At 52.3% G+C, this 228,261-nt stretch overlaps 3 protein-coding genes, 1 non-coding gene and 1 pseudogene across 5 annotated transcripts; 2 read left to right on the top strand and 3 right to left on the bottom strand.

Moving 5' to 3' along the window:
* The first annotated feature begins 13,012 nt into the window (after positions 1-13,012).
* Positions 13,013-85,547, top strand: ADCY5 (adenylate cyclase 5). Its single transcript, XM_038751371.1, has 22 exons — positions 13,013-13,761; positions 13,810-14,360; positions 46,284-46,433; positions 52,329-52,450; positions 55,517-55,628; positions 57,071-57,198; positions 59,656-59,814; positions 60,630-60,771; positions 62,867-63,013; positions 63,755-63,777; positions 65,108-65,252; positions 65,518-65,615; positions 66,249-66,336; positions 68,809-68,925; positions 69,429-69,593; positions 70,783-70,961; positions 71,725-71,751; positions 73,154-73,286; positions 74,974-75,237; positions 82,603-82,807; positions 83,167-83,291; positions 85,125-85,547. The coding sequence occupies exons 1-22, from the start codon at positions 13,188-13,190 to the stop codon at positions 85,251-85,253; spliced, it is 3,783 nt and encodes a 1,260-aa protein (XP_038607299.1). The 5' UTR covers positions 13,013-13,187; the 3' UTR covers positions 85,254-85,547.
* A 17,935-nt stretch (positions 85,548-103,482) lies between these two features.
* On the bottom strand, positions 103,483-123,489 carry SEC22A (SEC22 homolog A, vesicle trafficking protein). 2 transcript variants are annotated; one of them, XM_038744487.1, is made up of 7 exons: positions 123,449-123,489; positions 110,603-110,927; positions 110,186-110,349; positions 108,527-108,718; positions 107,683-107,801; positions 104,800-104,865; positions 103,483-103,772 (listed from the first exon to the last, which is right to left on the bottom strand). In XM_038744487.1, exons 2-7 carry the CDS (start codon positions 110,782-110,784, stop codon positions 103,572-103,574), a joined length of 924 nt encoding a protein of 307 aa, XP_038600415.1. In that variant the 5' UTR covers positions 110,785-110,927; positions 123,449-123,489; the 3' UTR covers positions 103,483-103,571. The 2 variants fall into 2 exon arrangements, with proteins under 2 accessions (XP_038600415.1, XP_038600414.1); XM_038744486.1 differs by having other exon boundaries at positions 110,603-110,794; positions 123,449-123,481.
* A 9,140-nt stretch (positions 123,490-132,629) lies between these two features.
* PDIA5 (protein disulfide isomerase family A member 5) lies at positions 132,630-166,256 on the bottom strand. Its single transcript, XM_038750641.1, has 17 exons — positions 166,201-166,256; positions 163,440-163,566; positions 159,195-159,282; positions 157,889-157,963; positions 157,171-157,216; positions 155,172-155,264; positions 151,690-151,750; positions 149,934-150,001; positions 149,627-149,718; positions 146,687-146,758; positions 146,122-146,258; positions 137,240-137,310; positions 136,229-136,392; positions 135,046-135,176; positions 133,841-133,911; positions 133,361-133,495; positions 132,630-132,866 (listed from the first exon to the last, which is right to left on the bottom strand). Exons 1-17 carry the CDS (start codon positions 166,246-166,248, stop codon positions 132,786-132,788), a joined length of 1,560 nt encoding a protein of 519 aa, XP_038606569.1. The 5' UTR covers positions 166,249-166,256; the 3' UTR covers positions 132,630-132,785.
* Positions 166,257-203,931: 37,675 nt separating this feature from the next.
* LOC119936833 lies at positions 203,932-204,069 on the top strand. The gene has a single exon (XR_005453858.1). It is a non-coding gene; the product is annotated as a small nucleolar RNA SNORA7 (small nucleolar RNA).
* A 5,585-nt stretch (positions 204,070-209,654) lies between these two features.
* On the bottom strand, positions 209,655-209,772 carry LOC119933442 (annotated as a pseudogene).
* Positions 209,773-228,261: the final 18,489 nt, after the last annotated feature.

Below are 228,261 nucleotides of genomic sequence, written 5' to 3'. Positions count from 1 at the left end.
GAGAGACACGAGGATGGGAGATCAGAGAGAAGGCTAGTGCAGTAGTCCAGATGGGATAGGATGAGAGCTTGAATGAGCAGGGTAGCGGTTTGGATGGAGAGGAAAGGGCGGATCTTGGCAATGTTGCGGAGCTGAGACCGGCAGGTTTTGGTGACGGCTTGGATGTGAGGGGTGAATGAGAGAGCGGAGTCGAGGATGACACCAAGGTTGCGGGCTTGTGAGACGGGAAGGATGGTAGTGCCGTCAACAGAGATGGGAAAGTCAGGGAGAGGACAAGGTTTGGGAGGGAAGACAAGGAGCTCAGTCTTCGACATGTTGAGCTTTAGGTGGCGGGCGGACATCCAGATGGAGATGTCCTGAAGGCAGGAGGAGATGCGAGCCTGGAGGGAGGGGGAGAGAGCAGGGGCAGAGATGTAGATCTGGGTGTCATCAGCGTAGAGGTGATAGTTGAAGCCGTGGGAGCGAATGAGGTCACCAAGGGAGTGAGTGTAGATTGAGAACAGAAGGGGACCAAGCACTGAACCTTGGGGAACCCCCACAGTAAGAGGATGGGAGGGGGAGGAGGAGCCTGCAAAAGAGACTGAGAAAGAACGACCGGAGAGATAAGAGGAGAACCAGGAGAGGACGGAGTCTGTGAAGCCAAGGTCAGATAACGTGTTGAGGAGAAGGGGGTGGTCCACAGTGTCAAAGGCAGCTGAGAGGTCGAGGAGGATTAGGACAGAGTATGAGACGTTGGATTTGGCAAGCAGGAGGTCATTGGTGACCTTTGAGAGCGCAGTTTCCGTGGAATGAAGGGGACGGAAGCCAGACTGGAGGGGGTCGAGGAGAGAGTTGTTGTTGAGGAATTCTAGGCAGCGCGTGTAGACAACTCGTTCAAGGAGTTTGGAAAGGAATGGTAGGAGGGATATGGGACGATAACTAGAAGGTGAGGTGGGGTCAAGAGAGGGTTTTTTTAGGATGGGAGAGACATGGGCATGTTTGAAGGCAGAGGGGAAGGAACCAGTGGAGAGTGAGCGGTTGAAGATGGAAGTTAAGGAGGGGAGAAGGGATGGAGCGAGAGATTTCATAAGATAATAATAATAATAATAACGATTATTATGGCATTTATTAAGCGTATATTATGTGCCTGCACTGTTCTAAGGTCTGGGGTAGATACAAGATAATCAAGTTGTCCCACGTGGGGCTCACAGTCTTTATCCCCATTTTCCAGATAAGGTAACTGAGGCCCAGAGAAGTGAAGTGACTTGCCCAAGGTCACCCAGCAGACAAGTGGCGGAGCCGGGGTTAGAACCCACATCCTCCGACTCCCAAGCCCGCGCCCTTGCCACTAGGCCACTCTGGCAGTTGCCGGGAGGGGGGCGTCGGATTGGTCTGGGGCTTTGCCAGAAGGGGCCGGGGGCTGCCGGGCCTCTTAGTGGGGAGGGGGAGGAGAAGGAGGCGGGACGGAGTCGCCGGGAGTGGCGGGGGGAGGGGGGTCCATTCCCCGACGCTGGGACACCCACTGACCAACCGGCCGGCCCCTTGGTCCCTCGCCCCCTTCGGCGGCTGGTTGCGGCGGCCCGAGCCGTCCACGGCCGCCTAATAATAATAATGGCATTTGTTAAGCGCTTACTATGTGCAAAGCACTATTCTAAGCACTGGGGAGGATACAGGGTGATCAGGTTGTCCCACAGGGGGTTCACAGTCTTAATCCCCATTTTACAGATGAGGTAACTGAGACACAGAGAAGTTAAGTCACTTGCCCAAAGTCACATAGCTGACAAGTGGCGGAGCCGGGGTTTGAACCCATGACCTCTGACTCACAAGCCCGTGCTCTTGCCACTGAGCCACGGGTAGGACTCACCAGCCGCAGCATCGACTGACCTCTCGGAGCCAGGGCACTGTACTGGCCGCCTACTGGGCGCAGGGCTTTCAGTACAGGGCGTCTCCGGCGAGCGGAGCGCTGTACTGGCCGCCTATCGTGTGCAGAGCGCTGTGCCGGGAACCTACTGTGTTCAGAGCGTTGTGCCAGGCGCCTACTGTGCGCAGAACGCTGGTCGGTCAGTGGAGTTCTTCCCTCAGAGCGGTGTGTGCCCGCAGCGGGTGCCCTGGGCTTCAAGGCTGTCCATCACCTCGCCCCCTCCTACCTCACCTCCCTTCTCTCCTTCTACAGCCCAGCCCGCACCCTCCGCTCCTCTGCTGCTAATCTCCTCACCGTACCTCGTTCTCGCCTGTCCCGCCATCGACCCCCGGCCCACGTCATCCCCCGGGCCTGGAATGCCCTTCCTCTGCCCATCCGCCAAGCTAGCTCTCTTCCTCCCCTCAAGGCCCTACTGAGAGCTCACCTCCTCCAGGAGGCCTTCCCAGACTGAGCCCCTTCCTTCCTCGTCCCCCTCTCCTTCCCCCTCATCTTACCTCCTTCCCTTCCCCACAGCACCTGTATATATGTATATATGCTTGTACATATTTGTTACTCCATTTATTTATTTATTTATTTTACTTGTACAGATCTATTCTATTTATTTTGTTGGTATGTTTGGTTTTGTTCTCTGTCTCCCCGTTTTAGACTGTGAGCCCACTGTTGGGTAGGGACTGTCGCTATATGTTGCCAACTTGTACTTCCCAAGCGCTTAGTACAGTGCTCTGCACACAGTAAGCGCTCAATAAATACGATTGATGAGACCCCCGCGTGGCGCGCCCGGGTGGCCCGCGGTGGGGCTGGCAGTCGATCCTGGGCTTTTGCGGGCTCCCATTTCTCCCGGAGGAACTGCGCGGCGAGCCGGGGGAGCGGCCCCGGGACTCGGCCCTGACCTCCCGCCGCCCCCCGCCACCCCCCGGGGTCAGCCGGCCAGCAGGCCCCGCACGGAGAGGGACAGCTCCACGGAGGCAGGAGAGCTGGGGGAGGCTCCGAAGCTTAGCTCTCCGAGTGGCAGATTAGGGAGTCCCGGAGCGCAATGGCAGGTCAGAGAGCGGCGCCGCTCTACCATTTGTGCAAACCATAGCGCCAGTTATTACTGGTCAACTTTACCGGAGCCCCAGCCCGAAGGCCGAGGCTGCGCGGGGCTCAGGAAGACGGGGAATTGACCTTTTCTGAAAGCCGATTCTGCTCCCCCCCCCCCCAATTACCCCCCCCCCCGACCCAGCGGCCCCACCCCTACTTTCACGAGAAGCAGTGTGGTACAGTGGAAGGAGCACGGGTTTGGGAGTCAGAGGTCATGGGTTCTAATCCCGGTTCCGCCACTTGTCAGCTGTGTGACTTTGGGCAAGTCACTTAGCTTCTCTGTGCCTCAGTTACCTCATCTGAAAAATGGGGATGAAGACTGTGAGTCCCACGTGGGACAGCCCAATCAACTTGTTTCCTTCCCAGTGCTTTGCACATAGTAAGCGCTTAACAAATGCTATCATTATTCTGTCTGTCTGCCTGTGGGTCAGCCCGACTGCCCACCTCTGCTTTCTGGTCCATCTTTCTGTGGATCAGTCTGATTCTCTGCCTCTGCTTTTCGGTCTATCTGTCTGCCTGCCTGTGGCTTGGTCTAATTGTCCTCTTCTGTTTTCCAGGCTGTCAGTCTGTCTGCCTATGGGTCAGTCTGACTGTCCACCCCTGCTTTCCAGTCTGTGTGTCTGTCTGAGGGTCAGTCTGATTGTCCAGCTCTACTTTCCAAACTAACTGACGCATGAGCGCTCAGGGTCACACAACCTGGGAGGTGGGTGGGATTGGTCAGGGAAGGCCTCCTGGTAGTAATAGAGTTTCAGGAGGCATTGAAGGCAAGGAGACTTGGGGTCTGGAAGGTTTGGTGGTGTTGGGGGTAATCAGGGAAGGCCTCCTGGAGGATTTGGGTTTCAGGGGGTGGCGAAGAAAAGGAGAGCTGTGGTCTGGAGGGTTTGAAGGTATTGGGATGAATATGCTTCTGACCCCATTCCCTCTCATCTCATTAAATCTCTTGCTCCATCCCTTCTCCCCTCCTTAACTTCCATCTTCAACCGCTCACTCTCCACTGGTTCCTTCCCCTCTGCCTTCAAACATGCCCATGTCTCTCCCATCCTAAAAAAACCCTCTCTTGACCCCACCTCACCTTCTAGTTATCGTCCCATATCCCTCCTACCATTCCTTTCCAAACTCCTTGAACGAGTTGTCTACACTCGCTGCCTAGAATTCCTCAATAACAACTCTCTCCTCGACCCCCTCCAGTCTGGCTTCCGTCCCCTACATTCCACGGAAACTGCCCTCTCAAAGGTCACCAATGACCTCCTGCTTGCCAAATCCAACGGCTCCTACTCTGTCCTAATCCTCCTCGACCTCTCAGCTGCCTTTGACACTGTGGACCACCCCCTTCTCCTCAACACGCTATCTGACCTTGGCTTCACAGACTCTGTCCTCTCCTGGTTCTCCTCTTACCTCTCCGGTCGTTCTTTCTCAGTCTCTTTTGCAGGCTCCCCCCCCCCCCCCCATTCTCTCACTGTGGGGGTTCCCCAAGGTTCAGTGCTTGGTCCCCTTCTGTTCTCGATCTACACGCACTCCCTTGGTGACCTCATTCGCTCCCACGGCTTCAACTATCATCTCTACTCTGATGACACCCAGATCTACATCTCTGCCCCTGCTCTCTCCCCCTCTCTCCAGGCTCGCATCTCCTCCTGCCTTCAGGACATCTCCATTTGGATGTCTGCCCGCCACCTAAAGCTCAACATGTCGAAGACTGAACTCCTTGTCTTCCCTCCCAAACCTTGCCCTCTCCCTGACTTTCCCATCTCTGTTGACGGCACTACCATCCTTCCCGTCTCACAAGCCCGCAACCTTGGTGTCATCCTCGACTCCGCTCTCTCATTCACCCCTCACATCCAAGCCGTGACCAAAACCTGCCGGTCTCAGCTCCACAACATTGCCAAGATCCGCCCTTTCCTCTCCATCCCAACTGCTTCCCTGCTCGTTCAAGCTCTCATCCTATCCTGTCTGTACTACTGCATCAGCCTTCTCTCTGATCTCCCATCCTCGTGTCTCTCTCCACTTCAATCCATACTTCATGCTGCTGCCTGGATTATCTTTGTCCAGAAACACTCTGGGCATGTCACTCCCCTCCTCAAAAATCTCCAGTGGCTACCAATCAATCTGCGCATCAGGCAGAAACTCCTCACCCTGGGCTTCAAGGCTCTCCATCACCTCGCCCCCTCCTACCTCACCTCCCTTCTCTCCTTCTACAGCCCAGTCCGCACCCTCCGCTCCTCCACCGCTGATCTCCTCACTGTACCTCTCTCTCGCCTGTCCCGCCATCGACCCCCGGCCCACGTCATCCCCCGGGCCTGGAATGCCCTCCCTCTGCCCATCCGCCAAGATAGCTCTCTTCCTCCCTTCAAGGCCCTACTGAGAGCTCACCTCCTCCAGGAGGCCTTCCCAGACTGAGCCCCTTCCTTCCTCTCCCCCTTGTCCCCCTCTCCATCCCCCCATCTTACCTCCCTCCCTTCCCCACAGCACCTGTATATATGTATTTATGTTTGTACATATTTTTTTACTCTATTTATTTATTTATTTAATTTATTTGTACATATCTATTCTATTTATTTTATTTTGTTAATATGTTTGGTTTTGTTCTCTGTCTCCCTCTTTTAGACTGTGAGCCCACTGTTGGGTAGGGACTGTCTCTATATGTTGCCAATTTGTACTTCCCAAGCGCTTAGTACAGTGCTCTGCACATAGTAAGCACTCAATAAATACGATTGATGATGATGATGATGATGAAGATCTCCTGGAAGAGGTGGTTTCAGGAGGTGGTGAAGGCACGGAGAGTTGGGGTCTGCTGGGTTTAGGGGTGTTGAGGGCAATCAGTCGTATTTACTGAGCGCTTACCTTGTGCAGAGAGTACAAGTACAATATAACAGAGTTGGTATTCATTAATTCAGTTAGTCGTATTCATTCATTCATTCAATAGTATTTATTGAGCACTTACTGTGTGCAGAGCACTGTACTAAGTGCTTGGGAAGTACAAGTTGGCAACATATAGAGATGGTCCCTACCCAACAGCGAGTTCACAGTCTAGAAGGGGGAGACAGACAACAAAACAAAACATATTAACAAAATAAAATAAATAGAATAAATATGTACAAGTAAAATAAATAAATAAATAGAGTAATAAATACGTACAAACATATATACATATATACAGGTGCTGTGGGAAGGGGAAGGAGGTAAGGTGGGGGGATGGGGAAAAGGGGGAGAGGAAGGAGGGGGCTCAGTCTGGGAAGGCCTCCTGGAGGAGGTGAGCTCTCAGCAGGGCTTTGAAGGGAGGAAGAGAGCTAGCTTGGCGGATGTGCAGAGAGAGGGCATTCCAGGCCAGGGGAAGGACGTGGGCTGGGGGTCGATGGCGGGACAGGTGAGAACGAGGCACAGTGAGGAGATTAGCGGCAGACGAGTGGAGGGTGCAGGCTGGGCTGTAGAAGGAGAGAAGGGAGGTGAAGTAGGAGGGGGCGAGGTGATGGAGAGCCTTGAAGCCGAGGGTGAGGAGTTTTTGCCTGATGCGTAGGTTGATTGGTAGCCACTGGAGATTTTTGAGGAGGGGAGTAACATGCCCAGAGTGTTCCTGCACAAAGACGATCTGGGCAGTGGCATGAAGTATGGATTGAAGTGGGGAGAGACAGGAGGATGGGAGATTGGAGAGGAGGCTGATGCAGTAATCCAGTCGGGATAGGATGAGAGATTGAACGAGCAGGGTAGTGGTTTGGATGGAGAGGAAAGGGCAGATCTTGGCAATGTTGCGGAGGTGAGACTGACAGGTTTTGGTTACGGATTGGATGTGAGGGGTGAACGAGAGCGGAGTCGAGGATGACACCAAGGTTGCGGGCTTGTGAGACGGAAAGTATGGTAGTGCCATCAACAGTGATGGGAAAGTCAGGGAGAGGGCAGGGTTTGGGAGGGAAGATAAGGAGTTACGTCTTGGATATGTTGAGTTTTAGATGGCGGGCAGACATCCAGATGGAGATGTCCTGAAGGCAGGAGGAGATACGAGCCTGGAGGGAGAGAGAGAGAGCAGGGGCAGAGATGGAGATTTGGGTGTCATCAGCGTAGAGATGATAGTTGAAGTCGAGGGAGTGAATGAGTTCACCGAGGGAGTGAGTAGATAGAGAACAGAAGGGGACCAAGAACTGACCCTTGAGGAACCCCCAAAAGAGACTGAGAATGAACGGCCGGAGAGATAAGAGGAGAACCAGGAGAGGACAGAGTCTGTGAAGCCAAGATTGGATAGCATGTTGAGGAGAACGGGGTGGTCCACAGTGTCAAAGGCAGCTGAGAGGTCGAGGAGGATTAGGATAGAGTAGGAGCCATTGGATTTGGCAAGCAGGAGGTCATTGGTGACCTTTGAGATGGCAGTTTCCATGGAATGTAGGGGACAGAAGCCAGATTGGAGGGGGTCGAGGAGAGAGTTGGCGTTGAGGAATTCGAGGCAGTGCGTGTAGACGACATTCAAGGAGTTTGGAAAGGAATGGTAGGAGGGAGATAGGGTGATAACTAGAAGGTAAGATGGGGTCAAGAGAGGGTTTTTTTAGGATTGGAGAGATGTAGGCATGTTTGAAGGCAGAGTGGCAGGAACCAGTGAAGAGTGAGTGGTTGAAGATGGAAATTAAGGAGGGGAGAAGAGACGGAGTGATAGATTTCATAAGATGAGAGGGAATGGGGTCAGAAGCACAGGTGGCCGGAGTAGCACTTGAAAGGACGGAGGAGATCACTTCTGAGGATACTGCTGGGAATGATGGGAGAGTAGTGGAGAGGGTTGAGAGCCGGGGGGGGGGGGGCGGGGTTGGAGAAGGTGGGGGGGAGTGACCTTGGGCAGCTCAGACCTGATGGATTTAATTTTATTAATGAAGTAGGAGGCCAGATCGTTGGGAGTGAGGGAAGAACGAGGAGGAGGAACAGGGGCCCTAAGGGAGTTAAATGTATGGAAGAGCTGACGGGGATAATGGGCATGGGTGTCAATAAGGGAGGAGAAATAGTTTAGCCTGGTTGAGTGCTTTGTTGAGTGCTTACTGTGTGCAGGGCACTGTACTAAGTGCTTGGAAAGTACAAATCTGCAATAATAAGAGACAATTCCTGTCCACAACAGGCTCACAGTCTGGGGGCAGGTGGGTTGGGGGGGGGGGTCGACAGACATCAATATAAATAAATAGAATTATAAATATATACATATATCCATAAATGTTGAGGGGGAAGAGCAAGAGTAGGAGTCAAGGTGACGTGGAAAGGAGTGGAAGCAGAGGAAAAGTGGGGCTTAGTTTGGGAAGGCCTCTTGGAGGAGGTGCGCCTTCAGTAGGGTTTTGAAGGCAGGGGAAGAGTGATTGTCTGGAGAATTAGAGGAGGGAAGGCATACCAACCCAGAGGTAGGATGTGGGCCACGGGTCAGTGGCAAGACAGGCGAGATGGAGGCACAGTGAGAAGGTTAGCACCAAGGGAGCAGAGTGTGCGGGCTGGGATATAGAAGGGGAGAAGGGAGGTGAGATAGGAGGTGGCAAGGTGTTGGAGAGCTTTAAAACCAATAGTGAGGAGTTTTTGTGTTTGATACACAGGTGGATAGGCAACCACTGGACATTTTTGAGGAGGGGAGTGACATGCCCAGAGCGTTTCTGTAGCAAGATAATCTGGTCAGCAGAGTGAAATATGGACTGAAGTGGGGAGAAGCAGGAAGTTGGGAGGTGAGAAAGGAGACTGATGCAGTAATCTAGGCAGGACAGGATGAGTGACTGTACTAACATGGTAGTGGTTTGGATGGAGCAGAAAGGGCGGATCTTGGTGATGTTGTGAAGTTAGAACCGACAGGATTTGGTGATGGATTGGATATGTGGGTTGAATAAGAGAGCAAAGTCAAGGATGATATCAAGGTTGCGGGATTGTGAGATGGGACGATGGTTGTGTCATCTATAGTGACGGGAAAGTTCAGGAGAGGACAGGGTTTGGGAGGAAAGATAAGGAGCTGTTTCGGACATGCCGAGTTTGAGGTGGCAGGAGGACATCCAAATAGAGATGTCCTGAAGGCAGGAGGAGATGCGAGCCTGGAGAGAGGGAAAGAGAACAGAGGAGGAGATGTAGATTTGGGTATCATCTGCATCAAGATGGTAGTTGAAGTCGTGGGAGCGAATGAGTTCTCCAAGGGAGTAAGATGGAGAATAGAAGGGGACCAAGAACTGAACCCAGATATGTTCTCTGCCCACAATGAGCTTATAGTCTAGAGGGGGAGACAGACATTAATATATGTAAATTTATATATTAATATCTGTCTCCCGCCTCTAGACTGTGTGCTCCACACAAAATAAGTATTCGATAAATGTGATTGGTTGATTGATAAATATATAAATTACGAATGTGTACCATAAGTGCTGTGGGACTGAGGAGGAGTTTAAAAAAAGGGTGCAAATCCAAGTGCTTGGGTGACACAGAAGAGAATGGGAGAAAAGGAAATGAGGGTTTAGTCAGGGAGGGCCTCTTAGAGGAGATGTGCTTTTAATAAGGTTTTGAAGGTGAGGAGAGTGAGCATCTGTCGGCTATGGCGGGGGCATGCCAGGTCAGAGGGAGGGAGTGGGTGAGAGGTTGGCAGTGAGATAGGTGAGATCAAGGTACAGTGAGTAGGTTGGCATCAGAGGAGTGAAGTGTGTGGGCTGGGTTGTAGTAGGAAAGCAGCGAGGTAAGGTAGGAGGGGACAAGGTGATTGGAGGCTTTAAAGTCAATTGTGAGGAGTCTCTGTTTGATGCAAAAGTGATCGGGCAACCGTTGGAACTGGGGAAACATGGACTGAACGTTTTCGTAGAAAAATGATCCGGGCAGCAGAGTGAAGTATGGCCTGGGGTGGAGAGAAACTGGAGGTTGTTGCAGTAATCCCGGCAGGGTAGGATAAATTGGTTGGATTAATGTGGTAGCAGTTTGGATGGAGAGGAAAGGGTGGATTTTTGCAATGTTGTGAAGGTGGAACCGACAGGGCTTGGTCATAGTCTGAATATGTGGATTGAGTGAGAGAAATTAATTGAGGACAATGCTAAGCTTGTGGTCTTGTAAGACAGGAAGGACAGTGGTGCTGTCTACAGTGATGGGAAAGTCAGGGGGAGGATAGGGTTTGGTTGGGAAGATGAAGAGTTCTGTTTTGGACCTTTTAAGTTTGAGGTGTCACTAAGACACCCAAGTAGAAGATGTCCTGAAGGCAGTAGGAAATGTGAGACCGCAGAGAAGGAGAGAGATCAGGGTTGGAGATGTAGATTTGGGAATCGTCCACATAGGGATGGGCGTTGAAGTCATGGGAACGAATGCATTCTCCAAGGAATGGGTGTAGATGGAGAATAGAAGGGAATCCCAAATTGAGATTTGAGGGACTTCCACAGTTAGGGGGTGGAAGGCAGAGGAGGAGCCCATGAAAAATAGTGAGAATGAGTGGACAGAGAGAAAGGAGAACCAGGAGAGGACAGTATCAATGAATCCAAGGTTGCATAACATTTCCAGAAGAAGGCAACTGTCGTCAGTGTTGAAGATATCTGAGAGGTCAAGGAGATTTAGGATGGAGTAGAGCCTGTTGGATTAGGCAAGAAGGAAATCGATCATTGGTGACATTTGAGAGATCAGTTTCCGTGGAGTAAAGGGAGCTGAAGCCAGATTGGAGGTGTTCAAGGACAGAATTGGAAGAGAGGCAGTAGAGGCAGTGGGTGTAGGCAATTCGCTCAAGGAGTTTGGAGAGGAAAGGTAGGAGGGAAATGGGTTAATAACTGGAGGGAGCCTTGGAGTCAGGAAAGGTTTTTGGTAGATTTTTTTTCTGGGTAAGGATGACATGAACATGTTTTAAAGTAGTGGGGAAGAAACCATTGGTGAGTGAGCAGTTGATGGCAATCAGGGTGGGAAGAAGGGGGGGCAAGCACTTTGATAAGGTGCAGAGGGATGGGGTCGAATGCACAGGTGGAAGGGGTGGATTTTGAGAGGAGGCAGGAGATCTCCTTTAGAGAGAGTGCTGGGAAAGATGGAAGAGTTCATTCATTCATTCATTCATTCACTCATTCATTCAATCATATTTACTGAGCGCTTACTGTGTGCAGAACACTGTACTAAGAGCTTGGGAAGTACAGGTCAGCAACATATAGAGACGGTCCCTACCCAACAACGGGCTCACAGTCTAGAAGGGTTGAAGTTGAAGAAGAGGCAGGTGAAGGGAGAAACTGAAGAGGACCAGAGATTTCAGGGAGATCACACATGATGGTTTCAAGCGCTTAGTGCAGTGCTCTGCACACAGTAAGCGCTTAATAAGTACGATCGAATGAATGAATGAATTTTTTCAACAAAGTAGATGGGACAGATCATTAGGGGCAAGAGATGTGGGACGTGGGGAGGACAGGGGAGTTGAGGAAGGAGTTCAACGTCTGGCGAGAGCAATGGACATGGGAGTCAATAAGGATGGAGAAATAATGTTGCGGGGCCGAGGAATCAGGGATGGCCTCCTGGAGGGGGTGAGTTTCGGGGGCGGGAAAAGTCTGGTGGGTTTGGGGGTGTCGGGGTGGGAAGCTGAGAGGTGCGGGAGAGTCCAGGCGAGGATGGTGAGGGTTTCTTGTCTCCCCCTCTCAATCTCGGTGGGTCGGTTCCTGCCAGGAATGTCCCCTCCTGGCTCCTTCCCGCTGCCGCAGCAGGCCCCCCGCCTCCCGGCCCCCGCCCCGCCCCTCGGCCGGCCTTCACCCAATCCGAGAGCCCCCAGAGCCCGCGAGGCAGCCAACCGGGCGGGGGGCCGGCGGGGGGCCGGTGGGGGGCGGGGGGCCGGCGGAGGGCGGGGCCCGAGGTTGGACCGAATACCGGGAGCGGGGGTGAGGAGGGGGCGTGCGGGGGCTGTCGGGGCCGCTGGGGAGGGGAGGGGAGGGACCGCGCTGCGGGGCCGGTGGGGACTCCTCGGAGGGGACCTGCGGGGGTCCTGGAGCGGGGAGGTGGCGGGCGGAGAGAGCCGCCGCGGGGGCGGGGGCGGGGGCGGGGGCGGCAGGGGAGGGGCGCGGGGGCGGGGATGCGGAGCGGCGGCGGCGGCGGCGGCGGCGGCCGGAGGGGCCCGGGAGACGGCGCGGGGGCCGCGGACCGGACCGGACCCCTCCCCGGGACCCAGCCACCGCATCGCGGCCGGTCTCCCCTGGAGCCGCCCCTTTTTGATCTCGGCTTTTTCCTGATCTCCTGATCTCGGATCCTCCGCCGTTCCCCTCGCCCCCCGCACCAGGGGCGGGGGGGCGGGGGGGGCGGGGGCCCATCGTCCTCCCGCCGCGTTTGGCGTCGCTTCGGCCTCGATCGCCTCCGGCCCCCTCCCCGGTGGGTCCGGTGGGCCCCGCGAGCCCGGGAGGCCCCGTGGGCCGGGGGCGCCGAGCGATGCAGGGCCCCGAGGCCGCCTGGATCGTCTTTCTCCTCCCCGGCCTCCCCCCGCTCCCCCTCCCGGGCCGCCCCCCGTTCCCCCTCCCCGTGGCCGCCCCCCCCGGGACCCCAGGGCTGAGGCTCCGCCCGCCGCCCCCTCCCCGCCCCCCCCGCCCCCTCCCCCCACCGAGTGGGTAAGACGAATCGCAGCGCGCGCGGCTCCCAGTCGCTCCCAGTCCGTCCGCTGGGAGAGGAAGGCGTCCGCGTCCGCCCCGCAGGACCGACTCCCGGAGCCCGGAGCCCCCGGGGCCCGGACCCCCCGCAGCCCGGACCCCCCTACCAAATCCCGCAGCCCGGATCCCGGCAACCCAAACCGCCCCCCTGCGCTCCCGTCCCGTACCCCGCAGTCCGACTTCAGGACCCCGCAGCGACGAGCCCGCAGCCGCACGCGTCCCGAGGCTTTCCCTCGAGGGCGGCCGACGGGAGCCGGGCGCCCCCCGCTCCTCCGGACCGAGGCCGGCCTGAGCCAGCCACCGAGGAGGCCGGCGGGAAGCGGGGCGGCGGCGGGGGACCCTGCCCGCCCCCGGGCCCGCGCCGACTCCAGCGTCCCGCCCGAGCGGCCCCCCCGCCCACCGGGACCCTGCCGGCGCCGCCCCCGGCGGCCGCCCCCCGGCTCAGGACGGGGGCCCCGAGGTGTCCCGCGGCGCCGGGCCCCGGCCCGCCCTCCACGGGCGACCCCAGCCTCGTCCCGCTGCTCGGCCCGCCGGGCCGCCGACCCCCGGCGCGACCCCCCGGGGGGGAAGGCGACGACGAGGACGAGGAAGAAGAGGAGGAGGAGGAGGAGGAGGAGGAGGCGGAAGACCGGGAGGTCGCGAGGGGCATGTCTCGGCCCAGCAGCGTGAGCACCCCCGGCCTCGGGGCCCCCCTCCGCGGGGGCGCGGAGCTCCGCTCGGCCTGGGCCGAGGCCGAGTCCCGAGCCAACGGGTTCCCCTGCCCTTCGGGACCGGGACCGAGGCCGGAACCGGGCCCGGGCCCGGGACCCCCGCCGCCGCCGCCGTCGGCCCCGCGCGGGCTCAGCGAGCCGGACCCCGCAGCCCCGAGAGCCGGAGGTGGGGGCGGCGGAGTGGGGGGCGGCATGGGGGGCGGCGGAGTGGGGGGCGGCGGGGGAGGCTTCCACTCCAAGCCGGCCTGGCAGGCGCACGGCGAGGACGGCGGCCGCGGGAGCCGCCGCAGCTACCGGCGGGGCCCGGCCGGGGGGTCGTCCGCGGGCTCGGGGCCCGGCGGCGAGGGCGGCCTGGGCCCGGGCGGCGAGGGGCGGCCGCGCTCCGCGGAGCCGGGGCCGGGAGACCGGCGGGGCCGGCGGCGGGCGGGAGCCGGGGGTCCCGGGGCCGAGCCCGGCGGCCCCGACGGGGCGGGGGGCGGCGAGGACGCGGACTCGCGCGGGAGCCCCGCGGGCCTGGGGGCGGCGGCGGGGGCGCCGCCGCCGCCGCCGCCGTCGTCGTCGTCGTCGTCGTCGTCGTCCCCCCACGCGCGCTGTTGCCGGGGCCTGGCGCGCATCTTCCGCTCCAAGAAGTTCCGCTCGGAGAAGCTGGAGCGGCTGTACCAGCGCTACTTCTTCCGACTGAACCAGAGCAGCTTGACCATGCTGGCCGGAGCCCTGGCCGTCGTGGGCCTCGTGCTGCTGGGCCTGCACGCCGCCCGCGGGCGCGACCACCTGCCCTTCGCCGCCGTCCTGGCCGGCGCCGTGGTCGCCGTGCTGGTCCTGGCCGCGCTGTGCAACCGGGCGGACTTCCACCAGGATCAGCTGGGCCTGGCCTGCTACGCGCTCATGGCCGTGCTGCTGGCCGTGCAGGCGGCCAGGGTCCTCCTGCCGCCGCCGCCGCCGCACAGCGCCTCGGACGGGCTCTGGTGGACCGTCTTCTGCGTCTACACCGTCTACACCCTCCTGCCCGTCCGCATGCGGGCCGCCGTGCTCAGCGGCCTCCTGCTATCCGCCATCCACCTGGGCCTCGCCCTACGCGCCCGTGCCCACGACCGGGCCCTGCTCCGCCAGGTAAGGCAGGGGCGCCGCGCCGGGGAGAGATGTTGGCGGGGCGACAGACGTCCTCCTGGCCGGGGTGGGGTCGGCGGGACAGATCCTCAGAAGGGGAGAGATTCTCAGCGTGAGAGATGCTCCAGGGGAAGGGCGCCCTTCTGGGGGAGGGAGAAGCTGGTGGGGGAGCGCCGCTGGGGGGGGTGGGGGGAGACGCTCGGGAGCTTGGCGGGAAGAGGGCCAGGACCGGGAACCCAAAGCGAGGCCCTCCATGCCCCACCTCCCTGGACACTTGAAAAGGCGGTCCAGACGCCCAGCCTGTCCAGCCCAGCCCTGGGTGTTGGGGCGGCTCCTGCCCGCTTCGCCCCGGGTTCGAGGGTTCGGTCCTTGCTGATTCTTTTCCGCCAGACCTGGGGTGGAGAGGGAGAGGGAGAAGATGGAGGTGGAGAGGGGGAGAAGATGGAGAGGAAGAAGGTGGGGAAGGGAGACAGCTTACCCCTCGCTTCCCCTTCCGTCCCCCATCGTTCTGGTCGGAGGGGGCGTTATGAGGACCGGGATGCGTCGGGGGTTAGGGCGGGAGGGTTCTCGTCCACCACTGTGCAGGGAGGAGGGGTCCTGGGGGGGTGGTCTTCCCGGGGTCGGGCCGGAGGGACCCCTCCCGAACAGTGAGAGGGTCTCGGATGACCGTTTCTAGGGCTAGGGAGAGGCTGGGGGTATCAAGCCATCGGGGCGGGGTCTCGGGCACAGCGATGTAGGAGGGGGCTTGACGGGGACACTCACGGCTAGGTCCAGAAGTTCTCTATCCCGAAGCATTTATAGACGCCTCCGCCCCAGCTCCGCCGCCCCCTGCCATGACACCCATCAGGCCTTCCCAGCCTGTCGCGTCCACCCCAGCCTTCTGGCGGAGACCCGAGAAGGGCAGTGGGGCTGGGAGCCAAGATCAGACGACCTGGAACAGAGCAGGGCACTGCCGAGTTTGGCGTCTTCACCCATTTCCAGCTCGGCCCCCTGAAACACGAGGGGGCCTCAATGGAGCTTAGAGAGAAATCTCAGGGCTCCCTTGCCCCATCTCCTACCTACCCACCCGCTCCACCCCCTGCGAGGCTGAGACAAGGGGACTAACACCCCATCCCCATGGAGAGAAGTCGAGTCAGCCCCGGGCCCCTCATCCCCAGGGACCTGGGCATGGTAGCCATGGTTCCACCATCGGGATTCCCCCCCCGCCCAACCCCACCCCCACCATAAATAGCCCTAGAGCATCTGCCGAGCACATTCCTGTCAAGTGTGGGTAGCCTGAAGATGCGGGAACAGGTTGCCTGGGCAACCTCATTTGACTGTATCCCTCGCTGCTGCTGCATTCAGACCCGAACGCGGAGAGCTATGTACACCCCCAGGCGGACGGGCGAGCGGGCCTGGGGTGGGCCATGTAGACGAACCCTGTGGGGTGGGGGCACCGGGCAGCCCGCACTCTCCAGCTCAAACCGCGGCGTGGACCTCCAGGCCCGGCCGCCCCCGACAACGTTAGGCCGGTTAGGGAGGGGTTCTCGGCCGCCCCACCTTTCTGCCTCCCCCGCGGACTGCACCCCTCCTGCCGGATCTCGGAGACCGGTGTCCTCCAGGGCCTGTGTAGGGCTCATCTCCGGAGGGAGCCAAAAGGAACGGGGTGCGATGGGGTGAGGGGGATGAGGGAGTGCGGGCGCGAGAGGTGCGGGGTGAGGGTCCAGGTGAAGGGGCCGGAAGGGAGTAATGGGATGGGAGAGCATGTGTGGGTGGGGGTGTGTGAAGGGGTGTAATGGGTGTGGGGTGTGTGAGAGTCGGGAGGGGAAAGGTGGGCGGAGCGGGGTGTTCGGAGGGGGCGCCTTGATGGGAGTAGGGGTGGAGGAGCCTGGGAGGCAATAGTGGGGAGCTGCACCCCTGGAACTCCAGGGGCTCGGGGGCCCCGTGCTGAGAGTCGTGGACCGGGGCCTCCGGACCAGGATCCTGGGAGCTCTTGGGAGCTGGATTGCCGGAGGCCAATGTCTGCTGTCTCTTTTCACCATCCCGGTCAGCCCCCTGCTCAGCCGATCACCTGCATGGTCAGTCCCCTGCACGGTTAACCCTCTGCCTGATATGCTGGGAAGAACCGTAAAATGGGTGCTTTCCTAGACACCCATTTTGTGGTTAGGGGTGAACCATCCCACACCACTGACTCTCCCCAGTGACCCAGCACGGATCATCCCACACCTCTTATCTCCCCCCCACCCCGCCTCCATCCGTGACTGTCTGCAGTGACCCAACACAGTTCATCCCACACCACTGACTCTCCTCTCTATCCCTGACTCTCTCCAGTGATCCAGCACGGATCACTCATTCAATCGTATGATTGAGTGCTTACTGTGTGCAGAGCACTGTACTAAGCGCTTGGGAAGTACAAGTCGGCAACATATAGAGACGGTCCCTACCCAACAACGGGCTCATAGTCTAGAAGACCATCCCCCTCTTATCCCCCTCCCCCACCAATCCCTTACTCTCCTCCAGTGACCCAGCACAGCTCCCAACCAATCTCAAGGAAGAAGTTGTAGGGGGGGGGGAGATGAGACGCTGACAGGAATCTCTCTTACTTGTATATTTCTATCCTACTTATTTTATTTTGTTGGTATGTTTGGTTCTGTTCTCTGTCTCCCCCTTTTAGACTGTGAGCCCACTGTTGGGTAGGGACTGTCTCTATGTGATGCCAATTTGTACTTCCCAAGCGCTTAGTACAGTGCTCTGCACATAGTAAGCGCTCAATAAATACGACTGATCGATCGATCGATCGACAGTTTTCCCAAAATCTCAGCAGCAAAAGTATGGTAGAAGGTCTGGCGGTGATGAGCAGGAGGAGGAGAAGGAGGAGACCTGAGTCGATTAGAAACCTCCCCTTGCCCTCCTCCGTCAGCCCCTGTCCCGTTCTGTGGGTATCCTGCCTATCCCAGCAGGGGGTGCCATCTCCCTGGAGGGTGTTTGGGGGGGGGGGGGGGAAGTCTCTGCTGTGTGACTGTGGGTCTGTGTATGAGTGGGTAGCGGGAGGCCGTGAAGGTATGTAAGGGTCGGGGGGCTGGTGACAGCTGTGCCCCCTCAGCCTTGCAGCCCATGCCCCCGAAGTGGCGTCCTGTCCTTGCCATCCGCTCGGTGCCCTGCCCATCATGCCACCTCCCCTCCGGACCGAGCAGGGCCCCAGCAGGCCCCGCCCCTCCCCTCCCCTCCATTCTGGGCTCCTGGGCCTCCCAGCCACCGGCGGGGAAGGGGGGCGGCGGCTCGTTCCAAAATCGGACCGGGAGACAGCGCCCGAGGCCGGCAGGACTGCCCCTTGCCCCCGCCCCGCCCTCCTCCCTCCCCCCTCGTGGGAACGGGCCGAATATTCGGCCGCTGGGGCTCTGAGGCCGCCGCCGCGGGTCCACCCGTCTGCCCGCTAGCCTGCCAGCCTCCAAACGGGCAGGGACTCTCACATGGCCAATTCCTTCCGCCGCCGTCACCGCCGCCGCCGCACCAGGCGCCCGGAGCCCCCAACCTGCTCCACCGGGCCCGGGTCCACCGGGCGGCCCGGCACGGCGAGGTTCGGGCCGGGGCCATCCTTGGCCTGGAGACCCGGTTCTGTGAGAAGCAGCGCAGGCTGGAGGTCAGAGCCCAGGCCTAAGATTCAAGAGAAACTGGGTTCTAATCCCAGTTCGATCACGTTATCTGCTGTGTGACCTTGAGCAAGTCACTTCACTTCTCTGGGCTTCAGTTACCTCATCTGTAAAATGGGGATTAAGAGTGTGAGCCCCATGTGGGACGGGGACTGTGTCCAACCTGATTTACTTAATAATAGTAACAATAATAATAATGGTATTTATTAATATGTAATATGTACCAAGCACCGTTCTAAGCACTGGAGTAGATACAAGGTAATCAGGTTGTCTCACTTGGGGCTCAAAATCTTACTCCCCGTTTTACAGATGAGGTAACTGAGGCTCAGATGATAAATTAAGTGGCGTGCCCAAGGTCACACAGCAGACAAGCGGCAGAGCTGGGGTTAGAACCCACGGCCTCTGACTCCCAAATCCGTGCTCTTTCCACTAAGCCACGCTACTTGTATCTACTCTAGCGTTTAGAACAGTGCTTGGCACATAGTAGGTGCTTAACAAGTACCATAAGTATTACTATTAGTATTTCTGGTTTTCCGGGAGAGTTGGGGGGGCAGGGGTGTCGGCCCAGCTCACTGGGGACAGCGTAATACGGTGGGTCGGAACCGCCTGGCTGAGAGTTGGGGTTCAGACCCTTCTCTCGGCCTCAGACCTGCGAAGCCTGGGGGTGCGGGCGGGACCACTGGGGCCAAAAAGTCAAGGGAAAGGATTGGGCCGGGTGAGGGGATGGGGGGGGCGGGGGGCGGGCAGCCTCTCCCTCGGCCGGCCGAGCCCCTGAGAACCGCCCGGTGGAAAGAGGGAGGGGGCGGAGGACAGCTCTGTCTGGGGACTCGGGAGAAGTTGGGGAAGGCCCAGGCCCGAGTCCACTTCAAGGCTGCTTTGCTTCCCCTCTTTCATCCCGGAGCCCCGAAGGGGAGGGCGATCCTCTCCCGGGGGAGTGGGGGGCTTGGGTCCACAAACTCGGAGCGGCCCAGCCGGCCTTTCCGGCGGCTATCAGTCAATCAATGGGATTGATGGAGCAGTTACTCTGTGCAGAGCACTGGACTAAGCATTTCTGTGTGACCATGGGCAAGCCATTTCTGTGCCTCAGTTACCTCATCTGTAAAATGGGAATTAAGACTGTGAACCCCACGAGGGACAACCTGATTACCTTGAATCTACTCCAGCGCTTAGAACAGTGCTTGGGCACATAGTATGCACTTAACCAATACCGTAATTATTATTATTATTTGGGAGAGAACAATGAGGTGCAGTTGGCAGACTCATTCCCTGCCTCCCAGCGGCTATCGGGGTCGCAACAGGGGCAGCCCCTAACCCCCCCACCGCGGGCCAGGCTGAGGTGAGAGAGGCAGAAGGGGAGTCGCGGCTGGACCACCCGGGACTCTGGCCGCTGCCAGATCCGGTCCGGTCCTAGCGGAAAGAGCGGCGCCCCCACTCCCACGCCCGGACAGTGCTGAAGGAAGGGGCGGCGGGCGGCAGGGAGAGGCCAGACCGGGGACCGGAGCCTGGAGTGGTCCCAGGGCTAGATAGACCCGCAGAGGCCGGGACCTCGCGGGGGACGGGGGGAGGGAAGAGGGGGAAGGGACGGGCAGGGCTCTGGAGGTCGTGAACCACCGCCGTTTGGGGTGGGGGAGGTGGGGGGCATCGGGCCGGACTCCTGTCCTGCGTCCGGAGCCCGCATAGGCCTTCTTCCTTCCCCCCCATCTCCGGGGTCCCCGGAGTCCTCTGGGTGGGCGGCGGGAAAAGCGCTGCTATTGGCTCCCGGCCGACCACCCACCCCCGCCTTCCCAAATAGAAGGGCGGGCGGGCGGGGGCGGGGGAGGGGGCCGGACCAGGGCGGGGACGCGGGCCCGAGGGGTCAAAGTTCGCCCTTTTCCTTCCCGCCACCCTGGAAGTCCTGCGACGCCTCCTCCCTCCGACCCCCTCCCAGCCCCGGTATCCGCCCCGGCAGAGCCCAGCCCGGACTAGGAGATCCCCCGGCGCGGGGGTCTTCGTTGTCCCCGATCGGGGGACCCAGGTGGGAGGCGGGAGGAACCCCCAGCTCAGCCGCGGCCCCTCCTCCAAGCCCCAATGACCCGTTCGTAGCGGGGCGGGGGCGCTCACCAGGCCGGTCCTGCCCCTTGCCGGTACTGGAGGAGAGGGGCTCTGCCCCGGGGAGGGGGCCGACCCTCGGACCGACCTCCCCCCCGCCCTCGCGGTTCTCCTTCTGTCTGTCGAAACCTCCTCGACCCGGGCTTGTGTCCCCGAGAATGAAGAGTCAGTGGTCACCCGATTGACAGGGTGGGGCAAATGCCCACAGCTTCCCCGTCCCCGTCTTCCCTCCTCCCCTTTTAATCATAAAAATTGCGGTATCAGTTAAGTACTTACTATGTGCCAAACACTATAGTGGATACCTGCTAAGCCATCTGGACACAGTCCCTGTCCCACACTGGGCTCCCAGTGTAAGTCAGAGGAATAGCACGAACTGAATCTCTATTTTATGGATGAGGAAACGGAGGTACAGAGACTATGTGAATTGCCCAAGGTCACACAGCGGGCGGGTGGTGAAGTAGGGATTAGAACCCAGGGCCTCCGGCTCCCAGAACTGCACTCTTATCTACTGGGCCATCCTGCTTCTACGTTCCCTCCTCCCATTTCCCTTTCCTTAGTTCCCCTTCTTTAGTACTAGTAGTAATAATCATTAATTATTATTTGGCATTATGGGGAATTTGTCAAGCACTGCACTAAGCAGTGGGGTAGAGACAAGGGGGTGCGGTTGGACACAGTCCCTGTCCCACCCAGGCTCGCTGTTCCTTTCCGCCTCCTTCCCCACCGCTCCCGCTCCCGCTCCCCCTCCGACTCCTCCCCCGCCCTTCGCAGAAGGTAATTACATTAATCAGGTCACCGGTGTGTGGGAACGATCCCCGGGCGGGCAGGCGGGTGGGGACGGCACCCCACGTGTGCTCTGCCGCCTAACGGCACGTGGGTGCGCAGGTGTCTGTGTGTGTGTCCGCGTGTGTGTGCAGACGTGTGTGCGCGCACGCACGTGTGTCTTTTCTGTCCTCCCTCGCCCCACACCAGAGTCCGTCGGTAAAGGGGTCTCGGCTGGTCTGGCCGTGTGGGCCGGACCTGTCTGTAATTGAGTGGGTGGGTGCTCCATCCACGTTAGCGCCAACCCGAGCTCATCCCTGAAAGGGGGCTCTGGTGGCCTGGGGGGAACACAGTAGGGGACTCTGGTGTTGGGGTGTGAGGGGGGAGTAATATAGTGGGGGGCTCTGGTGTCTGTGAGGACAGTGTGGAGGGCTCTGATGCCTGGGGGAACAGTGTGGATGAGGGCTCAGGTGTCCTGGAGGGCAGTGGGGGACATTTATGTCCCAGAGGGGCAATGGGTACTCTGGTGTCCTGGGGGTAGCAGTGGGCACCGATATATAGGGGTTCAGAGGACACTCTGATGTCCGGAAGGGTTGGAGTTCTGTTATGTAGGGATATTGGTAGGGCTTTGGTGCCCGTAGGGGTCAAAGAGGACTCTCCTATGTGTGTGTGTGTGGGGGGGGGGGGGGGTCAGGGGAGGCTCTGTTGTTGGAGCGTGTTGGGGGGCTCTGATGTCCAGGGTGACAAGGTTACTCTGATAAGGGGAATGTTGGGGGCTTCGATGCAGAGGTATCGGGGGGCTCTGATGTTGGGAGACTTGGGGAGGTCTGATGTGGAGGTTTGGCAGACTCTGATGTGGGGGGAGTCAGGGGGCTCTGATGTTGGGGATGTTAGGAGTCTCTGGTGTGTTGAGGGTTTTTCCTCTGTCCCAGGCCTCCCATGGGGGAGAGGTCAGTTAGTCAATCTATTGAGTGCTTATTGTATGCAGAGAACTTTACCAAGTGCTTGGGAGAGTACAGCATAACAATATAACAGACACATTCCCTGTCCTCAGTGATCTTATAGCCTAGAGGGGGAGACAGACATTCATATAAATAAATAAAATTACAGACATGTACATAAGTGCTGTAGAGCTGGAAGGGGGATGACTAAAGGGAGCAAGAGGGAGAAGAGGAAAGTAGGGCTTAGTAAGGGAAGACTTCTTGAAGGAGATGTACCTATGGTAAGGTTTTGAAGTGGGGAAGATTAATTGTCTGTTGGATAAGAAGGAGGGCACTCCAGGCCAGGGATGGGATGTGGGTGAGAACGATTGAATGAATGAATGAATGAATGAATGAAAATAGGTGAGGTCGAGGTACATTGAGAAGGTTGGCATTAGAGGAACCACATGTGCTGGCAGGGTTGTAGTAGGAGAGTAGTAAGGTGAGGTAGGAGGGGCCAAGGTGACTGATAGCTTTAAAGTTGATGGTAAGGAGTTTCTGTTTGATGCAGAGGTGGATGGGCAACCACTAGAGTTTCTTGAGAAGTGGAGAAACACGGCCTGATTGTCTTTGTAGAAAAATTCATTCATTCAGTCATTTACTGAGCACTTACTGTTTATAGAGCATTGTACTAAGCTCTTGGGAGAGTACAATATAACAGTAAACAAACATCTTCCCCACCCACAATGAGCTTACAGTCTAAAGGGGAAGACAGACATTAATATAAATAAACTACAGATATGTATATAAGTGCTGTGGGGCTGGGAGGGGGATGAATAAAGGGAGTGAGTCAGGGTGATGCAGAAGGGAGTGGGAGAAGCAGAAAGAGGAGTTTAGGGAAGGCCTCTTGGAGGAGATGAGTCTTCAATATGGCTTTGAAAGTGGGGAAAATAACCTGGGCAGCAGAGTGAAGTATGGACTGGAGTGGGGAGAGACAGGAGGCAGGGATGTCATGAGGAAGCTGATACAGTAATCCAGGTGGGATAGGATAAGTGCTTGGACCAGTGTGGTAGCAGTTTGGATGGAGAGGAAAGGGTGAATTTTAGCGATGTTGTGAAGGTCAAAATGACAGGATTTAGTGACAGATTGAATATGTGGGTTGAATGAGAGAGAGAAGTCAAGGATAACACCAAGATTATGGGCTAGTGAGACACGAAGGATAGTGGTACTGTCTACAGTGATGAGAAAGTCAGGGAAAGGCCAGGGCTTGGGTGGGAAGAAGGGGTGGGATCATCAACATCATCATCAATCGTATTTATTGAGCACTGTGTGCAGAGCACTGTACTAAGCGCTTGGGAAGTACAAGTTGGCAACAGGAGGCTCGCTACATGTTTTGTATTGTTGTCTGTTTCCCCCATCTAGACTGTGAGCCCATTGTTGGGTAGGGCCCGTCTCTATATGTTGCCGACTTGAACTTCCCAAGCACTTAGTACAGTGCTCTGCACACAGTAAGCGCTCAATAAATGATTGAATGAATGAATGAATGCTTTGGCTCCCTCTGTCCTTGGAGTGCCCGGCCGTTGACCCCTTTCCCGTGCCTCTCTGTCCGTGGGGCCCAGTGGGGTACCAGGTCCCACAGGCCGGGCAGCTGTGCCTACAGCTGCCAGCAGGGATGAGGTAGGATGGGACAACCATGACCCAATCCCAGCAGGACCGCTTGTCTCTCTCTCCCTCCAGTGGTGCATTGGGCGGGGGGGGGGGGGGGGGGGGAGAGAGAGAGAGAGAGAGAGAGAGAGAGAGAGAGAGAGAACGCTCGCAGGCAGGGGGAGGAGGAGGAGTGCACTTCTGGTTCACCATTTCCTCCGGAAGATGTAAAACCCCCTTCTCCTACTCCCCTCCTGGCCATTTCCAGGCCATGAGGCCTGAACTTGTTGAGGTGGTCACAGCACTGCCTCTCCACCAAGCCAGGCTCCCCGCAATAAGTGGCCTGGGCAGGGGGTGGGTGGGGAGGAGCCGGAGAAAGGGGCTATCAATCCATCAATCAATCATTGGTACCCACTCTGTGCTAGGCTCTTTACTATCAATCAACCCAAGATATTTATGGAGTGTTTACTGTGTGCAGGGCACTGTACTAAGTGCTTGGGAGAGTACGGTACAACAGAGTCCCCTGCCCACTATGAGTTTACTAAACATTCGGTTGAGTTTGAAAGATGTAAAAGTCCCATGCAATAGCATTTACTGTGTTTGCACTGGGCATTCTATTCTCTGCTAATGGCTAGCTACACCCTCCCAGCTCACAGGATGCTCACATTGTAGTGGGCAAGCAGGCCCACTCACATTTACACATAGAATACGCAGATCATGGAACCCTCCCTAGATTATAAACTCCTCCCAGGCAGGGGTCATGTCTACTAACTCTAGGATAATAACAATAATAATTATGGTATTTGTTAAGTGCTTACTATGTGCCAGGCACTGTACTAAGCGCTGTGGTGGGTACAAGCAAATTGGGTTGGACACAGTCCCTGTCCCACGTGGGGCTCAAAGTCTCAATCCCCATTTTACAGATGACTTAACTGAGGCACCGAGAAATTAAGTGGCTTGCCAAAGGTCACACAGCAGACAAGTGGCAGAGCTGAGATTAGAACCCATGACCTCTGATTCCCAGGCCCGTGCTCTATCCACTATGCATGCTGCCTCTGGCTTGGGTACTTTCCCAAGCTCTCAGTACAGTGGTCTGTGTACACTACTATCATAGTCTCTCAAGTGCTGAGAAGCAGCATGGCTTAGTGGAAAGAGCCCGGGCTTGGAAGTCAGAGGTCACGGGTTCTAATCCCGACTCTCCTTCTCTGCAGCCTCACATTTCCTCCTGTCTTCAGGACATCGCTACTTGGATGTCCCACTGACACCTCAAACTTGTCCAAAACAGAACTCCTTATTTTTACACCCAACTCCTGTCCTCTTGATTTTTCCTGTCACTGTAGACAGCACCACCATCCTTCCAGTCTCACAAGCCCGTAACATTGGTGTCTTGACTCATCTCTCTTTCAATCCACCTATTCAATGTCACTAAATCCTGTTGATTCAGCCTTTGCAACATCTTACAAATCTGCCTTTTCCTCTCCATCCAAACTGCCTCCACATTAATCCAAGAATTTATCCTATCCTGCCTTGATTACTGTATCAGCCTCCTTGATGACCTTCCTGCCTCCTGTCTTTCCACACTCCAGTCCATACTTCACTCTACTGCCTGGTTCATTTTTCTACAAAAAATGTTCAGTCCATGTTTCCCCACTCAAGAACCTCCAGGGGTTGCCCATATGCATCCACATCAAAGAGAAAGTCCTCACCATTGGCTTTAAAACCCTCAATCCCCTTGCCCCCTCCTACCTCCCCTCTCTGCTTTCCTACTACAACCCAGCCCTCACACTTCACTCCTCATTCATTCATTCAATCATATTTATTGAGGTTTTTTTTGTGTGCAGAGGAGTGGCATCACTCTTCTGATGCCAACCTACTCCACTGTAGCTTGATCTAGTCTATCTTGCTGATGCCTTCTTGCCCATGTCCTGCCTGTGGCCTGGAACACATTCCCTCTTCATAACTGAGAGGCAATTACTCTTCCCACCTTCAAAGCCTTATTGAAGGCACATCTCCTCCAAGAGGCCTTCCCTGACTAAGCCTTCATTTCCTCTTAATAATAATAATAATGATAGCATTTATTAAGCACTTACTGTGTGCAAAGCACTGTTCTAAGTGCTGGGGAGGTTACAAGGTAATCAGGTTGTCCCACGGGGGGCTCACAGTCTTCATCCCCATTTTACAGATGAGGTAACTGAGGCCCAGAGAAGTGAAGTGACTTGCCCAAAGTCACACAGCTGGCAATTGGCAGAGCTGGGATTTGAACCCATGACCTCTGACTCCAAAGCCCGTGCTCCTTCCACTGAGCCACGCTGCTGCTCTTCTCCCATTCCCTTCTGCATTGCCCTTGAACTTGGATTTGTTCCATTTATTCACCCCTCCCTCAGCCCCATGGAACATACGCACATATCCATAATTGATTAATATATATTAATGTCTGTCTCTCCCTCTAGACTGTAAGCTCACTGGGGTCAGGGAACATGTCAACCAAGTCTATTATATTGTACTCTTCTAGGGGGGTAAGCAGGTTTTCAAGGCTTGAGGTGATTGGGGAGAGAAGGTTTGGGTGCTGGAAATTAAGTAGGGAAGGCCTCCAGGAGGAGATGGGATTTTTAGGAGAGCTTTGACTGGTGAGAGCTGCCGTCTGGCAGATGTGGTGGTGGCCAGAGCTCCAGGTGGGAGGAAGAGCAGGAGAGTTGAGAGGAAGCGTTAATGAGGAGGCTGGCGGAGAAGAGTGAAGAGGGAAACTAAGGGAGGAGGACTTGGGCAGTTGGGAATGGCCAGGATGGAAGTCTTTTCTGATTCGTGTCGAAGTCGGCCCTGCCCTCTCCCACCGGGGTGTCCACAGCTGAAGCAGTCTGTGTTTCCGGGGTGTCCATGGCCGGGGACGTCAGTGTCCGGTGTGTCCCCGGCTGGGGGTGTCTGTGTCTCCATGGCGTCAGGTAAGTCCACGGCCAGAATTGTCTATCTCCAGGGTGTCTGGGGTGTCCACCGCCGGGGTTGTCTGTCTCTCTGGGGTGTCCAGTATGTCCATGGACGGGACCATCTGTGTCTCCGTGGAATCCACAGCCGTGGACGTCTGTGTCTCCGCGGTTTCTGGGGTGTCCACTGCCGGTGTTGTCTGTGTCTCTGGGGTGCCCATGGCTGGGAACGGCTGTGTCTCCGCAGTGTCCAGTGTGTCCAGGGCCACGGTCGGCTGTGTCTCCACAGTGTCCACGGCGGGGGACCTCTGTGCGTCTAGGGATTTCTGGGTCAGGATCAGAGTGGACGTGGACTGGGCGTTGGGTTGGAGATCTCGACTTGTGGACCAGACCGAACTGTTCCTGCCCTCAGCGGTGGGCGGGGTGGGGCGGCCCTCGTTCCAGGCCGGTTGAGGGTCGGGGGCAGAGGGGAGAAAAGTCAGAGATCCGGGGTCGGGGCTGTACAGATTTCATCCCCCGGGCCTGGAATGCCCTCCCTCTGCCCATCCGCCAAGCTAGCTCTCTTCCTCCCTTCAAGGCCCTGCTGAGAGCTCACCTCCTCCAGGAGGCCTTCCCAGACTGAGCCCCTTCCTTCCTCTCCCCCTCGTACTCCTCTCCATCCCCCCCATCTTACCTCCTTCCCTTCCCCACAGCACCTGTATATATGTATATATGGTTGTACATATTTATTACTCTATTTATTTATTTATTTTACTTGTACATATCTATCCTATTTATTTTATTTTGTTAGTATGTTTGGTTTTGTTCTCTGTCTCCCCCTTTTAGACTGTGAGCCCACTGTTGGGTAGGGACTGTCTCTATGTGTTGCCAATTTGTACTTCCCAAGCGCTTAGTACAGTGCTCTGCACATAGTAAGCGCTCAATAAATACGATTGATGATGATGATGATGATGCAAATCAAAGGGCGCTTCCGCCCGGGTTCCCCAGGGAGCCGGGCCCAGGCTGCGGAGGCCGATTTCGCCCCGTTCCCTCTCACGCTGTCTCGGGTGCAATAGCCGAGCGGTTTTGGTCTCGGATGGGGGGAAGGGGAGCCCCGGCCGCTCTGGGACCCCGGCCCCACCAGCGTGAGAAATCGTTAACCGAGTCCATCTGCCGCCCCCCGCCCCCATCCGGCCGAGCCGGCCCGTCCTGGGCTGGTGGCCGGGTGTTCCCTGGACAACTCAGGGGGGCGGAGAGCCTCGGGGGGCCGGGGAGGCCGGAGCTCGGAGCGGCCCAGCTGTGGATCATTAGTGACCGTGAAGGACGGAACTGGAGGGCAGAGGGAACGGGGGCCGGGGAAGGAGGGAAGAACTGGGGGGATGTTTAAGGTCAGTGAGGGGGCTGGACTGGGGAGGGGCTGGGTTGGGCTGGACTGTGTCTCCGTGCTGGACTAACCGTGCTGGGTTGGGCTGGACTAAGTGCTTAGTACAGTGCTGTGCACATAGTAAGGGCTCAATAAATACGATTGATGATGACTGGAACTGGGGCTGAGCTGGACTGGGGCTGAGTTAGACTGGAGCTGGGCTAGGCTGGGGTTGGGCCTGGGTTAGGCTGGGCCTGGGCTGGATTTGGTTAGGCTGGGCTGGGGCTGGGCTAGCCTGGGGTTGAGCTGGCCTGGACTAGACTGGACTGGGGCTGTGGTAGATTGGGGTTGGGCTGGACTGGTGCTGGGTAGGTTGGACTAGAGCTGGGTTAAGCTGGGGCTGGAATTGGGCTGGGACTGGACTAAGGTGGAGCTGGGCTAGACCAGGCTGGGGCTGGTTTGGGCTGGGGCTGGTTTGGGCTGGATAATAATAATAATAATAATAATAATAGTATTTGTTAAGCACTTACTATGTGCAAAGCACTGTTCTAAGCGCCGGGGGGAATACAGGGTGATCAGGTTGTCCTACCTGGGGCTTACAGTCTTCACCCCCATTTTACAGATGAGGGAACTGAGGCACAGAGAAGTTAAGTGATTTGCCCAAAGTCACACAGCTGACAATTGGCGGAGCCGGAATTTGAACCCACGACCCAGTCTGACTCCAAAGCCCGTGCTGTTTCCACTGAGCCATGCTGCTTCTCATTTGGCTGGGATTGGCAGGGGCTGGAGTAGGCTGGGGATGGGTTGGTCTGGGCTGGGGGTTGGGACAGGCTGGGCTGGGGCTGTTCTGGGGGCGTATTGACAGAAGAGAGCAGATGATCTCTAAAAACCTTCAGACCAGCAAACAGGAACCACGTGAGACCTGTGAGGTCAGTCAATCAATGAATCGATCATATTTATTGAGTGCTTACTGTGTTTAGAGTATTGTACCAAGCACTTGAGAGAATACAATATAATAGTGTTGGAAGACATGTTCCCTGCCCACAACGAGCTTACAGTGTAGACAGGGAGACAGACATTAATGTAGAAAAATAAATCATGGATATGGACATAAGTGCCGAGGGGCTGAGGGAGAAGTGAGCTAAGCGTGCAAATCCAAGTGCATAGGTGATGCAGAAGGGTGTGGGAGAACAGAAAATGAGTGTCACTGCCTGGGGCAGGGTGCTGGGAGCTTGGTAACAGGATTGCTGGGCAGGGGTTCGGGCATTCTGGGTTGAATACCATTTCTGCCAACCCCAGATCTGCTGTGTGACATTGGACCAGACACTGTCCCTCTGGGCCCTGGTATTTATCCATACATTGTGGAGTTTCCTCTCCACCCCTAGTCCTCCCTGGCCCCTGATGAGGGCCTGGGTGAAGGCCGGGGTGATGACCCAGAGGGAAATGGGCTGGGGGCTGCAGAGGCTAGGAGACCTCTGATCCCTGCACACCTCCCCGTGAGATCACTTCCAGGGCAGGGAGAGGAGGGGATCTGGGGCTCCCACACCAGAGTGTCCACACGGGAGAGGGATGAAAGTGTCAAGCTAACCTGCTCTGGCCTTGGGCAGGGCAAAGTCATGTATTCATTCATTCATTCATATTGAATCATATGGTGCTTGTATCCATCCCAATGCTTAGTACAGTGCCTGGCTCAGAGTACGTGCTTAACAAATACCATTATTATTATTATTAATATTATTTATTGAGTACTTACTGTGTTCAGAGTGCTTGGCAGAGTACAATTTAACAATAAACAGACACATTCCCTGCCCACAATGAACTTACAGTCTAGAGGAGAAGCTAATTAGAACAGAGCAGAAGGAAGAGGGTTTGGGCTGCAGCAGGAGGGGTGGAGAGGTAGAGAAGCAACATGGTCTAGTGGAAAGAGCCTGGGCCTGGAAGCCAGAGGACAATTTTTCATTTTATCTTATGGCATTTGTTAAGGGCTTACTTTGTGCCATGCACTGTATTAAGCACTGGGGTTGATACAAGTTAATTAAGTTGAACACAGTCCACATCCCATAGCGAACTGAGAGCTTTTATCTCCATTTTACAGATGAGATAACCAAGGCTCAGAAAAGTTGTAACTTGCCCAAGATCACAGAGAAAACATATGATGGAGCTGGGATTAAAAAAAAATCCAGGTCCTTCTGATTCCCATCCCCCTGCTCTCTCTACTATACCATGCTGCTTCTCACAGGACCTTTTCTCCCTCCTACTTAGACTGTGAGCCAGTCAGTCAGTAAATCATATTTATTAAGCACTTACTGTGTGCAGAGCTCTGTACTAAGCTCTTGGGAGAATACAATACTCCTCATCATCCCCCCTGCCTTACCTCCTTACCGCCTTCGCTCCTTCCCCTCCCTACAACACCTGTATATGTGTACATATGTTTGTACATATTTATTACTCTATTTATTTATTTTACTTGTACATATTTATTCTGTTAATTTTATTTTGTTAATATGTTTTGTTTTGTTGTCTGAACCCCCTTCTAGACTGTGAGTCCACTGTTGGGTAAGAACCGCCTCTATATGTTGCCAACTTGTACTTCCCAAGTGCTTAGTACAGTGCTCTGCACACAGTAAGTGCTCAATAAATACAATTGACTGAATGAATGAATGAACAAAAAGCAGACACATTTCATGCCCTGAACGAGCTTGAAGGCCAGAGGACAGGAACTGTGTCTGACCTAATAATAATGATAATAATAATAACTGTAGTATCTGTTAAGTGCTTACTATGTGCTAAGCACTGTCCTAAGCACTGGAGTAGATATAAGACAATCAAGTTGGACACAGACCCTGTCCCACATAGAGCTCACAGTCTTAATCTCCATTTTACAGGTGAGGTAACTGAGGCCCAGAGAAGTTAAGTGATTGCCCAAGGTTACACAGCAGACATGTGGCAGAGCCGGCATTAGAACCCACATCCTCTGGCTCCCAGGCCCCTGCTGTTTTCACTAGGACCTGATGTTCATGTACTTATCCTAATAATGATAATAATGGCATTTATTAAGCGCTTATTATGTGCAAAGCACTGTTCTAAGCGCTGGGGAGTTTACAGAGTGATCAGGTTGTCCCACGCGGGGCTCACAGTCTTAATCCCCATTTTACAGATGAGGGAACTGAGGCCCAGAGAAGTGAAGTGACATGCCCAAAGTCACACAGCTGACAAGTGGCGGAGCCGGGATTTGAACCGATGACCTCTGACTCCAAAGCCCGGGCTCTTTCCACTGAGCCATGCTGCTTCCCTGACTGCTTAGAACAGAGGTTGGCACATAGAAAATGCTTAACGAATGCCATATTATTAGTACTGACTGCAGGAGGGGGGTGGGAGGCACCAAGATAGTGAGAGAGGGTGCAAATTCCTTCTCTTTAGTCCTCTGACCTTCAAAGAGTCTCCTGTAATGGGGACAGACCTGTTTGGTTCTACTTGTGGTCCCTTTTGGAGACAGGGAGATGGACCGGATGACCTCTGATGGCTCCAGGACTCAGAGGGAAACAAACCATGCTAGTGGATAGAACAGAGGCCCGGGAGTTGGAAGGATCTGGGTTCTAATTCTGGCTCTGCTGCTTGTCTGCTGTGTGACCTTGGTCAAGTCACTTCACTTCTCTGTACCTCGGTTACAATCTGTAAAGCCCTTGTAAAATAGGATGAGTGATTGTATTAAGGTGGTAGCAGTTTGGATAGAGAGGGAAGGGTGGATTTTAGCCATGTTGTGAAGGTGGAACTAAAAGAATTTGGTGACATATTGAATATGTTGGTTGAATGACGGAGAGGAGTCGAGGATAACTGTGTGCAGTAGGCATCCAATATGTGAGCCAGAATGCAGAGAGCAGGCAGGCAGACAGCCCTCTAGATATAAGCTCATTGTGGGCAGAGAATGTGTCTACTAACTTTGTTGTGTTGCACTTTCCCAAGCTCTTAGTACAGTGCTCTGCACACAGAAAGCACTCAGTAAATATGATAATAATAATAATAATGATAGTGGTATTGATAAGTGCTTACTGTGTTCCAGGCATTGTTCTAACACTGGGGTAGATACAAAGAAATCAAGTTGGACACATTCCTTGTCCCACATGGGGCTCATCTTCTTCATCCCCATTTTACAGATGAGGAAACTGAGGCCCAGAGATGTGATGTGACTTGCCCAGGGTCACCCAGCAGACAAATGGTGGAGCAGGGATTAAAACCCAAGTCCTCTGACTCCCAGGCCCGTGCTGTTTGCAGTAGGCTATGCTGCTTCTCAGCGGTGGATTGACAAACTGACAGACAGGCTTGTTTCTGCTCTGACCCAAGAAGGCCCCTAGGGAGGGCCAGTTCAGTTCTCCACCTCCACTCCCCGGCAGCCCATCCTACATTCTGGGATTCCACAGGTCTACCCACCCACCATGCCCGGTCTCCCCGTGCCCCCTGTCCTGGGGGGGGACAACAAGGAAGCAGATGTGACAATCTGGCTGTGGTTGCATTTTGCCCACACCTGTTCTCCCACCCGGATCTCATGTACCCACCTCCACCACAGCCCCGCCGCTCGACCCAACATGAAAATTGGGGTCAGCCTGTCCCTCCCCCTGCAGCGGGACCAGGGGCAGGTGGGGAGGTGGGGTAGCCCTCTAGGAGCCAAAAGTCCCCACTTGGGCCATTTCTGACCATCACCAACAGCCGTGGGCTGTGGATGGGATGTTGTGTAGTCAACAGAGGATGCAGCTGGACTCCCTTCCCCCCCCACCCCATGATCCCCAAACCCTGCACCCCCCACCCCCTGACACCTGTATTGACACAACAACCAGCTGTGTTGGCTTGGTGCACATGACAGCTCTGCCTTCTGTGTGCTGTGTGGCATCAGCCCTGCCCCTTTACCTCTCTGGGCCTTAGTTGATGCTGTGGTGAGGCCGGGGCCTGATAGGAATGGGGTCGGGGGGTGGTAGACCAGAAGGCCCCTTTCGGTGTGGGACGAGTCAGCACCTGCCCTCAAGTCCAAGGCCTAAGAGAAGTCAGGCAGCAAGGTTAAAAGAATGAGCTTAGGGTCTCCCCGGCACTTCACTGCAGCTTGTCCCCGGAGGAGTTGAAAAGGCGACCCGGACTCTAATCCTAGTTCTGCCGTGGGCTCCGTGGGCAAGTGGAGATGGGTTCTGGGAGCCAGGAGACCTGGGTTCTAATCTCTGCTCAGTTGTAGCTTTCCTCTCCCCACCCTATTCTCCCTTCCTGCTGCACACACAGGACTCCATGCCCTAAACACTTCAGAGAAGCAGCTTGAATCAATGGAAAGAGCACGGGCTTGGGAGTCAGAGGTTGTGGGTTCTAATCCCGGCTCCGTCACTTGTCAGCTGTGACTTTGGGCAAGTCACTTCACTTCTCTGTTCCTCAGTTACTTCATCTGTAAATTGGGGATTAGGACTGTAAGCCACACGTGGGACAACCTGATTACCTTGTATCTCCCCTAGCGCTTAGAACAGAGCTTGGCACGTAATAAGTGCTTAACAAATACCATCATTATTATTATTATTATTATCATAAGCGGTGTGTCCTAGTGGATAGAGCATGGGCCTGGGAATCAGAGGACCTAGGTTCTAATTGCAGCTCTACCACTTGTCCGCTAGCTGACTTTGGGCAAGCCACTTCACTTCTCTGTGCCCCAGTTATCTCATCCGTAAAATGAGGATTAAGACTGTGAGTCTTATGTGGGACTGTGTTCAACTTGATTAACTTGTATCTATCCCAGTGCTCAGTCCAATGCCTGACACATAGTAAGCGCTTAACAAATACCATTAAAAAAAATACTCACCTCTCCCCAACAGCACTGATGTCCTTCTTCTTCCACTCTGCCACTTCCTAAATGTGTTATTTATTTTAATGACAGTCTTCTCCACTAGACTGTAAGTTCTTTGAGGGCAGGGATCATGTCTACTAACTCCATTGTCCTCTCCCAAGCTCTCCGCACACAGTAGACTGTAAGCTCCTTACCAGTAGGGATCGGGTCTACTGACTCTATTGTACTTTCCCAAACACTCAGTAAAGTGGCTGCACACAGTAATTTCCTTGAGGGTAGATGTATCTACCCACTCTATTGTATTGTAGTCTCCCAAGTGCTCAGTACATGGCTCTACACACAGAAAGTGCTCAGCAATTACCCAATGGTCGATTGAGATCCAGGTTCTGCGTTGGTTCTGCCTGGTGTGGAATGAACCCAGGCCTAGGAATCAGAGGAACTGGGTTCTAATCCCAGCTCTGCCACTTGCCTGTTGTGTCACTTCACTTTTCCAGGCCCAGTTACCTCATTTGGAAAATGGGGATTCAGTACCTCTTCTCCCTCTGACTTAGACTTTGAGTCCCATGTGGGTCAAGGACTGTGTCCAACCAGATTCACTCATTCATTCATTTAATCATATTTATTGAGCACTTGCTGTGTGCAGAGCACTGTACTAAGCACTTGGGAAAGTACAATACAGCAGTAAACAATGGCATTCCCTGCCCACAACGAGCTCAAAGTCTAGAGTGGGGGAGACAGACATCAATACAAATAAATAAAACTACAGATATGTACCTGAGTGCCTTGGGGCTGGGAGTGGAGAAGAGCGAAGGGAGCACGTCAGGGCAATGCAGACAGGAGTGGGAAATGAGGAAAAGTGGGGCTTAGTCTGAGAAGACCATTTAGAGGAGATGTGCCTTCAATAATGCTTTGAAGTGGAGGAGAGTGGTTGTCTGGCAGATTAGAGGAGGGAGGACATTCCAGGCCAGAAGGAGGATGTGGGCTAGGGGTTGGTGGTATTGTATCTACCCCAGTGTAGTAAGCACTTAACAAATACCTCAGTTATTATTATTGCAGGCACTTTGCCATGTGCCACTCCCTTGCCCACCTGCTGCTCATGGCGCTCCGGTCCCAAGAGGGAGCATGCCGAGCAGGGGCGAGAGTGCGTGAATGCTACCAAGCAAACACTCGTGCTGGAATTAAATCCATCAGGTCAGACCTCCCCAAAGTCACTCCTCCCCCCTCCAACCCCCCCAGCTCTCAACGCTCTCCGCTACTCTCCCATCCTTCCCAGCAGTATCCTCAGAGGAGCTCTCCTCCTTCCTCTCAAGTGCTACTCCGGCCACCTGTGCTTCTGACCCCATTCCCTCTCATCTCATGAAATCTCTCACTCCGTCCCTTCCCCCCTCCTTAACTTCCATCTTCAACCTCTCACTCTCCACTGGTTCCTTCCCCTCTGCCTTCAAACATGCCCATGTCTCTCCCATCCTAAAAAAACCCTCTCTTGACCCCATCTCACCTTCTAGTTATCACCCCATCTCCCTCCTACCATTCCTTTCCAAACTCCTTGAACGAGTCGTCTACATGCACTGCCTCTAATTCCTCAACACCAACTCTCTCCTCGACCCCCTCCAGTCTGGCATCTGTCCCCTACATTTCACGGAAACTGCCCTCTCAAAGGTCACCAATGACCTCCTGCTTGCCAAATCCAACGTCTCATACTCTATCCTAATCTTCCTCGACCTCTCAGCTGCCTTCGACACTGTGGACCACCCCCTTCTCCTCAACATGCTATCCAACCTTGGCTTCACAGACTCCGTCCTCTCCTGGTTCTCCTCTTATCTCTCCGGTCGTTCATTCTCAGTCTCTTTTGCAGGCTCCTCCTCCCCCTCCCATCCCCTTACTGTGGGGGTTCCTCAAGGTTCAGTTCTTGGTCCCCTTCTGTTCTCGATCTACACTCACTCCTTTGGTGACCTCATTCGCTCCCACGGCTTCAACTATCATCTCTACGCTGATGACACCCAAATCTACATCTCTGCCCCTGCTCTCTCCCCCTCCCTCCAGGTTCGCATCTCCTCCTGCCTTCAGGACATCTCCATCTGGATGTCTGCCCGCCACCTAAAACTCAACATGTCCAAGACTGAACTCCTTGTCTTCCCTCCCAAACCCTGCCCTCTCCCTGACTTTCCCATCACTGTTGATGACACTACCATCCTTCCCGTCTCACAAGCCCGCAACCTTGGTGTCATCCTCGACTCCGCTCTCTCGTTCACCCCTCACATCCAAGCCGTCACCAAAACCTGCGGGTCTCAGCTCCCCAACATTGCCAAGATCCACCCTTTTCTCTCCATCCAAACCACTACCCTGCTCGTTCAAGCTCTCATCCTATCCCGTCTGGACTACTGTATCAGCCTTCTCTCTGATCTCCCATCCACTTGTCTCTCCCCACTGCAATCCATACTTCATGCCGCTGCCCGGATTGTCTTTGTCCAGAAATGCTATGGGCATGTTACTCCCCTCCTCAAAAATCTCCAGTGGCTACCAATCAACCTGCACATCAGGCAGAAACTCCTTACCCTCGGCTTCAAGGCTCTCCATCACCTTGCCCCCTCCTACCTCACCTCCCTTCTCTCCTTCTGCAGCCCAGCCCACACCCTCCACTCCTCTGCCGCTAATCTCCTCACCGTGCCTCGTTCTCACCTGTCCTGCTGTCGACCCCCGGCCCACATCTTCCCCCTGGCCTGGAATGCCCTCCCTCTGCCCATCCCCCAAGCTAGCTCTCTTCCTCCCTTCAAGGCCCTACAGAGAGCTCACCTCCTCCAGGAGGCCTTCCCTCCTTCCTCTCCCCCTCCTCCCCCTCTCCACCCCCGCCTTACCTCCTTCCCTTCCCCACAGCACCTGTATATATATATATGTTTGTTCGTATTTATTACTCTATTTATTTTTACTTGTACATATCTATTCTATTTATTTTATTTTGTTAATATGTTTTGTTTTGTTCTCTGTCTCCCCCTTCTAGACTGTGAGCCCACTGTTGGGTAGGGACAATCTCTATATGTTGCCAACTTGTACTTCCCAAGCACTTAGTACAGTGCTCTGCACACAGTAAGCGCTCAATAAATATGATTGATTGATTGATTGGTTGGAATTGACTCATCCATGTGGGGTCTCCATTCTGACCTCATCGGCTGCAGTGGTAGAGAGGTCTACTGGCTGATGCCCCTGCTGGGGTCGGGCACTGTACTGAGCACTGTCGTATTTTGTGGCCTAGTGGATAGAGGCCGGGCCTGGGAGTCAAAAGGTCCTGGGTTCTATTCCTGTCTCTGCCACTTGTCAGTTGTGTGACCTCAGGCAAGTCACTTCACTTCTCTGGGCCTCAGTTACCTCGTCTGTAAAATGGGGATTAAAACTGTGAGCCCCATGTGGAACCGGGACGGTGCCTAACCTGATTTGCTTGTATCTATTAGCTTCTATCTATCCCAGTGCTTAACACATAAAGTGCTTAAATACCATCATTGTATCTGACAATTTCTCTACCTTCAAAGCCATAATGAAGGCACATAATAATAATAATGATGATGGTATTTGTTAAGCGCTTATTATCTGCCAAGCACTGATCTAAGCACTAGGGTTGATACAAGCTAATCAGGTTGTCCCACATGGGGCTCACAGTCTTAATCCCCATTCTACAGATGAGGTAACCAAGGCACAGAGAAGTTAAGTGACTTGCTCAAGATCACACAACAGACAAGTGGCAGAGCCAGAATTAGAACCCATGTCCTCTGACTCCCAAGCCCAAGCTCTTTCCATTAAGCCATACATAGTCAATCAATCAATGGCATTTATTGAGAGCTAACTATCTGCTCTGGAAGGCCTTCCCTAAGTCTTCATTTCCTCTTCTCCCACTCCCTTCTATGTCACTTTTGTACTTGGATTTGCTCTCTTTTTTTCCCTTTTCAGCCCCACAGCACTTATGTCCTTATCTATAATTTCAGTATATCAATATCTGTCTCACCCTCTAGACTGGTAAGCTCTGCACACAGTAAAGCGCTCAATAAATACGATTGAATGAATGAATGAATTGTGGGCAGGAAACCTGCCTACCAACTCGGTTGTATTGTACTCTCTCAAGCATTTAGTATAATGCTTTGCACACAGTAAGAGCTGAATAAATATGACTGATTGATGGGAAACTCCAAGAGAAGCATGAGGCACATTCCCTGCTCATACTCTAACCCTCAAAAATCTCCAGTGGCTACCAGTAAACCTAAACATCAGGCCAAAAGTCCTCACTCAGCTTCAAGGCTCTCCATCACCTCGCCTCCTCCTACCTCACCTCCCTTCTTTCCTTCTACAGCCTGGCCCGCACCCTCCACTCCTCTGCCGCTAACCTCCACACTGTGCCTCGTTCTCACCTGTCCCGCCATTGACCCCCGACCCACGTCCTCCCCCTGGCTTGGAATGCCCTCCCTCTGCACATCCGCCAAGCTAGCTCTCTTCCTCCCTTCAAAGCCCTACTGAGAGCTCACCTCCTCCAGAAGGTCTTTCCAGACTGAGCCCCCTCTTTCCTCTCCCCCTCCCCATCCTCCCGCCCTACCTCCTTCCCCTCCCCACAGCACCTGTATATATGTTTATACAGATTTATTACTCTATTTATTTTACTTGTACATATTTACTATTCTATTTATTTTGTTAATGAAGTTCATCTAGCTTTACTTCTATTTATTCTGATGACTTGACACCTGTCCACATGTTTTCTTTTGTTGTCTGTCTCCCCCTTCTAGACTGTGAGCCCGTTGTTGGGTAGGGACCATCTCTATATGTTGCCAACTTGTACTTCCCAAGCGCTTAGTACAGTGATCTGCACACAGTAAGCACTCAATAAATACGATTGAATGAATGAATGAAGGGAGATAGACACAGAAAATGTTCATTCATTCATTCATTCAATCGTATTTATTGAGCACTTATTGTGTGCAGAGCACTGTACTAAGCGCTTGGGAAGTACAAGTTCGTAACATATGGAGACGGTCCCTACCCAACAGTGGGCACACAGTCTAGAAGGGGGAGACAGAGAACAAAACAAAACATATTAACAAAATAAAATAAATAGAATAGATATGTACAAGTAAAATACAGTAATAAATCCGTACAAACATATATACATATATACAGGTGCTGTGGGGAAGGGAAGGAGGTAAGGCGAGGGGGATGGAGGGGGAAAGGAAAGAGGTGGCTCAGTCTGGGAAGGTCTCCTGGAGGCGGGCAAGGGCCCCTTCATTCATTCATTCAATCGTCTTTATTGGGCGCTTACTGTGCACACAGCACTGTACTATGTGCTTGGGAAGTACAAGATGGCAACAGATAGAGACCGTACCTACTCTCATAGGTTCACCACCTATGGACTCAGACTAGATTGAACATTCACGCAGAGACCCAGATGCCCCCAAACGTAGGTCCAGAGAAGTTTAATGAGACTCCCAATTTCACACAGCAGGGTCAAAGCAAGACCGCCCCCCCCCCCCCCCCCCCCCCCCCCGGACTCCAGGAGGGTTTGCAGAGGGCGTGGCTGGGGCCTGGACGGGGTCCTGGATAGATGCGAGTGAGGAGGCTGGGGGTGGGGGGGCTGGGATGCAGGACCCAGAAAGAGAGAGCAGATCTGCCCAGGATCCTATCTGTCTCCTGCCTCCCCCCACTTCAGTCCATACTTCACTCTGCTGCCCGGATAATTTTTCTACAAAAACGTTCAGTCCACCTCTCCACACTCTTCAAGACCCTCCAGTGGTTGCCCATCCACCTCTGCGTCAAACAGAAACTCCTCACCATCTGCTTTAAAGAACTCACTCTTCTTGCCCCTTCCCACCTCACTTTGCTGCTCTCTTACTACACTCATTCATTCATTCATTCATTCAATCATATTTATTGAGCACTTACTGTGTGCAGAGCACTGTACTAAGCGCTTGGGAAGTACAAGTCGGCAACATATAGAGATGGTCCCTACCCAACAACGGGCTCACATTCTAGAAGAGGGAGACAGACAACAAAACTAAACATGTGGACAGGTGTCAAGTCATCAGAATAAATAGAAATAAGCTAGATGCACATCATTAACAAAATAGAATAGTAAATATGTACAACTAAAATAAATAAAGTAATAAATCTATACAAACATATTTACAGGTGCTGTGGGGAGGGGAAGGAGGTAGGGCTGGGGGGATGCCTGCACACTTCACTTTTCTAATGCCAACCTACTTACTGTACCTTGATCTTGTCTATCTCACTGAGACCTCTTGTCCACGTCCAGTCTCTGGCCTGGAATACCCTCCCGCTTCATATATGACTGACAATGACTTTCCCTCCTTTCAAAGACTTACTGAAGGCACATCTCTTCTAGGAAACCTTCCCTGACTAAGCCCTCCTTTCCTCTTCTCCCACTCCCTTCTGCCTCGCCCTGACTTTCTCCCTTTATTCATCCCCTTCCTCCCAACCCCACAGCACCTACATCCATATCCGTAATTTATCTATTTATATTAATATCGGTCTTCCTCTAGACTGTAAACTCGTTGTAAGCTGGGAATGCATCTGTTATATTGTTGTGTTGTAGTCTCTTAAGTGCTTAGTACAGTGCCCTGAACACAGTAAGCACTCAATAAATAGGTTTGTTTAATTGATCCAACAGGCCCCCTCTGTAGGGGGTTCACTCTTACTGCGGGTGGGGAATCCAGGTCGGGTTTTCATTCATTCATTCATTCATTCAATCGTATTTATCGAGCGCTTACTGTGTTCAGAGCACTGTACTAAGCGCTTGGGAAGTACAGGTTGGCAACATATAGAGACAGTACCTACCCAACAGTGGGCTCACAGTCTAGAAGGGGGAGACAGTGAACAAAACAAAACGTATTAACAAAATAAAATAAATAGAATATGTACAAGTAAAATAGAGTAATAAATACGTACAAACATATATACGTCAATACAGGTGCTGTGGGGAAGGGAAGGAGGTAAGGCGGGGGGGATGGAGAGGGGGAGGAGGGGAAGAGGGAGGAGGGGGGTTTTGCAAGACCAATGTCTGCCGCCCCCATAGGAAAGGGGCGGGGAGGGGGCTGAGCCTGGGACAGGACCTCCCCTATCCCCAGAACCCCGGGAGTATGGGGGCGTCCGCTGGAGGAGTCCTAGCGGGCACCCTCAGGCCCAGAGAGGGGCGGGGTCTGGCCCAGGGTCACACAGCTTGGAGTCCTGGAACTCATGTCTCCGCTGGTGCTGCCTCCTCCGTCCCACCGGCGCGTCTCCGATCCAGGCCGGCTTTCCGTCTCCTCCGCCAGTGGGGTCGGGGCGCCCGGAGGAACCTGGCCGGGGATGGGGGGAGCGTTTACTGCCCCTCCTCCGCTCCCCTGCCCCCCAATCTCCTCGCCGGCCGTCTTTCCCAGGGCCGAATCAGACTCTCCCGGGATGGCCTAGATCCAACAGCGTAACCCAACCTGCACCCCCTCCCTCCTCCTCCTCCTATTTTTTCTCTTCTCCCTCCTCCCCCCTTCTTCCCGGCACCCCCTCCCTCCTCCTCCTTCTCCTCCTCCTCTCCCTCCCGGCAACTCCTCCTTTCTCCTCCTATTCCTCCCCTTCCCTCCTCGCCCTCCTTCTCCCTCCTCCTCCCCTCCTCTTCCCTCCCGGCATCCCTCTCTATCCTTGTCCCCTTCCCTCCTCCTCCTTATCCTCCCTCTCCCTTTCCCCACCCTCCTCTCCCTTCCCCTCCCTCTGTTCCAGTTCTCCCCACAGAGCTCGGTGGGATGGAGCCTGTATCCCTCGCTTTTTCTGCACTGTGGTTATCACATAGTAAGTCCTTAACAAATACCACAGCTATTATTATTATCATTATTATTATTATTAGTTTTTATGGTATTTGTTAAAGCCTAACTATGTGCCAGGCACTGTCCTAAGCACTGGGTTAGATACGAGCTAATCAAGTTGGTCACAGTTCTTTTCCCACATGGGGCTCACAGACTTGATTCTCATTTTACAGATGAGGTGACTGAGACACAGAAAAGTGAAGTGACTTCCTCAAGGTCACTCAGCGGATAAGTGGCTGAGCCAGGATTAGAATTCGTGACTCCCAGGCCTGTGCTCTATCCACTAGGCCACACTGCTTCTCTATTCTTGTAGTTATGTTGGTATTATTATTCTCTGTCTCTGTTGCTCTCGGTCCCCAGGCCTCAGGTTCTGTCCAGTGTCCCTATCCCTCTGTGTCTCTGTTCTTCTGACCTCCGTCCCTCTTATTGCAGGGTTGGCTCGGCCCACCCTGGTAAACCCCACTGGATCAGGGACCTCCTGGGACTGAATCTCTGATGGCTCCACCCGGGTACCCTCTCCAGCCCCACCCCCAGCCCCTACTGGAGGGGAGACTAGGGCAGTGCCTGGTAAGGGGGCAGGAAAGGCAGGTGTGACCCCAGAGACAGCGGCACTTCAGGACTTGAAAATGACATAAGTGGAGGAGTAGTTTATTCATTCATTCATTCAATGAATTCATTCATTCAGTCGTATTCATTGAGCGCTTCTGTGTGCAGAGCACTGTACTAAGCGCTTGGGAAGTACAAGTTGGCAACATATCATTTATGTAAACGATATGTAAATTATACCCAAGTCTCCCCTTCCTTGAGGATGGGATCTTGGGGCCAGACCTCTCCTCTGCCGACCCCTCAGGGACCCTCCCTGGGCAGGGTCTTCTGGCCCCCCTGGGATCCATCCTGCGTGACTGGTGGTTATTGGCCACCCCTCTCTGGGCCTCAGTATTCCTGCCTGTGTAATGGGGAGACTCTTACCAGCTTCTTGGACATAAGGACACAGCTGGTCAGGTTGGAGCCGAGGGACCGTGTTGGCTCTTTGTCCCTCTCTCCCCTGGTGCTGCCCCCTCCCTCGGACCCAACATCCCCCCACCCTTTGAGGGCCAGTGGGGAGGAGAATGCAGCTGGGAGGGAGACCAGGGCCTGCGGGTCCCAGGTCAGACGGGATGGTGGTTTCTTACAGAAACAGCTAACCAGCACAAGAGGCCAAGACCACGGTGCCACTGAGGCCACTGTCTGGTGTCATGTGGCCCTGACCAGTGCCGGCTGTGGGATGCGGGCTCCACGGCTGTCAGCGGGCATGGCTTGAGAGGACCTTGGTGTGCGAGTCTCCCGGGGCCGCACCCCTGCCTACTTATGGTACTCTGAACCCCAAGCAGCAGAGCCAAGGTGGTGTGGGTGACTCAGTGCAGGCTGTTGGCACTGCCGTGAAGTCCTGTGATAGCTGCCCAGGCTCATCCATCCACTGCTCCCAAAAGAAGGTTTCATCGCACCCGAGCCGGGACTCGCCACAGGGAGGCAGGGGGATATCTGCACTGACCCCTTTGCTGTGGCCCAAGGCCGTGGCTGGGAATAGCCCTGGCAGGGGAGAGGTTGCCATGGGAACGTCTGATGCCCAAAGGGAGGGAGGCAGATGGCACTGTAGCTACACTGAGTTTGGAGCAGGGCATCTCCCTGGGTCTGCCGGCTGGAAGGGAGAGGCTGCAGTAGAAAGAAGAGGGGCATGGATTGGAGACCCACTGCCGTTCAGCCTGCTCTCTTGACCCGGGAGATAGCACACACACGTACACATACTCACACACATACTCTCTCTCTCTCTCTCTCTCTCTCTCTCTCTCTCATACACACACACACACACACACACACACAATGCTGGCCATTGGGGAGCGTCAGAGGGAGGAGGAGACATGATCCCTGCCCTCGAGGGGCTGCCAGTCTAATGGGGAAACCGGATACACACAAACATAGATACCCACACAAAGACACTGTGCTGGGCAATGGGGGAGGACAGAGGGAGGAGGGGACACGGTCCCTGCTCTCGAGGGACTGCCAGTGTTATGGGGAGACTGGACAGTATATACACTCACATACACAAACACACACACGCACACTGCTAGGACTTGGGAATCAGAGGGAGGAGGAGACACGGTCCCTGCCCTCGAGGGACTGTCGGTCTGATGGGGGACAGGACACCCATGCCGCTCTGCCCGCCTCGCTGTGCCGCCTGCCGCCTCTCTGATGCGCAGAGCGGTGTCAGGAGCAGCCGGCCATGGCCGGTTTAGCCGGGCGAGGCTGGTCGTTGGATGGAAGTGGGAGAGGGCGGGGGCGCCTCCTGGCCCTCCTCGCCCACTGCAAGGGAGACAAGCCCGGCGGGTCTGCCTGGGAGCTCTCCCGGGGGTCCCGCCCGCCCTCTCCTGCCCCGTGTCCGGTCCGATCCGACCCGGCCCGGGAGGGGCTGAGAGCGCAGAGAGGCGGTCTGGCGGAATTAGGAGGGGAGGGTGCGGGGGGGCCGGCGCTGCTCATCGGCATAAGCGTGGAGGGGGTCTGGGGTCCCAGCCGGAAAGCTAGATCTACCGTCCAACCTGGGTTCCCCCAGCCCGTTCCCCCCTCCCCCAACCCCTCCACTGCTGACCACCTGGACGAGGGCTGGGCTAGGCTGGCGCCAGAGGGTTAAGGCGCTGGGACTCGGCACCCTTCCCCTTCCCGCTCTCTTCCCCCCCGCCCCCCCCCCCCCCACGGTCCTGGGGCAGCTGCTGCAGGTGTGTAGCAGCAGGTGGGATGGGTGGGGGCGGGGGAAGGGAGGGCAGCGGCACTGACGCTCTGTCCGTCTGTCCATCTCTTCGTCTGGAGGGGCAAGATCATCCGCGCCCCGCGCCGGATCCGCAGAATCGGGTGGTCTTTTTTTTTTTTAATGGTATTTGTTAAGCGCTTCCTATATGTCAAACACTGTCCTAAGCGTTGGAATGGAAACAAATTCATTAGATTGGACACAGTCCCAATCCCGCATGGAGCTCACAGTCTAAGTAGGAGGGAGAACAGGCGAAATGAGGCACAGAGAAGTTAAGTGGACTTGCCCAAGGTCACACAACAAGCAATTGGCTAGAGACGGGACTAGTAGGCCCGGGCTCTCTCCATTAGACCTCGGTCCTTCCCAGTCGCTTCCTAGTCTTCTCAGGCCCTTCCCGGTCGCCGGAGTCACTCGGTCGCCACCCCTCCCCAGCCTGTTCCTCCGGGGTGCGGGGGAGGGAGGTCGCGGTACCCTAGGGTCCGAAGCGGGTGTCCAGCCCAGAGAGGAGACGGCTGAGGGACTGGACCCGTCTGTCAGGGGTCTGCCGGCAAGGGGGCGGGGGCGCCGTGAATCCCTGTCCGGGGCCTGAGGCCCCTGCTGAAGCTGCAGCAGGAGGGAATCGGGTGGGACTTAATAACAATACTACTACTACTAAAATGGTATCTTTAAGCGCTTTACTATGTGCCAAGCACTGTTGTAAGCGCTGTGGTAGATACAGGGTAATTAGGTTGTCCCACGTGGGGCTCACAGTCTTCATCCCCATTTGACAGATGAGGTAACCGAGGCCCAGAGAAGTGAAGTGACTTGCCCAAGGTCGCATAGCAGACAAGTGGCGGAGCAGGGATTGGAAGCCACGACCCCTGGCTCCCAAGCCCGGGCTCTTGTCACAGAGCCACGGTACTTCTCCAGACTGTGATACTTCTTCTAGACTGTTGGGTAGGGACCGTCTCTATATGTTGCCAACTTGTACTTCCCAAGCGATTAGTACAGTGCTCTGCACACAGTAAGCGCTCAATAAATACGATTGATTGATTGATTGATTCTCTGGCCACTTGAAAAATCACTTTCCGACCGTCCAAGAAATTGAACACTGGGAGAACGAGTGGGTGCGGGGGCGTTCCGCCCTTGGAAACGCTAAGCCACAGTCCCCCCCACCCCCGTCCCCTCCTCCCTCTCCCCCAACACCTGCCTCGAGCAGGTTGGGAGAGAAGTAGGTCCCGGGAGATGTTGGCCGCCTGCTGCAGACCCCCGCGGGGTAGTGGCAGGACAGGTCCCCCCGCCCAGGGGAGCCGGAGCGAATTTTAGGAGAGGTTTCGGGGAAATGGGCGTCCCCGCCCCCCGCGGGCCCTGTTCGGGCGCGGGCCCTGGTCCGGACATTCTTTGTCCTTAGATGGAGCGGCCGCCGGCCGCGCTCTGACCCCGGCGGGGGGTTCGGGCCCCCGCGGGCCGGGGGCGCGGGGCTCGGCGGGGGCGGGGGCCAAAGAGCGCCCGGGAACGCCCACCGCGGGCGGAGCCTCGTGCGGGAGCGAGGGGCTGCGGGCCTGGGGGAGCTGGCCTGGAGAGGAGGGGGCGCTGGGCGGAGGGCAGGAGGGACGCTGGTCGAGGAAGGGTGGGGGGCTAGTGGACTGTGGGGACGGGGGCTGAGCCCCACGAGCCCACCAGGGTCTTAAGCCCCTGGGTCCGTCCCATCCCCGCGCCCAGATCTCCCTCCCTGGGGACCCCGGCCCTGGCCCGGACCCCACCAGGAGCTGCTCGAGGCCAACGGTCCGGGCTGGGGCTGGGGTCAGCCCGCCCCCGGCCCCCCATCCACAGATGGGGCGTGGCGGGGGAGGGGCCTGGGGCCGGGCTGACCGGAAAAGTCCCGGACCCCGGGCCCCGGGAACCAGCTCGGCTCTCGTTGGGATGAAGCGTGGACACCCACCACCCTTCCCATAGGGTCCAACCTTTCCGAACCTCCAACTCCTTCCGGCCGGCAGCCCCCAGCCCGCCCAGTCTCCCGTTACTCCTGACGCTCCTCGTGGTCAGGACAGGGGTGTCGGGCTGCGGCTGTGCTGGCCCAGGCGCTCAGTACAGAGTCCGGCGGGCATCGCCCAACCCATCCCGCTGATGGGGGAGGGGTTAGGGGTGGTGGGGACAGGGGGCAGGGGTCTGGGCAATTGTTTTCCGACGGGGCGGCTGGCCTCCCCTCCCCGACCGCTGTCTCCCACTGCAGCTCGTCTCCAACGTCCTGATCTTCTCGTGCACCAACCTGATGGGCGCCTGTGCCCACTACCCGGCCGAGGGCTCGCAGCGCCAGGCCTTCCAGGAGACGCGCCAGTGCATCCAGGCCCGCCTACACTCGCAACGGGAGAACCAGCAGCAGGTGCCTCAGGGCCACGACCCCCGGCCGCGCCCCACCCCCTGAGCCCTACCTACCACCCCTCCGGCCCCTGCCTCTCCCCCACCCTGGGCCCTCCCCTCTGCCCCGTTGCTGGCCTGCCCCCTCTCCAGGCCGACACCGCCCCAGGCCCCACCTCTGCTCTCCGGGTCTTGCCCTCTGCCCCATCCACCCTCAGGCCCCAGATGATGATGGTATTTGTTAATAATAATAATAGTAATAATAATAATAATGATATTCGTTAAACGCTTACTATGTGCCAAGCACTGTTCTAAGTGCTGGGGTAGTTACAAGGTAATCGGGTTGTCCCTCATGAGGCTCCATAGTCCCCATTTTACAGATGAGGTCACTGAGGCCCAGAGAAGTGAAGTGACTTGCCCAAGATCACACAGCAGACAAGTAGCAGAGCCGGGATTAGAACCCACATCCACTATGTGTCAAGCACTGTTAATAATAATAATTATTATTATTAATAACAATTATTATTATGGTATTTGTTAAGCATTTACTATGTTCCAGGCACTGAACTAGCGCTTAGTTCAAGCGCTTAGTACAGTGCTCTGCACATAGTAAGTGCATAGTAAGCGCTCAATAAATACGATTGATGATGAACTAAACACTGGGTGGATACTAGTAAATCGGGTTGGACCCAGTCCAACCTTCTGACTCTCAGGTCCGGGCTCTAGCCACTATGCCATGCTATTTTCCAAGTGTTCTTTAAGCACTCACAACCTCCAGTAGCTCTTCTGCACATACTGATTTATATACCCACTTATTTAAGCACTCATTCATCCTTCATAAATGCATCTTTCCACTCTTTTTTTCCTCTTGCCCGTAATTGCAGGTGTATCCTAGGATACCTGTTCAATATGTTCCTTAAATATGTGGATGTGTTTTGAACAAACATACTGTGGGATACATCTTCCGATTGACTTAAATGTGATTTATTAATTTCCTGTTCCAGAACCATCTCTCCCTTGATGACAAGACCTTCAGATGATGAAAAAGTCCATGGTAGATCCCTCCCCTCCACTATTCCTAGGGACTTTTTTATTTCCCATGGTCCCCAAATATGCCAACCCTCTCCTATCTCCTGTTCTAAGCTCTGGGATAGATACAAGCTAATCCAGCTGGACACAGTCCTGGTCCCACATAATAATAATAATAATAATAATAATAATAATAATAATAATGGTATTTGTTAAGTGCTTACTGTGTGCAAAGCACTGTTCTAAGCGCTGGGGGGATACAAGGTGATCAGGTTGTCCCACATGGGGCTCACAGTCTTAATCCCCATTTTACAGATGAGGTAACTGAGGCCCAGACAAGTCAAGTGATTTACCCAAGGTCACACAGCAGGCAAGTAGTGGAGCTGGGATTAGAACCTAGGTCCTTTGGACTCCCAGGCTCAGGCTCAATCTGCTAGGCCATACTGCTTCTCAGTTTCTGTACCTACCATCTGACCCTCATTCATTTATTCATTCATACTTATTGAGTGCTTACTGTGTGCAAAGCACTGTACTAAGCACTTGGGAGAGGACAATGTAGCTATAAACAGACACAATGCCTGCCCACAGTGAGCTTGGCTTGGACTGCCCCGCTCCTGGGCTCTGCTCTCGGATTGCCCTGTGCCCCCGGCAAGGCCCGCCCCCTGGGCCCACCCCCACTCCCTAGGCGCTGCTCTCTGCCCCAGCAGGACATAAAACCCCCTCCAGCGCTGACCTCTCTCCTTCTCTGCAGTTGTGCATTTCATGTCCCACCTGCACCTCAAATTTAACATATCCAAAACAGAACTCCTCATCTTCCCACCCAAACCCTGTCTTCTCCCTGACTTTCCCATCACTGTAGACAACTCCACCATCCTCCTTGTCTCATAAGCCTGTAACTTCGGCATTATCCTTGACTCATCTCTTCTGTCAGTTCTGCCTTTCACAGTATCACCAAAATCCACCCTCATTCATTCATTCATTCATTCAATCATATTTATTGAGCGCTTACTGTGTGCAGAGCACTGTACTAAGCACTTGGGAAGTACAAGTTGGCAACATATAGAGACGGTCCCTACCCAACAGCGGGCTCACAGTCTAGAAGGGGGAGACAGACAACAAAATAAAATGTATTAACAAAATAAGAGTAATAAATATGTACAAACATAAATACAGGTGCTGTGGGGAGGGGAAGGAGGTAAGGTGGGGGGGATGGGGAGGGGGAGGAGAGAGAGGAAGGAGGGGGCGCAGTCTGGGAAGGCCTCCTGGAGGAGGTGAGCTCTCAGTAGGGCTTTGAAGGGAGGAAGAGAGCTAGCTTGGCGGATGTGTGGAGGGAGGGCATTCCAGGCCAGGGGGAGGACGTGGGCTGGGGGTCGACGGCGGGACAGGCGAGAACGAGGTGCAGTGAGGAGGTTAGCGGCCGAGGAGTGGAGGGTGCGGGCTGGGTTGGCGAAGGAAAGAATGGAGGTGAGGTAGGAGGGGGCGAGGTGATGGAGAGCCTTGAAGCCGAGAGTGAGGAGTTTTTGACTGATGCGTAGGTTGATTGGTAACCACTGGAGATTTTTGAGGAGGGGAGTAACATGCCCAGAGTGCTTCTGCACAGAGATGATCCAGGCAGCAGTGTGAAGTATAGATTGCAGTGGGGAGAGACAGGAGGATGGGAGATCAGAGAGGAGGCTCGTGCAGTAATCCAGTTGGGATAGGATGAGAAATTGAACCAGCAGGGTATCAGTTTGGATGGAGAGGAAAGGGCGGAACTTGGTGATGTCGCGGAGGTGAGACCGGCAGGTTTTGGTGACGGATTGGATGTGAGGGGTGAATGAGAGAGCAGAGTCGAGGAGGACACCAAGGTTGCGGGCTTGTGAGAGGGGAAGGATGGTAGTGCCGTCAACAGTGATGGGAAAGTCAGGGAGAGGGAAGGGTTTGGGAAGGAAGATAAGGAGTTCAGTCTTTTCTCCAAACATTTATCCTATCCCACCTTGACTTCTGCATGAGCCTCCTTGGAAACCTCCCTGCCTCCAGCCTCTACTCTATCCAACCTGCACTTTATTCTGCTGCCTGAATCATTTTTTTAAAAGAACATTCAGTCCATGTTTCCCCACTCCTTAAGAACCTTCAATTGTTGCGCATCCACTTCCGTATCAGACAGATGTTTCTCACCATCTAGGAGCACCCCCACGCCCCCCCCCAACCCGCTTCTAGACTGTGAGCCTGCTGTTGGGTAGGGACCGTCTCTATATGTTGCCAACTTGTACTTCCCAAGCGCTTAGTACAGTGCTCTGCACACAGTAGGCGCTCAATAAATACGATTGAATGAATGAATGAATGAAAGCCTTCAATCAGCTCGCCCCCCTCCTACCTCACCTCGCTGCTCTCCTACTACAGCCCAGCCTGCACACTCAGCTTCTCTAAGCCAAACTACTGTAACTTGATCTCATCTTTCTTGTCACTGACTCCTCACCCACATCCTCTCTCTGACCTAAAACTCCCTCCCCCTTCATATCTAACAGACCACTGCTCTTCCCACTTGAAAAGCCCTCCCCTAGTCCCTCTCCCTTCTGCATCACTTCTGCACTTGGATCTGTACCTGTAAACAGTTGAAATTCACCCCACAGCACTTATGCACATACCCATAGGTCATTTTAATGCCTGTCTCCCCATCTAGACTGTAAGCTCCTTGTAGGCAGGGCATGTGCCTACCAATTCTGTATATTGTATTCTCCCAAGTGTTTAGTACAGTGCTCTGAATAATTCATTTTAATGTCTGTCTCCCCCTCTAGACTGTAAGCTCCTTGTGGACAGAGTATGTGCCTACCAACTGTTATACTGTACTCTCCCAAGTGTTTAGTATAGTGCTCTGCACAAGTAATCTTTCAATAAATGTCATTGATTGAGAGGACAGCAACAGTGAAACCAAAATTAGATAATGTTTCCGGGAGAAGGGGGTGGTCCGCAGTGTCGAAGACAGCTGAGAGGTCGAGGAATATTAGGAGGAAGTAGAGGCCATAGCATTTGGCAAGGAGGAGGTCATTGGTGAGCTTAGAGAAGGCAGTTTCTGTAGAGTGAAGGGGGCAGAAGCCACACTGGAGGGGATAGAGGGGAGAATTATAGGAGAGGAAGTGGAGGCAGCAGGTATAGACGAGGAGTTTGGAGAGAAAAAGTAGGAGGGAGATGGGGCAGTAACTGGAGGGGGCCTTGGGGTCAAAGGACAGTTTTTTTTTAGAATAGGGGAGACATGAGCATGTTTGAAAGCCATGGGGAAGAAGCTATTGCAGAGTGAACAGCTGAAGATGACAGACAGGGAGGGAAAAAGGAGGGAGGTAAATAATTTGAATGGAGGGGGTTGGAGGTGCAAGTGGAGGGGGTGGATTTTGAGAGGAGGAAGGAGAGTCAAACAGGGCAGGAGGAGGGAGGAACTGAGGTGGTGTGGGAAGATTTCAGGGAGATCACACCTGATGAAATAGCAAGGTCATCGGGGTGAATCAGAAGTGCAAGATGAAGGAGGCAGGAACCTGGGGATGTTTAAGGAGGGGGCTAAAAGTCAGAAACAGCTGGGGTGGGCAATAGACATTGGCCCCTCTCTGGGTTCTTGCCCTCTGCCCTGCCCTATCTTCCACCCCACATCCTCTGATCTTCAAGAAGCAGCATGGCCTATTGCAAAGAGCCTAGGCCTGGGGATCAAAGCACCTAGATTCTAATCTCGGCTCTGCCACTTGTCCACTGTGTGACCTTGGGCAAGTCACTTCACTTCTCTGTATCCTACTTACCTCAGCTGTCAAATGAAGGTTAAGACTGTGAGCCCCATGTGGGACATGGACCCTGTCCAACCTGATTAGCTTGTACCTATCCCAGTGCTTAGGACAGTGCCTGGCACATAGCACTTAATACCATTAAAAAAAGATGCTAGCCCCTGCTCTCCCACCCCCATCTGCTCCTAATCCTCTTTCTCTAACCCCTGACCTCACCCTCCAGACCCCTGCCGTCTCCTGACCTCCACCCCTAGCCCCTTGACCCCTGGACCCCTGCCCTCCTCTCCTTTGTCTCTACTCTCTCACTCCCTACTCCTCATCCTCCCATATCCCCTTCCTCTCACCCCATCCCTGACCTCACCCACTCAGTCTAAGGAGCTCTGGTGCCCTAGATCCGACCTTGGTGACTGGGGCCAGTCAGGGGACGCTGGCCGGGGTGGAGCCTGAGGTGGATGGAGGGTGGGGCTGTGGGCCGGGAATTGATGGAGGGGGAGGGAGAGGCAAGTTGGGAGGTGAGGCCAGGGGCCATAGAGGGTGAGTCGGGATGGACGGGGTGCGTCCACGGGTGAAAGAGAATGGATCAGAGGGCTGAAAGGGGGGGACCAGGGTCAAGGGATGGATGGGGATGGGGCCAGAAGGAGGGTCAGGGGACGGATGGGGCAGGGCCAGGATGAAAGGGAGCCAATCAGGAGGCCGACAGGATGGGACCAGAGTTAGGGGATGGGTGGGAGCAGGGCCACGGGTGAAAGACAGCAGATCAGTGGGCTGACAACGTGGGACCAGGGTCAGGGACTGGGCGAGATTGAGGCCAGGATTGGTAGGGGGAGGGTCAGGGGTCGGATGGGGCGGAGCTAGGGGTGAAAGGGATCCAATCAGGGGGCTGACAGGGCGGGACCAGGGGAAGGGAATGGACGGGGGTGAGGGGCCAAGGGCGGTAGGGGGAGGGTTAGGGGACGAATAGAGCAGGGCCAGGGGCCGTGAGGGGCTGGGCACTGATGGGGTGGGGCCGGGGTGAGGGGCTGGGTGGTGGCGGGGCCAGGGCAGGAGAGGGCGGATCAGGGGCCGGACGGAGAGGGTCCCGGGAGGGCGGGGAGGGCGGCGGCGGGGCTTTGGGGTCTGTCGGTGACTCCGTCGGCCTCGTACAGGAGCGGTTGCTGCTGTCGGTGCTGCCCCGGCACGTCGCCATGGAGATGAAAGCCGACATCCATGCCAAGCAGGAGGATATGATGTTCCACAAGATTTACATCCAGAAACACGACAACGTCAGGTGAGGTGGCGGGCCAGCAGCGCCGCCTAGTGGATAGAGCACGGGCCTGGGCGTCAGAAGACCTGAGTTCTAATTCCACTCCATCACTTGTCTACAGTGTACTTTGGGCAAGTCCCTTCCCTTCTAGAGGCCTCAGTGCCCTCATCTGTAAAATGGGGATTATGACTGTGAGCCCCATGTGGGACCGGCTCGGTGTCTAACCTGATTAGCTTGTGTCTACCCCAGTGCTTAGTTTAGTGCCTGGCATATAGTAAGTGCTTTAACAAAACAAAACAAAACAAAAAAGGGACAGATGGAGACCCGATCAGGAAGAAGCAGAGAAGCAGTGGGGCCTAGTGGAAAGAGCAGAGGCCTGGGGGTCAGAGGACCTGGCTTCTAATCCCGGCTCCGCCACTTGTCTGCTGTGTGACTTTGGGCAAGTCACTTCACTTCTCTGTGCCACCGTTCTCTCATCAGCAAAATGGGGATTCAATACCTGTTCATTCATTCAATTGTATTTATTGAGCGCTTACTGTGTGCAGAGCACTGTACTAAGCGCTTACCTGTTCTCCCTCGTACTTAGACTGGCAGCCCCATTTGGGACCTGATGAACTTGTATTTACCCCAGGACTTAATACAGTGTTTGAAACATAGTAAAAGTCATTATCATTAACAAGCAGAGCAACAAAACCAAACAAACAAAAAAACGGAGAGACCCAGGCATAGAGAGCTGGAAACGACCAGGTTGTTGAGCTGGGGCAAGACCTAAGATTGCTGGGCCTCCCCGACTGTGTGTCTCTAGAGAAGCAGTGTGGCTGGAGAAGCAGCATGGCTCAATGGAAAAAGCCCAGGCTTGGGAGTCAGAGGTCATGGATTCTAATCCTGGCTCTGCCATTTGTCAGCTGTGTGACTTTGGGCAAGTCACTTAACTTCTCTGTGCCTCAGTTACCTCATCTGTCAAATGGGGACTAAGACTATGAGCCCCACGTGGAACAACCTGATTACCTTGTATCACCCCAGCGCTTAGAACAGTGCTTGGCACGTAGCGCTTAACAAATACCGTCATTATTATTATTATTATTATTATTATTAGATCTCGATCTGTCCTCTGTCTCTCCTTCTCTCCCTATCTCTATACCACTATCTTCCTGTTTCTGCATCTCTCTTTCTGTCTCTTTATGGCTCTATGTCATTTCTCTGTCTCTGGGTCTGTGTATTTGTTTCTGTCTTTGCATCTCTCTCTCCATATCTTTGTCTCCCCATCTGTAGGTCTCTGTCTCTCCAAGAGGAAGCAGGGAATGTGGGCCAGGACGCGTGTGGAGGTGGGGGCCTGGTGGGGGGCCTCAGGAGACAGGAACCCCTCCCCCTCCTCATTCTAGAGGAGTGGGGTTGGGCCGGACTCCAGGGATGGGTCCAAGGAGAGAGGGAGAGAAAGCGTTTCCTGTCCGAAAGGACAATGGATAATCTGTCTCTGCCCCCGCCTGTGAAACCTTCCTTCCCCCCTAACCTCCGGCTCCTCTCCTCTCTCTACCTCCCACACCCATCCCTTTCCTCCTGGTTCTTTCAGCCCTCCCTCCCTCGCCCGGCACGCGGTCTGCAGGGCTCTGACCCCTCCCCTCCCCATCCCTTGTGCCCCCAGCTGAGGCATCACCGAGATCCTGGGGTTTGGGGGATCACGGTTGGGGGCCGTCGGACGCCTCTAAGCTGGAAGGAGACACTGCGGAGGAGGGAGTCTGATGGGGGGAGGAGGGAAGAACAGGCTGGCAGACCCTGAGGATTTGGGGGATTGGGCCAGGACAAGGAACATCTTCCTACCTTTTACCCTGGGGTCCCCAACTTCATTCCCAACTGGGCAATCCCACCCCCCCACCCCCACCCGAAGACCTCCTCAGACCTTACCCCATCTCGGGACGGGGGTGGGCAGGGAGGGACTGAGATCCCGGCTCCGCCACTTGTCAGCTATGTGACTTTGGGCAAGTCACTTAACTTCGCTGGGCCTCAGTTACCTCATCTGTAAAATGGGGATTAAGACTGTGAGCCCCCTTGGGACAACCTGATCACCTTGTAACCTCCCCAGCGCTTAGAACAGTGCTTTGCACATAGTAAGCACTTAATAAATGCCATTGTTATTATTATTATTATTCCCTCTGTAAAGATGGGACTGAAGCCCAGAGAGGGGTGGGGGTTGTCCTACCGTCACACAGCAGGGCCAGGCAGAGACAGGACTTGAATTCTGGCCCACGAGGTCCAGCTCTGGCATCAGCCTCGTGGGGGTCCCTGGTCTGGTGGGGAAGCAGAGTGGACATGGAGTGCTCAGGGGGCGCAGACTGTCCCTGGAATCCTTAGTGAACTTTTAATGGCCACTTTTGATGCCATGCAAATTGTTTGCAAATATGCCCCAGACACCGGCTGTCACTTTTGGGCGCTTTTTATTTTACAGTAAATACGTATTTATTGACCTCCCCACCTGCAGGTCAGTTTCTTCCCCCCCCCCCCCCATTTCCTGCAGGATTGTTGGGAAGGGGGATTCTACGGAGGCAGGGCCCACGGCTGAAAGACGGTGTATGTCAGTGTCGGCAGCGGCCGATAGTCCGGACCCTGGGGCTGCCAGGGGTCAGGGGAGCCGGGAAGGCTTTCTGGAGGAGGAGCGCGGTTTGGGAGTCGTTTGGAAGAAGGTGGAAGGCTCAAGGGGAGGAACCTGATCCGTGTTCCTCTCCCCTCCCCCTCAACCAAGACGATCTCAGTCAGGGTTCCCCTCAGCTTCGGGTCGGGTGATCCCCAGGGCTCCCTCCTCTCCCTCCTCCCCTTGGGGCAGGGCCATCCCAGCTCTCTCTCCACTCCTCCGCGACCCCGGGCAGGGTGATCCCCCGGGCTCCACCCCCTCTCCCCGGGCAGGGTGATGCCCCAGGCTCCCTCCTCCCCCTCGGCCCGGGTGATCCCAGCTCTCCCCCCCCTTCCTCGCCGCCCCCGGGCAGGGTGATCCCCCGGGCTCCCTCCTCCGCCTGGGCTCGGGCGACCTCCGGGCTCCCCGTTCCAGGCCGGGCGGGCCAGCGCGCCCCGGCCTCACCCCCCTCCGTCCTCCCTCAGCATCCTGTTCGCCGACATCGAGGGCTTCACTAGCCTCGCCTCGCAGTGCACGGCGCAGGAGCTGGTGATGACCCTCAACGAGCTGTTCGCCCGCTTCGACAAGCTGGCCGCCGTGAGTGTGCCCGCCTCCCTCCCCGCTCCTCCCCTCCCTGCCGCCCTCTTACCTCCCCCTGCCGACCCCTGCTGCCCTCCGCCGCCCTCTATCTGCCCCTGCCACCCTCTTACCTCCCCCTGCCGACCCCTGCTGCCCTCCGCCGCCCTCTATCTGCCCGTGCCACCCTCTTACCTCCCCCTGCCGACCCCTGCTGCCCTCCGCCGCCCTCTATCTGCCCCTGCCACCCTCTTACCTCCCCCTGCTGCCCTCCGCCGCCCTCTACCTGCCCCTGCCTTTCTAGTCTTGTCCCCCCTGCCACCCCGTCTTCCCTGCCGCCTTCTGTCGCCCTCTGCCATCCTCTTACCTCCCCCTCCCGTCCCCTGGCGAGAAGCATCGTGGCTCAGTGGAAAGAGCACGGGTTTTGGAGTCAGGGGTCATGGGTTCAAATTCCGACTCTGCCAATTGTCAGTTGTGTGACTTTAGGCAAGTCACTTCACTTCTCAGTGCCTCAGTTCCCTCATCTGTAAAATGGGGATTAAGACCGTGAGCCCCCCGTGGGACAACCTGATCTCCTTGTAACCTCCCCAGCGCTTAGAACAGTGCTTTGCACATAGTAAGCGCTTAATAAATGCTATCGTTATTATAATCAATCAGTCAATCGTATTTATTGAGCGCTTACTGTGTGCAGAGCGCTTGGGAAGTACAAGTTGGCAACATATAGAGACACTCCCTACCCAACAGTGGGCTCACAGTCTAAAAATAATTATAATTATTCTGTCTGCCCCTGCCGCCCAATGTCACCCCCTGCCACCCTCTGCCCCTGCAGCCCTCTGTCGCCCCCTGCCGCCCTGTCGCCCCCTGCAGCCCTCTGTCGCCCCCTGCAGCCCTCTGCCTGCCCCTGCCGCTCTGTCAATCAATCAATCAATCAATCGTATTTATTGAGCGCTTACTGTGTGCAGAGCACTGTACTAAGCGCTTGGGAAGTACAAGTTGGCAACATATAGAGACAGTCCCTACCCAACAGTGGGCTCACAGTCTAAAAGCCCCCTGCCGTCCTCTGTCTGCCCCTGTCGCCCTCTCTCACCCTGTGGCGCCCTCGGTCACCCCTAGCCATCCCCTGCCGCCCTCTGTCACTCCCGACGTCCCTTGCCGCCCCCGTCTGCCTCTGCCGTGCCCTATCCCCCTCTGCCACCCCCTGCCACCTTCTCTCTGCCCCTGCCGCCCTCTGCCGTCCCCTACCGCCTCCTGCCGCCCTCTTGGCTCCCGCGGGGTTCTTTGCCCCGGGCAGGGATTGGGTGGGCAGGAGACTCCGCGTGGCCCAGCCGGGCACCCCGGGGCCCCGAGCGCCTCCGTTCTCTCAGGCCCCGGTCTGTCTGCCGGCCGGCCGGCCGGGCCGGGCCGGGCCGCGCCCTAAAAGGCAATATATCCCCGGTTTGAGCCGGGCGCCCCCTCCCCCGCAGGAGAACCACTGTTTACGGATCAAGATCCTTGGCGACTGTTACTACTGCGTGTCGGGGCTCCCGGAGGCCCGCGCCGACCACGCCCACTGCTGCGTGGAGATGGGCATGGACATGATCGAGGCCATCTCGTGAGTCCCCGCGCCCGGGTGGAGCCGGGGTTACCGGGGGTTACCGGGGGTTACCGGGGGCAACGGGGGCGGCAGGACCAGCCCCCTCACGGGCTCCCCCTGCCGGACACCTGGACGCGCGACGGGAGGGGAAGGGGGAGAGCGCGCGCAAGCGCTCACGGGCTCCCCCTGCTGTCCACTTTCATTCATTCATTCAATTCATTCAATCGTATTTATTAATCAATCAATCGTATTTATGGAGCGCTTACTGTGTGCAGAGCACTGTACTAAGCGCTTGGGAAGTACAAGTTGGCAACATATAGAGACAGTCCCTACCCAACAGTGAGCTTACAGTCTAAAAGTATTTATTAAGCGCTTACTGTGTGCAGAGCACTGCACTAATAATAATCAAGCGCTTACTATGTGCAAAGCACTGTTCTAAGCGCTGGGGAGGTTACAAGGTCATCAGGTTGTCCCACAGGGGGCTCACAGTTTTAACCCCCATTTTCCAGATGAGGGAACTGAGGCACAGAGAAGTGAAGTGACTTGCCCAAAGTCACACAGCTGACAATTGGCGGAGCCGGGATTCGAACCCCTGACCTCTGACTCCAAAGCCCGGGCTTTTTCCACTGAGCCACGCTGCTTCTCTAAGTGTTGGGAAAGTATAATACAACAATAAACAGTGACATTGCATGCCCACAACGAGCTCACAGTCTAGAGGGGAAGACAGACATCAATACAAATAAATTAAAATAGGGAAGCAGCATGGTGTAGTGGATAGAGCACCGGCCTGGGAGTCAGAGGGTCAAGGATTCTAATCCCGGCTCTGTCACCTGTCTGCAGTGTGACTTTAGGCAAGTCACTTCACTTCTCTTTGCCTCAGTTATCTCGTCTTTAAAATGGGGAATAAGACTGTGAGCCCTAAGCAGGACAGGGACTGTGTCCAACCCGATTTGCTTGTATCCACTCCAGCGCTTATTACAGTGCCTGCACATGGTAAACGCTTAACAAATACTATAATTATTAATTATTGTTAGATATGCCTACTTATTTTATTTTGTTGGTATGTTTGGTTCTGTTCTCTGTCTCCCCCTTTTAGACTGTGAGCCCACTGTTGGGTAGGGACTGTCTCTATGTGATGCCAATTTGTACTTCCCAAGTGCTTAGTACAGTGCTCTGCACATAGTAAGCGCTCAATAAATACGATTGATTGATTGATTGATTGATGTCTCTGAGCCTCAGTTACCTCATCTGTAAAATGGGGATTAAGACTGTGAGCCCCGTGGGACAACTTGATCACATTGTACCCCCCGCCCGCAGCGCTTAGAACAGTGCTCTGCACATAGTAAGCGCTTAACAAATGCCATTATTATTATTATTATTATTATTATTACATAAGCTCTGTGGGACTGGGGGTGGGGTGGGAGCGCACTCACTCGCTCCCCCTGCTTGCTGGACATTCACCCGGCTTCTTCCTTACCCCACTCCCCATCCCGGTGCCCACTTCTGATGGGCAAGACACGGGGAGAAGGTGGCATTCCCCCACTCTCGGTTATCCGGGAAGCGAATAACGGAAGAAGCAGCATGGCCTAGTGGATAGAGCACGGGTCTGGGAGTTAGGAGGACCTGGGTTCTAGTCCTGTTCAGCCACTTGTTTACTGTGTGACCTTGGGCAAGTTACTTGTCACTTGTTTCCGTGTGGCCGGAAACACCACAGGTCCAGAGAGGTCAGACAGACCCATCGACCAGCCTAGGTGATGAGTCGCTGGGGTGAATCAGTGATGGAAAGGGGAGAGACGGGGTGTGGGATGGTCTGTGACGGGCCACTGGGGGAGAGTCAGGGATGGGAAGGGGAGAGTCAGGGGTGTTGAATAATAATAATAATAATAACAATAATAATAATGGTGTTTGTTAAGCACTTACTATGTACAAAGCACTGTTCTAAGCGCTGGGGGGATACAAGTTGATCAGGTTGTCCCACGTGGGGCTCACAGTCTTAATCCCCATTTTACAGATGAGGGAACTGAGGCACAGAGAAGTTAAGTGACTTGCCCAAAGTCACACAGCTGACAGTTGGTGGAGTTTGGATTTGAACCCATGACCTCTGACTCCAAAGCCCGTGCTCTTTCCACTGAGCCATGCTGCTTCTCTGGGTCACTGGGGAGAGTCAGGGATGGAGAGGGGAAAATCAGGGGAGTGAGGTGTTCCATGTTGGGTCTCTGGGTGAGAGTCGGGGATAGAGAAGGGAGAGTCAGGGGTATTGGGTGGTCCATGTTGGATCACTGGGGGAAGAGTCGGGCAGTATAGGATGGTCAATCCCAGACCATCAGGGTGAATGTCTAGGAGAGCGGGCGGCACCTGGTTATTTGCCCCCAGGCCGACAGGGCACGGGCCGACCTGGGGTCGTGGCCTAGGGATGGCTGTCTGGGCAGGGGCCCGGAGGGACTGGGTGCTGACCACGGTGTTCTGTGCCCCCAGGCTGGTGCGGGAGGTGACTGGTGTGAACGTGAACATGCGTGTGGGCATCCACAGTGGCCGTGTGCACTGCGGTGTGCTCGGCCTGCGCAAGTGGCAGTTTGACGTCTGGTCCAACGATGTCACACTCGCCAATCAAATGGAGGCGGGTGGTGCAGCGGGGTGAGTGTCCATTGGTCCATCTGTCCATTACCTAGAGGCCCTGCCCCCTCCCTACTTCCCCAGATGAGGTGAGTGTCCGTCCATTTGTCCATCTATCCATCCGTCCATCCACTACCTGGTGGCCCCCTCTCTCCTGACCCAGGCGGGGTGAGTGGCCATCTGTCCACCCATCCATCCACTACCTGTCTGCCCTGCCCCCACCCTCTTACCCCAGGCAGCATGAGTGTCCATCCATCCGTCCACTCCTTGGTGGCCCCGTCCCCTCCACCCCATCCGAGGCAGGGTGAGTGTCCGTCCAACAGTTCGTCAACTTCCTGGTGGCACTGTGCCCTCCCTCCCGCCCCCAGGCAGGGTGAGTGTCCATTCACCATCTGTCCATCCACTCCCTGGCAGCCCTGCCCCTTCCCTCCTGCCCCAGGCATCATGAGTGTCCATCCGGCTGTCAGTCCACTCCCAGTGGCCCTGCCCTTCCTCTCACCCCTCAATTGGGGCAGGCCGAGTCCCTGGCTCCCGGAGAGCAGATCGCCCCAGGGTCGTGGGATGGGGGGTGAGGGCGGAGGAGAGGGGTCTGCGTCCCCCTGCCCGGATGTGGTGACCCTGCCCAGGGAGGCTTGGCCTGCTGCGGCCCAGAGCCTGAAGGAAATCAGGCCTGGCTCTCATGAAATCAGGCTTCGGAGCCAGAGACGGTGGCTCGCTCCACTCCTGGTGGCCCCACCATTCCGCGCTGCACCGGAGCCGGGGGGTGGGAGCGGGTAGCCTGGGTCCGGCTGGATGTGAAGACACTCCCTGCCCCGCTCCTACCCCCACCCCCACAGGCGCATTCACATCACCAAGGCCACGCTTAACTACCTGAACGGAGACTACGAGGTGGAACCGGGGTCCGGGGGTGAGCGCAACGCTTACCTCAAGGATCACAACATCGAAACCTTTCTCATCATTCGCTGCAGCCAGAAGCGGGTGAGCTGGGGGCCGGGGCAGCCGGGGGTGGGCCCCGGGGGTGGGCCTGGGGGAGCGGGAAGTGTCCTTCTCCCCCCTCTAGATGGTAAGCTTGTTGTGGGCAGAGAACGTGTCCACCAACTTTATTGTATTGTCCTCTCCCAAGGGCTTAGTACAGTGCTCAGCCACAGTAAGGGCTCACTTAATATCACTGATGATGAGGACGATGATGATGTGAAGGAGTCTAGGGGCTGCCTGTCTGGAACCCCAGTGTCCCCTCTTGTGTGGTAGTGAGGTGGAGGCGAGGGGGAGTCTGAGTGCTGCCTGCTGGACTTACCCCAGCCCTGGGCAGTCGTTTCAACCTTCACAACATCACTGAAATCCATCCTTTTCTCTCCATCCAAACTGCTCCCAAGCTGATCCAAACACTTAGAAGCAGCATGCCTCAGTGGAAAGAGCCTGGGCTTTGGAGTCAGAGGTCATGGGTTCAAATTCCAGCTCTGCCAAATGTTAGCTGTGTGACTTTGGGCAAGTCACTTAACTTCTCTGTGCCTCAGTAACCTCCTCTGTAAAATGAGGATTAAGACTGTGAGCCCCCCGGGGACAACCTGATCACCTTGTAACCTCCCCAGCACTTAGAACAGTGCTTTGCACATAGTAAGTGCTTAATAAATGCCATTATTATTATTATTATTATTATTATTATTATTATTATTATCCTATCGTGCCTTGACTCCTGCATCAGCCTCCTTGCTCACCTCCCAGACTCCTGCCTCTCCCCAATTTCACTCTGCTACCCAGATCATTTTTCTGCATAAACATTCAATCCACATCTCTCCTTTCCTCAAGACCCTCCAGGAGTTGCCCATCCACCTCTACATTCTACAGAAACTTGTCACCATCAGCTTTAAAGCCCTCTATCAGTTCATCCCACCCTACCTCACCTCACTAATTGCTTCCTACAACCCAGCCCACACACTTCACTTTTCCCCCAAAGTCTTCTTAAAGTCCCATCTCCTCCAAGAGGCCTTTCCTAACTGAACTCCCACTTTCCTCATCTCCCACTCCCTCTGTGTCACCCTGCCTTGCTCCCTTTGCTCTTCCCCCCTCCCAGCTCCACAGCACTTATGTACTTATCTGTAATTTATTTATTCAGTCGTATTTACTGAGCGCTTATTGTTGTCTGTCTCCCGGACTCTAGACTGCATGATTGTTGTGGGCAGGGAATGTATCTGTTTATTATTGAATTGTACTTTCCCAAATGCTTAGTACAGTGTTCTGCACACAGTAAGCATTCAATAAATACAGTTGAATGAATGAAGGAATAGCAGCAAACTTCTCACTGCCCCTCCATCTTGTCTATCTTATCACCTACCTCTCACCTACATCCTCCTCTGGCCTAGTGGCTTAGTGGAAAGAGCACAGGCTTGGGAGTAAGAGTTCGAGTTCTAATCCTGGCTCTGCCACTTGTCTGCTCTGAGACCTTGGGCAAGCCACTTAACTTCTCTGGGCCTCAGTTACCTCATCTGTAAAATGGGGATTGACTGTGAGCCCCACATGGGACAATCTGCTTACCTTATGTCTACCCCAGTGCTTCAAGAGGCCGTCCCCAACTAAACCCTCATTTCCTCTACTCCCTCTCCCTTCTGTGTCACCCTTGTCTCCCCGTCTTGATCGTAAACTCCTTGTGGTCAGGGAGCGTGTCTACCAACTCTGTGGTATTGCACTCTTCCAAGTGCTTAGTACAGTGCTCTGCACACAGTAAGCTCTTGGTCAGTACTACTGATGGGTTGATTAATGGATGGATTTATATATGTATATATCCTGTATATATGTATACGTATATATGTTTGTACATATTTATTACTCTATTTATTTATTTATCTTACTTGTACATATCTATTCTATTTATTTTATTTTGTTAGTGTGTTTGGTTTTGTTCTCTGTTTCCCCCTTCTAGACTGTGAGCCTGCTGTTGGGTAGGGACTGTCCCTATGTGTTACTGACTTGTACTTCCCAAGTGCTTAGTACAGTGCTCTGCACACAGTAAGCGCTCAATAAATACGATTGATTTATTGATTGATTGATTGATTGATGGATTTTGATTGGCCCCCAGAAAGAGGAAAAGGCCATGATTGCCAGGATGAATCGACAACGTGCCAATTCCATCGGTCACAACCCACCCCCCTGGGCTGCTGACCGCCCCTTCTACAGCCACCGGGGTGGCGGCGGCCATCAGGTCTCCAAGGAAATGAAGAGGATGGTGAGTGGGGCGAAGAAGCCAGGCTGCGGGGCTTAAGGAAGACAGGCGGCAGGGCTCTGGGAACCAGAATCCAGGTGGCCGTGCTCAGGAAATGGGATTGAGGGAAACTAGGCCGCAGGTTAAAGGAAACCAGGCAACGGAATTTAAAGAAACCCAGCAGCGGGAAACCAGGTAGCTGGGCTCAGAGAACCAGGAAGCGGGATGGCAGGAAGCCAGGTCATGGAGTGAAAAGAACCCAGGGTTCGGGCTCACCAGAAGATGGGATGAGCTACAGGGTCCCTAGGGGCTGGGTGGCAGGAGTAGGCGTGGCCACTGTTGGCGGGGTTGGCGGGGGTGGGGGGGGAACTGAGGGGACAGGACCCTGCTGGGATTGCTGGGGAGACATCCGGGGACAGGACTGGGCAGGGCTGGCCTGGGGAAGGGCAGGGCTGGGATCAGGCTGGGATCAGGATGGGCCCGGCTGGGTTAAGTGGGGCTGGACTGAGCTGGGGCCAGGTAAGGTCAGCAGCCTCCCCCACCCCAACCTCACTGCCCCCTGCCCCCCTTGCTAGCCCCTCCATACCCAATTCCCCATCCGACCCTCCCCTGAGGGGAGCTTCAAGGAGAGAGAAGGAGTTCCAGTCTCATCCTGGGACCTGCCTCTCTGTGCCTGTGTCTCTGCTGTCTCGCTGTGTCTCTGCGTATCTCTGTCTCCTCCGTGTCTGTGTCTCTCTGCTGTCTCTGTGTCTCTGGGTCCCACAGGGTTTTGAAGACCCCAAGGACAAGTGAGTAGTGGTGGTTTTCTCCCCTTCGGCCCAGGACGGGTATGAGCGATTGGCGGGGGAAGAGGGGAGGGGAGGGACCCATTTGGTGTTCCAGTGTTGAAGTTCACCAGAGGAGTCACCATGGCAACATGTGTACACCCTCCCTCCATCACACCCCAATGACTGCTTTCCCCTCTGGGGGAGGAGTCAGGGGTGGCGGGGCAATCAGCCTTGGATAGGATGGGGTTAACCCCTCCCAGCCTTCTGTCCCCTCCCCTCAACCCCACCCCCACCCAAGACCCTTCCTCACAGGCTTGGGGAGGAGCCCCCCCAGGGGGGCAGATACAGCTGATCTGTCTCCATGTAGCTCAGGTCAGAGGTCACCTCAGCTATCCCTATCTCTCTTGCTCCTCACATATGAGGGCAGTCAGGGGCACTCCCTGGGCCTCAGAGATCTCTGGGGGAAAGTCGCTGGGGTGAGACTCTCAGGAGAGACTCTCGGAGGAGACAGGCAGAGGGGGGAGACTATGAGGCAGACAGAGTGACTGAGGTAGACTGGAGGAGACTCTTGGAGGAGACTAGGGGAGACTCTGAAATAAATAAATAAATATGTGCGAAGCACTGTTCTAAGTGCTGGGGGGGAATACAAGGTGATCAGGTTGTCCCACGTGGGCCTCACAGTCTTAATCCCCATTTTCTGGATGAGGTAACTGAGGCACAGAGAAGTGAAGTGACTTGCCCAAAGTCACACAGCTGACAAGTGGAGTCAGAATTAGAACCCATGACCTCTGACTCCCAAGCCCATGCTCTCCACTGAGCCACGCTGCTTCTCTAAACATGGGAAAATAAACATGGGAGGCACTCCAAGGTAGACCAGGGAGACTCTGAAGTAGATCGTGGAAAACTCAGCGGTAGACCAAGGGAGACTCTGAGATAGATTGGGGGTGACTCAGGTACACTGGGAGTGACTCTGAGGTAGACCGGGGGAGGCGCTGAGATAGACTGGGGGTGACTGAGGTAGACCAGGGGAGATGGATGTAGATTGGGGGAGTTTGAGGCAGATTGGGGATGCCTGAAATAGACTGGGGGAGACTCTGAGGGAGACTGGGGAGGCTCTGAGGTAGACTAGGAGAGACTGAGGCAGACTGGGGAAAACTCTGAGGTAAATTGGAGGAGACTCTGAGATGGACTGAAGGAGTGTCTGATGTAGACTGGGGGTGACTCTTGAGGTAGACCTGGGGAGGCTCTGAGGTAGACTGGGGGAGACTCTGGGGGTGATTTCTGGGGGGAGACTAGGGAGACCCAGGGGGTGGTGGTGGAGAGGCAGCATACCCCACGCCCCGGTCCCCAGGAACACTCAGGAAAACATGAACCCCGAGGACGAGGTGGACGAGTTTCTGGGCCGAGCCATCGATGCCCGGAGCATCGACCGGCTACGATCTGAGCATGTGCGGAAATTCCTACTGACTTTCCGGGAGCCCGACCTGGAACGGAAGGTGGGGGCCAGGCTGGGTCGGGCTGGGGGGGGGAGTGTCCAAGCATGGGGGGCTGGGGCACTGAAGGAGGAGGGGAGAGCGGAGGGGAGGAGAGGGGAGGGAAGGGAGGGCCCTAGGGAAGAAGTGGGGGCACGGGGGGCGGGGTAGAGAGCCCTTGGGCTCACTTAGACAGGTTGGGCCTGCATGGGCAGGCCTGGTGCATGGGCATTGTGGACAGGATGGGCAGTGAAGACAGGGTGGCCTACCCCCTCCTCCCTGTCTCTAGTACTCCAAGCAGGTGGACGGCCGGTTCGGAGCTTACGTGGCCTGCGCCTCCATCGTCTTTCTGTTCATCTGCCTCGTCCAGATGACCGTCGTTCCCCAGTGAGTCCAGCACCCCCCCAACCCTGCCCCTCCCCCAGCACCCCACCACCGTCTCCTTGACCCCACACTCGGTTCCTTCCCCAGCACCCCACCACCACCACCCCCACCACCTCCCCCACTCTCCTTTGTCTCCACACCCCACCCCCAGCACCCTGCCAGGCTCCCCTTGCTCTGTCCCCACCACTTCCCACCCTGCCACCCTCCCCTTGTCCTTGGGCCCTTTCCCCAGCACCCCACCCCCTATCATTGCCCCGGCCCAACCCCCAGCCCCCCTGCCCCTACCACCTCCCACAGTCCTGGCTTGTACACCCATTTTCCCCACACAAACCCCCGACCCCCAGGACCCCACTCTCCCTCTCCCCCAAGACCCCACACCCCTATGACATTGCCCCCGGGATCCCCGAACGGGGACCCTTCCCCCAGCCCCTGCCCTCCACATGCGCGAAGGACCCACTGTCCAGTCGACCTCCCTGGGATCCCAGGGCACATCACCAGGCGGTGGGCAGGTCCACGGGACCAGAATCCTGGGGGCGTCCTGGCCAGCCCCTGCCCCCGCCCCCACCGGCCCCCTCACCCAGCTGGATGGGCCGACCGCCCCCGGTAACGGGAGCCCCCGGCCCGGCCCGGCCCCAGCTCCAGGTTCATGCTGGGCGCCTACCTGGCCGCTGCCCTGATGCTCACGGCTGTGGTGTTTGTGTCCGGGGTCTACACCTGCACCACGGTGAGCGCCTTCCTGCCCCACCCCCCATCTCCCCACTCCACACACCCCACCCACCCCACCATGACCATCATCAAAATCATAATCAACAATCATTTAATAAATCACTTTTATTGATGTCTGTCTCCCCCACTCTAGTCTGTGAACTCATTGTGGGCAGAGAATGTCACTGTCTATTGTTGTATTGTACTTTCCCAAGTGCTTACTACAGTGCTCTGCACACAGTAAGTACTCAATAAATATGATTGAATGAATGAATGAATGAAATAACATGGTGCAAATAACAGTGCCATTTGTTAAGCACTAATTATAATAATAATAATAATGACATTTATTAAGTGCTTACTATGTGCAAAGCACTGCTCAAAGCGCTGGGGAGGTTACAAGGTGATGAGGTTGTCCCAAAGTTGGCTCACAGTCTTAATCCTCATTTTACAGATGAGGTAACTGAGGCACAGAGAAGTTAAGTGATTTGCTCAAAGTCACACAGCTGACAATTGCCGGAGCCGGGATTTGAACTCATGACCTCTGACTCCAAAGCCTGGGCTCTTTCCACTGAGCCAAGCTGCTTCTCTGTCTCATATTGGGTTCATAGTCTAAGTGGGAGGGACAACAGGTCTTGAATCCCCATTTTACTACCACTGAAGCAGCCTGGCTTAGTGGAAAGAGCACAGGCTTGGGAATCAGAGGTTGTGGGTTCTAATCCCAGATCCACTACTTGTCTGCTGTGTGACTTTGGGCTAGTCACTTAACTTCTCTATGCCTCAGTTACCTCATCTGTAAAATGGGGATTAAGATTCTGAGCCCCATGTGGGACAACCTAATTACCTTGTAACCTCCCCCAGCTCTTAGAAAAGTGCTTTGCAATTATAATGATAGTATTTATTAAGTGCTTACTATGTGCAAAGCACTGTTCTAAGCACTGGGGAGGTTACAAGGTAATCAGGTTGTCCCACAGGGGCTCACAGTCTTAATCCCCATTTTACAGATGAGGTAACTGAGGCGCAGAGAAGTTAAGTGACTTGCCCAAAGTCACACAGCTGACAAGTGGCAGAGCCGGGATTTGAACCCATGACCTCTGACTCCAAAGCCCGGGCTCTTTCCACTGAGCCATGCTGCTTCTCTAATTAGTAAGCGCTTAATAAATTCCATCATTATTATTATTACCTCAGTGCTTAGAACAGTGCTTGGCACATAATACGTGCTAAACAAATACCATAATTATTGTTATTATTATAATAGCAAAATTTGTTAAGTGCATACTATATGCATAATAAATGCTATCATTATTATTATTATTATTATTATTACTATGTGCCAAGTGCATACTATGTGCCAAGCACTGTACTAAATGCTGGGGTAGATACAAGATGATCAGATCAGGCACAGTCCTTGACCCATAGGACAAGGATCATATCTGTTCCTCCCTGTGCCCCTCTTCTCCTCCAGTGCTTAGCAAAGTGTGTATGTGTGTGTATGTTTGCATGCGTGTGTGTCTGTGTGAGTATGCCCAGACTCCCCATCACACTGGCAGCTCCTCGAGGGCAAAAACCATGTCTCTGCCTCCCTCTGTCCCTCCCCCAGCTCCCAGGAGAGAGAGAGAGAGAGAGAGAGAGAGAGAGAGAGAGAGAGAGAGAGAGAGAGAGAGAGAGAGAGAGAGAGAAAGAGAGAGAGAGAAAGAGAGAGAGAGAGTGTGTGTGTGTGCATCCATGTGTGTCCTGTCTCCCCATCAGACTGGCAGCTCCCAGAGGGCAGGGGTCATGTCTCCTCCTCCCTTTCGCCCGCCTCAGTGCCCAGAAGAGAGTGAGTGAGAAGAGAGAGAGAGAGAGAGAGAGAGAGAGTGTGTGTGTGTGTGTATGTGTGTGTGTATGTGTGTGTGTCTGTCACATCTGCCTATCAGACTAGCAGCCCTTTGAGGTCAGGGATCATGGCTCCTCCTCCCTCTGCCCTCCTCAAACGCCCAGCACTGTGTGTGTTTATGTGCATAAATGTATGTGTGTCTGGTCTCCCCATCAGACTGGCAGCCCTTCAAGGGTAATGACTGTGTCTCCTCCTTCCTCTTTCCCTCCCCCAGTGCCCCGCACAGTGCGCATATGTGTGTATGTGGGTATCCTGTCTCCCCATCAGACTGGCAGCCCACCAAAAGCAGGGACTGTCTCTCCTCCTCCCTCCGCCCTTTCCCAGTGCCCAACACAGTGTGTGTGTATGTGTGTGTGGGCACATGCGCGCATATGTGTATGTGTGTTCTGTTTCCCCATAAGATTGGCAGCTCCTCGAGGGCAGGGACTGTGCCTCCTCATCTTCCCTCTGCCCCTCCCCACCCCAGCTGGCGGAGGGCCCTGGAGAGACGAGTCCTGGGGGTGGATGGTGGAAGGAATGTGGGAGCATATGGGGAGGGAGTAGCCATTGGTGGCGGTCTCCGGGGCCAGGGAAGCAAGGCTGACTGGGCCCCCGCGTGGCCCCCACTGCCCCCAGCTGTGCCCGGCGCCCCTGCAGTCGCTGTCCCGGAAGATCGTCCAGTCCCGGAGGAACAGCACGGCAGTCGGTGTCTGCACCATCTCCCTCGTGTTCCTGTCTGCCTTCGTCAACATGGTAGGTGCGCCCAGCCCCCGCCCCCAGCGTGGGCCAGCCCAAGCCCCTCAGACCAGGCCTCATCACAGGCCGGGCCAAGCGAGAGGCCAGGCTGAGCCCCATGAGCCAAGCTGAGCCACAGCACAAAGCCCGGGCCTAGTCACAGGCCCAGCCGAGCCTCACAGGCCGGGCTGAGCTGCACAGGCCGGGTTTAGTCACGGGACGAGCCATACCACAGGCCAAGTTGAGCCACACAGGCTGGGCCTAGTCACAGGCTGGCCTGAGCCCCAGGCCAGGTCAAGCCTTCCGGGCAGGGCCAAGCCACAGGCCAGGCCAGGCCGAGCTTCCCAGGCCAGGCTGACCCATGTGGCCGAGCCAGGCCACGGGCTGGGCCGAGCTGAGGGAAGTTCTATCTGGTGTCTCTGGTGGACGAGGCTGGGGGCAGGGGGAGATGTAGGTGGGCCAGGGAAGGATATGGGGCATTGTCTCAGCCCAGCCCCACCACTGCCCTGCCCCACCCCCAGTTCACATGCAGCCGCGTGGACCTGCTCAGCTGTCTGGCTGCCGAGCACAACGTTTCACGGAACGAGATCAACGCCTGCCACGTGCTCGCGTCTGAGCTCAACTTCACCCTGGGTGCGGAGCTGACCTCCTGCGGCAGCTCCCAGCCTCAGTGCCACTTTCCTGAGGTGCGGGGGTGTGGCAGGTGTTGGGGGAGGGAAGGTGGCACTGCAGGAGGTGGTACTGGTTGGGGGGCATTGTGGGGGGTAGCTCTGCAAGGAGGGACTGCAGGAGAGGAAATGCTGGGGAGGTACTGGGGGGGTGGGCATTGCAGGGGCTGCTGCCAGGGGTGGCACCATGGTGGGGGTGGGCAAGGCTGCCTCTCCCAAGATCTCTGGCCCACTGCCCTGGAGGCCTTTCCCCTTCTCCTGGCAGGACTGAGGCTCAGAGAGGGGCATCCACTGGTCCAGGGTCACACAGAAACTTGGGACTGAAGCAGCGTGGCCTAGTGGAAAGAGCGTGGGCTTGGGAGTCAGAGGATGTGGGTTCTAATCCCTGCTCTGCCACTTATCAGCTGTGTGACCTTGGGCAAGTCACTTAACTTCTCTGTGCCTCAGTTACCTCATCTGTAAAATGGGGATTAAGACTTTGAGCCCCACGTGGGAAAACCTGCTTACCTTGTATCTACCCCAGTACTTAGAACAGTGCTTGGCACATAGTAAGTACTTAACAAATACCACCATTATTATTACTGTTATCATCATTAACTCAGGATTCCTGTCTCCCAGTCAGGAATTAACAATTACCATCATCATAATAATAATTATTACTATTCTCTGGGCCTCAGTGACCTCATCTATAAAATGGGGTGTGAGCCCCATATGGGACAGGGACCGTGTCCAACCTGATTACCTTGTGTCTACCCCAGTGCTTAGAAAAGTACTTGGCACATAGTAAGTGCTTAACAAATACCACCATTATTATTACTGTTTTCATCATTAACCCAGGATTCCTGTCTCCCAGTCCCCTTCCACTCCCTCAGTGTCCAGGCCGGAGCCCCTTTCCCATCCGCCCAGAGGGACAGAAGGAGGGGGATGTCTTTGACCTCCCTTCCCACCCCCTCCCAGTTATTGGGGTCCTCTCGCCCTGGAGGCCTCGGGTGACTGCCCCGTCCCTGGTCCAGCCCGTGGCGCTGACCACGTAGACCCTGCCAGCTTCCTACATTCCCTGAGATGCATGGCCCTCTCCCCACCTCCTCGGTCCCCTTGACTCCCCCTGACCACCGCTGGCCCTCCCAGTCCCCAACTGCACCCACAATCGTCCCCTCAGCCCCCCCGGGGGCGTCTGATGGGGTCGGGGCGGGGTGTTTCTCCCCAGTACTTCACCTACAGCGTGCTGCTGAGCCTGCTGGCCTGCTCGGGGTTCCTGCAGATGAGCTGCCCAGGGAAGCTGGCGCTGCTGCTGGTGGCCGAGGCGGTCTACGTCCTCATCGTCGAGGGCCCCGCCGCCGCCCTCTTCGACAACGCCGACCTGCTCAACGCCGCCGCCGACGTCCTGTGGGTGGCCCCGCACGCGCCGCCCCAGACCCCCGGCCCGGCCCAGACCCCCCCACTTCCCGCCCACCTCCACCTAGGCCCCCCACCCCAGGCAGCATGGCCTAGTGGCAAGAGCACGGGCTTGGGAGTCAAAGGACGTACTTTCACATGTCGCCTCTGCCACACGTTTGCTGTGTGGCCTTGGGCAAATCACTTAACTGCTCTGGGCCTCAGTTACCTCATCTGGAAAATGGGGATTAAGACTGTGAGCCTCACGTGGAACAGCCTCACTACCTTGTATCCACTCTAGCGTTTAGAACAGTGCTTGGCACATAGTAAGCATTTAACAAATACCATACGCATTAATTATTATTATTATTATGCCTGGCCCCACCGCCCTCCCTGGACCTGGCATGGGCACAGACCCCAGCCCGGCCCCCAGCCATGCCTGCCTCTCCCCCCGCCCCAGCCCGGCCCCATGAAGGGGCGGGGAAGGGGCGGACTGGAGTGTCTTGGGGTGAAGGAGCTGCCCTGTCCCCGTCTCTGGGTCTGGCCCTGTAGAGGGAGAGAGGGAGGGAGGGGCTGGGACTGTTAGGGATCTAGATCAGACCCAGGAGGAGTTTCCTAGAGCCCTCTTGGCTCCGGGAAGGCCCCATACCCTCTATCGGAGGTGGGGGGGCGGGGGGGCGCCCCCGGGGACTAACAGGGTCCGGCAGGGGAGGGCGACTCGGGCCGGGCGGACCGAGCCTCGCTGACCTCGCCCCTCCGGCCTCTCTGTCCGCAGAGATTTTCAAAACGGGACCATGGAATGGTGAGTGTTCGGTCTGTGTTGGTCCCTGGAAGGAGCTCAGGGGGAGCTCGGGGGAGAACTCAGGGGGAGCTCGGAGGGAACTCAGGGGGAGCTCGGGGGGCTTGGGGCTCGCGGCCGGGCCAGACCGGGCCGGGCAGGGCAGACCAACATCACAGGGAGGGAGAGAAGGACGGGGACTGAACCTGCTGCCCAGCCCTGGAAGACCAGTCCAGACCAGTCCAGACCAGACGAGCAGGAAGGCACCCCCAGTGTGAATCAGGGGGAACATAACCCTTCACACTGGGGGAGACTGCGCCCCCCCGCCCCATCCTCTGCAACCAATCCGTCATCAATCAGTGGCACTTATTGAGCCGTTACCGTGTGCAGAGCACTGTCCTGAGCGCTGGGGAGAGCACAGGACAACAGAGTTGGTGGACATTCATTCAATCGTATTTATTGAGCGCTTACTGTGTGCAGAGCACTGTACTAAGCGCTTAACCCTAACCCTAACCAGCATAATTCCTGCCCTCAAAGAGCTCAAAGTTCTCTATTCCTCATCCTCCACCTTTCCGCCACTCACCGCATCCTTCTGCTCCCCCTCCTCTTCATCCCCACTGCCCTCCTCCTCATCCTTCTCGTCCCCCTCCCCGGGCCGATGTCCGGGAGAGGCCGAAGGGGGACGGAGCCTACTCTAGGCGGAGCCGAGGGCAGCTCCTCCGCAACCACGAGGCTGCCAGAAAGCGCACTGCTGCATTGCTGAATGCTGGATGGTCAGCGCTGGCTGCTAAGCATTGGATGTTGAGCACTGGCAGCGGAGTGCTTGTTTTAGACTGTGAGCCCACTGTTGGGTAGGGACTGTCTCTATATGTTGCCAACTTGTACTTCCCAAGCGCTTAGTACAGTGCTCTGCACACAGTAAGCGCTCAATAAATACGATTGATTGATTGATTGATTGATTGTTACTGAGCACTAGTTGTAGGGCTCTGGCTGTGGAGCACCGCCTGCCAAGCACTGGCAGGCGGGCACTGGCTACTGAGTGCTGGATGCTAAGTACGGCCTGCCGAGCACTGGTTACTGAGCGCTGGGTGCTGAGCGCTGTCTGTGGAGCACTGGCTGCCGAGCACCGTCTGAAGAGAACGGGTCGGCTCACTGGTCTATGACCTGGGGCGAGGGCTGGAGGCTGTGAAGACTAGGGACCCCCAGACAATCCAAAGCTCCTTGCAACCAATAGCCCCCTCCCCTCTCCTTTCCTCCCCTCCTTTCTCCTTCCCTCCCATCTGTCCGGGGTGGGGCTGCTGCAGGCTGTAGACCACCATCCACACTTTCGGGGTTGCGGCCCTGCTCCCTGGGGTGGGGGGCAGGGGTGGGCTGGGGGTCCGGGCAGAGTCCCAGCAGCGCGGCCCTCCCCCCCCCACCCCCGCAGCCACCCCCAGGAGACCAAGGTGTCCCTGAAGATCGTGACCCCACTGGTGATCAGCGTCTTCGTCCTGGCCCTCTACCTTCACGCCCAGCAGATGGAGTCCACAGCCAGGCTCGACTTCCTCTGGAAGCTGCAGGTGAGGGCAAGGCCGAGGCCGGAGGCCGGTTGTGGGGGGCGGGAGGAGGGCCGGGTGGTGCCATGAGCCAGGCAGAACCGACTGATAGTCCTGAGGTTGGTTGAGGGGGTGGAAGGCTGGATGGTGCCATGGGCCAGGGAGGATCGACCGACAGGCCCAAGGTTGGTTGCGGGTTTGGACTGCCCCCGCCCTTGGTGAAAGCCCACCAGGTCCCAACCTCGGCCTCAGCCCCTCACCTCTAGCCCCTTGTCCCCAAACCCAGCCCTCAGCTCCAAACCCTGGCCAAGTTGTTTTTGTTTTTTTAAAGTGACCTTTGTTAAGCGCTTACTATGTATCAAGCACCGTTCTAAACACTGGGGTTAGACACAAGGTCAGACACAGGCAGGGACATGGTGCTCTCAGTGTAGGTAGGAGGGACAACAGGTATTGAAATCCCCATCTTGCAGTTGGGGAAACTGAAGCACAGAGAATAATGATAAGCCCTTAGTACAGTGCTCTGCACACAGTAAGTGCTCAATAAATATGATTGAATGAATAATAATAATAATGGTATTTGTTAAGTGCTTACCCTGTGCCGATGTACTATGCAGCGTGGCTCAGTGGAAAGAGCCTGAGCTTTGGAGTCAGAGGTCATAGGTTTAAATCCCAACTCTGCTTTGGGCAAGTCACTTAACTTCTCTGGGCCTCAGTTCTCTCATCTGTAAAGCAGGGATTAAGACTGTGAGCCCCACGTGGGACAACCTGATCACCTTGTAGCCCCCCAGTGCTTAGTGCTTTGCGCATAGTAAGTGCTTAACAAATACCATCATTATTATTATTATTACAAGGTTATCAGGTTGTCCCACGTGGGGCTCACAGTCTTTAATCCCCATTCTACAGATGAGGGAACTGAGGAACAGAGAAGTGAAGTGACTTGCCCAAAGTCACACAGCCGACAAGTGGCGGAGCCGGGATTATGCCCCTGGCTCCAGGCAGGACGACCCCCAACCCACCCCTTGTGGGGGGCAGCATCTTTCCTGAGGCGAACACATGCCTCAGGAACCCCCCCCGCCCGAGGCATAACCCCCCCACCCCGACCCCCCACCAAACACCCACTCTCCAGCGGGGCTGTGCTCCTGTGGTCCCACGATACCACACTCCCCCTGCTGCACTCCCACGGTGTCATGGTCCCATGTTGCCTCGCTCCCCCGCTGCAGTCTCCCATTGCCGCACTCCCACGATGCTGTGCTCCTTCAGTGTCACATCCCCATGATGCTATGCTCCCATGATGCCGCACTTACCTGTTGTCTCATTCCCCCGATGCCACCCTTCCACAATGCTGCATTCCCCACGCACACACTATGCTCCCATGATATTTGGTTCCCACAATGCTGCAATCCCACAGTGCCACACTCCCCCCACCATGCTCCCATGTTGCTGCGCTCCCACGATGCGGCACTCCCACGATGCCATGCTCCCATGTTGCATTCCTATGAGGCCACGCTCCCCCCACCATACTCCCACAATGTTGCATTCGCACGATGCCATGCTCCCACAATGCTGCTGCTTTCACAAACCTGCGCTCCCGCCCGCCACACTCCCATAATGCCTCCCTCCCGTGATACCATGCTCCCACGGTGCCAAGCTCTCACCCGCCACACTCTCACAATGCTGCGCTCCCGTGGTGCCACATTCCCACCCGCCGCAGGCCACGGAGGAGAAGGAAGAGATGGAGGAGCTGCAGGCGTACAACCGTCGGCTGCTGCACAACATCCTTCCCAAGGACGTGGCGGCGCACTTCCTGGCCCGCGAGCGGCGCAACGATGAGCTGTACTACCAGTCCTGTGAGTGCGTGGCCGTCATGTTCGCCTCCATCGCCAACTTCTCTGAATTCTACGTAGAACTGGAGGCCAACAATGAGGGCGTCGAGTGTCTGCGCCTGCTCAACGAGATCATCGCAGACTTTGACGAGGTGGGCAAGGGCATACCTCCCCATGGGCTCCTGCCAAGTCCTACTTCCTCCCATCCCCCCTCAGGCCCTCGAGGTCCACCCATTATCTTACCACCTAATCATATTCAGTGGGCTCCTACTGTGTGCAAAGCACTGGACTGAGCACTAGGGAGAGGACAATAGAAGAAGCTGACAGTCTAATAATAATAATAATTGTAGCATTTGTTAAGCATGTACTATGTGCCAGCCACTGCACTAAGCGCTGAGGTGGATAAATGTAAATTGGGTTGGACACAGTCACTGTCCCATGTGGAAGCTGAAAGGCCTAGGGGAAGCAGCATGGCTCAGTGGAAAGAGCATGGGCTTGGGAGTCAGAGATCATGGGCTCGAATCCCGGCTGCGCCACTTGTCAGCTGTGTGACCTTGGGCAAGCCACTTAACTTCTCTATGCCTCAATTACCTCGTCTGTAAAATGGGGATTAAGACTGTGAGCCCCAAGTGTGGCAACCTGATCACCTTGTATCCCCCCCAGCGCTTGGAACAGTGCTTTGCACATAGTAAGCACTTAACAAATACCACCATTACTATTAGTAGAAAGAGCACAGGCCTGGGAGTCAGAAATCATGGGTTCTAATTCTGGCTCCACCATGTCTGCTGTGCAACCTTGGGTAAGTCATTTAACTTCTCTGTGCCTCAGTTACCTCATCTGTAAAATGGGGATCTAGACTGTGAGCCCCACATAGAACAGGGACTGTGTCCAACCTGACTACTTTGTATCTACCCCAGTGCTTAGAAGAGTGGTTGGCACATAGTAAGTGCTGAACATTTGCCACTATAATCATTATTATTATTATTATTATGTAGGGCTCAAAGTCTCAATTCCTATTTTACTGATGAGGTGACTGAGGCCCAGGGAAGTAAAGTGACTTGCCCAGAGCCACACAGCAGACAAATGGCAGAGCCAGGATTAGAACCCATGACCTTTTGACTCCCAGGCCTGTGCTCTATCTACTATGCGATGCTGTTTCTCATGCTGCTATGCCATGCTTCTTCTCAGCGTGTGTGAATGTATGTCTACTGTGTGCAGAGCACTGGACCGAGCACTGGAGAGAGGACAATAGAGTTAGGAGACATGATGTGATTGCAGGAGGGCTTTGAAGATGAGGAGAACAACAGTCTGCCAGATGGGATGTGGAGGGGTTCCAGGCAGGAGGGAGGGCGGGAGCAAGGAGTCAGTGGCGAGAGAGATGAGGTTGAGTCCCACTGAGGAGTTGGGAGTGAGAGGAGCCAAGAGTGAGCTGAGATGTAGTGGGAGAAGAGAAATGGTTAAGGAGGCAGAGAGTAGATTGAAAGTCTTTAACTCAATGCACAGGAGTTTCTGCTTGATGTGGCCCACGTCCTCCCCCTGGGCTCCCGTCAGTCATATTTACTGAGCACCGATTGTGTGCAAAGCACTATACTAAGCGCTTGGGAGAGTACAGTTTAACAATAAATGGACACATTCCTGGCCACAGTGAGTTCACAGTCTAGAGGGGGAATGAGAAGATATGCACAGAACAACATTTTAGTAAAATGATCAGGGCAGCCAATCAAGTGAAGTAAGGAGAGGGGAGAGGCTGGAGTCAGGGAGATCAGGAGGAGGCTGCTTTGATAGCCAGGCCAGGCTGGGATATGACCAGTGTCTGGACCGGAGTGGTGGCCTTCTCTCCACTGACCTATTGTCCGTCCTCCTTCTGGTCTGGAATTCCCTCCACCTTCCCAGTCATTCATTCATTCATTCATTCATTCAGACACATTTATTGAGTACTTACTGTGTGCAGAGCACTGTATTAAGCTCTTGGGAGAATGCAATACAACAATAAACAAACAAATTCTTTGCCCACAGTGAGCTCACAGTTTAGAGCCAGGGAGATGGGCATTAAAATGAATAAATAGACAAATATGTACAGAAGTGCGACAGGGCTGGAAGTGGGGATGAACAAAGGAAGCAAGTCAGGGCAATGCAGAAGGCATTGGGAGAAGAGGAAGGGGGGCTTAGTCAGGGAAGGTCTCTTGGAGGAGATGTGTCCTCAATAAGAGAATTTTAGAGAAATTCTCTGAATGTGCCCTCAGAGAAGCAGCGTGGCTCAATGGAAAGAGCCCGGACTTGGGAGTCAGAGGTTGTGGGTTCTAATCCCGGATCTGCCACTTGTCAGCTGTGTGACTTTTGGGCAAGTCACTTCACTTCTCTGTGCTTTAGTTACCCCATCTGGAAAATGGGGATTACCACTGTGAGCCCCATATGAGACAACCTGATTACCTTGTATTCCACCGCCCCCCCCCCCCCCACCACCCAGTGCTTGGAATAGGGCTTGGAATAGGGCTTGGCACATAGTAAGCACTTAATAATAATAATAATAATAAGGCGTAGGGCCGAGGGAGAAAGTAATTGTTGGATTTGAGGAGGGAGGGCATTCCAGGCCAGAGGCAGGAAGTGAGTGAGCGGTTGGCTGTGAGATAGACAAGTTGGAGGCCCAGTGAGAAGGCACAGTTCCTCCCCATCCCCAGACCACCACTCTTCCCACTTTCAAAGTCTTCCTCTAATCTCATCTCCAAGAGGCCTTCCCTGACTAAGCCCTTATTTTCCCTATTTACCTTCCCTTCTGTCCCCTTTGCACTTGGATCTGTACCCCTTAAGCACTTGCTATTCACCCCACCTCCAGCCCAGCAGCACTTTTGGACACATCCCTGTACTCGGCCATTGCTCCGATCTGCAGGTCCATCTCCCCCTCTAGACTGTAAGCTCCCTTATGGGCAGTGATTGTGATTACCAGCTGTACTGTACTGTCCTCTCCCAAGCACTTAGCACAGAGTTCTGCACACAATAAGCATTCAGTAAATACCAAACACTGATGGATTGACTGACTGAAAGGAAGGGATGGATTCTGGAAATGTGGAGGGGGAACAGAAAGGATTCGGTGACAGACTAAATGTGGGGGTTGAAAAAGCAAGAGGAGTTAAGGAAAATGGCAAGTTGCAGGTTTGAGAGATGCGGAGATTCGTGGTGTCATTAACTGTGATGGGAGAGTTGAGTGGAAGAGAGGGTTTGGGAGGGTTGAGGATTTTAGTTCTGTACTTGAGCCTGAGGTTTTGGCGGGACATCCAGGTTGAGGAGTCCTGGAGGCAGGAGGAAATGTGAGGCAGTAGAGAAGGAGAGAGATAAGGGCTGGAGAGGGAGAATTGGGAATCATCCATAATAATAATAACAATAATTGTGGTACTTGTTAAGCACTTAGTGCCAGGCACCGTTCTAAGTGCCGGGGTAGATACGAGATAATCGGGTTGGATACGGCCCCTGTCCCACGTGGGACTCACAATCTTCATCCCCATTTTCCAGATGAGGTCACTGAGGTCCAAAGAAGTTAAGTGACTTGCCCAAGGTCACAAAGCAGGCAAGTGGCAGAGTCTGACTCTCAGGCCCATGCTCTATCCAGTAGGCCACACTGTAGAGAGATGGTTGTAGAAGCCGTGAGTTCTCCAAGGGAGTGGGTGTAGATGGAGAAGAGAAGGGGACCCAGAACTGAGCCTTGAGAAACCCTTCCTCACAGCCCAGTGTCAGAGGATGGGAGGCAGAGGAGGAACCCGTGAAAGAGACTGAGAAGTTTATTTAATTTTGTTAATATGTTTTGTTTTGTTCTCTGTCTCCCCCTTCTAGACTGTGAGCCCCCTGTTGGGTAGGGACTGTCTCTATATGTTGCCAACTTGTACTTCCCAAGCGCTTAGTACAGTGCTCTACACACAGTAAGCGCTCAATAAATATGATTGATTGATTGATTGATTCTCTGTGCCTCAACCTCATCTGGAAAATGGGGATTAAGACTGTGAGGCCCCCAGGGGACAACCTGATCTCCTTGTACCTTCCCAGGGCTTAGAACAGTGCTTTGCAAATAGTAAGCACTGGCGGCCAAGGTGGGCGTCGCGATGGTGGCAGGGCGGGGCGGCGCGGTGCGGTGCCCTCATCGTGCTGGGGGGCATGGACTGGGCCGGCAAGACCACCCAGTGCCGGAAGCTGGTGGACGCCCTGGGGGCCAGCAGACAGCCTGCCCACCTCCTCACCTTCCCGGATACAACCTCAGGTTCTCCCCCACCATCCCCCCCGCCCTACTTCCTTCCCCTCCCCACAGCACCTGTATATGTGTTTGTACAGATTGATCACTCTATTGATTTGACTTGTACATATTGACTATTCTATTTTATTTTGTTAATATGTTTTGTTTTGTTGTCCATCCCCCCCTTCTAGACTGTGAGCCGCTGTCGGGTAGGGACAGCGCCTACCTGCCTTACCTCCTTCCCCTCCCCACAGCACCTGTATATATGTATATATGTTTGTGTGTATTTATTACTCCATTTATTTATTTATTTTATTTGTACACATTTATTCTATTTATTTTATTTTGTTAATATGTTTTGTTTTGTTCTCTGTCTCCCCCTTCTTGTTCCGCCGTCGACCCCCGGCCCACGTCATCCCCTTGGCCTGGAATGCCCTCCCTCCCCACATCTGCCAAGCTAGCTCTCTTCCTCCCTTCAAGGCCCTACTGAGAGCTCACCTCCTCCAGGAGGCCTTCCCAGACTGAGCCCCCTCCTTCCTCTCCCCCTCGTTCCCCTCTCCATCCCCACCGTCTTACCTCCTTCCCTTCCCCACAGCACCTGTATATATTTATTACTCCATTTATTTATTTATTTTACTTGTACATATCTATTCTATTTATTTTATTTTGTTAATATGTTTGGTTTTGTTCTCTGTCTCCCCCTTCTAGACTGTGAGCCCACTGTTGGGTAGGAACTGTCTCTATATGTTGCCAACTTGTACTTCCCAAGCGCTTAGTACAGTGCTCTGCACACAGTAAGCACTCAATAAATACGATTGATTGATTGATTGATTGTGAGCCAACTGTTGGGTAGGGACCGTCTCTATATGTTGCCAACTTGTACTTCCCAAGTGCTTAGTACAGTGCGCTGCACACAGTAAGTGCTCAATAAATATGATTGAATGAATGAATGAATGAATAGGGACCATCTCTAGGTGTTGCCAACTTGTACTTCCCAAGCGCTTAGTACAGTGCTCTGCACACAGTAAGCGCTCAATAAATACGATTGAATGAATGAATGAATGAATATTATTATTCCCTTCTAGACTGTGAGCCCATGGTTGGGTAGGGACCGTCTCTATATGTTGCCAACTTGTACTTCCCAAGCGCTTAGTACAGTGTTCTACACACAGTAAGCGCTCAATAAATACGATCGAATGAATGAATGTTGCTTCTCTCTACTGCCCCATGGAGCTACTAGGCTCACAGCTTCTGTGAAGCTGTGCCTCTCTAGCACACCTTCGTGGCACCAGGCGTTGGTCTGGGAGGCTGCCGTTCTCTATCTCCCCATGGTGGTACTAGGGCATTGTTTTATGATGTTGAGACTTTCTACATTCTCTATCTCCGCATGGTGGTACTAGGGCATTGTTTTGTGATGTTGAGACTTTCCATCACCTTCCAGTGGCACTGAGTTTTTTCCCCATGGGGTTTGGGAAGCACTGGCTATGTCCAAGGCAATGAACAAAGCACTAGAATAGTGATAAGGACTTGAGATTGGACACAGTCCAAGTCCCACATGGGGCTCACAATCCCAATCCCCATTTTAAAAGGGAAGTTGCAGCATGGCCTAGTGGAAGGAGCATAGGCCTATAAGTCAGAGGATGTGGGTTCTAATTCCTACTCTGACACATGTCTGCTCAGTGACCTTGGGCATGTCACTTCTTTCCTCTGACGCTCAGTTACCTCATCTGTAAAATGATGATTAAGACTCTGAGCCCCATGTGGGACAGGGACTGTGTCCGAACTGATTACCGTATATAAGAATAATAATAATAATTTTGGTATTTGTTAAGTGCTTACTATGTGCCAAGCACTGTTCTAAGCGCTGGGGGAGATACAAGGTAATCAGGTTGTCCCACATGGGGCTCACAGTCTTAATCCCCATTTTACAGATGAGGTAACTGAGGCCCAGAGAAGTTAAGTGACTTGCCCACTGAGTGTGGCTCAGTGGAAAGAGCCCGGGCTTTGGAGTCAGAGGTCATGGGTTCGAATCCTGGCTCCACCACATGTCTGCTGTGTGACCTTGGGCAAGTTACTTAACTTCTCTGAGCCTCAGTTCCCTCATCTGTAAAATGGGGATTAAGACTGTGAGCCCCACATGGGACAACCTGATCACTTTGTATCCCCCCCAGCGCTTAGAACAGTGCTTTGCACATAGTAAGCGCTTAACAAATGCCAACATTATTATTATTATTATTGCCCAAAGTCACACAGCTGATAAGTGGCGGAGCCGGGATTAGAACCCATGACCTCTGACTCCCAAGCCCATGCTCTTTCCACTGAGCCACTATGCTTCTCTGGGGTATATCTACCCCAGCATTTAAAACAGTGTTTGGCACATAGTAAATGCTTAACAAATACCGCAATAATTATTATGATGATGATTGTTATGATTAATTATTATTATTATTATTTTAGGGATGAGGTAACAGCCTCAGAGAAGTGAAGTGGCTTGCCCAAGGTCACTCAGCAGACAAGTGACAGGGCTTGGATTGGAAGCCAGGACCCTCTGACCCCTAGGCCCGGGCTCTATCCACTAGGCAGCATTACTTCTCCCGCAGATCTTGATTCTGGGAGGCCGCGAATCTCTATCGCCATGTGGTGGCACTGAGATCCTCTACGACCGGCTTACTCCCTGGGCCTCCAACTCGTCTATCTGGCCTCTAACTTCTTTCCTAAGTCCTTCCCCTGGCAATGGAACGCCCTCCCACTCCCTCCACATATAGTTAGACGACCATTTTCCTCCTCTCTAAAGCATTAAGGTCGCAAATCTGTAATTTCTGAATCTGTAATCATATTTATTATAGCTGTAATTTTATTTTTTATATGGATGCCTGTTTACTTGTATTGATATCTATCTCCCACTCTAGCCTGGGAGCTTGTTGTGGGCAGGGATTGTCTCCCTTTTTTGCTGTATCATACTTTCCCAAGCACTTAGAACAGTGCTCTGCACACAGTAAGCGCTCCATAGCTTAGTGGAAAGAGCATGGTGCTGCGGGGTGTCGCTGCCACAGTCTTTTAGACTGTGAGCCCACTGTTGGGTAGGGACTGTCTCTATATGTTGTCATCTTGTACTTCCCAAGCGCTTAGTACAGTGCTCTGCACACAGTAAGCGCTCAATAAATACGATTGATTGATTGATTGACTGTGGAGATCCGTGTCCAAGGAGCGGATGGGACGGATGGATGGTGGGGGGAGGGGGACGAGGAGGAAACAGAGCCCCAGTGATGGTGTTCTGTCCCCTGCCCTGGGCCCTCAGATCATCAGCAAGGACCAGTTCCGGCAGCTGGAGAAGATCAAGACCATCGGCAGCACGTACATGGCGGCATCGGGCCTCAATGACTCCACCTACGACAAGGCAGGGAAGACCCACATCAAGGCCCTGGCCGATTTTGCCATGAAGCTCATGGACCAGATGAAACACATCAACGAGCACTCCTTTAACAACTTCCAGATGAAGATCGGTAACGGCGCAGCCGGGGGCCTGGGGTGGGGTCTTGGGGTGGCAGGGGTCTCAGCATGGGGGCCCGGGGTTGGGGTCTACAGGTCGGGTATTGGGTGGCAGGGGCCTCAGCATGGGGGCCCAGGATGAGGGTCTACAGGTGGGGTCTTGAGGTGGCAGGGGTCTCAGTGAAGGGCCTCGGGATGGCGGGGGGTCTAAAGTTGGGGTCTCAGGTTAGGTCTCGGGGCAGGGCAGCAGGTCTCAGGGCTAGAGGTGCTATAGGTGGGGTATAAGGGGGGGCTTATCCTGTGAACTACAGCCCCCCAAGGGTGGGTTGGGATGGGACGGGGGATGTCTAATTCCCTTGCCACCCCCTCGCAGGGCTGAACATCGGGCCGGTGGTCGCCGGGGTGATCGGGGCGCGGAAGCCCCAGTACGACATTTGGGGAAACACAGTGAATGTGGCCAGCCGCATGGACAGCACCGGCATCCCTAACAGAATCCAGGTCAGTGGGGTCAACCTGTCCAGCCCTCTGCCTCTCACCCCAAATCCTTCCCCCTGCTACCCAGCAGGCCAGCCATTCTGGGCGGGGGTAGTCGTAGTTGGGGATCACTACCCCGCCCGTCCCCCCCAACCCCCGACACCCATACACACACACCAGATGCAATGCACTTAACTAAATGCTTAGGAAAGCCCAGTAGAAGCCCAAGGAGGCGCCCTGCCCACAAGGAACCTCCACTCTAGAGGGGTGGAGGTGGACATAGAAATAGTCACCAGCCAGAAAACAGAATTAATAAGGTAAGTGGTCAGTTGCCCACCTGTAGAGACAACGGTAATGATAATAATAGTAATGAGGCTTGCTAAAAACTTAAATGTGCCAAGCACTGAAGTAAGTGAAGCAGCATGGCCTAGTGGATAAAAAGATTGGGCTTGGGAATCAAAAGGACCTGGGTTCTAATCCTGGGTCCTCCATTTTTCTGCTGTGTGACCTGGGGCAATCTTATTATTATTATTATTAATAGTAATAATAACAATGGTATTTGCTAAGCACTTCCCATGTGTCAAGCACTGTTCTAAGCACTAGGTTAGATACCCGCTAATCAGATTGGACAAGTTCCCTGTCCCACATGGGGCTCCCAGTCTTAATCCCCATTTTACAGATGATAACTGAGGCACAGAGAAGTGACCTGTCCAAGGTCACACAGCAGACAAGTTGCAGAGCGGTATTAGAACCCAGGTTCTTCTGACTCCCAGGCCTGTCCTCTATCCACTAAGCCACGCAGCTTCCACTATGACTCAGTTATCTCATCTGTGAAATGAGGATCAATTCTGTGAGCCCCATGCAGGACAGGGAATGCGTCCAACCTGATTAGTATGTATCTCCTCCAGTGCTTAGTACAGGGCCTGGCACATAGTAAGCGTTTAACGAATACCATAAAAAAAAGGTAGATCGAAGGCAATCTGGCTGGACACACTCCGTGTCCCACGTGGAGCTCACAGTCTTAACGACTCGGGCCTGGGAGTGCCTGCTGTATGACGCTGGGCAAGTCACTTCTCTTCTCTGGGCCTCAGTTTCCTCATCTGCAAAATAGAAATTCTATTCCTTTTCTCCCTTCTACTTACACTGGGAGCCCCAAGTGGGACGTGATGATCTCATACCTACCCTGATGCTTGGCATCCAACAGGTTCTTAACAAATATTGTTATTATTATTATTGGTACTATTTGGCAGTCGGAATTAGAACTCAGGTCCTCAGCCTCCCAGGCCCAGGCTCAGTCCACTAGCCCATCCTGACCCTCCTGGTAGGAAGGGGGGACAGGAGGAAGGTGGGGGGGGCTCTCAGTAAATACATTTAGAAGGGCAAGCAGGGACTGAGGGGGTGATATTGTCGGCAGTGAACTGGAAAGGCGGGTTGGAGGAGGTGGGATCTTATCAACCCATCAGTGGTATTTATCGAGGTCCTGCTGTGTACAGCACACAGTAGGAGCTCAATAAATAGTCCTGGGAGCAGGTGGGAGGGGCCGGAGGGTGGGTTTCAGCGGGATGACCGGTGGCGATGATCAGCGTGGCTCAGTGGAAAGAGCCCGGGCTTTGGAGTCAGAGGTCATGGGTTCAAATCCCGGCTCCACCACTCGTCAGCTGTGTGACTTTAGGCAAGTCACTTCTCTGGGCCTCAGTTACCTCATCTGTAAAATGGGGATTAAGACTGTGAGCCCCACATGGGGCAATCTGATCACCTTGTAAATTCCCCAGCGCTTAGAACAGTGCTCTGCACGTAGTAAGCGCTTAATAAATGCCATTATTGTTATTATTATTATCCGGTCCGGCGCGCCCGCAGGTGACCACGGACATGTACCAGGTGCTGGCGGCCAGTACGTACCAGCTGGAGTACCGCGGCGTGGTCAAGGTCAAGGGCAAAGGGGAGATGATGACGTACTTTCTCAACGGCGGCCCCCAGCCCAGTTAACGGCGGGCCGGCAGGACGCCCCCTCCCCTCCCGCCTCCCTGCCCCCCCGCGCGGCTTCCCCGGGCCGGGGGCCGGGCCGGGCTCTGTCGGCCGCCCCCTCCCCGACCCCGAGCTTTCTGTCAACCAAAGAAGCTTCCGCCGGGACCCCCCAGGATCCAGAACCCCGGGACCCCCCAGGACAGGGGAAGGAGGCGCCCCCCGACCCCTCCCCCGGGTCTCCGCCCGGGAAAGATATTTATTAAGCCGAACCGACACAGCCCCCGCGTTGCCCCGTGCCCCAGGGCTGCCGGCTGGGGAGGGGGCTCCGGGCGGGTGGGTAGGGTCCCCGGGGCCCGGCCCCTCCCCCGAGAAGCCCCTCTCCATCCCCCGCGCTGGGGGCCCGGTGGGCCCAGGGACCCCCGGCCCTAAAACGGGCGGAGCTCAGCGCACAGCGCAGGCCCGGCCGCAACCGCAGTTCCAGGAGGCTGCAGGCTACCGGCGGGACCCCCGGCCCCGGGATCCCGGACCCCAGCCTGGAGAAGGGAGACCGCCACTCTGCCCTGCCCTGGGGGCGGGGGCGCGAAACGCCCCGCCGAGGAAAGAAAAAAGAAAAGAAAAGCTCTATTTTTGTAAGCGACGTGGGGAGGAGGAGCGGGGGTGGTCGCGGGGCTGGGCTCGGGGGGGAGACTTTGCAGACCCTGCCCGGCCTCGTGGTGTGGGTCCGGGCGCTCCAACTCTGACAACTGCGCACGGGAAAACCTTCTGGCCCCCTGGAGCCCCCCTCCAGGTTCCCCCTCCCCCTCCCATCTTTTCCCTATCATTCATTCATTCAATCGTATTTATTGAGCGCTTACTGTGTGCAGAGCACTGTACTAAGCGCTTGGGAAGTACAAGTTGGCAACATCCTCCCCGTGTACTCCTCCTCCCCTTCCATCCGCCTCCCTCCCCCTTTCCCGGGACCCCCGCTCCCTGCCCCCTTCCCCAACTCGTTCACGGTCTCCTTGAGCAAAGCGTGAGGGGGAGGGGGTGACCCGTCCCCTCCCACCCCCTCGGGGGCTGGGCTGGTCCGGGGTCTGCCCGGCGGGGCGGGGGTCGAGGGTCAGAGGTCGGGGGTCGGGCCGGGGGCTGCCCCCGGCGCTCCGGGAGACGCGCTGTGCGCAGTCGGGGTCGCGCCGCGAGGACCCGTTGATAATTTCCCATGGAAATGCAGAAGTCGATTTCACTAATTTAACGATTAAACACTTGCTGGGTAACACGCTCCTGGTTTGATTCGCACCTGCGGCGCCGCCGCCCCGGCTACGGGAAGCTTCTGCCTGCCCGGGACCCCCGCTCCCTCCCCCGGAGGGAGAGCCATCCTCCCGACCCTGGGCTGAGCGCTCTCCGTCCTGCCCGCTGGGAGCAAGGCACTGTATTGGGGGCCAGCTGTGTGCAGAGCACTCTATTGGATGCCTACCGTAGAGAAGCAGCGTGGCTCAGTGGAAAGAGTACGGGCTTTGGAGTCAGAGGTCAGGGGTTCAAATCCCGGCTCCGCCAATTGTCAGCTGGGTGACTTTGGACAAGTCACTTCACTCGAGAAGCAGCGTGGCTCAGTGGAAAGAGTATGGGCTTTGGAGTCAGAGGTCAGGGGTTCAAATCCCGCCTCCGCCAATTGTCAGCTGGGTGACTTTGGGCAAGTCACTTCACTCGAGAAGCAGCATGGTTCAGTGGAAAGAGCCTAGGCTTGGGAGTCAGAGGTCATGGGTTCAAATCCCGGCTCTGCCAATTGCCAGCTGTGTGACTTTGGGCAAGTCACTTAACTTCTCTGGGCCTCAGTTCCCTCAACTGTCAAATGGGGATTAAGACTGTGAGCTCCCCGTGGGACAACCTGATCACCTTGTAACCTTCTTAGTGCTTAGAACAGTGCTTTGCACATAGTAAGCACTTAACAAGTGCCATCATTATTATTCTCTGGGCTTCAGTTCCCTCATCTGCAAAATGGGGATTAAGACTGTGAGCCCCACGTGGGACAACCTGATCACCTTGTATCCCCCCAGCGCTTCGAACAGTGCTTTGCACATAATAAGCGCTTACAAATACCATCATTATTATTGCCCCGCTGTTGGGTAGGGACCGTCTCTATATGTTGCCAACTTGTACTTCCCAAGCGCTTAGTACAGTGCTCTGCACACAGTAAGCACTCAATGAATACGATTGAATGAATGAATGAATTACCATGAGCAGAGCGCTGTACCGAATGCTATGTGCAGAATGCTTTGCAGAATGCAGAACGCTCTACTGGATGCCTTTTCATTCATTCAGTCATATTTATTGAGAGCTTACTATGGGCAGAGCACTGTACTAAGCGCTTTTCTGTACAGAATGCTGTACTGGAAACCCACTGTGTGCATAGTACTTTATAGGATACCTCCTGGCTCCAGAGTAATGTGCTAGATGCCTGTTGACTTCAGAGCACTGTACTTGATACCTGCTGTACTAGGTGCCTCCTGTGTGCAGAATGATGTCACGGGCACCTGCTAACAACAACAACAATAATAATAATAATGATTGAGGTATTTGTTAAACACTTATTATGTGCCACGCACTGGACTAGTAGAATGGGTATTAAGACTCTGAGCCCCATGTGGGACTTTCCTCTTTGCCCTTTCCTCCCCATCCCAACCGCTACCACGTTAGTACGATCACTCATCCTATCCCAACTGGATTACTGCATCAGCTTCCTTTCTGACGTCCCAGCCTCCTGCCTCTCCCAGCTGCCCGAATTGTCTTTCTTCAGAAACGTTCAGGGTATGTCATCCCCCTCCTCAAAAATCTCCAGTGGTTGCCTATCAACCTTCGAATCAAAGAGAAACTCCTCACTATTGGCTTTAAAGCTCTCTACCACTTTGCCCCTTCTTGTCTCACCTCCTTTTTCTCCTTCTACATCCCAGACCGCACCCTCCGCTCCTCTGGTGCTAACCTTCTCACGGTGCCTCCAATCTCGCCTGTCTTGCCGCTGACCCCTGGCCCACGTCCTACCTCTGAATGAATTTTGGTAAAATAAGGTGTGCTTTCGTGGTTCGCATTGTTATAATAATAATAATGGCATTTATTAAGCACTATGTGCAAAGCAATCAATCAATCGTATTTATTGAGCGCTTGCTGTGTGCAGAGCACTGTGCTAAGCACTTGGGAAGTACAAGTTAGCAACATATAGCGACGGTCCCTACCCAACAGTGGGCTCACAGTCTAGAAGGGGGAGACAGAGAACAAAACCAAACATATTAACAAAATAAAATAAATAGCACTGCTCTAAGCGCTGGGGAGGTTACAAGGTGATCGGGTTGTCCCACTGGGGGCTCACAGCCTTAATCCCCATTTTGCAGATGAGGTAACTGAGGCCCAGAGAAGTGAGGTGACTTGGCCAAAGTCACACAGCTGACAATCGGTGGAGTCGGGATTTGAGCCCATGACCTCTGACTCCAAAGCCAGGGCTCTTTCCACTGAGCCACGCTACTTCTCTTATAACATTGTTAGGGTAAAATGGGTTCCAAGTTGCGACATTTTGACTTGAGGTTCAGATCTCGGAAGCTAATTGCGTGTTAAGTCCGCGGACCGACTGGCTGTGAATGTATAATGGAAAGACGTTTGTGGGTGTCTGTCCTTAGTATCTGGAGGTGGCATTGCCGACAGTGAGACGTTGTGCTTGTGTGTCACCGATATATGGTCGTGTTTTTGACAGCTTCGATATTCTGTTTCAGAGCAATAGAAAGACTGTTTCTAAGGTTGCTTACAACTGTGGTAGAAATAAAGGGTTGCATTTCCAGGTTTTTTTTTACCTGTAATCTTTGATCCTTGTTCAGCAAAGAACAGTGTACATATTTACTATTCTGTTTATTTTGTAAATGTTGTCTTGTCTCCCCCCCAGACTGTGAGCCCGTTGTTGGGTAGGAACCGTCTCTGTATGTTGCCAACTTGTACTTCCCAAGCGCTTAGTACAGTGCTGTGCACACAGTAAGCGCTCAATAAATACGATAGAATGAATGAATGGAACGCCCTCCCTCCTCAAATCCACAGGACAATCACTCTCCCCCGCCTTCAAAGCCCTACTGAAGGTGCACCTCCTCCAAGAGGCTTTCCCAGATTAAGTCCCCTTTTCCTCAGCTCCCCCTCCCTTATGCGTCACCTCGACTCTCTCCCTTTGCTCCCGCCCTACAGCACTTACGTATATATGTATATATCTATAATTCTATTTGTTTATATTGATGCCTATTTACTTGTATTGATGTAAACCTGTAAGCCTGTTGTGGGCAGGGATTGTCTCTCTTTATTACTGTATTGTATTTTCCAAGCGCTTAGTACAGTGCTTTGCACACAGTAAGTGCTCAATAAATACGAATGAATGAATGAATGAATGAGGTAGATATAAGATGATCAGGTCAGACACATTCCCTGTCCCACACGGGGATCACAGTCTAAGTAGGATGATTTCTCCATCCTTATTGCCACCCATGCCCATCGCCTTCTCCAGTTGTTCTAGAGGTTTAACTTCCTCCTCAAAACCCCTTTTCCCTCCACTTCCCCCATTCCTTGCCCCTAATGACCTGGCCACCTACTTTATTGAGAAAATTGACACGATCAGGTGTGATCTCCCTAAAATCTCCCTGCGCCCTACTCTAGTCTCTCCTTACTCCTGCCCCTTCAACTCTCCCATCTTTCCCAGCAGTATCTCTAGAGGAGATCACCTGCCTTCTCTCAAAAATCCACCCCCTCCGCCTGCATATCCACCCCCATTCCTTCACACTATATCAAAACACTTGCCTCTTCCTTTCTTCCCTCCCTAACATCTCTGACTGTTCACTCTTCAGTGGCTTCTTCCCCTCTCTTTTCAAACATGCCCATGTCTCCCCTATCATAAAAAAAACCCTCCCTTGACCCCTCGGCTCCCTCCGGGTATTGCCTTGTCTCCCCTCTACAATTCCTCTCCAAACTCCTTGAGTGAGTTGTCTACGCCCACTTTCTCAAGTTCCTCTCCTCCAATTCACTCCTTGAGCCTCTCCCATCTGGCTTCCGTCCTCTTCACTCCACAGATACCACCCTCTCAAAAGTCCTTCTTGCTAAATTCAGTGGCCTCTACATCCTCCTCGACCTCTGAGTTGCCTTTGACACTGCCGACCACCCTATTCTCCTGAAAATACTGTCCAAACTCAACTTCACTGACACTGTCTTCTCCTGGTTCTCCTCCTATCTCTCTGGTTGCTCATTCTCAGTCTGTTTCACAGGCTCCTCCTCTGCCTCCCACCCCCTAACTGTGGGGGCCCCTCACGGTTCAGTTCTGGGTCGCCTTCTATTCTCCATCTACACCCACTCCTTGGAGAACTCATTCGTTCCCATGGCTTCAACTTCCACCTCTATGCAGATGATACCCAAATCTACATCTCCAGCCCTAATCTCCTTCCCTCTCTGCAGTCTTGCATTTTCTCCTGCCTTCTAAACATCTCTACTTGGATGTCCTCCCATCACCTCAAACTTAATATGTCTAAAACTGAACTTTTTATCTTTCCAACCAAACCCTTTTCTCCCCCTAACTTTCCCATCTCTCTAAATGGCACCATTCATTCATTCATTCATTCATTCAATTTTACTTTTTGAGCACTTACTGTGTGCAGGGCACTGTACTAAGTGCTTGGAAGGGTACAATACAACAATAAACAGACACATTCCCTGATCACAATGAGCTTACAGTCTAGAGGGGGGAACACATTAATTAAATTACAGTTATTTACATAAGTGCTGGTGGACTGGGAAGGGGGATGAACAAAAGGAGCAAGTCAGGGCAACACAGAAGAGAGTGAGAGAAGAAGAAAGGGGAACTTAGGGAAAGCGTCTTGGAGGAGATGAGCCCTCAATAAGTCTTTGAAGCAGGGGAGAGTAATTGTCAAATTTGAGGAGGGAGGGCTTTCCAGGCCAGAGGCAGGACATGGGCCAGGGGTTGGTGGTGATATAGATGAGATGGAGGCACAGTAAGGAGGTTAGCATTAGAGGAGGAAATTGTGTGGGCTGGGTTGAAGTAGGACAGTAGTGAGGTGAGGTGAGGTAGGTGGGGGCAAGGTGAATGAGTGCTTTAAAACCTAATGTAGAGGAGCTTTTGTTTGATGCAAAGGTAGATGGGCAACCACTGGAGTTTCTTGAGGAGTGGGGAAACATGGCCTGAAGGTTTTTTTGTAGAAAAATGATCTGGGCATCAGAGTGAAGTATGGACTGGAGTGGAAAGAGACAAGAGGCTGGGAGGTCAGCAAGGAAGCTTGATGCAGTAATCCCAAGTAGGATGAGTGTTTGTATTAACATGGTAGCAGTTTGGATGGTGAGGAAAGGGCAGATTTTAGTGATGTTGAGAAGTTGGAAACGACAGGATTTAGTGATGGATTGAAAATGTGGATTGACTGAGAGAGAGGAGTCAAGAGTAACATCAAGGTTACGGGCTTGTGAGACTAGAAGGAAGGTGGTGCCGTCTATCTATTGTGATGGGAAAGTCAGGGAGAGGACAGGGTTTGGGTGGGAAGATAAAGCATTCAGTTTTGGACATGTTAAATTTGAGGTGACAGGAGGACATCCAAGTAGAGATGTCTTGAAGGCAAGAGGAAATGCAAGACTGCGGAGAGAGAGAGAGAGAGATCAAGGCTGGAGATGTGGATTTGGTTATCATCCACATAGAGGTGGTAGTTGAAGCCATGGGAGTGAATGAGTTCTCCAAGGGAGTAGGTGTAGATGGAGAATAGACAGGGACCCAGAATTGAACCCTGAGGGACTCCCACGGTTAAGAGGTGAGAGGCAGAGGAGAAGCTAGTGAAGGGGACTGAGAATGAATGGCCAGAGAGATAAGATCTCTCTCTCCCTCTCTCCAGTCTCACATTTCCTTCTGAAGGCACATCTCCTCCAAGAGGCCTTCCCATCTTAAGGCCCCACTTTCCTTTTCTCCCACTCCCTTCTGTTTCACCCTGACTTGCTCCCTTTTTTTTCCCCACTCTCAGCCCCACAGCTCTTATGTACATATATGTAATGTATAAATTTGTATCGCTGTCTATTTCCCCAGCTCTAGACTGCAAGCTCGTTGTGGGCAGGGAATGTGTTTTTTTATTGTTGGATTGTACTCTTACAAGCACTTAGTACAATGCTTGGCACACAGTAAGCTCTCAATAAATACTACTGCATGAATGAATGAATGAGGTGACCCAAGAGAGGACAGTGTCAGTGAAGCCGAGGTTGGATAATTTTCCAGGAGAAGGAGGTGGTCTACAGTGTTGAAGTTAGCTGAGAGGTCAAGGAGGATTAGGATGGAGTAGAGGCCAGCGGATTTGGCAAGAAGGAGGAGAGTGATTTCTGTGGAGTGAAGGGGATGGAAGCCAGATCCATTACCATCTTTCCTGTCTCTCAAGCCTGTAACCTTGGTATTATCCTCGACTCCTTGCTCTCATTCAATCCACATATTCAATCCATCACTAAATCCTGTCAATTCCGCCTTCACAACATAACTAAAATCTGCCCTTTCCTTTCCATCCAAACTGCTACCATGTAAATCCAAGCACTATCCCATCCCATCGTGATTACAGTATCTGCCGCCTTGCTGACCTCCCTGCCTCCTGTTTCTCCCCACTCCAGGTCATACTTCAGTCTGCTGCCCGGATCATTTTTCTACAGAAGCGTTTAGGCTATGTTTCCCCACTCCTCAAGAACCTCCAATGGTTTTCCACCCACCTCTGCATCAAACAGGAACTCCTCACCATTGGCTTTACAGAACTCCATCACCTTGCCCCCTCCTCCCTCACCTCCTTGCACTCTTATTACAACCAATCCACATACTTCACTCCTTTAATGCTAACCTTCTCACTGTACCTCGAAAATAATAATAATGATGATTGTATTTGTTAAGTGCTTACTATGTGCCAGGCACTGTTATAAGCACTGGGGTAGATACAAGGTCATCAGGTTGTCCCACAAGGGGCTCACAGTCTTAATCCCCATTTTACAGATGAGGTAACTGAGGCACAGAGAAGTGAAGTGACTCACCTAAGATCACACAGGGGACAAGTGGTGGATCTGGGATTAGAACCCAGGACCTTCTGACTCCCAGGCTCGTGCTCTATCCACTAAGCTATGATGTGCCTGGCGGTGTTTTCTATTTTGCCTTCTTGTCTCTTTCTGTGTGAAGCTTTTGTTCAAAAGGAGTCACTCCTTTCCTCACAGCATTGTACCATGCTTTCATCAGCAATGGACTCTTCATTGTTCTTTGGGATGCAGCCTTGTCTGAGGCACTAGGGAGGAACAAAGTGGGGAGGGAGGGGGGAAGAGGGAATAGAGGAGGATGAGGATGAGGAGAAGGATGCATGGTCCCCACTCTCAAGGAGCTGCCAGTCTGATGCTAGGTTCCTGTCGGCGATGGGGATGCCTCAGTCATGGCTGCAGTCAGTTCTCTTTGAAGATGGTGGTGATGATCAATCAATCAATCAATCGTATTTATTGAGCGCTTACTATGTGCAGAGCACTGTACTAAGCGCTTGGGAAGTACAAATTGGCAACACATAGAGACAGTCCCTACCCAACAGTGGGCTCACAGTCTAAAAGGGGGAGACAGAGAACAGAACCAAACATACCAACAAAATAAAATAAATAGGATAGAAATGTACAAGTAAGATAAATAAATAAATAGAGTAATAAATATGTACAACCATATATACATATATACAGGTGCTGTGGGGAAGGGAAGGAGGTAAGATGGGGGGATGGAGAGGGGGACGAGGGGGAGAGGAAGGAAGGGGCTCAGTCTGGGAAGGCCTCCTGGAGGAGGTGAGCTCTCAGCAGGGCCTTGAAGGGAGGAAGAGAGCTAGCTTGGCGGAGGGGCAGAGGGAGGGCATTCCAGGCCCGGGGGATGACGTGGGCCGGGGATCGACGGCGGGAGAGGCGAGAACGAGGTACAGTGAGGAGATTAGCGGTGGAGGAGCGGAGGGTGCGGGCTGGGCAGTAGAAGGAGAGAAGGGAGGTGAGGTAGGAGGGGGCAAGGTGATGGACAGCCTTGAAGCCCAGGGTGAGGAGTTTCTGCCTGATGCGCAGATTGATTGGTAGCCACTGGAGATTTTTGAGGAGGGGAGTAATATGCCCAGAGCGTTTCTGGACAAAGATAATCCGGGCAGCAGCATGAAGTATGGATTGAAGTGGAGAGAGACACGAGGATGGGAGATCAGAGAGAAGGCTGGTGCAGTAGTCCAGACGGGATAGGATGAGAGCTTGAATGAGCAGGGTAGCAGTTTGGATGGAGAGGAAAGGGCGGATCTTGGCAATGTTGTGGAGCTGAGACCGGCAGGTTTTGGTGACGGCTTGGATGTGAGGGGTGAAAGAGCGGAGTCGAGGATGACACCAAGGTTGCGGGCTTGTGAGACGGGAAGGATGGTAGTGCCGTCAACAGAGATGGGAAAGTCAGGTAGAGGACAAGGTTTGGGAGGGAAGACAAGGAGCTCAGTCTTCGACATGTTGAGCTTTAGGTGGCGGGCGGACATCCAGATGGAGATGTCCTGAAGGCAGGAGGAGATGCGAGCCTGGAGGGAGGGGGAGAGAGCAGGGGCAGAGATGGAGATCTGGGTGTCATCAGCGTAGAGATGATAGTTGAAGCCGTGGGAGCGAATGAGGTCACCAAGGGAGTGAGTGTAGATTGAGAACAGAAGGGGACCAAGCACTGAACCTTGGGGAACCCCCACAGTAAGAGGATGGGAGGGGGAGGAGGAGCCTGCAAAAGAGACTGAGAAAGAACGACCGGAGAGATAAGAGGAGAACCAGGAGAGGACGGAGTCTGTGAAGCCAAGGTCAGATAGCGTGTTGAGGAGAAGGGGGTGGTCCACAGTGTCAAAGGCAGCTGAGAGGTCGAGGAGGATTAGGACAGAATATGAGCCGTTGGATTTGGCAAGCAGGAGGTCATTGGTGACCTTTGAGAGGGCAGTTTCCGTGGAATGAAGGGGACGGAAGCCAGACTGGAGGGGGTCGAGGAGAGAGTTGTTGTTGAGGAATTCTAGGCAGCGCGTGTAGACAACTCGTAGATGATGGCATCTCTGAGGTCCTGGACATCTCCTCAGTGGTCCATGGGGGGGTGGAAGAGGCTACATAGGTCTGAAGACTTTCACATCTTTCATGGCCCTGATTTCTAGGGTGACTTTCCCTCTCCACATCCTTGCTCCCCCTTTTTTAAAAATGGTATTTGTTAAGCACTTACTATGTGCCAGGCACTGTCCTAAGCACTGGGACAGAAACAAAGTTTCACACAGTCCATATCCCACATAGGGCTCACGGTCTTAATCCCCGTTTTACGGATGAAGTAACTGAAGCACAGAGAAGTGGAAGAACAACTTAAAATGTGAAGAACAGCTAGGTATATGGAGAGGAGGAAATAGAGACAGCAGGAATAGGCAACTTGCTGGAGGAGTTTGGAGAAGAATGGTAGGAGGGAGATGGGGCGATAACAGCGCCTTAGAGAAGCAGTGTGGCTCAGTGGAAAGAGCCCGGACTTTGGAGTCAGAGGTCATGGGTTCAAACCCCGGCTCCGCCAACTGTCAGCTGTGTGACTTTGGGCAAGTCACTTAACTTCTCTGTGCCTCAGTTCCCTCATCTGTAAAATGGGGATTAAGACTGAGCCCCCTGTGGGACAACCTGATCTCCTTTAACCTCCCCAGCGCTTAGAACAGTGCTTTGCACATAGTAAGCGCTTAATAAATGCCATTATTATTATTATTATTATTAACAGGAGGGAGCCGTGGGGTCGAGGGAGGATTTTTATAGGCCAGGAGAAACATGAGCTGTTTGAAAGCCTTGGGGAAGAGGCCCAAAATCACACAGCAGACGAGTGGTGGAGTCAGGATTAGAACCCAGGTGTTCTGACTACCAGGGCCCATGCTCTATCCACTAGGCCAAGTTACTTACCTGCTTGACTTTCTACAATCTCTCTGTGCCCTCTTCACTCTACTGAGACCACAGCCCACAAGGTCACCAATTCCTCCTTGCCAAATCTAATGGATGGGTGCCAAATCTTGGCTGGAAGGCTCAAAAAGGGGTGGAGATGGGAAAAGGTTGGAGGAGCAAGAGCTCCTCTCCTGCAGGCTTGAAGGAGGGCAGGCACTGCAGTAGGCACTCGGACTCACTAAAGACATGTATCACACTTCCATGCCACTTGTGGGGCCCATGGATCTGTCCAAAGGTGCCCAAATTTCAGCCCATGTCTTGGGGCTCCACCTACATGGACCAGGGCTAAACTTTGGCCAGTTTTGACAAATCAGAAGTCCTGTTTCCCATATACCAATAATTCCAGCATTCATCTTGGCTACTGCTAGGGAAGTCAGTTCAATCAATCAATCAATGGTATTTATTGAGCGCTCACTGTGTACAGAGCACTGTACTAAGCACCTGGGAGAGTTCAATATGACAGAGTTGGCAGATACGTTCCCTATCAGTTGATAAAGTTCTCAACTGTTGAAGCAGCATGGCCTAATGGATAGAGCACAGGCTTGGGAGTCAGAAGGACCCGAGTTCTAATCCCAGCTCCACCACTTGTGGGCTGTGTGACCTTGGGTAAGTCACTTCACTTCTCTGTGCCTCAGTTCCCTCATCTGTAAAATGGGAATTAAGACTGTAAGCCCCATGTTGGGTAGGGACTGTGACCAACCTGATTTGCCTATATCTAGTACAGTGCTTGGCACATAGTAAGCACTTAAATACCACTATTATTACCATTAACTGTGCACAACAATTATTTTCCTTTTGGCCAAGAGAGGTAAGAACTGTGCCCTGTGCCTCCCTGCACAGAGGGTGATGATCAGGCCAACACAGATATCTGCCTCCACTTCCCCCAAGGCTTTCCATCACCTCGCCCCCTCCTACCCCACCTCCCTTCTCTCCTTCTACAGCCCAGCCCGCACCCTCCACTCCTCTGCTGCTAACCTCCTCACTGTGCCTAGTTCTCACCTGTCCCACCATCGACCCCTGGCCCATGTCCTTCCCCTGGCCTGGAATGCCCTCCCTCCACACATCCGCCAAGCTAGCTGTCTTCCTCCCTTCAAAGCCCTACTGAGAGCTCACCTTCTCCAGGAGGCCTTTCCAGACTGAGCCCCCCTTTTCCTCTTCTCCTCCCCATCACCCCCCCGCCCTACCTCCTTCCCCTCCCCACAGCACTTGTATATATTTGTACAGATTTATTACTCTATTTTACTTGTACATATTTACTACTCTATTTTATTAATGATGTGCATATAGCTATAATTCTATTTATTCTAACAGTTTTGACACCTGTCTACATGTTTTGTTTTGTTGTTTCTCCCCCTTCTAGACTGTGAGCCCGTTGTTGGGTCAGGACCGTCTCTATATGTTGCTGACTTGTACTTCCCAAGTGCTTAGTACAGTGCTCTGCACACAGTAAGTGCTCAATAAATACGATTGAATGAATGAATGAAAATCTACTCCATCCCAATCCTTCTCGACCTCTTGGCTGCCTTCAACACTGTGGACCACCCCCTTGTCCTGGAAACATTATCCAACCTCAGCTTCACTGACACTGTCCTCTCCTGGTTCTCCTTTATCTCTCTGGCTGCTCATTCTTAGTCTCTTCGTAGCCTCCTCCTTTGCCTCCCACTCCCTAACTGGAGGGGTGTCCCTCAAAGTTCAGTTCTGGGTCACCTTCTACACCCACTTTTCTGGAAAACTCATTTGCTCCCACAGATTCAACTACCATCTCTAAATGGATGACTTCCAAATCTCCCTCTCTAGCCCCAAAACCCCTCCCTTTTTTTAAAAAATATATTTGTTAAGTGCTTACTATATGCTTGGTACTGTACTAAGTGCTGGCATAGATACAAGATAATCAGGTTGCACACAGTCCTTGTCCTACATGGGGCTCACAGTCTTATTCCCCATTTTACATAAGAGGTAACTGATGCACAGAAAATCAATCAATCAATCAGTTGTATTTATTGAGTGCTTACTGTGTACTGAGCACTGTACTAAGTGCTTGGGAAGTACAAGTTGGCAACATATAGAGACGGTCCCTACCCAACAGTGGGCTCACAGTCTAGAAGGGGGAGACAGAGAACAAAACAAAACATATTAACAAAAAAAAATAAATAGAATAGATATGTACAAGTAAAATAAATAAATAATGTAATAAATACGTACAAACATATATACATATATACAGGTGCTGTGGGGAAGGGAAGGAGGTAAGGTGGGGGGGATAGAGGGGGAGAGGAAGGAGGGGGCTCAGTCTGGGAAGGCCTCCTGGAGGAGGTTAGCTCTCAGTAGGGCCTTGAAGGGAGGAAGAGAGCTAGCTTGGCAGATGAGCAGAGGGAGGGCATTCCAGGCCCAGGGGATGACGTGGGCCGGGGGTCGATGGCGGGACAGGCGAGAATGAGCCACGGTGAGGAGATTAGCGGCAGAGGAGCAGAGGGTGTGGGCTGGACTATAGAAGGAGAAAAGGGAGGTGAGGTGGGGGGGAGAGGTAATGGAGAGACTTGAAGCCCAGGGTGAGGAGTTTCTGCCTGATGCGTAGGTTGATTGGTAGCCACTGGAGATTTTTGAGGAGGGGGGTAACATGCCCAGAGCGTTTCTGGACAAAGACAATCCGGGCAGCGGCGTGAAGTATGGATTGAAGTGGGGAGAGACAAGAGGATGGGATATCAGAGAGGAGGCTGGTACAGTAGTCCAGATGGGATAGGATGAGAGCTTGAACGAGCAGGGTAGCATTTGGATGGAGAGGAAAGGGCGGATCTTGGCAATGTTGCGGAGCTGAGACTGGCAGGTTTTGCTCACGGCTTGGATGTGAGGGGTGAACAAGACAGCGGAGTCGAGGATGACACCAAGGTTGCGGGCTTGTGAGACGGGAAGGATGGTAGTGCCGCCAACAGTGATGGGAAAGTCAGGGAGAGGGCAGGGTTTGGGAGGGAAGACAAGGAGTTGAGTCTTGGACATGTTGAGTTTTAGGTGGCGGGCAGACATCCAGATGGAGATATCCTGAAGGCAGGAGGAAATGCGAGCCTGGAGGGAGGGGGAGAGAGCAGGGGCAGAGATGTAGATTTGGGTGTCATCCACGTAGAGATGATAGTTGAAGCCGTGGGAGTGAATGAGGTCACCAAGGGAGTGAGTGTAGATAGAGAACAGAAGGGGACCAAGAATTGAACCTTGAGGAACCCCCACAGTAAGGGGATGGGAGGGGGAGGAGGAGCCTGCAAAAGAGACTGAGAATGAATGGCCGGAGAGATGAGGAAAACCAGGAGAGGACGGAGTCTGTGAAGCCACGGTTGGATAGCGTGTTGAGGAGAAGGGGGTGGTCCACAGTGTCGAAGGCAACTGAGAGGTCGAGGAGGATTAGGATAGAGTAGGAGCCGTTGGATTTGGCAAGCAGGAGGTCATTGGTGACCTTTGAGAGGGCAGTTTCCATGGAATGTAGGGGATGGAAGCCAGACTGGAGGGGGTCGAGGAGAGAGTTGGTGTTGAGGAATTCGAGGCAGCACGTGTAGATGACTCGTTCAAGGAGTTTGGAAAGGAATGGTAGGAGGGAGATGGGGCAATAACTAGAAGGTGAGGTGGGGTCTGCACATCTGCCATGTCTGCTCTGTTACCTTGGACAAGTCACTTAACTTCTCTGTGCCTCAGTTCCCTCATCCGTAAAATTGGAATCAAGATTTTAAGCCCCATGTGGGACTGGGACTGTGTCCAGACCTTGAATCTATCCCAGTGTTTAGTACAATGCCTGCACATTTAGAACGTGAGCCCACTGTTGTGTAGGGACTGTCTCTATATGTTGCCAACTTGTACTTCCCAAGCGCTTAGTACCGTGCTCTGCACACAGTAAGCGCTCAATAAATACGATAGATTGATTGCACATAGTAAGTGCTTAACACGTGGGACAACCTGATCACCTTGTATCCCCCCCAGCGCTTAGAACCGTGTTTTGCACATAGTAACCACTCAATAAAGATAATTGATTAACAAATATCATTAAGAGAGAGAGAAAGAAGAGGGTGGGGAGGGAGAAAGAGAATCTGTTTCCCCAGACTGGCAGGCTCTTGAGGGCAAGGACCTTGTCTCTTGTCCTACCTCTGTCCCTCCCTCAGCACCGGGGTGGGGGCTGGGGGGGGGAAGGCACACAGAGAGAGACAGAGAGACAAACCGACGGACTAAATACTGTGTCGCCATCCCTCCCTCAGTGTCCAGGAGAGAGAGACAGAGACAGAGTCAGTCCTGTCTCCCTGTCAGACTGGCAGGCCTTCAAGGGCAGAGTCTGTCTCTTGTCCTCCCTCTGTCCCCCTCTCAGCAAGCAGGAGAGACAGATAAAGTCCTGTCTCCCCACCAGACCGACAGGACCTCCAGGGCGGGGACTACACTTCTTGTTGCCTCTCCCTCTCCCTTCCTTCTCCTCCCCCTCCCCCCCCCCACCCGCATTGCCCAGGAGAGAGAGAGAAGCTCTGATAGTTATCATTCAATAGATATTCTGATCAATGGCTGAGGCTGCCCCGCAGGGGAAAGCATAGTGTTCCTGGTCTAGCATTCGATGAATACTATTGATTCATTGGGAGATCTGAGAGGAAAGGTATGAGGTGGAGAGATTGAGAGCCTTAAAGCCAATGATGAGGAGTTTGATGGGAGCTGGATTGACCCTCCCTTGACCCCACAGCTCTCTCTAGTTATCACCCCATCTTCCTCCTACCTTTCCTCTCCAAACTCCTTGAGTGAGTCATCTACACCCGCTGTCTCAAATTCCTCTTCTCCAACTCTCTCCTGTACCCCTCTAATCTCCCTTCTGTCTCCTTCTCAAACAGCCCTCTCAAACGTCACCAATGATCTCCTTTAGCCAAATCCAATGGCTCACTTCTACTCCATCCTAATCCTCCTCGACCTCTCAGCTACCTTTGACATTGTAGATCATCCACTTCACCTGGATACGTTATCCAACCTTGGCTTCACTGTTTCTGTCCTCTCCTATCTCTCTGGCAGCTCATTCTCAGTCTCTTTCACAGGCTCCTCCTCCTCCTATCCCCTAACTGTGGGGGTCCCTCAAGGTTCAGTTCTCAGTCCCCTTCTACTCTCCATTTACTCATTCCCTTGGAGAATTCATTCGCTCCCACAGCTTCAACTATCATCTCTATGCGGATGACACCCAAATCTACAACTCCTCCCCTGATCTCTCCCCCTGTCTCTAGGCTCACATCTCCTGCCTTCAAGACATCTCTACTTGGATGTCCTCCTGTCACCTCAAACTTAACATGCCCAAAACAGAGCTCCTGATCTTCCCTCTCAAATTCCGTCCTCTCCCGAACTTTCCCATCACTGTATGCAGCACAACCATTCTTCCCGTTTCACAAAACTGAAACCTTGGTGTCATCCTTGACTCCGCTGTCTCATTCAACCCACATATTCAATCCGTAACCAATTCCTGTCGGTCTCACAGTGCTCTGCACAGAGTGTTCAATAACTATGATTGAATGAACGACTGGCAATCACTGAAGGGTCTTGACCACTCGGAGGGTTGCACCTGGAGAGTTTCCAGTATTGTACCAGTCTCAACTGCGGAAGAGTGAAGCAGAGGCCTACCTATTCCATTCCTAGCTTGGCCAGTGGCTAGCGAGTGGAAGGCAATCTGCTAAAAGTCAAAACTCTCCTGTGTTGGGCAGCAGGGGAATGGGAGAGAACTGAGGGCCGAGACTCAAGTTGACCACTCAGAAGGAGACAATAGTAAACCACTTCTGGATTTTTTACTAAGAAAACTCTATGGATCCACTTCCAGAACGATTGCAGGAGGAGAGGTATTCTGGGAGAGATGTGTCCATGGTGTTGCTATAGGTCAGAAACGACTCGATAGCATAAGACAAGACGAGGCGGATCTTGAGGAGTGGGGAGACGTGGCCTGAGTGGTTTCGTAGGAAAATGATCTGAGAAGCTGAATGAAGCCTGAAATGGAGTTGGGAGAGACAGGAGGCAGGGAGGTCAGTGAGGAGGATGATGCAGGAGTCAGGTTGGGCTAGGACAAATGGCCTGAACCAGCCTGGGGGCAGTTTGGCAACTTGTACTTCCCAAGCGCTTAGTACAGTGCTTTGCACACAGTAAGAGCTCAATAAATATGATTGAATGAATGAGAGAAAGGGGCAGGTCCGCAAAATGTTTGATAACAGAGTCACTTTATAGGGGTTGAGGGAAATGTGGGGAGGTTTCTTGTAAAAAAAAAAATAGAACCATGGGAGAAAAAAAACCAGGAAATGAAAAACAAATGAAAAGCAACAGCAACAACAAAAACTAATTTTCCCAAATATCTTTGAGTGAACCAGGGGAACACTGGAGAGTTGCGGGGTATGTGCAGTCCTTTCGGAGGTCTGTGCGGCATTCCCGGACTCTTCAGCCCTGGGGTTGAGTAGGAACGCTAACCCCCAGCGCCCATCTGACAGCATGAACCATGACCACACAAACCACAAAATGAGACAGCAGAATCTGGGGACAGTCTGTGCGTGTGTGTGGAGCACAGGCCCATGCTGGCCTTTCCTACCACCTCCCCCGGGCAGATGAATCTCACTGTCACTGGTGTCCCCTTCTAATACGAAAATAATCACGTGTGGGAACACACATGTCAGGAATGGTGCATGTGCTTGGGGGCTGAGACTTCAGGGGAATTGATGATTAGGCTTAGAGGCTTGTACAGACATGTTTATACAAAGGCAGATCTGGCGCAGTGCTCTGCACAGGGTAGGCACCCAGTACAGCACTTTGCACATGGTAGGAGCTCAGCACCCTACACACACTAGACATCCAGCCTAGCACAAAACTGCAGGCTGTGGATACCCAGTACGGCCCTGTGCGTGCACTGAGCACTGAGCACAGACGAGGGACTGACTCAACAATCCAGGAAGGGATCCCCGTGTCTCAACATCCTTCGCCTGAAGGGTGCTTCAGCAGGCCCTGACCCGCGGGAGAGAGGCTTGCAGGGACCGGCTCGAACAGGGGCGGCCGGGTGATGCACCGTTTATTCCAGCTCCGCTGCCGCCTTACAAAGGCAAAAACCTGCATGGGGGCTGGCAGGTCCACGGGGTCTCCTGGTGGTCCGGGGCTGAGGTGGAGGTCCTGCCCCAGCCCGGGTGGTTGGAGGGGATAGCAGGCCCCATGCACAGAGGCTCTCGGGAACAGTGGGACACACTGTGCAGTCCCAGCTCCGCTCCCAGCGGCTCGCAGGGACAATGTGCCTTGGCAGGTGGCCCCACCCCCGTCCCACCCCACCCCCAAACCCAAGGCCAAAGCTCTGCCCTCAGGCCCTTGGTCTCGGCCCCGCCCCCAAGTAGGTCCTCGGGTTCCTCAGACATCGTAGCCCGGGGCCTTGGCCCGGGGCTGGCGCAGGTGGATTTGCAGTGTGGCGAAGGCGCCCACCGTCACGTGGAACAGCAGCTGCCATGGGCCCCGCAGCTCGGACAGATGCAGGTTGCACAGGCAGATGAGGCCGAAGGTCAGGAATGACTTGGCGCTCCGCCAGCTGGTGGGGCGGGCCAGCAGGTAGCCCTACAAGGAGACACAACCGTGGGGTCACTGGATGTGTTGGGGTTCTGCAACCTGCCTGCCCACCCCAGCTCTGGTACAGATAAAATGGGGCCAATCCCGCTTGGCCTATGGCCTCAGAGTGGGAGGCGGGAGTGGGAAAGGGAAATTGAGGCCCTGGGAGAAGTGTGGGGTGAGGGGCAGAGGGGAAGAGACTAGGGAGCTGGAGGCAGAGGAAGCCAGAGGGTGAGAGGCACAGCTGCTAGGTGGGGCAGACCCAGACCGATGGGGTCTCCATCTTCTAGAGTGGGGGGGGGCGGGGGGGGGGGCGCTGAGGGGGCCTGCCCGAAAACCCAAACAGGACGACCATGCAGGCCAGATCACTTCCCACCCAGACCACTGGATCCCGCTACATGTGGGGCAGATCACGCCACATGCAGGTAATGTCAGCAGGCCGAGGACTGTTAGAGCCCCCATGACCCCAGCCCCTCCTCTCCTCCCACAAAACTGGGGTCTTCTTGGGGGCAGGGGTGATGCCGCTCTGAAAATGACGGCAGGCGGCAGAGTCCCAGGCACACGGGCCGTGGATGGAGCGGGTGGGGAAGCCCCCGCCCACCTATTCCCTCCAATGTCCTTATCCTCCTACCCATCACACTGGAGCTTGGTCTGGATTTCCCTAAGCAGAGATGAAGGGGTGTGCACAGATAACTGAAATCCACAGATAATCCTGTGCACCTGGCCCTCTCCCGGGCTAGCCCCTCTCTCAGTTCCCGGGGAGAGGGGTTAGCTGGGGGGTGGGGGACTGCCAGCAGCAAGCCAGCCAACCAGCAGGGAAGTGTGGAGCCTAGATGATCCAGAGGCTGGATAATAGGGAGGGGCTGGATACTGTGCTCGGAAGGCAGGGTGGCACCCCAGCTTTACACATGCCCCAGAGGCAGCTGGGAGCCGTGTGGGAAGTGGGGTGGAGCTCCAACCCCGCCCCCTCAGTGAGGATGGGGTTGCCCAGTACCGGCTGAGTGGCACGGCCTGCTGGGCAGACTACCAGACGTACCTGGTAGACACAGGCGGCCGTGCCAAGCAGGAAGGCGACTACGTAGCTCAAGTCCTCTCCATCGCTCTGGAAGGCAAACCCCAAACTTAGTGCCTGGCGGGGGCTGGGGTGCCTAGCACAGCACCCTGCCCCGCGGACGTTGCCACCTCCCAAGGCCGAGGCTACTCCATGCCCCGTTCGGCGCCCCCCATTGTCCTCAGCTGCCCGAGAGGGGACTGTGCCTGCCGTGACTCCCAGTGAACCCTAGAGGGTACACATGCTCCCTGCAGGTGGCGGTCTCTATGTGTTGCCAACTTGTACTTCCCAAGCACTTAGTACAGTGCTCTGCACACAGTAAGCGCTCAATAAATACGATTGATTGATTGATTGATTGCAGGCGCGCAGTGAGCAGGCAGCAGGTCCCCAGCCATCCAACGCTAGGGGGCGCCTCACGGCTTGGAGAAGCAGCGCCGCCTAGTGGAAAGAGCTGAGGCAGAGGGCATGGGTTCTAATCCCACCTCCGCCCCTTTCATTCGTTCATTCAATCGTATTTATTGAGCGCTTACTGTGTGCAGAGCACTGTACTAAGCACTTGGGAAGTACAAGTTGGCAACATATAGAGACGGTCCCTACCCAACAGCGGGCTCACAGTCTAGAAGGGGGAGACAGACAACAAAACAAAACACATTAACAAAATAAAATAGAATAGTAAATATGTACAAGAAAAATAGAGTAATAAATATGTACAAACATATATACAGGTGCTGTGGGGAGGGGAAGGAGGGAGGGCGGGGGAGATGGGGAGGGGGAGGAAGGGGAGAGGAAGGAGGGGGCTCAGTCTGGGAAGGCCTCCTGGAGGAGGTGAGCTCTCAGAAGGGCTTTGAAGGGAGGAAGAGAGCTAGCTTGGCGGATGTGCGGAGGGAGGGCATTCCAGGCCAGGGGGAGGACGTGGGCCGGGGGTCGACGGCGGGACAGGCGAGAACGTGGCACGGTGAGGAGATTAGCGGCAGAGGAGCGGAGGGTGCGGGCTGGGCTGGAGAAGGAGAGAAGGGAGGTGAGGTAGGAGGGGGCGAGGTGATGGACAGCCTTGAAGCCGAGAGTGAGGAGTTTCTGCCTGATGCGTAGGTTGATTGGTAGCCACTGGAGATTTTTGAGGAGGGGAGTAACACGCCCAGAGCATTTCTGCACAAAGATGATCCGGGCAGCAGCATGAAGTATAGATTGAAGTGGGGTGAGACAGGAGGTTGGGAGATCAGAGAGGAGGCTGATGCAGTAATCCAGTTGGGATAGGATGAGAGATTGAACCAGCAGGGTAGCAATTTGGATGGAGAGGAAAGGGCGGATCTTGGCAATGTTGCGGAGCTGAGACCAGTAGGATTTGGTGACGGATTGGATGTGAGGGGTGAACAAGAGAGCGGAGTCGAGGATGACACCGAGGTTGCGGGCTTGTGAGACGGGAAGGATGGTAGTACCGTCAACAGTGATGGGAATGTCAGGGAGAGGGCAGGGTTTGGGAGGGAAGATAAGGAGTTCAGTCTTGGACATGTTGAGTTTTAGGTGGCAGGCAGACATCCAGATGGAGAGGTCTTGAAGGCAGGAGGAGACACGACCCTGAAGGGAGGGAGAGAGAGCAGGGGCAGAGATGTAGATTTGGGTGTCATCAGCGTAGAGATGACAGTTGAAGCCGTGGGAGTGAATGAGTTCACCAAGGGAGTGAGTGTAGAGAACAGAAGGGGACCAAGAACTGACCCTTGAGGAACCCCTACAGTAAGGGGATGGGAAGGGGAGGAGGAGCCCGCAAAAGAGACTGAGAATGAACGGCTGGAGAGATAAGAGGAGAACCAGGAGAGGACAAAGTCTGTGAAGCCAAGGTTGGAGAGTGTGTTGAGGAGAAACGGGTGGTCCACAGTGTAGAAGGCTGCTGAGAGGTCGAGGAGGATTAGGATAGAGTAGGAGCCGTTGGATTTGGCAAGCAGGAGGTCACTGGTGACCTTTGAGAGGCAGTTTTGGTGGAATGTAGGGGACGGAAGCCAGATTGGAGGGGGTCGAGGAGAGAGCTGGCGTTGAGGAATTTGAGGCAGCGTGTGTAGACGACTCGTTCAAGGAGTTTGGAAAGGAATGGTAGGAGGGAGATAGGGCGATAACTAGAAGGGGAGGCCTGCTGTGTGACCTTGGGGAAGTCACTTCACTTCTCTTTAATAATGATGGCATTTATTAAGCGCTTACTATGTGCAAAACACTGTTCTAAGCGCTGGGGAGGTTACAAGGAGATCAGGTTGTCCCACGGGGGGCTCTTAATCCCCATTTTACAGATGAGGTAACTGAGGCACAGAGAAGTTAAGTGACATGCCCAGTCACACAGCTGACAAGCGGTTTGCCTCTGTTCCCTTACCCACAAAATTGTCTGCTAAGGGACCTTAGGCAAGTCACTTCACATCTCAGTGCCTCATACATAAAATAGGGGTTCATTACCTGTTTTCCCTCCTACATAGACTGTGAGCCCTAGGTGGAACAGGGACTGTGTCCAACCTGATTATTTTCTATGTACCCCAATGCTTTAGTGCAGGGTTTGGAACATAGTAAAGTCTTAACAAATACCACAGTTATTATTGTAGATGGCAGACTGTAAGCTCACTGTGGGCAAGGACAGTGAGCGCTCAATAAATAGTACTGATTAACTGCAGCCGGGCAGCCCCACGGCTGTCCGAGCCGTGCTGGTCGGAGGCCACGGGGGTGGGTGTGCGGGGGATCCACGGAAGGGGCCCTGTTCCGATTCTGCTTCCACGGACAGGAATGAGGTGTCATCAGCTGCCCATCCTCCCCGGACGGTCTCGGCCCTCGGAGTGCGGCCGAGGCAGGGGTTGGGGAGGGGTCCGCCCCTGTCCACCCCCAAGCCCCCGGTACCTGCAAGAGGCTCTCGATGGTGTGGACACCACGGATGAGATTCAGTGCCCCGCACAGCAGGCTCAGGACCAGGGCCACCGTCCCTGGCAGGGTCGCCGGCTCCAAACGCTGCTGCTGAGCTGCAGGGGCAGAACGGGGCACAAAGGGGTGGTCGAACTGGGGGCAGAGATCTTGGGACCCCGCCTTCCTCCTCGGTACCAGCCTGAAAAATAGCATGGCGGAGGAGGACTGACACAGGACCGGGAGCCCGGTGGGGTGGAAGAACATCTTCTGCCTGATCGTTAAAGAATTCAAACTCAGGCCCAAGGGGTAGTGGGATAAACCCAGGGAAGCTAGTCAGTTCAGGACAGCTACAGGGTGGAGGGAGGCAGTAAGTGCACCTGTAGGACCTGACGTGGTTGTGGAGTGTAGGGAAGCGGTCAGTAAACCCTTAGGGTCTGATGTGGTTGAGGAACGAAGGTAGGCGGTCAGTAGAGACCCAGGGCCCAGGGGTGGCCGGAGGTGGCCAGGGGAGATCCCTGCCCTGAGGGCAGCGGTGAGTTTGCCCTGCCTGCCAGGAACAGCCTCTGTGACACATGCCCCTTGGGAAGATTTTTCTCCGCCCACAGGGGCCACTGCCAGGGGACAATTTCCAGACACTGTGGGCAACCTGGCAGAAGACTGGGCCATGTGGCTCATTCCCAGGCTGCCCTGCCAGCCCCCGACCAGCCTGGCATTCCCGCACCAGCCCACCTCTCAGCCACAATCTCAGGCCAGGACAGCCTGGAGGCCTGTGGACTCCAGCATGGGCGATGGACGATGCGGGCAGAGAACGGAGAGGCCTGATTTCTCGGGCCCTGCTTACCAGAGGAGATGTTGCCAGCCCCGCTGAGGGCCCCCACCATGGCCGGAAAGCCGTTGGCGGGCGCCAGCTCGGCCATGGTCAGCACGTGAGGTGGCCGGAGTTTGAGCTCTGTCTGCATGTCGGCAAGGCTCATCTTGGTGGCCAGGGAGCGAGGGTTGTTGTAGCGCTGCTTGGTCCTCTGGATGACTGTGTCTGCCGAGGGACGGGAGGCTGTTTGGGCTCAGGCCGCCAGAGAATCTGGGCTATGGGGGCGGGGCCATGGGGGGGCAGTGGCAGAGGAAGGGGCCGGGAGGGGTGGAGAGCACAGGCGGACAATAGCAGACTAGCATAAGACTGTCAGCTCACTGTGGGTAGGGAATGGCATAGCTCAGTGGATAAAGCATGGGCCTGGGTGTCAGAAGGCCGTGGGTTTTAATCTCAGCTCCGCCACTTGTAGGCTGTGTGACTTTAGGCAAGTCATTTCACTTTTTCTGTGCCTCAGTTCCCTCAACTGTAAAATGGGGATTGAGACTGTGAGACCCATGTGGGACAGGGACTGGGCCCAACTTGATATGCTTGTATCCGTTCCAGTGCTTAGTACAGTGCCTGGCATAGTAAGTGCTTAAATACCACAATTATTATTATACTGTACTCTCCCAAGTGCTAAGTACAGTGCTCTGCACACAGTAAGCACTCAATAAATAAAATTGACTCCCCATCTTCAAAGCCCTACCAAAATCACACCTCCTCCAAGAGGCCTTTCCAGACTAGGCCCTCATTTTCCTACTCGTCTCTCTCTTGCATCTATGCACTTGGATCTGTCCCCTTTAAGCATTTGATATTGGCTCCGCCCCCAGCCCCCAAGCCTTCTGTCCCTTGGCGTTATCCTTGACTCCTGTCATTCAACCCACATATTCAATCCATCACTAAATCCTGTCGGTCCCACCTTCAAACGTGGCTAAAATCCACCCTTTCCTCTCCACCCAAACTGCTACCGTATTAATACAATCATTCATCCAATCCTGCTTTGATTACTGCACCAGCCTACTTGCTGACCTCCCAGCCTCCTGTCTCTTCCAATTCCAGTCCATACTTCACTCTGCTGCCTGGGTCATTTTTCTACAGAAATGTTCAGGACATCTCACCACATTCCTCAAAAAACTCCAGTGGTTGCCCATCCACCTCTGCATCAAACAAAAACTCCTTACCATTGGCTTTAAAGCTCTCCACTACCTTGCCCCTTCCTACCTCACCTCACGTCTCTCCTTCTTCAACCCAGCCCTCACACTTCCCTCCTCTAACACCAACCTTTTCACTGTGCCTTGATCTCACCTATCAAGCCACCGGCCCCGGCCCACGTCCTATCTTTGGCCTGGAATGCCCACCCTTCTCAGATCCGCCAATTACTCTCCCCCACTTCAAAGCCTTATTGAAGGCACATCTCCTCCAAGAGGACTTCCCAGACTAAGCCCCACTTTTCCTCATCTCCAACTCCCTTCTGTGTTGCACCCCACCTGGCCAGGTTGGGCCCCGTGAAGGAGGATAGGGCGGGCAGAGTGCAGGGTGGGGGGTAATGGGGTAGGTGGGGGTGTAGGGGTGGGTGGCCCCCCGGGGTGAGCAGAGCAAAGGGGCGGGGGGGGGTGATGGGAAAGGCAGGGTGTGAGGGCAGGGTCCGCTGACCAAAATCGATGAAGCAGTAGGGGCGGACGGCGGTGTTGGTCCTGGCGGTGTCGTAGGTGGCGATGAAGTCCCGCTGCAGCTCATCGAGAAAGGAGAAGGCCAGGACTCCCGGCCAGCCCTCTGTGCACAGCACCATGTAGCTCACGCCCAGCGAGCTGATCAAACTGCCCGCAGCGGGGGACACAATGCTGCCTCAACTCGGGGGCCCACCACGCCCCCTCCCATGACCCCCGGGCTCAACCCCCACCCTCCCCATGCGCCCAGATCCACCCTCCGCTCATGCACCCGGGCCCCTCTGTGCCACCTCACCCCAGGTATGAGCCCAGGACCCCCCCACCCACCCCTCAACCCCCAGGCCTGTGGCCCTGGGACCCCCGGGATCCTCAGGCTTCTCCCCCACCAGGGCCCCGCCCTTACTGGACCACGTGGCGTCCAGCGTGGAGAGAGCAGCGGTCTGGGAGCTGGCTGAGCCTCCGGGCGAGCAGCTTGAAGAGCCTCCTGCCTTCTGGGCCGCCCGCGCCTTGGTCACCGTCGGTGGAGGCGGACAGTGGCAGCCCGTCCCGCACGCGGACCACGGCGGCCGACAGGACCGCGGACATCGCCCCACGCCTGCGGACCAGCACGCACGCCCAGTCACCCCGCTGCCCTCCGTGCCAGACTCTGGGCAGGTGGCTCGGCCCCTATCTGCAAGGCTGGGGTGATCCTGGGCTGGGCCCGCAGGATCGAGACCATTAGACCGGGGCTGGAGTGAGCAAGAGTGGGAGTGTTAGAACCGGTCACGCTGACTTGCTTCCTTTGCTCTTCCCCCTCTCCCAGCCCCACAGCATTTATGTACATATTTGTCATTTTATTTTTTTGTATTCTTGTCTGTCTTCCCCGCTCTAGCCTGTAAGCTCATTGTGGGCAGGGAATGTCACTGTTTATTGCTGTATTGTAGTTTCCCAAGTGCTTTGTACAGTGCTCTGCGCACAGTAAGCACTCAGTAAATACGACTGAATTGAATGAATGAATGAATTAACTGGGACCAGAGCTTGATGGAGGGAGAGTAGGGGCAGGATGGCTAAACAAATGCCACAAAAATAGAACAAGCAAAAACGGTTGGCTTGAAGGGGAGTGGAGAGAGTGAGCTGGAGAGAAGCAAGTGAAGAGAACTGAAGTAGTGTGGTTTCAGTCAGGAAGTCAGGAAGACCTAGGTTCTAATCCCAGCTCCACCACTTGTCCGCTGTGTGACCTTGGGGAGGTCACTTCACTTCTCTAGGCCTCAGTTCCCTTACCTGTAAAATGGGGATTAAGACAGTGAGCCCCATTTGGGACAGAGACTGTGTCCAATCTGACAACCTTGTATCTACCCCAGAGCTTAATAAAGTACCTGGCACATAGTAAGCGTTTTACAGATGTCATTAAGAAAAAAAAACAACCTGATGGGGGAAGCTGGTGGCTAATCTGATTTGGAAGGACTGACAAACCCCTCCCCAGTGGGGTCTCTGCCTTCCTGACTCACCATCCTGATCTCTGTAAAAGGAAACTATGTCAACCCCTTGGCTCTCCCAGAACCCTTTGCTCTCACAGAGATTCAGGGAAGCAGTGGGGGAGGGGAGACAGACTACTTGGCCCATTTACAGGGTGGGAGCCCAAAGAGGGCAAGTGACTGGCCCAAGGGCACACAGCAGGAAGGGCAGAGCTAGGCTGGGTTGCCCATCCAACTCAAACAGAAACTCCTCACCATCGACTTTAAAGCTCCAAATCAGCTCTCCGCCTCTTACCTCACCTCCCTGCTCTCCTATTATAGCCTAGCCGGCACACTCCACTCCTCTACTGCCAATCTACTCACTGTGCCTCCACCTTATCTATCTCACCCCCGACCCCTCACCCATGTCCTGCTTCTGGACTGGAACATCCCTCCCTCTTCCATATCCAGAAGACACTCTCCCCACCTTCAAAGCCGTATTAAAATTACATCTCTTCCAAGAGGCCTTCCTTGGCAGAGCCCTCATTTCCCCAATTTGCCCTCCCTTCTTTGTCACCAATGGACTTTTTCTTTCCTGTGGTATTTGTTAAGTGATTACTAGGTTCCAGGCACTGTACTAAACGCTGGGGTAGATACAAGGTAATTAGGTTGGACACAGTCCAAGTCTCCCATGGGGCTCACCGTCTTAATCCCCATTTTACATATGAGGTAATTGAGGCACTGAGAAGTGAAGTGCCTTTTCCAAAGTCACACAAGTGTTGGAGCCAGAATTAGAACCCAGGTCCTCTGATTCCCAGACCCTGGCCCTAACGACTAGACCATGCTGTTTCTCTGAGACTTTGAGCCCGTTGGGTAGGGACCGTCTCTATATGTTGCCAATTTGTAATTCTCAAGCGCTTAGTACAGTGCTCTGCACACAGTAATCACTCAATAAATACTATTGAATGAATGACTGATATTCACCCCACCCTCAGCCCCATAGCACATGCACACATCTTTACACTGACATTTCTCCTATCTGCAATTTATTTTAGTGACTGTCAATCAGTGGTATTTATTGAGCACTTAATGTTCACAGAGCGCTACTAAGTGCTTGAGGGAGTACAACACAACAGTGTTGGTAGACATGTTCCCTGTCCTCAAGGAAAGAAAACTGTGGTATTTCTTAAGCACTTACTATGTGTCAAGCACTGTGGTAAGTGCTAGGGAAGATACAATGTAATCAGGTGCCACATGGGGCTTCTGGCCCAAGTAGAAGCAAAAACCGAGAAGCAGCATGGCTCAGTGGAACAATCACGGGCTTGGGAGTCAGAGGTCATGGGTTCTAATCCCAGCCCTTCCATTTGTCAGCTGTGTGACTTTGGGCAAGTCACTTAACTTCTCTGTGTCTCAGTTCCCTCATCTGTAAAATGGGGATTAAGACTGTGAGTCCCACATGGGACAATCTGATTACCTTGTGTCCCCCCAGTGCTTAGAACAGTGCTTGGCACTTAGTAAGTGCTTAATAAATACCATCATTTAGAGAAGCAGCATGGCTCAATGGAAAGAGCACAGGCTTGGGAGTCAGAGGACATGGGTTCATATCCCAGCTCTGTGGAGGGAGGGCATTCCAGGACAGGGGAATGACGTGGGCCGGGGGTCGACAGCGGGACAGGCAAGAACAAGGCCCAGTGAGGAGATTAGCGGCAAAGGAGCAGACGGTGCGGGCTGGGCTGTAGAAGGAGAGAAGGGAGGTGAGGTAGGAGGGGGCAAGGTGATGGAGAGCCTTGAAGCCGAGGGTGAGGAGTTTTTGCCTGATGCATAGGTTGATTGGTAGCCACTGGAGATTTTTGAGGATTTTTGAGATTTTGTATCCTCCCCAACGCTTACAACAGTGCTTTGCACATAGTAAGCGCTTAACAAATGCCATCATTATTATTATTTTAGTCATTCATTCATTCAATTGTATTTATTTAGTGCTTACTGTGTGCACAGCACTGTACTAAGTGCTTGGAGAGTACAATACAACAATGCGCAGAAATTCCCTGCTCATAAGGAGCTTACAATCTAAAGGGGGAGATAGAAGTTAATATATAAATGGCAGATATGGACATAAGTGCTGTGGGGCTGGGAGGGGGGATGATTAAAGGGAACAAGTAGGGCAACGCAGAAGAGAGTGGGAGAAGAGGACACACTACTACTTCTAATAATAATAATAATAATAATAATTATGAAAGGAAGGCTTAGTCAGGCAAGGCTCCTTGGAGGAAATGTGCCTTCAATAAGATGAGGTAACTGAGGCCCAGAGACGTGAAGTAACTTGCCCAAGATCACACAGCAGGTAAGTGGCAGTGCTGGGATTAGAACCCAGGTCCTTTGACTCCCAGGCTCAGGCTGTATCCACTAGGCCAAGCTGCCTTCTTTCATTCATTCAATCATATTTATTGAGCACTTACTGTGTGCAGAGCACTGTACTAAGCACTTGGGAAGTACAAGTTGGCAACATATAGAGACGGTCAGACTGTAGGCTCCTTGTGGGCAGGGATCAGGTCCATCAACTCTACTGAACTGTACTCTCCCAAATGCTTAGTAGAGTGCTGTCCACACAGTAAGTATTCAGTAAATACCACTGATTGACGATTGGGTGGGCAACAGGGGTGAGGAGGGGAGAGAAGCTTCCCTGGCCCAGAGAGAGAACCGGCCTCATCCAGAGGTGCTGCCCAGTGATCACTGGCCTGACACAAGGCCTGAAGGAAGGCTGGTAACCCTGGGCCCAGCTCAGTGCTCTACTGAATCAGGCTGCTCTGGTATAACACTGCCCTGCCTGCTGCATGCGTGTGCACACGCACACACACACACGCACTAAGCCCCCTCCTTCCTCTCCTTCTCTCCCTCCCCACCGCCCCCTTATCTCCTTCCCCTCCCCACAGCACCTGTATATATATATGTTTATACATATTTATTACTCTATTTTACGTGTACATATTTATTCTATTTATTTTATTTTGTTAATATGTTTTGTTTTGTTGTCTGTATCCCCCTTCCAGACTGTGAGCCCACTGTTGTGTAGGGACCGTCTCTATATGTTGCCAACTTGTACTTCCCAAGCGCTTAGTACAGTGCTCTGCACACAGTAAATGCTCAATAAATACGATTGAACTAACGAACACACACACACACACACACACACACACACACACACACACACACACATACATACACTCTCTCTCTCTCTCTGTTTCACCAATGGGGCAGAGGCTAAAGGCCGGGAGGGGGTTCAGGGGCCTGGTGATTCCAGCAGTCTTCCCCTCCCCCAGAAATGAATACTGAGAGAAGGATGGCATCGGAGGGAGTGTTGAGCTCGCTCCCAGCAGCTCTCTGAAGGGGAGTGGGCCCAGGGCCCCTGGGTTCTGGGTCTCCCACAGCTTGGACAGAGGGTCAGTCCCTGAGCCATTTGCCCAATTTTTATCTCCTCCCAGCCCAGGACTCTGTCTCCACCAGGGTCACCGGGACACGGAGAGGACCACGTAAGCAGCATGGCCTAGTGGCAAGAGCACAGGCTTCGAAGTCAGGATGTGGGTTCTAATCCCAACTCCACCACTTGTCTGCTGGGTGACTTTGGGCAAGTCACTTAACTTCTCTGTGCCTCAGTTACCTCATCTGTAAAATGGGGATTAAGACTGTGAACCCCACACGGGACTACCTGATTACCTTGTATCTACCCCAGCGCTTCTATGTTACTTAGAACATAGTAAGCGCTTAACAAATGCCATTACTATTATTACTATTATTACCAGTTGCCCTGCCAGGCTTCGACCCCATGGTTAAGGTTGGGCCATCCAAAATCCCTAACTGTCCCCTCTCCACCCCTGACTTTCCCCAGTGACCTAACACAGACCATCGCATACCCCTGACTCTCCCCAGTGACCCAGCACTGACCATCCCACACCCCTGACTCTCCCGCTCCATCCCTAACTCCCCAGTGATCTGGCATGGATCATCCAACTCACCTGACTCTCCCCTCCGCATCCCCAACTTTCCCAGTGACCAAGAACGGACCATTCAACACCTGACTCTTTCCTCTCCATCCCTGACTCTCCCAGTGACCCAGAATGGTCCATTCCACACCCCTGACTCTCCCCTCTCCAATCTGGTTTCCATCCCCTTCACTTCACAGAAACCACCCTCTCATAGGTCACAAATGATCTACTTCTTGCCAAATCTAACGACCTCTACTCCATCCTAACCCTCCTTGACCTTCTAACTGCCTTTGCCACTGTGGACTAACCTTTTCACCCCAAAACAATATCCAATCTCAGCTTCACTGACACTGTCCTCTCCTGGTTCTCCTCCCATCTCTCTGGCCACTCATTCTCAGTCTCATTTACAGGCTCCTCCTCTGCCTCCCACCCTGCAACTGTAAGGATCCCTCAAGGCTCAGTTTTGGGTCCCTTTCTATTCTCCATCTACACCCACTTCCTTGGAGAACTCATTCTCTCCCATGGCTTCAAACTACCACCTCTATCTACGTGGGTGACTCCCCAATCTCCCTCTCCAGCCTTGATCTCTCTCCTTCTCTGCAGTCTCACATTTCCTCCTGCCTTCAAGACATCTCTACTTGGATGGACCGCCGACACCTCACACTTAACATGTCCGAAATAGAATTCCTTATCTTCCCTCTCTAACCCTGTCCTCCTTCTAATTTTCCCATCACTTGTAGACAGCACCACCATCCTTCTTGTCTCACAAGCCTGTAACTTTGGGATTAGCCTCGACTCATCTCTCTTATTTAAGCTATATATTTACTCTGTCACTAAATCCTGTAGGTTCAACTTTCACAGCCTCACTAAAATCTGCCCTTTCCTCTCCATCCCAACTGCAACCATGTTAATCCAAGCATTTATCCTTTCCCACCTTGATTACCACATCAGCCTGCTTGCTGACCTCCCTGCCCCATCTCTCCCCACTCCAGTCCATACTTCAATCTGCTGCCGGGATCATTTTTTTTCTACAAAAATCCTCAATCCACATCAACGCACTCCTCAAGTACTCCCAGTAGCTTTCCTTCTACCTCCTCAAGCAGAAACTCCTCATCATCGGCTTTTAATGCCCTCCTTCAGCTCGTCTCTTCCTACCTCACCTCTCTGCTCTATTACAACTCAGCCTGCAGACTCTACTCCTCTAACGTCAATCTATTCATGGCCCAGCGTGTAGAACAGCGCTCGGCACATAGTAAGTGCTTAACAAATACCATCATTATTATTATTACCTCGATCTTGTCTATCTCGCTACCAACTCAACATGTTTAAGACTGAGCTCCTCATCTTTCCTCCCAAACCCTCTCCTCTACCTTTCTCGTTACTGTGGATGGCACAACCATCCTTCCCGTCTCACAAGCCCGCAACCTTAATGCCATCCTTGACTCCGCTCTCTCATTCACTCCATATATCCAATCCGTCACCAAAACCTGCCAGTCTCACCTTCACAGCATTGCCAATATCCGCCCTTTCCTCCCCATCCAAACCGTTACTTTGTTGGCACTGTCTCTCATCCTATCCTGACTGGATTACTGCATCAGTATCTTTTCTCATCTCCCAACCTCCTGTCTCTTCCCCACTTAACTCTATACTTCACTCTGCTGCCCGGATTGTCTTTCTACAGAAATGCTCTGGGCATGTGTCCCGAGGTGACCCTTGGGTACCAGCCATCTCAAGGTCAAAAGCTATCTCGTGACCACCTGAGCCAGCAGACGGAACTCAGAAGTGAGGGTGGGATACCACCCCCACGACCAAATCTGCTAGATTGACAGCCCAAGCTGGGAATACAGAAGGTGTCCCTCGCCCCCGTGCCAATCAAATTAGGTATGGAGGAGGGGGGAGGGCAGAGATTGGATAGACTGAGGCCAGAAGCTGGAATGGCTAGGGGCACAGGCAATAAATACCTGTCGCCTCTGACCTTCGGGGTCAGAACACCAGGACACGCAGCAGCAGCAGCAGCAGCAGCAGCAGCAGCAGCAGCAGCAGCAGCAGTAACCCACGTGTCTCTCTGCCCAGAAGGCCAGATGCCCACTCTACAACCAGAACCAACACACTGAGGCAAGTGCTGCGGAACGGGTGAGTGTCTCATGGGTGGGACCCAGGTACCCCGCTGCTGATAGGAATCATGAGTGGATTCCTCCCATGTAGGGAGAGCACATTGTGAGAGCTAGCCGCCCACCACGTGCGCGGGTAATGTATTCTTCCCATGTGGGAAAGTAAGTGGATTCTTCCCGAGTGGGAAGTGCACATGGGTGAGAGCTAGCTGCCTCACCCACGTGCGATTAACGTATGATTGTGTTCCTCCCGTGTAGGAAAGCTCTAGTATTGCTAATAGATTATATTCCTCCCGAAAGGGAAGTTCAATCCATTGCACCTAAACAATTACATAAATTCAATTCGCCTCGCGGAATAAATTTTATATAAAACTCAGGCTTTCCGTCCCCGGCCTCTCTCTCTCTCTCTCTCTCTCTTGCCTCGCCGATCACTGAATGAACCCGTCCCCGGACAATGGGTGACAGCATGTGAACCCCTCCTCAAAAATCTCCAGTGGTTGCATAACAACCTTCGTATGAAGCAAAAGCACTTCACTATTGGTTTCAAAGCTATCACCTTGCCCCCTTCTACCTCACCTCCCTTCTCTCCTTCTCTAGCCCAGCCCGCACACTCCACTTCTCTGCCGCTAACTTCCTCACTGTGCCTCGTTCTCACCTGTCCCGCCATTGACCCTTGGCCCACATCCTACCTCTGGCCTGGAATGCCCTCCCTCATCAGATCTGCCAAACTAGCTCACTTCCCCCCTTCAAAGCCCTACAGAAAGCGCCCCTCCTCTAGAAGGCCTTCCCAGACTAAGCCCCCCCTTTCCTCTGCTCCTCCTCCCCTCCCCATCACCCCTACTCCCTCCCTCTTCTCTACCCCCATCCCTGCCCCACAGCACTTGTGTATATTTGTACATATTATTTTATTTATTTTATTAATGCTGTGCATATATCTATAATTCTATTTACAATAATAATAATGGCATTTGTTAAGTGCTTACTATGTTTGAAGCACTGTCCTAAGTGCTAGGGGGGATACAAGGTGATCAGGTTGTCCCATATGGGGTTCACAGTTTTAATCCCCATTTTACAGATGAGGTAACTGAGGCACAGAGAAGTTAAGTGACTTGCCCAAAGTCACACAGCTGACAAGTAGCGAAGTGGCATTAGAACCCATGACCTATTTTGTTGCTATTGATTCTTGTCTACTTGTTTTGTTTTGTTGTCTGTTTAGCCCCTTCTAGACTGAGAGCCCATTGTTGGGTAGGGATTGTCTCTGTTGCCGAATTGTTCTTTCCAAGGCTTAGTACAGTGCTCTGCAAACAGTAAGCGCTTAATAATAATAATAATAATAATAATAATAATAATAATGGCATTTATTAAGCGCTTACTATGTGCAAAGCACTGTTCTAAGCACCGGGGAGGTAACAAGGTAATCAGTTTGTCCCACGGGGGGCTCCCAGTCTTAATCCCCATTTTACAGATGAGGTAACTGGGGCACAGAGAAGTTAAGTGGCTTGCCCAAAGTCACAGAGCTGACCATTGGTGGAGCCGGGATTTGAACCCATGACCTCTGACTTGAAAACCCGGGCTCTTTCCACTGAGCCACGCTGCTTCTCCAATATTCAATATGATTGAATGAGTAAATGAATGAACCTCCTGCCCACAACCAGCCTCCGGCCTGGAACTCCCTCTCTCTTTTTATCAGACAATTACTCTCCTCACCTTCGAAGTCTTACTGAAGGCCCAACTCCTCCAAGAGGCCTTTCCTAACTAAGCCCTCATTTCCTCTCCTCCCACTCCCTTCTGTGTTATTCTTGCACTTGGATTTGCTTCCTTCATTCACTCCTCCCTCAGCCCCATGGTACTTGGATATATATCCACAATTTATTTATTCACGCTACTGATTGATTGATGTCTTTCTACCCCTCCAGACTGTAAATTCATTGTGGGCAGGGACTGCGTCTACCAATTCTGTTATGTTGTACTCTCCCTAGCACTTAGTACAGCACTCCGCACATAGTAACATTCAATAAATATGATTGATCGATCCCTTACTCTCCCCCCCGTGACCCAGCATGGTCCGTCCAACACCCCCGACTCCCTCTTTTTCGTCCCTGACTCTCCCCAGTGACCCAGCACAGACCAACCAACTACACCTGCCTCTCCCCGGGCCCGGGCCCACGCCCCGCTCCCTAGCCCAGGCCCCCAGGGACGTGGCCCCGAGCCCCGCGGGTTGACTTTTAGACTGTGAGCCCACTGTTGGGTAGGGACTGTCTCTATATGTTGCCAACTTGTACTTCCCAAGCGCTTAGTACAGTGCTCTGCACACAGTAAGCGCTCAATAAATACGATTGATTGATTGATTGACTGACAGACAGCCCAGGGGCCCCGGCCCCCGGGGAAAGGGAGGGGACGGGGGGAATCAAGCGCCCCTCGGGAGCCCCAAATTTGAAGGAGGCGCCCCCTCCTCACTAATGTCGGGAGCTCCAGCCCTCCGCCTGCACGCTTCCCCGGACGTCCCCACCCGGCGGGGGACCCACCCCAGCTCCGCCCCAGCCCTGCCTGGAGGTCGGGAGGAGGAAGAACCGGACGGGGCAGAGGGAAGGGGACAGGGACAGGAGGCACAGACGGGAGAGGGCGAGCGAGGGGAAGGCCGGGGGACAGCGACAGAGGAGGGGGACAATCAATCATTCGTATTTATTGAGCGCTTACTGTGTGCAGAGCACTGTACTAAGCGCTTGGGAAGTACAAGATGGCAACATATAGAGACAGTCCCTACCCAACAGTGGGCTCACCGTCTGGGGAGACTGTCCGGGGAGGGGAAGAGTGACAGAGGAGGGGAGAAATGGGGAGAGTGTCCGTGGAGGAGAACAGTGACAGAAGAGGGGAACGAATGGGGAGAGTGTCTGGGGAGGGGGACAGCGACAGAGGAGGGGAACAAACGGGGAGAGTGTCCGGGGAGGGGGACAGTGACAGAGGAGGGGAACAAATGGGGAGAGTGTCTGGGGAAGGGGACAGCGACAGAGGAGGGGAACAAATGGGGAGAGTGTCCGGGGAGGGGGACAGTGATAGGAGAGGGGAGAAATCTTACTATTTATTACTCTATTTATTTATTTATTTTACTTGCACATATCTATTCTATTTATTTTATTTTGTTAGTACGTTTGGTTTTGTTCTCTGTTTCCCCCTTTTAGACTGTGAGCCCACTGTTGGGTAGGGACTGTCTCTATATGTTGCCAATTTGTACTTCCCAAGCGCTTAGTACAGTGCTCTGCACATAGTAAGCGCTCAATAAATACGATTGATGATGATGAAATAGGGAGAGTGTCCAGGGAGGGGCACAGTGACAGGGGAGGAGAGAAATGGGGAGAGTGTCCGGGGCGGGGGACAGTGACATGGAAGGAGAGAAATGGGGAGACTGTCCGCGGAGGGGGACAGTGACAGGGGAGAAGAGAAATAGGGAGAGTGTCCGGGGAGGGGGACAGTGATAGGAGAGGGGAGAAATATTACTATTTATTACTCTATTACTCTATTTATTTATTTATTTATTTATTTATTTTACTTGTACATATCTATTCTATTTATTTTATTTTGTAAGTATGTGTGGTTTTGTTCTCTGTCTCCCCCTTTTAGACTGTGAGCCCACTGTTGGGTAGGGACTGTCTCTATATGTTGCCAATTTGTACTTCCCAAGCGTTTGGTACAGTGCTCTGCACACAGTAAGTGCTCAATAAATACGATTGATGATGATGAAATAGGGAGAGTGTCCGGGGAGGGGCACAGTGACAGGGGAGGAGAGAAATGGGGAGAGTGTCTGGGGCGGGGGACAGTGACATGGAAGGAGAGAAATGGGGAGACTGTCCGCGGAGGGGGACAGTGACAGGGGAGAAGAGAAATAGGGAGAGTGTCCGGGGAGGGGGACAGTGATAGGAGAGGGGAGAAATATGACTATTTATTACTCTATTACTCTATTTATTTATTTATTTTACTTGTACATATCTATTCTATTTATTTTATTTTGTAAGTATGTTTGGTTTTGTTCTCTGTCTCCCCCTTTTAGACTGTGAGCCCACTGTTGGGTAGGGACTGTCTCTATATGTTGCCAATTTGTACTTCCCAAGCGCTTAGTACAGTGCTCTGCACATAGTAAGCGCTCAATAAATACGATTGATGATGATGAAATAGGGAGAGTGTCCGGGGAGGGGCACAGTGACAGGGGAGGAGAGAAATGGGGAGAGTGTCCGCGGAGGGGGACAGTGACAGGGGAGAAGAGAAATAGGGAGAGTGTCCGGGGAGGGGGACAGTGATAGGAGAGGGGAGAAATATTACTATTTATTACTCTATTACTCTATTTATTTATTTATTTATTTTACTTGTACATATCTATTCTATTTATTTTATTTTGTAAGTATGTTTGGTTTTGTTCTCTGTCTCCCCCTTTTAGACTGTGAGCCCACTGTTGGGTAGGGACTGTCTCTATATGTTGCCAATCTGTACTTCCCAAGCGCTTAGTACAGTGCTCTGCACATAGTAAGCGCTCAATAAATACGATTGATGATGATGATGATGAAATAGGGAGAGTGTCCGGGGAGGGGGACAGTGACAGGGGAGGAGAGAAATAGGGAGAGTGTCCGGGGCGGGGGACAGTGACAGGGGAGAAGAGAAATGGGGAGACTGTCCGCGGAGGGGGACAGTGACAGGGGAGAAGAGAAATAGGGAGAGTGTCCGGGGAGGGGGACAGTGATAGGAGAGGGGAGAAATATTACTATTTATTACTCTATTACTCTATTTATTTATTTATTTTACTTGTACATATCTATTCTATTTATTTTATTTTGTTAGTATGTTTGGTTTTGTTCTCTGTCTCCCCCTTTTAGACTGTGAGCCCACTGTTGGGTAGGGACTGTCTCTATATGTTGCCAATTTGTACTTCCCAAGCGCTTAGTACAGTGCTCTGCACATAGTAAGCGCTCAATAAATACGATTGATGATGATGACGATGAAATAGGGAGAGTGTCCGGGGAGGGGGACAGTGACAGGGGAGGAGAGAAATAGGGAGAGTGTCCGGGGAGGGGGACAGTGACAGGGAAGGAGAGAAATGGGGAGACTGTCCGCGGAGGGGGACAGTGACAGGGGAGAAGAGAAACAGGGAGAGTGTCCGGGGAGGGGGACAGTGACAGGGGAGGGGAGACATGGGGAGAGGGACAGTGACAGGGGAGGAGAGAAATAGGGAGAGTGTCCGGGGAGGGGGACAGCGATAGGGGAGGGGAGACATGGGGAGAGTGTCCGGGGAGGGGGACAGCGACAGGGGAGGGGAGACATGGGGACAGTGTCCGGGGAGGGGGACAGTGACATGGAAGGACAGAAATGGGGAGAGTGTCCGGGGAGGGGAACAGTGACAGGGGAGGAGAGAAATAGGGAGAGTGTCCGGGGAGGGGGACAGCGATAGGGGAGGGGAGACATGGGGAGAGTGTCCGGGGAGGGGGACAGTGACAGACAGGGGAGGAGAGAAATAGGAAGAGTGTCCGGGGAGGGGGACAGCGACAGGGGAGGGGAGACATGGGGACAGTGTCCGGGGAGGGGGACAGTGACATGGAAGGAGAGAAATGGGGAGACTGTCCGGGGAGGGGAACAGTGACAGGGGAGGGGAGACATGGGGAGAGTGTCCGGGGAGGGGGACGGTGACAGAGGAGGAGAAGGGAGGGAGGGGGGCAGAGAAGAGGAGGGGTCGGGGCGGTACCTGCGGCTGCAGGGCCAGCGGGGCCTGGGCCTCGGCGGGCTCGGCGGGCCTCCGGTGGGACGGGATCGCACTGCATTGTGGGGGGGGAGGCGGGAGGCGGGAGCCGGGAGGGCGGGCGAGCGGGCGGGAGGGCGGGCGGCGGGCAGGCCCTCCCTCTCCCTCTCCCTCTCCCTCTCCCTCTCCCCCTCCCTCTCCCTCTCCCTCTCCCTCTCCCTCTCCCTCTCCCTCTCCCTCTCCCTCTCCCTCTCCCTCTCCCTCTCCCTCTCCCTCTCCCTCTCCCTCTCTCTGTCTGTGGACGTGGTGGGGCGGGAGCCGCGGCTCGTCACGTGAGTGGGGGGCCGCTCCTTCCCCGCTGCCCCGATCCTGCCGTGCCCGCCTAGTAATAATAATAATAATAGCATTTATTAAGTGCTTACTATGTGCAAAGCACTGTTCTAAGCGCTGGGGAGGTTACAAGGTGATCAGGTTGTCCCATGGGGGGGGCTCACAGTCTTAATCCCCATTTTACAGATGAGGGAACTGAGGCCCAGAGAATAATAATAATAATAATAATGGCATTTGTTAAGCGCTTACTATGTGCAAAGCACTGTTCTAAGCGCTGGGGAGGTTACAAAGTGATCAGGTTGTCCCATGGGGGGGCTCACAGTCTTAATCCCCATTTTACAGATGAGGGAACTGAGGCCCAGAGAATAATAATAATAATAATGGCATTTGTTAAGCGCTATGTGCAAAGCACTGTTCTAAGCGCTGGGGAGGTTACAAGGTGATCAGGTTGTCCCATGGGGGGGGCTCACAGTCTTAATCCCCATTTTACAGATGAGGGAACTGAGGCCCAGAGAATAATAATAATAATAATGGCATTTGTTGAGCGCTAACTATGTGCAAAGCACTGTTCTAAGCGCTGGGGAGGTTACAAGGTGATCAGGTTGTCCCATGGTGGGGGCTCACAGTCTTAATCCCCATTTTACAGATGAGGGAACTGAGGCCCAGAGAATAATAATAATAATAATGGCATTTCTTAAGTGCTTACTGTGTGCAAAGCACTGTTCTAAGCGCTGGGGAGGTTACAAGGTGATCAGGTTGTCCCATGGGGGGGGGGGCTCATAGTCTTAATCATCATCAATCGTATTTATTGAGCGCTTACTGTGTGCAGAGAACTGTACTAAGCGCTTAATCTCCATTTTACAGATGAAGGAACTGAGGCCCAGAGAATAATAATAATAATGGCATTTGTTAAGCACTTACTATGTGCAAAGCACTGTTCTAAGCGCTGGGGAGGTTACAAGGTGATCAGGTTGTCCCATGGGGGAGGCTCACAGTCTTAATCCCCATTTTACAGATGAGGGAACTGAAGCCCAGAGAATAATAATAACAATAATGGCATTTGTTAAGCGCTAACTATGTGCAAAGCACTGTTCTAAGCGCTGGAGAGGTTACAAGGTGATCAGGTTGTCCCATGGGGGGGCTCACAGTCTTAATCCCCATTTTACAGATGAGGCAACTGAGGCCCAGAGAAGTGACGTGACTTCCCCAAAGCACACAGCTAACAATTGGCGGAGCCGGGGTTTGAACCCATGACCTCTGACTCCAAAGCCCGTGCTCTTTCCACTGAGCCACGCTGCTTAGTGCCCCGGGGTGGCCGCGGTCAGGGCTCCCCGCCAGGATCGCCCTCTGCCCTCTGAACCCGCGGAGGTCAATAATAATAAAAATAATGATGGCATTTGTTAAGCGCTTACCATGTGCAAAGCACTGTTCTAAGCGCTGGGGAGGTTACAAGGTGATCAGGTTATCCCACGGGGGGCTCACAGTTTTCATCCCCATTTTACAGATGAGGTAACTGAGGCACAGAGAAGTGAAGTGACTTGCCCAAAGTCACACAGCTGACAGTTAGTGGAGCTGGGATTTGAACCCATGACCTCTGACTCCAAAGCCTGTGCTCTTTCCACTGAACCACACGGCTTCTCTACTTGGGGGCAATACTTAATAATAATGATGGCATTTAAGGGCTTACTATGTGCAAAGCACTGTTCTAAGCGCTGGGGGGATACAAGATGATCAAGTTGTCCCACGTAGGGCTCACAGTCTTCATCCCCATTTTACAGATGAGGTAACTGAGGCTCAGAGAAGTTAAGTGATTTGCCCAAGGTCACACAGTAGACATGTGGCAGAGCAGGGATTTGAACCCATGACCTCTGACTCCAAAGCCCGGGCTTTTTCCACAGAGCCACGTTGCTTCTCTGTACTTGCCCAGAAGCGTCAAGGTTAATATAGCTGTGTCTTCTCCCTCCATCCCCCCTCAAACTGCCCTAGCATTCATTCATATTTATTCATATTCATGCATATTCTCCCCCTCCCCATCCGCCCCTACTTACCGCCTTCCCCTTCTCACAGCACCTGTATGTATGTGTATGTTTGTACGTATTTTTTACTCCATTGTTTATTTATTTTTCTTGTACATATTTATTCTATTTATTTTATTTGGTTTATATCTTTTGTTTTGTTGTCTGTCTCCCCCTTCTAGGCTGTGAGCCCGCTGTTGGGTAGGGACCGTCTCAAGATGTTGCCAACTTGTACTTCCCAAGCGCTTAGTACAGTGCTCTGCACATAGTAAGCGCTCAATAAATACGATTGAATGAATGAATTGAATGAATGAATGAATGAATGACCCGCGCAGAGCCGGCGCAACAGCCCCCTCCTCCTTCCCCCCACCGCGGGTCCGCGCATGCGCGTAGCGCCGCTCAGCTACATTGCCGCCGTTCTCCCTGGTCGGGGCCGCAGAGGCCTCGCTAACCCGCCCCCAGGGGGCGCCCAATACTAGAGGGGCGGGATCAATCAATCAATCAATCAATCGTATTTATTGAGGATTACTGTGTGCAGAGCAGTGTACTAAGGGCTTGGGAAGTACAAGTCGGCAACACATAGAGACAGTCAATCAATCAATCAATCGTATTTATTGAGCGCTTACTATGTGCAGAGCACTGTACTAAGCGCTTGGGAAGTACAAATTGGCAACATATAGAGACAGTCCCTACCCAACAGTGGGCTCACAGTCTACAAGGGGGAGACAGAGAACAAAACCAAACATACTAACAAAATAAAATAAATAGAATAGATATGTACAAGATAAATAGAGTAATAATAGAGTAATAGAGTAGTAATAATAGAGTAATAAATATGTACAAACATATATACATGTATACAGGTGCTTTGGGGAAGACTGTGAGCCCACTGTTGGGCAGGGACTGTCTCTATATGTTGCCAATTTGTACTTCCCAAGCGCTTAGTACAGTGCTCTGCACACAGTAATTGCTCAATAAATACGATTGATGATGAAGGGAAGGAGGTAAGATGCGGGGGATGGAGAGGGGGACGAGGGGGAGAGGAAGGAAGGGGCTCGGTCTGGAAAGGCCTCCTGGAGGAGGTGAGCTCTCAGCAGGGCCTTGAAGGGAGGAAGAGAGCTAGCTGGGCGGACGGGCAGAGGGAGGGCATTCCAGGCCCGGGGGATGAGGTGGGCCGGGGGTGGGTCGCCCCGCCCCCCGGGGGCTTGCCGAGCGGCCGTCTGTGACACACCTCATCTGTCACATGTCAGTCATGTATACAGCTGTAATTTTGTTCGTTTACATTGGTGTCTGTCTCCCCTCCTCTAGACTGTGAGCTCGTTGTGGGCAGGGATTGTCTCTCTTCTTCTCTTCAGAGAGCCCTGGTTTGGGAGGCAGATTTTACGGGTTCTAATCCCAACTCCTCCACTTGTCTATTGGGTGACCTGGGGTAAGTCATTTAACTTCTCTGGGCCTCAGTTCTGTCATCTGTAAAATGGGGATTAAGACTGTGAGACCCACGTGGGACAACCTGATTACCTTGTATCTACCCCAGCGCTTAGAACAGTACTTGGCACTTAGTAAGCGCTTAACAAATGTCACTATTATTATTACTTGGCACATAGCAAGCACTTAACAAATTCATTCATTCATTCAATCGTATTTATTGAGCGCTTACTGTGTGCAGAGTACTGTACTAAGCGCTTGGGAAGTACAAATACCATCATCATCATTATTCGGACTGTACTGTACTTTCCCAAGCGCTTAGCACAGTGCTCTGCACACAGTAAGCGCTCAATAAATACGATTGAGTAAATGAATGATCTCTTCATCTCCTCCTCGCCAAACCCTATAATAATAATAGCATTTATTAAGCACTTACTATTTGCAGAGCACTGTTCTAAGCGCTGCTCTAAGTTAAGCACTGTTCTAAGCTATCCTTCCTGTGACTTTCCCATCACTGTAGATGGCACCACCACCCTCCCTGCCTCAGAAGCCCATTAGCTTGGCATTGAGAAGCAGCATAGTTTAGTGGAAAAACCCTAGGCTTGGGAGTCAGAGGACATGGGTTCTAATCCCAACTCTGCCACTTGTCTACTGTGTGACCCTGGGCAAGCCACTTAACTTCTCTGGGCCTCAGTTACCTCAGCTGTAAAATGGAGATTAAGACTGTGAGCCCCATGTCGGACAACCTGATTACCTGATAACTGGAGGGAGCAACAGTCACCTCATCTGTAAAATGGGGATTAAGACTGCATCCCACCTGATTACCTTGTATCTACTCCAGTGCTTAGAACAATGCCTGGCACATAGTAAGCACTTAACAAATACCATTATTATTATTATTATTATCCTCAATTCAACTGTCTTATTCAACTCAAATCTGTTGAAACTCAACTCATTCAAATCGGTTACCAAATCCTGTCAGTTCATACAACCCAGCCCGTACACTTCGCTCCTCCAACGCTAACATTCTCTCTGTACCTCCATCTCATCTATCTGGCTTTACTGAAGGCACATCTCCTCCAAGAAGCCTTCCCAGACTAAGCCCTCTTCTCCTCTTCTCCCACTCCCTGCTGCACCACTCTTACTCGCTCCTTCATTCATCCTCCCTCCCAGCCCCACAGCATGTATGTATATATCTGTAATTTATTTCTATAACGTCTGTCTCCCCTGCTGGACTGTGTGCTTCTTGTAGGCAGGAATGTGTCTGTTGTTATATTGTACTCTTCCAAGCATTTAGTACAGTGCTTTGCACACAGTAAACATTCAATAAATACAATTGAATGAATGATTGACACCTGTCTACATGTTTTGTTTTGTTGTCTGTCTCCCCCTTCTAGACTGTGAGCCCGTTGCTGGGTAGGGACTGTCTCTATTTGTTGCCGACTTGTACTGCCCAAGCACTTAGTACAGTGCTCTGCACACAGTAAGCACTCAATAAATACGATTGAATGAATGAATGAATCTCACCACCAACCTCTCACCAACATCCTGCCCCTGGCCTGGAGCATCCTCCCTCTTTATACCTGACAATTACTCCGCTTCAAAGCCTTATTGAAGAAAGGAGGAAAGTGGTTGAGCTGGGGAGCAGTAGAAGACAGCAGATAGGCTTACTGAAGGCCCATCTCCTCCAAGAGGCTTTCCCTAAGTCCTCTTTTCCTCTTCTCCCACTCGCTTCTGCACCACCATGATTTGCTCCCTTCATTCATCCCTACTCCCAGCCTCACAGCTCTTCTGTACATAACTGTAATTTTATTTATGTATTGTCTGACTCCCCCTCTAGACCGTAAATTCATTGTGGGCACAGATTACTGCATCAGCCTCCTCTCTGATCTCCCATCCTCCTGTCTCTCCCCACTTCAATCCATACTTTTTTTTTAATAGCATTTATTAAGCGCTATGTGCAAAGCAGTGTTCTAAGCACTGGGGAAGTTACAAGGTGATCAGGTTGTTCCACGGGGGGCTCACAGCCTTAATCCCCATTTTACAGATGAGGTAACTGAGGCACAGAGAAGTTAAGTGACTTGCCCAAAGTCACACAGCTGACAAGTGGAGGAGCCAGGATGTGAACCCGTGACCACTGACTCCAAAGCCTGGGCTCTTTCCACTGAGCCACGCTACTTCACACCACTGCCTGGATCGTCTTTGTCCAGAAATGCTCTGGGCATGTTACTCCCCTCCTCAAAAATCTCCAGTGGCTTCCAATCAACCTACGTATCAGACATAAACTCCTCACCCTGGGCTTCAAGGCTCTCCATCACCTCGCCCCCTCCTACCTCACCTCCCTTCTCTCCTTCTACAGCCCAGCCTGCACCCTCCGCTCCTCTGCCGCTAATCTCCTCACCGTGCCTCGTTCTCGCTTGTCCCGCCGTCGACCCCCGGCCCACGTCATCCCCCTGGCCTGGAATGCCCTCCCTCTGCACATCCGCCAAGCTAGCTCTCTTCCTCCCTTCAAGGCCCTACTGAAAGCTCACCTCCTCTAGGAGGCCTTCCCAGACTGAGCCCCCTCCTTCCACTCCCCCTCCTCCCCCTCCCCATTCCCCCGGCCTTACCTCCTTCCCCTCCCCACAGCACCTGCATATATGTATATATGTTTGTACGTATTTATTACTCTATTTTATTTGTACATATTCTACTTATTGTATTTTGTTAATATGTTTTGTTTTGTTCTCTGTCTCCCCCTTCTAGACTGTGAGCCCGCTGTTGGGTAGGGACTATCTCTATATGTTGCCAACTTGTACTTCCCAAGCGCTTAGTACAGTGCTCTGCACACAGTAAGCACTCAATAAATACGATTGAATGAATGAATGAATGTATGTTATACTTTTGGGTTGTACTCTCCCACTTAGTACAGTGCGCTGCACACAGTAAGTACTCAATATGATTGACTCACTGAGTAAAATCCACCCTTTCCTGTCCATCCAAACTGCTACCACGCTGATCCAATCACTTATCCTACTCCACTTAGATTACTGTATCAGACTCCTTACTGACCTCCCTGCCTCCTGTCTCTCCCCACTCCAGTCCATATGATGTAGTGGATAGAGCCCGGGCCTGGCAGTCAGAAGGTCACAGCACCTGTATATATGTATATGTTTGTACGTATTTACTGCTGTATTTATTTATTTATTTTACTTGTGCATATCTATTCTATTTATTTTATTTTGTTAATATGTTTGGTTTTGTTCTCTGTCTCCCCCTTCTAGACTGTGAGCCCACTGTTGGGTAGGGACCATCTCTATATGTTGCCAACTTGTACTTCCCAAGCGCTTAGTACAGTGCTCTGCACACAGTAAGTGCTCAATAAATCGATTGATTGATTGATTGATCGATACAAGGTAATCAGGTTGGTAATTCATGTCCCTTACAGGGCTCATAATCTTGATCCCCATTTTACAGATGAGGCAACTGAGGCACAGAGAAGTTAAGTGACTTGCCCAAGGTCCCCCAGCAGACATGTGGTAGAGCCAGAATTAGAACCCACAACCTATGACTCCCAGGCCGGTGCTCTTTGCATTTCACCTTCCTACCCCTATCATTTTTCTGCACAAACACTCAGGACATGTTTCCTTACTCCTCAAGACCCTCTAGTGCTTGCTCATTTACCTCCGCATCAAGCAAAAACTCCTCACCATCCACTATAAAGCACTGAATCACCTTGCCCCTCACGTACCTCACTTTGCTATTCTCCTACTTCAATCTCACTCCTATAACACCAACCTGCTCACTGCACCTTGATCTTGTCTATCACAGCTGACCTCTCACCCATGGTCCTGCCGGAGAAATAGGGGGAGAACCAAAAGAGGACAGTGTCAGCCAAGCTGAGATTGAATAATGTTTCCAAGAGTGGTCCACAGCGTCAAAGGTAGCTGAGAGGTCGAGGAGAATTAGGATGGAGTAGAGGCTGTTGGAGGCCAAGGAGATCATTGGTGACCTTTGAAAGGGCTGTTTCTGTGGAGTGAAGGAGTCAGAAGCCAGATTGAAGGGGGTCAAGGAGAGAATCGGAGGAGAGGAATTTGAGATGGTGGGTGTAGTTTGGAGAGGAATGGTAGGAGGGAGATGGGGCGATAAATGGCAGGAGTCATGGGTCAAGGGAGAGTTTTTAGGTAAGGGGAGACATGGGCATGGTTGAAAGCAGTGGGGAAGAAGTCATTGGAGAGCGAACAGTTGAAGATAGCAGTTAGGGAGGGAAAGGAGAGCGAGCCGAATAATTATGGAATTTGTTTAGCACTATTTCAAACACTGCTCTAAGCGCTGGGGTAGATAATTAAATCAAATGATTGATCTCCCCGTGACCCAGCACAGACTATCCAACACCCCTGACTCTCCCCTCTCCAACCTTAAGCGCTCAATAAATACGATTGAATGAATGAATGATTCACCCCCAGTGACCCAATACAGACCAACACCCCGACCCTTCCCTCTTCATCCTTGATTCACCCCCAGCGACCCAATACAGACCATCCAACACCCCTGACTCTCCCCTCTCCATCCTTGATTCTCCCACAGTGACCCAGCAAGGACCACCCAACACTCCTGACTCTCCCCAGTGCCCCAATACAGATGCCAGTCTTGGGGGTGGTGTCTGTCTGCCCCCTCTAGACCTGCTGGGAATGTTCCCCATGGGAACCGATTTCCTCAGTCTTCCCCATGTTTTGTTTTGTTCTCTGTCTCCCCCTTTTGGACTGTGAGCCCACTGTTGGGTAGGGACTGTCTCTATATGTTGCCAACTTGTACTTCCCAAGCGCTTAGTACAGTGCTCTGCACACAGTAAGCGCTCAATAAATACAATTGATGATGATGATGATTGGCCTTGCCCTATCCGTCAGCCTTCATCAGCTGAAATGACCAGGTCTTGCCCCTTTCAGCCTGTTCCAGGTGGACACTGCCCCACACCCCAGCTAACCAATCTGGTTGCCATGTTCTATCCCATCTCCTGCTCACCAACCCAGCTGTCCTGAGTGCAGTCAATGGGGAGACATGGGGGGCAAGGGCTGAGTCAAGCCCAGAGACTCCCCCACTCATGGCCACACACTGGATCCCAGTTTCCCATGGAAAAAAATTATGGTACTTGTTAAGCGCTTCCTATGCGCCAAGCACTGTTCTAAGCGCTGGGGTAGGTACAACTTAAGCAGGTTGGACGCAGTCCCTGTCCCACATTGGGCTCACACTCAATCCCCATTTTACAGATGAGATAAATAAGGCTCAGAGAAGTGAAGTGACTTGTCCAAGGTCACACAGCAGATGTGGTGGACCCAAGATTAGAACCCAGGTCCTGCTGACTCCCACACGTCCTATATCTACTAAGCTCTGTCGGGGTCAACCCTGCTTGTCCCTCGCCCCCAACAGCCTCTCACGGGTACAAAACAAGTGGTTCAACTTTATTCCAAATAGTAGAAAATGGCCCCAGGTGGCGAGAAGAGCGGCGAGAGGTGGGGCATGGGGCATGGGGGCGGATGCAGGAACAGCAGCATCGTTCACAGTGTCACGGCATGGGTAGACCCCCTTGGCACAGCCTACAGCTCATCTCTCTTCTTCCCCAGCTTTTCGTGGTCCCGCTCTCGTAGGGAGCGAATAAAAGCAGCAAAGTCGGACTCCTGGGAGACGTGGCGGGGGGCAGAAGGAGACACACAGTGATGAGGAGAGGCAGGCAGAGACATAGATGAACAGAGATTCAGATGGGAAATCAGAGAAAGAGGTGGGGGACAAATGGAGAGACAGACATAGACAGATAAAAGACAGGAAGATGGAGATGGGCAGAGGGAGATGGAGAGAGGCAGGGACGATGAGGTAGGGAGAGGGAAGAATGGGTGGTCAGCTGGGGACCAGGATTTCATCCGCGAACCCACCTTCCCAGTCACCTGAGGCTCTCACACTGCACTCACATCAGGGCTGACCAGGCAGTGAGCTGGAGGAACTGGGCACAGCTCCAGGAGACAGACACCCCTCGATGTCCAACACACACAAGCCCCCCACCTCTGGCCTGAGCTGCCAGCTTGCTAGGGGGTGGCCAGCTCACGCCGTATCCCTCAAACTCACCTCCTACCCCGGTCCGGAATACTCCCGCCTGCCCCTGCCCCCCACCACTTACCACCCGCTCTCCATTGTACTTCTCAGCAAACTTCCCATAGTTGTAGTAGTTGAAGGTGGGGTAGCCATCCACCCCCTCCTGCTTGCACAGATCCTGGTTCTGCTCTTTGGCACAGTCGACCGCAGCATAGGCGATCTGGGATGGGGCAGGCACTGAGATCAGGGATCACTAGAGGCCCCACTCCCTGCCCTGGGTCCAGAGTGGGAGGGGACCCTAAGGGGCTGCCACGTCACCCACCCCGGGGTCTTTGTCCCCACCACCCACTCCCTCCTGCCGCCAGCCCAGTCACACCGCCACTGTTGTGGTGGGGGGCTGCCCTGGGCCGGGGGGCAGACAGAGAGCCGTCGCCTGGGGACGAGAGGGCAAGACCGGCCCAGGGTGGCACTGAGGACGGGACTCTGGTCCCTGCATCGGATAGTTCAGTGGCGAACGTGTGGCCCCTAGAGGGGGGTGGGGTGGGGAGCCAGGGAGTCAGGCTACCTTCCGATCATCCTTGAAGAGGTCAGCAGCAGCGGTGAAGTGAGGGATGGCGCTCTTGCAGTGAGGGCACCCTACCGGGAAGGAGGAAACAAGGGGACGCTGAGGATGCTCTCGGTCCAGCTGGGTGGGGAAGACCAAGCAACGCCCCATGTCTCTGTGCCCACCCAGTGCCGGCGGACCATGGGGGGCCACCCCAGAATGGCCCCCATCTACCCAGGCCCAACTCCCCTAACAGGGGGGCAGGCAGCTGGACCCTCTGGACTGTAAAATCTTTGTGGACAGCGAACGTAACTACCAACTCTGTTATATTATCCTTTCCCAAGCTCTCAGTACAGTGCTCTGCACACAGTAAGTGCTCAGTAAATCTAATCCCAGATCTGCCACTTGTCTGCTGTGTAACCTTCGGCAAGTCACTTAGCCTCTCTGGGCCTCAGTTGCCTCATCTATAAAATGGGGATTAAAACTGTAAGCTCATGTGGGACATGGCCTGTGTCCAACTTGATTGGCTTGAATCTACCCCAGTGCTTCTTACAGTGCCTGGAACACGATAAGCACTTAAGGAATACCACTCAAAATTAATATTATAAGTATAACGAATAGGGAAGCGGCATGGCCTAATGGATAGAGCACGGGGCTGTAAATCAGAAGGACCTGGGTTCTAATCCCGGCTCTGCCACTTGTCTGCTGTGACCATGGATAAGTCCCTTCACTTTTCTGTGCCTCGGTTACCTCATCTGTAAAACGGGGATTAAAACTGAGCTCCGTGTGGCACATGGACTGTATCCATCCTGGTTAATTTGTACCTACCCCAGCGGTTAATACAGTGCCTGGCACAAAGTAAGCGCTTAATAATAATAATAATTCTGGTATTTGTTAAGCACTTACGATGTGCCAGGCACTGTGCTAAGCGCTGGAGTGGATAAAAGCAAATTGGGTTGGACACAATCCCCGTCCCACCTGGGGCTCACAGTCTCAACTGCCATTTTACAGATGAGGTAACCGAGGCCCAGAGAAGTGAAGCGACTTGTCCAAGACAAGTTGCAGAGCCTGGATTAGAAACCATGATCTTTTGACTCCCAGGCCTGGGATCTACCCACTATGCCATGCTGCTTCCATTAAAAAAAAAAGGCAGGGAGGGAGAGTGGGAATCGATTAAGGTGCCCCTGGTCATCCCGTCCCTCCCCTGTCTCCAACCCGGCACGCACAGGGCGCGTAGAACATGACCAGCGCGTGCTTCCGCTTCTTCAGCGACTCGCGGAAGTCCGTGCCCGCCAGGTGGACGACGCTGCCTGGGTTCTCCTCCCAGGTGGGCTCCGGTGGTGGCGGGGCCTCGGGGCTGTGGAGGAGGACCACCACAATGGCCAATGTCAGGGGTTGCCTGTGCATGCACAACAACACCCACCCCCCCACCACAGCCACCCCACCCCCATGTCCCAGACAAGGCCCCGGCCACCTTCGCAGACAGGCCACTGGCAAAGTACTGTTCTGGGGCCCCAGGTAGTACCCCCAACCCTGGGTTCCTAGGCAACGGACGCCCCCTTGCCCCGGGCCCCTAACCCAAATCGGTCCATGGGCCCCTGGCGAGGAGACGGGCAGCGGCAGTTGGGCTGACCCTCGGCAGGCGGTAAATGAGCCCCCTCAGCCTCGAGAGGGTCGGCAACGGCCACCGGCCAATCGGAGCCGGGCTCAGGACCCAGGTTGGGCCAATAGGGAGCACTGGGCTGGGGCAGTTGAAGCGGCGGCACAGAGACCGGGGTGGTGGTGGACAAATCGGGCTCCGGCCAATCAGAACCAGGATCAGGCTGGACCAATGTGGGGCTCTGGGCTGGGGCAGTTGAAGGGGTGACCCAGAGGCAGGGGGAAATCGGACTGGACCAATAGGGAAAGCTGGTCTGGAGCAGGTGAAGAGGTGGCAGAGATAGAGGGAAATAAAGCTCTGGCCAATCAGGGTCAGGATCAGGCTGGACCAAGAGGGCTGCTGATCTGGGGCAGATAAAGAAGTGGCCCAGTGATGGGGGTATCCACCAGACTTAGGCCAATCAGAGCCAGGATCCGGCTGGATCAATAGGGGGTGCTGGGCAGGGGCAGGTAAAGAAGCGGCCCAGAGACGGGGGTATCCATCAGGCTCCGACCAATCAGAGCCGGGATCAGGCAATGCCCGCTCCAGGCCACAGAGCCACAGCCGTCCCAGGGGCGGTGACGGTTATCTGTCTCCCCCTTTCTAGACTGTGAGCCCGTTGTTGAGTAGGGATTGTCTCTGTTGCTGAATTGTACTCTCCAAGCACTGAGTACAGTGCTCTGCACACAGTAAGTGTTCAATAAATATGATTGAATGAATGAATGAATGGCCAGGGAGGCCCAATGACTCGCAGGCCCCCCGCAGCGTACTTGCGCAGCCAGTCCATGATCTTCTTCTTGGTGCGCAGGTGTGGCAGCGTGAACCGCTCCTCGCCGTTCTCAAAGTACTTCACCGTGGGGAAGCCGGACACATGGAAACGCTCGGAAACAGCCTTGTTGACGGTGGCATCGACAGCCGCCAGGACACCTGGGCTCTGGACAGGGGGACACTGGCTCCAGTCCTGCCCCAACCCACACTAGACCCCTGGCCAGGGGACACTGGTTCTGGTCCCGCTCACTGCCCTCACAAGACCCCTGAACCATGGATGGGGGTCACGGGCTCCAGTCCCGCCCCCCGCACCCACACAAGATCCCTGGGCTCTGGACAGAGGACACCAGCTCCAGTCCCACCCCCATCACACAAAACCCCTGGACCCTGGATGGGGAACGCCGGTTCTGAACCTGTCCACTAATAATAATAACAACGATTATGGTATTTGTTAAGTGCTTACTATGTGCCAAACAATGTTCTAAGCACTGGGGTAGATACAAGGCAAACAGGTTGGACACAGTCCCTGTCCCACATTGAGCTCATAGTCTCAATCCCCATTTCACAGATGAGGAAACTGAAGCACAGAGAAGTGACTTGCCCAAGGTCACACAGCTGACAGGTGCGGAGCTGGGATTAGAACCCATGACATTTGACTCCCAAGCCCTCGCTCTTGCCACTAGGTCATGCTGCTTCTCTACCCACACCCACCACCCAAACAAGACCCCTGGAAAGGGGACACCAACTCCAGTCCCCCCTATCCCCCCACCCACACAAGACCTTTGGCCAGGGGACATAGGCTCCAGCCCTGCCCCCTGCCCACATAAGCCCCCTGAGCCCTGGATGGACGACATAGGCTCCAGCCCCACAGTGCCCCAAAGGGGTCAGCGCCTCGGGGCCTGGAGTCCCAGCCTGGTGCTGGCCCTGCACAGGCAAGACGCTGAGGCCCATAGTAGGACAATAGAGGCACAGGGCCCACAGGAGGGCGGGCAGGTGGGGAGGGCCCAGCTCACCTCCCCCTGGGCATGGAGCTCTTCTGCTGCTTTCTCAAACTCTGGCTTCATCTTCTTGCAGTGCCCGCACCCTGCAGAAGAGAAAGCCCAGGCTGGATTCCCAGGGTGGCCCCGAAGCTGGCCCCTGGTGCCCCTCCTCCCAGTCCCCGCCACTCCCTGGCCAGCGAGTTCTAGCTCGCCAAACCAATGGAGGCTTTGAGAGACCGCGGTTAGACATGCGCCCGGGGGCCAGCTCCCCCACCCCTTGGCTAGGGACAGCAGGCCCAGGGGCAGGGGGAAGGCTCTATTGACCCTTGGGATCCATAGCAGCTGGAGGGGGAGGGGCCCCTGGTCTCCACCTTGGCTCCCAAGGTTCCTCCTTGAGAGAGGACAAACACGAGAGACTGGAAAGAGACAGACGGGGAAGACTGAGCTGGAGACGACCAGAGACAGAGAGGGCAGTGGAGGGTGGTGGAACTGGCTCACTTGCAGGGGAAGCTGGAGCCCAGGCAATGTGAAGGGCAAGACTCTGCCAGCTCCCTCCAAGGGCCACTGACTGGTGTACCAATCCACCCCAGTGAGGGGAACTCTACTCCCTCTGCTCACCCAGATGCCTCCAACTGCCGCTTTGGAGCTGGGGGACCCCAACCCACCATTCAGAGTCCCCTGCCAGCCTTGCTTCTGGTTACTGGCAAAGAGTTGCCAAGCTGCCATAATAATAATAATAATTGTGATATTTGTTAAGCAGGTACTATGTGCCAGGGCCTGGGGTGGGTATAAGCAAATTGGGTTGGACAAAGTCCTTGTCCCACGTCGGGCTCACAGTCTCAAGCCCCATTAAGTTGGTCAGAGAGTTCCATGACTGCCCTCCTGGACATAAACTCTAAAGCCCTCAATCATCTTGCCCCTTCCTACCCTACCACTCTGATTTCCTAATAACAACTGTGGTATTTATTAAGCGTGTACTGTGTACTAAGCACTGGGGTGGACACAGTTCCTGTCTCACGTGGGGCTCGCAGTCTCAATCTCCGTTTTACAGATGAGGGAACTGAGGCACAGAGAAGTGAAGTGACTTGCCCAAGGTCCTTCAGCAGGCAAGTGGCAGAGCTGGGAATAGAACCCATGACCTTCTTAATCCCAGGCCTGTACTCTTTCCACTACACCATGCTGCTTCCTACTACAGAGAAGCAGCATGGCTCGGTGGAAAGAGCTCGGGCTTTGGAGTCAGAGGTCATGGGTTCAAATTCTGGCTCCGCCAATTGTCAGCTGTGTGACTTTGGGCAAGTCACTTAACTTCTCTGTGCCTCAGTTCCCTCATCTGGAAAATGGGGATTAAGACTGTGAGCCCCACGTAGGACGACCTGATTACCTTGTATCCCCCAAGCACTTAGAACAGTGCTTTGCACATAGTAAGCACTTAATAAATGTCGTTATTATTATTATTATTACAACCCAGCCCGCTCATGCCTTCCTCTAATACCAATCTACTCACCGCACCTCCATCTCATCTACCCTGCCACTGACCCCTTATCCATGCGATGCCTCTACTCTGGAATGCCCTCCCTCTTCATAGCCTAACAGACTACCACTCTCCTCTCTTCAAAGCCTTCCTAAAATCCCATCTCCTCCATGAGGCCTCCCCCAACTAAGCCCTTACCTCCTCTTCTCCCACTCCTTTCTGCATCTTTTTTTTAATGCTTAACAAATACCATTAAAAAAAAAGATGCAGAAAGGAGTTGATAAATTAGACACAATCCATGCCCCACATGGGGCTCACAGTCTTCATCCCTATTTCCCAGATGAGATCACTGAGATCCAGAGAAGTGAAGTGACTTGCCCAAAGTCACACAGCAGATAAGTGACAGAGCTGGGAATAGAACTCAGGTCCTTCTGACTCCCAAGCCTGTGCTCTAGCCACAAGGCAACACTGCTTCTCCCACGTGTGCACTGCTTCTGCTTCGAACTTGCACTTGGATATTTACACCCTTTATTCACCCCACCCTCAGTCCCACAGCACTTATAATAATAATAATTATTATTATAGCATTTAAGTGCTTACTATGTGCCAGGCACTGTACTAAGCCCTGGGGTGGATACAAGCAAATTGGATTGGACACAGTCCCTGTACCATGTGGGGCTCACAGTCTCAATCCCCATTTTACAGATGAGGAAACTGAGGCCCAGAGAAGTGTGTACGTATCTGTAATTTATTTAAACATCTGTTTCCCCCATGCACTGTAAGCTCCTTGTGGACAGGGAATAGGTCTACCAACTCTGTTGAAGTATACTCTCCCAAGCGCTTAGTACAGTGCTCTGCACACAGTAAGCACTCAATAAATACGATCAATTGAGGACACTGGAGCTCTAAACTCCTGAGCTGCTTCCACCTCCCAGACCCCTGATCGGCCCCACAGATAAGTTAGTGGGATAGAGCTGCGTCTGTTATATTGTTGTGCTGTCCTCTCTCAGTCGCTTAGTACAGTACCCTGCACATTGTAAGCGCTCAATAAGTACAAATGTTTGATTGAGGCTCCTCTCCAGGTCTCTGGGCCCAGGCTTCTGCCTGCCTGCCCAGATAGTTTGGGGAAAAGACTCCTTGGAGGCAGCGGGTGGGACGTGATGATCTCTTTGAGCTGAAGGGGCAGACCCCACGTCTAATTGCCACGTGCACATTCTCTCCCAGCACTTATTGCTCTGCACACAGTAAGTTCTTAATTAATTCTGTTACTACTCCTGGGGGGCAATTGCTGGCCTGCAATCAATGGCAGGGAGAAGGGGTGTGGATAATGCAAACAGAAGAGGGGGTTTGATTTCACGTCAGTCTTCCCCTGTACACTAAGCTCCTCATAGGCAGGGATCACGCCTACCAACTCTGCTGTACTGTACTCTCCCAAGCGCTTAGTCCACTGCTCTGCACATGGTAAGTGCTCAGTAAATACCACTGATGTTGACAATGATGATTGCCTGGGTTGGGGGGAGCCAGAGACGGAGAGAGTGTGGGGTCCATGGCATTGACATTCACATTAATTCAATCGTATTTATTGAACTCTTACGGTCTCCCCCTCTAGACTGTGAGCTCATTATGGGCAGGGAATAATAATAATAATAATGATAATGGCATTTGTTAAGCGCTTACTATGAGCACAGAACTGTTCTAAGCGCTGGACTGTTCTAATAATGGTATTTGTTAAGCCCTTACTATGTGCCAGGCACTGTACTAAGCGCTGGAATGGATAGAAGCAAATCAGGTTGGACACAGTCCCTTTGTCCCACGTGGGGCTCACAGTCTCAATCCCCATTTTACAGATGAGGTAACAAGCACAGAGAAGTTAAGTGTCTTGCCCAAGGTCTCACAGCAGAAAAATGGCAGGGCCGGGTTTAGAACTCATGACCTTCTGACTCCCAGGCCCGTGTTCTATCCACCAGGCTATACTGCTTCTCTAATATGTCTGCTAATTCTGTTGTACTGTAGTCAGTCAGTCAATTGTATTTATTGAGTGCTTACTGTGTGCAGGTCACTGTACTAGTGCTTGGGAGAGTATAACAAAGTAACAGACACATTCCCTGTACTCTCCCAAGCACTTACTGCAGTGTTCTGCACTTAGAAAATACTCAATAAATACCATTGTTTGATAGAGAATGAGAGCTTAAAGCTGGGGAGAAGAAAAATCAGGAACGGACTGACCAGAGTGCCCGTTCAAGTGCAAATAACTGAGAGGTGACCACCCCCACATGGAGAGAAAACAAGCATGAGAGAGAGGGTGTGAAGCCCATGGGCTCCCAGGCTGGCCAAGACCAGGCCCGAGCCAATAATAATAATAATGATCGTATTTGTTAAGCGCTTATTATATGCCAATCACTGTTCTAAGTGCTGGGGAGATAATCAGGTTGTCCCACATGGGCTCACGGTCTTAATCCTCATTTTACAGATGAGGTAACTGAGGCCCAGAGAAGTGAATTGCCCAAAGTCACACAGCTGACAAGTGGCGGAGCTGGGATTAGAACCCATGACCTCTGACTCCCAAGCCCGTGCTCTTTCCACTGAGCCATGCTGCTTCTCTACAATAATGATGGTATTTGTTAAGCACTTACTACGTGCCAGGCACTGTTCTAAGTGCTGGGCTAGATACAAGATAATCGGGTTGGACACAGTCCCTGTTCCACACAGGGCTCACAGTCACAATCCCCATTTTACAGATGAGGGAACTGAGGCCTAGAGAAGTGACTTACTAAAGGTCACACAGCAAACAAGTAGCACCTGTCTACTTGTTTTGTTGTCTGTCTCCACCTTCTAGACCGTGAGCTCGTTGTTGGGTAGGGACCGTCTCCATATGTTGCTGATTTATACTTCCCAAGCGCTTAGTACAGTGCTCTGCACACAGTAAACGCTCAATAAATACGACTGAATGTATATTACCTGTATATATGTATATATGTTTGTACATATTTATTACTCTATTTATTTATTTATTTATTTATTGTACTTGTACATATCTATCCTATTTATTTTATTTTGTTAGTATGTTTGGTTTTGTTCTCTGTCTCCCCCTTTTAGACTGTGAGCCCACTGTTGGGTAGGGACTGTCTCTATTATGTTGCCAATTTGTACTTCCCAAGCGCTTAGTACAGTGCTCTGCACATAGTACGCGCTCAATAAATACGATTGATGATGATGATGATGACGATGAAGTAGCAGAGCCAGGATTAAAACCTATGACCTTCTGACTCCCAGGGCTGTGTTCTATCCACTAGGCCATGCTGCTTCCAACGAGCCCCAGTGCCACAGCTCCCAAGAAGCAGCATGGCTTAGTGGCAAGAGCAAGGCTTCGGGGGCAGATAACATGGGTTCTAATCTCGGTTCCGCCACTTGGCAGCTATGTGATTTGGGCAAGTCACTTCACATTTTTGGGCCTCAGTTCCCTCATCTGTAACATGGGGATTAAGACCACGAGCCCCACGTGGAACAACCTAATTACCCTGCATCTACCCCAGTGTTTAGAATACTGCTTGGCACATAGTAAGTGTTGAACAAATACCATCATTATCTAACTTGCTGGGTCGAGGCAGACAGCTCACTGGGACACAGGCACAGAGCGAGCACTGCTGAGCGAGCACCCAGCATCAATTCGTGCCTTCTCTTTAGCTTAAGAATGAGGCCGGCTTGAACCATCCACAGAGGCCCTGTGGGCAGGAGAGGGGAATTCCCGAGGTAGCTTGACCCATTCCTGAACACGTCCTAGCGACATGCCATCCAGGCCTGGACGCACCAGTCCTGCCCAGAGCCCCGGAGCTGTCCTCAACAGGAAGGCAGCCCCTTGCTGCCAGGGACTCCAGCCAAGATGCTTGTGCAGGCTGTGAGTGGGTGCTGGGGTCTCAGCTGGGCATGGGGGCCCAGCCACCCAGACACAGCAGCCTGGGCCAACCCAGGGGGCTGCTGGGAGGATGTGTCTGGCTGCCCAGGATGGGAGGCTGGCTGGGGGGCTAATGGGCTGGCAGGAAAAGCCCACCTAGGGCCCAGGGCGCCTGCCCTGGAGGGGGAATGGTGCAGGCAAGGCAGGGGAGTGACCATCCACGAGCTGATTCATTCATTCAATCTTATTTACTGAATGCATGCTGTGTGCAGAGCACTGTACTAAGCGCTTGGGAGAGTATAATAGCACAATAAACTTACATTTTCCCTGCCCACAATGAGCTCACAATCTAGAGGGGGATACAGACCTTAATATACATAAATAAGGAAATGAATTACAGCTATAATTTATTTACTGAGCTCAGACAGTGGCTGGGAAGACTAAACCAGCCCAGGGGTGCTGGGCCATCAAGTGAACAGTAAAGACCAGAGGGTGGGAGGGGTGAGGGTGTGTGTGTGGCTCTCTCACACACACACACACACACACACACACACACACACACACATGCCCCGCCCCCACTCCCCACAAGGGTGGGCACCATCGGGAGGGTGGCACCACAGCCCAGGTAGACTGAGCCCCCTCCTTCATCTCCCCCTCCCCCTCTCCCCCGCCCTACCTCCTTCCTCTCCCCACAGCACCTGTATATATATTCGTACAGATTTATTTCTCTATTAATTTTACTTGTACATATTTACTATTCTATTTACTTCATTTTGTTAATATTTTTTTGTGTTGTCTGTCTCCCCCTTCTAGACTGTGGGCCCACTGTTGGGTAGGGACCGTTTCTATATGTTGCCAACTTGTACTTCCCAAGCGCTTGGTACAGTGCTCTGCACATTGTAAGCGTTCAATAAACACGACTGAATGAATGAATGGAATCCCACAGACATGGGGACAGGCCAGACACTTGTCACCTGCCTATACTTCACGCTGCTGCCCGGATCATATTTGCGCAGAAACGCTCTGGGCATATTACTCCCCTCCTCAAAAATCTCCAGTGGTTACCAATCAACCTACGCATCAGGCAAAAACTCCTCACTCTCGGCTTCAAGGCTCTCCATCACCTCGCCCCCTCCTACCTCACCTCCCTTCTTTCCTTCTACAGCCCAGCCCGCACCCTCCGCTCCTCGGCTGCTAAGCTCCTCACTGTGCCTCGTTCTCACCTGTTCCGCCGTTAACCCCCGGCCCACATCATCCCCCTGGCCTGGAATGCCCTCCCCTCCGCACATCTGCCAAGCTCTCTTCCTCCCTTCAAAGCCCTACTGAGAGCTCATCTCCTCCAGGAGGCCTTCCCAGACTGAGCTCCCTCCTTCCTCTCCCCCTCCTCCCCCACCCCATCCCCCCCGCCTTACCTCCTTCCCCTCCCCACAGCACCTATATATATGCATATATGTATATATGTTTGTACATATTTAGTACTCTATTTTACCTGTACATATTTATTCTATTTATTTTGCTAATATGTTTTGTTGTCTGTCTCACCCTTTTAGACTGTGAACCTGCTGTTGGGTAGGGACCGTATCTATATGTTGCCAACCTGTACTTCCCAAGCGCTTAGTACAGTACTCTGCACACAGTAAGCGCTCAATAAATATGATTGAATGAAATGAAAAATACTCTTATACTGTACTCTCCCAAGCACTTGGTACAGGGCTTTGCACACAGTAAGCGCTCAATAAATATGATTGAATGAATGAACCTGCCACCCTTGGGATCGACGCCCCCAACTCCGGTCCAAATATCCAGCTAAAGAGGCTTGAAGACCCTAACTGGCATGGGGAAGGCGGGCAGCAAGTGGTGACTAGGATATCAGGAGCTGGAAGCCAGCAGCAGTGGCCACGGGGGAGGTTTTAGAGAAGCAGTGTGGCCTGGTGGATAGAATACAGGCCTGGGATTGTTCTGACAATTTTGACACCTGTCTACATGTTTTGTTTTGTTATCGGTCTCCCCCTTCTGGACTGTGAGCCTGTTGATGGGTAGGGACCGTCTTTATATGTTGCCAACTTGTACTTTCCAAGTTCTTAGTACAGTGCTCGGCACACAGTAAGCGCTCAATAAATATGATTGAATGAATGAATGAATGGGAATCAGATGAGTAAATGGTAGCCTTGCATGTCTAACTAGCCAAGCAAAAGAGGTCACCAAAAGGAAAAGACTGACCTTCTCCAGAGGGAAGACTGACCGGAGAGAAAAGAATGGGAAAGACTACAAAGAGCAGGCCAGGTGCAAACAGGAAACGAGGTGGGCAAAGACAATTTGAAGAGTCAGAGGACCTAAGTTCTAATCCCAGTTCTGCCAATTGCCTGCTTTGTGACCCTGGGCAAGTCACTTAACTTCTCTGTGCCTCAGTTTCCTCAAGTATAAAATGGGGATTACATACCTATTTTCCCTCCTACTTAGACTGAATGGGGATTGAGACTGGAAGCCCTACATGGGACAGTGACTGTGTCCAACTCAATTTACCTTGTATCTACCCCAGTGCTTAGAACAGTGCCTGGCACACAGTAAGCACTTAACAAATACCAAGTTATTAATATTATTATTTACAGTGCCTGGCACATAGTAAGTACTTAACAAATGCCACAATTACTATTATTATTATTAGGTTTTCCTTCTCCTCTCCAGGACCAGCGCCACAACTGGTCCGGGGGTGTGTGTGGTGGGCTGGGACAGGGACTGTGTCCAGCCTAATTAACTAGTATCTACCCCAGCGCTTAGAACAGTGTTTGGCAAAAATTAAGCCCTTTACAAATGCCCCCCGCCAAAAAAAGAGGACCTGGCCAAGCATCCAAAGATACCTCATGTCAGTCAGAAGCCGGCTAGGGAGGCAGTGAGGCCAGGCAATTGTGGGGTGGAAAGAAGATGATGGAGTGAATTCTCTAGCTGGGTTTTCACTAAGGAAGACATCTGGAAAGTCAGTATTGTTCAGAGCAGAAAACTCAGAGAAACCAAGTCAAATGGTGTGGAGGACCAAGATGGTTCAGACCAAACTGGTAGAAGAAAACAGGGAGGCAGTGAGGCCTAGCAGAAAGTGTCCAGGAACGGGGAGTTGGGAGAATCAGGTCTACCATAGGGCAGCTGTGTGACCTCAGGCAAGTTGCCTAACCTCTCGGGGCCTTAGTATCCTTTTTGCTACAATGGGGTGAAGATCCCTGGTGCTCCCTCTTTCTTGAACTGTGAAGCCCCAGAGGACACAGGGCCTGATGATCCTGAATGGACCTCAGGGCTTGCCCACTAAAAAGGCCGAGTAAATGCCAGAAATGAATGGTTTTTCATCCTGCTGTGGGTGGCTTTCACTCGAGAAACAGATTTTCTTCCTCACCCAGCCAGAAACCACATTGTGGAGGAACTGGGGAGGAGGTCAGGGAGTCAGGAGGTAAGAGGGGGATCGGGCTTTGGGAGGGAGGGCACAGGGGCGACTGGGGAGACCAGGGAGGGGAAAGAAGGGATCTGGGAAGAGAGGGGGTGGGGGATCAAGGGGAGGGGACTCACAAGGTGCGTGGAACATGACGAGGACAGATGGGTGGTCCCTCAGGAACTGGTCGAAATCCTGGTCGGTCAGGTGGTGGACGGCACTGTCTTCTTCTGCCCACGGGGTCTCAGGGACTGGGGGTTGGGGCGGCTGGGGGCTGGGGGATACAAGGGGCAGGGCTTGGGGAGGGGAGGCTTGACCTGGAGCTGGTCGGGAGCGGATGGCCCTTGAGACTGGGACAGAGGAATGGGTCAGCACTGGGGAGATGGGAACAGGCGAAGGCAGGAGGGAGGGAGATGAGAGAAGAAGGGGCCCGGGGAGAGAGGGGACGGGGGAAGAGGGGGATGGAAAGTAGGGTGGGAGGAGAGGGGGGCGGGGGAGACAGGGATGGGGGCAGATGGGGACAGGGACACTGGGAACAGAATCCTGGGCCTGGAGGCACAGACCCCCTGAATCCTTCTGCCTTGCTGCTGGTTGGCCCCAGGGCCCTAGTCTGGGAAACAGGCCTGAGGAGTGGGGAGGGGCTACACCCCCCAGCGCCCCCTGCAAGCCAAGGAGCCCCCAGACTTCAGCACCAACACTCACTTGCGCATCCAGTCCACGATGTCCTTGGCTGTGGCTCCGAAGTTCTCGAAATGAAGCAGGAACCGCCCTTTCCTGCAAGCAATGCCACAAAGTCAGGGCCAGGGCCAAGGGGAGCAGAGGACAGAGGGGGCCAGAGAGGGCCAGAGGGGGCTGGAAGGGGACAGAGGGGGAGAAAGAGGGAGGGGGGAGGGTGGAAGAGGGGGAAGGAAAAGTGCAGAGGGCTTGCTTCTGGCTTAAAGGCACTCAATAAGCTCTTCCTCACCTTCAACTTTTTACTCTCCAATGGCTTCCTCCTCACTGCTTTCAAACATGCTCATGTCTCCCCATCCTAAAAAAACCCTCCATTGAGCCCATGGCTCCCTCCAGATATCACCCCATCTCCCTCCTACCATTCCTTGCTTGTGTCCACCCCAGTGCTTAGTACAGTGCCTGGCACATAGTAAGTACTTAACAAATACCATAATTATTATTATTTCTCTCCGAACTTGAGTGAATCATTCACACCCACTGCCTTCACTTCCTCTCTTCCAAATTCTCTCCTCGAGCCCCTCCAATCTGGCTTCCAGCCTTTTCATTCCACCGAAACTGCCCTAACATCACCAATGATCCCCTTTTGGCCAAATCCAACAGGCTCTACTCCGCCTAAATCCTTCTCAACTTCTCACCTGCCTTTGACCCTGTGGACCACCCCTTCTCCTGGAAACACTATCCAACCCTGGCTTCACCGACACTGTCCTCTTGTGGTTCTCCTCCTATTCCTCTGGCTGCTCCTTCTCAGTCTCTTTCACGAGCTCCTCCTCTACCTACCACCCCCTAACTGTGGGAGTCCCTCAAGGCTTGGTTTTGGGTCCCCTTCTATTCTCCATCGACATCCACTCACTTGGAGAACTCATTCGCTCCCAAGGCCTCAACTCCCATCTCCAAGCTGATGATTTCCAAATCTCCATCTCCAGCCCCAATCTCTCTCCTCCTCTGAAGTCTCACATATCCTCCTGCCTTCAGGTCATCTCTACTTGGATGTCTTGCCGACACCTCAATCTCAACATCTCAACATGTCTAAAACTGAACCCCACGTCAACCCTTTGACATCTCTATCAATCAATGGTATTTATGGGGCACTTGCACCATGTAGAGCACTGTACTAAGTGCTCTAGACTGTGAGCCCACTGTTGGGTAGGGACCGTCTCTATATGTGGCCAACTTGTACTTCCCAAGCGCTTAGTACAGTGCTCTGCACACAGTAAGTGCTCAATAAATATGATTGATTGATTGATACTAAGTACTTGGAAGAGTACAACAGAGTTGGAAGACACTTTCCCTGCCCACGATGAGCTCAAAGTCTACAGGAGATAGACATTAATATAAATAAATTAGGGATATGTATTAAGTGCTGTGGGGTTGAGGGTTGGGTGAATATAAAGTGCTTATCTCTATGCCTATCTCACAAGCCCGTAACCTTGGCACTGGCCTCAACTCATCTCTCTCATTCCACCCACGTATTCGATCTGACACCAAATCTAAGTTCTTCCTTCACATCATCACTAAAGTCCACCCTTCACTCTCCATCCAAACTGCTTCCATGTTAATCCAAGCACTTACCCTATTCCACCTTGATTATTGTATCCGCCTCCTTGCTGACCTCCCTGTCTCCTGTTTCTCCCTGCTCCAGTCCAGAACATTTTTCTAAAAAAAATTCAGTCCACGTCTTCCCACTCCTCGAGAACTTCAAACGGCTGCTGATAAACCTCTGCATCAAACAAAAACTTCTCACCATCGGCTTTAAAGCCATCAGCTCGCCCCCTCCTACTTCACCTTCCTGATTTCCTACTACTGCCCAGGCTGCATCCTCTGCTCCTCTAATGCCAGCAATTTGTGCCCCGATCTCGTCTATCTGGCTGCCGACCCATTTCCCATATGCTCCCTCTGACCTGTAACTCCCTCCCCGTTCATATATACCAGATCACTGCTCTCCCCACCTTCAACACCTTATTATGGTCACATCTCTACCAAGAGGCCTTCTCCGACAACACTCTTTACCCAACACCCTCTCCCTTCTTGTTGCCTTTGCACTTGAATCTGCACACTTTGAGCACTTGTTCATCTCACCTCCAGTTCCACAGCACTTAGCAGTAATTTAGTTGTATTAATATCTGTCTCCTCTCTATAGACTGTAAGTTCCATGTGGGTAGGTAACACGTCTTCCAACTCTTGTATTTGATTCTCCTAAGCACTGACTATAGCCCTCTCCAAACAGTAAGCAAATTTTGTTGACTGACTAATTGATGTCTGTCTCCCCTTATGGACTGTAAGCTCCTTTTTTTAAAAATTATATTTGTTAAATGCCTGCTATGTGCCAGGCACTGTTTTAAGCGCAGGGGTAGATACAAGCTAATCATGTTGGACACAGTCCCTGTCCTACAGAGGGCTCAAAATCTTAATGCCCATTTTACAGATGAGGTAACAGAGAAGTGAAGTGACTTGGCCAAGGTCATACAGCAGGCAAGTAGCAGAACCGTGATCAGAATCCAGGTCCTCTGGCTCCATCCACTAGGTCACACTGCTCCTTGTGGACAGAGAACGTATCCAGTGCTTAGAACAGTGCTGTGTGCATAGTAAGCGCTTAACAAAAACCAAAATTAGTATTATTATTACCACCCCAAGAGCTAGTACAGTGTTCTGCACATGATAAGTGCTCAATAAATGCCGCCGTTGAATTGATAGATACTTACTGGGATCCCTCTAGACTGTAAACTCATGGGCAAGGAATGAGGCTACCAACTCTACTGCATTGTCTTCTCCCAAGAGCTTAGTGCAGTGCTTTGCATACAGTAAGGGCTCAATAAATGGCACTGATTTACTGATTTGAGGGAGGAGGGCGGAAAGGTGGGGAGGGAGGGAAAGGAGGGGAGGAAGGGTGGTGAGGGTGGGGGCAGCACTGACTCGAAATAGCAGACGGTGGGGTAACCACGCACGTTGAACTCCTCCTTGAGCTGCTCAAACTCGGGCGAGTGGATGTTCATCCCAGCCAGCATCTACAGGGTCCCAGGGTGTCAGGGGGCTGGGGATGACTGGGGACAACTGGGGACGCAGGGGGTGGGGGGCAGCATGGAGACAAGTCCCCCTCCCTTCCCCACTCCAGGCAGATTCAGCACGGTGGATGGGTGGTCAGCTCACACAGACTCAGACAGCTGATGCACAGTGGTCAGGGGTCAGGGGTTGGGGCAGTCGGTGGCCCCATGATACTCACGTAGCCACCCCGGAGTTCTGTTGCAGCCTGCTGGAAGGCCGGCATCATCCTCTTGCACACACCACACCCTGATCAGCGACATGGCAGAGACATACATGTGAGACCATGACCATGTGCCCCCTTCCCCCCCACCCCGCCCCGAGCACATGGGACCGGTAGACATATACATGTAAGGCCATGACCCCTCCCTCTCTCTCCGAGCGCCCAGGCCCCAAACCCTAGGAACTGTGGTTCCCACCTGGAGAAAGAGGCAGGCACACGCACGCGCGCACACACACAATACAGACACACATACGGATGTGTATGTAGACACTCACAGCGGCTGGTCAGGATGTATGTGTTGGGGGAAGAGCTGTGATCAGTGGGATGGGGTGAGGGGTCCCCCAGGAGAGATAAAGGGATTTGGCAGCCTGACCAGAGACAGAGTGAGCAGATATGTGTCTGCTGTTCCCCTCTCAGACTGGCAGCCCCTTGAGGGTAGGGACCTTGTCTCCTCCTCCCTCTGCCCTTCCCCAGTTCCCTGCACTGTGTGATGTGTTGGAGGCGGGGGGTGGGGGGGGAGGTGAATGTGTCCTGTCTTCCCATCAGACTGTCAGCCCCTTGAGGGCATGGACCGTGTCTCCTCCTCCCTCTGTCCTCCCCTAGAGCCCAGCACAGAGTGAGTATGTCTGTTTGTGACCAGTCTCCCCATCAGACTGGCAGCCCTTCAAGGGCCTGTGCCTCCTCCTCCCTTTGTCCTCCCCCAGCGCACAGTACAGACTTTGTGTGTGTGTTTGCTTGTCCTGCATCCCCATTTTTCTAGACTGTAAGCCCAGTGTGGGCAGGGATTGTCTCTCTTTATTGCTGAATTGTACTTTCCAAGCTCTTAGTACAGTGCTCTGCACAAAGTAAGCGCTCAATACAATTGAATTCAACCGAATTAGACTGATAGCCTCCCAAGGGCAGGGATGGTATCTCCTCCTTGTCCCTCCCCCAGTACCAAGCACAGTATACGTATGTCAGTGTGTGTGTCTCCTGTCTCCCCATCTAACTGGCAGCTCCTCAAAGGCAGAGATTGTATCTCCTCCTCCTCCTTTCTCCCATTCAACCCACACAGTCTCTCACACCTACACACACACTTGGTTTCCAAAAGAATCTGGAGTGTCCGCCACCCCCATGGAGGGGCCACTACAAGCCATGGCTTGGTGCCCCAGGGTCTTGGGACAGTGAGCGCAGCCTGGAGCCAGGTGTCCAGCTGGGAGGGGGCAGGGCAATCAATCAATCAATCAATCGTATTTATTGAGCGCTTACTGTGTGCAGAGCACTGTACTAAGCGCTTGGGAAGTACAAGCTGGCAACATATAGAGACAGTCCCTACCCAACCGTGGGCTCACAGTCTAAAAGACCCAGGGCCAGGGAGGGGGACGGTGAAGTGATGTCCCGCACACAACAGCCGCACGCCGGGGCCCGGGGGACCTCCGGGGCGGGAGAGATGCTGCTTAGTGGAAAGAACCTAGGCTTGGGAGTCAGAGGTCATGGGTTCTAATCCTGGTTCCGCCACTTATCAGCTGTGTGACTTTGGGCAAGTCACTTTACTTCTCTGGGCCTCAGTGGCCTCATCTGTAAAATGGGGATTAAGACTGTGAGCCCCACGTGGGACAACCTGATTACCTTGTATCTACCCCAGCGCTTAGAACAGTGCTAGGCACATAGCACTTAACAAATACCATTATTATTATTATTATGCTGGAGACACCAGGATCACTGGCTCACTCACATGGAGCGTAGAACATCACCAGGACGGGCCGCGCTTCCTTCTTCAGGAGACGTCTGAGCTCCTGGACAAATCGGAGACACTGGGGCATCAGTGGAGAGGGGCCCAGGCCATGTCTAAACACTTTCACCCGCATGCACACACGTGCTTGCACGTATACATGCACACAGGGTCTGGCTATCACATGGTGTCGCAGCCCTGCAAGCCTCCACATTGGCCCACAAGTGTGCATTGTCGTTGAGGGGTTAAGGAGCAGATGGTTCGGAAATGGCTGGAATCGGACCCAACTTCCACCACTCCAGGGGAAAGTCAGGAGGGTCGTGGAAAGCAACAGGGCTCGATCAGAGCGGCCCACACCACCTGACATGGGTCCCCGGGGTTCCTTGTGACCCAAGATAAGCCACTTGCAAATGCTTAAAGATCGCTGAGCAGCAACATAATGATAGGCGAGGACAGAAACAGAATCAAGGCCATGCATTCTCAGGGACACTGTTGGTGTGGTGGCAGAGCGGCGTCAGGCCCCCAGGCCAACGACAGCCTCCAAAACCGCAGAGCTGCCGATCCTTCTCTACGGCTGCAAGAGCCGGACCCGAAACGGATGCCACATCCAGATGCTCGGCCACTTCCACCGGCGTCACTGACGGGCCGGGCTCAGTATCAGATGTCAAGGTGAGATCACAGGCGGCCGAATGCTGGGGTGTCATCAGTCTCCCAGCGTTGAAGCTGTGCTTGCCTCCACATGGCTATGCTGGATGGCGTGGGAGGAGAACAAGCGACAGTGGGAGACCCCAACAGCTGCCGGGTGGGGAGCCGAGACTGGGAAACCAGAAGCCGGGAGAGCAGAGGAAGTGTTTTAAGGATGCAGTAAAACAAAGCGTCAGACAGGGCTGCTGTCCCAGCCGGAAACAGGGAGACAATGGCCTAGGACGGACCAGCATGGAACACTGCCATCAAGAAGGAAGCAGCTCTTTTTGAGCAAAAGTTTCACAGGGAACAAGAGAAAGAGGCAAAAGAGAAAACAGCACCAGGCACTGCAAACATTAGGCATAAAGGTACAAGGGACAGTTGGTGTTAGCACAGCACGGCCGGGACTATGGGACTCGAGTTAGCCTATTTGTCCCTGCACGTGCTCAGAGGAGAATTTCACCATTAGGGTTGCCCACGTCTTCTCATCCGAAGTAATAGAGTGAACTGAGTCAATTTTGAACAGTTGCAAACTGCTCTGGGGCAATGCTAATGAATCTCTGATAACATGTTGCTATGTGATCCTGGGATCCTGCTGGGAAGAAGCGTCACCAAGTGCTCTCCCCCAGAGCCAGGGTCCAATCTAGCCGATTCATGGCTGCCCTTTGGTGACCTCGGGACTTGCATTGTCCAAGGCGTTCTACCCAGAACATACCCCACAGTGTAATGTCCCGGCTAGGGGGCCTGAACCAAACTTAGAGAAGCAGCGTGACCTGAAGGACAGAGCACAGGCCTGGGAGTCAGAAGGACCTGGGCCCTAATCCCTGCTCCACTACTTGTCTGCTGTGACCTTAGGCAAGTCACTTTGCTTCTGTGTCGTTCCCTCATCTGTCAAATGGGGAATAAGACTGTGAAACCTGTGTGGGACATGGACTGTGTCCAACCTGATTTGCTTGTATCCGCCTCAGCACTTAGCGCTTGGAACTGGCACATAGTAAACGCTTAACAAATACCATTATTATGTTTATTATTATCCTTGACTCCTCTCCTTATTTCCACCCCCATAATCAGTCAGTCACCAAATCCCATTGGTCCTACTTCCCATCTCCAGAGTCTGCCCTTTCCTTTCCATCTAAACAGCCACTACACTGGTACAGGCACTTATTGTTCTGTGCAAACCTCCCCACTCATCAAAAATCTCCACTTGTTGCCCATCCATCTCCGTATCATGCAGAACCGTGACCCCACCCCAGTTTTAAGCCCCTTAACCAGCTCTCTCCCACTTCATCCCAGCTCGCACTCTTTAATCCTCTCAAGCCTCCCTAATCCTTGTGCCTTGATCTCATCTCTCTTGCCACTGGCCTCTAGTTCACATCCTCCCTCCTACCTGGAGATCCCTCCCCCTTCGCATCTGGCAGATCACTGTTCTCCCCAACTTCAAAGCCCTCCCCAGAGTTCACCTCCTCCAGGAGGCCTTTCTTGCTTCATCTCCCATCTCCCCACTTTGCATACCCTCAACTACCACTTCAGCATGTCCACATCATCTAAGCTCTTGGGGACTTACACACACTCTTCCCCAAACTTCCCTGTAGCCCTGGTGAATACATCTTTATTATTGTTTGGTTCACTTACCTGTAATGTGTTTTACTGTCTGTCTCGCCTGCTTGACTGTAAGTTCGCTGACAATACTACCACTAATAATAATGACAATAATAACAATAATAATAATAATGATTGTGGTATTTGTTAGGCACTTACTCTGTGCCAGGCACTGTAGTAAGCACTGGGGTGGATACAAATTGGGTTGGATGCAGTCCCTGTCCCACATGGGGCTTAAAGTCTTAATCCCCATTTTACAGATAAGATAACTGAGGCACAGAGAAGTGAAATAACTTGCCCAAGGCCACACGGCAGGTAAATGGCAGAGACAGGATTAGAACCCATGGCCTTCTGACTCCCAGGCACATGCTCTATCCATTACGCCATGCTGCTTGAGGGCAGAGATCATGTCTACTAACTCTACTGTACTTTCCCAAGTGCTCAGACCAATGAGCTGCATACAGTAGACTGTAGGCTCCCTGAGGGCACCAATTGTCTTGACTAACTCTATCATCCTATCCCCAGTGCTCAGTACATAGTAGACTGCCAGCTCCTTGAAGGCAGGGATCATGTCCACTAATTCTACTGTAGATTCTCACAGTCTCAGTACAGTGCTCTGCACAGATTAAGTGTTCGAGCAATACTCTCAATAGCATAGTGGATAGGACACGGGCCTGGAAGTCTGAAGGTCAGGGGTTCGAATTCCGCCTCTGCCACTTGTCTACTGTGTGACCTTGGGCAAATCACTTCACTTCTCTGGTCCTCAGTTACCTCATCTGTTAAATGGGGATTAAGACTGAGAGTCCTAAGTGGGACGGGGACTGTATCTAACCCGATTTGTTTGTATCCACTCCAGTGCATAGTACAGTGCCTGGCACATAGTAAGTGCTAAACAAATGTAATAATAACATGACCATGTGTTCATGTATGCACACAAATCTCTCTCTCTCTCTCTCTCTCGCCCCCCTCCACTGACCCGGTTCTGGGAACCCAACCACCAGCCCTGGCCCCTTTTCCCAGCCCAAACCAATGCCTCGGGGGGCACAGGGGGGCCTCTTGGCCTCCCCCACCCCATTCTGCTCCTGCAGGCTCCCAGACCCTCCCTCTACAGACTCCCACCCCCCACCCCCATGGCCCAGATGCTCACCCCTCCTTCCAGGGTCCCCTCCCAGGCCCCCTCGCACCTGCCCCGTCCGAGTTACCTTCTCGCTGCCCAGGTGGACAACGTCCTTGGCCTCAGGGTCTTCCTCCCAGAGCGGGGGCCCATCTGGGTCCTTCAGAAACGCCACCAGGGACTGTGGGGCCAGGGTGGATGTGGTCACCACAGGTCCAGACCCCGGCCCGAGCCCACACCGGTCTCCCTTCCATTCCTAGCCACACCAGGGAAGCAGACTGAGGAAGCGGCCAGGGCCAAAGCAGGAAGGAGATGGGTTGGATGAACAGAAGAACTTTTACTTTTAATGGCCTTTGTTAAGCACTTACTATGTGCCAGACACTGTACTAAGCATAGGAGTAGATACAAGCTGATCAGGCTGGACACAGTCCATGTCCCACATAGTGCTCACAGTCTTAGTCCCCATTTTACAGATGAGGTAACTGAGACACAGAGAATTTACGTGATTGCCCAAGGTCGCAAAGCACACAAGTAGAGGGGCTGGAATTAGAACCCAGGGCCTCTGACTCCCAGGCCCTACGCCACACTGCTTCTTGTCTTCCCAACTTCCCAACGGCTGGGGGCCTGAACCCAGGGCAGACTGGAGTGTCTCTGCGGCCACACCCCCCATTTTGTCAGAGGGGTAGGGGTTATCAAGTAAGGGTAGGAGGATGGCCAGGATGGTCTTTGATCCCTGCCTGTATCCCTAGGTTACCACATACGTGAGGAGAGCAGGGCTGACCAGCAAGGCACCACGGGGGTGAACACAGACAGGCCTCATTCTCAGCTTTCCTGAGCCTTTGCTCACTCCCTCCTTCCATCTGGATCCCTCCCTCCCCCTTCCCTTCCGGTGGATAGACCATTGCTCTACCCACCTTCAAATCAATCAATCGTATTTATTGAGCGCTTACTGTGTGCAGAGCACTGTACTAAGCGCTTGGGAAGTACAAGTTAAAAGCCCTCCTGAAATCAGAGCTCCTCCAGGGAAGCCTTCCTGGATTGATTTATCTCCACAGGTTAGTCCCCACCTGACTGCCTGTTTAGCACTGGGCCACTCACAACTTCCATATCTTACACACCCTTCGCAACTGCCCATGGTGCACATTTACACACTTTGCACACTCTTCTGGGACCACTGCCCTTTTCCTTCTTCTTCCTGTCTGATTTATTTTAGGGGCTGTCCTCCTACCTACATTACAAACTGGAAGCTCCTTGAGGGCAGAGATCACACCTTTTCACTCTATTGTACTCTTTCAAGTGCTTAGGACAATGCTCGGCACAGAGAAGACACACTATTAATAGCCTGTTGGGAGAGGAGGTCAGAGGTGTGATTTCAGGAAGGTTTTTAGGATGAGGAGAGTGGTGGCCTGTTGGATATAAAGGGGGAGGAAGGTCTAGGCCAGATGCAAGATGTGGGCCAGAGGTCGGCGGTGAGATAGATAAGAACGAGGTATAGTGAGTAGGTAGATGTAGAGGAGTGGAGTGTGCGGGCTGGGTTGGAGTAGGAGAACAGGAAGGTAATGTAGGATGGGGTGAGTTGATGGAAGACTTTAAACCTTATGGTGAGGAGTTTCTGCTTGATATGGAAGTGGGCAGGCAACCATTGGAGGTTCTTGAGGAGTGGGGAAGCAGGAAGGTAATGTAGGATGGGGTGAGTTGATGGAAGACTTTAAAGTTTATGGTGAGGAGTTTCTGTTTGATGTGGAGGTGGGCGGGCAACCATTGGAGGTTGTTGAGGAGTGGGGAAAGGACTGAATGTTTTTGTAGAAAAATGATCCAGGCAGGAGTGGGCTGGAGTGGGGACAGGAGGAAGGAAGGTCTGCAAGGAGGCTGACGCAGTAATCCAGGTGCAATAGGATCAGTGCTTGGATTAACATTAGCAGTTTGGATGGAGAGGAAAGGGCAGATTCTGGAGATGTGGGGGAAGAACAGACTGGATTTAGAAACACAGTAGTTCCAGGGTGGGTGGACGTGGGCTCCTCCCAGCCGCTGCCAAGATGCCCCCCTCGCCCCGACCCCCTCCGGCTGGCCGGGCAGCGGGACAGTACCTTGGAGGTGACAGGCCGGTTGTACTCGCTGTGCAGCGTGCCGTCCCTGCGGGGCACGTACATGGCGTGAGTCTGTGCAGGGCCTCAGGCGGTGGGGGCCATGGCAGGCAAGGCCCATGGTAGTGGTGGCCACAGGGGGCAAGGCCTGGGGCAGTGGGGGCCACTGGGGGCAGGGCGCGAGGTGACGGGGACTGGGCCCAAGACGGCAGTAGCCACAGGGGGCAGGGCCCAGTGTGGAGGAGGCCACAGGGGGCAGGGCTGCATCCGGATCTAGACTGCAAACTCACTGTGTGCACGGAACGTATTGTAGTTTCTCAAGAGCTTAGTACAAGTGCTCTGCACACAGTAAGTACTCAATAATTGTGATTGAATGAATGAATGAATGGACATGCTAGTGCTGAGGGGAAGCCAGCTGACTGTCCCTGCCCTCCTCCCCCAAGACCACCCCACTCCAACCCCACCTGCCAGATTACCCCACCCCATCCCTGCCCCCCGGATTACCCTGCCCCTATTCCCACCCCACAGACTACCCTGCTCCTCCCCCAACCCCCACCAGAGACTACCCACCTCCATCCCCACCCTCCGAACTGAATTCATCCCTACCCCTGACTGTCCCCTTTCCCACCACCCAGACACTGTCCCACTGCTTGGAATACTGCCCACACCCCAAGGCCCCGTCCCCCGACCTACCCACCCCCGTCGCAGCACGCACACTCACTTGTAGTGCAGCAGTGTGACCGCTGGCTTGGGGTCAACACGCAGCTTCTTGCACAGCTTCCGACTCTCCGCATCTCTGCCACAGAGGAAGGACACTCAGCAGAGAGCCCGTGGTCACTTCCGCCAAGGCCTGGGGGCACAGGGGCTCTGGGGGCACAGGGGCCTGGATCACTGCCATGGTCAGCTCAGGACCTTGGTGGGTTGGGGAGGCTGGCTGAACCACGTCAGGCATGGAGCGGGGGATGAGGACCGGGGGAGGTGGGGCCTTGACTTGGGCCCAGGAAGGAAGAGGACAGAGCTGTGAGGCCAAAATGAGGAGGAGGAAAGAAGGCGTTTTCTATTCACCACCCAACCCTTCCCACTTTATCCCGGACTCTCCCCAGTGACCCGGCATGGACCATCCAACACCCCTGACTCTCCTCCAGTGACCCAGCAGGGACTATTCAAAACCCCTGACTCTCCTAGTGACCCAGCAGGGACCATCCCGCTCCCTGACTTTCCCCTCTCCATTCCTGACTCTCCCCCAGTTTCCCAGCATGGTCCATCCAACACCCTCGATTCTCCACACTTCACCCCTGACTCTCCCCCAGTCACCCAGCAGAGATAATCCAAAACCCGACTCTCCTCTCTCCATCCCTGATTCTCCCAGAGTGACCCAGCACAGACCATCTCACACCCCAACTCTCCCCAGTGACCCAGCGCAGGCATAACAATAATGGCATTTGTTAAGCACTTACTATGTGCCAGTCACTGTTCTAAGCACTGCTGTGGATACAAGAAAATCAAGTTGGATACAATTCCTATCCCACGTGGGGCTTGTAGTCTCAATTCCCATTTTACAGACTACGGTACAGATAAGTGAAGTGACTTGCCCAACGTCACACAGCAGACACGCAGTGAAGCTGGGATTAGAAACCATGGCTTTCTGACTCCCAGGCCTGTGCTTTATCCACTATGCCATCCAACACCCTGATTCTCCTGGGAATCCCAGCTCCGCCAATTGTCAGCTGTGTGACTTTGGGCAAGTCACGTAACTTCTCTGTGCCTCAGTTACCTCATCTGTAAAATGGAGATTAAGACTGTGAGCCCCACGTGGGACAACCTGATCACCTTATATCCCCTCCAGAGCTTAGAATAGTGCTTTGCACATAGTAAGTGCTTAACAAATGCCATTATTATTATTATTATTATTACTATGGGGTGCAGGTTTGGGGTCCTGCATGCCAATACCCCACCTGGGAGAGCCTCAATCTCCCGAGCAGCCCCCTCCTGACACCAGATTCCCCGCCATCTCCTCCCCGACATACCCACAGTCGATCCAGGCCACGGTGCCTTGCCCCCGCACAGTCTGGGCCACGTCCGACAGCAGCCGCAGTTCAGTCTCGGCAGCGGAAGCTGGAAGGTACGAGATCTGGAGTGAGCCTGGCCCTCCCCGCCCCTTCCCAACCCTCTCCAAACCCTGACCCATCACTTTCCTCAATCAATCGTATTCATTGAGCACTCATTGTCTGCACAGCATTGCACTAAGCGCTTGGGAGAGTACACCTGAGTTGGTACATATGTTCCCTATCCACAAGGAGCTTAAAGTTTACATTAATACGAATAAAATATAAATTACGGATACGGAAATAGGTGCCATGGGGCTGAGGGACAGGTGAATAAAGGGTACAAATCCAAGTGCGAGGAAAATGCAGAAGGGAGTGGGAGAAGAGGAAATGAGGGCTTACTCAGGGAAGGCCTCTCGGAGGAGATACAATTTTTATAAGGCTTTGAAGGTGGGGAAAGTGATCGTCTACTGGATACGAAGAGGGAGGGTATTTCAGGCGAGAAGCTGGCAGCGAGACAGACGAGATCAAGGTACACTGAGAAGTTTGGCATTAGTGGAGCAGAGTGTGGGGACTGGGTTTTAGTAGGATAACAGTGAGGTGAGGTAGGAAGGGGCAAGGTGGTGGAGTGTTTTAAAGCCAATAATGAGGAGTTTCTGTTTGATGTGGAGGTGGATGGGCAACCTCTGGAGGGTCTTGAGGAGTGGGAGACATGGACTACAAGTTTTTGTAGAAAAATGCCCTCAGCCATCAGTGGGTGGCTGAGACCCAGCCCTGCACCAAGAGGCTACCAAGAAGGTGCCCGATTAAACATAACTGAGCACAGCTACCTCTGGCACCCTTACCCACCCACTCCTGCTCACAGTCCAGAATGCCAGACCCAGGCTAAGGAGTCAAGATGGAATCCCCAACACTGCCCTCTCCATCCCTGCCTCTCCCCCAGTGACCCAGCACAGACCATCCATTACTGCTGACTCTCCCCCAAGGACCCAGCGTGGACCATTTCACAGTCCTGATTCTCCCCTCTCCATCACTGACACTCCCCAGGCATCCACAAGGATGATCCCACACTCCCGATTTTCCCTCCCAATCCTTGATTCTCCCCCAGTGACCCAGAATGGGCCATCCAAAATCCTGGCTCTCTGCACTCCATTCCTGACTGCCCTTGACTCCCTCTCCATCCCTGATTCTCCCCCAGTGATCCAGCCCGGACCATCCAACATCTCCAATTTTCTCCGGACGGTAGGTAGAGGGGAAATGGAGGGGTAATGGAGACAAACGATGGTGGAGATGGAAGGCAGGCAGAGACCCCCAAACAGCTGCATGAAATCGGCAAAGGGGCAGCTATTTCCGCTCAAGGAAAATCCCTGCAGGCCGCAGGTTCCTCTCACTCTGCCCTGCCAGGCCCCTGCAGGTGCCTCTGAACCCTGGCACTGACCACTGGGCAGAGAGAGCTCACACCAGGTGACCTGGTTCCCCTAGCGCCGAGGCAGTTTGGAATGCAAGAGTCCTGTTCCATGCAGGACAGTCTGCCTGCTGGCTGAGTTGAGCCAGCTCACGCCCCTCTCTGTGTCTTTTTTGTTTTAATAGTATTTGGTAAGCGCTTACTATATGCCAGGCACTGTACTAAGCACTGGGGTAGATACATGCTAATCAGACTGGACAAAGTCCTTATTCCACCTGGTGTTCACGGTTTTAATTCCAGTTTTACATATGAGGTAACGGAGGCACAGAGAAGTGAAGTGACTTGCTCAAGGTCCCGCAGCAGAAAACTGGCAGAGCTGGGATTAGAATACAGTGCCTTCTGACTCCTGGGCCCAGGATCTATCCAGTAGGTGACAATACTTCGGACCCAGGAGACAGGGGTAGCGGGAGAGTGGCTGGGGTCCCCATACAGACATCTCCACTGTCTTAGCCGGGAATCGCCGCCCCTACAGCCAATGCACAGGCTGGGGCTGACCGGTTTCCCGCTTTGAGGGGGTCACTGGTCCACACCCTTAGTTGTCATGGGAATGGGCTTCCCGTCACCAGCCCATCTCCATGGTGCTTTGGGCTGCAGCTCTGCTCCAATAGGGCTGTCCATTTCTCTGCTGTGGTCAGCCCCTTCGGCCCCAGGCCGCAGTCCTCAGCCAGGTCAGTTGAGGGTTGGAGGCTTCAATCCTTGGCTAGGCCAGTTGAGGGTCGGAGGCCTTGGTCCTCGGCTGGGTCATCTGCAGGACAGTGACCCCGGTCCTCAGCTGGGTCAGCAAAAGGACAGAGTTCCTGGTCCTCCACCAGGTCAGACCAAACGATCGATCTCCTGCACGTCAGATGCAGGAGAAGAGCAGGGAACAGCAAACAGTCGCGGGCCACACCGAGGCTCCTCACATCAACAGCAAATCTGCCCTCTGGAAATCAGCAACAGATCTACCTGCCGGTAATCAATTAGCCAATTTGGCAGCCCTCAAAAGTCCCTTGAGGTTTGCAGCAGCCTCAGGGTGGCACAGCTGGCCAGGCGGAAGCTGAGGGTGTCCAGCCTGATTGGCTCCCCGTCGCCAACATGGAACGTGGGGCGGGGACATGGAGCGGGGATGTGGAGCGGATTTGGGCTTGGGCCCAGCTGGGGGATGCCACAGAGAGCTGGGGGCAGAGGAGACAATGCTCTTCCTTCCACTCCCCTGGGAAACTTTTCTACCTCTACAGACTTCAAACATCACCCCCAGTCCTGGACACGGCCACTCCAGAAAGTCTGAATGCGGTTGGCTGCGGCCCGGAGGACCTCAGTCCGGAACACATGCAAATGATGGGAAACCGCTTCCCTTATCCAATCAGTCAAGCGCCCAGGGCTAACGCTAAGTCTAACAAACACTGATGGGCCGGATCCGCTGGCACCGGGGCAGCTGCACACGACCGAAAATCTATACTGGAAACCGAGCTAAACACCATCACAGGTGTCAACTACTGAGACAACTTACTGACCGAGGTCACATCTCTTAACGCCACATCTCCTCCAAGAGGCCTTCTCCAATTAAGCTCTCTATTCCTCAGTTTCCTTTCCCTTCTGCTTCAACTACACACTTGGATCTGTGACTTTTGAGCCCTTGGTATTCACACCATGCTCAACCCCACAGCACTTATGTTCACCTATGTTCATAATAAAATATATTATATATTTTGAATTATTTATTTATAGTAAAGACTGTTTCCCCCTCTAAACTTTAAGCTTGTTGCAGGCAGGGAACAGAGTTAGTAAACTCTATTGTACTGTACCCTCCCAAGTGTTTAGTACAGTGCTCTACAATCAGTAAGTGCCTAATAAATACCATCAATTGATTGACCAATGATGCAATAATAGTAAAGGAATAGACAAGGAAGCGGAAAACCAGCATATCCTTTGGGAGATTGTCAGACAGGGTGGGCAGAGCATGGTATCAGGCTACAGACTAAAGGACTACAGAGCTTTCAAGGATGGAGAGGTGGAAAGTCAGGGGTTTTGAACAGTCTGTCTTGGGTCACTGGAGAGAGTCAGGGGTGTTGGACGTCCATGCTGGGCCCCTGGGGGAGAAGAATGACTGAGCCCCCTCCTTCCTTTCCCCCTCCTCCCCCTTCCCCCGTCTTACCTCCTTCCCCTCCCCACAGCACCTGTATATATGTATATATGTTTGTACATATTTATTACTCTATTTATTTACTTATTTTACTTGTACATATTTATTCTATTTACTTTGTTAACATGTTTTGTTTTGTTGTCTGTCTCCCCCATCTAGACTGTGAGCCCGCTGTTGGGTAGGGACCGTCTCTATATGTTGCCAACTTGTACTTCCCAAGCGCTTAGTACAGTGCTCTGCACACAGTAAGTGCTCAATAAATACGATTGAATGAATGAATGAATGAATGAAAGAATGATGGGTGTTGAATAATCTGTGTGCTAGATTCCTGCAGGGAGATTAGAACCCAGGTCCGGGCTCTGTCCCACTAGGCCAAGTTGCTTCCCTGTCGGGGAGTCAGGGTCTCTGACATGCCCTTGCCCCCGGAATCAAATATGTTAGTTGTAGGACACAGACCCTTGCCCGTTCCACCCCGCTGGACAGGAATAGGCACTGCCCAGTGCTCAGGACGACCCACTCCATGTGGTCGTTAGGCCTGTGGGCCCAAAGACCTCCGCTCCCCCACCTGCCCTGGGCCCCAGCTCCTCCCTCCCACCCACCCCAATTGCCTCTGGCCTCCCGCTCCTGGCCTGGCGCTCACCGGACAGGGAGAACAGCACCAGCACATTGTTTCGGGTCCGCAGAAGTTTCTTAAAATCCTTGTGGTCACTGACCCTCTCGACGAGCGGGGAGAGCTTTGTGGATGCCCACCCTGTGGGCAGGGCCACCTGGGGGAGTGGGCACAGAGGCAAGGTCTGGGGCCAGCTGCTAGAGAAGCCAGTGAGGGGTGAGGGGATTGTGCCCCCGTCTCCCACCAGGCTTCTCCCCCTCCCCCAAGCCGCCTGGTCTGGGAAAACCAGGTTGGGGTTGTAGAAGGGGTTGGGGGTGGCCAGGCCGGGTGGCACCCCTGGACTGACTCTATCCTAGGAGGGCAGACTGGGATCGCTGCCCAGGACGCAGGGAGACAGCTGGGTGGGGTTTGTGCATGTGGATGAGGAGCCCTGAGGATAAGGATGTTTGCTCATGAGGCGGGGGCAGAGAGAACCAACCACAAAGGGAGCGGGTTCTTGGGCCCAGAGATTCTAACGGCTCGGATGGGGGTGGGGGGCGTCCAGGAAGAGGAGCAGCGTGGATCAGTGGAAAGAGCACAGGCTTTGGAGTCAGAGGTCATGGGTTCAAATCCTGGCTCTGCCAATTGTCAGTTGTGTGACTTTGGGCAAGTCACTTCACTTCTCTGTGCCTCAGTTCCCTCATCTGTAAAATGGGGATGACGACTGAGCCCCCCGCCCCCCCCCGTGGGACAACCTGATCACTCTGTAACCTCCCCAGCGCTTAGAACAGTGCTTTGCACATAGTAAGTGCTGAATAAATGCCATAATTATTATTATTATTGAGGAGAGAGCAGGTCTGGGGGAGGGAGGAGAGCAGGGGGCCTGGGGAAGAGGGGCGGGGGGAAAGTAATAATAATAATAATGGTATTTGTTAAGCACTTACTATGTGCAAAGCACTGTTCTAAGTGCTGGGGGGTGACAAGGTGATCAGGTTGTCCCACATGGGGCTCACAGTCTTAATCCCCATTTTACAGATGAGGGAACTGAGGCCCAGAGAAGTTAAGTGACTTGCCCAAAGTCACAACTGACAATTGGCGGGGCCGGGATTTGAACCCATGACCTCTGACTCCAAAGCCGGGGCTCCTTCCACGGAGCCACGCTGCTTCTCTACACCTGGGGGTGCGGGAGGAGAGCAGACCTAGGGAAGGGCGAGGGCGGGGGGGGGGGGGGCAGGGCGGGGGGAGGAGAGCAGACCAGGGGGAGGGGGGAGGAAAACAGGGCTAGGGGATGGGCACAGGGCTAGGGGATGGGCGGGAGTGGGGGGGGAAGCAGGGCTGGAGGTGGGGAGAGCAGGGCTGGGGATTGGGGGCGGGGGCAACGTTGATGATGATGGCATTTATTAAGCACTTACTATGTGCAAAGCACTGTTCTAAGCGCTGGGGGGGTACAAGGTGATCAGGTTGTCCCACGAGGGCTCACAGTCAATCCCCATTTTACAGATGAGGTAACTGAGGCCCAGAGAAGTTAAGTGACTTGCCCAAGGTCACACAGCTGACAATTGGTGGAGCCGGGATATGAACCCATGACCACTGACTCCAAAGCCCGTGCACTTTCCACTGAGCCACGCTGCTTTTCTATTGCGGCTTTATTGTGTGACGGTGGCTTTAGGACAGGAAACAAAGCTTCCCGGAGGCCGGACGGCTGCTCCCTGCCCCTTCCCCCACCGCCCGGCTTTGTTGCAGCGGCTGGGGTCGGGCGGAGGGGAGGGGAGGGGAGGGGAGGGAAGGGAAGAGGAGAGAGTGTGGCTCAGTGGAAAAGAGCCTGGGCTTTGGAGTCAGAGGTCATGGGTTCAAATCCCGGCTCCACCGCTTGTCAGCTGTGTGACTTTGGGCAAGTCACTTCATCATCATCAATCGTATTTATTGAGCGCTTACTGTGTGCAGAGCACTGTACTACGCGCTTGGGAAGTACAAGTTGGCAACATATAGAGACAGTCCCTACCCAACAGTGGGCTCACAGGCTAAAAGGGGGAGACAGAGAACAAAACCAAACATACTAACAAAATAAAATAAATAGAATAGATATGTACAAGTAACATAAATAAATAAATAGAGTAACAAATATGTACAAACATATATATATATACAGGTACTGTGGGGAAGGGAAGGAGGTAAGATGGGGGGGTGGAGAGGGAAGCGCTTGGGAAGTACAAGTTGGCAACATACACAGACAGTCTGTACCCAACAGTGGGCTCACAGTCTAAAAGGGGGAGACAGAGAACAAAACCAAACATACTAACAAAATAAAATAAATAGGATAGATATGTACAAGTAAAATAAATAAATAGAGTATCAAATATGTACAAACATATATAAATATATACAGGTACTATGGGGAAGGGAAGGAGGTAAGATGGGGGGGTGGAGAGGGGGACGAGGGGGAGAGGAAGGAAGGGACTCAGTCTGGGAAGGCCTCCTGGAGTAGGTGAGCTCTCAGTAGGGCCATGACTTCTCTGTGCCTCAGTTACCTCATCTGTAAAATGGGGATTAAGACTGTGAGCCCCACATGGGACACGTGATCACCTTGTAACTTCCCCAGCGCTTAGAACAGGGCTTTGCACATAGTAAGTGCTTAATAAATGCCATCATTGTTATTATTATAAGGGGAGGGGGCTGCGCTATCCCGGGGCTCCAGACCCCCCTCCTCCGCCAGATGAGTCTATGCCCCAGGGTCGGGGGCCAGGGGTTGAAACCGGGGTCAGGGGTCAAAGGTCAAGGTCCGGGGGCGAGGGCTGAGGGTCGCCGGGCTCACCAACAGCAGCAGCAGTCCCGGGGCTCCCCCGCGCCCAGCCCGCCCCATCGCTTCGGCTCCGGCTCCTGCCACGTCTGGCCGGGCATGCGCACTGCCGGGGGCGGGTCCCGGCGCATGCTGGGAGTTGTAGTCCGGAGCGGGAGAATCCCGGGAAACTCCGCTCTCCGTCACCGCGCTCCTTCCGGTCGGCCCCGCCCCTCGGCCGAGGAGCCGGCCGCCTGTGGGAGGGGCGCGGCGCTGCGGCGGCCGCCGCCTACCGGCCGGGGCGCAACACTGCAGCGGCCGTCTACCAACAATAACAATAACAATAATGGCATTTGTTAAGCGCTTACTATGTGCGAGGCACTGTTCTAAGCGCTGGGGGGATACAATAATAATAATAATAATAATAATAATGTTGGTATTTGTTAAGCGCTTACTATGTGCAAAGCATCATCATCATCAATCGTATTTATTGAGGGCTTACTGTGTGCAGAGCACTGTACTAAGCGCTTGGGAAGTACAAGTTGGCAACATATAGAGACAGTCCCTACCCAACAGTGGGCTCACAGTCTAAAAGGGGGAGACAGAACAAAACCAAACAGCTTTTCTTTAGGCTAAACTTCTGCTGGAACCCCTGGGTAGCACAAATGTATAAAAGAATGGGGAAGGGCCAGATCAAAGCACTGTTCTAAGCGCTGGGGGGAACACAAGGAGATGAGGTTGTCCCATGTGGGGCTCACAGTCTTAATCCCCATTTTACAGATGAGGGAACTCAGGCACAGAGAAGTGAAGTGACTTGCCCAAGGTCACACAGCAGACAGGTGGGGGAGTCGGGATTCGAACCCATGACCTCTGACTCCAAAGCCCGTGCTCTTTCCACTGCGCCACGCTGCTCCTCTACAAGGTGATCAGGGTGCCGGCGTGGGGCTCACAGCCATCATCCCCATTTTACAGATGAGGGAACTGAGGCTCCGAGAAGTTAAGTGACTTGCCCAAGGTCACACAGCAGGCACGTTGGCGGAGTCAGGATACGAACCCATGACCTCCGACTCCAAAGCCCGGGCTCTTTCCACTGAGCCATGCTGCTTCTCTATATAAATAATGATGGCATTTGTTAAGCGCTTACTATGTGCAGAGCACTGTTCTAAGCACTGGGGGGGGATACAAGGTGATCAAGTTGTCCCACGTGGGGCTCACAGTCTTAATCCCCATTTTACAGATGAGGTACCTGAGACTCAGAGATGTTAAGTGACTTGCCCAAAGTCACACAGCTGACATGTGGCGGAGTCGGGATTCGAACCCATGACCTCTGACTCCAAAGCCCATGCTCTTTCCAGTGAGCCACGCTGCTTCTCTACCACTCGCAGACGCACCGTGCCGCGTGCCTACTATGTGCAGAGCCCCGTACTACTACTACTACTACTACTACTACTACTACCACTAATAATAATAATAATAATAATAATAATAATAATGGCATTTATTAAGCGCTTACTATGTGCAAAGCACTGTTCTAAGCGCTGGGGAGATTACAAGGCGATCAGGTTGTCCCACTGGGGGCTCACAGTCTTCATCCCCATTTTCCAGATGAGGTAACTGAGGCACAGAGAAGTTAAGTGACTTGCCCAAAGTCACACAGCTGACAACTGGCAGAGTCAGGATTTGAACCCATGACCTCTGACTCCAAAGCCCGGGCTCTTTCCAGTGAACCACGCTGCTTCTCCTAATAATGGCATTTATTAAGCACTTACTAGGTGCGAAGCACTGTTCTAAGAGCTGGGGAGGTTACAAGGAGATCAGGTTGTCCCACGGGGGGCTCACAGTCTTCATCCCCATTTTCCAGATGAGGGAACGGAGGCCCAGAGAAGTGAAGTGACTTGCCCAAAGTCACACAGCTGACAATTGGCAGAGCCGGGATTCGAACCCATGACCCCTGACTCCAAAGCCCGGGCTCTTTCCACTGAGCCACGCTGCTTCTCTAGAGACAGCGCTGTGGTGTGTGAGGGAAGCAGCGTGGCCAAGAGGCTAAAGCACCGGCCTCAGAGTCAGAGGACCTGTGTTCTCATTAGGCCTCTGTCAAATACTAATAATTTTAGTATTTGTTAATCGCTCAACTAGGTGCCAGGCACCATACTATGCACTGGGGTGGATCCAAACAAAGCAATCAATCAATCAATCAATCGTATTTATTGAGCGCTTACTGTGTGCAGAGCACTGTACTAAGTGCTTGGGAAGTACAAGTTGACAACATGTAGAGACGGTCCCTACCCAACAGTGGGCTCACAGTCTAGAAGGGGGAGACGGAGAACAAAACCAAACATATTAACAAAATAAAATAAATAGAATAAATATGTACAAATAAAATAAACAGAGTAATAATACTTTGGACAAGTCACTTCACTTCTCTGGGGCTCAGTTACCTCATTTGTAAAATGGGGATTAATAACAATAATAATAATAATAATAATAATAATGATAGTATTTGTTAAGTGCTTACTATGTGCAAAGCACTGTTCTAAGTGCTGGGGGCAATACAAAATGATCAGGTTGTCCCATGCAGGGCTCACAGTCTTAATCCCCATTTTGCAGATGAGGGAACTGAGGCCCAGAGAAGTGAAGGGATTTGCCCAAGGTCACACAGCAGACAAGTTGCAGAGCTGGGATTAGAACCCATGACCTTCTGACTCCCAGGCCAGTGCTCTAGAGAAGCAGCATGGCTCAGTGGAAAGACCATGGGCTTGGAAGTCAGAGGTCATAGGTTCTAATCCCCTCCCTGCCGCTTGTCAGCTGGGTGACTTTGGGCAAATCACTTAACTTCTCTGGCCTCAGTTACCTCATCTATAAAATGGGGATTAAAACTGTGAGCCCCATGTGGGCCAACCTGATCACCTTGTATCCCCCCCAGCGCTTAGAACAGTGCTTCGCATATAGTAAGTGCTTAACAAATACCATTATTATTATTATTATTATTACTACACCATGCTACTTCTCATGCCTGCTGCATGACTCTGGGCAAGTCATTTCACATCTTGGTGCCTCAGTTTTCTCAACAGTAAAATCAATCAATCAATCAATCATATTTATTGAGCGCTTACTGTGTGCAGAGCACTGTACTAAGCTCTTGGGAAGTACAAGTTGGCAACATATAGAGACAGTCCCTACCCAACAGTGGGCTCACAGTCTAAAAAAAGGGGGAGACAGAGAACAAAACCAAACATACTAACAAAATAAAATTAATAGAATAGATATGTACAAGTAAAATAAATAAATAAATAAATAAATAAATAAATAAATAGAGTAAAAAATATGTACAGACATATATACATATACACAGGTGCTGTGGGGAAGGGAAGGAGGTAAGTTGGGGGGATGGAGAGGAGGACGAGGGGGAGAGGAAGGAAGGGGCTCAGCCTGGGAAGGCCTCCTGGAAGAGGTGAGCTCTCAGTAGGGCCTTGAAGGGAGGAAGAGAGCTAGCTTGGCGGAGGGGCAGAGGGAGGGCATTCCAGGCCCGGGGGATGACGTGGGCCGGGGGTCGATGGCAGGACAGGTGAGAACGAGGCACAGTGAGGAGATTAGTGGCAGAGGAGCGGAGGGTGCAGGCTGGGCTGTAGAAGGAGAGAAGGGAGGTGAGGTAGGAGGGGGCGAGGTGATGGACAGCCTTGAAGCCCAGGATGAGGAGTTTCTGCCTGATGCGCAGATTGACTGGTAGCCACTGGAGATTTTTGAGGAGGGGAGTAACATGCCCAGAGCGTTTCTGGACAAAAACAATCCGGGCAGCAGCATGAAGTATGGATTGAAGTGGGGAGAGACACGAGGATGGGAGATCAGAGAGAAGGCTGATGCAGTAGTCCAGATGGGATAGGATGAAAGCTTGAACGAGCAGGGTAGCGGTATGGATGGAGAGGAATTTTGTTGGCATGTTTGGTTCTGTTCTCTGTCTCCCCCTTTTAGACTGTGAGCCCACTATCGGGTAGGGACTGTCTCTATGTGATGCCAATTTGTACTTCCCAAGCGCTTAGTACAGTGCTCTGCACATAGTAAGCGCTCAATAAATACGATTGATTGATTGAAAGGGCGGATCTTGGCAATGTTGCGGAGCTGAGACCGGCTTGGATGTGAGGGGTGAATGAGAGAGCGGAGTCGAGGATGACACCAAGGTTGCGGGCTTGTGAGACGGGAAGGATGGTAGTGCCGTCAACAGAGATGGGAAAGTCAGGGAGTGGGCAGGGTTTGGGAGGGAAGACAAGGAGTTCAGTTTTGGACATGCTGAGTTTTAGGTGGCGGGCAGACATCCAGTTGGAGATGTCCTGAAGGCAGGAGGAGATGCGAGCCTGAAGAGAGGGGGAGAGAGCAGGGGCAGAGATGTAGATCTGGGTGTCTTCAGCATAGAGATGATAGTTGAAACCGTGGGAGCGAATGAGGTCACCAAGGGAGTGCGTGTAGATCGAGAACAGAAGTGGTTTCAACTCCTATTCTCCCTCCTACTTGGACTGTGAGCCCCATGTGAGACAGAAACTGTGTCCTACTTGATTATCATCTATTTATCCCAGGGCTTACAGCATAGTAAGCTCCTTGTGGGCGGGGAATGTCGCTGTTCATAGTTGTATTGTATTTTCCCAAGCACTTAGTACAGTGCTCTCTGTACCTTGTAAGTGCTCAATAAATACGATTCAGTGAATAGTAAGTGCTTAATAAATGCCATTTTTAAAAAAGCATTGCACTGGGTGCCTGCTGCCTGCAGAGTGCTGTGCTGGTCACCTATTCTATGCAAAGCACAATTCTGAGCATCTGATAGAAATAATAGTCATGACACAAATTATTGAGTGTTCACTAGGGGCAATGCACTGTATTGAATGCTTGCCAAATTACAATCAACTAATCAGTGGCATTTATTGAATGATTACAATTCATTCATTCATTCAATCACATTTATTGAGCACTTACTGTGTATACGGCACTGTACTATGCACTTGGTAGAGTACAAAAATGAATAGACACATTCCCTGCCCACAGTGAGCTTACAGTCTAGAGGGGGAAAGACAGGCATCAATATAAATAAATAAAATACAGCTATGTACATAAGTGCTATGGGACTGGGAGGGGGGAAGAGCAAAGGGAGCAAGCCGGGGCGACGCAGAAAGGAGTGGGAGAAGAGGAAAGCGGGACTTGCTCTGGGAAGGCTTCTTGGAGGAAATTCTTGGAGTTCTTCCAGACTGTGAGCCCGTTGCCAACTTGTACTTCCCAAAAGTGCTTAGTACAGTGCTCTGCACACAGTAAGCGCTCAATAAATATGATTGAATGAATGAATGAAATGTGCCTTCATTAAGGCTTTGAAGAGGGGAAGAGTCATTGTCTCTATGTCTATTATGTACTGCTATATAGTACATTGTCTATTATGTAGAGAGCACTGTACTCCCCACATGGGAAAGTAGAGTAGGGGTGGTAAACATAATCTCTGATGTCAAGGAGGTCAAGAAGTGACATATTCCCTACTAATCAATTTTAATGGTATTCTCTATCAATGCTATTTATTATTATAATATTATAATAAATATACAATATATAAATATATAATATAATAATAATAATTGTGCTATTTGTTAAGCACTTACTATGTGCCAGGCACTGTACTAAGCACTTGGGTGGATACAAACAAATCGGGTTGAACACAATCCCTGTCCCACGTGGGACTCACAGTCTCTATTCCCATTTTACAGATGAGGTAACTCGAGGCCCAGAGATGTGAAGAGACTTGCCTAAGGTCACACAGCAGACAAGTGGAGGATCTGGGATTAGAACCCATGACCTTCTGACTACCAGGCCTGTGCTCTTATCCACCATGCCAGGCTGCTTCTCTATTTATTAAGCACTTAACTGTAGGCAGAGCACTGTACTGAGTGCTTGGGAGAGAACAGTACAACAGAGTTGGTAGAGTTGGTTGACACCCATGCCCATTGCCTTTGCCAGTTGTTCCAGACATTTAACTCCCTCCTCCGGCCCTCTGGCCCCGTCCCCCCCGATCCCTTGGCCCCAGTGCCCTGACCACCTACTTTATTGAGAAAATTGACACTACCAGGTTTGAGCTCCCTAAAATCGCCCCTGCCCCTCCTCAGTCCCTCCCCCTTCTGGCCCCTTCTTCAACTCTCCCATCCTTCCCAGAGCATCTCTAGAGGCGATCTTCTGTCTCCTCCCAAAAGCCACCCAAGCCACCCCCTCCACCTGCACATCCGACCCCATTCCTTCACACCTTATCAAAACTCTCTCCCCCTCCCTTTTTCCCTCCCTAACAGCTATCTTCAACTGTTCACTCTCCAGTGGCTTCTTCCTCACTGCTTTCAAACATGCCTATGTCTCCCCATCCTAAAAAAACCCTCCCTTGACCCCACCATTCCCTCCAGATATCGCCCCATCTCCCTTCTACCAATCCTCTCCAAACTCCTTGAGTGAGTCGTCTACCTTCTACTGGAAACGTTTTCCAACCTTAGCTTCACTGACTCTGTCCTCTCCTGGTTCCCCTTTAATCTCTCTGGCCATTCATTCTCAGTCTCCTTCATGGGCTCCTCCTATGTCTCCCACCTCTAACTGTGTGGGTCCCTCAAGGTTCAGCTCTGGGTTCCCTTCTACTCTCATTCATTCAATCATATTTATTGAGTGCTTACTGTGTGCAGAGCACTGTACTAAGTGCTTGGAAAGTACAATACAATAATAAAGAGAGACAATCCCTGCCCATAACGGGCTCACATCTTGAGGGATCATCTACACCCACTCCTCTGGAGAACTCATTTGGTCCCATAGCTTCGACTACCACCTCTATGTAGATGATCCCCATGCATCTCCAACCCTGATCTCGCTCCCTCTCTGCCGTCTCACATTTCCCTCTTGCCTTCAAGGTATCTCTACTTGGATGTCCTCACGTCACCTCAAGCTCCACATGTTCAAAACAGAACTCAATCAATCAATCAATCAATCGTATTTATTGAGCGCTTTCTATGTGCAGAGCACTGTACTAAGCACTTGGGAAGTACAAATTGGCAACACATAGAGACAGTCCCTACCCAACAGTGGGCTCACAGTCTAAAAGGGGGAGACAGAGAACAGAACCAAACATACCAACAAAATAAAATAAATAGGATAGAAATGTACAAGTAAAATAAATAAATAAATAAATAAATAGAGTAATAAATATGTACAACCATATATACATATATACAGGTGCTGTGGGGAAGGGAAGGAGGTAAGATGGGGGGATGGAGAGGGGGACGAGGGGGAGAGGAAGGAAGGGGCTCAGTCTGGGAAGGCCTCCTGGAGGAGGTGAGCTCTCAGCAGGGCCTTGAAGGGAGGAAGAGAGCTAGCTTGGCGGAGGGGCAGAGGGAGGGCATTCCAGGCCCGGGGGATGACGTGGGCTGGGGGTCGACGGCGGGACGGGCGAGAACGAGGTACAGTGAGGAGATTAGCGGTGGAGGAGCGGAGGTTGCGGGCTGGGCAGTAGAAGGAGAGAAGGGAGGTGAGGTAGGAGGGGGCGAGGTGATGGACAGCCTTGAAGCCCAGGGTGAGGAGTTTCTGCCTGATGCGCAGATTGATTGGTAGCCACTGGAGATTTTTGAGGAGGGGAGTAATATGCCCAGAGCGTTTCTGGACAAAGATAATCCGGGCAGCAGCATGAAGTATGGATTGAAGTGGAGAGAGACACGAGGATGGGAGATCAGAGAGAAGGCTGGTGCAGTAGTCCAGACGGGATAGGATGAGAGCTTGAATGAGCAGGGTAGCAGTTTGGATGGAGAGGAAAGGGCGGATCTTGGCAACGTTGCGGAGCGGAGACCGGCAGGTTTTGGTGAAGATTTGCAACTCATCTTCCCACCCAAACCCTGTCCTTCCCTTGGCTTTCCTATCACTGAAGAAGGCACCTGCATCCTTCCTGTCTCACAAGCCCTTAACTGCGGCATTATCCTTGACTCCTCTCTCTCATTCAACCCACATATTCAATCCATTATTAAATCCTGTCAGTCCAACCTTCACAACATCGATAAAATTCTCCCTTTCCTCTCCATCCAAACTGCTACCACGTTATATTATCACTCATCCTTTCCTGCCTATTTACTGCATCAGTCTCCTTTCTGACCTCCCAGCCTCCTGTTTCTCTCCACTCCAGTCCATACTTCGTTCTGCTGCCTGGATCACTTTTCTACAAACCATTCAGGACATGTCACCGCACTCCTCAAAAAACTCCAGTGATTGCCCATTCACCTCCGCATCAAACATGTCAGTGCTTTGCACATAGTAAGCGCTTAATAAATGCCATCATTATTATTATTATTATGTCCAAGACTGAACTCCTTATCTTCCCTCCCAAACCCTGCCCTCCTACCTCATCTCCCTGATTTCTTACTACAGCCCAGTTCACACACTTTGCGCTTCAAACACTGACCTACTTACCGTACCTCGAGCTCATCTTTCTTGCCTCCAACTCCTAGTTCATGTCCTGCCTCTGGTCTGGAACACCCTACTTCTTCATACCTTAAAAGACCACCATTCTCCCCACCTTCAAAGCCTCACTAAAAACACACCTCCTTCAAGAGGTTTTCCCTCACTGAGCTCTCATTTCCCCAATCCACCCTCTCCTCTGTGTTGACTACACACATGACTGTGTACCCCTGAAACACTTTGATAATCACCACAGCCCCACAGCACATTCTTATGCTCTACTAATTCCCCTGTTCCTAATTTATTTTAATGTCTGTCTTCTCCAGTAGACTCTAAGTTCCTTGAGGGAGGGGATCATGTCTACTGAATCCGTTGTACTGCACTTTCCCCAGCGCTTAGTACAGTGCTCTGCTCACAGCAAGCACTTAATAAATTCCACTGATTGACTGATTGGTTGCATTTTTTTATGGTGTTCGTTAAGCACTTCCTATGTGCCAAATGCTGTTCCTAGTGCTAGGGAAGGCACAAGGTTAATTAGGTTGGACACAGTCCCTGTCCTGCTTGGGGCTCACAGTCTAAGTAGGAGGGAGAAAAGGTATCCCCATTTTACAGTTGAGGAAACTGAGGCACGGAGAAGTTAAGTGACTTGCCCAAAATCACACAGCAAGCAACTGGCAGAGCTGGGGTAAGAACCCAGTCCTTCTGACTCTCAGGCCCGTGATTTTTCCAATAGGCCATGTTGCTTCTCTAATTTTTTTTTTTTTGATGGATTTGTTAAGTGCTCACTATGTGCCAGGCACTGTACTAAGTGCTGGGGTGGATACGAGCAAATCGGGTTGGACACAGTCCCTGTCCCATGGAGGGCTCCCAGTCTTAATCCCCATTTTACAGATGAGGTAACTGAGGCCCAGAAAAGTGAAGTGACTTACCCAAGGTTACACAGCAGGTAAGTGGAGAAGCCAGGATTAGAACCCATGACCTCCTGATGCCCAGGCCCACGCTCTAACCACTACATCATGCTACTTCTCCAAATCTGATGGTGAGAAGTTTCTGTTGGTTGCAGTGGTGACTGAGTAACCCCTGGAGGTTCTTGAACAAAACCTGCCGGTCTCACCTTTATTACATCGCCAAGACCACCCCCTTTCCTCTCCCTCCAAACTGCTACCATGTTAGTACAATCACTCATCATATCCTGACTGGATTACTGCATCAGCATCCTTACTGATCTCCCAACCTCCTGTCGTCTCTCCCAACCTCCTGTCTCTCCCAACTTCAGTCTATACTTCACTCTGCTGCCTGGGTTATCTTTGTACAGAAACGGTCTGGGCATGTCACTTTCCTCCTCAAAAATCTCCTGTGGTTGTCTATCAATCTTCGCATGAAGCAAAAATTCCTCACTATTGGCTTCAGTGCTCTCCATCACCTTGCCCCCTCCTACCTCACCTCCCTTCTCTCCTTCTACAACCCAGCCCACACACTCCGCTCCTCTGGTGATAACCTACTCACTGAGCCTTGTTCTCACCTGTCCTGCCGGTGACCCTGGCCCACATCCTACCTCTGACTAGGAATGCCCTCCCTCCTCAAATCTGCCAAACTAGCACACTTCCCCACTTCAAAGCCCTACTGAAAGCTCACTTTGTCCAGGAGGCCTTCCCGGACTAAGCCCCCCTTTTCCTCTGCTCCCTCTCCCCTCCCTATCACCCCCACTCGCTCCCTCTGCTCTACCCCCCTCCCTGTCCCAAATCACTTAGGTATATATATATACATATTTATAACTCTATTTATTGTATTAATGATATGTATATATCTATAATTTTATTTATTTATATTGATGTTATTGATGCCTGTTTACTTGTTTTGATATCTGTCTCCCCCCATCTATACTGTGAACCCATTGTGGGCACGGATTGTCTCTATTTGTTGCTGAACTGTACTTTTCAAGGGCTTAGTACAGTGCTCTGCACACCGTAAATGCTCAATAAATATGATTGATTGAATGAATGAATGAAGAGTGAAGAAACGTGAACTAAATGATCCCTGCCTTCGAGGAGTTTGCACTTCAAACATAGAAATATTTATTGCTAATCAAAATAAATAATTGAATCAGTCAGTAAATCAATCATATTTATTGAGTACTCACTTTGTCCAGAGCACTGTACTAATAAATTGGGAGAGTACAATATCAGGGAATTGAAGAAACATTCCCTGCCCTCAACAAGCTTACCATCTAGATGGAAAACAGACATTCATATAGATAAATAAATCACAGATATAGACATGAGTACTGTAGGGCTGAAGAAGGTATGGAAAAAAGGGAGGAAATCCATGTGTAAGAGTGACACAGAAGGGAGTGGGGGAAGGGGAAATGAGGGCTTTGTCAGGGATGGCCTCTTAGGGAATGTTAAAGTGAATATACGTAGATTCACAAGTTAGCCCCTTTGCACAGCAATGGTGTCTACTAGTTCTACTGTACTCTCCCAAGAGCTTACTCAGTACAATGCTCTACCCAGAGTAAGTGCTCACTAGATTTTGTTGTTTGAACATGGTAGAGATGGCAGCTTGGGGTACTGGGTATTAATCAGAAAAGATCTGTTGGCAGAGGAGGGATTTTAGAGGTAGTAAAATTCTTAGCATTTATTGAGCATCCACCCATCAGAGTCAGTTAGTCGTATCTGTTGAGTGCTTACTGTGTGCAGAGCACTGTACTATGAGCTTGGGAGAGTACAATATAGCAATATAACAGACACATTCCCTGCCCATAGTGAGCTTACAGTCTTTAGGGAGAGACAGACATTAATATAAATAAATAAATTACAAATATATACATAAGTGCTGTGGGGCTGGGTGGGGGGATGAAGGAAGATAGCAAGTAAAAGCGGCACAGGAAGGAGTGGGAGAAGGGGAAAGGAAGGCTTAATTAGGGAAGGCCTCTTGGAGGAGATGTGCCTTCCTAAAGGCTTTGGTGGGCTGGGAAGAGTAATTGTCAGATATGAGGAGGGAGGGCGTTCCAGGCCAGAGGCAGGATGTGGGTGAGAGGATGGTGGTGATTGAGATTGAGGTATAGTAAGAAGGAGGTTAGCATTAGAGGAGTGAAGTGTGCAGGCGCTTAGTGTTCGAGCACTTAGTACAGTGCTCTGCACACAGTAAGAACTCAATAAATACAACTGAATGAATGCAGGCTGGGTTGTGGTAGGAAAGTAGCAAGACGAGGTAGGAGGGCACAGGGAGACTGAGTCCTTAAAAGCCAATGGTGGGAAGTTTTATAACAGGAAAATGTATAACTGGTTCTTAGGAAGTTCAGAATAAAAAAGTGACCCATTCCCTGTCCTCAAGGATTTTACAATCTAAAAGAAGAGACAAGTACAAAAAAATTTACATCCAAAGTAATCAAAATAAATGAATTAAGCAATCAATGGTATTTACTGAGCACTCCTCAAGAAACTCTAGTGGTTGCCCGTCCACCACCACATCAAACAAAAGCTCCTCCTCATTGGCTTCAAAGCACTCAATCACCTTAACCCCTCCTACCTCACCTTTCTACTCTCCTACTACAACCCAGCCCACTCGCTTCACTCCTCTAATGCTAACCTTCTCACTGTACCCATCTATCTCACCACTGACCCCTAGTTCACATCCTGCCATCAGCCTGCAATGCCCTCCCTCCTCAAATTCAACAGACAGTTACTCTCCCCCCTTCAAATTCGTACTGAAGGCACATCTCCTCCAAGAGGCCTTCAATTCATTCAATCGTATTTATTGAGCGCTTACTGTATGCAGAGCACTGTACTAAGCGCTTGGGAAGTACAAGTTGGCAACATATAGAGACGGTCCCTACCCAACAGCAGGCTCACACTCTAGAAGGGGGAGACAGACAACAGAACAAAACATATTAACAAAATAAAATAAATAGAATAAATATGTACAAATAAAATAAATAAACAAATAGAGTAATAAATACGTACAAACATATATACATATAAACAGGTGATGTGGGGAGGGGAAGGAGGTAAGGCGGGGGAGATGGGGAGGGGTAGGAGGACTGCTATGTGACCTTCGGCAAGTCAGTTCTCTTTTCTGTGCCTTAGTTCCCTCATCTGTAAAATGAGGATTAAGATTTAGAGCCCCATGTGGGACATGGACTGTGTCCAACCTCATTAGCTTGTGCCTACCCCAGTTGATGATGATGATGGCATTTGTTAAGCGCTTACTATGTGCAAAGCACTGTTCTAAGCACTGGGGGAGGTTACAAGATGATCAAGTTGTCCCACAGGGGGCTCACAGTTTTAATCCCCATTTCACAGATGAGGTAACTGAGGCACAGAGAAGTGAAGTGACTTGCCCAAAGTCACACAGCTGACAGTTGACAGAGTCAGGATTTGAACCCATGATCTCTGACTCCAAAGCCCGTGCTCTTTCCACTGAGCCACGCTGCTTCTCCAATTCTTAGTATAGTGCCTGATGCATATTAAGTGCTTCACAAATACCATTTTTTATAAAAAAAAGATCATCTCTGAGGCAGCAATGCGGAGTCAATTTTGGAGGGAGAGAGGCTGAAGGCAGGGAGGCTGGCAAGGAGACCAATACACTAGTGTAGCTATGAAGTGACCAGAGCTTAGACTAAGGTGTAAGCAGTCTGGGTGCAGAGGAAACTGGAATAATTTAGCAGTGGACTGACTGAGATTACAATTAAAGAATAGGATATTTTCTATGAAATGCTTCCCCTGTCATTTACCTTAACTGTAAAATTTGAGATAGGGAACATCTCCAACCACACAACATCCTTTTACCAAACTAACTTCATTTTAAATCAATCAACCAATTGATAATATTTATTGAGTGCTTACTGGGTGTTGAGCACTGTATTAAGCCCTTGGGAGAGTGCAATACAAAACAGAAGGTATAACCTTTTTCTTTTAGTATTTGGTAAATGCTTCCTATGCTACTTACCTATACTCACTTGAGTTAAGGTATTAGACTAAGGCTCGGGGGTAGTTGCAAACTAAGCAGGTTAGGCACAGTCTATATCCCACATGGGGCTCAGAATTTTAATCCCCAATTTGCAGATGAGGTAACTAAGGCAAAGGGATGCTAAGTGGCTTGCCCAAGGTCACACAGCAGCCAAGTGGCGAAGCTGGGATTAGAACCCAGGTCCTTCTGGCTTCCGGGCCTGTGCTTTATCCACTATGCCATATGGCTTCTCAATCCCAGTCCACAAAGAGCATTAGGTCTACTGTGAGCACAGCACTGTACAGAACGCTTGGGAGAGTATAATAGAATTGGTAGACATGATCCCTGCTCTCAGGGAGCTCACAGTCTACTGTTTGCAGAGGACTGTACTGAGTGCCTCAGAGATAACAGTGGAATTAATAGACAAGCCCTCAGGGATTGTATAGTCTACCTTGTGCAGAGCAATGTACTATGCACTTGGGAGCACTTGGGAAAATACAATCGAGTTGGCAGACATGATCACTGCCCTCAAGGAATTTACAGTCTGCTGTGTACAGAGCATTGTACTGAGCACTCAGGAGAGGACAATGTTCATTCAGTCATATTTATTGAGCGCTTACTGTATGCAAACCAGTGCAGTACATCTACATCTCCTCCCCTACTCTCTCTCCCTCACTCCAGGCACCTATCTCCTCCTGAATTCAGGACATCTCCACCTGGATGTCCACCCACAACCTAAAACTCAACATGTCCAGACTGAGCTCCTCATCTTCCCTCCTAAATCCTGTCCTCTCCCGGACTTTCCCGTCACTGTGGACAGCACTACCATCCTTCCTGTCTCACAAGCCCGCAACCTTGGTGTCATCCTTGACTCCGCTCTCTCATTCACCCCACGCATCCAATCCATCACCCTCCTGGTCTCACCTTCACAACATCACCAAGACCCGCTGTTTCCTCTCCATACAAGCCGCTGCCTTGTTGGTACAATCTCTTATCCTATCCCGACTGGATTACTGCATCAGCCTCCTTTCTGAACTCCCATCCTCCTGTCTCTCCCCTCTTCAGTCTATACTTCACTCTGCTGCCCGGATTATCTTTCTACAGAAATGCTCTGGGCATATCACTCCCCTCCTCAAAAATCTCCAATGGTTGCCTATCAACCTTCACATGAAGCAAAAATACCTCACTATTGGCTTCAACACTCTCCATCACCTTTCCCCCCTCCTACCTCACTTCCCTTCTCTCCTTCTACAGCCCAGCCTGCACCCTCCGCTCCTCTGCTGCTAACCTCCTCACTGGGCCTAGTTCTCGCCTATCCCACTGTCGACCCCCGGCCCACATCCTGTCTCTGGCCTAGAATGCCCTCCCTCCTCATATCTGCCAAATAGCTCTCTTCCTCCCTTCAAAGCCCTACTGAGAGCTCACCTCCTCCAGGAGGCCTTCCCAAACTGAGCCCCCCTTTTCCTCTGCTCCTCCTCCCCTCCCCATCACCCCTACTCCCTCCCTCTGCTCTACCCCATTCCTTGCCCCCAGCACTTGTGCATATTTGTACATATTTATTATTCTATTTATTTTATTAATGATGCATATATACCTATAATTCTATTTATCTATTTTGATGTTATTGATGCCTGCCCATTTGTTTCGTTTTGTTGTCTGTCTCCCCTTTCTAGACTATGAGCCCGTTGTTGGGTAGGGATTGTCTCTGTTGCTGAATTGTACTTTCCAAGCATTTAGTACAGTGCTCTGCACACAGTAAGCACTTAATAAATATGATTCAATGAATGAATGACTGAATACTACGCACTAGGAAGAGTACAATATAACAATAAAGAGACACACTCCCTGCTGAAGACCTTGGTCCCCAAGAAGCTTACAGACTAGAGAGAAGAAAACTCAGTACACAATGACAACCGGAATATAAAAAGATGACAATGGTTAAATGAGATATTTTCCATTTTTCCAAGTTGGAGACCTGGAATCAGATGAACCTGCCTAGCTATGGTGTATAACAGATGAAAAGGAAGGATGAGTCCACTGAATAGAAATGGTAGAAAGATCCTGGGACTTGAGGGTCAGGAGATTAGTGCAGTGCTCTACCTGCAGCTCAATACATACCATTGATTGATTGATTGATTGATTGGAGGGGGCAGTCATTGGATGATTTCTGGAAGTCCAGAGATGTTACACTGTAAGATTGCTGACAGCAGGGATCTGGTCTACAAGCTCTACTGCAATCTCCCAAGTGCCCAATACAGTGTTTTGCACACAGTGAGCCCTTAATACTGTGAATTGTTTAACTGACTGATTGATTGATGATCATAAGTGCAGTCAGACCTGCAGACAATTGCAAATAGACTGTGTGTGTGTGTGTGTGTGTTGTGTGTGTGTGTCTGTGTGTCTGTGTGTCTGGTCTCCCCATCAGACCAGCAGCCCCTCAAGGGCAGAGACCATGTCTCCTCCTCCCTCTGTCCTCTCCCAGCACCCAGAAAAGTGTTTGTGTGTGTTGGGGGGAGCGGGAGAGCATGGTCAATCAATCAATCAATCAATCAATTGTATTTATTGAGCGCTTACTATGTGCAGAGCACTGTACTAAGCGCTTGGGAAGTACAAATTGGCATCACATAGAGACATTCCCTGCCCAACAGTGGGCTCACAGTGGTCCATACTCCCTCTTAGCCTGTCAGACCCTCAGGGGTATGGAACGTGTCTCAGTCAGCCAATCGATCAATCAATCAATAGTACTTATTGAGTGCTTAGTTTTTGCAGCTCACAGTACTAAGCACCTGGGAGAGTACAATGCAATAGAATTAGTGGACACATTCCCTGCCCATAACAAGCTTACAATGTAGAGGAGACAGACATTAATATAAATAATTTATAAAATGTAATTTAAAGATATGTTATATGTTGTGGGATTCGGGGTGGGGTGAATATCAAAGGTCCTAAGGTCACAGATCCAAGTGTATAGATGATACAGGTGGGAGAGGGAGCAGGAGCTGAGGAAAAAGGGCTTAATCAGGGAAGGCCTTGTGGAGGAGGTGTGACCTTAACAATGTGTTTAAGCTGGAGAGAGTGGTGGTCTGGCATATATGGAGACTATAGCATATATGGAGAACTAGACTGTGAGCCCTCTGTTGGATAGGGACCATCTCTATATGTTGCCAACTTGTACTTCCCAAGTGCTTAGTACAGTGCTCTGCACACAGTAAGTGCTCAATAAATACAATTGAATGAATGAATGAATGAATGAATGAATGAGACAGATGAATTCAGGACATAGCTAGCCCTAGAGATTTGGAGTGTGTGAACAGGGCTGGAGTAGGAGATCTGTGAGGTTAGGTAGGAGGGTTCAAGATGATTGAGGGCTTTGAAGCTGATGGTGAGGAGTTTCTGTTTGATGTGGAAGTAGAAGTAGTGGAAGTAGATGTACTAAACGCTTAGTACAGTGCTCTGCACACAGTAAGTGCTCAATAAATATGATTGATGATGATGGGCAGAGAAGCAGCATGGCTCAGTGGAAAGAGCACGGGCTTTGGAGTCAGAGGTCATGAGTTCAAACCCCGGCTCAGCCAATTGTCAGCTGTGTGACTTTGGACAAGTCACTTAACTCTCTGGGTCTCAGTTACCTCATCTGTAAAATGGGGATTAAGACTGTGAGCCCCCCGTGGGAAAACCTGATCACCTCGTAACCTCCCCAGCGCTTAGAACAGTGCTTTGTACATAGTAAGCACTTAATAAATATTATTATTATTATTATGGGCAGCCATTGGAGGTTCTTGAGGAGTGGGGAATCACAGACTGAAGGTTTTTGTTGAAAAACGACCCTGGCAGCAGAGTGAAATGTGGATTGGAGTGGGAAGAGAAAGGAGGCCGGGAGGTCAGTAAGGAGACTGATGCAGGCATCAAGGTGGGATAGGATAAGTGCTTGGATCAGCATGGTAGCAGTTTGGATGGAGAGGAAAGAATAGACCAACAGGATTTGGGGACAGATTGAATATGTGCCTTGATCTCGCCTGTCTCGCCCCTGACCTTTGGCCCACATCCTACCTCTGGCTTGGTACACCCTCCCTTCTTGAATCTGCCAGACAATCACTCTTCCCCCACTACTGATGGCACACCTCCTCCATGAGGCCTTCCCAGGCTAAGCCCCACTTTTCCTCAGCTCCCACTCCCTTCCACATCACCCTGACTCACTTCCTTCACTCTTCCCCCCTTTCCCAGCCCCACAGCACTTATGCATATATCAGTAATTCTATTTATTTAAATTGATGCCTGTTTACTTGCATTGATATCTGTCGCCCCCCATCTAGATAGTGAGACGTTGTGGACAGGGATTGTCTCTCTTCATTGCTACATTGTACTTTCCCAAGCGCTTAGTACAGTGCTCTGCACACAGTAGGCACACAATAAATATGATTGAATGAATGAATGAATATGTGGGTGGAATGAGAGAGATGAGTTTAGGACAGTGCCAAGGATACAGATTTGTGAGATAAGGAAAACATTGATATCCTCTTCAATGATGGGAAAGACAAGGGGAGAAAGAGATTGGGTGGGAAGATAAGGAGTTCAATTTTGGACATGTTTAATTTAAGGTGTTGGTGGGACATCCAGGTAGAGATGTCTTGAAGTCAGGAGGAAATGTGAAGTGGCAGGGAAGGAGAGAAGTTGGGGTTGGAAATATAAATTTAGGAATCACCTACAAAGAGATGGTATTTGAAACCATAATGATAATAATAATAATTATTATAGAATTTGTTAAGTGCTTAGTGCCAAACACTGCTCTAAGCACGGGGGTAGAAACAAGGTAATCAGTTTGTCCCATGTGGGGCTCATGGTCTTAATCCCCATTTCACAGAGAAGTTAAGTGGCTTGCCCAAGGTTCCACAGTAGACAAGTGGAGTTGGGATTAGAACACATGTTCTCTGACTCCCAAGCCTGTGCTCTTTCCACTAAGCCATTCATAGGAGTGAATGAGTTCTCCAAGGGATTCTGTAGATGGAGATCAGAAAAGGACAAGAACTGAGGGATCCCCATTGTCAGAGGATGGGATGCAGAGAAGGAGCCAGCAAAGTAAATTGAGAAGGAGCAGCCAGAGAGATAGGAGGAGAACCAAGAGTGGACAGTGTCAGAGAAACCAAAGTTGGATAAAATTTCAAGGAGAAGGAGGTGGTCCACAGTGTCGAAGGCAACTGAGAGGTCGAGGAGGATTAGAATAGAATAGAGGCTGTCAGATTTGATGAGAAGAAGGTCACTGATACTTTAGAGAGTGCTGAAACAATCCACACTTCACTTAGAAGCCTAATCAGCAGTTTATATTTAAAAATAGCATCTAAAACCCAACCTATGCACCTCTTCCATAGTTGTGATTGAGATTTTTATGGCTGACTCGTCACCTCCCTTTGTCCTCCTCCAGGGTCCAGCACAATGTGTGTGTGAGAGTGAGTGAGTGAGTGTGTGTGTGTGTGTATGTGTGTGTGTCTGGTCTCCCCATCAGCCTGGCAGCCCCCTGAGGGCAAGGACCTTGGCTCCAGCTCTCTCTGGGGCGGAGTGGGTGGCACCTGAGCATGCCCCGCTGCCCAGGCTGGAGTTCACATTGGTGCTGAGAACTTTGGTTTTCTGACTGCTTTCGGAACCTGATCCCCATCTCCAGCCCCCGTGCCCCCCCTTCCCATCTACACATTGAGGAGGAGGGGGAGGTAAGACGACGAAGACGGTGACAGGGGAAGAGATGTTTAATCCCTTTCCGTTTTTTGCTTCCTGGCTTCTGGGCAATTTATCCCTCCCCCCTGCCTCTTCCCCCCAATACCCACACCCTGAATAAAAGACTTTTGCTCCCCGTATGCTCTTGATCCCTGTCTGGCAGAGGGCAGTGATCGCCCCAGGCCTGGGCCAGGGGAGTGATCCCCATCAGGGCCAGGCAGAGGCAGCGCTTCACCGCAGGGCGGGGGTTTCTATCAGATACAGAGCAGCCCTGTGGCTCCTGGCAGGCCTAGGAAAGGGACAGAGACAGGGACAGAGACAAAGGAGACAGAGTGGGAAACGTGGAGGGATGGAGAGTGAGAGATTGAGACGTAGAATGAAACAGAAGGGCGGAAGCAGAAACAGGAAGAGACAAAGAGGGAGGCAGAGACTGAAGCAGAGACAGCAAGAGACAGTATGAAACCAAGAAAAGGTCAGGGAGAGGGAGAGACTAAGACAGACGGGCTGGAATGGCAAAAGGGAGAAGCAAACTGAGGCAGAGACAGATAAAGACAGAGATAGAGAGAAACAGAGATTGAGATGGCTGGTCAAAGACAGAGATTGGAAAAGGGGCAGGGAAAATCAGTACCAATCAATCGATGGTACCTATTGGGTGCTTACTATGTGCAGAGCACTGTACTAAGCACTTGGGAGAGTCCAATACAACAGAGCTGGTAGGTACATTCCCTCATCATCATCATCAATCGTATTTATTGAGCGCTTACTGTGTGCAGAGCACTGTACTAAGCGCTTGGGAAGTACAAGTTGGCAACATATAGAGACAGTCCCTACCCAACAGTGGGTTCCCTACACACAAGGAGCATATAGTCTAGAGAGGGAGTCGGACGATAATATAAATTATGTATATGGACACATAAATGCTGTTGTGGAGAGGATGGGGTGATTATCAAATTCATTCATTCATTCATTCATTCAATCATATTTATTGAGCGCTTACTGTGTGCAGAGCACTGTACTAAGCTCTTGGGAAGTACAAGTCGGCAACACTTACAGGCTACTGATCCAAGTGCAAGAACGACCCAGAAGGGAGAGGGGAGTGGGAGTAGGAGAAATGAGGGCTTATTCTGGTAAGGCCTCTTGGAGGAGATGTGCTTTTAATAAGGCTTTTAAGTTGGAGAGAGTGATCCTCTGTTGGATATGAAGAGGGAGGGCATTCCAGGCCAGAGGCAGGAAATGGGCGAGGAGATATGCCTTCAAAAAAGCTTTGAAGAGGGGTAGAGTAATTGTTGGATTTGAGGAAGGGAGGGCAGAGACAGAGACAGGATGTGGGCAAGATGTTAGTGGTGAGATAGATGAGATAGAAGTACAGTGAGAAGGTTGGCATTAGAGGAGCAAAGTGTGTGGGCTGGGTTGTAGTAGGAGAGTAGCAAGGTAAGTTAAGAGAGCGCAAGGCAACTGAGTGTTTTAAAGCCCATGGTAAAGAGTTTCTGTTTGATGCAGAGGTGGATGGGTAACCATTGGAGGGTCTTGAGGAGCGGGGAAACTTGGTCTGAACTTTTTTGTAGGAAAATGGTCCAGGCAGCAGAGTGAACTATGGACTGGGGTGGGAAGAGACAGAAGGCTGGGAGGTCAGCAAGAAAGCTGATACAGTAATTAAGATGGGACAGTACAAGTGCTTGGATTAGCATGATAGCAATTTGGATGGAGAGGAAAGGGCAATGTTGTGCTGTGCTATGCAGTGCAATGCTAGAGATGCTGGCAATGCTGGGAAGGTTGAACTGACAGGATTTAGTGAATGATTGAATATGTGGGTTAAATGAGAGAAAAGAGTCAAGTATAAAGCCAAGGTTATGGGCTTGTAAGATAGAAAAGATGGTGGTGCGGTCTACAGTGATGCAAAAGTCAGGGGAAGGACAAGGTTTGGGTGGGAAGATAAGGAGTTCTGTTTTAGACATGTTAAGTTTGAAATAATAATAATGATGATGATGATGGTATTTGTTAAGCACTTACTATGTGCAAAGCACTGTTCTAAGCACTGGGGAGGTTACAAGGTTATCAGGTTGTCCCACGTGGGGCTCACAGTTTTAATCCCCATTTTACAGATCAGGTAACTGAGGCACAGAGAAGTGAAGTGACGTACCCAAAATCACACAGCTGACGGTGGAGGCAGGATTTGAACCCATGACCTCTGACTCCAAAGCCCGTGCTCTTTCCACTGAGCCACGCTGCTTCTCCAGATAGCAGGATATCTGAGTAGAGATGTCTTCAAGGCAGAAGGAAATGTGAGACTTACAGAGAGGGAGAGAGTTCAGGGATGGAGACAGAGACTTGGGAATCATCTGCATAGAAGTGGTAGTTGAAGCCATGTGAGTGAACCTACATCTCTGCCCCTACTCTCTCTCCCTCCCTCCAGGCTCACATCTCCTCCTGCCTTCAGGACATCTCCATCTGTCACCAATGACCACCTGCTTGTGAAATCCAACGGCTCATACTCTATCCTAATCCTCCTCGACCTCTCAGCTGCCTTCGACACTGTGGACCACCCCCTTCTCCTCAACACCCGATCCAACCTTGGCTTCACAGACTCCGTTCTCTCCTGGTTCTCCTCTTATCTCTCTGGTCGTTCATTCCCAGCCTCTTTTGCAGGCTCCTCCTCCCCCTCCTATCCCCTTACTGTAGGGGTTCCTCAAGGTTCAGTTCTTGGTCCCCTTATGTTCTCGATTTACACTCACTCCCTTGGTGACCTCATTCGCTCCCACGGCTTCAACTATCATCTCTACACTGATGACACCCAAATCTACATCTCTGCCCCTGCTCTCTCTCCCTCCCTCCAGGCTCTCATCTCCTCCTGCCTTCAGGACATCTCCATCTGGATGTCTGCCCGCCACCTAAAACTCAACATGTCCAAGACTGAACTCCTTGTCTTCCCTCCCAAACCCTGCCCTCTCCCTGACTTTCCCATCACTGTTGATGGCACTACCATCTTTCCCGTCTCACAAGCCCGCAACCTTGGTGTCATCCTCGACTCCGCTCTCGCGTTCACCCCTCACATCCAATCCGTCACCAAAACCTGCCGGTCTCAGCTCCGCAACACTGCCAAGATCCGCCCTTTCCTCTCCATCCAAACTGCTACCCTTCTGGTTCAGTATCTCATCCTATCCCGACTGGATTACTGCATCAGCCTCCTCTCTGGTCTCCCATCCACCTGTCTCTCCCCACTTCAATCTATACTTCACGCCGCTGCCTGTATCGTCTTTGTGCAGAAACGCTCTGGGCATGTTACTCCCCTCCTCAAAAATCTCCAGTGGCTACCAATCAACCTACGCATCAGGCAGAAACTCCTCACCCTCGGCTTCAAGGCTGTCCATCACCTCACCCCATCCTACCTCACCTCCCTTCTCTCCTTCTACAGCCCACCCCGCACCCTCCGCTCCTCTGCTGCTAATCTCCTCACCGTGACTCGTTCTTGCCTGTCCCGCCGTTGACCCCCGGCCCACATCCTCTCCCTGGCCTGGAATGCCCTCCCTCTGCACATCCGCCAAGCTAGCTCTCTTCCTCCCTTCAAGGCCCTACTGAGAGCTCACCTCCTCCAGGAGGCCTTCCCAGACTGAGCCCCCTCCTTCCTCTCCCCCTCCTCCCCCCTCTATCCTCCCTGCCTTACCTCCTTCCCCTCCCCACAGCACCTGCATATATGTATTAATTACTCTATTTATTTATTTATTTTATTTGTACATATTTATTCTATTTATTTTATTTTGTTAATATGTTTTGTTTTGTTCTCTGTCTCCCCCTTCTAGACTGTGAGCCCACTGTTTGGTACAGACTGTTTCTATATGTTGCCAACTTGTACTTCCCAAGCGCTTAGTACAGTGCTCTGCACACAGTAAGTGCTCAATAAATATGATAGAATGAATGAATGAATGAATGAATGAGTTCTCCTAGGGGATGGATTTAGATGGTTAAGAGAAGGGGACCCAGAACTGAACCTTGAAGGACCCTCACGGTTAGGGGGTGGGAGGTAGAGGAGGAGCCCAAGGAAGAGATTGAGAAGGAGGGGCCAGAGAGATAGAAGGAGGAGAGGTCCTACCCACACACTTTGCTCCTCTAAAGCTAACCTCACTGTGCCTCGTCCTCATCTATCTCACCACCAACTCCTCACCCACATTCTGCCTCTGGCCTGGAACACCCTCCCTCCTCAAATCTGTCAATTACTCTCCCCACCCTTCAAAGGCTTATTGAGGGCACATCTCCAAGAGTGACTAGGACCCCCATCCTCTTCTCCTACTTCCTTCTGTGTCATCCTAACTTGCTCCCTTTGTTCATCCCCCCTCCCAACCTCACAGCACATATGCACATATCTGTAATTTATTTATTTATAGTAATGTCTGCGCCCCCCCCACCCCAGACTGTAAGCTCCTTGTGGGTGGGGACTGAGTCTGTTAATTGTATTGTACTCTTCCAAGCACTTAGTACAATGCTCTGAACACAGTAAGTGCTCAATAAATACGATTGAATGAATGAATGACAGTGTCAGTAAAGCTGAGGTCAGTGAAGCTGTAATCTCATCGTTGTGGGTAGAGAATGTGTCTGTTCTGTTGTTATATCCTAGTCTCCCAAGTGCTTTTTTTTAAATGGTATTAGTTAAGCGCTTCCTATGTGTCAGGCACTGTACCAGCACAGGGGTAGATCAATCAATTAATCGTGTTTATTGAGCGCTTACTGCGTGCAGAGCTCTGTACTAAGGGTAGATACAAGTTTATCAGATTGGACACAGTCCCTGTCAATCAATCAATCAATCAATCATATTTATTGAGTGCTTACTGTGTGCAGAGCACTGTACTAAGCGCTTGGGAAGTACAAGTTGGCAACATGTACAGACAGTCCCTACCCAACAGTGGGCTCACAGTCTAGAAGGGGGAGACAGAGAACAAAACCAAACATATCAACAAAATAAAATAAATAGAATAGATATGCACAAGTAAAATAAATAAATAGAGTAATAAATATGTACAAACATATATACATATATACAGGTGCTGTGGGGAAGGGAAGGAGGTAAGGCACTGGGCATGGAGAGGGGGACGAGGGGGAGAGGAAGGAGGGGGCTCAGTCTGGGAAGGACTCCTGGAGGAGGTGAGCTCTCAGTAGGGCCTTGAAGGGAGGAAGAGAGCTACCTTGGCGGATGTTGGGAGGGAGGGCATTCCAGGCCCGGGGGATGATGTGGGCCGGGGGTCCATAGCGGGACATGCGAGAATGAGGCACGGTGAGGAGATTAGCGGCAGAGGAGCGGAGGGTGTGGGCTGGGCTGTAGAAGGAGAGAAGGGAGGTGAGGTAGGAGGGGGCAAGGTGATGGAGAGCCTTGAAGCCGAGGGTGAGGAGTTTCTGCCTGATGCGCAGATTGATTGATAGCCACTGGAGATTTTTGAGGAGGGGAGTAACATGCCCAGAGCGTTTCTGGACAAAGACAATCCAGGCAGCGGCATGAAGTATGGATTGAAGTGGGGAGAGACACGAGGATGGGAGATCAGAGAGGAGGTTGATGCAGTAGTCCAGACGGGATAGGATGAGAGCTTGAACGAGCAGGGTAGTGGTTTGGATGGAGAGGAAAGGGCGGATCTTGGCAATGTTGTGGAGCTGAGACCGGCAGGTTTTGGTGACGGCTTGGATGTGAGGGGTGAATGAGAGAGCGGAGTCGAGGATGACACCAAGGTTGTGGGCTTGTGAGACGGGAAGGATGGTAGTGCCATCAACAGTGATGGGAAAGTCAGGGAGAGGGCAGGATTTGGGAGGGAAGACAAGGAGTTGAGTCTTGGACATGTTGAGTCTTAGGTGGCGGCCAGACATCCAGACGGAGATGTCCTGAAGGCAGGAGGAGATGCGAGCCTGGAGGGAGGGGGAGAGAGCAGGGGCAGAGATGTAGATCTGGGTGTCATCAGCGTAGAGATGATAGTTGAAGCCGTGGGAGCGAATGAGGTCACCAAGGGAGTGAGTGTAGACCGAGAACAGAAGGGGACCAAGAACTGAACCTTGGGGTACCCCCACAGTAAGGGGATGGGAGGGGGAGTAGGAGCCTGCAAAAGAGACTTAGAATGAACGACCGGAGAGATGAGGAGAATGAGGAGAGGATGGAGTCTTTGAAGCCAAGGTTGGATAGCGTGTTGAGGAGAAGGGGGTGGTCCACAGTGTCGAAGGCAGCTGAGAGGTCGAGGAGGATTAGGATAGAGTATGAGCTGTTGGATTTGGCAAGCAGCAGGTCATTGGTGACCTTTGAGAGGGCAGTTTCCATGGAATGTAGGGGATGAAAGCCAGACTGGAGGGGGTCGAGGAGAGAGTTGGTGTTGAGGAATTTGAGGCAACGTGTGTAGACGACTCATTCAAGGAGTTTGGAAAGGAATGATAGGATGGAGATGGGGCGATAACTAGAAGGTGAGGTGGGGTCAAGAGAGGGTTTTTTTTAGGATGGAGAGACATGGGCATGTTTGAAGGCAGAGGGGAAGGAACCAGTGGAGAGTAAGCGGTTGAAGATGGAAGTTAAGGAGGGGAGAAGGGACAGAGCGAGAGATTTCATGAGAGGGAATGGGGTCAGAAGCACAGGTGGCCGGAGTAGCACTTGAGAGGAGGGAGAATTGCTCCTCTGAGGATACTGCTGGGAAGGATGGGAGAGTAGCAGAGAGTGTTGAGAGCCAGGGGGTTGGAGAAAGGTGGGGGGAGTGACTTTGGGGAGGTTGGACCTGATGGATTTAATTTTATTAATGAAGTAGGAGGCCAGATCGTTGGGGGTGAGGGAAGGAGGAGGGGGAGGAACTGGGGGCCTGAGAAGGGAGTTGAATGTACGGAAAAGCTGACGGGGATAATGGGCATGGGTGTCAATAAGGGAGGAGATATAGTTTTGTCTGGCAGAGAAGAGGGCTGAGTTAAGGCAGGAAAGGATAAACTTGAAGTGAACGAGGTTGGCATGGTGTTTAGACTTTCGCCAGCAGCGTTCAGCAACTCGAGCATAAGAGCGAAGGAGGCGGACAGTGGCAGTGATCCGGGGCTGCGGGTTAGTGGTATGAGAGTGGCGAAGGGAAAGGGGAGCGAGTGAGTCTAGCTGAGTAGAAAGGGTAGAGTTGAGAGCAGTAATCTGATCATCAAGACTGGGTAGAGAGGAGAGGGAGGCGAGGTGGGGTGTGAGGCGCTCAGAAAGATGGATGGGGTCAAGAGAGCGGAGATCTCTGTGAGGGAGTAATGTGGATTTACAGGGGAAAGGAGTGTGAGTGAGGAGGCAGGTGAGAAGATTATGGTCAGAGAGAGGGATTTCAGAGTTGGTGAGGGTGGACACAGTGCAGCGGTACGAGATGACGAGGTCGAGGGTATGACCAAGTTGGTGAGTGGGTGAGGTGGGGTGGAGCAAGAGGTTGGCAACATCAAGGAGAGATAGAAGGCGGGCGGCAGAGGAGTCATCAGGTTTATCCATGTGGATGTTGAAGCCCCCGAGGATCAGAGTGGGCATGGAAAAGGAGAGAAGGAAGGTGAGGAAGGGGTCAAAATCGTTAAAGAAGTTGGAGGTGGGGCCGGGGGGGGCGGGCGGTAGATGATGGCTATAAGAATCTGGAGGGGGTGGTAGAGGCGAATAATGTGGGCTTCAAAGGAAGGGAAGGAAAGGGAAGGGGGAGGAGGGATAGTTTTAGACTGTGAGCCCACTGTTGGGTAGGGACTGTCTCTATATGTTGCCAACCTGTACTTCCCAAGCGCTTAGTACAGTGCTCTGCACACAGTAAGCGCTCAATAAATACAATTGATTGATTGATAGTGCGAAAGCGACATTGGGGGGCGAGAAGGAAACCGACACCTCCTCCTTTTCCGGTGAGTCTGGGGGAGTGGGAGAAGAAGAGGCCTCCACTGGAGAGAGCAGCAGAAGAGACCGTGTTTTCCGGAGACAACCATGTTTCAGTTAGGGCGAGGAGGAGTAGAAAGCTGGAAAGGAATAGGTCCAGGATGAAAGGGACCTTACTTAAAACAGAGCAGGGGTTCCAGAGGCCACACTTGGCAGTAGCTGTCGAGTCTTTATTCCCCATTTTATAGATGAGGCTACAGAGGCACAGAGAAGTCAAAATGGCTTGCTCAAGGTCATACAGCAGATGAAGTGGCAGAGCCAAGATTAGAGTAACGTCCTTGGGACTCCCTGCCCCATTCTCTATCCACTAGGACATGTTGCTGCTCTAAATACAGAGCTTAGTACAGTGCTCTACACAAAATAAGTGCTCAATAAATATGATTGACTGATTGAATAATTGATTGGATAATGTTTCTAGGAAAAGGTGGTGGTTGACAGTATCGAAGGCAGCTGAGAAGTCTAGTAGGATTAAGATGGAGTAGAGGACGTTGGACTTGGCAAGGAGGATAACTGGAGGGAGCTGTGGGGTCACAGAGGGTTTTAGCATGAGGATACATGAGCTTGTTTGAAAGCAGTGTGGAAGAAGCCATTGGAGAATGAATAGCTGAAGATGGAGGAAGGGAAGGAAGAAGAGAGGGGACAAGTGTTTTGATAAGGTGCAAAGGAATGGGGTTGGATGTGTAGGTGGAGGGGGAGGATTTGCGAGAAAGCAGATCTCTTGAGGTACTCCTGGCAAGGATGGGAGAGTTGAAGAAAGGGCAGAAGGAGGGAGGGACTGGAGAGGAGCAAGGGGAGATTGAAGGAAAATCAAGCCTGATAGTTTTACTTTTCTCATGTAAGTAGGTAGCCAGGTCATTAGGGGCAAGGGATGGGGAAGATGGGGGTGTGTGCAGAGAGTTTGAGTAGGGAGTTAAGTGTCTGTAATATCTTGTGAAGGCAATAGGCAGGGGTATCAATAAGGATGGAGAAATAATTTTTCCAGGCAGAGGAGAGGGCAGAGTTAAAGTGTTCAAGGACGAACTTGAGGTGGCGATTTTGGCCTGCAATCTAGATTTCTGCCAGCAGTGCTATGCAACTCATGCACAGGAGCCAAGAAAACAGACTGTGGAGGTGATTCAGGGCTGAGGGTTAGAGATATGAGATCGACGAAGGGATAGGGGAGTGAGTGAGTTTAGGTCAATAGAGAGGGTGGTGTTGAGAGCGTCAATTTGGCCACCAAGGGAAGGCAGTTTGGGTATGGAGGCTAAATGGGGCACGATGACTTGAGAAAATTGGAAGGAGTCAAAAGATCAAAGGTCTCTGTGGAAGAACAGGACAGATTTGCAGGGAGGAGGTGTGTGGAAGAGAAGGCAGGGGAGGAGGTTGTGGTCAGATAGAGGGATTTCAGAGTTGGTGAGGGTAGAGACTGTACAATGACTAGACGTGTTGAGATCAAGGGTGTGACCAAGTTGGTAAATGGGTGAGGTGGGGTGGAGCAGGAGTTCAGTGGAGCTGAGGAATGATAGAAAGGTAGTAGAGAATCAATCAATCAGTCAACCATTTATTGAGCATTTGTTGTGTGCAGAGCACTGAACTAAGCCCTTGGGAAAGGACAATATAACAGAGTTCATTCATTCAATCATATTTATTGGTTGTTTATTGTGTGCAGAGCACTGCACTAAGCGCTTGGAAAGTACGTTCAAAGCCCCAAGGAGCTTACAGTCAAAAGGGGGAGACAGACATTAATATAAGTAAATGAGTTACATATATTTACATAAGTGCTGGGGAGCTGAGGGAAGAATGAATAAAGGGAGCAAATCCAAGAGCAAGAGCAACACAGAAGGGAGTGTGAGAAGAGGAAATGAGGGCTTAGTTGGGGAAGGCCTCTTGGGGAGATGTTCAGGGGCCAACATCCCAACCGGCTCAGAATACTGTCTCAGATAGGGCACCGGCCACTGGGATCAGCTGTGTGCTGTTAGCCCTCCTGGGCAACTGCCCCATGGTCAGGGATGGACAAACTCACACTCCCTGACTCTCCCCTCTCCATCTCTGACTCTCCCCAGTGAACCAGCATGGACCGTGCAACATGCCTGACTCTCTCCTTTCCATCCCTGACTCTCCCCCAGTGACCCAGCACAGACTGCCCAACACCCCTGACTCCCCTCTCAATCAAACAATGGTATTTATGGAGTGCTTACTATGTGCAGAGCACTGTACTTAGCATTTGGAAGAGTACTCCAAGCAGCATGGCTCAGTGGAAAGAGCATGGGCTTTGGAGTCAGAGGTCATCAGTTCAAATCCTGGCTCCGCCACTTGTCAGCTGTGTGACTTGGGGCAAGTCATTTAAATTCTCTGTGCCTCAGTTACCTCATCTGTAAAATGGGGATTAAGACTTTGAGCCCCAAGTGGGACAACCTGATCACTTTGTAAACTCCCCAGCACTTAGAACAGTGCTTTGCACATAGTAAGCACTTAATAAATGGCATTCTTATTATTATTATTATTTTACTCCACAGCTAACTCTCCCCAGTGACCCATCATAGAATGTGCAACACCCCTGACTCTGCCCGAGTAACCCAGCACAGACCATTCCACATCCCTGACTCTCCCTCCCCACCCTACCTCCTTCCCTTCCCCACAGCACCTGTATATATGTTTGTACAGATTTATTACTCTATTTATTTTACTTGTACATATTTACTATTCTATTTATTTTGTCAATGAGGTGCATCTAGCTTTACTTCTATTCATTCTGATGACTTCACACCTGACCTCATGTTTTGTTTTGTTGTCTGTCTCCCCCTTCTAGACTGTGAGCCCGTTGTTGGGTAGGGACCGTCTATATATGTTGCCAACTTGTACTTCCCAAGTGCTTAGTACAGTGCTCTGCACACAGTAAGCATTCAATAAATATGATTGAATGAATGAATGAATAAATCCCTACCAGTCAACCTACTCATCAAGCAAAAACTCCTCACCCTCGGCTTCAAGGCTGTCCATCACCTCGCCCCCTCCTACCTCACCTCCCTTCTCTCCTTCTACAGCCCACCCTGCACCCTTCACTCCTCAGCCACCGCTAACCTCCTCACTGTACCTCTTTCTCACCTGTCCCGCCGTCGACCCTCGGCCCACATCCTCCCCCTGGCCTGGAATGCCCTCCCTCCGCACATCTGCCAAGCTAGCTCTCTTCCTCCCTTCAAAACCCTACTGAGAGCTCACCTCCTCCAGGATGCCTTCCCAGCCTGAGCCCCCTTTTCCCTCTTCTCCTCCCCATCCCCCCGCCCTACCTCTTTCCCCTCCCCACAGCACCTGTATATGTTTGTACAGATTTATTACTCTATTATTTTACCTGTACATATTTACTATTCTATTTATTTTGTTAATGATGTGCATCTAGCTTTACTTCTATTTATTCTGATGCCTTAACACCTGTCCACATGTTTTGTTTTGTTGTCTGTCTCCCCCTTCTACGTTGTTGGTTAGGGACCGTCTCTATATGTTGCCGACTTGTACTTCCCAAGCGCTTAGTACAGTGCTCTGCACACAGTTAGTGCTCAATAAATACGATTGAATGAATGAATGAATGAATCCCTGACTCTCTGTTGGGAACCCGGCATAGGCCATCAAACACCCATAACTCTCCCCTCTCTGTCTCTCACTCTCTCTTAGTGACCCATCATGAACCATCTCACACCCCTGACTCTCTTCTCTCTATTCCTGACTCTCTCCAAGTGATCCAAGGGAGCCCCCACCCCTTCATTTCCCTCCCCTATTCATTCATTCATTCATTCATTCATTCATTCATTCAATTGCATTTATTGAGCGCTTACTGTGTGCAGAGCACGGTACTAAGACAGTACAACTCGGCAACTGATAGAGACCATCCCTACCCAACAACGGGCTCACAGTCTAGAAGGGGGAGACAGACAACAAAACAAAACAAGTAGACAGGCATCAATAGCATCAAAATAGATAAATATAATTATAGATATATACACATCATTAATAAAATAGAATAATAAATATGTACAAATATAAACAAGTGCTGTAGGGTGGGGAAGGGGGTGGAGCAGAGGGAGGGAGTAGGGGCGATGGGGAGGGGAGGAGGAGCAGAGGAAAAGGGGGTCTCAGTCTGGGAAGACCTCCTGGAGCAGGTGAGCTCTCAGTAGGGTTTTGAAGGGCGAAAGAGAGCTAGTTTGGCGGATGTGAGCAGGAAGGGCATTCCAGGTCAGAGGTAGGACGTGGGCCAGCAGGGGTAGACGGCGGGACAGGCGAGAACGAGGCCAGTGAGAAGGTTAGCGGCAGGGGAGCGGAGTGTGCATTCCTGATGTTCGGGGAGGGGGCCTCGTCCTGCCCCTCTCCTGCTGTGCCAGGGAGCTGAGTGGGGTGGGGGTTTCTTGGGGATCCCCTTTTCCCTTGTCCCCATCCCCTCTCCCAGTCCCCGCCCCCTCCTCTATCTCCTCTTTTCTTTTCCCTGCCACTCTCTTCTCTCCCCTTACCCTTTCTCCCTCCTCTCCTCTCTCCCTCCCCTTTCTCCCCTCCTATTCTCCCCATCTCCTTCCCTCCCCCTCCCCTTTCTCCCCTCCTATTCTCCCCCCTCCCTCCCTCTCGCCCCCTCCCCTTCTCCCCATCTCCCTCCGCCTCCTTCCCTCCCCCTCCCCTTCCTCTTCCCTCCGTCTCCTTCCCTCCCCCTCCCCTTTCTGTCCCCCTCCCCCGTAGCCGCCTCGGTCTCCGCCCGCCCCCCTCGCCCCCCGCGGAGCCGAGAGCCAGGAGCGGAGCGGAGCGGAGCGGAGCCGTCCCCGGCGGCCGGTCCCTCCCCGGCGGGCACACGGGCCAACCGGGCCGGGCAGAACCGGACTCGGGGTTGGAGCCGGAGCCGGAGCCCGAGCCCCAGCCCCCGGCCCCGTCCAGCCCCCGGCCCAGTCCCAGCCCCCGGCCCAGCCCCGCTCGGACCCTCGGACCTTCGCCCGCCGGTCCTGCTCCTCCTCGGCCGCTCGCAACTCCGGGACCCCCGCCCGCCCCCTCCCCCCGGCCCCCCCGCGACCCCCCGCCAACCCCGCAGCCCCGGTAAGTGCCCCCTCGGGACCGGGGAGGGGGCTCGGGGTGGGGGAGGGGCGGGCGAGAGGAGGGGGGACGGAACTTAGAAACTTGGAGAAGTTCGGGGGTCGCGGGGGCGGAAGGGAGCCGGTCCGCTTGGACGCTCCAGGCCCGAACCTGCCCCAGGCCCGGGGTGAGGGTCGTCTCCCCCAGCCCCCCGGCCACGCCCCCATCCGCCCCCAGCCGGGATCCTGCGGACGCGAGGAGATCAATCAATCAATCGTATTTATTGAGAGCTTACTGTGTGCAGAGCACTGTACTAAGCGCTTGGGAAGTACAAGTTGGCAACATATACAGTCCCTACCCAACAGTGGTTCTCACAGTCTAAAAGTGGGGAGACAGAGAACAAAACCAAACAGTCATTCAATCGCATGTACTGAGCGCTCACTGTGTGCAGAGCACTGGACTAAGCGCTTGGAAAGTCCAATTGGGCCCCGGATAGAGACGGTCCCTGCCTGCCCAGAGAGGGAGATGCTGGCAGCCTCGATCCCCCGGCCGGGGGTTTGCGCCCCTCCGTGCGGGTGCCAGGGGAGCCAGGGGCTCCGGCTCCCGCCCCGCCCTCCGGGAGCCCTCCCGGGACCCGGACCCCGCTCGGAGGGCGCGGGGAGGGGGGCGCGGGGCGGGGGAGCCGGGCCAGCCTCCCGACTTGTCGGGGAGGGGGCGGAGCGGAGCCGGGCGCCGTTGGAAACTTCAGCCCAAACAAAGAGACCAGCACACCAGACCCTCGAGTCCGCGGTCCTCCTCATCCCCGCGACCCCCACCCCGACCCCTCCACCTGCAGGGCCGGTCCCCTGCCCACGGGATGGGGGGCAAGACCCAGCCTGGGGAGGGGGTGGGGAAAAACCCTAGGACCGCGCCCACCGCCATCCCAGACCCCGGGGAGGGGGCGCGCGGGGAGGGCGGGGGTCTCTGCCCGACGGCGCAGCGCTTTGTGTTTTCTTTCATTCATTCATTCATTCGATCGTATTTATTGAGCGCTTACTGTGTGCAGAGCACTGAACTAAGCGCTTGGAAAGGACAAGGCAGCAATAAAGAGAGCCAGTCCCTGCCCACGACGGGCTCACAGTCTAGAGGGAGGGAGACAGACATCAAAACAAGTAAAGAGGCATCAATAGAAATAAATAGAAGTATAGGTTTGTCCCCATAGGCACAGGGGCTGCGGGGCGGGAAGAGGGGCGAAGAGCGAAGGGAGCGAGTCGAGGTGACGCGGAAGGGAGGGGGAGCTGAGGAAAGGGGGGCTTAGCCTGGGAAGGCCTCTAGGAGGAGGTGCGCCTTCAGTAGGGCTTTGAAGGGGGGAAGAGTGATCGGCGGATTTGAGAAGGGAGGGGGTTCCAGACCAGAGGTACCACGCCGTTCCCCTCCTTCCCTTCCCCCTCCCTCTGGTTCCAGTGCACTACTCGGGCCGGGCCGGGGGAATCAATCACTCACTCACTCACTCAGTCAATCAATCAATCAATCGCATTTATTGAGCGTTTACTGTGTGCAGAGCACTGTACTAAGCGCTTGGGGCAGTGTGGGGGGAGGCGAGCTTCGGCTCCGGGGCCAGTGAACGGCGGCAATCCACTTGTCAGCTAGGACCACCAGCCCCTGAGCGACCCTCCCCACTTCGTCACCCCCGCCTATCCACCCCAGGTCTCTGTCTCCCAAAGCCGCTCCACAAAGCTGAATGGAATGGACGCTGACCGCCCTCCAGGACACTCACCCTCAAAATGATAATCATGATAATAATAATAATATTTTTTAAACGCACCGTTCTAAGTGCTAGGGTTGGACACAGTCCCTGTCCCACATGGAGCTCACAGTCTTAATCCCCATTTTACAGATGAGGTAACTGAGGAACAGAAAAATTAAGTGACTTGCTCAAAGTCACACAGCAGACAAGTGGCAGAGCCGGCATTAGCGCTCATGTCCTTCTGTCTCCCAGGCCCATGCTCTATCCACTAGGCCATGCTGCTTCTGAGGCCATGCCCTCGTGCTTAGGGATGGACCATTCGACTCCCCTGCCTCTTCCCTCTCCATTCCTGACTCTCCCCCACTATCTGTTGCTGATTCTCTCCCACTAACCCCATATGGACTATCCCGTACCCCTTGACTCTCCCCTCTCCATCCATGACTCTCCCCCAGTGACCCAGCAAGGACCACCCAATGCCCTTGACTCTCTCCTCTCCATCCCTCATTCTCCCCCAGGGACCCAGCCCGGCGCTTCCAACACTCTTGATTCTCCACTCTCCATTCCTGAATCTCCCTCAATGACCCAGCACGGACTGTTCAACACCCTTGACTCTCCCCTTTCCATCCCTGACTCTCCCACAATGATCCAGCACAGATCATCCAACACCCTTGACTCCCTTCTCAGTACAGTGCTCTGCACACAGTAAGCGCTCAATAAATATGATTAAATGAATTCTCCATCCCTGACTCTCTCCTGTGACCCAGCAAGGACCATCTGACAACCCTGACTCTCCAGCGCTTAGAATAGTGCTTTGCACATAGTAAGTGCTTAACAAATACCATCATCGTCGTCATCATCATCATCATCTCCCAGTGACCCAGTATTCATTCATTCATTCATTCAATAGTATGTATTGAGCGGTTACCATGTGCAGAGCACTGTACTAATCACTTGGAAAGTAAAATTCAGCAATAGAGACAATCCCTGCCCACAGTGGGCTTATAGTCTAGAAGGGGGGAGACAGGCATCAATAGAAGTAAACAGGCATCAATAACATCAATATAAATAAATAGAATTATAGGTATGTATACATCAAAACAAGTAAACAGGTATGAATATAAATAAATAGAACGATAGATATGTACATAGATACACAAGTTCTGTCGGGCAGGAAGGGTGGGTAGAGCAAAGGGAGCCAGTCGGAGTGATGGGGAGGGGAGGGAGAGCTGAGGAAAAAGGGATCTTAGTCTGGGAAGGCCTCTTGGAGGAGGTGATCCTTCAGTAGGCCTTTGAAGGGGGGAAGTGTGATTGTTTGGCCGATTTGAGGAGGGAGCATGTTTCAGGCCATAGGTAGAATGTGGGCCAGGAGTCGACGGCAGGACAGGCGAGTTGGAGGCCCAGTGAGAAGGTTAGCGGTACCAGAGGAGTGGAGTGTGCGGAGTGGAGAAGGAGAGAAGAGAGGTGAGGTAGGAGGGGACAAGGGGATGGAAAGCTTTGAAGCCAATTGTGAGGAGAGTTTGCTTGATATGGAGGTTGACAGGCAACCACTGGAGTTTTTGAGGACCATCCAACACCCCTGACTCTCCCCTCTCCATCCCTGACTCTCTCCCTTGACCCAGCATGGACACTGGTCCATGGGTCTTTCCAGTCCCTTCTAGACCTAGTGGATTTTGTGACTGCACAGCTCTCTTGGGGAATGGATTCCAGTGGTCACCTCTGCTGGTGCACACAGTAACCTCTCAACAAGTGCCATGAATTGATTGGTGTTTGTGCTGCCCTCCAGCTGCAGCGGGGGCCCCTCTCTGAGGGTGTGGGGGTGTGGATTCCATGGTAGCCCTGTATACCCCCTCCTCACGTCTGTAAACTCCAACCCTGCCTCTTCCCAGTCTGAATCTGTCCATATGGCCGAGGCCTGGTCTGGCTTCCTCCCCACAAACTTAGGGGACCACTTACCATCTTGGATGCTGATCGCTGTCTCATCTACCACTTAGGCTGTCCATCCCGAGATGTCCTCAGTGTCTCGGAATGGGATGTGGCAGCCCCCCACCCCCATCTGGCCAGAGAGATGAGCACCTCAATGGTAGCTGGTCCCTGCTCCCCACAGCCCTTCCAGCTCCAGTCCACAGAGAGCAGCCCAGAGAAGGGGTCAGGCTGCCTTCTGGGGATGGGTCACCCCTGCCCTAAGATAGTGTCTCCTTGGCCTCTCTCTTTTTGTTATATCGTGTCTCAAGGGAAGTTCTTCCCCGTGGCTACCCTGAATTCCTCCTGCTACAAAACCCGCTCATTCCCAGAGTCAGTGTATAAGACCAGAAGGCACCACCTGGAGTAAGCCTTTGGTGGCTGGTCTGAGGGAGGGCAGGTCTGTCCACAGGCAGGGGAATGGATGGGATGACCTGCGGAGTGCCCAACCAGCTGTGAAGTCTCTGACCGGCACATTTCTATCCTACCAGTCCACCCACAGGTCTAGGTGGGAGCTGCCGGGAGAGAAACACAACAGGAAGTGTTTCTGAGACTGACAACTCCCAAGCCATCCTCAGACCCCCTCCCTTTTTGGGTTGGTGGATGCCTTCAGCAGGGGTTCTCTGAGAAGTGTCTCCAGCTGGGGGTCTCTGAGGGGCATCTCTGGCCTGGGGTTCTCTGGGGGATGTGTCCAGCAGAGTGTCTCTGCGTTAGTGAGAGTAGAAGCAGTGATGCTTATTTGCTGCAAAGAACTGAACTGAATGCAATGAACCATACTGGATGCTGGGGAAAGTCCAACTGAAACAGAAGACATATTCCCTGTCCACAAGGAGCTTCCCCTCTGAAGGGACAGACAGACATCAAAACAAACAAGTAACAAAATCAGAATGCATAGCTGGATGTTTGTAGAGACAAAGGGCTGAGGATGATTAGAAATAAATACTACTCATTATCTGATATAACTCCTCATAATAATAATGATGGTATTTGTCAAGTGATTACTATGTGCCAAGCACTGTTTTAAGAGCTGAGATAGGTACAAGGTTATCACGTTGTTCCATGTGGGGCTCACAGTTTTAATACCCATTTTACAGATGTGGTAACTGAGGCACAGAGAAGTTAAGTGACTTGACCAAAGACACACAACTGACAGGTGCTTCCCACGCAAATTCTCTCTTCCACCTAACTTTCCCATCAAAATTAAAAACACCACCTTCAACATTGTTACTATTCTAGACTCCTCTTTTTTATAATGGCATTTGTTAAGCCTTTACTATGTGCCAGGCATTGCACTAGGCTCTGGGGTAGATACACAATACCCAGGCTCACAGTCTTAATCCCCATTTTGCAGATGAGGTAACAGGCACAGAGAAGTGAAGTTACTTGCCCAAGATCACACAGCAGACAAGCAGACACCACTCTCTCTACTGAACTCAACTCACTCGCTCCTCTATCCCTTCTCCAGTAGCGTATTACTAACCCACAGCCCTAGATCAGCTCCACAGTCTGCTTCTTTCGCTCCTGTGCATGAGCCGCAGAGCACTGCTGGCGGAAATCTAAATATCAGGTTGACTTCATCCACTTCAAGTTTATCCTTGCGTGCTTTAACTCTGCCCTGTTCTCTGCTTGGCAAAATTATTTCTCCATCCTTATTGACACCCATGTCCATTGCCCTCACCAATTGTTCCAGATGCTTAACCTTCTCCTCGAACCACCTGACCCCCTGCCTCCCCCAGCCCTTTCCCCTAATGACCCAGCGACCTGCTTTATTGAAAAAATTGACACTATCAGGTGTGAGCTCCCTAAAATCTCCCTTGCCCTTCCCCAGTCCCTCCTGCTTCCTGCCCCTTCTTAAACTCCCCAATCTTTCCTGGCAGTATCTCCAGAGATCTCCTGCCTTCTTTCAAAATCCACCCCCTCCACCTGCACAACCTACCCCATTTCTTCACACCTTATCAAAACAATTGACCCCTCCCTTCTTCCCTCCCTAACTGCCCTCTTCAACTTTTTGCTCTCCAATGGCTTCCTCCCCACTGCTTTCAAACATGCCCATGTCTCCTTTATCCTAAAAGATCCCTCCCTTGACCCCACACCCCTCTTAGGGTCACACCTGGAGAGTTTCTAGTACTCTACCAGTCTCAGTTATGGGAGGGAGAGTCAAGTAGAGGCATACCCATTCCATTCCTAGCTTGGCCAGTGACTAGCGAGTGGAAGACAATCTGCTACAAGTCAAAGCTCACCCATGCTGGGCAGCAGTGGCCTGGGAGAGAGTTGAGGGTGGAGATTCAAGTTTACTGTGCAGAAGGTGGCATCGGTAAACCACTTCATTATTTTTTATCAAGATACACTACCAGAACGATTGCAGATGGAGAGCGGGGCATTATGGGAGAGATGTATCTGTGGTGTCGCTATGGGTCGGAAACGACTCTACAGCATAAGACAAGATGAACCTACAACTTCCTCCAGTTATCACCCCATCTCCCCCCACCATTCCTTGCCAACTCCTTGAGTGAGTTGTCTACACCCACTGTTTCAAGTTCCTCTTCTCCAGTTCTCTCCTTGACCCCCTCCAATCTGGCTTCCAACCCCTTCACTTCACAGAAACCACCCTCTCAAAGTTCACCAATGATCTTCTTCTTGCCAAATCCAGTGGCCTCTACTCCATCCTAATCCTCCTCGACCTCTCAGTTGACTATGACACTGTCAACAGCCCCCTTCTCTTGGAAACATTATCTAACCTCAGCTTCAATGACACTGTCCTCTCCTGGTTCTTCTCCTATCTCTCTGGCCACTCATTCTCAGTCTCTTTTGTTGGCTCCTTCTCTACCTCCCATCCTCTAACTATGGGGGTCCCTCAGGGTTCAGGTCTGGGTCTGCTGCTTTACTCCATCTACATCTACTCTGAGGGAGAACACATTCACTCCCTTGGCTTCAACTACCACCTGTATGTGGATGATACCCAAATCTACATCTTCAGCCCTAATCTCTCTCCCTCTCTGAAGTCTCACATTTCACCCTGACTTGAAGGCATCTCTACTTGGATAACCTGCATAAACCTCGAACTTGACATGTCTAAAACAGAACTTTTTATCTTCCCACCCAAACCCTGTCCTCCCTGAGACTTCCCATCACTGTAAATGGCACCATAAACCTTCCTGTCTCACAAGCCCTTAACCTTGCAGTTATCCCTGACTCCTCTCTCTCATTCAACCCACATATTCAATCCATCACTAAATCCTGCTGGTTCGGCCTTCACGACATCGCTAAAATCCTCCCTTTTCTCTCCATCCAAACTGCTTCTACATCAATCCAATCACTTATCCCATTTTGATTACTGCATCAGCCACCTCACTGACCTCCCAGCCTCCAGCCTCTCCCCTCTCCAGGCCACGCTTCACTCTGATGCTCGGATCATCTTTCTAAAACTTCACTCTGTGCATGTCTCCCCACTCAAAATCTCCAGTCGTTGCCCATCCACCTCCACATCGAACAGAAACTCCTCACCTTCAGCTTCATGGAGCTCAATCAGTTCTTCCCTTCACACTTATGGGCTCTCTTCTCCCACTATCCCCCAGCTTGTTTTCTTTGTTCCTCTTAGCCATTGTGCCTCGATCTTTCCTCTCTCTCCCTCCTCTGATCCCTCACCTCTACTCTTCCCTACCCTGGACCTCCTACCTTCAAATCCACCAGGCCACAGTTCTCTTTAAAGCTATGGTGTGGTGGGATGGGTTCTCTTCTCCCACTACCCCCCAGCTTGCCTTCTTTGTTCCTCTTAGCCACTGTGCCTTGATCTCTCCTCTCTCCCTCCTCTGTTCTCTCACTCCTACTCTTCCCTAGCCTGGACCTCCTTCCTTCAAATCCACCAGGCCCCAGTTCTCTTCAAAGTTAAGGCCTGGTGGAAATCAGAGGACCTGGGTTCTAATCCCAGCTCTGCCACTTAATAATAATTAAAAATAGTTACTATAGTATTTGTTAAGCTCTTACTATGTGCCAAACACTGTTTTAAGCACTGGGGTAGATACAAGTTAGGTTGGACACAGTCCCTGTCCCACACAGGGCTAACATTCTTAATCCCCACTTTACAGATGAGGTAACTGAGGTTCAGAGAAGTGAAGTGACTTGCCCAAGGTCACACAGCAGATACGCGTTGGAGCTGGGATTAGAATCCATGACCTTCTGACTCCCAGGACCGTGCTCTACCCACTAAGCCATGCTGCTTCTCTAGGACACGCTGCTTCTCCTTGACTCTTGTCTGCTGTGTGAACTTGGGCAAGTCACTTAACTTCTCTGGGCTCCAGTTAACTCATCTGTAAAAATGGGGATTAATATTGTGAGTCCCAGGTGGGACGAGGACTGTGTCCAACCTGATTAGCTACTATCTACCCCTGTGCTTAGTACAGTACCGGGCACATGTAAGGGCTTAAAATATACCATTAAAAAGAAAAAGAAGAAAAAGCACTTCTGAAACCTACCTTCTCCAGGAGTTCTTCCCTGATTGATCCTTTGTCCCTCCAGTCATATCTTCACCTCATTATTTGTCTACCAATTTGACACTTTTATACTCACTACTACCTGGGGCACTTATGTTCATAGTTACTGACATACCCTGCTGTTTAAACACTAACTCATTTACTTTTCTCCCTTTCCTCCTTCCTCCCATCTGCGAATGATTTATTTGTATCTCCCCCTCTAGACTGTAAACTCTTTGAGGTCAGGGATTCTGTTTTCTTAGTACAGTGCCTGGCACTTAATAAGCACTTAACAAATACAATAATAATAATAATAATAATAATAATATTGTACTCTGGTACTCTGCTCACATTAGACCGTAAGCTCCTTGAGGGAAGGGATTTGTGTCTACTCAGTCAACTGATCAGTGGCATTTAGTGAGTACCAACTGTGTGCAGAGCTACTAAGTGCCTAGGTAAATACAATATAAGACTGTAGATAGAAATAACCCCGGCCTTCAAGGAGTTTAAAATCAAGTGAGAGAGACAGACATTAAAATAAAATAGAGAGAGGGAAAGCTGCAGAATATAATGATATGTACGTCAGTGCTATGGGGTTGTGGGTGGGGTGAGTTTCAAAGTCTTTTGGCAGTACAGACCCAAATGTATAGGCAAATCAGAGAGATAAGAGGTTATTCAGGTAAGGTTTCCTGGAGGAGAAACCTTCTAGACTGTGAGCCCACTGTTGGGTAGGGACCGTCTCTATATGTTGCCAACTTGCACTTCCCAAGCGCTTAGTACAGTGCTCTGAACACAGTAAGCGCTCAATAAATACAATTGAATGAATGAATGAATGAGATATGATTTTAGGATGACTTTGAAGATGGGGAGAGTGATGTCCTGCTGGATAATAATAATAATAATAATAATTGTGGCATTTTTCAAGTGCTTACTATGTGCCAGCCACTGTACTAAGAGCTGGGATGGGTACCAGCAAATTGGGTTGCACTCAGGATATGAAGGGGGAGGGAGATCCAGACAAGAGGGAGGATGTGAGCAAAGGGTCAATGAAGAGATAGACAAGACTGAGGCACAGAGAGAACGTTGGTGATAGAGGAGCAGAGTGTGTGGGCTGGGCTATAGTCAGAATTCAGAGAGGTGAGGTAGGAGGGGCAAGCTGACTGGGTGCCTTCAAGCCAAGGGTGAGGAGTTTGTGTTTGATGAGGAGGTGGATAGGCAACCACAGGAGGGTTTTGAGGAGTTGGGGAGATGTGCTCAGAATGATTTTTTTTAAAAAATGATCAGAGCAGCAGAGTGAAGTATGGACCACAGTGGGGAGAAGCAGGAGTCAGGGAGGTCAGTGAGGAGACTGATGCAGTAATCAAGGTGGGAAAAAAACACGTGCTTAGATCAGCGTGGTGGAAGTTTGGATGGAGAGAAAAGGGCAGATTTTAGTGATTTCGTGAAGGTAGAACTGACAGGATTTGGTGACAGATGAGTATGTGGGTTGAATGAGGGAGATGAGTCAGGGATAATACCAAAGTTATGGACTTGGGAGACAGGGAGGATGGTGGTGTTGTCTCCAGTGATGGGAAAGTTGGAAAGATGGGGTAGGACAGGCTTTGTATGGGACGATAAAGAGTTCTGTTTTGGACTTCTTAAGCTGCCTCATTCCCCTGCCCGATCCCCAACCCTGTCCCATAGCCCGATGCCCAGCCCCATCCCCAGCCCCAGAGAAGCAGCATGGTATAGTGGATAGAGCAGGGGCCCAGGAGTCAGAAGGTCATGGGTTCAAATCCCAGCTCTGCCTCTTGTTTGCTGTGTGACATTGGGCAAATCACTTCACTTCTCTGGGCCTCAGTTCCCTCATCTGGAAAAACGGGGATTAAGACCATGAGCCCCATATGAGACAGGGACTGTCCAACCCAATTTGGTTGTATCCACTCCAGTGCTTAGTACAGTGCCTGGCACATAGTAAGCACTTAACAAATAATAATAATGATGGCATTTGTTAAGTGCTTACTATGTGCAATGCACTGTTCTAATATCATCATTATCATTGTCCCACTGCCCCATACTTCTGTTCAGTCCCCAACTCCATCCCCTTGCCCTGTTCCCCTGCCCAGTCCCCCTTTCCCATCCCCAGCTTCATTCCCAACCCCGCCTCATCCCCCTGTCCTCCCAGCTCCGGCTCCCTGCCCTGTCCCCCTACCCCATCCCCCAGCCCCAGCTCCCTGCCCCCTGCCCCTGCCCCAGTCCCCAGTCCCACCCCTTGGCCAGGTGCATGGAGGAAGGACACAAGACACAATGAGGCAAGAGGACAATGGACAATCTCAGAATGGGCAGCCTCAAACGTTCACCCTTTGTGAGCGGAAACACAGCTACCATTGATGGCGCTGGAGAGGGCGGGGGTCGGGGGGACCGGGGCTGTTTAGACTGGCTGTGTGTGTGTGTGTGTGTGTGTGCGTGTGTGTGTGTGTGTGTGTGTGTGTGTGTGTGTGAGAGAGAGAGAGAGAGAGAAAGAGAGTGTGAGAGAGAGAGAGAGTGTGAGAAAGAGTCTGTATGTATGTTTGTGTGTTTGTGTGTGTAAGTGAGAGTCCGGGTCTGTGAGTTTATGTTTGGATCTCCGTGTGTGTGTGAGGAAGCCCAGGTGTGTGTGTGTGTGTGTGTGTGTGTGTGTGTGTGTGTGTGTGTGTGTGTGTGTGTGTGTGTGTGTGTGTGGTCTGGGTCTGGGTCTATGAGTCTATATTTGAGCCTGAGTGTGAGAGAGAGACAGAGTTCTGGATGTATGTGTGTCTTTGAGTGTTTGTGTCTGTGAGTCTATGTTTGGGCCTCCACATGTGTGTGTGAGTGTATGTGTGTGTGTGTGTGTGTGAGTGTGTGAGAGAGAGAGTCTAGAATGTGTGTGTGAGTGTGTGTGTGTGCGCGGGTATCCAGGTTTGTGCATCTATGTAAGGGTCTATGTGTGCGCTTTTGTGTGTGAGAGAGTCCTGGTCTGTGAGTCTATCTGTAGGTCTCTATGCACATGTGTTTTGTGTCTGTGTGTGGGTGTGTGTGAGAGTATGTACAATGGCTACTGTGAATGTATAGGTGTCCCTTTTTTTATGGCATTTGTTAAGCACTTACTGTGTACCAAGTACTGTCTAAATGCTGGGATAGATATAAAGTAATTGGATTGGACACAGTCCATAGCCAACATGAAGCTCATCATCTTAATCCCCATTTTACAGATGAGGTAACTGAGGCCCAGAGAAGTAAAGTGATTTGCCCAAGTTTCCACAACAGATAAATGACAGAGCTGGGATTAGAACAAGTCCTTCTGATGCCCAGGCCCGTGTTCTTTCCACTAGGTCATGGTGCTTCTCTAACCCTACAGCACCTGCTATTCTCAGGAGGTCTCCCATCCAAGTACTAACCAGCCCAACCCTGCTTAGCTTCTGAGACCAGAGGAGATTGAGAGTGTTTAGGGTGGTATGGCTGTAGACATATGGCCTTTATGTCCCTTTATGTAAGTCCATGTACACATCTTTAAATCCATTCACAGATGTTGTTTTCTTTTTTTTCACCTATGGTATTTATTGACCACTCACTTTGTGCGAAGTAGTGTACTAAGCGCTTGGGAGAGTACAATACAGCAGAGTTGGTAAGCACATTCTTTGCCCACAAGAAGCTTAGAGCCTAAAGGAGGAGAGGGACATTAATATAAATAAATTACAGATGTATATGAGCCCGTTGTTGGGTAGGGACCATCTCTATATGTTGCCGATTTGTACTTCCCAAGCGCTTAGTACAGTGCTCTGCACACAGTAAGCACTCAATAAATACAATTGAATGAATGAATGTATACATAAGTGCTTTGGGCCTGGAACAGGTGGAATATCAAGGGCTCAAAAGGTGCAGATCCAAGTGGAAGGGCAATAGAAAAGGGAGAGGGAATAGGGAAAATGAGGATTTAACTGAAGACCTTCTGGAGGAGATTTGAATTTAAGGCTTTGAAGGTGGGGAGAGTAGTATTCTGACATATATGGAGAAGCAGTGTGACTTAGTGGAAAAGGGGCCTGAGGGATAAACCAAACTCCATCACTTGTCTGCTGTGTGACCTTAGACAAGTCACTTAACTTCTCTGTGCCACAGTTCCCTCATCTGCAAAATTAGATTCAATACCTGTTCTCCCTCCTACTTAGCCTGTGAGCCCCATGTAGAACCTGATTATCTTGTCTCTACCCCCAGCACTTAGTACAATGGTTGGCACATAGCAAATGCTTAACAACACCATCATTAATGTTTTTATTATTACTATCACCGTGGGGGAGGAAGTTCCAGGCAAGAAGGAAGACGTGGGAAAGGGGTCGGCAGCAAGATAGATGTGATCAGGGCACAGTGAGTAAACTGACACTACAGGAGTTAAGTGTGCAGGCTGAGCTGTAGTAGAACAGGGAGATGAGGTAGGAGGGGGTAAGCTGATTGAGTGCTTTAAAGCCGTCAGTGAGGAGTTTCTGATTGATGCAGAGGTAGATGGACAGCTACTGGAGGGTCTTGAGGAGTGGGGAGTTGTGGACTACACTTTTTTAGAAAAATGATCTGGGCTTCAGAGGGACATATGAACTGGAGTGGGGAGAGACAGGAGGTGGGGAGATCATCAAGGAGGCAGGTGCAGGAGTCAAGGCAGGGTACAGGATAAGTACTTTGACTAACAGTGGTAGAAGTTTGGATGGACAGGAAAGGGTGTATTTTAAGTGATGTTGTGAAGGTCAAACCTACAGGATTTGGTGACATATTGAATATGTGGGTTGATTGAAAGATGAGACACGGATAATGCCAAGGTTACAGGCTTGTGAGATAGGGAAGGTAGCAGTGCTGCCTACAGTGATGGGAAAAATGGGAGGACAGTGATTGGGTGGGAAGGTGAGAAATTCCATTCTGGACATGTGTAGTTTGTGGTGTAGTTAGAGTTGTCCTGAAGACAGGAGTAATTGTGAGACTGCAGAGAAGGAGAGAGGTCAATGCTGGTGATGTAGATTTGGAAATCATTCACTTAAAGATGGTTAGTTGAAGCCATGGGATTAAATGAGTTCTCCAAAGGATTGGGTGTACCTGTAGAAGAAAAGAGGACCAAGAACTGAGTCTTAAGGGAGACTCACTTTAAGAGGATGGGAGGCAGAGGAGGAGACTGCAAACAAGACTGAGAATGAGTGGCCTGAGAGATAAGAGGAGAACCAGGAGAGGACAGTGTCAGCAAAGCCAAGGTGGGATAATGTTTCAAAGAGAAGGTAGTCCACAGTGTCAAAGGCAGCTGAGAGATAGAGGAGGATTAAGATGGAGTGGAGGTTGTTGGATTTGGCAAGAAGGAGTTCACTGGTGACTTTAGAGAGGGCAGTTTTGGTGGAGTGAAGAAGACGGAAGCCAGATTAGAGGGGGTCAAGGAGAGAATTGGAAGAGAAGTGGAGGCAGTGGGTGTAGACAACTCTTTCAAGGAGTTTGGTGAGGAATGGTAGGAGGGAGATGGGGTGGTAAATGGAGGGAGCCATGGGGTCAAGGGAGGAGGGTTTTTTTTAGGATAGATGAGACATGAGCATGTTTGAAAGTAGTGGGGAAGAAGCTATTGGAAAATGTAGGGTTGAAAATGGTGGTCAGGGAGGGAAGAAGGGAAGGGGTGAGTGTTTCAATAAAATATGAATGGACAGGGTCAGAGATGCTGGTGGAGGGGCTGGATTTTGAAAGGAGATGACAGATCGCCTCTTGAGATAGTGCAGAGGCTACTGGGAGAGTCGAAGGGGGTGGAGGAGGAAGAAGGGACTGGTTAGGAGCAGGGGAGATTTTAGGGATTTCACGTCTGCGGACTTCAATTTTTCATTCATTCATTCAATTCCTTCAGTCGTATTTATTGAGTGTTTATTGTGTGCAGAGCACTGTACTAAATGCTTGGAAAGTACAATTCAGCAATAGAGACAATCCCTGCCCACGCTCGGCTTACAGTCTAGAAGGGATAATGATGATGGTATTTGTTAAGCACTGTTCTAAGAGCTGGGGTAGATACAAGGTAATCAGGTTGCCCCATGTGGGCTCACAGTCTTAATCCCCATTTTATACATGAGGTAACTGAGGCACAGGGAAGTGAAGTGATTCTCCCAAAGCCACAAAGCTGATAAGTGGCGGAGCTGGGATTAGACCCCTTGACCTCTGACTCCCAAACCCGTGCTCTTGTCACTAAGCCACACTGCTTCTCAATAAACACTGCTTTTCCATTAAAGTACTTGGCCAGATCATTAGGGGCAAGAGATGGGGCAGGGAGATGGGGCAGTGTTGGGGGGGGCAGTGGGTTGGGAGTCTGAGGATAGAGTTAAACTTGTAGAACGGCTGGTGAGGCCGATGGATGTTCAATTCTGTTAGTTTTCTCAGACTTCCCATCTGTGGCGCCTGATTGATTGGGTGAAGGAAGCAAATTCCCATCATTTGCACGTTTTCTGGGCCTTGGTCCTCCAGGCTGTAGCCAGTTACGTTCAGCCATCCTTGAGCGGCCGCTTCCCGACTGGGAGGATGCACGGAGTCTGTAGAGGTGGAAGAGCTTGCCAGGGGAGCGGAAGGAAGCGCGTTGTCCCCGCTACTCCCCGTAATCTTGTGGTGTTCCCTAGCCGGGCCACGGAGAACACTAGGACAGGCTAGGCCTGCTCCAAGTCCCCGCTCTATGCTCCATGTTGGCAACCGGGAACGGATCATGCAGGGTGCCCTCGGCTCCAGCCTGGCCAGTCGTGCCACCTTGAAGCCACCTCAGTCTCTCGATGAAACATTCTGGGCAGCCAGATTTAGTTCTTTCCAGAAGGCAGATCTGGGGTTGATGTGAAGTGCTTCGAGGAGGGCTGTGACTGCCAAGCATGGGGGCTGGTGCTGCCGCTCCCCCACCACTCCCGGGTCACTCAACCCACCAGAGACCGCCATCGGGAGCCAGAGAACTGAGTCCTGGACCCTGCAGTCCAGCAGGGTGCCCTGGATTCCTCTGTACAGTTTGTTCAAATGGGAGTGTCTCTGGGTCAGAGACCAAGTTTCCCTGTCAGCCTGGGGCAATGAGGTCACCCCCCTAACTTCGCTTTCCAGCCCCTGAACCATGCTGCCAAGGCCCCCTCCCCACTGACACAACCCCCCCCACCGTGCCCCCCCACCCCCTGGGATAGCCCCTGCACTGTGCCACCCCTGCCCCCTGACACAAACCCCGCACCATGCCTCATCCCCAAAACAGCCCAACACCATGCCACCCCCACCTCCTGACACAGCCTGTGCACCTTGCCACCTTCCACCCCCTATAACACCACCCACACAATACCACCCCCTGACCCAGCCTTTGCACCGTGCCAACCCCTGCTCCCTGGCACGGCCCCAACACAGCGCCACCCCACCCCTTGGCACAGCCCCCACACGGTGCCCAATCCCACCCCCTGCATTGACCCCTGCAGAGGGAAGGGCTCCCTGCCACCCCTCCTCCCAGCCAGCAGGACAGACTTTGGCTAGGGCCAGGGCCCGGGGCCTGGGGCTTGAGGCCTGGGGCAGGGACAGGTTATTGGCCCAGGGCCCTGACTGTTCCAGACCCTCACGGCCAGCATGGTGTGGGCGTGAGCTCTTTTATGGGCACCGTGTTGCGGCTGGCCCGGGGTGTGCCGGTGTCGGATAGGATTTATGGGCTGGAGCTGGCCGCCGGGCCGCTGAGCCACTGAGCCGCTGAGCCGCTGGGCCGTGGCTGGCAGGGTGGCAGCAAGGGGCTGGGACCACTGGGATCCACCACTAGGAAAGGGGCACCTGGCCTCCAGCGCCCTCAATGCCTAATGAGCACCTGATGCTGATCAGATCCCATCTCCAGCTTGTCCGCCCTGCCTTCGAGGGGCTGCCCATCTGATGGGGAGCCCACGGCACATGCTCTCTCTCTCTCTCTCTCTCTCTCTCTCTCTCTCTCTCTCTCTCTCTCTCTCTCTCCCTAGAAGGGAGACAAACTCCCATCCCCCAACCTGTGCAAGGGGCATATCCCTTTTCATTTATTCATTCATTCATTCAATCGTATTTATTGGGAGCTTACTCTGTGCAGAGCACTGTTGTAAGTGCTTGGAAAGTACAATGCAGCAATGAAGAGAGAATCCCTGCCCACAACAGGCTCAGAGTCTAAGATGGTGGGGAGACAGACCTCAATACAAGTAAACAGGCATCAATACAAATAAATAGAGTTATAGATATATGCATATACACACAAGTGTTGTGGGGTGGGGAGAGGGAGGAAGACCAAAGGGAGCAAGTCATGGTGACATGGAAGGGTGGGGGAGCTGAGGAGAAGCGGGCCTTAGTTTGGGAAGGTCTCTAGGAGGAGGTGGGCCTTCAGTAGGTCTTTGAAAAGGGAAAGAGTGATTGTTTGGCAGATTTGAGGAGGGAGGGCATTCCAGGCCAGAGGTAGGACGTGGGTCAAGGGTCGGCGGCAAGACATGTGATACGGAGGCATAGTTAGAAGGTTAGCACCAGTGGAGTGGAGTGTGCGGGCTGGGTTGTAGAAGGAGAAAAGGGAGGTGAGGTAAGAGGGCTCAAGGGGATGGAGAACTTTGAAGCCAATAGTGAAGAGTTTCTCATTGTAATGGAGGTGGATAGGCAACCACTGGAGAATTTTGAGGAGGAGGGTGACATGTCCTGAGCGTTACTGTAGAAAGATAATCGGGCAGCAGAGTTAAGTTTGGACTGAAGTGGGGAAGTTCAGTGAGGTTTAGAGAGGGGTGAGCTCCTGCCCGAGGTCACACAGCAAGCGGGGAGGTTCAGTGAGGTTCAGAGAGGGGTGAGCTCCTGCCCGAGGTCACACAGCAAGCGGGGCCCAGCCGGGCCGAATCAGGCCCTAGTCCTCAGCTCCCGGCGCTGCCACAGGCTGTTCCGGCTCCGTGGCTCCTCTCCAAGCCCAGGGCGGTCACCGCCGCTACTGACAGACATGCAAAACCGGCCCCGCTGCCCTAACGCACACCCCGCTCACCCCGACGGCAACAGGCCCCCCGCCCCCAGATCCATTCATTAATTCATTCAATCGTATTTATTGAGCACTTACTATGCGCAGAGCACTGTACTAAGTTCTTGGAAAGTACAATTCGGCAACAGATAGAGACAGTCCCTACCCAACAGTGGGCTCACAGTCTAGAAGGGGGAGACAGACAGCAAAACAAAACAAGTAGACAGGTGTCAATGCCATCAAAATAAATAGAATTATGGATATATACACATCATTAATGAAATAAACTGAGTAATAAATATGTGCAAATACACACAAGTGCTTTGGGGAGGTGTGGGGGTAGGGCAGAGGGAGGGAGTGGGGGCGATGGGGAGGGGAGGAGAAGAGGGTGGGGGGATCAGTCTGGGAAGGCCTCCTGGAGGAGGTGAGCTTTCAACAGGGCTTTGAAATCCCTACTTTGAGATCCCTACTTAGAGAAGTGGCATGGCTCAGAGGAAAGAATGCGGGCTTGGGAGTCAGAGATCACGGGTTCTAATCCCGACCCCACCACTTGTCAGCTGTGTGACTTTGGGCAAGTCACTTCACTTCTCTATGCCTCGGTTCCCTCATCTGTAAAATGGGGATTAAGACTGTGAGCCCCACGTGGTGTCCCAACCTGATCACCTTGTATCCTCCCCAGCGCTTAGAACAGTGCTTGGCACATAGTAAGCGCTTAACAAATACCAAAATTATTATTATTATTATTATCCAGGCCCCGCCCTTCTCCTCCTTTCTCAAGCTCCGCCCCCAGAACTCAGCCCCGCCCTTTATAATCAATCAATCAATCATATTTATTGAGCGCTTACTATGTGCAGAGCACTGTACTAAGCGCTTGGGAAGTACAAAGTGGCAACATATAGAGACAGTCCCTACCCAACATTGGGCTCACAGTCTAAAAGGGGGAGACAGAGGACAAAACCAAACATACTAACAAAATAAAGTAAATAGAATAGATATGTACAAGTAAAATAAATAGAGTAATAAATATGTACAAACATATATACATATATACAGGTGCTGTGGGGAAGGGAAGGAGGTAAGATGGGGGGCATGGAGAAGGGGACGAGGGGGAGAGGAAGGAAGGGGCTCAGTCTGGGAAGGCCTCCTGGAGGAGGCCTTAATAATAGTAGTAGTTAATAATTAGGGTATTTGTTAAACGCTTACTATGTACCAAGCACTGCTCTAAGCGCTGAAAATAATCATAATAATGTCCCGCCCCCCTCCTCTAGCCCCACCCCCACATCCAACTCCAAGTCCTCCCCTCCTGCCGCTCCGCCCTGCTCCAGCCCAGGCCCCGCCCGCCCACCGGTCACCGTTACCATAGCACCGGGAGACTCCGCGGAGGGGGAAGGGCCCCATCTCCCCCCCTCCCCCTGCTCGGAGCGGAGCCTGGGAAGCCTGGAGAGGCTGGGAGGCGGGCTGGGGAAAGGCTGGTTCCCACGGGGCGGGGCTGGACGGGCGAAAGGAGGGGCGAGAATGAGGGGGCGTCTTCCCCCACCCTCCCCTGCAATCCGCTCCCCGCCTTCAGCCTGCAGCCCCCAGACCCAACCCGGCCCGGCCCACACTCCAGGGCAGGAAAGGGTTTATAATAATAATAAAAATGATGGCATTTGTTAAGCTCTTACTGTGTGCAAAGCACTGTTCTAAGCGCTGGGTGATACAAGGTGATCAGGTTGTCCCACGTGGGGCTCACGGTCTTAATCCCTGTTTTACAGATGAGGTCACTGAGGCCCAGGGAAGTTAAGTGACTTGCCCAAAGTCACACAGCTGACAAGTGGTGGAGCCGGAGTTAGAACCCATGACCTCTGACTCCCAAGCCTGTGCTCTTTCCATTGAGCCACGCTGCTTCTTTAATATAAGGAGGTGTTGGGTCCTGCCTCCTGTCCCTGCCCGCCCTTGCCCACCCCGTCTGCCTCTGCCCACCACTACCTGCCCCTGCTCACTCTTGCCCACCCCTGTCTGCCTCTGCTCACTCCTGCCCACCCCTGTCTGCCTCTGCCCACCCCTACATGCCTCTGCTCACTCCTGCCTACCCCTGTCTGCCTCTGACCATCCCTACCTGCAGGTCTGGCCTGGACTCAGTTGCAGCAGGTGGACTGAGGAAGCCGCTTGGCCTAGGGGCCAGAGTGCACACTGAGATTGAGGATACAGTGATCAGCACATAGTAAACACTTCACTATATTCCATAGTTATTTTCAGCAGGAACTTCTTGAGGGAACAAGTTATAGAGGCGGTGGGGGGTGTCTGCATGCTGCAAATCCTTCAGAAAGTCAGGATAATAATAATAATGATGATGATAGCACTGATTAAGCACTTACTATGTGCAAAGCACTGTTCTAAGCATTGGTGTGGTTACAAGGTGATCAGGTTGTCCCACGGGGGACTCACAGGGTCTGTTGTTGTTATTGTTGTATGTTAAGCTCTCGCTATGTGCCAGGCACTGTAGTAAGCGCTGTGACAGATACGAGTTAATAATAATAATGTTGGTATTCAGTACGTTGGTATTTAATCAGGTTGGACACATTCCCTGTCCCACACGAGGCTCGTAGTCTTAATCCCCATTTTACAAATGAGGTTACTGAGGCAAAGAAAAGTGAACAGACATACCCAAGGTCACACGGCAGACAAGCAGCGGAATGAATTAATAGGATTAGAACCCAGGACCTTCTGATTTCCAGGCCCATTCTCTTGTCCATTAGGCCACGCTGCTTCTGTGCTCAGGCAGGGTGGGGGCAGCGTGGCCTGATGGATAGAGCATGGGCCTGGAAGCCAGAGGACCCGGGTTCTAATCCTGCTCCACCACTTATCTGCTGCATGACCTTGGGCAAGTCACTTCACTTTTCTGTGCCTCAGTCTCATCATCTGTAAAAAGGGGGTTTGATAGCTCTTTCCCCTCCTACTTAGACTGTGGACCCCATGTGGGACTGGGACTGTATTCTGCCCGATTACAAATCTACTTCAGCACTTACAACAGTGGTCAACTAATACCATAAAAAAAAAAAAATGGGTAGGGGCTCAGGCAGTCAGGCAGATGGAAGCGATGGTGAATTCAGAACCCCCTCAGGAGCCCCCAACTCCCCCCTCCCCACTCCTCCGCCTCCTCAGTCCCTCTCCCCGGCCCCTTCGGCCGCCCGCCCCCTGACCCCCAGCCTCTCACTCTCCCAAACAGCCGCTCGGCAGATGGTGAAGGGAAGAAAGGCGGGAATCCGTGTCCAATCTGCTGTGCTGGGAATCCCAGCCGACAAGGAAAGGAATCTGCATCTCAATCTTGTCTTTGTGCGGGGACCTTCAGCGTCCAGGAGATAATGGGTGGGGCGGGAGGCCGGGGGCGGGGCTTCCTCGGAACACAGAATGCAGTGGGCTTCCTGGAAAGTGTCTGCCCCACCAGTATACAAAACCCGTGTAGGTACACATGGAGTACACATCCCAGGGAATGCACACACAGAATGTACATCCAGGGAATAATAATAATGATAATAATAATAATAATGGTATTTGTTAAGCGCTTTCTTGTGCCAAGCACTGTTCTAAACCCTGACACAAGATAATCAGATTGTCCCACCTGGGGCTCACAGTCTTAATCCCCATTTTACAGATGAGGTAACTGAGGCACAGAGAAGTTAAATGGCTTGCCCAAGGTCACAGAGCACAGAAGTGGAGGATTTGGGATTAGAATCCAAGTCCTCTGACTCCCAAGATGGTGCTCTACACAAACACACACACACACAGCGTGCACACAGGGAATATACTCTGGAGAATTCACACACAGCAAATGTATACACAGGGAGTGTGCGCCTAGGGACTACTTACCCAAGGATGTAGATTCTCAGTGTTGGCATTCATTCATTCATTCATTCATTCAATCGTATTTATTGAGCGCTTCTAAGCGCTGGAGTAGATACAAGTTTAACAGGTCAGACCCAATCCCTGTCTCCCTTTCATTCATTCAATTCATTCAATCGTATTTATTGAGAGCTTACTGTGTGCAGAGCATTGGACTAAGTGCTTGGGAAGTATAAGTCAGTCACCCCCTTCTAGACTGTGAGCCCGCTGTAGGGTAGGGACCATCTCTATATGTTGCCAACTTGTACTTCCCAAGCGCTTAGTACAGTGCTCTGCACACAGTAAGTGCTCAATCAATCAGTCGTATTTATTGAGCATTTACTGTGTGCAGAGCACTGTACTAAGCGCTTGGGAAGTACAAGTTGGCAACATATAGAGACAGTCCCTACCCAACAGTGGGCTCACAGTCTAAAAGGGGGGGTCAGAGAACAAAACCAAACATACTAACAAAATAAAATAAATAGAATAGATATGTACAAGTAAAATAAATAAATAAATAAATAAATAGAGTAATAAATACAATCGAATGAATGAATATAGTGACGGTCCCTACCCAATAACAGGCTCACAGTCTAGAAGGGGGAGACAGACAACAAAACAAAACATGTAAACAGGCACTGGGCTAAGTATAAGGATCAGTGTTGGAGATGGTGTTAGGACTCAATTTTGGTGTTGGTATCAGTGCTGGTGCCAGGGTCAGTGTCGGTCCTGGGGTTGGTGTTGGACCCAGGCCCCAAGCCAGGGTCAGTCAGTATTGAGGTCGGGCCCAGGTCCAGCACCAGGGTCAGTGTCGTTATTGGTTTTAGATTCCCCGGCACTATAGTGAGCGCCCCATCAATCCATCTGCCTCACATCACCGGATCCTCTGTTTCCTCAGAAATATTACCCTCTTCCCTCTCTAGGACCCAAGAACCTGCATTCAATTGAGCAGTTAATCAGTGTTACCACCAGATTAAGCAGTTATTGCTGCTGACAACCTTACCTATAACTCTTAACTTTTCTGACCTTCCCATGGCCCCGCAATCCCCTCCCTCCAATACGACTGAATGAACGAATGAATCAGGCCATCCCTGCCCTTCCCTCCAAGCAACCCCCTCATTCCCCTCCATCCAACCTCTCCCCATCCCCTATACCTCCCCCAATGCCCCTCCCACTCTCCATCCCTGTCATCCTGTCCCACCATCACCCCTCCCCCTTCTCCCCTCCTACTGGCCCCCCCATTGGCTCATCCCATCCAACCCCTCCCTACCCCTCGCTGAGCCCCACACCACACAGTGCCACCATCTCAGCCAAGTGCCGCCTGTGGAATCCCCACTCCATTATTGGAAAGCTTCCCTTCATCCTTCACCTGTTCCTAACCCAGTTACTGATCCTCTTCACCATCACTGAAAGCTGGCTCTTCCCAGGTGACACAGTCTCACTCATCCATTCATTCAATTGTATTGATTGAACACATTCTTTGTGCAGAGCACTGTACTAAGCACTTGGAAAGTACAATACAGCAATAGAGTCAATGTCTGCACACAACGGGCTTACAGTCTAGGAGGGGGAGACAGACAATAAAAACAAGTAACCAGGCATCAATATAAATAAACAGAATTATAATATATACATATATACACAAGTGCTGTGGGGTGGGGAGAGGGGAGAAGAGCCAAGGGAGCAAGTTGAGGTGACACAGAAGGGAGGGGGAGCTGAGGAATAGGGGGCTTAGTCTGGGAAGGCCTCTTGGAGGAGGTGTGCCTTCAGTAGGGCTTTGAACGCGGGAAGAGTGATTGGTGGATTTGAGGACGGAGAGGGTTCCAGATCAGAGGTAGGACGTGGTCCAGGGGTTGGTGGCAAGACAGGCGAGATGGAGGCCCCATGAGAAGGTTAGCACCAGAGGTAAGAAGGGGCAAGGTGATGGAGAGCTTTGAAGCTAATAATGAGGCAGTCTCCCCTGCCACTTTCTCTAGAGGGGACCTCATCTTCTCCCACTTCCCAACATTCTCTGGGAAAGGGGGAGGAGTCAACTTCCTTCTTGCCTCTCAATGCCGCTTTCACACCATTCCATCTCCCCCATCCTTCTTTTTCCCTTCCTTTGAAGCTTAGATCATCCACCTTTCCCACCCACTCCAGTTACTAGTCACAGTCATCTCCCATGCCCCCAGACACCTTCTCCAACTTACTGAACCAATTCAATCCCTTTCTCACATTCCTTCTTTCTTTTTCCATCCCTATATTGATTCTTGGGGACATCAAAATCTATGTAGATGTTCTCAACTACCCTTCCATTGGCCTCTTCCTCTCACTCCTCTACACCACTGACCTCCTGCTCCATCCTGGCTCACCCACTTACTAGCTTGGACACACACCCGATCTCATAATTTCTAGTCCCAGTACTACCTCTTCTATCCTCACCAATCCTGAAATCTCTCTATCCAACTGCAGCCTTCTCACCTACCTTTTCTCCCACACACCTCTCTGCAAATCTGTCCTGTTCCCCCACAGAAACCTTCAATCTTTTGACCCATCCACTTTTCTCAATTCATATGCCCCATTTAGTTTCCACACCCAAATTACTTTTACTTGTTGACCAAACTGATGTCCTCAACACCACCCCTCTCTAGTGAACTCAACTCACTCACTCCCCATCCCTTTCCTAATCTCACACCATCAATCAGCAGACCTGGATAACCTCCACAGTCCATTTCCTTTGCTCCTATGCCCGAGCAACAGAGTACTACTGACTTTGTCCACCTAAAATTCATCCTTGCCCACTTTAGCTCTGCCTTTATTTCTCCATCCTTATTGACTCCCATGCCCATTATCCATTGTTTCAGAGATTAAACTCTTTCCTCAAACCCCCTTCCCCTCTCCCCCACAATCTCTTTCCCCTAATGACCTGGCCAACCTACTTTCTTGAGAAAATTGAAACTCTCAGGTGTGATTTCCCTAACATCTCCCTTGTTTCTCTATGGTCCCTGCCTCTCCTGCCCTTTCATTGACTCTCCCATCTTTCCCAGCAGTATCTCAAGAGACGATCTCCTGCCTCCTCTCAAATTTCACCCCCTCCACTTGTCCAACCCTATCCCTTCATAGTTTATTAAAACACTTACCCCTTACCCCTTCACATCCAAGCCGTCACCAAAACTTGCCGGTCTCAGCTCCGTAACATTGCCAAGATCCGCCCTTTCCTCTCCATCCAAACTGCTACCCTGCTCATTCAAGCTCTCATCCTATCCCGTCTGGACTACTGCACCAGCCTTCTCTCTGATCTCCCATCCTCGTGTCTCTCTCCACTTCAATCCATACTTCATGCTGCTGCCCGGATTATCTTTGTCCAGAAACGCTCTGGGCATATTACTCCCCTCCTCAAAAATCTCCAGTGGCTACCAATCAATCTGCGCATCAGGCAGAAACTCCTCACCTTGGGCTTCAAGGCTCTCCATCACCTCGCCCCCTCCTACCTCACCTCTCTTCTCTCCTTCTACTGCCCAGCCCGCAACCTCCGCTCCTCCACCGCTAATCTCCTCACTGTACCTCGTTCTCGCCTGTCCCGCCGTCGACCCCCGGCCCACGTCATCCCCCGGGCCTGGAATGCCCTCCCTCTGCCCCTCCGCCAAGCTAGCTCTCTTCCTCCCTTCAAGGCCCTGCTGAGAGCTCACCTCCTCCAGGAGGCCTTCCCAGACTGAGCCGCTTCCTTCCTCTCCCCCTCGTCCCCCTCTCCATCCCCCCATCTTACCTCCTTCCCTTCCCCACAGCACCTGTATATATGTATATATGGTTGTACACATTTATTACTCTATTTATTTATTTATTTATTTATTTTACTTGTACATTTCTATCCTATTTATTTTATTTTGTTGGTATGTTTGGTTCTGTTCTCGGTCTCCCCCTTTTAGACTGCGAGCCCACTGTTGGGTAGGGACTGTCTCTGTGTGTTGCCAATTTGTACTTCCCAAGCGCTTAGTACAGTGCTCTGCACATAGTAAGAGCTCAATAAATACGATTGATTGATTGACTGATTCCCTTCTTCCATCCCCGAATGACATCTCCAACTGTACACTTTCTAATGACTTCTTCCCTTCTGCTTCCAAACATGCTTGCATAATCCCTATCCTAAAAAGACCTCTCCCTTGATCCCCATGGCTCCCTGCAGTTGCCCCTCTATCTCCCTCCTTCTTTTTCTCTCCAAACTCCTTGAAAGAGTTGTCTACACCAGCTCTCTTCACTTCCTTTCCTCCAATTGTTTACTCGACTCCCTCCAATCTCTCTTCCACCCCCTTCACTCCACCAAAACTACCCTCTCTAGGGTCACTCCATCCTAGTCCTTTTTGACCTCTCAGATGCCTTCAACACTGTCAACCACTCCCTTCTCCTGGAAAGATTATCCAACCTTGGTTTCACTGGCATTGTCCTCTCCTGGTTCTCCTCTTATAATAATAATAATAATAATAATAATAATAATAATAATGGTATTTGTTAAATTCTCACTGTGCCAAGCACTGTTCTAAGCACTGGGGTAGCTACAAGTTTATCAGGTTGTCCCATGTGGGGCTCACAGTCTTAGTCCCCACTTTACAGTTTGAGGTAGATGCATAGAGAAGTTGTGACTTGCCCAAAGTCACACAGCTGACAAATGACAGAGGCGTGATTAGAACCCACATCCTGCGACTCCCAAACCTGTAATCTTTCCACTAAACCACGTTGCTTCACTTATCTTTCTGGCTGCTTATTCTCCATCTCTTTCAGGGGCTCCTCCTCTGCCTCTCACCTTCTAACTGTAGTAGTCCCTCAGGCTTAGTTCTGGGTAACCTATTTTCCTTCTACACCCACTTCCTTGGAGAACTCATTCAGTTCCTCCAACTCTAGCCCTGATCTTTCTCTTTCTCTGCAAACTCACATTTCTTCCTGCATTCAGTACATCTCTACTTGGATGTCCCCCTGACACCTCAAACTTAACATGTCCAAAGCAGAACTTTTCCTATTCCTACACAAACCCTGTCCTCCCCCAACTTTTTTATCACTGTGGATGGCACAACCATCCTCCCTGTCTTACAAGCCCATAACCCTGTCATTATACTCTACTCATCTCTCACATTCAACTCACATATTAAATCTGTCACCAAATCCTGTCGGTTCAACCTTCATAACTTCACTAAAATCCACCTTCCTCCTGCATCCAAACTGCTACTACGTTAATCCAAGAATTTATCCTATCCCGCTTTTACTTCTGCATCTGCCTCCTTGCTGATCTCCCTGCCTCTTTCTCTCCCCGCTCCAGTCTGTACTTCACTCTGCTGCCCTGATCCTTTTGGATAATGTTTCCAGGAGAAAGAGGTGGTTGACAGTGTTGAAGGCAGCTGAGAGATCGAGGAGGATTAGGATGGAGTAGAAGTTGTTTAACTTGGCAAGAAGGAGATCACCGGGGACCTTGCAAGGGCGATGCAGATGAGAGTGTGAGCAGATGAAACGAGGAAGTCGGGGAAGACCTCTTGGAGGAGATGTACCTTCAGTGAGGCTTTGAAGATGGGAAGAGTGATTGTCTTTTGGATGTGAAGAGGGAGGGCACTCCAAGCCAGAGGCAGGTTGTGGGTGAGAGGCTGGCAGTGCGATAGATGAGATCGAGATACAGTGAGTAGTTGGCCTTAGAGGAGGAGAGTATGCAGGCTGAGCTGTAGTAGGAAATCAGGGCAGTAAGTAGGAGGGGCTGACCTGATTGAGAATACACTCTGAGTTGGTAAACCTGTTCCCTGCCCACAAGCAGCTTACAATCTAGATGGGGAGACTGTCATTAATAAAAATAAATTGGCTATAAGTGCTATGAGGCTGAGGGTGGGGTGAATACCAACTGCTCAAAGGTCACAGATCCAAGTGCATAAATTCATTTCATTCATTCAATCATATTTATTGACCACTTACTGTGTTCAGAACACTGTACTAAGCGCTTGGAAACTACAACTCAGCAACAGAGACAATCTCTGCCCAACAACAGGCTCACAGTCTAGAATGGGGGAGACAGACATCAAAACAAGTAAACAGGCATCAAAAGCATCAATATAAATAAATAGAATTATAGATACATACACATCATTAATAAAATAAATAGAACAACAAATATGTACATACATTCACAATCGTTGGGGGTTGGGGGGCTGGTAGAGCAGAGGGAGCCAGTCAGGGTGATGGGGAGGGAACGAAGGGCAGAGGAAAAGGGGTGCTCAGTTTGGGAAGGCACACTCCACAAATACCATTAATTGTGTTGCACATTGGCCTTGATACCCTAATAATTTTCTTCCCATTTTTCTGCTACCCGATATTCATCCACTGGCTCTATCGTATAGGTGATCGGGGAAAGAACAATGTTCTACAGGAACCCACTTGTAACCTCAGTTCTACCAGTGAAAGGCATCTAAGAGCTGCAGTAACAGCATTTATTCAACTACACAATGAGTGCAGAGCCCTGAATTAAGAGCTTGGAAAAACACAGCTCAAGCTCTAGACATGCTTCCTCCCTTCTCTGAGCTTATACTAATAGTTTTTCCACTACTAAGGGCTGTTTTTTCTGGTAACAATAATCATAGCAATAACTGTAGTATTTGATAAGGGTTTACAGTGCACCACACACTGGGGTATATCACAGAAGAAAGAGGAGAAAAGGTACTGAATCCTCTTTTAAAGAAGAGGAAACTGAGGCCCAGCTAAACGGTGACATGTTGGGACTGTTTGTGTTGAAGCAGCAATTGTGTGTGGATTCAATTTAGTAATAAGAAGCTCCTTGTATGCAGGGAACATTATCTATCAACTCTGTTATACTTTCCTCTCCCAAGTGTTTAGTACAGTGTTCTGTACATAGTAAGCACTCAATAAATGCCACTGATGACAATGATAATACCATATCGTGACTATCTAAGTACAATGCACTGTGTTAACACTTGGAAAACCTCAACACAAGCTCGACAGGTTCCCTGCTTACACTGTCATGGGGAAGGCAGACAGAAAGAGTGTAACAATAAATCTAGAACACATATTTACATCAGTGCTGTTAGATGGATGTGAATGTAAGTGCAAGGGATGGCTGAGGAGGTGTTACGATTCAGGATACTGATTCATTCATTAATTCAATCGTATTTATTGAGTGCTTACTATGTGCAGAGCACTGTACTAAGTGCTTGGGAAGTACAAGTTGGCAACATATAGAGACGGTCCCTACCCAACGGGCTCAGAGTCTAGAAGGGGGAGACAGACAACAAAACAAAACATATAGACAGGTGTCAAAATAGTCAGAACAAATAGAATTAAAACTATAATAAAAGCACTGTTCTAAGCGCTAGGGAGTTTACAAGGTGATCAGGTTGTCCCACGTGGGGCTCACAGTCTTAATCCCCATTTTACAGATGAGGGAACTGAGGCACAGAGAAGTTAAGTGACCTCCCCAAAGTCACAAAGCTGACAAGTGGCAGAGCTGGGATTTGAACTGATGACCTCTGACTCCAAAGCCCGTGCTCTTTCCACTGACCCACGCTACTATATGCACATCATTAACAAAATAAATAGAATAGTAAATATGTACAAGTAAAATAAATATAGTAATAAATCTGTACAAATATATATACAAGTGCTGTGGGGAGGAGAAGGAGGTAGGGCAGAGAGGATGGGGAGGAGGAGAGGAAAAGAGGGGCTCAGTCTGGGAAGGCCTCCTGGAGGACATGAGCTCTCAGTAGGGCTTTGAAGGGAGGAAGAGGGCTAGCTTGGTAGATATGTGGAGGGAGGGCATTCCATGCCAGGGGAGGCCTTCCCAGGCTCACCCACTCCTTCCTCTCCCCCTCCTTCCCCTCCCCACCCCCCCGCCTCACCTCCTTCCCCTCCCCACACCACCTGTATATATGTATATATGTTTGTACGTATTTATTATTATATTTATTTATTTATTTAATTTGTACATATTTATTCTATTTATTTTATTTTGTTAATATGTTTTGTTTTGTTGTCTGTCTTCCCCTTCTAGACTGTGAGCCCGCTGTTGGGTAGGGACCATCTCTATATGTTGCCAACTTGTACTTCCCAAGCGCTTAGTACAGTGCTCTGCACACAGTAAGCACTCAATAAATACGATTGAATGAATGAATGAATGAAGGACATGGGCCGGGGGTCGACGGAAGGACAGGCGAGAACGAGGTACAGTGAGGAGGTTAGCGGCAGAGGAGCAGAGGGTGCGGGCTGGGCTGCAGAATGAGAGAATGAGGTAGGAGGGTGTGAGGTGATGGAGAGCCTTGAAGCTGAGAGTGAGGAGCTTTTACTTGATTCGTAGGTTGACAGGCAGCCACTGGAGATTTTTGAGAAGGGGAGTAACATGCCCAGAGAATTTTTGCACAAAGATGATCCGGGCAGCAGAGTGAAGTATAGACTGAAGTGGGGAGAGACAGGAGGATGGGAGATCAGAGAAGAGGCTGATGCAGTCATCCAGTCACGATAGGATGAGAGATTGAACCAGCAAGGTAGTGGTTTGGATGGAGAGGAAAGGGCAGATCTTGGTGATGTTGTGGAGGTGAGACCGGCAGGTTTCTGATCATTTTATTGGAGGAAGCTCTGAAGAAGGTTAAGTCCAGCATAGACTCCTTGCCTGGAGAGCCCCTCCAAGATGACGTAGGAGGGAAAGGGAGCCTGGAAAAAAAGTGTTTAAGAGGGGAAGGCCTCTTGGAGGAGGTGTGACCTTAACAAGGCTTTGAAGGTGGGGAGAGTGGTGGTCTGCTGCATGTGGAGGGGGAGGGAGTTCCAGGCAATGGGGAGGATATGGGAAAGAGATTGGCGGTGAGATAAACAAAATCAGGGCACAGTGAGTGAGCTGAAGCTAGAGGAGCAGAGTTTGCAAGTTGAGCTGTGGGGAGGAGGAACTAAGCAAACGTCAATGATTTGTACAGAGTGGGAGAAGGAGGGAGAAGAAAGAATGTTAGCAGGTCCTGGCTGCAGGAAATTGTGGGTCTGTTCCTTTAATGCCAACCTTATCACTGTGTCTCACCTATCTGGCCAACGACCTCTAGCCTACATCCTACCTCTGGCATGGAATACCCTCCCTCCCCACATCCAAGAAACAACTACTCTCCACCCCTTCAAAGCCTTATTGAGGGTGCATTTCCTCCAAGAGACC

The sequence above is a fragment of the Tachyglossus aculeatus genome, chromosome 1 (genome assembly GCF_015852505.1).
Source record: "Tachyglossus aculeatus isolate mTacAcu1 chromosome 1, mTacAcu1.pri, whole genome shotgun sequence".
Classification (NCBI taxonomy): domain Eukaryota; kingdom Metazoa; phylum Chordata; class Mammalia; order Monotremata; family Tachyglossidae; genus Tachyglossus; species Tachyglossus aculeatus.
Note: the sequence above shows the minus strand (reverse complement) of the source record. Positions and strands in the feature narration are given on the sequence as shown.

Excerpts from the sequence above, each read along its gene's own strand:
- ADCY5 (XM_038751371.1), top strand. The coding sequence starts at position 13,188 with ATGTCTCGGCCCAGCAGCGTGAGCACCCCCGGCCTCGGGGCCCCCCTC. Across the intron at positions 14,361-46,283 it reads ACCGGGCCCTGCTCCGCCAG|CTCGTCTCCAACGTCCTGAT; the intron begins GTAAGGCAGGGG and ends CTCCCACTGCAG. Across the intron at positions 68,926-69,428 it reads TGTCTGCCTTCGTCAACATG|TTCACATGCAGCCGCGTGGA; the intron begins GTAGGTGCGCCC and ends CCCCACCCCCAG.
- SEC22A (XM_038744487.1), bottom strand. The coding sequence starts at position 110,784 with ATGTCCGCGGTCCTGTCGGCCGCCGTGGTCCGCGTGCGGGACGGGCTG. Across the intron at positions 110,350-110,602 it reads GCTGGACGCCACGTGGTCCA|TTTGATCAGCTCGCTGGGCG; the intron begins GTAAGGGCGGGG and ends CGCTGCGGGCAG. Across the intron at positions 103,773-104,799 it reads CGGCCGCCTGTGTCTACCAG|GGCTACCTGCTGGCCCGCCC; the intron begins GTACGTCTGGTA and ends GTCTCCTTGTAG.
- PDIA5 (XM_038750641.1), bottom strand. The coding sequence starts at position 166,248 with ATGGGGCGGGCTGGGCGCGGGGGAGCCCCGGGACTGCTGCTGCTGTTG. Across the intron at positions 157,217-157,888 it reads GTCACACTGCTGCACTACAA|GGACGGCACGCTGCACAGCG; the intron begins GTGAGTGTGCGT and ends CGTGCCCCGCAG. Across the intron at positions 133,496-133,840 it reads TCTTCAAGGATGATCGGAAG|ATCGCCTATGCTGCGGTCGA; the intron begins GTAGCCTGACTC and ends GCCCCATCCCAG.